At 37.0% G+C, this 232,054-nt stretch overlaps 2 protein-coding genes across 6 annotated transcripts; one reads left to right on the top strand and one right to left on the bottom strand.

The window, feature by feature from the left end:
* Window positions 1-18,398: 18,398 nt before the first annotated feature.
* On the top strand, window positions 18,399-37,848 carry LOC121314591 (interferon regulatory factor 4-like). Of its 4 annotated transcripts, none has more exons than XM_041248014.1 (9): window positions 18,399-18,564; window positions 28,285-28,484; window positions 29,428-29,614; window positions 30,491-30,582; window positions 31,758-31,887; window positions 32,908-33,015; window positions 33,756-34,124; window positions 34,986-35,098; window positions 35,787-37,848. In XM_041248014.1, exons 2-9 carry the CDS (start codon window positions 28,287-28,289, stop codon window positions 35,931-35,933), a joined length of 1,344 nt encoding a protein of 447 aa, XP_041103948.1. In that variant the 5' UTR covers window positions 18,399-18,564; window positions 28,285-28,286; the 3' UTR covers window positions 35,934-37,848. The 4 variants fall into 4 exon arrangements, with proteins under 4 accessions (XP_041103948.1, XP_041103949.1, XP_041103946.1 ...); XM_041248015.1 differs by lacking the exon at window positions 18,399-18,564 and adding an exon at window positions 26,919-27,808 and having other exon boundaries at window positions 32,911-33,015; XM_041248012.1 differs by lacking the exon at window positions 18,399-18,564 and adding an exon at window positions 26,920-27,808.
* Window positions 37,849-82,548: 44,700 nt separating this feature from the next.
* On the bottom strand, window positions 82,549-228,339 carry exoc2 (exocyst complex component 2). 2 transcript variants are annotated; one of them, XM_041248009.1, is made up of 28 exons: window positions 220,371-220,431; window positions 201,869-202,027; window positions 187,126-187,302; window positions 185,238-185,364; window positions 178,921-179,034; window positions 175,431-175,555; window positions 160,583-160,663; window positions 158,497-158,642; window positions 148,535-148,616; window positions 147,849-147,951; window positions 146,086-146,204; window positions 136,274-136,399; window positions 133,279-133,403; window positions 126,047-126,115; window positions 125,364-125,521; window positions 124,411-124,532; window positions 124,068-124,129; window positions 121,776-121,856; window positions 121,093-121,152; window positions 120,538-120,599; window positions 119,995-120,061; window positions 116,164-116,280; window positions 112,518-112,659; window positions 87,695-87,750; window positions 86,863-86,985; window positions 85,430-85,491; window positions 83,960-84,019; window positions 82,549-83,494 (listed from the first exon to the last, which is right to left on the bottom strand). In XM_041248009.1, the coding sequence occupies exons 2-28, from the start codon at window positions 201,984-201,986 to the stop codon at window positions 83,401-83,403; spliced, it is 2,778 nt and encodes a 925-aa protein (XP_041103943.1). In that variant the 5' UTR covers window positions 201,987-202,027; window positions 220,371-220,431; the 3' UTR covers window positions 82,549-83,400. The 2 variants fall into 2 exon arrangements, with proteins under 2 accessions (XP_041103943.1, XP_041103944.1); XM_041248010.1 differs by lacking the exon at window positions 220,371-220,431 and adding an exon at window positions 228,267-228,339 and having other exon boundaries at window positions 82,550-83,494.
* Between the last annotated feature and the right edge of the window lie 3,715 nt (window positions 228,340-232,054).

The raw sequence follows: 232,054 nt of genomic DNA, 5'->3' as shown, positions 1-232,054 counted from the left end.
TGTCTGCTTTAAATATGCCTAATTCTAAACATAGAATCACATAACAGTGGACTTATGCAGCACCCTTATTTCAGGCCAAGCGTTTACTTTTTGTTTCACCATTTAATACATGTTACCTGCATTTCTTGATTCTTTAATGTAACTGTGTTGTGACTTTTGAATGTTAAACATGCCCAATTCAAAGCATAATCTATATAGCTAATGTTAAAAATATTACAGTAATATTACATGTTATTTCATCTCTGTCTTGAGTCAACGCCCCTCCCCAACTATTGCCTTAACATGAACTCTACACCCCTGGGGTGTTGACTCGGCAGAATCGTGTGTGTGTGTGTACATATCTATATATATCTATATCTATATATATATATATATATATATATATATATATATATATATATATATATATATATATATATATATATATATATATATATATATACACACATACACAGTACTGTGCAAACGTTTTAGGCAGGTGTGATAGGCAGAATGCTTTCAAAAATAGACATGTTAATAGTTTATATTTATCAATTAACAAAATGCAAAGTGAGTGAACAGAAGAAAAATCTACATCAAATCAATATTTGGTGTGACCACCCTTTGCCTTCAAAACGGCATCAATTCTTCTAGGTACACTTGTGCACAGTTTTTGAAGGAACTCGGTAGGTAGGTTGGCCCAAACATCTTGGAGGACTAACCACAGTTCTTCTGTGGATTTAGGCAGCCTCAGTTGCTTCTCTCTCTTCATGTAATCCCAGACAGACTCGATGATGTTGAGATCAGGGCTCTGTGGGGGCCATACCATCACTTCCAGGACTCCTTGTTCTTCTTTACGCTGAAGATAGTTCTTAATGACTTTCACTGTATGTTTTGGGTCGTTGTCATGCTGCAGAATAAATTTGGGGCCAATCAGATGCCTCCCTGATGGTATTGCATGATGGATAAGTATCTGCCTGTACTTCTCAGCATTGAGGAGACCATTAATTCTGACCAAATCCCCAACTCCATTTGCAGAAATGCAGCCCCAAACTTGCAAGGAACCTCCACCATGCTTCACTGTTGCCTGCAGACACTCATTCGTGTACTGCTCTCCAGCCCTTCGTCGAACAAACTGCCTTCTGCTACAGCCAAATATTTCAAATTTTGACTCATCAGTCCAGAGCACCTGCTGCCATTTTTCTGCACCACAGTTTCTATGTTTTTGTGCACAGTTGAGTCGCTTGGCCTTGTTTCCACGTTGGAGTTATGGCTTTTTGGCCGCAAGTCTTCCATGAAGGCCACTTCTGACCAGACTTCTCCGGACAGTAGATGGGTGTACCAGGGTCCTACTGTTTTCTGCCAATTCTGAGCTGATGGCACTGCTGGACATCTTCCGATTGCGAAGGGAAGTACGCATGATGTGTTTTTCATCTGCTGCAGTAAGTTTCCTTGGCGGACAACTGTGTCCACGGTCCTCAACGTTGCCCTTTTCTTTTTGCTTCTTCAAAAGAGCTTGGACAGCACATTTGGAAACCCCTGTCTGCCTTGAAATTTGTGCCTGGGGAGACCTTGCTGATGCAGTATAACTACCTTGTGTCTTGTTGCTGTGCTCAATCTTGCCATGGTGTATGACTTTTGACAGTAAACTGTCTTCAGCAACCTCACCTTGTTAGCTGAGTTTGGCTGTTCCTCACCCAGTTTTATTCCTCCCACACAGCTGTTTCTGTTTCAGTTAATGATTGTGTTTCAACCTGCATATTGAATTGATGATCATTACCACCTGTTTGGTATAATTGTTTAATCATACACCTGACTATATGCCTACAAAATCCCTGACTTTGTGCAAGTGTACCTAGAAGAATTGATGCTGTTTTGATGGCAAAGGGTGGTCACACCAAATATGGATTTGATGTAGATTTTTCTTCTGATCACTCACTTTGCATTTAGTTAATTGATAAATATAAACTATTAACATATTTTTGAAAGCATTCTTACTTTGCAGCTTTTTTCACACCTGCCTAAAACTTTTGCACAGTACTATATATATAGTACAGTACTATATATCGTGGAGATGTGGACTGGGCATCGGGAACAGCAGCGACCGGATGGGTGCAGCAGCCAGCAGATGTGTGAGCCCTGGTGACCATGGAGAAAAGTTTGGACCACCAGGGAGAGCAGAGCAGGAGACCAGATGACCAACTCTGCCTGGTGATGCACACACACACACACACACACACAGTACCAGTCAAAAGTTTGAGTACACATGCTGGAAACTAGTTTTTTTTTTTTTTATAATGGACAACGTTTTACGTATACGTTCCTGTAAATACTTGAAAATGAACACACGTATTGCAATATACAAAATAAAATATAAGGAGTATCAAAGCAATGTTCAAGAAAATTGAAAATTGTCTCTAAATCTTGGATTCCTCAAAATAGCCACCCTTTGCTTTAATAACAGCCTCACAAACACGAGGCATTCGGTTAACAAATTTCAGCAGGAAATCACCCGACATGTCTTCCCAGCTCTTCTGCAGCAATTCCCAGAGATGTAGGGCACTTGTGGGTAGCTTTGCTTTGACTCTTCTGTCCAGTTCATTCCATACATGTTCTATGGGATTGAGGTCTGGAGACTGGGCAGGCCAAGTCATTAGATTGAGTTGTCCTTCACTTTCCTTCTTCGCCAAATAGTTCTTGCACAACTTTGAGGTGTGTTTCGGGTCATTATCTTGCTGAAGAATGAAGAACTGCCCAACTAGCCGTAATCCTGATGGAATGGCATGCTGGTTGAGCTTGCCATGGACTTGGTAAAGATCACCAGCTCTATCACCAGCAAAGCAACCCCAGACCATGACACTGCCTCCTCCATGCTTGAGAGTGGGAACCACACATGCAGAACTCATGCGCTCACCCTCTTTGCGTCTTACAAATACTCGGCGGTGGGACCCAAATATTTCAAATTTTGACACATCGGTCCATAAGACCGACTTCCACTCCTGAAACGTCCAGTTTCTTTGTTTTTTACCCCAGGCAAGTCTCTTCCGCTTATTCTGCACTCTTAACAATGGTTTCTTTGCAGCAATTCTTCCAGTTCGGCCAGCTTCATGCAATCTCCTCTGAACAGTTGATGTTGAAACATCTGTACTTCTAGTAGCATTTAGCTTTTTTATTGGTTAAAAAGAAAACCCTGTCTCCTAAGCTATCTAAGAGTTGAGAAATGGAGGATTTAGCGTGTGTGCTTTTCAGTGATTCGGACGAAGAATGTTTTGAACATTTTACGGCTTCTGAGGCTGATAAAACATGTAATTGGTTGGGACTGTATAGCTATGTGGATAATGATGACAGCGATTTAAAAGAGGAGGAGGACTGAGAACAGGAGGATGAAAAGGGGGATGAAGAAGAGCAGGAGGATATGGCAGGAGGTGACGACAGTACAGACGAAGACGCGCCTTTAATTTGGTTGCTGAACAAAAACTTCAGAGTCCCAATTTGGAACCAAGTAACAGAATTGCCAGAACAGAAAATAACATCGAGCATAAATAAGTATAGAGAGGTTAGTGGTCCGAGATTTATTCCACGCAGCGCAACCCGGCCTACTAAATTATTTGAGCTGTTTTCAACAGAGCTCCAAGAACACATCTGCACTGAGTCCAATATATACGCATTAGAAATTAACAACAAATACAGGGAAATAAATGCTAAATCTAAAACGTATGAGAGGCTATTTTCATAGTGGTCGGTGTCTGGCGATATGACACGAAATAGATTACGTGCTGTTTTAGGATTGTGGCTGAATATGGGGTTAGTGTGGAAGCCTGACATGAAAGAATACTGGAACACGAAAGATGCACTACAAGCAACACCAGGATTTGTGCGAATAATGTCCCGCGACAAGTTTATTTTTTGACTTGCAAACCTGCACTTGAACAACAACAAAAACCAAAAGAAAAAAAGACGAACCTGGTTACCACAGTTTATTCAAAGTGTGACCAGTACTTAAGTGGTGACTCTTCTTACGAAGCACTATGGAATTCATAGCAATCGACGAAGCCAGTTCTCTTGCTCAGCTCAAGGAACAGTGAGACGTGCAGGAGAAGATGTTACAGTACCAGAGTGTGTTTAAATGTACAATTGAAAAACGGGAGGTGTAGACAGACCAGAAGATTTATTCTTACGAGAATGAAAGGCGATCGTACAAGTTGTACATGAAAATCGTTTTCAATGTGATCAACAGGTTGGTGCTGAATAGTTACATCCTTGATCAAGGCACAGCTCAACAACGTAAACAAATGGAAAGTGCTGTAAACTTGCCCCCACTCAGCAGAAGGAAATTTTTAGCCTCCCTTGTTGATTTCTTCTGCAAAGGTGTGTGTGACAATGAGAAAGTTGCTTCGATCCCACAACTGGATGTAAGATAGGAAAGTTGGGAATAACCACAACGTCTTCTGACAAGAAACGTCAGTTGGAGAAAGATTGCAGTTTGCAGTGATCGCAAAGGAAAGCAAACAAGAACAACATACAAATGTGCTACCTGTGACAAGGGTGTGTGTCGTGAATGCTTTCACACACAAAACAAAAGTGAAGTTCCATCCTCAGACTGTAGAAAACTTTTTTTTTAAGGCCCTCATATTTTGGATGTGCCCTAGCTATCATAAACGTGGCCGTAGTGTGTGTGTGTGTGTGTGTGTGTGTGTTTTTTTTAACAAGAACAAGAAATATTACTACACAAAAACAAGACTTCGCCATACTTGATTTACAAACCACTGAAAACATGACTTTACACCGAATAACAAGCTTCCCAGTGCCAATTCAGATGTACTCAAAGTAAGTTACATTTATTATTATTATTATTATTATTATTATTATTATTATTATTATTATTATTATTATTATTATTATTATTATTATTATTATTATTATTATTAATAATAATTATTAGTGGTTTTGCATATGCTTTTATATTTAATGAACACTTATTTGTGTTGGTATACATGTGGAACAATCTTTACATAAAAGAAAAGGCTTTCGAGGGCAAGTACGTTTACTGTGCTTTGCGTTTCCGATCTGTTCGTACAGATAGATGCGTTGCTTGCAAAATGAAATATATCTATTGATTCGTTGTTTGTAAACATCTGCAGTTTTTTATATTTAAAAAGAACATTCTGGGGATTTATATGTCGTATTTTGAAAGTATTTACGTGCATGGTTGGTTTTGAAAAGAACTGATGTTTTGATGACAAAAATACTGTTTGTATAACAAAGGTGTCTCTGCCAATACATATTTATATGTTCAGTCCAAAAATATATCAATAACAGAAAGAACAAACAACTTCAATGTCTTATGTTTCTTGTGATATATAGGTTTTGTATAATATATACATTGGGTGTAGAATTAAGTAATTTGCTATGCTATCCCAAGCGCTGCTATTTGCCTGTGACAGCTGTAGTCCTGTGGTGTAGAGCACTCGCTGTGACGTAGTACTGTGAGGGTTAAGATCTAGGGTTATGACATTCTTAACAGCTAAATTAGAGACTCGGAGACAGAAGCTTCAGTTTAAAGTGCAAAGCGCATATTTATTAAACAAAAAGGGAAAAGTGCCAAAACAAAAAGTTTAAACCAAACAATACAATATGGGCTGGGCATTTGCCTTCGCTATGAAGTTCACTAACATACACACAGGTCAAAAGCAGTCACCTAACACACTACACCAAACAAAGGATTTTCTCCCCTTATATACAGTACTGTGCAAAAGTTTTAGGCAGGTGTGAAAAAATGCTGTAGTTGCCCAATTCAAAGCATAATCTATCTAGCTAATGTTAAAAATATTACAGTAATATTACATGTTATTTCATCTCTGTCTTGAGTCAACACCCCTCCCCAACTTTTGCCTTAACATGAACTCTACCCCCCTGGGGCGTTGACTCGGCAGAATCGTGTGTGTGTGTGTGTGTGTGTGTGTGTGTGTCTATATATCTATATCTATCTATATATCTATCTATATCTCTCTCTCTCTCTCTCTCTCTCTCTCTCTCTCTCTCTATATCTATATATATATATATATATATATATATATATATATATATATATATATATATATATATACATACATACATACACACACACAGTACTGTGCAAAAGTTTTAGGCAGGTGTGAAAAAATGCTGTAAAGTAAGAATGCTTTCAAAAATAGACATGTTAATAGATTGTATTTATCAATTAACTAAATGCAAAGTGAGTGAACAGAAGAAAAATCTAAACCAAAAAGCCATACCTCCGACGTGGAAACAAGGCCAAGCAACTCAACTATGCACAAACACAGGAACTGGGGTGCAGAAAAATGGCAGCAGATGCTCTGGACTGATGTTTGAAATATTTGGCTGTAAGGCAGTTCGTTCGCCGAAGGGCTGGAGAGCGGTACACGAATGAGTGTCTGTAGGCAACAGTGAAGCATGGTGGAGGTTCCTTGCAAGTTTGGAGCTGCATTTCTGCAAAAGGAGTTGGGGATTTGGTCAGAATTAATGATCTCCTCAATGCTGAGAAGTACAGGCAGATACTTATCCATCATGCAATACCATGAGGGAGGCATCTGATTGGCCCCAAATTTATTCTGCAGCATGACAACAACCCAAAACATACAGCGAAAGTCTTTAAGAACTGTCTTCAGCGTAAAGAAGAACAAGGAGTCCTGGAAGTGATGGTATGGCACCCACAGAGCCCTGATCTCAACATCATCGAGTCTGTCTGGGATTACATGAAGAGAGAGAAGCAACTGCGGCTGCCTAAATCCACAGAAGAACTGTGGTTAGTTCTCCAAGATGTTTCATGCTGTTCAAGACCTAGAAGAATTGATGCTGTTTTGAAGGCAAAGGGTGGTCACACCAAATATTGATTTGATGTAGATTTTTCTTCTGTTCACTCACTTTGCATTTAGTTAATTGACAAATATAATCTATTAACATGTCTATTTTTGAAAGCATTGTTACTTTACAGCATTTTTTCACACCTGCCTAAAACTTTTGCACAGTACTGTACGCGTGGCCATTCTCCATAGCACTCAATTACCTATTTGGAGAATGGCAGATTTAACCCCATTCCTGCCAACCTTACATTCCCCCACATACCATTTACAACAGCAGGGCTTTTGCCCTGCCACATTCCTCCCCCCTTGTGCAAAACACACATGGCCTGCATCATATACCAGCACCATTGAAACACCAACCCATCCCCCCTTGCCCGTTTTTTTTTTTTTTTCCCTTCAGGACTCTTGTGGGTGTGTTGACGGGCGATTTTGCTGACTCCGGTGCATCCCCTGGAGATGTGGACTGGGCGTCGGGAACAACAGCGACCGGATGGGTGCAGCAGCCAGCAGATGTGTGAGCCCTGGTGACCATGGAGAGACGTTTGGGCCACCAGGGAGAGCAGAGCAGGAGACCAGATGACCAACTCTGCCTGGTGATGCAGCGACCTGGGAGCTAGGCCCAGCAACCAGAGGTCCGGCCACAAATGCAGGGTATCTGGGATTCCGGGTCGAGGGTTCTGACCAGTAAGCACCAGGTCAGGACATAGGGGTGGTGGTCAGGGCTGTGGTCCCCTTTTACCCTCTTTCGGCTGTTGCGGTCTTGGGTCTTCTGTCAGGGGCGCCTGTTTAACACCTGTTGTGACCCCTGGGCTTTTATAAATGGCCGTTCACTTATCCCCCTTGGTGACCCCTGGGCTTCTGTGAGGGGATGCCCGTTTAACCCCCTTTCTACCCACTAAATCCGAATGACTTTTCCCAGCTCTGGGCTTTTCTATAGGGTCATTCCATGTGAAATCAATCACCAAAAACCTCGACCTCCTTTGATTTGGATAACAATTGCCATGCATGTTTGCCTTTGGGAGAAGTGGTTACAGTTTTAGGTCTGAGTGACATCCCATTTATAAGATACAGGTCATCAAAGCTTGACCTGACTTAGACACCCACCCTACCTCTGCATGGTCATAACTTCCTTCATAATTGACATAGAAAGGTGATTTTGGTGTTCTTTTAAAGCTCTCATATATGACTATATATTCATTATATCAAAATTGATATGAAACACAAGTTTAAAAAAGTTGTGTGAATCTGTGACCTTTGACCTCAAATCGCGTATTTGTCAGTTTTTGATAGACTGTAGCCTAGACCATGCAAGTTTGGTTGAGGTACAACAGAGTTGAATGCAGTGTCGGATGAATCTTCTAGTGAAACGATACACACCTAATACAATTTAAAAAAAAAGTGTTATTGTAATCGAGTATATTCACATGTTAAATTGAGGCTGCAATGAACTGGTGCAGCTGTAACAGAGTCATGTTAATTAATTAACCAATTTGGTCTATTAACCCTTTGAGTAGTGAGTTCTAAAATGCACTGCTGGTCTTACGGGAGTGAGGTTTTTTTTTTTCTGTGTGCTGCATTCACTTGATTATTACGAGTACACAGTACAAACAAGCTGAAAGCTATATGTTTGTATGTATGTAATGAATACTGATGAAATACAGACAAATCATATTTACCGTAAATAAATAAAGCAAATAAATATATATTTTTTATTTAGTCATAAGAAAAGGTTTTGACAAAAAAAATAACATTTTGGCAATAAACAACGGGGTGGAACAACCACAACAACATGTCCTAACAAAAAAAAGACGAGAGAGAGAGAGATGAATAAGTCATATTCAGGTAAACAGGTTGTGGGGTCGGAGGGAGTGAGAGTGTTTAATGCTTCACAGAGCAACGCACAGAGCTTGGCGCCGCCTCTTCGCGCTGTCACTTGATGTTGATGGTAAATAGTCTTCGCTTATGTCTTCAGTGACACACTTGCTGACATCCGATTCAGTGGAAGAATTGCATGTATTTGAATTGAATTCACTGTTATTACTAATACTTTCTGACAGTGATTTTCGCCGGTTTACAAACACTGTTGATATTTTATGCCATCATGAGTTTTGTAGGCTAAGTTGCAGTTGCAGAACGTTCTGGTATGTATGTACTCCCTGGGGACCAGAGAGCAGTGAACGTACCGGTCATCTTCAACACAAAGTGAACCTAAGGAGTCTAGTTCCAGAGAATCCAGCCCTCATGCTGTTCAAGACAAACAGCCTGAAAGCAATGAAGTTTTCAAAGCTGAAAAGTAACGTGAGGTTTCACAAATAAACAATGCCTTGGAAGCAATACAAGAATCTACACTGAAGAGAATGAACAGTATATGCAGCTTACAAGGTAAAGAAGGTTGGTGAAGCAATGAAGAGAAAGCTAAGAAAGGTTTTCCGACAAACAGATGTGGAAGACCGTTAAGCAATCAAGGAGAAGGCTCAGGCATATCAAGAGATGATGGCCCAGGTGAAGAAAAAATGTAATTCAAATATCAGTCAGTCAGCCAGTTCGTATTTTGATAGCTGTCCCAATGTTGTGGTCTATACAGTGAACTGCTACTGAGTTTGGTTCTACCTACCACATGTCCAGGACAACCAAGGCTTTACAGGAAGTGAAGGGATGCCTATCGGATTCAAATCTAAAAACTGGGGGGAGAACGCTAACAGAGGAGATTGCTCAAATGGTAAAATCGTTCTACAAGAAGGAAGATGTTAGTTGACTCATGGCCCACTATTGAAATTTTAAAATACAGTATTTTTTTTCCCATGCAAAAGAGACAGACAAAATAAATTTGTGTTATAGTGCAACTTAATTTGAATGAAAACTTTTTGGTATGCTATACCCTGTAGCAAAACATAAATACTACTTAATAGTTTACTTAAAACCTTTTGAATGTCTCTTATTGCTCAGACTTTACTGGAGACTTTTTCATGCTTATTAATCACATTATCAACATGGTACTGTTGTGATTTTTCCACATTTATTTCCTGTACTAAAAATATGAAGGGAAGTTTGGATAAACTCCAAAAACTAATGTGATGAAGTGTTGAGAAAACACAGAAAATGTGAATTTGGGGAACATAAATTAACGTATAATCCCTTATGACAAGAATTCTATAGTTTTACTATATGAATCTTATAGTATAATTTTGTTAATTGGGACATACTGTAGAGAAATATTATTGAATTCTATAGTAAATATTTTACAACACTACAGAACAAAGTAGTACAAAAAGAAATACTATACAAATACTGTAGGATATTATAGGAATGCTATAGGGCACTGTAGAAATACTATAGATTTTTTTTGTAAGGGATGAACTATATACACATGAACCTAATTGTTTTTCAGCAATCAATACATGATTCTGACTCGATATTTGTTTAAGATAAATGTAAATAACGTTCACAATCATTTCAACCATTACAACACACCTGTCTCCCTTTCGTCAACTCTCGTCTCTTTCCACTCTCCGCTTTCCACTCTGTTCTTGCAGGTGACAGCAGCAGGTACCTTTTTGTAGACGTGCGCTACACGCCATTGGAGCAGGTCTGACTCTAGATGCCTAAATGACTGTTTAGACAGAGTCAAAATTTTGAAAATCACATGTAAATATGGTAATGAGCTAGAGTCCGACTAGACGCAATAGACAGGGCAGGGCGTCTAAGGACATGAACGTGGGAGTTTAGACACTTTAGAAAATCGCTCTTACACTAGACCCCCATACAAACGTCTAAAAAGCTGAGTTACACCCGTCTAGTCCTTAGTCGCCTTTGAAAATCTACCCCGTTGTGTGTGTCTGCACAACAAGCCAGAATGTAAAGCTGATGTTCATTTGTTCTAAGCTTCCACAACTGAGTGCCTGTACAGAAGTGCCGTTGAATTACTATCTACATTGCATATCTTAGCTCATGTGTTTCTCACCTAATGTCGATTGCCACTTGAAAATTGTTGATCACTTAAAGATTTCAAGTGTCATCTACAAATGATCTTTCAGCATAGCCTGGTGGATGCAGTGGAGTATCGGAAGTGGAACAACTGGCAGATCCACCCTTCAGACAATCAATGAACCTGTTGATCAGTTCACAGAGACTTCCACAAGCCATCTCCAATGTCTTCATCAACATGATTTCATCGCGAAGATGTAGACTGTATATTATCAACAGCTGAGTGATGAAGTTCTTCAAGAAAATGAATTCCTAGTTGTTGGTGATTTTGCAGAAAAACCATACATTCTTTTGTTTGCTATTGGCGAGACAAATGGGCATTCTCAGGACATCTCATATGTTGCAATATCAGAATGCATGACTCATGACACAATTGCTGTTTATTTCTGTCAAAAGCATCTTTTGAGGTTCATGGAAAAATCTATTACTTCTCTGACAGGTGTGCAGAGCAATATAAGAACTGTAAAAATGTTCTCAGCATTTGCCAGCACATGGAAGATTTTGGCACGGAAACAGAGTGCAACTTCTTTGCAGCATTTCATGGCAAAGGACCCTGTGATGGTGTAGGAGGAACCATTAAACGAATGGTCAGATCCAGACTCCACACCAGTTGTACTGGTTTCCAAAAGAAAACATTCTTGCTCTTGAAGTAGAATACTTCATGATAGCACAATGGCAAGCCGAGCAAGATTTTCTGGAGTAACGGTTCCTCAAGGTAAGAACTTTGCCTGGCACACGGCATCTCCACTTCTTTCAACCAGTTTCCAAAGCAAAAGTCCTTGTACGAGAGTTCTCCTAGTCAACAAAACAAAGAGAAAAATCAGTCACAGTCAAAGAGGATGTCCTACCATTTGACCAAGTTAAAGGATATGTTACTGTTCAGTAGGACAGTCACTGGTGGCTCAGGATGGTGGAGTATACTCTATTGCAAATAAATATTTTTGTTTAATTGTATTAGGTGTGTAATTGCTTCACCTAGAAGATTCACCTGACACTCTGCATTCAACTCTGTGCTGTGCCTCAACCAATGGCAGGCACAAAATGAAACATACAGAACATGTAGATGAGTTTTAGTTCTGAGGTTGGGCTGGTAACATCTGGAGTCCCACAAGGGCCCTCTACTATTTATTATTTACATGTTTCCCCTTGGTCACATATTAAGATTACATGGCCTGAATTACCATTTTTATGCAGATGACACTCAAACTTATATGCATACTAAATCTGATGTTGATGTTGCTGCCTCTGTGCTTGCTGATTGCATTTCTGATATGAAGAAAAACTTTCTGCATCTTAACTGTGACAAGACAGGTTATGTTGCTAAGCACTGCCCACCAGTTACTAAAACCAATGCTGTAAACTTGTCAGTTGATGGTTCTATGCTTAAGTTTAGATCCAAAATGAGATATTTGAGAGTTACATTTTTATTCTGGATTAACTTTTGAACCTCATGTGCAGAATACTGTTAAGGTATCATTTTTCCACCACAAAAACATCGCTAGGGTGTGACCTATGCTTTCTGCTTCTGTAGCTGAAAAGTTGGTTCATGTATTAGTTTTTTCGAGGATTGATTATTGTAACGCTCTGCTTGCAGGCAGCTCCAAAAGCACACTGTCCAAATTGCAACATGTTCAGAACTCAGAAGCTCGTATCCTGACAAGGTCACGTGCAAGGGATCATATCACTCCTGTTCTAGAGTCCCTGCACTGGTTGCCTGTCAGGTTTCATGTTGATTTAAAAAATGTACTTCTTATTGCTAAGGCTTTACATGGTTTGGCGCCACAGTATTTATCTGATCTCTTATCAGTCTACATCCCTTCACACAACCTTCGCTCAACTGTTCTTGGATTGTTATGTGTTCCCTCTGTTCACCTACGTTCTATGGGCGACAAGACTTTTTGTTGTTATGCCCCAAAGCTTTGGAACACCATTGCTAAAGAGATCAAGGATTCTGCCACTGGTAATGCTTTTAAATCTAGCTTAAAGACCTACTTTTATAGAAAGGCATTTTCATGACTGTTCTTATTTTTAGTTTTTAAAGTGTTTTTAAAGGCGCTATATAAAATAAAGTTTACTATTTAATTTATTATTATTATTATTATTATTATTATTATTATTATTATTATTATAAGGGTCTAGGCTACAACCTCTCAAAAACTGAAAAATCGAAGGTTACGCGATTTCACCTGGGTAAGGTCAAAAGTCACAGATTGGGCGAGTGGTGAAGGCCAACCGGATTCTCAGAAGCAAGAGGGTGCAGGGCAGTATATGGGGCTACAAGCTCGCTAGTGGGAGAAGGAGACAACCACCATTATAAACTCTACCCAAGCGTTTTATCTACTATTGTGATCCTCCCTGAAGCCTCCGCTGAGGGAAGTGAGAGAGAGAGGATGGAAAATCAGTCTGGATAAAGGGAGCAACTGAAGTTAATAACAGTCTAGAGTTAATTCACGTTCAATACACTACACCTTTCAAGACCAAAACACTATAGCAATGTACACCAAAAACACTCCGTGTAACACAAGCAGGTCAATTAACAGTTTATACTAATATGTACATATACCATATTTTCTAACTTCTTAAGTAAATAAAAACAGCTACATATAACACATTTAGCGTATTAGTTTTATTTCAACTTTCAAGATATATTCAGTTATTTATCAAATGGGAAGTACCCAGATGCACTTAAAGGGTACATTGGAAGAAAGGCTAATTTTCATTACAGACGGCCAACTAATGTACAAACCCAAGGTACACAAAAAGCCAGAGTGTTCTGATCGTACAACACCAGTGTATATTGCCTCTGCACGCACTTTTGCATGCGCGGTTGAGAGGCAGAGTGGGAGAGTAAGCATGGAGGAAGAACTAGTGATGAAGAAAATTATGAAAAAATAATTAAGCGGCACTCAAAAACGTGATGTATCGATCTCCTATCTTTTATAATAGTTCCACAAATGGGGACCCACAAATCTGTTTGGCACCAGGCCCACAAAAGATTAATACTGGTAGCGGCACATGGAACTTGACGGTGGCAATTCTTGCAGCAGCACAGGGTACTCTGGCGGTGGCGCGGAGCATTCCAACAATGGCTGTGCTGGCAGCGCCACAGGGCATTTCGGCAGGGGTTGCCCGGTGGTTGGCCCTCAGAGTCTAGAGCCAGCGGACGCTCCTCCCCCTCTGGCACTGGAGATGGCAACAGCTTCTCCCCCTTTGGCCCTACAATGACAACAGCTCCTCCCCCTCTGGCCCTAGAGATGGGAAAGGCTCCTCCCCCTTTTGCACGGGAGAAAACAATGGCTCATCCTTTGCTTGCCTCTGGTAGCGAGCACCTCTTCCCAGCCTCCTCTTTCGGGTAGGTAGGGCCTCCTTCTTTGGCGTTTGAGCAGGTAGCTCCTCCTAATCTTGGAGGGGGCAGCACTGTGCCAGTTGCCCAAACTCCTCGCAGGTGAGGCACCAAACTTGATCCTCAAGGCAGGCGAGGAGGGTATCCAACCCACCACCTCATGGGGAAGAAGGTAGAGGCGCCAGTCTCACGCTGTCCGGCGGCGACTGGGGTTGGCCCTTCCTGTGGAGCCATTCCTCGGCTAACCCCACCTCGTCTCTGTGGTTCGCTTCCATAAAATGCGGGTCCATGTAGGGGTACATGTCTCAGAGGTGCCCAAACCCCCCACAAGCTCAACACCACAGAGCTCCTTCTTCCTCCAGCTGCCGCTGCAGGTCCTGCCAGTCTTCCATTTTTATTTTTTTATTTTCAAGCTGCAGACCTGCTCAGAGTATCTAAGGGCAGGATTGCATCATGGCAGAGGCTGTTACCGGCAGGAATTAGCAACGCAGAGACAAAAGCTGCGGTTTAAAGCACTAAGCGCATATTTATTAAACAAAAAGACACAAAGAAATAAAAAAGTAGTGCTTTTGAAAGGTAAACAGATGATATCTCTGTTCTCTGCTCTTAATATTAATTTACCACCAAAATACCACCATAGTTGAAAATACGATTTTATATTTCTGTATTATTCTGCCATATAGTTGTCAGTCATTTGATATTATAGCAATAAAGTGTTATTTATATTGTTCCCTGGCCTAGGTATCTATTCACTTCACAGTCGTTTATTCAGCCCTGGCCCTATACTTCACCTTTTGAACCCATTGCACTGTAATGGTCATGTCTGGTTTGGTTTGGTTTTCAAAAATATAGTTTTCTTCTGTTTTTAAAATAGTGACATCTGTTATTCTGCTGGTAAAAAGTATATCAGCACATATATTGTAAAGTACAATTTCACCTGTTAAACTGAATTCTCTGCTTCATCTATCAGTAACATCTGCAAGTTCAGGATTCTATTAACCTTGGTCAAGTATGCAAATCAAACAGCAAAGGGTTAATTGTCCCCTCATACACAAATTTACAGTTTCTGGGAATTTATCTCTTACATTTGTGCTTATGTACATTTTCTCAGCAGGTGTCTGTGGGCTTTGAATAAATTAAGTAACTTTGAAATGTAAAGGTTACAGTATATATTTAAAAAAAAAAAAAAAAAAAAATTGTATGACTCTCAGTGATTCCACCATACATTGCAGTTAATTATGCTGCACTCTGCCAATATGCAATTTGGACCATCAAAAGCAATAACCTTTGATAATATAAATAGTTTATTTTCTGCCTTGTAAGAAATAATATCCAGTACATTTCACAGGTTCTACCACTCCATGCTTGATTATACTAAACAAAATGTTCTGACCGGGATGTATTTGTAAGCTCAAATTCTTAGCTATTTTAAATGTCAGTTTTCTTGTTACTTTGTTTTCAACTTGTACAGTTATTCAGAAGTCACCCATAAATGACCCACTGTTAGTACCACTGTCTAAACCAACAGCATGTGAACAGTCTATAGTCTCCTGAGTGTCCGTGGCAACACAGACCATTTTGCTGTGATATATTGTCTTTTAATTGCTCCATGATTTACATTGCAAGATTTCTAAATAGCTTGTGCTGTATATATACATCAGCACCAGACACAAAATGGTCAGTTTGGATATACTATATGGCTACTGCTGTGTGTATAGAAACATTGAAAATGATGAGAAAAGCAATATGATTAAAACAATGACAATTTGCAGAATCGCTTAGAAGGAACTTTAAAGCTAGTGTACAGAAAGGCTACATAACTTCACTCAGTGCTATAAACCATGATGTATTTCTTCTTTATTGATTAAGTTCAGTATAATAAGAATGTACAGTTATTAATATGTCCTATTTATAAATGGCTATTGCTTATTCCTCAGTGGTATTCATATGGATTATCCTGTAGGTGGTAAGGGGTACGTGTACTAAAATGTTGCGCCTGTCGCAATAGTCGCAAACCAGTTGCAAACAAGTCTAGGGTGAAATGTACAAACAAGCGCAATGCTATTTGCGACTTTTTAGGGAATGCGTTGTGGCAGCAGTTTTACTTTGCGGTTCAAGCTTAGATGAATATATATTTATAGATATTCCTGCATAAATTCACAAACATGTACAAAAGCATCAATTTAAGAACTTTTGAACGCATGTTTTAAACAATCACAATTGTTGCTGGCAGTTTCCCAGTCTTTTTTTTTAGGCAAACACCCAAGTGCCTAATTTTCACGAAAGGCATGGTGTACTTACAAGCCTTGAAAACACATTTCTGTGGCATTTCTGGTTTACCCAATGTCTTGGGAGCAATAGACTATACACATGTGCCATTAACCCCTCCAGCTCATTCTAAGCATCTGTATAGGGCCATGATCTATTTTGTGTCAAGTGTCAAGGCTACTAAGCAGAGTTGTAATGACTCGAGTTGCAATTTTTTGTCATCAAATGTCTCGACTCGACTCAAGTCCCGGCCCAAAGGTCTCCACTCGACTTGAGTCATAGTCTTTATGATAAAATAAATTACACAATCAGTTATGTTTTCAATAACTGCAGCCCTTCTTCTGATGCATACAAGCCCTGCCTCTTTATGAGTGAGAGGACCATGTGACAACATAGAGACAGAGAAGAGCGTCAGCACCATGGAAGATAAATCAAGAGTACCTGCGCTCGTCGAGTTTGCAGAAACTATGGAGTAGACAGGGAGAGAAATAAGCAGTCTACATCTTGCCAGCACTGAGAAACATATGTTCTCTTAGTACATACGTCAAAGTGTTTACTTTGCGAAGAGTCGCCACGAAAATGCAAATTGCAATGTTTACACTGTGACTGGTCCATCTTGGTACACCTACCCCTAAGTATATTTTTCAAACCATACAACCCAATGCAACAGGCACAGCCTCACAGTACAGTATATGCAAGTCTCCCCTTGTGTGCTGTGCAGTGGCCTGAAACCTAGTCTCCTGAAACCAAGTTCCAAGTCACATAGGGTCTTTGTGTTCCCTCAGCTTTATATGTGTACAAATGTCATCATGTACATGAATATACTACACAATTCTAAGGCTAAAAGACAACATCAACACATCAGAAATCTTAAAATTAATCTTATTGTACTTTCATAACTGCGCTTATCTGTATTATTATATTCTGTAATCGGATATTTTATGATACAATACTTTGTACTGTGATATTTTGTAACAATTGTAAGTCGACCTGGATAAAGGTGTCTGCTAAGAAATGAATAAATAATAATAATAATAATAATAATAATAATAATAATAATAATAATAATAATAATAATAATAATAATAATATTAAGCCGAAGTATGGTTGGAAAGAAAACACTAAACTAGAGATCCAGCTACTTAGTTTAATTTTATGGCATACCATGACCATTTGTTTCATCTACTGTAGTGTGGTACAAAGTCAAATGTGATCAAGACTTGAGGGAGAAAAATAATTTCAAATTAGTCTACTTTTCAGAGTTTTTATGGAGTAAACATGCCGATAACCAGGGAAGGTACAATATTCTATTGGCTTTCCTCAAATCTGGACCAGAAGCCCACCACATATTTTTTAAACAAGGCTGCTGTGTTTTTTTGGATGTAAATCAGTAATTAAGTAGTTCAATAAGGCCCGGATAAATATCATTCATGTTAATAAGTATGGAAGTTATCAGGAATGTACAGTAACTTTCTTGGAATGAATTAGCAAATTGTATTTATATACACATAAAGTTACATTGCTGCACCTCTTTTTAATGATATCAGACATTTAACAGTAAAGTAAATTATGACCTATGATTCTTGTGTTTACCCTGGGTTATGCAAAAAAAAAAAAAAAAAAAAAAAAAAAAAAAAAAGTAATAAAATTGAGGTTAAATTAATGAGTCTCACTGTGTGGGCGAGGGAAATTCTAGGTGTATTCTACCAGCAAAATGTGATTTACCCCCCTCATGCACCATTGGGTTTGCATTGCTGTGTCTACCAGAGAACTTAGTGTTGTTCTAAAATAAAGTTTTGATATTTGATGTCAAGCTATCTTAACAGTGCCCTTCCTGTTAAAGTGTTAAACAAGAGCAACCATGCATAAAGATAATACCAAAAAAACATGTGTGTCAGAGTGTACGAATAAAATCACACTACTATCATGTCAGCTGCTAACAGACTTTGCAGCTGCCTGTTTGTTTTAACTTTGCAGTAACTGTCACATCAAATGCTGTACTGTACTTACTAACAAAGGTTTGTTTTATCCACATGCAGTTCCTCCTCATTTGGTGTTGAAATAACAAGTTGGTCTAATCTTTTATTTGGTTACATAGGATAACAAAGCACAGAAGGTATTGTGCAGGTAAGTCAGCCTAAAATACATTTTCAGTAAAAGGTCTTGACTTTTTGTTAATTGGTTTTCTAAATGTGTTGTGTGACTTGTGCAATAAAATAAGAGTAACTACAGCATTCATTTAAACCACCTCTAGTAAAAAAAAAAAAAATTAATAATAATAATAATAACAATAATAATAATAATAATAATAAAATAACTTTTTTTAACCACATTTTAAGGTTATTTTTTTCAAACAAATTAATTCTGACATTGTACAGCCAAATCTGCTGATATCTTCTGCACTATTAGTGGTCATTATATACAGGAGGCCTTTACTGTATGTCTAGTGCAGTATATAGTACACACCAGAAATCATCTGTTCTCTACAGGCAGTTGGTCCTGCAATTAGATCAGCTAAACAAACTGATGAAGAAATCTAATCTTTTATTCTATGACAAGAATCCCACAATAGCGTTCTGTTCATTTAGCTATTAGCATACTGTATTTGGTGTATTAGGTGTTAGAAACTTTTGCATTCAGTGTTTTTGGAATAGCTTTATAAAACATATTCTCAAGTGCACTTTGATCTTTTTGTCATTGCATTGAAAGCTTAATAATATGCTACCAAATTTCAAAGTGTTTGCTAGCTTTGTAAATTAAAGTTATTCACCTATAATTTTCCTTACTTTTTGCATTTGTTTAAAAATATAGCTCATACAGGTCCAATAGTTTTAATTAGTGGAGTAAGATAAGTTGTAGAACAGTACAGCCTATAAAAAGGAAGGTTAAAGTATCAGTTTAATTTAGCTGTATGTGCAACACTTTTGGCACAAATCATTTGTCCTCAGTATGTAACCATTACCTAATGGGTATTTACCTCCTAAAGACCCGAAACCTGAATAAGATATAACAAAGCTGCTCAGCCGAGCCTGACACAGTCACGTACAGATCTCAGTGCCATTTTTCCTTTCAAGAACTGACCTGACAGGACAGCCTGTTCAAATAAGTACTTTTTTTTTTTTTTTTACACAAATTATATATGATATTAAAAATAACTACTGTATTAGTTTTACTAATTACACGTATTTGTGCACTACAGCCTGTTGTTTGTTACGTCCCGCTCTGGCCTTAAGTCGCTCCTTCCCAGAGATCAAGCAATGTAAGAAGCCTGACTTTGTGCTCTCCCCCCAGGCTGCAATAGCTCCGGCTGGAGTTTTTTTATTCTTGTTTTGGCTTCGGACAAAATTACGAGACGGTTTGTATAATTAAAGTAATTACTATTACTGTATTTTGTTTGTTTTTGTAATTTTTTTCTCATTCTGTTTTTCTGTTTTTACAGACTACACACAGGCCTGTCTGCAGCGTGTGCTGCGGCACATGTGTAGTAACGGCAGCTGCTGAGCTCAGCGGCACTGCGCAGGACAGAAGGGTGCTCTGGTTGTGATTGCTTACAATCTCTACCACAGCATCTTAATGTCGTTTTGGAGACAACTTTTGCATCACCATTATGAGGGCTGTTAGGCTTCTCTCAGTCTTGTGTGCGTACTAACTGAATGGTTTTTCCAGTAGCTTGCAGAGGTGAGTTTATTTGTAAACCGGTGGACCAGTACCGAGATCACCAACCCGCTTCGTTCCGAACCCGGTACCATACCGAAATGGGACCAAGGTTACCTCTACCCGGTGCTACAGTCACTGAACAGGTATCGAACTGACCTGGTGCTAAAGTAACCAACCGTCACCGAACCGTCCTGGTTCTGACCACTAATGTACTGTAACGACCCAGTGCTACAGTCACTGGACCAGTGCTGATCTGCTACTGACTGTTGCTTACATCCTGGTCCAATACCAAAACGCTTTTTTTTTTCGGATCTTGAACAGCCCATTGCTGTCTTTAAGCAGACTGAGGCAGCACCTGTATATTGTTACTGTACATTACATTGCTACTTGCATAATACCTGGAATTTATCCCTGTGACACATGTAAGGCCCAGTATGCCTGTTGAGGACAAGCATGGTAAATGATGTTCCTGCCTGGGGTCAGAGCTTGCAAAGGAGAAACCGGTGAACCTCAGTTTCTGTGAGTTTTGTGCACATTTCTCCCAAGTGCACGCTAGAGAAACGTCTTTCCCGCAGCTGTACCAAGCACTCTGCATCCCTCAATCCTGCACAGTGCTCTTCCTCATTACCCTCTGGTAGTGCCTGCCCCGTCTGTCCCCTTGGGGTCTCAGGGGGCTAGGCGTGCAGATTGGCAGCATGATGACGTGCTTTCCCTCGCCATCTCCAGGGAGCCATCTGGAGTATTGGCATCAGTGCAAGCCAGACATCTGGGTGCTTACTACCGTTCAGACCTGCAACTTACTGCAGTTCAAGCACATTCCCCCGACCTTTCAGGGCGTAACAGTAACATCAGTCACAGACCCACAGGACACCACTGTGGTGTCTCAGGAGGTAGCAGTTCTGCTGCAAAAACAGGTTATTCGCATGATAAAGACCCATCCAATTGGAGGAAGGGCTCTACTCCAGGTACTTCCTAGTGCCCAAGTGGGATGGCAGCCTCAGAACGATCCTCAACCTCAGACAGGTCAACGTGTATCTGAGCCGAAGGAGGTTCAAAATGTTGACAATGCAAAGCTGTTGCAGTCAATCAGGCCAGGTGACTGGTTCACTACAGTGCACCTCAAAGATGCCTATTTCCACATCCCCATAAAACCAGCGCACTGGAAATACCTGCGGATCGCCTTTCGACAAACAGCATACGAGTTCCGGGTCTTGCCATTTGGCCTCTCTTTAGCTCCCTGTGCCTTTTTGAAGTGCATGAAAGCTATTCTGGCCCCACTGAGACTGAAAGGCATTAGAGTAATCAATTATCTGGATGACTGGCTCATTTGTGTCCAGTCCAACACGTAGCCTGTCACCCCGCCACCTTCAATGGTGAATCATGCAAAGAGCCAGCTCACACCTTCTCAGATAGGCTCCTATCTAGGAGTGTCCATGCAGTCCACTCTGTTGGATGGCAGAGTGCAGAGAACAGCCGTCTGTTTAGAGCTATTTCAGCTCAACAGAGTGCTCACGGTAGTGACGTTCAAGAAACTGTGTTATTTTTCATAGTGAGCAACTGAGCAGGATACAAGTTCCCTGCAAATGTCCTCTTGTTAACAAACATCCTCTTAATACATGGTTTAGTGATCTTTTACTGTTGACTGCACTGCAGGACGTGCACAGAGTACCGACAACTTAAAAACACTGTTGAGTGGTAGATACGGCTTATATTACATCTTTACAAAAGCCAGGTGTCTTTAAAAATATAACTCAGTACTCATAACATCTCTGCCACTGCTGTAAACTTGAATGCTATTTCTATCTTGAACACAATCAGTGAACTACAACGATGGACAAACTGACATTAGCGGTCGTCTAGATAAAAGTAAAAATGTATGTTTGACATACAGATGTACAAAAAGACAGACAGGCATCTCATTATGTTCGCAGAACTTTATATAACTTTAGATAACATAAAAAAGTATATATATATATATATAATATATATATATATATATATATATATATATATATATATATATATATATAACTGGTTTCCTGGACATATGTAAGATATAGAGATAGACTAATAACTCAATAAATGCTCACATAAAAAAGTCTCTCAATAAATTGTGCAAAAGGTCCTTACAGAGTTGCATGCCACTTACTTATGAATTCTTATCTATATGACTTTGTATATATGACAACAAATGACAGTGGCTACTAAATTTTGCAACATAAGATGGATGTGTACTAATAGCCAAACTGAAGATTTAAAGGGTCAAGCATACTTAAAGTTTACAAAATCTACAAATCTTACCTTCAGTTATATTTCCCTGTGTAGTTCTCGTATTCAGGGGGTTGAAAGGAACACGTGCCATGACAAACATAGATTTTGGACTTGAAAAATGTATAAAAGCCATTTAATTTATTTTAAAATGTGAACATGTTCAATCACCAGTATATCACCTTCATTCACCTTATCACCAGTACCAGTGTTCTGGATTAAAACAAAAAAAAGAAACCGGAAAGTAGTTGACTTCAGTTATTGACTTCTAGTCTTTACCCCTGAAATTAACTGCTTACGGAAGCTTTGACATTACTACAATATTTTTGGCTTTTTAACTAATAAGCTGCTGCTCTAACCAGGGTCGTAGACAGCCATGAAAAGTCACAGAGGCACTGATGTATAGTAAGTTACAGTGTCTATCGGGGGCAAACAAAATCTACATTTGTCCAGTGATCCTGCTCAAATGCTTTCTGTCCAACTCACTGCTTGTAAAAGTCCACAAAGCAGTTCTTCTCAGCAGTGAAACAGGAAAACAAGACACTTTGCACATTGCACCTTGATGATCCCTTTGCAGCCTGGGTATTTACATCTACATCTGGTTTCTTCCCAAACAGGCCAGTGGTCTGTGTTGTCCTTACGGACAGGTGTCGGTGCACTGGACCCACAGGCCCTCTTCCTTTTTTCAGCCAGACTTGCCTCAACACAGTGGGATGGTCTTCCCTTCCGCTTCAGGTTGATTTTGTTCTGCTTACAGAGACAACTTGGCTACCTCAGTTTAAAACTCCAATAAACTGAGCTGCTCTTTCTTTTGGATGCCACAGTCAATGCAATCTCTCCGGTACAGGAGCCAAGCCTGCACAAGTGTGAAATCCATCCACTTCTTGGATCTAATCTTGGTTCGGTGCAGTGCGATGAGTGAATCCAGGAGGTCCATCCCACCCATGCTCTGGTTGTACAATGTAGCAGTACTGGGGCATGTCACTTGAACAGCTTCCTTTCACTTCTTGTCCCATCTCTCCACTGTGGAAGTTGGGTTGGCTGCTGCATAGGTACTCAGGACAATCACTGGATGGTAAACACCATTGTCATTCATAAAGGTCCATCCAGCCAGATGATTTAGTCTGTCCCCACACTGTGGATCTTTTTTTTTTTTTTTTGCAGAGCCACTTGCAGGTCAACGCTACAGAACCAGTTGTAGGAGAGGTTGTCTGGGATGATGCTTGCAAGTTGCAAAACTACATTCCCACTTGCACCAATATCTGGCATCCCATCAAGAAGAGGAATGGATCCCGTGTAGAGGTCAAAATTGTACATGATCCCATTGCTCTTGGACAGTACAAACACTTTGTACCCCCAGCGTGTGTAATAGCCTCCCCAAATGAAAGACTCACGCACCATTAATATTCAATAATATTCACAACGTGGGTCCTTAAACTATTGAGAATTGTTAAAATGAGCATAAACTGGTCCGCTAAACTGCAGTTACAAGCCGCTTCCACTAGCGGTTTAGCATTGGAATATTACTAAACTGGATTCTGTAAACTGTGGACTTCCAAGGGAATTTATTATTCCTTATTATTAGCCAGATACATACTTGTTTTTAATCAACATTTTTTCTTTGGCCCACCTTGTAAAGAAGCCGTTAATAATCCTTGGTTGTTTGAAGCCATTCGAACACATTTAACTAATTAGTAACAGCTGTGGCGGTATGAAAATATTTTGAAGAGCACGGGCTAGAGATATCAACGGTACTTTTAATGTATGCGTATATAACGGGGGATGAAATGTATTTTATTTTGGGCAAAGCAACAGTGAATTGCCTACATAGTTAATTATTGGTATGGTTTTAACGAGGGGTGCCTCATAGCTGGCTACGGCCTAGCTTATATATCCCATTTGAACCCGGATAACTAATGATGCAACTGACTTCAGGAAGAACCAATTCTGAAAGCGTTCTCTCGAGAGCAAGTGCATACAAATGTTGAAATAGCAGGTCTCAGATTCCAAACATTATCTTTTTTAAATACCTATCTGCACAATGTGAGTTGCTTTCAAATGTAATATATAAATAGAAATGACAATGCACTAGGTCATATTAAAAAAAAAATATATATATATATATAATTCTTTAGCACATCACATATTGGAGAATGTTGAAAGAAATGACTGAATCAATGACGTTTGTATGTTACTATTGAAGACCCTATTCACAAAGCTTAAATTTGAGAATTATTTACAGTGAATTAACAACAGAGAATTGGAACAGTATTACAATGTTTTGGTTTTTTTATGTAAATAGTTTGTATACACTAAAATAGCAAGTTTAACTAAGGCCGTTTGTAAAGTTATTCATTTATATATTTATTTAACAGACTTTCAGGGCAATATCAAAAGGAAAAAATCTAATTGATAACAGACAGCTAATTTACCATATACCAAATCAGCTCTTTCATATACTATACCGATGACTCAATTTGACAACCTTTCACAGCACATCCTGTTTAACAAGACACATTTGCTTATCATCTCTCCAGTGATACATGATTTGACATCTTGTCTTTTCTAACTTCCAGTCAAGGTGCTCACTGACATGTTCGATCAGATTTATATATTATATTACTACTGAAATACTTTCTATTTATTTCTGTAATAAATACTGTAGTCATTATTTAATATTATGTACACCAACTACAGTAGGCTATACAGAATATTTTATACAAATATAATAACTATATAAATATGTACTGGATATTTCTGAAACCTTTTTATTATTTGTTATTCAGACAATACCGAAATTTTCGGGAAACTGCTGTAGCGTACAGTTATGCTCCTAACATTTGCAGAAAGATAAAATGACATGGGCACCCGCAACCAGATTATTTAGAAAACCGTAGTTATTAGTGCAGCCAAAGACTTGAAGATATGAATCGTTTAAAAAATGCAAAGTTGTGGTTTTACAGAGTAAGCTCTCAATATTTTTTTTTTCAATAAAAACACGTCTATACTAAAATTAGCAATTTCATTTTACACTTAACCTGGATTGTAATCATTTCTATCACACCCTGACCTCCAGTCCCAACCCCACCAATTAAGATTAAGGTGTAATTCCACAACCGTAATTAGTCGTTTGCATATTATATAATAATTCACAACCGTAATCGCATATATATCTATATATATATATATCTTATGATATATATATATATATATATATATATATATATATGTGTGTGTGTGTGTGTGTCTATATATATTATATATATATATATATATATATATATATATATATATATATATATATATATATAAAGCAATTGACTTTTAGTAAAAAGTGCTCATTGCAAAAGTGCTCCCGTTAACATAATATTCAAGTCATAGGTACCATTGCGTAACGTCTTGCAGATTTTTCCATGCTAATAAAGGCATTGAAATTAATATCGTAACTAAGGTCTGCTTCCACGACGGTGTGGTGCGCTGCTCCAGTAAGAATATGGAACCACTGGTGTACATCTTGGTTGCTATCACTACGATTAAGGGTCAAAGCGTTTTATTTCCCAAAGCTAATATATTACAATCTAACAAGTAGAACATGTTGCGCCACACTTCTTTATAGGTAAGAAGGATCAATATCATTTCCTTTTGTATGCACCTGACTGACAGCTTGATAAAAAAACAAAGAAAGAAAAATACCCCACCAACATGTTCCTATTTTGGTGTGATCGTGAAACAATACTTAGTGCGCTCCTGTGGTAGGCTGGTGGAAAATGTTCTTATAGTGTAGTAAATGTATCAGCTTACACCTGCTTCCATTACCTGTAATCTACGTAGTTTGATTTCTGTTTGTTATTTTTAAATCGTATTTTAAATATGCTTTAGTTTACCGTATTAAAATAAATATTTCCAGACACAATGCACAAACATGTTTTACACACAGAAAAATACAAGCTTGACAAAAACAGAATTGCATGTTTAGGTATCGTTATAGCTCAATTTTGATGTCATAATTGTATTTTCAAATGCAGCATTTCTTCTTTAATAGCTTATTTTTTATATAAAGAGATGACATTATAAACTTTACATCTGAAGTTATTTTTGTCTTGTAACACAATACTGTAATGCTGCAATTATTTAATACGGGTTTTAGATTTGATCACATGACGTCAGTTTAAACTTATTTTGAGCCGAGTCTGTGTCCTAATTAAACTCAGAAAAAGCTGTTAATCACTTGTGTGTTTACCTTTGTATCTTGACTGAGCCTGATTCTGTCGTTTAATTTTGATTTCAGGGACGTGGCAAATTGCTCATCGCTGATCCTAATTACATTTAATTGTTGCAGTGGTCTAGTTTATCGTTGTGCTTTTGTTATTTTCACTCGTTTAAACAAATTTCTTTTCAGCGTAAAATACCCAGTACGGAGTGTACAGTAATAGCAAGCCCATCATTAAAAATCTCATTTATTTGTAGCAAAGACCAAAAAAAAAAAAAAAAAAATCTTAAACCCAGTCTTTAATTAGTAGTTTTCTCTTTATTAGGATTCATATGCAGTTTGACAACGACTAATTAACATATAAAGGGAGGTTGAGATTTGGAAAATTAAAACGAACAGTTGAAGCTGTATTTATAGTGCTGTCTAACAAGGCACACGTGTGTTCATGGTTTATTTACTATGGTTTGCCAGAAGGTGGCAACAAACCATATACTGACACTTCAATACAGAAATGTATTAAATGCACATGGCAAACATGAAAACAAGACTTTATTATTTTTGTTATAAATGACTGCATAATTGTATCTCTTCATGTGCACTTTCTATTTACAATACATTTCAATTACTTTGGGTGTACCATAGGCAATAAGCTCACGTTTATAGGGTGGCGCCTAGGATTCTGTGTAACTGTGTCTAGTTATTATAACGTGCAGTTGAACAGAAATTAAAAGCGTGGATTTAAAAATAGATGTGACCTTAACGGAAGTAACTGATAAAATAGGCAGAAATAAAAGGATGTATGCTGCTGCGGCTGGTATGCTTGCTTCAAGCTTAATTGAACAGAGCTTGCCATTACTAGCTTATTTCAAAGTTGTATCTTTAGTTCCTAAAAATTATTTTAAATCATTTGTCAGGTAGATTGTTTATCCAGCTATTCGTTTGCTGTGAGGGATTTCCCGTGCTATGTGTTACCTTACGTGCTAATGGACTTTTATCGCTCTAGATTAATTTCATAGAATTCAGCTAGCGGAGAGTTCAGACCTCATGAGCTTACTATTCACTGTACCTAGGAAAACTTCTGCAAACTGTCTGCAATAGTTTCAAGAAAGTCCCGCCCCTCTGCAACGCCCCTTAGAAGCTGGAGCCTATTTAAGTACAAAGTTCCTTTTTCTTAGTTTTGTGTCGATTAAGAAATCTGATCGATTTCAGAATTCACAAAGAGCATACATAGCAGAGGTAAGAAAAAAGTCTCAGCAATTGAAAAAAAAACAACAAAAAAAAAAAACTTGACGTACAATGAATGGGATTCCAGAAATAACAGCGTTTATCATTCAGAAATACAAGGGAAGGCATTCAGTCGGATCGTTTCAATATTTTGAGAATTTGTTTTTAATTCTGGGTTAATTTCAAAGTATGTTTTGCAGCATGGAGCTTTTGCAACAATAACTATCATTACTAAACTGTAGCGGGACTCTTAGTTTGGATTTACTTGCAGGATAGAAAACAAAAATAATGTAATTTGTAAAGTGTGAATTTAGATAAACTAATCCGAAATACATTTATTTGTAATTTTCTAAGTATATAAAAACGCATGCTTATTTTACAAATGTTCATTCCTAATCAGCCTGGAAAGGTATTTCTGTAGAGAATTCTGTTTCTACACATATTTCATGGTATCCCTTCTAAATTCTAATATGCATGCATTTTGACAGAGATGAACTTAGACAGTGACTGCAGCATGTCAGTCAGTTGTGGCAATGGGAAACTTAGGCAGTGGCTGATTGAGCAGATTGACAGCGGGAAGTACCCAGGATTGGTTTGGGAGAGTGATGACAAAACCATTTTCAGGATTCCATGGAAGCATGCTGGCAAACAAGACTACAACAGGGACGAAGACGCAGCTCTCTTTAAGGTACTTAAAGCGTTATTACAGAGCATCGGCTCTGTTTGTCGGTCCACAGCAGATCACTGTTGTCTCAAAGCGCAAACGTAGAGTCCGAGACGGTGGAAGCTTTTTGTCAACTTTATATTTTGGCTCCATCAGTAGACGTTTATGACAAATCGTGCACATTTTAACGTTTACATTAATTAATTAACCACAAGGTTTGTAGAAACTGTAGGTTATTTATTTAGAATTTTGCCATCAAACATTGTAATCTTTAATATTAGGATACACCTGATTTGTTAAGATGTATATATTATTTGCAAATACTTACATTTTCTGTTTTAGTTATTTTATATATATAATTTACGAGTGATTGCAAAAAGTACTTAACAACAGCAATAATAACACTAATACTTCAATATCCTGCTGTGGCTGTCTTTCCTTCAGCATCATATTATCCTCTGGTACTAAATATCGTTATGTTTCTCTCTGTTTTGACTGATTTGTTCTCTTCCACAATGGTTAACAGTGTTGCCTGTGAATATGTTATCTAAAGAGCACATAGTGTATTTGAATTATAACTGCACCCTTTCTGCTCAAAATGAATGCATTGTGCTTTCTGATGTTTCTTTTCTTGGGTCTCCTTGGGCCTATTAGAATGCTTACAGAAATGTATTTTTAATTGCTTGTATAATACCTTAAAGTAGATAGCATGACATTAAAGCTTAAATTAATTTTTTGGTCTTGATTTTTTCTAAAATGTATGAGGTAGTCAAAACAGTAAAGCAGTGTAAGAACAATTAAGCATGTACATTTTACACAGCTGCTGAGTATTTTTAGCAAAATATTTTTACACCATAATAAACTTCGTTATTTCAAAGCCACCTAGGAATTCAAGTTTCAAAGTTTTCATAAGTGTCAGAATATATAATGAATCAGTGTTAAACAAATTGTACCCCTTTTGTTTTAGGGATGGGCACTTTTCAAAGGGAAATACAGGGAAGGGATTGATAAACAAGATCCCCCTACATGGAAAACAAGGTTACGATGTGCCTTGAACAAGAGCAATGACTTTGAGGAATTGGTGGAAAGAAGTCAATTGGACATTTCAGATCCTTATAAAGTTTATAGAATAATACCAGAAGGTTCAAAGAAAGGCAAGTATTTTTTTGTTGTTGTTGCAAACTTGAACTCAATAGAAAATCCTGTGGTGGTTTTATATGTTTCACCCTCAGGACCACCCTTAGGCTTTAAGCTAAAGTAATTTAGGATCGATCTGTTTCACTATGCATTTATTCCAGGACAAAGTTTTCCCCAGTTTTCTGAAAAAATGAAACATTAATGTGGTCACAGAATTAGCATTATAGTTTACTTAATAGTTTACCAGAAATAAAAATAGTTTATCATGCATACACATTTTCGTGTTGATTTTGCAATGCCTGATTAAGATTAACCATGTTTTTTTTTAAATTACGAAACTGGCATGTATTATAAATAATGGGGGTTACACCATATATATATATATATATATATATATATATATATATATATATATATATATATATATATATATATATATATACATATCTTATAACTTTAACAAATCTGAATTTTAACATGTTTTTAATATACTTCTACTATTCTTTACCACAGCGTTGATTGTATATTGATACACATCATTAAACATTTCAGTGTAGCTATTTTTGGGCATATAGTGCGCTAATTTATTTAAAGTAAAGTACATTTTGTTATGCGACGTAAGGAAATTTGCACATGTTCCGTAAACAGAAAATTAGTCAATGTTAGAAAACTAGCTATGCTTTGAGTCCTTAATTCTATATTTTTTCACCAGTAAGCATGAATGAGCTCTATTTAACTCTCTGTAAATCTGACCCAATGTGGAGCTCCAAACTGTATTATCATCCTTGATCGTGCACAATGATGAGATGCTTAAGCACTGCAAGATTGTATTTGAATTAATGCCCCTCTTTTATGAGTGTATTAATTGGGATTTATTTTAATTACCAAAGCAGGAGCCAAACAAATTAGCATGGAGGAGCAGTCAGTACATATGAACTCTCTTGGCTACACTATGCACCCTTCATATCCTCCCCTGCAAACTCAGGTAACCCACGAGTGTTAATCGGTAGACATTTTTCTTTCCAGCGTGTTGCTTTGTACACTTGTGGTAAATGCAATCACTTGAAGCATGGGCAAATGCATATTAAATGTACTCATTTGAAACAAAATACTATTACAATGCATATGTGATCATAAAAAAAAAAAAATGTATTATTTTGTTTTGAGTATACTTCTGTTTTAATAGTGGTTACTCATGTAACAGACCCATTCTTTACATGCAGTATTGCGCTGTGATTAGGTATAGTAAGCCTTACACACTATTAATTAAACACTGCTAGAATTACTTTGAAAGTAATACCTCTCTCACCAACCTTATGCTGCTCACCATTCTAACAGCATCTGCTGTGCAACATTATTTTTCATTTTGTCGAAAGGAAAATCTGATAAGTGGTTAAGCTTCAGTATTTCATACTAAAGGTCAAGGCATTTACATTTATTTTAATGACTGAAACATAAGTTACTAATTTTCCAGTCCCCTTATGTGTTGGCACTGACACTCTTACACCAAAGGTATCCTAGAACTAAGCATTGAAAGTTATATACTGGAGACATTATTTATAATTGTTTGTATCCACATAAATTTGTAGAGCCTAAGATGGTACAAAAATAAGATAAAAGCATTAAAACGTGTTAAATATGGTGTTGTATTCTGTATGTGCCACTAACCTTAGTAGAGCAATTGATGCTACTACCTTGTAGCTGAACTATGGATAGCAGCTCATACAGAATAATGTGCTATATGTTATTTTATTATATGTATCTATCAAACTAGTGTAACCATTTAAGATGATAAATTGTCTGTGATGTAGTCTACAGCCTCTTTGTTAATATTCCCCTAACTAACTGTAAAACCCAATCTATAGCAATATTTTTAGCCATAGAGACAAACGGTCTCCCTCTTTCTTGAAACTGATTACCCTTGTGATGAGTGGACAAGATAATAACTTATGTGAGAAATAGTTTCAAAATGGTAAGGGGTGCTATATACTTTAACATGTAATTGAAACAAATGTGTACACATCTTGCAAACTTGATTGGGTATTGCCATAAAATGAGGAAATAGCGCAAGTCATAGTGTAGCATTTGTGTTCATTGAATCCACCCCTTTGTCTGTGTGCAGTGGCTTGATCTAAGCTAGCTTGACTCTGTCTTGTACAGGTATCTAACTACATGGTGCCTCATGAGCGTAATTGGAGGGAGTATGAGCAGCCTCACTCTGAAATGCCTTACAGCCCATGCCCATATCCTACACGAAACCATCCCTGGCAAGGCGGTGCTTGCGAAAATGGTAACTGCTGAGCACCTTCTTTATGCATTTGTGTGTGATGATTATTTCATAAGTTAGTTTGAAACAACAACAACAACAAAAAGTTCACCTTTTCTGGAGAACAAGGACAAGTGAGCAGCAAAAAAAAGTTTGCAAGTACTAAGTAGAAGGCTTTTATGACATACTTTTAATTGAAGCTAGTTCTCCAAAATTGAGGTTAATTCTTTAATAAGCATCCGTTCCTGCTGATAATGGAAGGACAGTATTGAGTCTTGGTAAACCTGCTGTTTGATGGTATGTTAATTATTTAGGCCCATATAGTAAAGGAACCAGTGCTGATAACATGCAGGTGGTAACAGTATAGATGACTCATGTGTGCCAGGGTCTGCCAAGATGTAAACCTTTTTAAAAAGGGGACTTTTTGCATGATCTTTCAGTTTTAAGCACAAGTCAAATTTCCTCTTCATGTTATCACTGTTGGAGGTTATATTTAATAGAGTATGATTCATCTATTGCTCTGTATAATATCACCATTAAATCTAACAGAAAAACAAGTTATACAGGTAAACCACAATTTAAATTGAGTGTCTTTTTAAAAGTCATGTAATAGTAACTCTGGTGTGTTAGTGATTTAAGCTTTGAGGTGAATTTTACATGTTGATGTGTCACATATGCAGGATGAAAGAAACATATTTTATTGCAAACATGAATTTTCATATAGAAATATCAGGTACCATACTGATTTAGGGAATATCTTTACTTTCGGGGAGTCTTGGACTTCCTAGGTTATTTCACTTGTACAGTCAAATTGCCCCCACCCCTTCATTAACCAATTAGCTTGCTCCTATATTATTGACATGCAACCAACAAATGGCATGCTTTTACCTGGAGAACAATGCTGAAGTGCAATGAGGACGTGCGCTTTCAAAACTTCACGTGTGAAGTGAACCTCGTTAACACAGCAAACAAATGTCTTTTCACAATAATATGGAATTATTTAAAGAAACATTATTTGTAAATGTTCCCATTTTTTTCTGTTAGCAGGTTACCAACTAACAGGATCATTTTTTTGTTCACCTACTGACTCGCAACCTCAGGGTCTTTCACTAGATTCTGCCATGAGGTCTGCAGAAGCTTTTGCACTTACAGGTAAGCACACACAAATTATGAATTTCTTAGAAAACTAGATAATAGGTCCTATTTACAAAAAGTTTAAGGACTCGCTCGTGGAGCATCAACAAATGTTATGGCCAATCTAGCCAATGGGGAGTGCTGATTATTGTTACTGGTACAAATCTGTTTATTTTCATTTTTATTAAAGGGAAAGTCATTTAAAGTCATTTTATTAGGGTCCGTTCACAGTACAGTACATACAGTAGGATGTATACAATACATAGCACACAATGCCAATTGTGTTTCTCATAACAAATCTGAATTAACAGCCACATTTAGATTCATACTGTTATACTGATTTTAAAATAGGATTTAAGTAAAAAAGAAACTGGTAACTAATGTACTTATGTGGGAATTATTCTGTATACAACTTACAGTGCCAAGCTGGTGACTGGATGTTGTAATAGGACTTAAAGGGAGTTCCAATGCTAATTTTCTACACACATTGAAATATTAAGTTCATTTTATCCCGGCTAATTGGATGCAGGGTTCAGACAGACAGATAGTTTTAACTGTACTGATTGATCCCAGAAACAAATGGCTTGACTGGAGATATTACTGAACAGGCTGTGACCAGCTGTACAGCAGACAGGTTAGTTAAAAATGGCAATTTGAATCAGAATAAGCTGCATGGTGGAGTAACGTTTTGCTTAGAAAATAGATGCCGATTCTGGAGACAGATACAGATAAGCTCTTTTTTGCTCTTTTGTTCTTAGATTGCCGCCTAAACATTTGCTTATACTACCGAGAAACCCTGGTTAGAGAGGTGACAACAACAAGTCTGGAAGGCTGTAGGATATCTTCAAGCCCAAGCATAGATGACAAAATCTACAGCTACAGCGGCATGGACCAGGTCATTTTCCCCTTCCCGTTTCCAACTTCCCAGAGAAAAGGCATGGAGAAGCTACCAAACCATCTGGAGAGGGGGGTGCTGCTGTGGATGACTCCAGATGGGCTCTATGCCAAAAGACTGTGCCAGAGCCGGATCTATTGGGAAGGGCCTCTTTCACCATACAGCGATAGGCCTAACAAACTAGAAAAGGAACAGACCTGCAAGCTATTCGACACACAGCAGTTTCTGACAGGTACTGTAAGGTCTATACATTTACTTATACTTTTGAAAATCAAATCAGTCATTTTCATAAATTGTGCTGAATATTGGGGCTTGTTAAAGCTGCTGAGTGGTAAACCATGGAAACGGCTGCTTCAATGCACCTCCACACACTGTGACCTGGATCTTTAAGGAAGTGTGAGGATAATTCAGCCACCAGGGCAATTCAGTTATTGGCCTTTTAAATTGGAAAGTGTCAGAGGTTATAGCTTATTTTATTTATACTGGACAGTTTTAAACTAGGAACTGTACTGAAACCATCATTTTTAATTAGGCCTCCAAGGAGCCACTAGTCTTAATCTGGAGTCAATCCAGTAACCTAGGAGTGAAAGGGATTGTCAGCTGCTGTCATTTCATTGAGCCTCCACCCAAATGTACCAGTTATTGAGCACTGTAGTGGCAAAACATGTCCTCTGGTGGCAACTTAAACTCTTCTGACTATATTATACTATACACCACCATAACTTAACTTTGTACACATTATAGTACATATTAAATATGACAGACCAGTTGGCATTTAAGTAATAGCCCTTTTGATTCAAAGTGAAACATTGTCCAATGAAAACTTGTAATTGGACAGTGAAACAAAAGACATGTTCAATGGCTATGATACATACACACTTAGAAACATCATCTACATTTATATGCAATAAAACCTAAATGGCCATACTGTAATATGTACCTAACTACGATTCTAGCTATATTCCCCAGCCCAGGTATAATCTCAACTTTATCAGCACCATTCCCCGGTTGACAATAAGTAACTCCTAGAATAACATGATTAGAGTAGGTCTCAGTATTTATTTATTTTTTACTTTTCCTTTTGTTCCTTCAGAACTCCAAGGCTATGTCCATCATGGACGTTCGATGCCACGGTTCCAGATCGTCTTGTGCTTCGGTGATGAGTTTCCTGATCCACAGAGGCAGAGGAAGCTGATTACAGCTCATGTAGGTTACATCTAAACTTAATTTAAAGCATAGCTTATTCAGATCTATTAAATGATCTTCAATGGTATGGAAATGGCAATGGTAATGGTATGTTTTTGATATTTTGACATATCAATAGTAGGACCATAGAACAAACCAAAAACACTGGTTATATCCCCTTGGAGGAAAAGTGGGAGTTTAATTAGGTGAGATCTTCTTGTTCACCATTAAATCACCTTTAGCAATCAGGAGCAAACTGTTCAAAAATGAGAAACTCAGATTTCTTCTGAGTAACTAATACAATAGTACCCTCACTTGCACAGAGGTCTAACTAATGGTTTTACTTAGTTACAGTATATTCAGTAAAACGTGAATAACTGGGAAATATAATCAATACAAAAAATACCACTAAAATTGAATAGGCATTCTGTGACAACCACCTCTTATTAAATCCAGACCTTTCACAAATATAACATACATTTTAGAGTGTAATTCATACATTATGTTTTATTATTTAAAAAAGAATAATAAAAAAAGAATCGCAACGCAGTACAATGTTCTGTATGCCTTTACGTTTGGTTTTCATGTCTGCTGGTCACACTGGGGCTCAATGATGAACTGTGCTTTTAAATAACCCAGTAGTGGAAATAAGGAATACACAAGTTACCTAAAACATGAGTTTAAATGTACTTTTTTTTGTTTCTCCTAGGTGGAACCCATGTTTGCAAAACAACTGTATTACATTGCGCAGCAACATAGCACTGGTCCTGTCATTAGAGGATATGATTTACCCGAACATGTCCCTGCTCCTGAGGACTACCAAAGGGCTATTGTTCACCCCTCCATCCAAGAATGAAGATCCATTTTAGATTATGTAATATTCATTTGGATTACGGAATCATCCATGGAAGGTAATATCACTTAGCATGCAGTATCTGAGCGGACTGAGAACTCGATAAGAAGATACGTAACAACTTAATATACTTTCACAAAAACCATGGAAAGAGGAACTACCTACACGTTAGAGGAAAACTAACAAAACAATTGACTTGCAGGCAATTTTGTATTCCTATCAAATGATTGACTGGATAATTTTGCAGAAACTGCAATATTTATTTGTTATCCCACCTTCTCAAGCTAGAACAGAACATTTGTTTTCTTCAGTCGGAAGAAAAGCCATTATTGGGTACAATACCCTAACATTGCTATGTTTTTTTATATTGTTTTTTTTTTTATTATTATTATTACATATTTCATTTTGATTAAATGTCTTTTATTTGAAGACTTACACAGTATTTGTTTCCACAGGAATGTGAAAAGCTTCCCACTGAATTTTCTGTTAACGCCTGACTTAAATTTACCCTGTCACAGAAGCCATAGAGACATAATAGTGCCATTTAATATCATGTCTGTAGTGTCACAGTGGCTATATTATGGGTTTAATCCAGGTCTAACTCCTTGTTGGTTTATATTATTATCCAATTCAGCGAATTACATTTTTTTATTAATCAATATTATACTATAAAGATTCTTGGCACGTTTAATGAGTTAGTAGTTACAGAACATTTGTTGCAGATGTTTCCTAAGCCATGTACTTTATAAGGAACTAGTGTATGATATTAGTGTCACAAATCATGCAATAATTACAAAAAATGACAATAAATAAAAAACAATTCCGCAGTACACCTTTTATGCACTCGAATCAGTGTCGTTCACTTCATTGCTCCCATATGGTTAGATTCCGTCCATATAAAAAAAAAAAAAAAAAATGTAATGAAGCAGGGAGAAAGCAGCTAAACATCCAGTTATTTTACTTTTCATAGCTTTTTAGAAATCCAAAATATGTTCTCTTGAATTGATACATTTGTTAATATGTAATATATAATACATGCTAACACAAGTCTGCCCTTTTGTCTTAAGCACGTAATATCCTGTTAATAACTCACGCAGGGTTGGTTTTGAGAGTGCCCAATAGTGGCTTACTTTACAGTAAACTGAAATAATCTCAGTGATAGAGGTAGGGTGGGCTACCCACACAGCTTCCTGGCATGTGCTATGTCATTGTTGGAAAACACAAGATTCAGGTAAAAACCCACGTGTCAAAGTCTTCCCTAATTATCTGTTGCTGCCTCTGAAACAGGAGGGGAAAGACCCTGTGGCAAGAGGTACAGGAAGACCATTTCTGTGAATAGGTGTTTCAGTGTAAGCTTGTAAACAGCAAGCAGCAGAGCAGTGGGCTTTTGGTTTTACTGCAACTAATTTGAAACTGGGGCTAACTGGAAATGCTTTTGCCTCCCACTACATTTGAAAAAAACAGCTGCAGAACATCGATCTGCTTGACCAGAATATGCACCCAGGGTATATTTTGAGCTAAATGGCATAAAATCCATGTGTAACTCCCAGAACAGCATGTTTAATGTTGCCTATACCCAGTACTGTAATGTGGGGGTTTAGAACCAGATTGCGTAGCATACTGTGGAAACAGGTGTTTTTTTTTTTAATCCTGAACAATAGAAGGTGATTTCTGACATAACTCAACATAGTCAAACCATTATTATGATGAAAGTTGTGAAAAACAGGGAACATAGCATCTGCTTTGGTTCCCAATGCATTTTAGACCATGCATTTGTTCTTGATAACTGATTAGTAGTAAGGTAAAAAAAAAAAAACGTTTTGGCTAGTGTAATGGTCAGTGTACTGAGACAGTATTTTGTATATTTTATTTATTTAGAGCTTGTATTTTATGTGCCCAAAATTGCCCACATTCTGTAATAAATATCCTTTCAGAGAATTTTATAAACTGACTCGGTTTCTTCATAGATACGGCATGGAGGTAAACAATGCTGAATGCATGAAAACTGGATTAAGCATTAGTAATGTTATTACCCTCTTTATGAATACAACTCTAGATGGCTCATTGTTTAATACCAAATCAAAAAGACTTACAGGACTAGACCACTACAGGTGGGACACGAGCCCCTATGTTGATCTTCATTGAAGAATTGTACCTGTAGTATAAGGCTGGTCATAAAATCTGCGACTCAGTCAGACAGCTTAATGCAGATGATCAGATACAAATAGTAAATTGAAAAGCATCATGTCTCTGAAACTTGAAGAACAATTACCAAATGCACTATGTCTGTGGCAATTGCTACATACCACTTGTGAGTTCATTATCATTGTAGACAGGATAAACCCACAAATGTATGCTTTGTGTGCTCTAAATAGTAATGTATTCTTGAGCTTGGCAGTCCAAGGCCTTTTTCCAACCACTGAAATAATTGATTAATGGAACATCTAGGTTTAATTAAACAATTAAATATCTGGTTGGAACAAGACCCTGGACTGCTTACTCAAGGATACATTATTATTTAGAGCATACCAAGCACACACATGTGGGTTTATCCTGTCTATACTGATAATTGATTTATTTCATTTATATAGCGCCTTTAATACTAAAGTATCACAAGGCACTGTACACAAATACAAACAAATACAACAAAATACAATAACAATAATGTGTTTTAAGTTTAGACTTAAAAATACCCACAGACCCAGCTTCACTAACACATGGAGGTAGGGGCTCTAAAAGAAAAAGCCCTCCCTCCAGTATTGCTTTTATTGACCCTGGGAATGAGCAGCCCCACTTCCTGTGATATAAGAGTGCAGTAGCTCCTGCAAATAGGTAGGTGCTGCTCCATTCAAGGCTTTCTAGGTGAATAATAAGATTTTAAAATCAATTCTATATTGAACAGGGAACCAGTGCAAGGAAACTAAAACAGGTGATATGCTCATTTTTTTTGGTTTTAGTCCAAATTCTGGCAGCGGTATTCTGAACAAGCTGTAGGCTGGACACTGCAATTCTTGAAGAAACAAAGGCATGTGTTAGTATCTCGGTGTCAGATAAGAAGATAATAGAGACGGATACTTTAGAAACTTCCCTAATATGAGACTCAAATGATAAATCAGGATCAAAGGGAACCCCCACATTTTTTATTTCAGTTTTAGGATTTGATAAAAGACTGCTAGGGTCAAACTCATGCAATCTTACATTTTTTAGTTGGTTATGGGAGCCTACAAATATAACCTCTGTTTTATCAGAATTCAACATTAGGAAGTTTTGAGACATCCAGCACTTGATATCAACAAGGCAAGCAGCAAATAACACCCCGAAAGAAGTATCACCAGGTTTTAAAGACAAATACAGCTGGGTGTCATCTGCATAGCAGTGGAAGTTCACACCATGTTTCCTAATGTTATCACCCAATGGTAACATATATAATGAAGATAGCAATGGACCCAGAACAGAGCCCTGTGGAACACCACAATCAACTTCTGTCAATGCTGATTTTTCCTCCCCAATAGAGACAAATTGAAACCTATCAGATAGGTACGATTGAAACCAGGATAAGACAAGGCCAGACAGTCCCACTAAATATTTGAGACGATTTAATAAGATGGAGTGGTCTATGGTGTCAAAAGCAGCACTTAGATCAAGAAGAATTAGAACTGATGGAAAGCCCAAGTCAGAGCTTATCAGTAACAACTTTGACAAGGGCTGTTTCTGTACTATGTCGGGACTGAAATTTCTCAGATACACCATTAAGAGTTAAAAAAAAAAAATTGTACGTGAAATGCAACAACCCTCTCTAAAAACCCTCTCTAAAACCTTGTCTAAGAATGGAAGATTGGAGAAGGGCCTGTAGTTATTAATGATCTAAGTTGTGTTTCTTGAGCGTTGGCTTTAGTATAGCTACCTAAAGTGCTGAGGGAACAATACCTGAAGAAAGAGAACCATTTATCATTTTTTAAAATGTGGGTAATAATGAACTCACAAGTGGTATGTAGCAATTGCATGGTGACTTCTACAGTGGTAAAGTTTTGGGGTTAACATTGTTACCCTAACACCAAACACAGTAATAATTCAATATTGATAACCCAATATCTAGTTGCATTACCAAATAATTAGATAGAAATTTGCTATGCAAAATGCATCCTGGAAATAAATGCATTAGTGTACCATTTTTGGTACAAAAGGTAAGCCGTTACATCAAGGTTTTTTGTGAAAGACAAAAAAGTGGAGAAAACCCTACTATTCCAATGGTAATTATTAAAAATGATCTGCACAAGTTTGAAGAAAAACATGTCTGCTGTAATAAGATGGCATATGTTGAAAAATGCCAAGGGAAGCCATATAAAGATGTAATGTAAGTCAAGCGGCCAAGGAGTTGCATCTTGTTTATTATTTACAGTCTGATTTATTTTATTTTTTTATTTTTTTTACCTTGGCCCTTTTAATACATGTGAGATGTATTTGCCGAGTCACTGGAATTCTAGATGAATCTTGCAGTACTTTTTTATAGGGCATTCACATTTTACATTGTAAAGTAAGGATGGATTCTCGTTATTTGTGTTCTTGGAAGAGTTAGCCAGGTTACAACTGTATTGGGAATTCCAGAATGAATAGAACACATTTAGAAGCTAAACAAGTGAAGACAACACTCTGGAGAACAGTAAATCCATCAAAAAAACATTGATCATTGGCTCTGCTCAGTAGTTCAATAAAAAAAAAAAAATTAAAATATTTTCATGGAAGCTAAAAACCTTCTTTTTTGCCTTTGGAGAGTATAAAAAGTACCTTCGATTTGGGGAAGAAACAGGAAACAAGTCACAGATGCACAGGAAGAAAGCCCACAAAAACTTACTTGTACCCTTAAACTCAAACTGAAAATATTCCTGCTTCTATTTTCACATCACGTATTCCATGAGCTATAATTCAACAGTTTCCTCAGGACATGCTGAAACCCATTTCATTATTCTGTGAACTACTTAAGTTAAATACAATCTAGTCTATAATCAAATCTGGTCAGAGGAAACCACTATGATTAATATTATATTATTATAATAATTTTTTTGTTGATACTTTATTATAAATTTGACAAAATGCGAATTCTCTAGAAATGGACATTTAACATGTTGGGTGTCAGCTCTGTTTTAGGTCCCTATGGCACTTATTTAGACTGCTCAACATAAAAGCAGCCTCCCTGAACTTGCTCAATATGCATGTGATCTAAGGACCATACCTCCACCGCAACAGAGGACATAACAGATTGCAAATTGTACTCACAGCCCATCTTAGTTCCAAATGGAGTGGTATTAGCCCACAAGTAGATGATCTCTCTGAAACTAAAACTATAGCATCTTCAATCTCACTTTACACAGTAACCTAAACGACCTGTCCAAAATACAACCTAAAAAAACATTTTAACAATACACAGTGTTGCAACACAAATAATTGTTTTTGGTTTATAATATCATTCATATTTTATCAATGGTCAACAAATAATTATTTTTTTGTTTCTCAGAATTAGCACTGTTTAGTGTGGTACTGCAATAGTGAATTAAAACCTACTTGTGTTTATAGCCATAAACACTATAGCCATAATCTCCTACACATACATCTTTTTTTTTTAAACAGGGCTCATACCGACAACATAGGCTTGCTGAAAACTTTCTGCAATGTTAACATGCCTCGTGAATGGGACAGTCCCTAAAATTCATGACACACTAGTAAATGAGAGGTTTCATTTGAATGAGGTTTTCCTGGTAAAATAATCTGGCCACACTTTTAAAAATAAATGTAACAAGTAACAATGTCAATTCACTTAAAGAACACATGAATTTCCATTCAATAGGAAATAAATAATGAAACTATAACAGCTCTCAAAGCATAGCCATGCTTATCATTTGTTTTGTGCTGCTCGCCAGACCTTATATTTGTCATTGCCACTTGCACTTCCAGAAGAGTGTTATCTCCACTAGTCTGGTGGCTGTGCTGGCCACACCATGTATTATGTGACCTCACCCTTTTTTTTTGTTATTACTTTTTCATCAACATTATCTATCAGGTGTATATGAACACCGATGTTGCTGTTTCTACCTTGTCTCTGAAAGTGACACAAAATAAAATTTAGCCCATAAGTGTATTTATATTGCAAGTCTTTAAATTAACATTTGGTGAGTCTTATTTATAGCATAGTTTTGCATAGTTATGTATTCAGCCTGGTAGCAACATACTTTCTATTATTTTGTTAACTTTCTAATTATAAATAATTACTAAAAACAAATTACTAAAAATGTAGCATGTTACAAAACACTCTAACCCTGCAGGTGTTACTAAAGGAAGTTTACGAGACTTCTGGAAACATGAATGAAAGTCAAATGATTTTTGTTGACGTTGTTGTTGCTGCTTGTGCAAGTGCAGGAAGTTGGGTTCTGACAGGATGATGGTTGTTAAGGAAACGGCACTAGGTGTCATAACGGTGCAGAAACAACACGCTGTGATGAGCGTGATGACAACCATTGAGAGGAAGAGGTCATACATTCTTTCCACTGGTTAATGCAGTGGAGCAGTTAGGATTTACAGATTCAGGAAACTCAAGCACTTCTTGTTGTTATTGAGGCTTGGGCTCTCTTTAATATCACTGGCATTTCCCTTTTTATGATTAAGCAAAGGGTATACACACAGACATTACTGGAACTGTTGAAAGGTATAAGAACTAACTCATTCCCTGAAACCTTACACTTAGCTTTTAAATCGCTTTATGGGTCATTTAATAACTGTGTCATATGTATTTTGTAAGGCTGTCATGTGAACAATGTTATACAGTAATAGTAAGATTAACAAGTCATTTACTATAAAATTACTTGCAATATTTGTAGTAGACAGTAGTCCAGCAGTGGTTATGCAATAACTGTATGCAGGATTGTATATTTTTAGCCTGCTTTTTCAGTAGTCCCTTGGAAACAAGCTGGGATACAATCATGTGGTGCCATGATGTTATATAATGCTATTTTCAATAAGATATATACTGGTATAAACGTAATATCCCTGTAAGACAGTCTTAGTCAGCAAAACAACAACAACAAATATTCACTGGAAACTAAACATTCCAATGGAATGCAGAACATTTTCTGGCAAATGCTGATAAAAGCACTTTTATTTAGAATTGGAAATAGTACAAAGGGTATATTAGTTTATTTTTATTTTATCCAAATCACTGAGCCAAACAGAGTCCTTAAAAACAGTCCTTAAGTTTTCTGAATATTTCAATCTCAATCTACATTTCTAAGGCAAATTGCTGTTGCACACTGAGTAATATCGTAGCAGTAATTATTAATTTATTAAAATGTATAAACCCATTCTCAATATATCGCTCTCTGAAAATTTTTTATAGATATTCTCCACTAGTACTCTATGAAACATAGTAACTCCTAATAGTATTACTTAGCCAGCATTGCAGCTGTTGTGTGTGCTAATATGCAAAATGGGCTGATTTCTGGAGCCAGCATTGCACTTCAGCCATCAACACCAGGCAAAATGATGTCTACATCATCATTAGTTTACAGTAAAAGAAGCTATGTCTTAGTTGGTGCTTATCTTGGTGAGAGCTGGGCCCAATATCAGCATGAAGTTTTAAAACCTCCTCTCATGTAATGGAAATCATGAAGATCTGGATACGTCCAGTGGCTTCTGTAAACAGTGTAGCTGGCGATGAAGTAAAGACCTTGTGATAGCCTGGAGAGACAGCTGACTGGAGGAAAGAGACCCTATTGAGACTGGTAGTGTCATCATCTCCTGGGCCTAATGGGAGTTCCATACAATGTGTACGAGAGTGCCCCTGGTGTTCTATGAATCCTGTGGAAATTTATGAAAGTAGCATGGGAGAAACAGGTTGTGCCAAGAGCATGGCGAGAAGCAGGTGGGGTCTTTATACCCAAAGAAAAAGATTCTACAAGTATCGGTCAGCTTCGCCCTATTTCCCTGTTAAACGTGGAAGGCAGGATTTTATTCAGCATTGTTGCTCAGAGATTGTCAACTTACCTATTGAAGAATTGTTTAATTGACACTTCAGTACAGAAAGCCAGTATTCCAGGTTTCCCAGGATGCTTAGAGCACATCAGTGTGATCTGACAGCAAATACAAAACAGCTAAAAAGGAGAGGAAGGAGCTCCATGTGACATTCCTGGATTTAGCCCATGAATACAGTTCAGTACCACATGAGCTTCTTTGGGCAGCATTTGATTTTTTCAGTGTACCGAGGACAATAACAAACTTAGTGAAAGCCTACTTCGGAGATTTGCAATTTTGTTTTTCAACTTCAGAATTCATCACTACATGGCAATGTCTAAAAATTGGAATAATGGCACGATGCACTATTTTACTATGGCAATGGAAGTCATTATTAGGGTGTGAAAATGGGTAGTGCGTGGAGAACGCTTGAATGCTTGGCTTCTGGAATGCAACTGCCACCAATTAGAGCATATTGCACTAATCGGTTATTTCACAAAACTGTGTGATTTTTCAAACTTATTTTGTTGCATACTTAATAAATTCCATCTTTCTAAAAAAAGATTCCCGGTATTGAGTCATTCACTCATGTTGAACAAACACAATTTGTGAACTTTGAACATTCTGGAATGTGATCTATTTGGCTTGCTGTAACATGCAAATTGGCCATCGTTTTCAGAGAGCAATATTGAAAACGGGTTTGTACATTATAATAATATGCGGTAATTGTTTTAAGAATATTAACTGTCTACAATAGTCCCTACACTGTGGAAGATGCAAAGGCTGCCCTTCGTATCAGTGATATCATGGGGCAAGTAAAGCATGGAAGAGGAGGCCTTGGTCTCAGTTTAGCTCCTCCTACATGGCACAAAGCAGCCCCATCTCAATGGAGGAAGCTGGCAGTCAACAAGGTGCAAAAGCAGGAGGAGAGGATGAAGTGGGTAAAAAGGCAGTTTTCCAGGCCAAGCAAGGAGAATAGCCGAGATGGGAGAGTGTGGAGCAACGCAAGATCGGCTGAACATATGCTCAGTCATACAATCTTTATTTATAAAACGCCTTGTGTGGACCACCATCACAAATTGCCTTACAAGATGCAGTAACAACAAAAAAATCCATAATACTTTAAATACAATGGAAAGTGAATAATACATGAAATAGTACATTAAATATAGTGGAAAATGCATAATACATGATAGTAGCATAATACATTAAATCATACATTAAATACAGTGGAAAGTGCATAATATGTAAAATAGTAGCAGCAACATAGCAGCTAATAGCAGATATCAGGCTTAAAGAGCATGGAAAGCAAGAACAGTTGGGTCTTGAGAGTTGATTTAAAGCAAGCATCATGCACCAAAGCTAGGGGAGAGTTCCAAAGAGTCGGAGCCATGAAGTTGAACGAGCGTTCTCCAAATGTGTTGCACTTTTGCTTGGGGATAACAAGCAGGCCAGAGTCGGAGGACCTCAGCTTGCAGGCATGAACATAACGGGTCAACAGGTTGAGGAGATACTCGGGATCTGTGTGATGAAGGGCATTGTAGGTGAGCAGGAGAGTTTTGAAAATAATCCTGAACTTCACAGGTAGCCAGTGCAGCTGGGCAAGACATCTGGTAAGGGTCCTGGCAGCGGCATTCTGGACTAGCTGCAGTCAGTTTATGGTGCGTGCCGGGAGACCACCATAGAGAGAGTTGCAGTAGTCAAGTCGAGAGGAGACAAATGCATGACAAATTATCTCTGCATCTGGGAGGGAAAGGTAGGGACGGACTTTGGAGATGTTTCAAAGATGGTAGAAGGAAAAATTGACCACAGAGGAGATGTGGGCATCAAAGGAGAGGTTGTTGTCAAGAAGTACACCAAAGCTTCATACTGTGGGGGAAGGCAGCAACAAACAGTTTCTGAGGTTCAGGGCAGCTATATTGAGATTCTTAAGTTGAGTTTTAGATCCTACTAGAAGTTCAGATTTGCTTTTGTTCAACTGAAGAAAATTGGCAGACATCCAGGCGTCGATGTCATGATTGGAGTCTGAGAGCCCGACTATGGCAGAGGGGCTACCAGGGCCGAGTTTTAAGTAGAGCTGTGTATCATCAGCATAGAAGTGAAACATGAGGCTGTGTTGGTGGATGAGGTGACCCAAGGGAAGCATGTAGATACTGAGAAGGGGCCCAAGAACAGATTGTTGAGGAACACCACAAGTGATTGGGTTTGCAACACACTGCGTCCAGCATAAAAAACAGACTCCATGCGTCCCGATAAGTATGAGGACATCCAGGAGAGACAGGTTCCAGAGATTCCAGCATACATCTGAAGGCAGTCAAGAAGAAAGACATTATCTATGGTGTCAAAAGCAGCTATTAGGTCAAGGAGGACAATCACAGAGGAAGCACTATCATCAGCATTGAGCAGGAGATCATTCACAATCCGGAGCAGAGCAGACTGCCAGAAACCAGACTGTAGAGATTCAAACAGATTGTTGTCCATGAGATGTTTCATCAGCTGACTTGCTACAGCCCTTTGGAGAGTTTTTGAGAGAAAATGGAGATTGGAGATGGGACGGAAATTAGATGTCAGCCTGGTCAAGGGAGGGTTTTTTGAGTCCTGGCATAACTCGGGCAAGATTAAGGGCAGGAGGAACCAAGCCTCAGTCCAGGGACAGGTTGACAGTGAGCATAATGGATGGAGCATGATCAGAAGCACAGATTGATAAGGTTAATGATGTTCTCCCACCACCACAGAACCTTAATCTATGGGTAGGAGAGGATCTGTTGTCTTTTGTGTTCATTGCCAGCTACATTAAGACACATTTTGACAGGATTTAAGTTGGGTCTTAGCCAAGGATGGTTTACTAGACATCATGACCAGGTGCTATGATGTTTGGCCTTAGCATTGGAAGACAAGCGCAGCATGACCAACAGGTTGGCACCATTGCCACCAATATATGACACACGAAGAACAACATTCCTCCATCCAGGGGAGCAACCTCCAAGTAAAGGTATTAAAACCAAAAATCATCTAGGACAACTGGAAGCTGCTAGATACTGGAAAATGCTGGCAGATGTTGAACAACAGCTTATTTTCCCACCTGAGATTGCCACCTCTAACCTTCAACCTCTATCAGCATGCCTTGTTCACCTGGTAGAGTTAACAGTGCCATGGGAGTACGAAAGGAAGAAACTTTGATATGCACAACTAGCTGCTGAAGCAGAACAGCGAGGATGTACAATCCGGGTTTACCCAGTGGAAGTGGGTTGTCGAGGATTTGTGGCACGCTCCACAACCCGGTTTCTCAGAGACATCAGATTCAGTGGTCAAGAGTTGCAACGCATAGTGAAGAACTTATCTGAAGTAGCAGAGAGGAGCAGCAACTGGCTCTGGTTGAGACGAAAACATTCTGGTTGGGGACCTCAAGCACAGTAGAAATAAAAAAAAAACATTGCTGTAAGGATGATAAGTAAGCTGGGCTTAGCTGAGTGGGGGGCAGAGGGGGGTGATGCTTGGATGCCAAAATCACTGTCGAGGCCTCTTAAGGTGTTGTGGGCTAGTAGACGAAACACCAAGGATGGAAGGTGCCCACTTGAAGACCCCAGAGAAGTACCCTACTCAGCTCAGTCCAGACGGTTGTCTTGCTAATGCGCTGGGGACACAGCACTGTGGTTGATCCCTGGAGCCAGCATTGCAGCCGTTGTGTGTGCTGATGCATCAGGAAGGCAAAATAGGCTGATCTCTGGAGCCAGCATTACACTTCAGTCATCAACATAAGGCAAAAAGGATATCTACAGCATCAGCTGGAAGGAAAGACAGATGGATCACATTAGTGACTTAAGTAACTTAGATTTTCTCAAGCATACCTGCTTGTGCCTTTAAGTCCAGTACAGCTGGCAGTACTACATAACTGAAAGAGAGATGAGGGCACTAAATGAAATACAAGGTAAATTATCAAGATTATATAACATGTTATAAAACAAAACAAAAACAATTGTAAAAAGATAAACATGTTTTTAGGTTTTGTTTTGGACATAGGCTGCTTCACATTTCTGATGGAACCTGAATTATATTATAGTTCTTCATATAGTCTATGGAAAAGAGGATGATTAGAAAGTAGGATGTTGTTACAAAATTATATTTAAAATAGAAATTAATGTCAATTTATTCATGTTGCTGGCCGTGTCAACTTCACAAAAGGACTGTCATATATTTGACCGAGAAAATGAAAAAAATAAATAGATTACTTACAGTCATTAATTACAGTATATCAGGCACAAAAATACATCTGTTCATTTGTTCGGACTTGTCACTGAACTTTGATTGTATCAAATCCAAGGCCTTTCGTGACAATATTTTTGTTATCCCAGTTGCTGTCCCCTTTCATTAAGGGGAAGTTCACCATACATTCACGTAACATGTTGCAGTATGAAAAGTGTAATAAAACATATGTTTTTGCTTTTTCAATTGATCAAGCAAATGCAAACAATTTTGCATGGGAATAAATAGAAAACTGATATATAAATAAGTACAGTCCAAGGTAAAAGATGACTGTGAGATCGATATATATCTATCTATCTATCTATATATATATATATATATATATATATATATATATATATATATATATATATATATATATATATATATATATATATAATTTGTACAGCATTTGAACTCAGGCAGTTTCTCTTCAAAGGTTGTTTTTTTTTATTTTGTATTATTCTTATCAAGCTATAGGTCTAAAGTTTAAAATACCACCAAAGAAGAACTAACTGTTCCATGGCTGCTACTAACCATTACTTTTAGGGTGACTACAGTGAATATAAAAGCAGTGGTTGTACACACTTCCACTACCAGCTTGATAGCTTGATTCCTGCACTACTGTGTAAAGGAAAATATGGATACAGTATTTACTATGGCACGGTTTCTTTAAAATACTGTACATGCCTCGTTGAATTCCTTTTTTCATTAGTTGCATTCATTTTGCGCGTGATTCTTTTTTTTCCACTCAGGTAAAACATAAATAAACATAACACATTGTACATTATATTATATTAGAATATTATTGCACTGCATCAAAACCATGATTGCTGCTTAATGCACATATGTTATGTGAGGGAACGTTTAGATCTTCATATAGCCTGTCAAGCTGTCAACATTTGAAAGCAATAACAGTTTATACTATATATATAAAACTTGCTAATTGAGAAAAGGTTTAGTTTGAACTAAATCATGAATTCCACTGGAGATTTTTTGCCCAAACACAAAAACATGAAGTGTGATATATTTTGTACAGCTCTTTCATTTAAATCACTGCTATATAGTGGAGGGTTTCTCCATATTTAGCAGCATGTTTTCACTGAGGAAGAAGTTACTTTTAAAAGTAATCTGTTATTTACTAGTTACAGTAACGTATTACTTTCTTTTTTTTTTTTTTTTTTGAGTAGTTGCTTCTCAGACACAGTTGACATTTTACAGAGATTTATTTATTTATTTATTAAGTTTGGTGAGGTTTCGACTCAAAACATTTTTTGAAGGTCTTGCTATCACACTCACTCGTTCCCTCCTAGCAAGATGATATAAATACAACGTGTGTTCATGTGTCAGGTAAGGTTTGACTTGCACTGTTGAAGTCCTTTTTTGATTTCCATGTTATGCATTAGGTGTAGAAAAAATTGTAACTAAACTTAACTGTTATTTTTTTCACATAAAATATAATGGTTTCTACATTTAGTTTTTGAAAAAGGAACCATTACAGTTACAGGTTACTGAATAAAATTATTTTAGAGCAATTACCCCAGCCAAAAATTACAAAAAAGTACTAAAGTATATTATAGTAGTACTATAGTACTTTGAATAATACTATAGCAATTTTATAGTAGGGGCTGTTGAACTCAAACATAGTAGTAGTGTAGTAGTGTTCATTAATAAAATGTATCTTCAATATAGTGTAAACTATAATTTTACAACACATGATAGTAATTACTAATATAAGAAATATATAAACATACACATTGCAGTGTTGCCTAGCATACTTATACTTGATCTAACATACTTATATTTGGAAAATAATATACAAACTTACTGTACATGTGAAGGTTAAAATGTTATGCTTTTATTTTCCAAAGAAATATGAAGTCAGGTGAAGATCAGCTCCTGATCAATGTTGAATGACTTGTGATGGTACCATGAGCTTATCTCATATTGACTCCCATTATATTCTGTCCTGGACATTTCAATGTGCTAACATATAACAAAGGGTGACATTACCTGAATTCATATACATGATGTATATAGTAGTGCTTGATATCTCTGTATGGGAGGTAGTGATTGATGGGATTTCTTATAATTCTATTTCAAGTTCAAAAAATTTTTGGAAACTTTTAGTCAACAAGAGTAAAAAACTGTTATTTACAATTGAGTGCACCTATAACTATTCAAAAGTGAACCAAGGTTGTTTATGAACCTTGATAAAACTGTCTAAATATGGTTTACTTGGTCTGAAAAAAATAAAAGTATTATGTGGTGCTTTATTTACCAATTTTGATCATTTTGATTTATTTTTTGTATATAAAGGAAATATGCTGTTTATGGCCTCCATTTGATCAATGCACTATTTGACAAAATACAGTTTCGTTCTGTATCACTGCAAAGTAGTGTAGTATGTGTCATATTTAAAACACTATTACCAGTCTTTAATGAAGACAGATCAGCCAACAGTAAAAAAAAAAAAAAAATTGGCTACTCATTACCTTTTTCTTCTTACTAATTAGGTTCTACAGAAAAGTATAAATAGTATCAAACCAGTTGTATTTTTTTTTTACCCTATATATTTATATATACATATATTTTCACCCAACCACAATAACATTTCCCTATTATGGAAAATACTTGTCTTGAAAAAACCCTTCTGGTACCGTTGCTTACAGTAAATTATATTACTTAAAAGTGAGACAAGATAAAGTCACCTTGAACCCACCTTAAAAAAAAAAAAAAAAAAAAACGTAGGCTTTCTAACATACTAATTTTAGAAAAACTAAACAACAAAAATGTACAGTTTCCCTTTGTTTACAACTCTTGTTTTGGAAATCGTTTTCCTACTGTGTGTGTCCCTTGAAACAAACTACTGTTTTTGTTTAAAAAAAAAAAAAAAAAGCAAAGTAAGTTACAGTGCCTATAGAAAGTCTACACCCCCTTTAAAATGTTTCACCTTTTGTTGCCTTATAGCCTGGAATTAAAATGTATTAAATTGTTTTTTTTATTCATTTATCTACACATACTACCTCACAACTTCCAAGTGAAAAAAATATTCTAGAAAATTGTAGAAAATTAATTAAAAATAAAAACTGAAATAGCACAAGGTAACCAGACTTAAAATGGAGTCAAGCCAGGGTAACAGTTCCTAAAATAGAGTCAAGCCATGGTAACTATGATTAAAATAGAGTCAAGCCATGGTAACTATGATTAAAATGGAGTCAAGACATGGTAACTATTATTAAAATTGAGTCAAGACATGGTAACTATGATTAAAATAGAGTCAAGCCATGGTAACCGTGCCTAAAATGGAGTCGTGCCAAGGTACGTGTTTAAAATGGACTCAACCCAAGGTAACCAAACTTAAAATGGAGCCAAGCCATAGCAACCATGCCTAAAATGGAGTCAAGCCATAGCAACCGTGCTTAAAATTCAAGCAGGAGCTACACAGTGGCACATTTAGTAAAGGTGCTCCATGTGGCGCACAAGATGTACCCTATAGCCTAGAGGTTGCCAGTTCAAGTCCAGGCTATTCCACAGCCAACTACAGACAAGAGTTCTCAAGGGGCAGCACACAATTGGCCGAGCGTCACCCAGGTGGGACAAGCTTCGATTGGCCAGGGTGTCCTCAGCTTACCATGCAAAAGCAACCTCTGTAGACTGGCCCGGTGCCAGCAGGCTTCTGTGTAAGCTGCCCAGAGCTGCATTGTCCTCTGCTGCTGTAGCTCTGAGGTACAGTAGCTGCATGGCAGGCCTGCAGAGTGAAAAAAAAGCAGTTGGCTGATGGCACACATCTCAGAGGACAGCATAAAATAATGCAATTGTCCATTTCAAATTGGGAGAAAAATGGGGTAAAAAGCAATAGGCGACAACTAAATAAAAAAAAGTCAGAAACTTTTTGTTTTGATGGCGGCATCTTTTGTGAGGTTGCTTGCTCATAAGATTGTATCGGCAGACCTCTAAATTCAGTAGGCTCGGGGCTGTGAATGTCCTTAAATACTATGGGGAAAATGCCCTGTAATAAATAACATAATTTAAGAAACAATTTCAACAGGGCTAAGGCCCAGATTTATAAAAGGATCGTAAAACAGGCACTGAGAGTTCTGGATTCTTGGATGGGAGTTATAAAACACACACAATAGGATAAGCGCGTAATTAATACGTGATACAGAAATGTGTCTGTGCACTTTCGCCCATGACGCATATGTAATTCTGTATATGCATATGCAATTCTGGGACTTTTCTGAATGAAACCGCCAAAATTGGGAGGTGATTATGCAAATGACATCTATAAATATTGCATCTAATTTATTAAAGCTGCCAGTAATTGTGGACTCGTATTTGCGTGATTATTTTAAGAACTCTGAAAAGCAGGCGTTAATTTGCTACAGTCAGACAGTAGGCTATATAAAAGGCAAGGTGATGTGGGAGACGTCTGCAGCAGGAAGGAGACATCGTTTTCAAGGACAAAGAATCATTAAGTAACATTTTGCAGAGTGCATTTTTTAGCCCCTTTTATCAATTCAGTTTGTAAACTATGGTTTATAAACTGGTACCATATTGTTTTGCAAACTCCAATTTTCAATACATGTTTCATAGCGTACATGACAAAAAAGAAAGACTGCAAATAGAGAATATAGAATAAAGTCTCATATACAATGAGGGCTCATCCTCCACCATTATTTTAGTGATGCCTACATAATATATTTTTTGTAATATGGTATTATGGTATTTATCAATACTGGTTCAGGCAGTATTGTTAAAGAAAACAGTAAAAAAAAAGGACAGAGGGACAGATGACGCAGTTGTAGCTAGAGCAAGTATAATTTTTCGACCATATATGCTTTAAAATCATACATAGAGTAAGAAATACAGACAAACATAAGATATCGGAGTAACTGCATAAGACTTTAAAAAGATACAAGTCGTAGTTAAACTGAAAAGTGTTTGTATGCACCTGTATTGTTCCACAATGGAAGATTATCCACCCATTTGACTGCCTTGGAGTTAAGTAAAAAAACTTACTGTTTCTGAAGTTTGAAAATTCTATACACCTGTGTGACGGAGTGTCCCACCCCTATATACATGATATACACATGTGTGCTGTTTTATTATTATTATTATGGATGGTTAGTATTTGTATGTATTTGTGTTTTGTGCGGACGGACAAAAGCAGTCTGTCTTTGTTTACTATTTGAGACTGGCGAAAAAGCCGGTCTGATAAAGTGTGGATGTAAAGCTCGTGGGAATGTGGCTGGAGCCTTAATGAGGTCATTGTTTAAGGTAATTAAGGCTCTAGCTACATATATAAAAGCCCCACTCGAAGCTCATTTCGGGTTGAGGAGTGTCAGCGTAGAAACGTCTGCAAAAAGAGTAAACAATTGCTATATATGCTGGCTAAAAACAAGCATGATACTTGTTTTGTTTCTGTTCATTATTTGTTTATTTGTTTGGCCAACACGCCTTTTGTTTTGTGTGTAGTTTTGTTTCAACTCTTTATTTTGTTTAATAAAACACTGAGCGCTGTTGCGGCACAGTTTTGCCCCGACCTTCACTTGTTTGGAGTCTCACCCCTGTTTCTCACCCCTACAAAGCCATTCTGTTCACAGCCTGGAATTATTCTATACGAAATAAGAAGTTGAACTAATATGCGAAGCACAGTAACAGGATGATGGATTAACGGCTCACAGAGAGATCTGGACCGACCATCTCGCAGGCTACAGGCATGCACTTGCTGCGGCAAGGTTGAAATACTTCTTTGAAATCATAACTATGGAACTGACCAAATCCTATATCCAGCCACCTCCAGATCCAACTCCCGTCCATCCTCCTATCTTACCTGTCATGATTTCTCCTCTTTCTTTTGTAACAAAATCGACATTTATTTTATGCTCACCCACCACAAACCTAGTCTACTAATTGACAACTTGATGCTCCTCCTCCTCCTCCTTCTCTCCTCTCTCCATTGCTGATGTTTCCAGCTTACTGTTGAAATCAACTACTGCCACATGCCCCCTGGACCCCTGGCTGACGAATCTTGTCCGTGTGCTTCTGATCTTGCTCCCTCCATTATGCACACTCTCAACCAGTCCCTGGACTGAGGTTTGGTTCCTTCTGCCCTTAAGCTTGCCCGAGTTATGCCGGTGCTCAAAAAACCCTCCCTTGACCCGGCTGACATCTAATTTCTGTCCCATCTCCAATCTCCATTTTCTCTCAGAAACTTTCGAAAGGACTGTAGCCAGTCAGCTGATGAAACATCTCATGGTCAACATCACAGTACTGAAACTGCTCTGCTCAGGATTGTGAATGATCTCCTGCTCAATGATGATGCTGGTGGTCCCTCTGTGCTTGTCCTCCTTGACCTAACAGCTGTTTTGGACACCATAGATTATGGCATTCTTCTTGACCGCCTTCAAAAGTATGCTGGGATATCTAGAACCTGTCTCTCCTGGATGTCCTCTTACCTATCCAGATGCATGCAGTCTGTTTTCTATGCAGGTGTTGCAAACCCAGGCACTTGGGGTCCCTCCCAAGCATCTGTTCTTGGGCCCCTTCTCTTCAATATCTACATGCTTCCCTTGGGTCACTTCATCCGCCAACACAGCCTCATGTTTCACTCCTATGCTGACAACACCCAACTCTACTTAAAACTCGACCCCAGAAGCCCCTCTGCCATGGTCTGGCTCTCTGCCTGCATTCAAGACATCGAGGCCTAGATGTCTGCCAATTTTCTTCAGCTGAACACTAGCAAATCTGAACTCCTTATAGAAGGATCTAAATCTAAATACAGCTGCCCTGAACCTCAGAAACTGTCTACTGCTGCCTTCCCCCACAGTATGAAGCCTTGGTGTACTTCTTGACAGTAACTTCTCCTTTGATGCCCACATCTCCTCCATGGTCAGATCTTCCTTCTACCATCTTTGAAACATCATCAAATTCCATCCCTACCTTTCCCTCCCAGATGCAGAGATACTCTGTCATGCATTTGTCTCCTCTCGACTCGACTACTGCAGCTTTCTATATGGTGGTCTCCCATGCACCATAAACCGACTGCAGCTAGTTCAGCATGCCGCTTTCAGGATCCTTACCAGATGTATGTATTATACCGCTATCATGTATTATGCAATTTCCACTGTATTTAATGTATTTTGCTTTTTTTACTGTATATCATGTATTATGCATTTCTCTGTATTTAAAGTATTATGGATCTTCTTGTTGTTACTGCATCTTGTAAAGCACTTTGTGATGGTGGTCCACTATGAAAGGCGCTATATATAAAATAAAGATTGATTGATTGATTGATTGATGATGCGTCATAGTGTATAAGCAACCTAGTACAAACACTGAAGTGGTACATTTGTTTATTAAGAAGCCACTGCACATTTCACATTTTATTAATTTGTCCTGGTGATGTATTTTGAGCTTGTAACACCTCTTGTACCAAAATCTCCACTTCCATATTGGTAAATTTCTGTTCCCTTTCAATTCGAATGACAACCATTACTGAATGGGAAGAGCCTGTCTGACTGTCAATCTCTGAGCAAATTTACAAAAGCTGCCCTATCAGGGCCCTGCTGTGAGGGGGAAGTCCTGCCCACCTCCTGCTGAAGAGGGACATCCTCACAGTAGCACATTGCCATTTTCTCTCTCATCTCTCTGAGACAGGTTGTAAATTGCTTCTGCGTTTGCAATCCGAATTTGGCTGATTTATTTGGTTTTCCAAATAAATTTTAAAAATCCACAGTTGATCACTCTTTCGAGCATTGGTAACACTGCTCTTGCTATATTTCCATGTCAGGGTTTTCTGGCTAGAGCTGGTTTCGACCCCTCTTCAGGGATTAGCGAGCGGCCATTACTCTCTCACTACACGAGGCTTCATGCAGTTGATACACCGTGTGAGAGCTGTTGTGGTACTGTAAAGAGACCCCGCGGGCTTGCAGCATTGTCCTCTACACCGAACAGTCACAGCGACCAAAAAAAACAAAAAAAACAGCTCGGGCCTATGGCCCCCTTCAATCCTCTGGCTTTCCAAGCTGCATACCCCGGCATCGACTGCGTTTTTTCTGCCGATACCGAGGTTGAAGAAACAGTGCCTACCCGGTCCTGATTGACTCAGCACCGGTGTAAACATCTTCGGTGCCACCTAAAGTTCAGCCCTGACCGTGCCTTTCATCGGCACCAACCTTGGAACAGGTCCACTTGGCACCGACTGTCTAGGCATCAGCAGAGCGTTTCTCTGCGTCATTTCCGGCACCAATTGATTCTGCACTGGCGAACCGCTTCAAGGCTGTCTACAGCCCTGCTCCGACCGTGCTACGCGTCGGCATCGACCTTGGCGCCGATTGACTCGGCACCGTGCTCCCGGCACAGACTGCGCTGTTTTCAACACTGATCCCGGTACTGATTGATTTGGCACCGGGGAATAGCTTTGAGGCCGTCTACAGCCCGACACTGACTGCTCTACATGTCGGCACCAACCACGCGGCACCAACTGTGTGCATCTCGACACCGACCTCGGCACCGACAGCGCTCGCCTCGACACCGATCCCAGCACTGACTGATTCGGCACCGGTAAATCATTTTAAAAACACGTCTGCAGGCTGCTCATTGAATCTTCAGCTGGCTTACACCGGTGTGACCGGTGCTCAGCTAAGCTGCCAGGCAGGACGAGCATTGATCCTGCGCCAGGTGCCTGGGGCCAGAACACGCGGCCAAGGCACTGGCAGGTGAGCTGGAATGATCTCCCTGTTGGAAGTTCTCGAGGAGAACAAAGCGATGGAGAGCAGCCCTATCAGCCCTATAAGCCGTGGGAGAATGAGATTGGTGGTCCAAGAGTCTCCGCAGAGGTCGTCCAGGACCCCTCCTGCTACAGTAACCAGGGAACTCTCCCGCACAACCGAGTCACCCTCCCCTTCTCCACCACCGGTGCAGAGACGCAGGCACCTCTCATTGGAGGCGAGATGTTCACTGCTGAGGCTGTACCACCCAAGGGATGCTCACCAGGGGACAGACAGTCAATGCGCAGGCACCGCTCCCTTTTCCCAGGGGACAGGAGGTTGCCACGCAGACATCGCTCCCCTTCCCCACTCAGACACAGATGGTTACCATCGCAGTCGCCTCGAAGGAGCCCAAGCTCAGCCGAGCGGTGCTTCACAGAGCTGGCAGAGGCTGTAAGGGCTCAGCAAACTATGCTGGAGACCCTATTAAAGTCTCATGGCAGGCTGCTAACTACCACCGGGCAGCTCCAGCCCCCACAGTCTCGTTCCTCGTCCCTCTTTCTAGACCCCCTAGCCTAGATGAGCTGTCCTCCACGGCGTCCAGGTCAGACGTGTTGGACCCAACCACCTCTGTCGGGCAGGCCACAGTGGGGAGCACCCTGTCGCCCTTGCCACACATGTCCCAGAGAGAGGAGTTCCGGGTGCTAATGCAACGGGCAGCTGCAGCCATGGACGTCCCATGGCCAATGGAACAGGAGGGAAAGGGAAACCGCTTCCTCCAGCAGAGAGGGCACCCACAGCACCTCCTCCCTTATGCCAGGACTTCCTGGATTTGGTGTGTTCCTCGTCTGCACCAGCATCTGCTTCTTCAGCCTCCAGAACAGCTGAGTCTCTGCTGCACACTGCAGGAGCCCAAGAAATGGGGCTAGGCACATTCTCCACCATCGGGGACACGGTCACGGTGCTGGTGCAAGGTTCCACCTCACCAAGGGGGACAAAGACCCAACCTGCCTGTCATTGCCTTGCAGAACAACAGACGTGATGCTAAAGAAGGCATACGTGTCTGCAGCGCTGTCCGTGCGAGCAGCAAACGCCATGGCCATACTGGTACTCTATCAGACCCAGTTGGCACAGAGGCCAAGCAGAGGGGCTATATGGTACCTGAACCAAGCCAGCTCCAACTCTGGGTCTGGCCGTTGAACGGAGCCATCTATTCAGACGAGGTTTGCCTGATGCAGTAGTAGAAACACTGCAGTCTGCTAGGGCGCCGAGCACTAGAGCCCAATACTCATATAAATGGAAAGTTTTCCAAGACTGGTGCCTTGCCGAAGGTCACGATCCGGTGACTTGCCCAATTGAGACGATATTAACCTTCTTCGACACCTGTTTGACGCACCAAAATCAGCGTCCACTTTGAGGGTATACCTGGCAGCAATATCAGTGTGCCATGACAAAATTGACTCTGTGTCCCCTGGGGCACATTTCCTGGCAGTGCAATTTCTTAAAAGGGGCTCGGAAGCTTCGTCCTCCCATGAAAAGTATGGTCCCCACATGTGATCTAGAACTGGTACTCCGGGCCCTTATGGGTCCCCCATTTGAGCCCATGGCGTTAGCAGAACTGCGCCCTGTTTAATTAAAAGTGGCATTTTTAACAGCCATTACATCTGCCAGACGAGTAGGTGAGCTTCATGCACTGACCATCGATGACACATGTATAGCTTCCACTGGGAATGACTCGCAGGTGACATTAAGAACAAATCCATTCTTTTTGCCAAAGGGGGTATCCTCGTTCCATATTAACCAATCAATGTTTTTGGAAACTTTCGACCTCCCAGCACGAGTCAAAGGAGGACCTGTTATTTGGATAGGACGGTGTCCTGGAGACAGTCCAACCAGCTGTTGGTCTGCTACGGGTCCCACTCTAGAGGTCAGGCCCTATCGAAGCAAAGTCTAGTGCACTGGGTGACAGATGCAATAAGCTTAGCATATGAACAGACGGACTCCCCGTTACCGGGGGACATTACAGCCCATTCTACCAGGGGCCAGACGACTTCGTGGGCTTCCTTAGATTAGTTATGCAATGCTGCTACATGGACAGGTAGTCAGACATTTGTGCGTTTTTACCGGCTTGACGTGACAAACTGAACGACACCCTCTATGGGCTCTAGAGTTTTGCAGGTGGCATGCCCTTAGGCGTCATGTGGGCTCTGTTGCTATCGCCGTGGGGCTGTACTGTCAGTAATCTGGAGCCATGATAGCTTTGGTACAACTTTCCCATTTGGCAATGGTTGTCCTTCGAATGGAAAGCGAAAGTTAGGTTATTACCATAATCCTCTTCCCTGAAAAGAGAATGACAACCATTACCCTTTGAGGTCATATCCCCAGCTGACCTCGATGTGCTAGTGCTACTGTGAGGACGTCCCTCTTCAGCAGGAGGTGGGAGGGACTTCCCCCTCACAGCAGGGCCCTGATAGGGCAGCTTTTCTATATTTTCTCAGAGACTGATAGTCAGAGAGGCTTTTCCCATTCGGTAATGGTTGTTATTTTCCTTTCAGGGAACCAGGGTTATGGTAATAACCTAACGTTTTCGCTTCCGAGCATCCTTATCACCATGGCTAGTACCAGGCTGAGGTCTTTGTGTGCCATTCATTTTCTTTTGGAATGTGTAGCCTACACATGTAGGGTTGACCCAAACCTGCTATTTATTGTGAGAGGTGTGTAATTCTCTACCGCTAATTGCAGTGAGGGGTATTTAAATTGTTTGATTGTGGAATCTCCTGCTTTACTTAATTAGTCTTATAAAATAGGTTGTTATTTTGACGCTGAGTGCTGCCGTACTGAGCACGCACATTACGTGGCTTTTTGCGATCAGTTTTTCCCCCTTTATAAATTTGGGCCAAAGACAGTTATCCCGAAAGAGACAACAATGTATCAATTAATCATACGTAAGCGTTTGTTGTAGAACCATTTTAGAGACAACCAAAATACATTTTTGCAGACAGTAGAAGTGAAAATAATAAAAAGCAAACGATAAGGTTGTGTGTGTGTGTGTGTGTGTGTGTGTATATATAGATATATATACACACACACATACACACAAACACACACACACACATTGTAGCTTTAACGCATTATTATTTCATTAAATTCATGAATATAAAACTAAAGCATATAATACATTTAAATGCTTTTTACTTACTGTTTTGGCCATTGAAACAGGGTTTATTATATTTTCAAGTTTGTGCTGAAAGTACAATAGCAGCATATTTACTTTCTCTGGCTAGTCTGTTCAGGTAGCTGAAGATGTTGTATCTTCTGTACTTTGACTGTCTGCATCCAGTCCCTCTGAACACCTTCAACAGCAACTACCATTTTTGTCTTCTTCAGGCAGCTGCCCTTCGCCTCCTATCTTTCTCGCCTCCCTTCTTTGTTTCTCTTCCTTCAGTTTTGTCCGGATAGCAAGGTCTGTCCATTTCTTCCTTACATCGCCAACAGTTTTCTGTTGTTCTCCAACAGCATTTATCCTGCCTGTGATCGTCTGCCATTGTTTTTTCTTATCTTCACTTGTTAAGTTATTACCAAATAAGGTTGATTATTTTTGTCTTATCATGTGACTTGAAACTTCTATCTCGTCCTTCGAAAAGTTGTTCTTTCTGGTTACGACGACCATGTTCTCCATCACACTATATAGCCAATCACGTGTCTTTAAAAACACTTTACACCATCTCTCAGATCTCTTTTTCTTTCTGTACTAAACTATTGCAGGTACCACAATTTGAATGTTTCTCTGTTGAAGTACTAGTTATTTTGTAAGGCATTAACCTACAAAACTTTATCAGATTACATTATTTTGGGTTATTTATTTATTTATTTATTTAGTAGTATTATTTTCTCATAGCGTATACCATGGCTTGCATACCAAAGAGTCACGTCACGCTGAATAAATCACTATGCACCACTGCATTCTAAATTCCATGACAAATACCATTTTACTTGTTATTAGTTACAAAACCACTGCCAAAAATTCCACCTATTTCCTTTAATATATTTGGGGATGAAACTCCAGATAACTGGTACAACTCCAACTTTGAGAGCACATAGCAGTCAACCTGAAAAATAAAATGCCAGTAAAATAAGCGTACCAGCAACTGTCAAGAGTAGACACATAACAGTAGATGAGGAACAGATAAATAGAAGAAAACAAAGACTGAAAACACACACACACAAAAAAAAAACTACAGCATGGGCTGTTAATGTACTTAAAGAAAAATAAATATGGACATTCATTTTAAAGAAATAAGTACAAAAAAAATCTCAAACAACATAAAGGAATTTTAAGCCAGTGCAAGAAGTTCATTATTCAGTCTTCAGTTTTATAATGCTGAGCTGGACTAAATAGATATTTTTATAGTAGATGTTTTAATATGTCTGCTGACAGCAAATTTAAAACCAACAAGAATGTATTCCTGTCAGTCATCAAAACTCTTAGAAAAGCAGGTAAAGACAAGGCCAGACACCACCCCCCTGAATTACCGGCCTGGATTTGAAGCGTCCGCGAGAAACTGAGGCACTGTCCCCTCCCTGACAACACGGTCGGATTGGTGTGTAAAGTCTGGTCTGATCTACAACTGACTCTGGCAAAACTTGGACATGAGGGTGTCCGACAACTAACAAAAACATCTTTTGAGATCCAAAAAAATGAAAACGGACTTGAATATGTGTGCCTTGGATATAACAAGGACACAAATTCACCTGAAGGTACAGCTTCAGCATCCATGGCAGCTTTTCCCCTTACTTCCTCTGTGTCATCAGAAATTCACAATAAAAGGACATGTGCAATTTATTGTCCGAACTAGCTGAAGAGCCCCCCCACCCCCGACTACCCCACCCCAACAGCACTTCGACAACCGTTACTGCCTCATGGTCAGGGAGTGCATATGTTTTGGGCCACTTTGTGAAGTCCATGGCTACTAACATAAAGCAGTTACCCTTTTCGGAATGGGGGAACAGACCCATCATGTCGACACTCAACCTTTCCATGGGGCCACTGCAACAAGCTTTTGGAGGGGGGTGCGGGACCAATCCTGAGGTCCCTTCCAGACGATACACTAGTCACACCGCCTGCAGTGGTGCTCCATATCACGTGGACACCGACCCCAGTAGAAACTCTGCTGTAGCCGACACAACATCTTAGTCACTCCAAAATGTCCAGTTCTTGGGGCTCCATGGTATGCCTGTAGTATCGATTCTTGGAGGTTCTTGGGTACCACTACCTGCCACCAGTCTCCTGTGGCTGGCTCCCTCCATCGTTGTTGTAGGACTCCCGCTTGCACTCATAGTCCCTTCCACTTAGTCGTGGATGACTGCGCTAGCACCTTATTCCAGTTATGGCGCACTTGGAACCACCCCAGTACCGGTCGAAGGCTGGGGTCCTCAGCCTGGGACCACCTCCAGTCTTCCATACCCACTGTGGTCAATTCTCGACAGCCAATGACCAGTGTTTCCTCCACTTCCATCAGTCCAGTCACCTCCCTCTCATTGATATCCTGTTTTCCTTCCTCTTTGCACGGTCGACGAAATAGGGCATCCACGTTGGAATGATGAGCCTCGGGCCTGGTGTTCAATGGTGAAATTGGGAAACAAGGTCCAACGATTCATCTATATGGGGGAGTGGGTACGAGTCCTTTCTTGTTACTTCATTCAGGCGGCGATAGCCCACACAAAGTCGCCACATGCCACCCTTCTTTGGATCCATCACAACTGGTTCCGTCCAGGGGCTGACGATGGTTCGATCAGTCCCACCTCCCTCGTATCTTTTAACAGTTTTTGTTGATGCCTGACCCCTTGTCCACTAACGCTATTGCTGGGGACCTCTTCAATCTGCCAGTGACGTCCTTCCAACGACGACAGGGTGGTGATTGACAGGCTGTGGAATAATGTGATGTGTAGATGGGGCGGCCGACCGGAGTAGGGGGGGGAATGGCAATGACTTGCCGCACCCTGACCTGAGGCTTGTCGGCCTGTTCCTCTTCTGCTACCTTTACCCACTGCCAGGCCTTATGCAGTGCGACCTGTAGGGTCTGCAGCCTCAAGTACATCTGAAGGTGGCCTGGTCCGAACTCCTCCACAAACTGTATGCCAGGGATTGTGGCAGCATAATCCCACTGTGTCTCCCTCTCTAAATCAGAGGACAGTTTTTCCAGCTTTTCCCCGGGTTTCCATAACCACCAACGGAAGTCTAAAATTAAGTCATCTGGGTCTGACAGGTCACCATAGCGGCAGTCGAGCGCTTCTGTGAGACCCAAGTAACTCCCATGTTGTGCAGTCGGGAGGTGCAGGAGCACCAATAGCACATCCTCCTTCAGCACTGCCACTAATCACAGGACACGTTCCTCTTCGCCTCAGCGTTGGAGTGCAGACATCAATTCCATCTGGGACTTAAAGGCCTCCCAGCTCCCAGTCCCATAAAAACCCAGTGTTTTTCCGTGATGACTGGACTGCTCTACTCTCTGATTAGCATAATGGTGCCCATCTCGGGGCTCTGGCCTTACAGTCCCTCAGTCAATACATTCCCCAAGCCATTAGGCTATGGCTTCCAGCTCTAGCAGCCTTTTCCACTACTTCACATTGGTAATTAAATGTTTTGCTTTCTCTTCATTGTCCCAGCCAACTAGCCTGGCTAAACCATCACTAATAGATGAAAGATGAATGAAAAAATAAGTATCAACTGTGAAACATGATTTTAAAATACAAAGTTATTAAATACATAAAAAAAACAGTATGAACTCAACAAATGTTTTTATATAAGTAGCATACTAAATCTATTGTCATTACAACTATTCCACCAATCCCAGTATATGGAATTATGACATATATATATATATATATATATATATATATATATATATATATATATATAAAAGATTCATCAAAAAGTAAATAAATGTAAATTTATTTAAAAAATGTTTTTTGTTTCTGTTTTAATGTCTTTTAAAGAAATTATTTTATAAATTTTTGTAAAAACGAAAAAAATTATTATATAGGAAATAATATTCTTTAGCCATACAAACTTAGTACTGCACTCGAATAAACAAACAAAGAAAGAAAATATTAGCTATAACATAATCGATATTGTAAAATTTGTGTAAACATTTTTTTTTTTGTTTACACATGATTCTCTTGGTGACTGAAGTATTGTACCTTCTGTTACTTATGGGAGACAGACAGGGTTTGGGCAAGGCAACACAAGCACCCACAGACAGCAATCATCAGTTAAGACAAAAAACATACAACTCTCTGCAGATAACACAAGAGACAGCAATCATCATAGTCCACTAGGTGTATGAGGTCTACTTCCAGTGTCTACAGTGCGTTGGGGGGTCGTGTATATCTGGGCACTGCTTATGCAGGTCTAGTAGGAGACAGATGCATAATAGTAACACCAACATCACACTGTACCTCTATGAATTCCACTGCCAAGGTCAATGTCTAGAGTGGCATCCACATGTTTGATCTGCGTCAGTTTGCTGGGTGGGAACTGCATGCAGGGCAACATGAGGGGAAGTGTATATGTATGGTCAATCATGAGACACAGGTGCATGACAGAACGACTACCAATAGTGCTGTAATATGAATCTATGTCCTACCATAACTTTCTTTTGTATGGAATTGCAGTTTCTTGCAAGGGAGGAAGGGGTGATGGGCCGGCATTAGCATTCACAGTAACATGGATAGGAAGGAATGGGAGCACTTTAAGAACAGGACACCCATGTGACAGATGTATTACACAATGATATTGACACAAATGGAAGTGCAGAAAGTACACTGTTATGAAACTGTGTTTACGTGGGCGAGTGGAATGTGCTGTGCAATGTCAGTTTCAGATGGCAAAGGGTTGGGAAGGAATGCAGAGTTAGGGTTAAAAACTTTAACATCACATGTCCCTACTTTTGTCATTTTAATATCAACCCTAACTGATGTGTGTGTTAATTTACTTTGACTAAAGTATTGCTTTCATGACATATTCGTTTGGAACTGTACTATTTGTAAAATGACATTAATGAGGTGTAACATGGCCAGGAGCCCTGTACATAAAAGGAGGCAGAGCAAAACCCTGCTGTAAAATGTATTTGTTTTGTATTATGATTTAAAAATGTGTTTGTTTATTTTAGAATGGGGTACCCCTCCGCCCCTGTGTTTAGTGTGTATTATTTTGCATCCGTTTTGTTTAGTTTTTGTGGTTAGTTAAAAATATATATGACGGCGTAGACGTATATTTTGTTATTGTTTTGCAGCGTGGGTGGGAAGCCCCATCCACATTAAAAATCTCGCACAGAAGGTGACCATCTCCCAAGTTAATTAATTGTTGCTAATTGTGAGATGGTCACCGGCATATACAGTGCAGAGAAAAAGTTTGTGAACCCTGTAGGATTTTCATATATTTCAAACCTAAAATGTTATTAGAAAGATAACCTGATTAAACAAATGACACAAAAACATGACACTTTTTCAACATTCAATATCCATGTGTGAAAAAGTATGTGCACCTTTAGATTCAGTAACTGGTGGCATCCCCTTGAGCAGCAATGACTTCAACTAAGCGTTTCCTGTAACTGTTGCTCAGTCTCTCACATCGGTTTTTGACCCATTCCTCCTTAGAGAACTGCTTCAACCCAATGATATTTGAGGGCTTCCTTGCATGGACAGCTTGCTTCAGGTCCTGCCACAACATTTCGATGGGGTTTAGGTCTGGACTTTGACTAGACCATTGTAAAACGCAGAATTTCTTCTATATGTATGTTTAGGATCATTGTCTTGCTGCATGACCCACTTTTGGTTCAGCTTCAGCTCATGGATGGATGGACTAACATTCTCCTCTAGACTCTTCTGATAGAATGCAGAATTCATGATTGTGTCAATGATGGCAAGCCATCCAGGTCCTGAGGCTGCAAAGCAGCCCCAATCCATCACACTTCCACCACCATGCTTGACGGTTGGGATGAAGTTCTTCTGTTCGAATGCAGTGTTTGGTTTTCGCCAAACATAATGTTTCTCATTGAGGCCAAAAAGTTCTACCTTTGACTCGTCTGTCCAGAGAGAGAACTTGGGGGAGCCCTAAATCCTTTGAAATGGTTTTGTAACCCTTTCTAGACTGATGAGCATCAATAACTATTTTTCTGAGGTCCTCAGAGATTTATTTTGATTGTGACATGACGTGTTTCCACACACCTGTATGGGAAGACCAAACTCACAAAGTTTCTGATCGTTATATAGGGTGGGGATCCCAAAATCACCCCTGAAGATTTACCTAATTATTTAAACAACTGATTTTAATTATCCCCTTAACTGAGCTGATAAAACCAGGGTTCACTTATTTTTTTTCACATACCCTGAATCTTTATTACTCATTGTTTGTCTAATTCATACATCATTTTGTTTCAAAAGACATGGAATTGGTTAATATAAACCCTATTGGATATTTAAGAAAAAATTGGTTTTGATTCAAGAAGACTATTATGGTAAAACTATGGAATCTCCATAATTTTCATTGAGGTACACAAACTTTTTCTCAGCACTGCAGCTCTCTGCACTCGGGGTAGGAGTACAGAGGAGAGTACGGGAGAGCGAGAGGAGAAACAAAACAAAACAAAAAATACAAAACAAGATCAGTGAAAGCGATCTGCCCAGCCTGACCTGTGTGTTTTGTGATTTGTTTTATTTAAAAGCTTTATTTTCGCTCTGTGAACAGTGTCTTTTTGTTTAAATATTTATTTTATTTTTGTTATTTAAAAAATAAAACAGTTCAAGCGCCATTGCACCGTACCTGCAGTGTCTGTTCCTGCATCTGTCCTGACGTCACCACCCGGCTAACCTGTCACATGAGGTCAGAATTGTTTTAATGTATTAATGTATGTATCGGCTATGATTGGTTATTTTTATGCTTCTGTTATTGATAATTAATGTATTGGGCCAGGTCTCGGTGCAATTGCTGGAAGCCTATTGCACAGCTGAAATAGTAACCTGGAGGGCTGATTATTTTTCTTTCTGTATTAAACTATTGCAGACCAATAAACAATTGCTGTGGCTTCTGCTGGATGAAGTTTCATTTATTAACACAACGAGAAGTACACCCTCTACACTAGTTTCTCCAATTCCTCTTAACATTTACTGTAAAGCATTGCAGTTGTGAATACAGCTATTTACAACTACGACTGTGAGGAAATGTATGTTCTGAAACTCACACACAATTGGAACCAAGAGGCTGTGCATCTGTACTTTAAACTATTTAAGAATGTTAAAATAAATAAATGCAATCTCAAACCTGAATCTAAATGTAAAAATATAATGTACAATTAACATACCCTTTTGCTTATGCAACCTTCCTGATTTTTTTCAGGGTTATCATTTTCATACTTCTTTTTTACTGTTCCTCTTTTGTTATCAGCATATCTGTTTGACTAGTACATTTATTGGTTAGAGAATAATGAATGGACATTTTCTTTTCATCAAGCAAAATCAATGAATAATACAATACTCATACATGTGTAAACAATGTGTTTGCATGCGTGTGTGTGTATATATATATATATATATATATATATATATATATATATATATATATATATATATATATATATATATATATATATATATATTTATTTATTTTTGATTTTGTATTCAACATAATATTGTAAGTAATTAAACAAATGAAAATGCCATGGACAAAAATGATGGGACCGCTAACCTAATATTTTGTTGCACAACCTTTAGAGGCAATCACTGCAATCAAACGTTTTCTGTAGCTCTCAATGAGACTTCTGCACCTGTTAACAGGTAGTTTGGCCCACTCTTCCTGAGCAAACTGCTCCAGCTGTCTTAGGTTTGATGGGTGCCTTCTCCAGACTGTACGTTTCAGCTCTTTCTATAGATGTTCGATAGGATTCAGATCAGGGCTCATAGAAGGCCACTTCAGAATAGTCAAATGTTTTGTTCTTATCCATTCTTGGGTGTTTTTAGCTGTGTGTTTTGGGTCATTATCCTGTTGGAGAACCCATGACCTGCGACTGAGACAGAGCTTTCTGACACTGGGCAGTATGTTTCGCTCCAGAATGCCTTGTTAGTCTTGAGATTTCATTGTGCCCTGCACAGATTCAAGGCACCCTGTGCCAGGCGCAGCAAAGCAGCCCCAAAACATAACTGAGCCTCCTCCATGTTTCACTGTAGGTATAGTGTTCTTTTCTTTGAAAGCTTCATTTTTTCGTCTGTGAACATAGCTGATGTGACTTGCCAAAAAGCTCCAGTTTTAACTCGTCTGTCCAAAGGACATTCTCCCAGAAGGATTGTGGCTTGTCAATATGCATTTTAGCAAATTCCAGTCTGCCTTTTTTATGTTTTTCTTTCAAAAGTGGAGTCCTCCTGGGTGTTCTTCCATGGAGCTCACTTTCACTCAAAAAGCGACGGATGGTGTGATCAGAAACTGACGTACCTTCACCTTGGAGTTCAGCTTGTATCTCATTGGCACTTATCCTTGGTACTTTTTCTACCATTCGCACTCTCCTTCTGTTCAATCTGGGGTCGATTTTCCTCTTGTGGCCGCGCCCAGGGAGGTTGCCTACAGTTCCATGGACCTTAAACTTCTTAATAATATTTGCAACTGTTGTCACAGGAACATCAAGCTGCTTGGAGATGGTCTTGTAGCCTTTACCTTTACCATGCTTCTCTATTATTTTCTTTCTGATCTCCTCAGACAACTCTCTCCTTTGCTTTCTTTGGTCCATGTTCAGTGTGGTGCACACAATGATACCAAACAGCACAGTGACTACTTTTCTCCATTTAAATAGGCTGAATGACTGATTGCAAGATTGGAGACATGTGTGATACTAATTAAAGAAACTCATTAGTTTGAAATATCACTATAATCCAATTATTTATTATCTTTTCTAAGGGGTACCAACAAATGTGTCCAGGCCATTTTAGAATATCTTTGTAGAATAAGCAATAATTCATCTCTTTTCACAGCTTCTTTGCTTTATTCTATGACACACCAAAGGCATGCAAGTATACATGGTAAAACAGCTTTTAATTTAATCACTTTCAGGAGGAATGACGCATTAGTTCAATGAGCTGTAAGGGTACCAACAAATTTGAGCACGTCTGTATCGTGATGGATTGGGTGTGGAATTAAGAGAAATAACAAACAAACTGCTTGGTAAACACAGTATGTACATAATGTAAATTGTTTGGAGATTAGAAATAACAAGAGTTGATGAAATTAACCTATAAATGATTATCATGTGTTGATTAAGAAAAACCAAATAAGTTTGGGTTTAGGAATAAAATAATAAATGTCAAATTTTATGGAAATGATAGCTGGAAACATCAGGACCCTGCGGGAACTACTGAAGTTAGTGTTGATTCCGCTGGAGTAATTGGGGGGGGGGTTAACAAAGTGTTAATGGTCTAATTGTGTTACCTTTAAAAGGGTTGGGTTTCACAACACTCGAGTTTGGTGTAGGATAGGAGACAGTTGGAGTTGAAGTTTGTATTTGAGTGAAATATTATTAGAATTGTGTACTGGCAAACTGAAACTTGATGAACGGGCTTTGACTTCAAGTAGGATTGTGAAGAAAGAAGAATTTAACAAACTCCTAAAGAAAAAAAAAATGTATTTGGTACTCCACCCTGTGACACTTCTACAGTAGTCTTTCAGAACTCATTCATAAAACAAACACATCGACTAGTGTGGAACATTTGTATCACACACACCTCTGATTTGTTTAATGTTTTTCTGATTGTAATGATACAACACCACAAATCCGAACATGCAAGTTTCTTAAGCAAGAGTTTGGTTAATAATTATGATGTTCTGTGGTTATACAAAAGTAATTTGTAGGTGATGTTTTGAATCCAGGAGTGTTTTACTATTAATAGCATTGCATAATACATTGTTTAGAAACTATTAATAATAATTACATAATACATGGTTCAGAAATGATTTGTTTAACCTTGCTTTTAAACTAGGTTACTTGTTTCTTGCACATCTGAGTTCAGAAAGTTCTTGCTGATCAAATTCATTAGGAAAAATGAACACTTCAATAAGTAACAACAACTTTGGATAGCAAATTTAATGGAATTAAATGAAACAAATTTTTAATGGAATCAAATTTTGGAATAACTAGTATGTTTTAATTTTTGGTAACACAATTAGTAGGATTTCATTATATCTAAACAATTTTGTTTGTAGTTATTTTAGAATTACTTTTCTATTTAGGAAGATAACCTGACCACATATTTGAATTCAAATGGCTCACCCTGATGAACCCTGTAAAAAAGCAAACAACAACAGCAAGTAAATACTTTGCTGCCAGACAATCCAAATACCATTTTCTCTCGTTGTTTTAAAATGAATGAATGAAAAAATGAAAAAGAACAGCCAGTTTCAGGTCTGCCGAGAACTCCACACAGCGGGATACCATAGTCGGGTTGCAGTGCACAAACCGCTCATCACACCTGGCAATGCACGTTTGCGAGTCCAGTGCTGTAAAAAGCACAGGCAAATGGACTACCGAGCAGTGGAGAAATGTGATATGGTCAGATGAATCATCCTTCACCATGTTCTCAACAAATGGACGAGTGCACGTGTGGCGCCAACCTAAAGAACTCTACAACCCTGAGTGCTTGGTTCCAACAGCGAAGGGTTCTGGTGGTTCCGTAATGTTGTGGGGCGCATTTTCCTGGCATGGTTTGGGTGCACTCATTCCCTTAGAAGGCAAGGTCAATGCTATTCACTACTTAATGGTACTGAGTGATCATATTCATCCCATGTTGCAGCATTTCTTTCCTGCTGGGGGGGGGGTTGTCTTCCAGGATGACAATGCCATTCACAGAGCACGTGTGGTCGCCTGTTGGTTTGATGAGCATGGTTTGATGGTGATGCATCCCTCCAGCAGAATACAAGACCAAATTCTGGTAGTTCTGGTAGACTCTATACCGTAGTGCATACAGGCCACATGTGGCGACCGTATTAAGTGACTTTACATTGATGTTTCCAATTTCCTGTCCACTACCTGTACATTTTTTTCTAGTAATGGTTAGAGCTAAATGCACAGTGTAGTTATCTGAACCAGTTTGAACAGCAAGAGCTGGCACCCAGGTGTCATTTCCTTATTTTTTGTATGTATCAATAATCAATTAGAGTATTTTGGGATGTGCAGTTGTGATAAGAATACATTGCTAATGTAGCCTAGCCATGGCATACTATAGGAAAGCTTTATCACCTGAAATGTTACTCTTGTTTTCTTTAAGACTGTTGGGCGACCACCAACTAATACGTTTAGGATATGCCTGTCACAGGTCAGGTATTCACTGAGAATTTTATGTCAGAGCTGCCGATAGGCCCCTCTGGGGAGTGATGTCCTCGGTCCCGCCTCCCAAGGGAGCAAACAGTCGCGACAGCAGACGAGGGACGTTGTGCTACCACAAAACTAGTGCGAGAGTGCAACCTCAAGGACCCTTGTGCCTAATTAAGGCATAGAGGGATCTACCACATTAAGTCAGTAGAACCTGGTGAAAGTATATGGAGTGGCCCAGCTAGCCTCCATACATCAATGAGGCTCCTCTAAAAAGCGCCCATGATGTAGCCACTCCTCGGGTAGAGTGCACAGCCACCCTCCCAGGTGGGGGCAGACTGGCATTAGTATATGCAGTTGAAACTGTATCCACAATCCAGTGAGACAGCCACTGCTTCGAGAGGGCTTGACTCAGGGTCCTTACACCATAACAGATGAAGAGCTGGTCAAACTGACTCAGCTCTTGTTCTACCAACATAACATCTGAATGCCCAAACCGGGCAGAGGGAGTTTAGTCTCTGATCCTCCTGCAAAGAAACTTTTTCATACTGGCTGTTAAATGTTGAACACTATGGGAGGTGAAAAATAACACAAATGAAATAACAAATGTGCATGCATTATATATAAAAATGTGCAAGTGTTGTATGTTAAACATACAAGTCAGATACTAAATACAGTACACCCTCACTATTACAACCCTGTTTGGGTCCAAAGCCTTTTGTTCGCTATAGTAAAAGGACAATCCAAAACAAACAATACAAGCTGCTGGAGTAAGTTAAGGAAGACACCTTGGATAAAGGCATCGGCTAAATTATTAATAACATTAGTACTGTTTTATTTTTTGATTTTCTTTATTATTACAGTATTTGCTACTAGTACCACTAATAATAATAACAGCAATGAGATTGTGCATAAAAGTAGAATTACAAGTACAGTACCTATTCGTGTCATGCAACCAGTATTCTGGCTATATCCTATTCGTTGAAAAATACAGTACAACCCCCCCCACCCCCCCGAAAAAAAAAAAAAAGTACATCACAGTTATATATTAATGTTGCTTTGCTATGCTGGCCGCATAGAGCTGTATGAGCCAACATCAGCAGCAGTTTGATTATTTATTTATTTTTAAATCAGTATTTAATCGTATAGTGAAGGCCATATAGGGAAGAAGTAAACAGTATATCTACACTCGACTGACAGTTTGGACCCGAGACTGTTGCTGCATTACCGGTATATTTTATTAATCGCATTAAAGAAATGAAAAAAGCCGTGTAAACATGCTACATTTATACACATCATAGGGGCTACAGAAAGTTTTTGTTTATTTATTTTTTTAAATCCAAGTCAGTGATAGTAACTAATTATTTGATTTTTTTTCCCTAGGTTGGGAAACAATGTTAACGATTTAATAAAGGTAACAACAAACCACAAAATGTGAATCTTGGTGAGCAGAGCAGAGTACAGTAGTTTGTAATTCCAGTGCCCTCAGTGTCGGATTGGAAAGGGGCAGGATGAAAAGCCTCCATCTCCACTAACTGATTGACATGAAAAAACAAAATTGTCTGCGGTAAAAACACAGGGTTGGTCCGGAGTGTCACTCGTGACCTCCCTTGTGCAAAAAACAAAACAAACTTTAGCCACAGATAGGCCCTGTAGCTCACTTACTCACTTTGCGCAAGTGACAGCTACCAAAAAAGCTGTTCAAAAAGACAAGAATTTGAGCTCTGCAGACTGCATGGGCTCAAAAGGTGGTTTCGTGAGTGCATTCACCATGACATTCAACTGCCAGTGAGGAACAAATGTCCCTACTCTGGGGACAAAGCTTCCAAGCCCCTTTCAGAAACTGTCCTGCCTGGAAATGTGCTCCTGGGGAGACTGAGTCAATCTTAACAAGGCAAGCAGAAATAGCTGCCAGGTAAACTTTTAAAGTAGAAGTGCTCTTCCCTTCATCCAACAGGTCTTGCAAGAACTACAAGATTACCGTCATCGGATATGTCATGGGATCATCACCCCGCGAAAGACACCATGTCTGAAAAATGCCCCACTTGTAACAATACTGGGAATGAGTTGAAGCAGCCCTAGCTTTCTGTAGGGTGTCAATCAAATGCAGCCACGCAGGGGCCATACCAAGTGCTGAAGGCTCGATGGGTCGTGGTGCCACAGACTGCCCTGCTCCCATGGTTGTCCGCACAGGAGCTATATCAACGAGGCAAACCAGGTTCTCTTGGGTCTGTGAGGTGCTACTAGTAGGACCATGGCTCTGTCCTGTCTGATCTTCTCTAGACACATGTAGCAATGCTAATGGTGGGAATGCATACAGTGGTCGTGCTGGCCACTGGTGAGTCAGAGCATCAACCCCTAGACACTCTTCGTCTCTCTTTATGGAGAACCACAGGGTACAATGAGTCGACTCCCGGGAGACAAAGAGATCGATCTCCGCTGTCCCGAACCACTCCCATATGAGGCTCACTACCTCAGGATGGAGTCTCCAATCTGCATCGTTCAGAACCCGCCTCCAAAGGAGGTCTGCGGCAGTGTTTACCACTCCAGGTAGATGAATCGCTCAGAGTGAGAGTAGGTGGGTGTGTACCCAGAGCAGAAGCCTGGTGACCACCCTGTTAGGACTGGGTGACCTCGTACAACTTTGCTGGTTGATGTAAGCCACCACTGTTGTGTTGTCCCTCTGGACAAGCACGTGTCTCCCCTTGATCTCCTTCAGAAAGAAATGAAGGGTTAGAAACACCGCTTGCAGTTCCAGAAGATCTGTTTCGGCCCCCGCCAAGGGGGACTCCACACCCCTTGTGCACCCGACCGTTCCACACTCCGTCCAAACCGTGGTTGGAGGCGTCAGTGGTGATCACTTCTCTTCTTGTGACTGCTCCCAGCCTGACGCCTAAGCACAGGTGGGTTGGTTGTTTCCATTAAGAGAGAGTCTGGAGACAGTATCTGGACACTGTTACTAAGCGGTTGCAGTTCAGCATTGGGTGAGGGACCATCCTGCTGAACCAAACCTGTAGGGGCCGCATATGTAGAAGCCCAGGGGAAGGGATTAAGAACCTGCTGCCATCAAGCCCAGAAGTTTCTGGAATGTCACCACTGGTAAAGCTCTGCCTAACCGAAATTAAGTATAGACAGGCCGACATACTTGTCATCCTGTCATCCGGCAGAGAAGCTGTCAGCTGTCAGCTGTCAAGTAAGCATCCTGTAAGTCCACTGTCGTGAACCAGTCATCTGGCCTGACAGACTGCGACACCTGTCTCAGGGTCAACATCTTGAACCGCCTGCAGCTCAGGTACAGGTTGACCTGTCTGAGATCGAGGATTGGTCTGAGGCCACCATCCCATTTGGGCACCAGAAAGTATTTTGAGTAGAACCCTCAGACCATGTCGGAGAGTGGTAAGATACGAATAGCCTGCTTGTGCAGGAGGGTTTCTAGCTCCTCAGCCAGTGAGCCATTGGTTCGGGGGTATGGACCACGCCCCGAAAAGAATGGTCCAAGGAGTACCCCCGACATATAGTGGTGAGCACCCAAGAATCATGGGTGTACTGGTCACAGTAGTCCTAGGGCTGTTGCTTCAACTTTAGCACCTGTGGTTTCTTGCCGGGCACATTGTGCTGAAACCGCTTGTGCCTACCATGCCCTTGGCCAGACGTACCAGCAACTGCTGGAGGATCCCATGGACCACCCGGAGGCTGCTACTGTGGCCTGGGTGGTGGTCTCTGACACCACTGCTTCTTAGGCGGTGGTACAGGTTTAGAGGCAAGGTCATCGAATGCCTTTGTTGCTTCCCTTGCCGCCTTGGACCGAAGAAACACATCATCCACCACAGGGCTGAAAGTATGCCCTGGTGTAATAGGCGTGCCAAACAGAGCAGGCTTATTACTCTCTGTCAGCTTGGCTTGAGAAAGTCACAGCTGACGGCATGCTACTACCAATGTTGCCATACTCCACCCTGTTGCTTGGCTCAGGAGCTTAGCCAGCCGTAGCAATATGCAAGAGATCAACTGCAGCTCATCCATCTGCTCAGGGGTGAGTCCCACCTCAGCAGCAGAGCTCCAAATGTGGCTATGGTAAGCTATCAGGCCCGTATTGTAGTTGCCCAAACAAGCAACGAAAGCGTCAGCGGAGTAGGCTTTCTTTAAAATGAAGACCGTGACCCTACATTGCTCGTCTGGGCAAGCGGCGTCCTTGGACAGCAACGCCAGGTTCGCTGGCTGCGCCAAGGCTGGTATGGTCAATCCCACTTGGGGGAACTGGACCAGTCCCATCTTATCCCCCTCATGCACCCTATAGGTCGTGCCCGACCTAGGAGTCGCAGGGGCTGTGGCCAGGTGTTGCCATGATGAGGTAAGCTCCTTTCAAAAATCCGGGTGTTTGGGAGAGGCTTCAGATGGAATCTCCTTACGCTTGTCAAACACTGAGCACCTCTCGGGCTTTATGCTTGGCCATGGCACCTTAAGTGCTTCATTGGCTCGATGCATCAAGGGTATAGCTCCTTAGGTAACAGAGGTAGGGGCAGTGAATCCAAGGCTGTCTGTTCCTCCAATACAAACACCTCTTGCTCCTCCGCTTCTTCCGAAGCAAGGACAGAGAGAGCATCTTCCATTTCCTCCCCTACCAACCCAAATGGAGGGGTGGGGAGAGAAGTCACCGTGTGTGATGGAACAAGTGATTGTGTCACCATAGGTGCAGGAGGTGCAGGAGGTGCCTGTACTGGCAAAGACCGCTCCTGCAACAACTGGGTCAGAGTTGACTGCTGTTGCTGGAACATCTAGCACATATTATGCCAGCGGTCCAATGACCTGGACCAGTGCCTCCTCTTCTTACTCCTTTGGGGGGGGGAAAGCAGGAGAGGAAGAGGATGAGGAAGAGGAAGTAGGGCTTCTCCTGTGTCCCTTAAAAAAATTCAGAGAGCGAAAATTTAATTCTAAATACTGAAATGTATTATTTTTCTCAATAACAGTCGGCGAAATTCAGTGCTTACCCAGCATATTAACACCCTGCTTCTGCTCACGAATGATTGGCCAGCTGTCAGAGCTTTCACTTTCCCATTGGATTGTATCACAGATGTCCTTCAGGAAAAAATATATATATATGTTGAGTACGTACAAGCACAGCATAAGTGAGCAGCACTGCCAACAGACTGCTGTGATGCTTTTATTGGAAAACGTGTTTAAAGCTTTATTTATTTTCCAACTCTACGACCCGCCAGAAAAGTGTTCACGACCCATAATTTAAGAACAGCTGCCGCGAGCATGATGGCTGGCTTCACGGGCACCACTTTGAGGACCACTGCATTAATACAACAGTCATGTCACAGGGCAACTCATTCCGTATAATAAAACATGGTGTGTTGTGTTTTACATAACTGCATAAGTGCAAAAAATTGCAATTCCTTTAAACCCCTATTACGATAAATAATTTTTAGAGCCCGAGTCCTGACCTCTTTTCAACTGAAGGGACAAACCTCAAGTAATTTCTGTAGCACACCCTCCACTCATCTTTGTACTACCCAGGGCGGGACTACATGTTTGGGAGCACTTGAAACAACAAATGTAAAAACAGAATTAGATGAACTGATGAAATATCTTATGTGCCAGTTGAAACAAATGACTGTAGAAAAAATATAGATTGCTGACATGCATAGCATTTATTTAGTACAGTAAGTGATGAGAATAAGGAGAATCTTTTCGTGGACTAGGATGAAGGCTACTAGCACTGTTCTGCAGGTCCAGCGTGCCTAACAACAGGACTAGGGCTGTCAAGCGATTAAATACTAATAATCGTATCTCCCTAGTTCTTACCAATCATTCTGTGACCAAAAAAATACAACATATTATACAAATAAATTGTAGTATTCTCCATTAAGATCCCTCTTTAGCTCCTATTTTCAATAATTCAACATTGATGTCTTACAAGAAACACAAATCTAAGAGAATATTTAGTCTATACACTAACCTAGCTGTGACAATCTTAAAGGCTAATTTCCATGAGACTTTTACTTGCACCAGTAAAGGAATATATTCTGCACTGGTTGTATCAAGTGTAACAAACTGTTCATTGTAGAAAAGAAGAAATAAAAAGCATTTAGCTGATCGCTTTGTGGAACCTCTACATCCCGTTGCCAGACATTTCAACACAAGTGACCATATTGCAGAAGACACCACAATGTGTTGGACTATGGGACAAATGCAGGGCCTCCTCATGGCCTCGAGGACCAGGGTTCTAAGATGTTAGAGCTAACTTGAAATCTGCAACTGTTTAAGACCTGAAAAAAAAATAAAAAGGTCTAATTAAGCAAATTACCAGTTCAGTTAAGGGTCTCATTAAGTACTTGAGAGCTCAGTTGGAATGAAAACCAGGACCAGGGTTGAGAACCACTGGTTTAGAGGACCCAGGTTGTGAATATTATTACGTGATTTTAGGTAGGGGTTTGGGGGCTTATACATAAATATGCCTTAAACATGTAGGTTTTTCTGCGGTGTTGCCACAGCTGTCTCCCAAAACCCAAACACTGTGCTCCTTGAATAGGCCAATACACAGTTGAAATTGGGTATATAAATGGTCATTTCATGTTAAGTCAAGCAATGTGCAGCTCAATGTTACTGTTTGCTAAATTGTGTCTATTTGCTTATTCAAGTGATTTAGTGTTTAGTAAGCTACCGTATGTGTTTCACTTTAATATCGGTATTTAAAATACAGCTAGAGCTTGTTTTTTGGTGTTTTTTTTCTGACAAATAAACTTGCCTTTAAATGTTTTTTGCTGAATATTTTTATCAATGATTTCCACTACATGAGAGTAGATGTTAAATTTCATGCTGATTTGAACTCGGCTCTCGCAAAGATAAGCACCAACTAAGACGTAGCTTTACAGTAAACTAATGTGATCCATCTGCATCTCCATCCATTTGCGTTGCTTTCCATCTGATGATGTAGATATCCTTCTGTCTGGTGTTGATTGCTGAAGTGTAATGCTGGCTCCAGGGATCAGCAAATACAACTGCTGCGATGCTGGTTCTGGGGATCAACCCAGTGCGGTCTCCCCAGCATTTCAGCATGACAACCGTCTGGATTGAGCTAAGTAGGGTACATCTCTGGGGTCTTCAAGTGGGCACCTTCCATCCTGCGTGTTACGTTGACTAGCCCACGACACCTCAAGAGGGCTCAATAGTGATTCTGGCATCCCAGCATCACCCCCCTCCATCCCCCACTCAGCTCAGCCCAGCCCAGCTTACTTACCCGTACATCAGCATTGCTTTCTTTCTATTGTGCTTGAGATCCCCATCCAGAATCTTTCCATCTCAACCACAGCCAGTTGCTTCTCCTTTATGCTGCTTCAAATAAGCTCTTCACTGTGCGACGCAACTCTTGGCCACTGAACCCGACATCTCTGAGAAACCGGGTTGTAGAGTGTGCCACAAATCCTCAAACAACCCACCTCCACTGGGGAAACTCGGACTCTCCATCCTCGCTGCTCCGCTTCAGCAGCTAGTTGAGCATACCAAAGTGAAATGAGACTTTTTACTAAGACTTCCTACTCCTATGAATAATGTGCAGAATGAAGGCGGTGGAATAAAATTAATTGCTGTGCATTTTAAGTAGTGCTCTTGTAATGCAAACACATTAATCATCACAATTATTCATTTTATTTGATGACTTTAGAAAGTCTTATGAAACAATCAGTGTTATCAAACAATTAATGTTGTAGCTACAACCTTCAAGCAGCATGGATAAAGCAATCACCACTCTGGTTTTAGGAATGTAATGGTAGAAAAATAGTTGAGCTTATTTTGTTATTATCATTTTTCGATGATTAAGTTAAGAAGCTGAGATGGTTTAATGATGCTAATTACAACACTAAAGGCAGACGGAGCGCTCAGAAATAAAACCTGAAAACCAGACACTCCAGATATCCATTCTGGTGTATTTAGAAGCATTTTACTTGTGCATTTGAAGTAAGTGGGCTACTTGAAAGTTTATTTCCTACAGTGCATGATTGACAATGGTAGTTGAGTTGAGGGTTATATTGAGTTTATAGGGCTGTGGTTTGCAAGGAGCCTCACAGCTGGCCAATCACATTAATAGAAGTCAAATGCATATTCATGAGATGAAAAGTCAGAACACAGCCAAACAGCCTATCAAATCATTGGTAAGCCGAAAAGCTTGAGCTGCAAACCTCTGAATTAATACTTGTAAAGTATACATGTTTTGGTTATCAGTAAAAAAAAAAACAAAAAGAAAAACTTTTTGCTTGCCCCCACCCTCTCTCTCCTCAAAAGGTTGGAACACAAAGGGAATTTACTCACAAATGTCATTAATCTCTCATTGTTTATCATTTTACAGACACACATTATATATATATATATATATATATATATATATATATATATATATATATATATATATATATATATATATATATATATATATGAATCAGTCTGATATAAACAGTACTGGTCTAGGAAAGGTCATATTAATGCATATCTTCCAAAATATACCAGAGAATGTCTGAGGTCAAGGTACAATACTTCACAAACCTCTACAGATTTTTCTGAAATACTCTTTGGTTCTATAAAAAGTGCAGATATTTCAGGAAGACCTTTCTATAGAAATAACCAACATGCAATCTGATGTTATCAGACGTCTAGCGGTATTAAAACGGAAGCTGTACTTCAATTGCTTCCTCATTGGCTCTGGGATTAAATCTTGCCTAAAAGAGTAAAAATATACATGTGAAGCATTTGTTTTTTTAAATCCCACACTGTACATTGCAGGCGTGACAACACACTAACCCACATATACAATATACTAAAATGGTTAAGCTACAACATACACTTTTAAATCAAAGCAGTTTTGACTGAAACATATAAACTGTATTTGGTCACTGAATAAGGCAGTGTTTAACAGTTTACTTGTTCCTGACTTCTTCATAATAAGTTTTGAGAGCTACTGCACATGCGTAACAGCAAACACTGCATTGGTGGGCTATAATATTTGATAGCTTTTTTAAGTAGTGTCATTTACATAGACAACAAATCACCTTTTGTTACATCCAGAAATGATTTTCTATGGGTAGTGTGCCATGTCCATAAATCATTAGAGCATGAATTTAGAAGATGGTTGGAACAAAGCTCGTCTGTAAGGTCAATCGTCTACACAAGGTTGGAGAAACACCTGCTTGTGCCTTCACCCTATTAATAACACACACCTCTTTACCTGCACGCTGAATGACCTCATTTTGTTTAACTACTGCCTCTCCATGGGCTAACCTTTGCATTGATTTACTATCAGCAACCACATCCCATACTGTATACAGCACATTCAACAGTTGACCTGTTTCAACTAGACTGCTGTCTCTTAACTTACTTATATGTGTATTTTGCAAAGCTAAAATACATCTAAGATAAAATGCACACTTTTTATCAAAGTTTCAATAAAGTCACTTTGGATAGGTGCCCAAGTCACAGGTTTCGATGTGAATTGATCATGTTGTATTATGAATATAATATTTATTGAATATATATATATATATATACACACACACACACACACACAAACACACACATAAACACACACTTTTTGTATCACCTTTCCTGTTTTGTTGAGATAAATCTTATGGGAACAGCCTACAAATATCCAGCACAAATACTGCATGATTTGAAAATAATGTAAAAGCACCAATGGACAAAAAATTACTTGAGTGTAAAAGGTGTATAGCGTTTTTCTTGTATTCCCACTTCTCCTTTTGTTGCAAGGCTTGGTAACGATGCTGAGCTTATTGTTATGCACTCATCTACCTTACTTCTCAATTTCATTATGTAACTGTGGGTTACCCCAGAGTGTTTCAGTACATTTATTCACAACTTAAAAGTCAATTGTTTTACAGAGAAAGAGATGGGACCCTTCTGTTGAAAAATACTCTGTGGGGTGTTTTGTGTGTGTGTGTGTGTGACACCATTACTTTTCTGATGACTCATGATCTTAATTGTCACAGTAAATGTGTCAAGTTATATAAAGTACAGTGCTTGGAATTAACAGGCAGTTACAGGAACCAAAACCATCAAAACTGCACATTACCCAGGTTGAAAGTACAAACTTTTCAAGTCATGCAAGGCCATTCCAGAAAGAAAGGTGTCCTAATATTAAGCTAGCTGCGCAATATTAAACTTGGAATTTCAGAATTTTAAAAAAAAAATGTTTTAATTAAAATGATATTGCAATGGAGTTAAAATGTCACAGACAACAAAAGAAAAAAAATAAAACAAATGCTATATAAACTTGTGCAGTTTGTGTACTTTGCTGAGGCTATGCAGTCAATAAACTGCATTTCTCTACCTTTAAAATGATTTGCATTTAAGAAACTTCAATAAAACTAACAATATCACTTTGCAAACGTCAGAAGCATCAACCCTCCTGGTGGTAAGTGAAGAGACAATATGTGCCATTAGCAGACAGGTAGTACCAGTAAAAACAAAAAAATTCAAGCTCCTTACTTTTATGAATGACTGAAGCTGGTTTCACAGACTCTGTTTTGCACTATTAATACATTGTTTATAGAGTGTCTCTATTGTATAAGAGATACCATCTTATCAGTTACAAATCAAAGATTGTGCTCAAGATGCCAAACACTACTACGACTACTACTACTACAAGCAATAATAATAATGCACCTTAATCAAAGCAACATTAACAAGCAGTATGAGACAGATTTATCAATGTGCACATTATAGGTTAGTTTAAAGACACACAAATAATTATTTTTTACTATTTTTTTTCTTTTAATAATAAAAAATTTGAAAATATCTTTCCTGTAAAAGGCGAAGAAAAAAAAAAATACCCAAAATATACTTTATATACAATAATTGTAAATGATGCCAAAAAGACTCATGCTCTATTTCATAACAGTTTAAATTAGTTGAGGTCTTTGCTTAAAAATGGTAAAAGCAAAGAAAAAAATCTGTTTAAATGCTAAGCTTACGTGTCAACCATTACACATTCAATTTCTCTGTATACAGTATGTGTGTATTTTCTTAAACAGTCCCTGCATTCCTCTCAAATGCTATCAAAACCACTGTAGGATTGACCAAATCTGAATAACTTTTCCCAGTTTGTGTAGGTGGAAAGATCTGGTGACATAAGTGTAATTCAGTTCTTCAGAGAATCGACAGTTCTTATAAAGAATGTTCAAAATTACTTTTCCCAGTGATTTTACCATTTTCACAAGGGATTTGGTAGAAATGTTATTAATAGCATACATGTAAAAGGCGAAGTGAACTTCAATAGGTTTAATAACATAATAGAAACATTTTACAGTTTATTATTAATGTTCATGAAAGTTACATCACTTCTTGTATATGTGACAAACACGACAATCTACAATTGGTTTAACTACCTATAAAGGAAGTTAATGTATATCAATTTGAACAGTACAAGTCTAGGATTTTTCTTCTTCCAGCCTCATGTGCAGTAGATCATATTAAGGTAAGATTTACATTTTTTTTATACTAAATAAAATACAAATTTCAAGTTCATTTTATTTTTATTTGCTTATCTGTAGTACACAACAGCATTTTTTGTTCTCACATTAGAAATTATACATCATTTTAACAAGTTGTTTTTAATTTTGTGAATGTTATTTTTTTCATTAAAAACAAATTAAACTACCATTGTATATTCTAAAAAATGCTGAAAAGCATTTTACAGGGGGAAATGTGACTGGTGTAGTTCAGCTATTTGATACACAATTTCATTTGTATGGATGCCTCTGCAACGTGATTTTGTTGCCTATATTAAGATATTGCTGCTACAGGCAATTATTTTCAATTGGCCAGTTTGTTTAAACTAAGCATAAATAAAGCAACCATAAATTGTTTATTTTGTGTTTTTTATATAAACAAGTGCAGGAGTATAATGATTATGGTAATGTTTGAATATTTCTTGTTATATTACTACAAAGTTACTACAAATAAGATGGATTTTTAACAACTACCACTTGCTAAACATACATTTAAACAATGCACAATTGCAAAGAGATAATGAATTCAAAGATTAAGATTCTTCATAATTCTAAACTCAAATAAAATATACTTTAAGCAAAAATGTTTTTACTAGAAATGTAATTTTAGCACGTGTGAAGGTGTGAACACAGCCCGGTCCGGCTCTCTGGTTTATGTTTTTATCGGGCAAACAGAAGGGGCTTGGAAACAGTTTAGCTGCAAATGCATACTGCTCTTAAACTTGTTCAAGAGTTCTTCCAGTAACCTGTGGGAACAAGAGAGTACATTTCTCAGCCAAACCAGTCATACAGACATTGATTGTCAAGAATGCAAAAGATATCTCATTTTCAGTCATAGTAAAATAACATTTTTGTAATGTAATCTTTCAGTTTTGTTTGGATCAGTTGTCCATTTTTCTACCCAATTTGAATACATGTCAATCAAAGTCGTTGTTTAAATGCAGGAAAGTTACAGGTTGAATTTTCAATCTGATCATTTTACATAAGGTTTGGCATTTGCTTTTTGTTGTCTTTTTATTAAACCTGATTTTGAGCGTTAAATGGGCTCACTCAATATTGTCCATACGTTTTATTAAAGTAAATAAGTTACAGAAAAGTACATAACCCTGCGCAATTCACTTGAATCACACTACATTGCCTACTTTATCACAGTAAATAACGTCACAGATGTAGGCAAGCCTTCATAGGTAACCACAATAAAAATCTCTTACTTTTTATCCGCTCCACTGTGTAGCTGTGGCAAGGCTTCCAGAGCTTGCTTGAAGCTCTGGCTGTAACAAACCCAAATTATACTTAATAAGCAATAAGCAGCAAACAGATGGTAGGACCATACTACTGGGATTTCAAATGAGGTGAACAAATCAATCAATTCTGTCACGCAAACTGTGATTCCAGACCTAAGAGCTAAGACCTTGACGATCAAAAAGCACATTATACTTTTTTTTTTTTTTTTTTTTTTTAAAAGTACCTTTATTTCCAAAACATACAAATGCTATCTTTAATGTATTTGGTGAAGGACAACGAAAGCATGCTTTTGATACCAGCATCCATCATGTTCTATCACTTTGAAGTCCTGTTGGTGATTTGAAACATTAAGAAGATTTTTTTGACTCAATAAGTGTTACTTTTAACAACATCTTTACAGCATGTGATTGATGTGAGCTGATGGAGCTCCACTGTGCAACCTGAACATTGTGCAAATAATTTTTCTGACACGAATCATGTTTCAGCAGAGGATATCAACTGTTACTCTGTTAGAGGTCAAGTGTTACTATATCCTGTCAGAGTCAGAAGTTATGTCAGGAAGAGCATCAACAGTTTGTCTGCTCGAATTGCACAATTGAGCTTTGTTAACCTCAGTCTACAGCCAATATGGTATGGCGTTTTTAAAAATAACACAATTTTCAGTTAGAGGTGCATTGACGTTCAAGACTTGAGTTCTGGAAAGAAGAGTTTCGTTTCCCATTAATACCTCAGGAGGTAGCATGTGGCTGAACTGGAAGAGAGGGGAAGAGGCTAACCTCAGAACCAAATCCATCTACAGTTGTCAGTAAATTCCACCTGAACCCTTGACAAAGCACAGTAAATACTTTTTGAAATAAACTGGAATAATGTTTGGTGTAAACTGTGTAGCATTGACCAATTTCAGAAAGCAAGGTCTACTTTTGTTAAAAACCTTTTTAACTGACTGTTAAATTGGTACCGTATGTAGTGTACCTGTGTCATAAATGCCGTTGCTTGTGAAAACTTTCCCGTACTGCATTAATTTTGCTAGGAAGGCATGGTGGTTTTTAAAATGTTGTGCTCTGAAACACTAACCCTGCGCATACTGTTGAGAAATGTAGCGTGTGGTAGATCTCATTGATGCAGCACTTTACAAACATGCAAGCTGATTAATGGCTGAAGTGTTTCAACACACTAAAAAACAAACAAACAAACAAAATGTTTGCAAATTCTTTTTTCATTCATTACCAGACTGTTTTTAGCAGTAAATTACAAACTTTTGGAGTTTGGCCATCTGACAAAAAATCCTAACTAAACATATTTACAAAAAGATAGGGACATGTTTTAAAAGGCTTTTGGGGAATAATACATTTTACTGAATAACATCAAACAAATTACATATATTAACATCAAATAGTGTTAGGTATTTGAGGCAATGCTTTTTGGTGATTTCTTACCTGCCCTCAGAAGAGAGGTAAGAAGCTATAGCATCCTGCAAGGCACAAAGTTCCAGCCTTGCCTAGAAAAGAGAGTAGAGAACATTATACCATTTATCATAACTTTCCTATGAGCAAGATGCATTTTTGGAATAAGATCTGCACAGATATTTTAACCCTGAGACAACACTTCCTGTTGATTTATAAATGTTCTTTGCTTAAATTGTAATATGGAACCAACTATAACGTCTGCATTTTCTTTGCAAAATCGCCTTAACTTTTTTTCATTGTACCACAACAAATATGTACAGTATTTAATAAACCAAATTATTATTAAAATGCTCGTGTACATATATTTCTAAAATATTAAAACTATAGGTAGACTATTGTATAAGGAGTGTTTTTTTTTTTTTTCTCCCCCCCTTCCCTAATTTTGAAATTAATTCTGGTGATGAATAAAATAAAGGGCTTCATAATATTTTTTTTTTTTGTTTAGCAGTCACTGCTTTAACATACTTTATCAGATTTCAAAGGTTGTGCTATGTGATACCAGTCTGTAACTGTAATACAACATTTGTAACAACATGTGGGTTGTAACTTGCACCATGCATCTCAAAAACAATATTTGATTCCTACCTGCAACAATGTTTTAACATATATATATATATTCTTCAATAGTAAAAGGAGGGCACACACACAAAAATCCCCCCCCCCATTAAATCGGAAATGCACCCAACCCAATTCAAAGTATTTTGTGTACATAATTCACTCATTACTTAACTGAAACAGAAACTTGGTAAAACAGAGACAAACAGAAATCTCAAAGATAAAGTACACTGTAAAATTCAGTTTAATACTATTTGTTATGATTAGGATTCATTCATATTTTCATCATCTCTGTTCTGTGCACTATACAGAAGTCATAATCTATATCCAAGTATTTACAACTGAAGATCACAGAGTTGTTAGGATCCCTGACTGCTGCAGGCAGGATTATTCATAATACAATACATAACTGAGATAACACCCACATGCATTGTTCTGGGACAGTCTGCTTAGTAATATCACATGGACACATTTTTTTTCCTACATCACAGCAAAAAAGGTCAAAAAATGGCTCTGTTGTTTTTAGGATATTTTCAGCTTTATATGATTCTTCTTCTTGAAGAAGCAAATTAAAGGCCAATCCTAATTTAGATGAGATGTATTGAAAGTTCCTCTGAATTTAGATAGCCGGTAATGCCGGTAACTGCTCTCCTGCAGAAATGATAGGACTCCTTGTAGATCCAAACAAATAGTATTTATCCAACATGATTCAAGTATTACTGATCACAGAATAAATATGTTGGTAAAACTTTAGTGATTGTCAGGCAAGATGAAAGTGCTGTACCACAAAAAGTGATTCCATTAACTATCAGCAGAACCTTCTTCATGGTGTTCTGTAATGACTGTACCTGTAGAGCTCCATTCTTACTGAAGGACGACACACACTGCATGAGGCGACTCATCTCTTCAGCAACTGCGTCCACAATTCGGGACAGGATTCTGGGAACTAGCTCTTTAGAGACTGTGAACACCTGGAAGTCACATTCATTTTCAAAAAGAAGGTTTATCATGAATAATGTGTTTCCAAATTAATATAAAACAGACAAATCACTAAGAAAAAGACTACTGTAATGCCCTGCTTGCTGGGGTTACCAAGAATTCCCTAAACAAATTGCAGTGTGTTCAAAATTTAGCAGCAAGGGTTTTGACTAGGTCTCGATCTGATGATAATATTACCCCTGTTCTGAAATCCTTACATTGGCTTCCTGTTAAGTTTTGCATTAATGCCCCTAGGTTGTGGAATGCCCTTCCCAAAGAAATGAAGGACTATGAATCCTTGGGTGTTTTAAAATCTCGCCTTAAAATGTATTTGTTTAAACTGGCTTTTTTAGGTTTAATGTTTTGATATTTTTCTTATTGTTTAGTTTGTGTTCTTATGTACAGCTCTTTGTGATGACTTGTCATGAAAACCGCTTTATAAAATTATTATTATTTAATCTTTACGGCTGTTGAACAAAATCCTCAATGCAGTTGAATCAGTAGATAGAAGAATAGTTCCTACTTCCATTGCTAAATGACACTGTTAAATCCAATAAAGCTGACACTGACCATGTCTGTGACTTTACTCAGAGAGTTTATTCTTGATTTGCTCAAGGGATACTTTTTGGCATCAAAATTGGTAAACTTGAAATGTGGATTACAGCGATCCTTAAAAGAACTGATAAAACAGCCTGGACTTACCTCTGCATGTACGGAAATAATATTCACCAAAGCTTCCTTCAAATAGTTTCTGACACCTACAGAAAGAATAACAAGGTTGGCCACATACATTTGTAGACTTATAGAATATGGTATACAATGCAAGAACGCATTTGCTCTATAGTTTGGGATCAAAAGATGACACTTGTGAGCAACAGAAGACCAGACTCCTGATTACTGACATAACGTACAGCTATGGACAAAAGTTTTGTATTACCTAGAATTTTAGGAATGAGACAATAAAATAAATAAAATAAATAAATAATAATAATAATAAAAAAAAACTATAAGAACATAACTGAGGTATTTTATTAAACATCAAGTAATCAAAAAAACTACAAAATAACTTGTGGTAAAGAATTAACAACTGTCCAAATTGCAACTGTGACTGACTGAATAGTACAACTACAATATGCTGCTTTTTGGCATACAAAACTAGTAAATGCAAGCAGTATTGTCTTAGTACTTACTAGGAGTGTGCGGGCACTCTTATTTTCTGAGTAATTACCTGTAAGGAATATCTGGTCGGCATCTATTAATGTGTTGATTTTAAAACAAGAAAAGCTGACCACATTTACAACAGAGTACCAATCAGTGGAAATTAACTTCCGCATTGAGGCCCATTTATAAAAGTACTGCGCATTTTTTACGACCATAGAAAGGGCGCTGAGGGTTCTGAATTCTTGGATGGGATTTACAGAACACACACAATGGCATAAACACGCAATTAAGACATGATTTGCGGGGGCAATGTCTCTATGCCCTTTAGCTCTTGATGCATATGTAATTTAAGGGCGTTTCTGAACAAAACCGCTAAAATTGGGAGGGGATTTGCATACAAGGTCGATTAAATATTCCGTCTAATTTATTAAAGATGCTGGTAATTGCGGGCCTTGTATTTGCTTGATTATATTAAGAACTCTTAAAAGCAGGTGTTAATTTGTTGCAGTCAGACAGTAGGCTATATAAAAGGCAAAGTGATGTGGAAGAGTTGTCTGCAGCAAGGAGGAGACATCATTTTCAAGGACAAACAAACATTTAATAACATTTTGCAGAGCAAATTTTTTAACCCTTCAGATCAAGTCAGTTTGAAAATTGTGGTTTATAATACTGTATTGTTTTGCAAACTCCAAATTTTCAATACGTTTCATAGTTTACATGACAAAAAAGAAAGTCTGCAAATAGAGAAAATAGAATTCATGTAAAAAAAAAGGTTCTTAGAAGCACCTAAAAAGGTCTCCTCACAGTGGCAAAGCAAAGCAAAGCAAAGCCTTTACTTCTAATGTAGGCATTATAAGAACGGTGGAGGAGATTAAGAAAAGAAGGAATGATATTCCGAGGCGCACTAAAGAAAAAGTCTCATATACATGTAATACAATGAGGGCTCATCCTCCACTATTATTTTAGTAATGCCTACAGAATTTAAGTTTTGTTATATGGCATTCTGGTATTTAACAATACTGGTTTAGGCAGTATTGATAAATTCAAGTTTGAAAGAAAATGTAAAAAAAAAAAAAAAAAAAAAAAAAGGGCAGAGGGATAGATGACGCAGTTAGTTTGTACCTAGAACAAATACAGTAGTAGCTATATTATAGACCATACAGATATGCTTTAACGTAGCTATATTATAGACCATATAGATATGCTTTAAAATCATACAGTCTCAGAAATACAGACATACATAAGAAACAGGAGAGTTGTAACTGCATAAGCATTTAAGAAGATATAATTCATAGTTAAACTGAAGACTGAACTGAAGACTTCGTATGAAGCTGTATGGAGTTATTGCTGTTGAACATACTGCTGTACAATGGAAGGATTTTCCACCTGTTTGACTGTCATGGATGTAAGTAAATAAAACTTGTGTTTTTTGTTTCAAATTGTTTCTGAAGTTTGAAAAGTCTTTATGCCTGGAATTATTCCATACGAAATAAGAACTAATATGCGAAGCACAACTGGATGACGTGTTGTAATGTATAAGCAACCTAGACTACAAACTCTGAAGTGGAAAATTTGTTTATTAAGAAGCCACTACACATTCCACATTGTATTCCTTTGTCCTGGTGATGTATTTTGAGCTTGTACCAAAATCTCCACTTCCATATTGGTAAATTTCAGTTTTTGCTTCTGAGCATCCTCATCACCATGGCTAGTACCAGGCTGAGGTCCTTGTGTGCCATTCATTTTCTTTTGGAATGCGTAGCCTACACATGCAAGGTTGATCCAAACCTGCTATTCATTGTGAGAGGTGTTTAATTCTCCACCGCTAATTGCGATAACGGGTATTTAAATTGTTTGATTGCTGAATCGGCTGCTTCACCTAATTAGTCTTATAAAATAGGTCGTTACTTTGATGCTGAGTGCGGCCGTACTGAACACACACAACACGTGGGCCTGAGTTTTAAACGCTGAACTGATTCGTCATGTAAATGTGATCTTTCCTTATAGCTAACTCAAAGAGCTACAACTGTGCATTTCTTTGTTGAGTTTAATCAGATATTACATCTTGCCCAGGACTACAATCCCACAATTCACTGCACAGATGACATATTTCTAAGGAAAGTGACAGCAAAAGAAATGTAAACCAAATAATTGCTTAAAAATGTAAATAAGCTGGATCACAACATGGTCTATATTAATAAACACTGTCAGATTGTTAGTGATTTATACTTGTGCAAACAAGGGAAACTGAGGGCTCATATTGTTTAGTGCTGAGCAATTAACACATTGTATTACATTTAATTCATATCCAATAACTTTAAGTTCTTAAAGTGTATTACTTCGAAGATATGAGTAATGACACATCGCTAGTACTTAAGTACTCTGAAAATGTACAAAATAAATACCATCTTTTTGTTCACATCATTTATTTTAGTGCATTCCAATTGCAAAGAAGCAAATGCGTTTTTTTTCTATTTAGGATAGCTTATTATTTGTACTCCCATTATATATATGGTGGCACATTCAGTATGTTACCCTGGTCTTAAAATAACCCTCAGACAATTCAATAGAGAACTTGAGGGGAAAAAAAAAAAAAAATCTAAAGCTGCACAAAGATAACCAGCCGCTGTCTTGTGTGTCTAATTTACTTTATGTAAGTACCTGTTCAATTAGTTAGAAATAGGATTGTCTGTTTGCAAAATGATTTTGTGCTGAAAGAGTTAAGCACTCATGAGCTCTTGTTTCTTAATTTGGCACTGCACTGAGGAAACTGCAAAGAGCAAGTCTGAAAACTACAGTTGTTTGTTTTGTAGAAAAACAAACAAACAAACCTTATACATTTTGTAACAGAAAAACAATAGCACATCTATGTAAGCAGTAAACTGTAAGCAGATTCAAATCCTGCTTTCTTCATTTCTTAGTCTCCTTACCTCTATATGATGTTAACGGCCATCCTGAGGGGTTCTTATTGCAATTACTTAGATACTGTGTTGTTATTTTTTGATATAGTCTGTGTTACTTTTTGATTTCACCAGAGTCCAGGAGCTGTTCTTCAGTTTTAATTGCCTGCCTGTAACGCAGGCTGGATCGGCCAAAGCGTTTTTATCCTAATAAGCACCAGCACCATAAAGTAAACAGCTAGTTACGGCCAGCAAAACAACAAACAAACAAAAGTTGCTCTTCACTAGATGGTGTTGGCTTTTACATCTATAAAGACATACCAGCTATGGCCCTCAAGATTCATTCCAGTCCAGGCTTTTACTCCAAGCATGTTCTAATGTTGTTAATTTAAACTGTTAATTCACTAAGTGAAATTAATCTCGAGGGCCAGAGCTGAGTACCACTGATCTAGCCTGTTACATCTGCCTATGGCAGGCAAGTAGAACTGAAAAACAGCTTCAAACACAAAGCACAGACTAGCATGTTGTATAAACTAATATACCTAATATTTGTTGTTTCTGCATCAGTTGTAGAATACCGATGAAAATAAAATAAATAAAAATTAAAACACATCATTGAGTAGCTGCAATAAGAACCACTGAGAATGACTGTAAACACCATTACTAGGTAAGGGGATGGTAAGCGTGTTATCTGAATTAATAATTGACACATTTTTCCTGCATTGTTTATTGTAATAAAGTATGATGAGACAAAAAAAATAATATAATATATATATATATATATATATATATATATATATATATATATATATATATATATATATATATATATATATATATATACACACACAGTACCAGTCAAAAGTTTGAGTACACCTGCTTGAAACCAGGTTTTTCATGATTATCTATGCTTTTAACTGTATAAACGTGTCTATAAACACTTAATATTTCATTATATGATACATGCACTTATATAAGCTGATAATTAATTTTTGAATGAAAATGTACATTTTGCCAATTTCAATGAAACGGTCACCCAAAGCAAGGGGATTTCAGTCTGAAGCCCAAGTCAGTTAAGTGTCTGAAATGTGTAGAACACGGAGTTAGAACACTGGTCTAAGTATAAAAGTGCCTTTGTTAGATGTTTTCTGAGTTAACTAGCATGTTACCTAATTAACCTTTTGTCACCAATTATTGTTAACAGGTGAGGGTCCATGATTACTATAAATATAGGTAGCATAGGCACAAGTTTGTCATTCCTGAATGTAAGGGAGCAGAAAATGGCAAAATACACTCAGTTAAGCAAAGAAAAAAGACAGTCTGTAATTACTTTAAAAAATGAAGGTCAATCTTTAAGACAAATCGCAAGAACTTTTCAAGTGTCTGCAACTGCTATGGCCAAGACCATCAAACTATTTGAAGAAACTGGCACTCATGAGGACCGAACAAGGTCAGGCAGGCCAAGGGTGATCTCAGAATCAGAGAACAAGTTCATTCGAGTCATACATATATAATATATATATATATATATATATATATATATATATATATATATATATATATATATATATATATATGAGTGAAGGATTCTGCAACTCACACGGTTCATTACCCCTTTAAAACGTAGACCCATGACACAGAATTACAGTTTACGTGTTGGTGTGCTATTTTTAATAACAAAATAAACAACACACAAAATAAACACTTAGCTCTACCAAATCAACAGAACTAACTTAAAACAAAACGTGCATTTGCACTTGTTTTTAGGCAGGTTGCTTTGGCCTTGTGCTTGGGATCATTGTCCTGCTGAAAGGTGAAGATATAATTCATAGTTAAACTGAAGACTGAACTGAACAAGTGTAACAAGATGCCCAGTTCTTTCTCCTTCTTGTTTGAGCGCTGAGTTTTGAGGGACTGCCTTTTCTTGGCAGTGCCTGGGTTGTGTGATGCAGCTTCCACTTCCTGATTATTGATCCAACTGTGCTCACTGGGATATCTAAACACTTGGATATTATTTTGTACCCTTTCCCTAATCTATGCATTTGTATTACTTCATCTCTAACTTCTGCAGAATGCTCTTTGGTCTTCATTTTCCTTCAGATTCACAGCCTTACCAATGATCCTTCAACAGTGGGGTTTTTATCCAGAAAATGTGACAGCAACTTTAATGGTTCACAGGTGGAGGCCAATGGTAAGGTAATTGTGGCCTTGTTAGGGCAATTTCTTTCATTGGTGCAAACTGGGAGCTTCCACAGCACAGGGGTTGAATACTTATGCATGCAAGATATTTCATTTTTTTTATTTTTCTTAAAAATATTTCCCAACATAAAACCAATGTCATCTTACAATAATTGATTCTGAGTTTCAGTGTTTAAAAATAAAATATCAAACAGAATGAAATTTCAATGTACCATTTGTAATTCAGTAATATGAGAGAATTGGTCAGGAGTCTGAATACTTTTTCAAGCCACGGTATATATGAGACACACACACTCATGCACAATATAAATCAACACCCAGGTCTAATGGATTTAATAAAATACTCAAATACATAAAAAAAAAATCATGATAAGTTTTCAGTATGAACATTACAAAGTTAGTATCGGGTATGACCTCCCTGAGTATTAACTCAATCCTGGCAGCGTTGATAGGTCTGATCAGCCTCTGGATAGACTGCTGTGGGATGTTCCTCCACTCTTCCTGTGCAGCTGCAGCCAGCTGGCGAAGGTTAGCTGGTCGCGGTTGTCTCCTGTGGATGGCACCGGCGATTTGGTCAGGAGAAAAAGTTGGCCATGACAAGACCTAAACATTGTTTTCTTGAAGTTGTGCAATTGTAATCCTAGCACTGTGTGGTCTTGCATTGTCCCGCTGGAAAATAGACATTTTCGGATTGGCTTGCAGGAATGGAAAAACTGTTGCCTCAAGGACTTCGTCAATCAATTGCTGAGCAGTAAGGTTGCCCTCAAATCGGCACCAAAGGCGTTCTCGTGTTAAAGGAGATTCCTCCCCACATCATCACACTTCCACCAGCCCACCAGTTGGCTTGAGCAACGCAACAGTCAGCATAACGCTCACCACGACGTCTCCACACACGTTGTCTTCTACCAGGTCTGTCAAGGGCAAAACAGCATTCCTCGGTGAATAAAACACTCCACCACTCTCTCTGCTGCCACCACGTTACCTCTGAATTATCATGCAGACAGAGAGCTACAGTCATTTTGCTGATGCGTGGGTTATTTCTTCCTGAAATTTCTCATGCTGGAGCCACTGCAGTCTGAAAACAATTCCGCAGATGGATCAGTCGGATGTGACGATCCTGGGTTGGTGTGATGACCCTCAGCCTTCTAGGGCATGGCCTGTCTCTTACAGAGCCAGTTTCCTGGTTTCTCTGGACTAGTCTGCTGATTGTGAAATCACATGACTTGAGCTCAGTATTTTGTTATCCCAAGGAACAATATTATTCAAACAATCAACAAACCTACCTGCTCACTATTTAAAATGTAAATAACATTATGTATGTGCCGAATGAGCTACTGATGTAAAACTTACGACTGTTGCATTTTCATTGTTCATCAGTATACACACACACACACACACACGTAAAGATGTTCGCTCCTGAAATATATTTTATGTTTTTTAATTCATGAAGCAGGAAGCGGTTTTAAAGGAAAAGAGCAGCGAAAGTTACTACCACAAGAGTAACTGGCTTCCGTGACCATAACCAAACTGGTGAAAGTAACATTTTCTTATAACCATGGTTCCTATGGTCAACAGTTCCTGTTTCTTTATACATAATATTCAACTGTTACAGATTATTGTATTTAAGTAACACTTCTGCTAATGTAGCAATTGTTTTAATTATCAGATTAAATACAGATTAACTTTAAATTTTCATTTTACTTTTACTTCAATGCTAAAAATATTAAAACAAATACCTGCCTACTGTTAAGATATAATAACATGACTCCAAGCATAACTTTTAACCTTTTTGTAAACAAGAGGCAACAACTGTGCTATATCAAAGCATTTTGAAATGCTTGCATTACACTATTACAAACATTGGCAATTAATGTTCAAGAAATATTACTCAAAAGCCGAAAAACAAGCAATTTAGAGTCGGATACAGTTTTTATTGGTGAATACAAATAAAAACATATTTAAACACAGACTGTATTATATCATTTGAGTAGCTTGAAACAATCTTACACAAAAAAAAAAAAAGTATACATTGTTTTTGTTTTAGATTTAACATTGTTCCAAGATGTATTTATATAAGAAACCTCTTGACCCTTCTTCCACCCACAACTATTGACCTTTCTCTCTCCTCTCAATCCTCTACAAAACTCTCGAACAGTCCACCACCGGCTGGCATCCTCACCGAGCACTCTGCTTGTCCCTCTTCAATCCGGGTTCTGTCATGCACACTCTCCATCCTCTCTGTAACTGACTCCCTCCTCTTGACTCATGCTGCCTCCCTCTCCTCCATTTAATTCTCCTTGACCTCCTCTGCCTTTAACACGGTCGATCATGCTATTCTCCTCTCCTCTCTCTAACCTGGTTTTTCTCCTATCTTTCTAACACATCCATCCGGGTTTCCTGGCGTTTCTCTCTTCTCCTCACCCCTTCTCTGCAGGTGTACCTCAAGGATCTGTCCTGGGACCCCTCCTCTTCTCACTCTACACCCACTAGCTATATACTCTCATCTCCTCTTTTGGCTTCTTCTACCACCTCTACGCTGATGATGCCCAGATCTTCATCTCCTTCCCTTCCTTTGATTCCCAAATCTCAGAATGCCTCTCAGCTATCTCAACATGGATGCACTCTCATCACCTCAAACTCAACCTCTCTAAATCTGACCTCCTCTTACTTTCCTTCTGCTTCTTCTGCTACTTTCACTGTCAAGGATAATTGGTTTTAATAACTGAAATATTAATCTTACATATTAATCTTACTATGCGTTTGTGAAAAAAAACTAAATAAAAAAGGATAAGTGACCTAGCTAGAAACAAGCAAACTGAGATGGTCCTGCCTTTAAACTCTACAAGTTGACAGCTTTGCTTGTAAATTATAACTGTATTTGTAATTGTATTCCAAGATGGTTGTGTAAGGTGAACTGGTTGATCTAACAGAGAATCTCACACACACACACACACACACACACACACATAAACACGGCAGCCAACCCTTTTTATTGATGACATATGATCAGAGAATTAACTAAAATTAAGTTTGTGATGAAAGGAAGTCACTTGACACTGTGGTAACCACCACCTCCACTACACTTCCCACAACCTTTTGACAGGCCAACTCACTAGACAGTTGTCTTTACAGCTTGCCTGTCACTGGAATAAAAACACAGTAAATATAAAACAAAACAAGATTCTGATTTTAGTTTTTTTGCAAGTCAGATGTTTAAATGGAATAACAAATAAATAAATAAATAAAGCCCTATCAGCAGATTTCCTGCCTATACACAGGACATAAATATGATTTGATGCATGAACTGCCCTGCTTAAATTACACACTTCTGCATTATGCAAGTATTACAGTTTGGTCTGGGAATCAAACGACAACTCAAAAGCATCTGCAAAAAAACCTAAAACAAACAAAAAAAAGGGACTTAATGGACTTAGTCTTTTTTGTATTCTGTTTGATGATATTCATCATCAAGTTGAAGTTTATCTTTTGACATTTTAGACACATAGAAAGTGTCCCCACCCACATATTCAACCGACCCACTTACCTAGCTCATACACTACATTGGCAGGCTGATACCTGGAAATTCCCCATTGGACCAAACAAGTCTTACCTATACTCTCAATAACAAGTGCATGCCTTTACAACCTGTATTCTCTCCATTACTCATTTACAGTAATAAAGCCTCCACTGGTAAACATAAACAAGATGCATTACATGTAACATACCCCACCATAAACAAGACACACTACATTTATGCACCTTTGAAACTGATTGAACATTTGTGAATTTCATAAAAAGTTTGCCTATTGTATTGGACAAGCTGGATTTTCATATTCAGTTTGGTTAAGGCCATGACAAACTGAATGTACATTTCAGCACGGATTATCCGCCATGGATGAGATTTATTTATCGCAATTGCAGATGGTTTACTGAACTGTGATGGGCGCTCAGGCCCGAGTAGTAATAGTAAATCTGGCCGGAGGTTAGGGGAGGGTTCTCCTGCAGGAAAGCAACAGAGTTTACAAACTGACCACGAAAAAGTTAAAAAAGCTCCCCCATGCTCTACGTACAATGCCAGATGATGTTGTGGCTGTAACCTATATTAATTCACTGAGGCTATCCTTGTTTATGTTTCACAATATGGTCTAATTGATATGTTACTATCATGGACAAGCAAAAAGCATGCTTCATCCGTGGGACATTTCACTACTGACCAGTAAACTGACGATGACTAGCCGAAACATTATAGATGATGATGTGCAAATATTCAGAAGTTGCTAATTAGCTAGTTATTTTTTTGTAATACTTGAAGAAAAAATGTTCTTTTTACTGACTGATAATGTGTGCATTAGTTAAAATATGCTGATTGATTGTTGGATTTTTTGGACACAAGGGTTTTTGGATAAAAAATGTATTTGCTTTTATCATGTTAGTGCTACCCACCCACCCTCAATGCAGAACATATTTGTAGTTCATTTAGATACATGCTTTTTTGCAATATATTCCTTTAGAAAGTTTCCCTGGCTAGACTTGGTGTTATCTCTAAACAATTTTTCAATTAACAAATAAACAACAAATGTCTATCTGAGATTAGTATTATTGTACCACGACAGGATGTCCGCTGAAAACCAGTCTATATTACACCTTTAAGTCTATACGATTAAGGTGGTGCTTCCCCAAGGAAGCAGATAGATTAACTTTTCCGTGAACGATTTCCTGTTTTGCATAATTGTCTGATGTCAAATCCATTACCAAAGTTCTTCACTGTTGTCAGTCCCTATTTTGTTTTGATTTTTTTTTCAGTAAAAAAAAAAATACCACATGTGAAGTTTAGGTGAATGTTGGAAATTTGGAAAAACCACACTTACCACATTTCCAGTTTTTAACATTTTTTGTTTTCTCAACATAAGACTATGACACAATTTTGTAAACAGGAAATACCAAAAAATAAAAATAAACCCCAGCAATTTTTATTAACCTCTTAAAACGCCAATTAAAAAAAAAAAAAAAAAAAAAAAAAAAAAAAAAAAAAAAATGAAACTTGTATACTGACCCAACTGACCCAAAAAAAAAAAAAAAAAAAAAATACAAATCACAATATTAAAGTACTGTTTTTTTAATCTGCTAGATTATCATGCATTTATGACTCCCCGATGTTACCCTCTGCTGAAACAATACAAGATTAGTGCTTATTGGAATCAGCTGTAGCCAGTTACATGTGTTGCATACATTATAGCACAGTACAGCAATTGACAGTACAAGTCTGGCTAATACATAATATACAGCTGGAATTAAGCCAGTCCCATTGTAGTGTAACTTCATCATGGGTTCTCCATCAAGCTACTTCAACCAATAACAATAATAAAATGAATCAACCTATACACACAGTTGCCAGAAAAATACCACCTGCTTGTGTGCTTTTTAAAATCACACTTCCCTTATATTGTGTGCAGCTTTAGCAAAAGGTACTGGGTTACTGCAAATAAATACTGAACAAGGCCTATGACAAGTACCAAGAAACTTAACTGATACATTTGTTACTCCATTGTAAATATTTAATATGCGGTAATGGACCTTAGTGTTCTTGATTGTCAGGTCCTACAATTGGTGCAAAAATACCACCACAAAAGCTAATATCAAAACATTTGTCTACTTGCCACTTTTTTTTTTAATCTAATAACTGGCAGTTCTGTATTTGGTTCTGTTTCTTTATCTATCTATCTATCTATCTATCTATCTATCTATACACACACACACATTAAATAATTTGGCACATTAAATAATGGGTCAATTAAGGTTGCTTGTTAAATTTGATCCCACATACCCTCAAAGTTTGCAACTTTTTAGGCCTCCTAGATTGTTCCCTCATGTGGCCTTCCTTGCATTACATGAAAACAGTAACTGTTTCGATATTACTGTAATTAGTCCATATGGTTAGAAAAATCATGGGAACTGTGTGTTCTTAAGCTTGAATGTAGATTATTTGCGGCATATGTGACAAAAAAGGTTTATTAACTAAAAAAATACATTTCACATGAAAAAAGGAAAAAAGATCATATGATTTATAATACACAGTATGATTTTTAAGAGAGTATAATTGTTTGTAGCTGATTCAAACTTGAAAATTCAGTAAAAAAAAAATAAAAAAATACTAGTGTTTTTGGTTAAACTGATTCAGGGAAAAGTCTACTGGAAAATGTTGGCTATTATCTCGTGAGATAATAACTTCTCGAGAGAACTCGTAATGCAAGCAGTGCTAACACAAAAGAAAATATGGCAGGAGCACTCGGAGATTTTGAGCTGCTCAAATTCTGCAAAGCAAAGTCACATGTGTGGAATCATATGAATTCACGTTTTATTTGTACGTTGAACTTGAGGTAACATTTAATAGGTAATGCATGCGTCTCATATGCGACTTTTAGGCTCTCCCCCTTGATCAGTGCTGCCAGATTTGGCTTGTTTAGATAGCATCTCATGGCAGGGCTCGCAAAATTTTGGTAATGGTACTTGCCCTTCGGGCAGTCCATTGTCGACATTTGGTTGTCCAAAAAAATGTCAAGTTGCCCATAATTGACCTATGGACTGTGATTTGAGCAAAGTACACTGTACTCAATATAGGAACAGTATCTCAGGGAATCTCACACCAAGGAAAATCATGTACATGGATTAAGGAGTGGTTACCTGTAGAAACAGAAAGCACTGATTAGAGGCGAAACATCAGAATGGAGTGAGGTAACAAGTGGAATACCACAGGGATCAGTATTAGGTCTTCAGCTATTCCTAATCTACATTAATGACTTGGATTCTGGTATAGTAAGCAAGCAAACTTGTTAAATTTGCAGAAAACACAAAAAAAGGAAGAGTGGCAAACACTGTTGCAGCAGCAAAGGTCATTCAAAATGATCTAGACAAGATTCAGAACTGGGCAGACACATGGCAAATGACATTTAATAGAAAAAAGTAAAAGGTACTGCACTCAAGCAATAAAAATGTGCATTATAAATATCATATGGGAGATACTGAAATTGAAGAAGGAATCTATGAAAAAGACCTAGGAGTTTATGTTGACTCAGAAATGTCTTCATCTAGACTGTGGGGAAGCTATAAAAAAGAGAAACAAGATGCTCAGATATATAGTGAAAAGTGCTGAATTTAAATCATGGGAAGTAACGTTAAAACTTTACAGTGCATTAGTAAGACTTCATCGAGAATAATGTGTGCAGTTCTGGTCACCTCGCTACAAAAAGGAAATTGCTGCTCTAGAAAGAGTGCAAAGAAAAGTGACCAGAATTATTCCGGGTTTAAAAGGCATGTCATATGCAGACAGGCTTAAAGAATTGAATCTATTCAGTCTTGAACAATGAAGACTACACAGTAATCTTATTCAAGCAATCAGAATTCTAAAAGGTATTGACAGTGTCGACCCAAGGGACTTTTTCGACCTGAAAAAAGAAACAAGGACCAGGGGTCACTAATGGAGATTAGACAAAGGGGCATTCAGAACAGAAAACAGGAGGCACTTTTTTACACACAGAATTGTGAGGGTCTGGAACCAATTCCCCAGTAATGTTGTTGAAGCTGACACCTTGGGATCCTCCAAGAAGCTGCTTGATGAGATTCTGGGATCAATAAGCTACTAACAACTAAACGAGCAAGATAGGCCAACTGGTCTCCTCTCGTTTGTAAACTTTCTTATGTTCTTATACTCTTATGTACTTTTCCAACATAAAAATTCCATACGTTTTCTCGATTTCCATTTGTTTTTACCAGATATACAAAAGAGAAGTAAGATACAATCTAAGAAATGTCCAATATTTGCAAACTAAGTTGCATTATTTACAAAAAATATATATACAAAGTTGTATACAGTAATTGTGCAAAAATAGGGCAGAATAATAGTACCAATAGTGTACTAAAACCAGACAATTTTGGCACAAGTATACTTAAGTATACCATATGCAGTATGTTACTTTTTTGTAAGGGATGATATTGGATTCTGATCCAAACTTTTTTATACCCTAATATTTTTATAACCACATTAGTACCGTTTTATTCTTTGATTTTCTTCATTATTACAGTATTTGTCAGTATGTGTGTGTAGCACTAAATAATAATAATAATAATAATAATAATAATAATAATAATAATAATAATAATAATAATAATAATAATAATAATAATAATAATAAGATTGTGAATAAAAGTAGAATTACAAGTACAGTACCCTATCTGTGGCATGATGCATCCATTATTCTGGCTATCTGGTTGTCAAGGGTGTTACTTCGTGGGATCTTCGCAGGATTTGGTCACAAGCAATGTGTACGTGTACGTCACCCCGGAAATCACTCAAGCATTGCCAATGAAATGCGTTCATCCCTCTAAACGTGTTTTACCGGGATGACCTGTGAGCAGAATCCCGATGGGAAACCGCTTTTGATTAAAGCACAGAACGTGATCTTGTTATAGAGTAAAAACAATCGGATTGCCCGTCGGGCAAGCAGCCAAAAAAAAAATAATTAAAATAAAAACAACACGTTGTCAGACAGATTTTTTTAGTTGGCCCAGAACATCGGGCTAGCGATTTTGCAAGCCCTGTGGACATGTTGTTTTCGTGGTTTGTTTATTTTTTGGTTATTTGTATCATGCATGCTTTTTTTTCTTCTATTTCTTTGATTATGAGGTCATCTCATCTAACTTTACATTATTCTGACTATCCCCCCCCCCCCCCTAGTTTCGTTGAACTCTTAGTATTGAATTAACAGTATGTATTGCAATACATAACACAATATTGTCTTATATTACATATTGCTATACAGAGTCCCAATACCCACTGCTACAAACTGTCGCCCCCTTCCACCATTCCCTAATGTACTATAGTATCTACAACAATATCAAACAAATTGTTTTTTGTTGTTTAGCAAAAAACCTGATCCAATATATTTGTTAGTCACTCCAGGATTCTACGATTGCGATAAAAAAAAAAAAAAAAAATCACAGAATTTGCGCTCTCTGCAGAATTTTCAATTTATTGCAAAAAAATAAATAAAACTCAAACACTTGCTCCCTACTATCACTGTAACTGTCACTACAGCAGGGGTGTCAAACATTTTTAAAACCATCAACTGTAAAAGACCTTGAAAAATATTTAATATGTCAAATTGAACAAATAATTAGACCAATTATGTTAATTGAGTGCTTAAGTTGAAATGAAAACCAGTAGACCCTGTGACCCTCGAGGACTGGAGATTCACACCCTTGCACTAGAGCGCATACATATTATTTGTATAGTGAGGAGTGTGCCGGGGTTTCAGTGCGAGCTTTAATTCAGCCATGGAGAGATTCCTAACGCCATCGGTGAGCTCTGGAAATAAATCCAAATTAGTACCGAACATAATGAAAAAAGATAGGGCACAAATCATGCCAAATGCAAGCCCAGCATTTCCAAAATGTCACTGTCATAGCTTCTGTTAAAATGGCAGAAGACCGTGACAACGGCCATGGATAGTCAAACAGTGGCTACTGAAGCAAGGTAGGATTTTTTAATTATTTTTTCTCTACAAAAGGATTTCATTTTATTCGAAAATTCAAAGCACTCAATGTACTCCCTCGAACTCCTTATTTTGCCAGTCCTGAAAGATCATTCTAATTATTTACTTGGTTTGGGATGACAATATTTTAGTGAAGGTTTTTTTTTTTTTTTTTTTAATTGTTACTTTCCCATTTGTTTTGTGGTATGTGATGTAGCACTTTCACATTGTGGCCTTGGTCAAAGAAACAAACAAACTAGTTTATCAGCCAATTAGTGTGCCTATCACTGTTTCCAAGCGCTTGTCACAGTTTCCAAACTATTTCTATGTGCTGTCTTGATGTGGATACGTTTTAAAATTACAATATTTTGGTGACCAACACATGTTTGTAGAAAATCCCATTACATTTGTATACAAATGCTCCAAGCCTAGTACACATTTGTAAAACAGTGCATTTGTAAAATGTACCAATGCTAATTTGAATCCCAGTGCACCACTACAATCTTATTCTGCTAGGCAAATGTTATTATTACTAATGTGATTAAATATATTATATGTTTTGGCCATAACTGTTTATAATTTATTTTTTAAGAATTGTTGTGTTTTATGTATATTTAAAAAAATGGCATCCAATAGTCAGTGTTGTAACAGTTTTAAAGAAAGTGAACTTTCTTTGCTTTATTGTACATGTTTTCTTTCTTCTTTGATTTCCATAAAATATGACAGAGCAACATGTTTGTTCTGGGCTTTTTCATAATGTGATTTAATAAAAAAAAAAAAAAAAAATGAATTGAACTAACTGCAACTTTGTCTTTATTAATATTCATTAACAGTGTTTTTCATTAAAAAGTCTTTGCCGCAGAATTAGACAAATTCTTTGCAGAAAACTCACTTTTCTCTGCAGATTTTAGGAAATTTGACTGTAGATTTCCATGGAGACTAATTTGTACAACTAGAATAAAAATTATTTTAGATTTTTATCTGCTGTTTGAATGTGCAAGTGTAAGACATACCGCATTGACAGGAAGGCTACGGCTCCTCTCCCATTCTACCTCGCCAAAATATGTGTCAAATTCCCTGTGTGTCAAATTCCCTGTGTGTCAAATTCCCTCTCTTTAAGACACCTTGAATAAAGGCGTCTGATAAATAATAATAATAACAATAATAATAATAATAATAATAATTACAACTGCCAGGCAGTTTTATGGCTTCCAAGCTCAGTACCAGTTGGACATTTTGGCAAGCTGTAGCATTGCAGCACAAGTGTTATCAACAGGTAAGTTTTACTGAGCAGTTTTCAATACTGCATTGGTTCATTATCACACAATGCTTTACAACTTTAAACACCATAGTAACCATGACACACTGTAAGAAGTTATAAGCTAGTTTTACATTTTAGCTTAGGGAGAGGTCAAAGGTCTCAGGCAAGGTAATATTTTGGATAGTGCACATAAGGTTTCCTATATGTGTTTCATAGTAACCTAACCTGCACTTTGTTAGGAGTTATAAGCTAGTTTTACATTTAACCAAAGATTTTGAAAGGTTTTTAAAGAAATGTGTCAGGTGACCATATTGGTTTATGCACAAACACCATTTTGCCATATTTTAATTCCATTGTCCCCAGGATAATGCATACCGAGTTAAGAGTTAGTTGATTAAATGGTTTGCAAACAGAAGCAGTTTGATGTCTGGGGCGCATTTTGGCGAATTTGGTGGCAGCCATTTTGACAGTAAAATTTACTGCAGCAACTTCTGCTTCGCAAAGTTGAAGCGGGTTTGGTTGCTGATGACAGTTTCAGATCAGTCGGTTGACAGCATCCCAAGAAGATGATTTTGAAAGGTTTTTAAAGAAATCCATCAGGCGGCCATCTTGCTTTACGCAAAAAAAACATTTTTTAAAAAAGTCAATTGTATTGACACAGTAATGATGCTTTTCAACTTGGAGTTAATCAACTAAACTATGTTCAGCTGAAGTGGTTTTAAGTCTAAGAACGAAATGTAGGTCTGGGCACCACCTTGTTTTATGAAAGAACACCATTTTACCGTAATTGAATTCTATTGTCCCCAGGATGACACTGACCAAGTTAGGAGTTAGTTGGTCAAACGGTTTGCAAAGAGAGGCCAGCGGCTTCCCCTGGCCAAAACTATCACAACTCTTGTTTTCTTTTTCACCATATCGTTTTTCCACCTGTGCCAGTCTTCCTCTTTGGAAAGCAAAGCTTGTTCCCAGCCTCAGACCCCAGTCATGCAGCCTTGACTCCTCATAGATGGCTCTCTGATAGAGCCCTGGTCTCTTTTTTAAATCTCTTTCCAGCGTTCTAGTCTCCCCCTTAATTGCAGTAAAGCTCACTCACTCGCCTTGAAAGTCCGGGCGTACCAACAACTATCATGAAAGTCTGGCTGTGCCGACAACCCTTGAAAGACGGGGAGACCTCTGGACTTCTCGTCATCTTTCCGACTCTCCAAATGTCTAATTTTTTTCGTTTCCCCTTGGGAAACAGTCGGTCCAACATCATCATGCCCTCTTTTCTAAGTCACAAGCACTTTCCTTCCATTTCAGCTCACAAGGTTCTTCCTTCACGCAGCCCTTGCTCTTGTTATGTAAAGTTTTGTTTCTGAGCTAATTATGCACAGGTCCAAAATACTATTTTCAAAAGATATTTTTAATGAGGAGCAATCGTGTGCTCCCAAGACCTTTTTTCTCCAGTGCATTTCATTGCTTCAGTGAGCCTGCTGCTGAGGGTTATCAATGTAAATCTTTGGACTGCTCACAGTGGTGTTTTTTTCATTGACATCTCACAAACTGGGCTTTTTAATAGCATGCAGTTAATTGTACAATTTAATTTCAGAAACTATAGGATGATAGAGAGAAGCTTGCATGCTTTATTAACATGGAAACCTATCAATGATAATGTATAGTAACACCAGGCAGACTACATCACAATCCTTAATTATGTTGAAGTCAAACATCACAACTGCAAAACATATTTTAAATAAGTAAAAAGACTACATTTCTGCTTCCCACCCCTGTATAGTAAATGAGAGCACCAACAGAAGAACAACTATTGAGCTAGCTATACTTGCAGTATGTAACATCAAACCTCATGCCACACTGTGAGCAGGCAACATGTACCTTTTTTTAGCAGTGTATTGATGCATTATCGTGAAACAGCATTGCCAAAAGTAAATTGAACTTCATGTTTTAGGTTTGAAATTATTTATTTACAATGTATCATTTGTCTGCAGCAATGCAATGTAGATTTCAACGATCTACTATTATGAGGTTAGATGGCTTGATTGAGGTACACAATAACTGCAAAGAGTGTATTGAAGTATACTTGATCTAATAAATAATTATGCAAACCATGTCATCATCATTAGCCAACTTAAGCTAATCAGAGTTCATACACAAGAGGACCTTTATTTCTGTGTACAGATGTTGTCAACAAAAAACATACAGGCCTTCTGATTTTCAGAGCCTGAATTTAAACTCAAAATTCCGTAAAGGCTTCAATAATAAAAAACTAGAGAAAAATTTGATATATATATCAACTAAACAGAACTAATTAATTTAAATTTCCACATGATTGATACAAACAACGTGGAAATCTTTAATAGCTGTAAACAAATCTGCTGTCAATCCTGTTAGTATGACCCTGTACAAGAATAAAGAACCACACCACACCAACCACACACAAGCAATAATTAAATAAATAAAGTCAATAACTAAGTAGGTGCACAGGTACTGTTGCGCAGCCACCTCGCAAAGCCTGAGTTCAACAGTGCGTGTGGAATTTTAGTGCAGGGGTTGGGCTAAAACTCTCTTTGGTTCCCATGCTACACGTGCTACTACCTATACGGTCATGTTAAAGTCCTGTTATCACAAAACATTGCTCAAAACAAATCTAGCTGGATTTAAATTATTTCATATTTGAAAAAAAAAAAATGGCTTGAAAGTTTAATGTATTTGTTTTATTAACAAAACGATGTTACATTATTTTGAGTTACTGTATTTGAACTGTATTCAGTGTGCCTTATTAAATTATAAATAAATAGTTATACTTATTTGCAATTTTGTCACAGTCAACAATTAAGACATGTCAACACAAGTACTGGTGGTAGGGTCAGTTTCTTCCTGGAAACTCAACAAGCAGCAGCTTATAGATGGGGTCAACTTCTTATAAAGCAAGTTGTGGGGTGTTTTTTTAGTGGCATTTCCCTAGGTTTTGACATGGGCCAATACACATATTCCTCATACTCTAATGCAATCATAATAACTTCTCTAGAAAACCATGATGTATATTTATCTTTATTTTTATGAAAATTTTAACTGTTAATTTAACAAAACTACAACATAAAAACAACTTAAATGATTTCAATGTCTCAAACATATTTCTTAATTCAAGAGGAAATTCTCTAATAATATTCAACATATATATATATGAATGTTATATATATATATATATATATATATATATCTTATCCATATATATATATATATATATATATATATATATATATATATATATATATATTTGTAGCTATATTGCATGCAAAGTAAATTATTATGCAGTAAAGGTTTAAAAGTACTTAAACAGTAATCAATAATCCAATTTTATTACAGTGTATAGCAAGCCTAAACTATGAATGTTGTATCCCCCACCCCTTTAGGTTACTGTAAATAAATTCATTGTAGGTCTATCGGACATTCAATACGTTCACTAAGTAAAACTTCTTGTACAGTGTTAGTTTTGTTAAAGTGGCTATAGAATAAATCTGGAAAGCTAAAAAGTTTGAAATACTCACAGCCAAGGTCATTCACTTAACTTTTTTTTTAATATGATTTCCATTACATGAGAGTAGATGTTGAACTTCATGCTGATTTGAACTCGGCTCTCGCCAAGACAAGCACCAACTAAGACGTAGCTTTGCAGTAAACTAATGTGATCCATCTGCATTTCCATCCATTTGCGTTGTTTTCCATTTGATGATGTAGATATTCTTCTGTCTGGTGTCAGAACCCAGTGCGGTCTCCCCAGCGCATCAGCATGACAACCGCCTGGATTGAGCTAAGTAGGGTACATCTCTGAGGTCTTCAAGTGGGCACCTTCCATCCTCTGTGTTTCGTTGACTAGCCCATGTCACCTCAAGAGGGCTCAACAGTGATTCTGGTGTCCCAGCATCATCCCCCTCCATCCCCCACTCAGCTCAGCCCAGCTTACTTACCTGTACATCAGCGTTGCCTTCTTTCTATTGTGCTTAAGATCCCCATCCAGAATCTTTCCGTCTCAACCACAGCCAGTTACTGCTCCTTTCTGCTGCTTCAGATAAGTTCTTCACTGTGCGACGCAACTCTTGACCACTGAACCTGACGTCTCTGAGAAACCGGGTTGTAGAGTGTGCCACAAATCCTCGACAACCCACCTCCACTGGGTAAACTCGGACTCTCCATCCTTGCTCTTCTGCTACAGCAGCTAGTTGAGTTTCTTCCTCTCACACACCTCCTCCACAGCATCTTCTCATGGCACTGTTAACTCTACCAGATGAACAAGGCGTGCTGATCCAGACCACAAGACAATGTCTGGTCGAAGGTTAGCGGTGGCGATCTCAGGTGAAAAAATAAGCCGTTGACCAATATCTGCCAGCATCTTCCAGCCTCTAGCAGCTTCCAGTTGTCCTGAGCGAGGCTTGGTTTTAACTCCTTTTCTTGGTGGTTGCTCTCCTGGACGGAAGAATATTGTCTTTTGTATTTAATGCTTTGATGGAACTGGTGGCAACTTATTGGTCAGGTTATGCTTGTCTTCCAATGCTAAGGCCAAACATCGCAGCACCTGGTCATGGTGCCAAGTAAACTGTCCTTGGTTAAGACCCACCTTACATCCTGTCAAAATGTACCTTAATGTTGCACTTGATGAACACAAAGGAAATGAGGGATCCTCACCCTCCCAGAGGTTTAGGTTGTGTGGTGATGGGAGATCATATGCTGATCTGATGAAGAAACTGATCCTGCTCTGTTCCATTGTCCATAGGTCTTGCCAGCCGATCTTGCGTTGTTCCACACTCTCCCATCTCATCCATTCTCCCTGCTTGGCCTGGGAAATGGCCTTTGCACACCTGATCCTCTCCTCCTGCTTTTGCACCTAATTGACTACCAGCTTCCTCGTGTTTAGGTGGGATTGCCTTATGCCATGTAGGAGGAGCTGAACTTAGACCAAAACCTAATTTTCCATGCTGAACTTGCCACATAATATCTCTGATTCAAAGGGCAGCATTAGCATCTTCCACAGCGTTCTTTGCTGTCCATTTTCTTCCAGTTTTCAACACAGGTGCTGCACAGGTGCTACTAATGTCACTACCATTCGGACTTTGCCGCACTTAAACTCCTCAGTTAGAGCAGAGATTGGTAGCTGCAGCATTCCTTAACAAATAGATCTCAAAGACAAAGCTTCATCATTGGTATAATAAACATTATTAACTATATTTCACATTAAGTCCAGTATACTGTTTTGAATCAGGGTTCAGGTTCTGTAGTGTATTTTAAACCATTAAAAGTATTTTAAAGTGTTATAATAAGATGTACTTTCACTATCTGTTTTGTTGCACTTTCAATTTGTTTCCAAAAATGACCTTTAGATGATTTGACTAATTTTTGTTTAACAGCATGCAACCATTAGGTTAATTATTGTTATATACTGTAGTACAGTACATTTCTACTTTTCTGGTGTGATTTTTCTTCATTTACAGTAATAGAAACTGTAAAGCTTCTTCTAGTAAACAGCAGCTGGGACCACCCCTGTCCTGCCACATTGCTCTGGGTCTTCTGAGCAAGGTTTATTTTTTTTAACAAAGCAAAGTGTTATTTGTGGTAATGGGGAGTATTTATGCAAGGTTCTGGTAAAACGCAACTGATATTTTAAATCATATTTATGTTTTCATTTTATTACACTACCACACTAAGATCAGTTTATAAAATCTATTTTGCGCCTCTGAGCAGAAAAAAAAAAAAAAAAAAAAAATAGCAATATCATCTCACAGGTGCATTCCCTGAAGCAGGACCAGCAGTTATCCACAATTAGAAATGACAGCATAGATACTATTTGGGTCAGAGGGAAGTGCAATAAAATGATAAGTGCACTTCTTTGAAAGTACAGATATTATCAGAACTTCTGTTCCAAAATAAAATTATTGTATTCCAACACTAAGTAATCTTTGACTTCATTTAACCACTTCCTGGCCACTTTCATTCCTAGGAAGAGCATAGCGAGACTAATGACTCATGTATTTCATTTTGCAAATTTTTACTATTACTTGCAAAAAATACAATAATACAGTCAGCAATTATATAAACGACACTATAAAAAGTCGACTTTGGTGATTGTTAAATACGTGTGACGCATATCTGATTATTTTATTTTGGTCCGTTCCAACCCTTGCCCGTTTTTCAGGGAACATGAAAAAGATACTATATATAAAAATACATATCTGAAAGGACTGTTTTAAAAATACGTAGTTCCATTTAGCTTATAGTGCCATTTTTTGACAGTACACCTTACAATTGTACACTACTGCGTATGTTTCAAAACAAAACTATTATTTTAATTCAGAATCGATGAACACCCCTTGTACTTTTTCTATGATAAGATGTTCATGTATACTTTCCTCAAATTTTCATATACGCATGGTTGTCTTTACTTTCCCTTAAAAAAGGTACTCTCCCTTGTTTGTACAGTACAGTATGTTCAATAGAAGTACTATTTTAATTCAGAATGATAACACTTGCCAAAACTAAAGAGACAACACATTAACTGTAATACAGTACATACTTTTAAATCCGGTACGTACTGTAGAGGTAAGCAAAATTTCCCATTAACAACCTAACAGCAAAATGAAATCTAAATGTTTTCCATGCACAGAACTGTGTAAAACGCAAAAAGCAATACAATTTAGTAAAACCAAGAGATTAAAAAAAAACAAAAAACAACAGTTTCCACAATTAAAACAGTATCCAAAGACAGTATTCAAAATTACAGAATACAGTGCTTAATAAGGCCCTAATATCACAGTTCACTTGCAACTGAAAATGCATAAAAGCAACAAAAGATCACAGATAAAAATAATACATCACAGTATCTAAAACTGTTTAATGATTAACTGTTACACTACCCTAGCTTGTCTCGTTTGCTTTGTTTTGGATGCATTTTCATCAGGTGAAACAAGAGGAAGCACTGTGTAACTGCACAATATAAGATAGACATTTGGCTTTGTAGCAGAAAACTGGTGACGTGTAACCAAGTGCTGACTGTTACAAAAAACAAAGCATTAATACTGTACCATGAATAGGGCTCCTGTTGTTTTTCCATTATAACCAACAAGCCACAGAACAGCAAAAAAACAATGAAACTGATTAAAAAGGCTATACATTAAAGGGTGAAAGGTGAGCTAAAATTACTAAAATAGTGCATTTTTTGTGCAGGGAAAAAACCAGCAACATGGAGGAACGAGGATACTGTTTACTACAGTACTGTATGTTTTTTCAACAAAAATTATGAATGTAAGTACATTTTGAAAATCCCTTAGTCTCCAATGTACAGTACTTAAATGAAAGTGATCCCATGAGGCATCATCTGGTCTACTAGATTTATATAAGCAACAGCCAGGAGAAACATGTAGTTCAATAACTTCACATGAGACACAATAGTGGGTGCCAATGCAAGTAACTTGTTCTTTAATGCAGTGGCTGCATTGACCAATACTTCCACATTAAGTCTTCTGGGTGTTCTTGAAATTGAAATGTTTGCAGAGAACCACCTCCCGAAAGTTAATTGCTGGTCGCAAGAGGTCATTTGTCCCCTTCCCTAACAAATCTGGTGTAAATCACCTTGTGGATGTTTACCAATTCAATTCAATTAATTAAAAAACAAACAAAAAAAAAACAATGAAATGTTAGTCATTCCACATGCTCCAAGCCAGACTACTCTTTCACTCAAGAGGTATCACAGCCTGGGTCTATATGATGGGACAAAACTTATTCATGGTCCCATGACAAAATACAACAAACTATGTAGGTGGCTCACTTTTAACAGCCTGTTAAAGCAATTCTCTTCAGACTTGGCTCATATATACTTTAAGACAGGCACTAGTTGTGACATTTCACTTCAACAATAAAAGGTCAACCTGCAAATCCCCCTTTGATGGTTGTACAGTTAACGTTTTTATATTTAAGTGTGTTTTTAAGTTATATAAACACCCGAAAATGAGCATGGTTTACAATCTTAAATTAGATTTCCCCCATAACCTTTTAAGACTGTAACAGTCATTTTATTTTTATTTTAGCAGCAATAGTGTTAAAATGAATTTGTCATCTTTACTGAATGTTTAAAATTCCCCATCTCAAAAAAACATAACTGATCACTGATGTCAGCACTGGTCTCATGACTACAGTCATAGTAAAGGTCATACCGAGAGTATAAACCATACATTTAAGCTCACAAGTTGGTGGAATTTCACTCAATTACAAGTTCTTTAAATGTTTTTTTTTCACTTGGTCAGTGATGCATGTTGAATGGGAAATGGTTCATACAACCTGCAGTGGAGAACATACAGCATCCCTTTTCATACTGTATGTGCTTTAACAGGCCACATAATAGCTTAGTATGAATAGAGCAATGTGCACCTTGTTTTCTTTAGCATTTATCATACCAATAATGAGTACATGCAGGACAATAAATAAGCACCCACCTGTTGGAGGGAGGCAGTCTTTCCAGTCAAAATAACCTGCATATATTCCAGGCTCCAATGACCCAACGATAGGATCTGCTTTAAGCTCTATGTAGGTCTCAAACAGTCTCTGATCCAGGTCTCTTACAGACTCCACACTCATCTGCAAAACCCAAAGTAAACTCTAAGTCAACAAAAAAATAAAGAATTGTATTTTGCAAACAATGACACAACGTATATTAATTTAACAAGACGAAGTTGAGCATCATTCGTTTGTATATCAGGTAGTCAACTTTGAATTTTTCATCCAGAATAGAAGTAGCATATTTCATGTTAGATTTCGAAATAACACATTTTTCAATTTGTCAGGTTTTCATTAACTATAAGGAAAACTACAAAACAGTATGTAATTCAATATGTTAGTGTAAAATTACTCATCAGGTCTCATTCAAAATTGGTGGTGATGTAAAACTTTTGGTCATAGCTGTGTATTAAAAGGCAAATTACAAAGAATTTGGTCTCCAGTATCCAGAAACATGTCCCACATGTTGGACAAAGATCAGCAGTACTTGTTAGGTACTGTAACTTATTAACAACTAAGGGTCATATTCACAAAGCATTTACCACTGTGCTAAGCTCCCTATTTTTGGAACAGAGAAAATCAAACTTCAGAACTAGCTACAAACACAAAGCAGCATGAACTTCTCATTTATTGTGAGTTTAACATCCAACTTTTTGTTTTCTTTCTTCAAAAAAAAAAAAAAAAGTGGTCTTAAATTAGCATAGTGCTAATGCTTTTTTTAAAATATGACCTCAAGTAAGCACAATCTCTCATGGTGGGGGGGGGGGGGGGGGGGGGGGGGATACAAATCAGCAATATTGGATACTTCATGAATTTTCACACAAAAGTAATAATTTCATCGGAATTTAGTATGCTGTTGGAATGTAATAGCATGCCTTTAAATGAAGAACTGACTTACTCTGAGACTTACTTTCACTATATTTGTCTGAGGCATCCAACCAATCTAACCATAACATTAAATATAAAATCAGACCCACACTTTACACTCTTTCCTGCTATTATAACCCATGCCTTTCATATCCAAAAGCAGTTATTTACATCTATTGAAACCTACTTTATACCACAGTACCTCTCTGACAACAAAGGATGCCACAATATGAAAATTCAGTATAACTATGATAACAGGCCAGACATAACACAAATTTATACAAACATTAAAGTGTTCTGCAGAGCATGTGAATACACAGAACGACTGGAAGTGAGGCATTACTATTTGTTTTACCTCCTCAGATTCCTTGCTTATAAAATACCTTTGTGTCGCTGAACAGATAACCATCTCCTGCTTATGAGCAAGCCATTTTCCAAGTGCACTGGAAACAAAAAGTGTTATAATTTTGCAGAAACACAGAGTGACTGGGGTGATGCGTTTATCACCCATTTCATCTTGGTATCAAAAAACAGCAAAGAGAATTGATCTCTAGGTTTTGGTTCAGCATCCATTTCTTGATTACAGGGTAGTTAAATGTTTCTGTCTGTCAAATGTAACCATTTTGTATGTGCAGGTTTAGCATGTGAATTCTTCAGCCTGTGCGATGACCAGGAATCCTAGTTTTTCGCAAAATTCTCAGAAAAAACAATACAAATTTGTGTTATTCCACAATTAAAATAAAAGGCTAAAACTGAACAATATTAGTGTACGGTTAAGTACAGTTAATACAGGAAGTATTTATTGGTATTTTTAAATTCTAAGGAAGTTACAAGATCACCAGTGCCATCAATCAATAATATAAACTGACCATTTTACTTTAAATATTACAAATACTTGTGTAGTAATAATAATAAAAACTAAAAATAGTATTCATATTAGTTTACCTGAGTTAGTCTTTGTTATCTGGATGGCCATTGCCAAACTTAAACTGATCTTTTGGGTGATTGTTTTTATAGTTTTCAGCATCTTTAAAAACAGCTTGTTCAGTAGTAACAACGCACTGGATACTGAAGTAAACTGCAGCTACATTTCAACATAGTGACAGTGCGTCTCATTCAGCCTTGCCCTCTGCACACCAGAAGCAGTTTTATTGAACATGTATGTTTATGTAAATTTAAAGCAAAATTACCTGTATTGATGATTATATATGATAAGTGTATTAATTTGGTTATCAAACAACGAATAAAAGCCTTGCATGTTTTTTTGCCCCACCCCAAGTGTAAAATAAAAAAAAATTCTCCTACAGCACAAACAATCTGTGTTTTTTTCACATTATTCTGCAGCAAACAGCTTCCTAGGATCCCTGGTGATGACCAAAGTGTGACTAGCAACCATACCCATTGAGCTAAACTTTCTTAAAAGGCATTGTAGAAAGGGACTTTTAACTTTATCAAGAAAAGTGTGATCTAAACTTAGGGTGTTATGGTAAAAAAAAAAAAAAAAAAAAACAGAACAGGGAACGCTATAAGCTAATTTCTTAAACTACAAACAGAAATCTCACATACTGTAGAAATATCACAATATGTGTTGCAGCTGTGTAAAATAATTGAAAAAAATGTTAAAAACCATTGGACGTTTCTTTTTTCACACTGTTTCTTATAACTATCAAAGGTTACAACTTGAGTTTGATTAAGGCTGTCATTAATTTTGGATGGATACTTGCAGTGATATCAGTTCTTGGGTTAAAGCCATCATGTTGAATATGTATTTCTACTCTACTATTATAAACCTGTTTTTTCAGCAGAGAGAGAGAGAGAGAGAGAGAGAGAGAGAGAGAGAGAGAGAGAGAGAGAGAGAAGAACTGTTCATCCCTATCTTGCAGATTTGTTTAACTGCATATATAATGACAATGATATAATCTTCTATTGGACCGGAAAACCATCTTCATCGTGTCTACACTGCTAGCAAACATGACGCATTGCTAGGCAAGTGTTTTGACAGCTAATTAGCTATGAAACACTCCCTTTATCAATGTAGGTTTGCTAAGAAAACTTTGTACAGGAAGGGCTTTTTTTAGTCTTATATTTGTCCACAAGTTTCTGGAAATAAAACCAGAGCACAACAGACATAAATTAAACGCTTTGAGAACTCTCATTTCTCTTTTATGATTAATCTTTACAAAATTACAGCAAGCACCAAACATGTACTTGCCAATGTTTAGAGAAAACTTACTATATGATGGCATTTTTAATTAAATACTTAGTAGCAGAATGCCTCATGTTTTATTCCCTTAAGTTTTAGTCTTTTAGGGTAATTCTAGCAAGACTGGTATAAGTTCTTAAATAGCAAAATATGTTAGTAACATACACATCGCCTGCTAGAAAGCATACTGTACATAACACATTATAAATATACTGACAAAGCAACACAGCCTTGCTCAGCCAATTGGGAGTCAGAACCTTGGAAAAAGGAACCCCATGAAGTATACTGACAGAAATGTATTTAAAATGTCTGTACACAGTTTAGTTAAACTTGGACGAGAGATTCTGAAGATATAGCCTTCATCAGACTACCCAACCAGAGGAAGGAGCTACTGCACATAGGACTTGTTCCCATCAAGAACTTGTTCTGAGGAATGCCCATAATATGTTTCATCTCAATTCAAGGAATACCTCCCTGGTAATTTTATTTTAGATAAAGTCTGTATGTCTACTTACCCGTGTTATTTTCTCTGACCCATGGAAACCATGCTTTTCAAAGTGCTCAGCTAAATTGATAAAAGTGTGCTTCTCCAGGTATTGGCAATTGCTAAGAATTATTAACAGTCTCTGTTCCTAAAAAAACAAACAAAAAAAAACAAAAAAAAAACAACAGCTTATTTACAGCACTGCTTTTTCCATCCAGCTGCAGGACTTATAGCTTAAATGTCCCAATATAATAGATTTTCTAAAATCAATTATTCACATTTGTAGTACCTACATTACCTTGTTCATGTATCCAGAGAAAGTTACAGTCAAGACTAATGCAGAGTATTGTACCTCTCCATTACCCTTTCATCATTCAACAATCATTTATGTACATCACAACACTGGCATCTCTGTGTAAAAAGCAGAGACGGGTCCATTGCATAGGTGGTTGTACTAGTCCTAATCATACTCACCAAAATGTTAAATACCTCTCTAACATTACACAGCATAAAGCTTTTACTAAGAAATGGCTTTTCATCCCAGCAACATGTATGAAAGACACTGTAGGGGTTGACTTTAGATTTATAATGTAATAATCTTATGTATTTCTAATGTAATAATCTTATGTACATACATGTACAACAACAATAAATCAATAACTGGGTTAATCTTTCAGTTTTCTGCTTGTGATATGATCTTATAAAAAGTATCATTATTTCTTAAGGAAACCACAGAGAAAGAAAGAAATCACACTTATTTGAGTTTCAAAACTCACAAGAAAATTCTATGAACAAATCTCCAAAATTGAAATGATTCATGCACCCCCTGTTGTTGCTTATACGGTTTCATTGAAGTGCTGCAGGGAAACTTGAAGGTCTTCAACCAGAAAGAGGGGAAAACCCTTCGCCAGCCAAGGACCAACCTTTACCAGAGCTTTGAAGTATTTCATTTACAAGAATTGTTCCTTTGTACTCCTCCCCCATTTTGAAAGGTTTACTCCACTTTTAATAAACATATGTATTAGGAATCTATTCATTTATTTTTAACCTTTTACCTGGAAGCTCTCAGATGACCATTACCTCATTTTTCCACAATGGTTATGGTGTAAGACAGCACCAATAAAAACATACATTCATAGATGTCGGGGCTTGACTGGTGGCTGTACACAGATATAGTATTTGTTTTGAAAATCCATATTCTGCTACTCTACCAAACAGAAAGTCCCAGAGTCACAGCATACACAGCACATTCTACGTATCTCATGTAATTGGTAGTATTATTACCCTGTTTTCAATCAAGTTTGGTAGGCATTTTAAAAAGGGATACTATATTGAGTTCGAGCAGACCTTGACGTTCTCTTTATTCTTAGCACTTGAAGATGGCCATGCTGCCAAAACTGTAACCATTTTTCTTGTTTTTTTGTTCAGGTGAATAATGCAAGAATGTTGAATAATGAGAGCTAAATAAAACAAATTTAAGGACTTTTTTATACAATGTTAATGGAATATTTACTTAGTACTTACAGTACAATGTCAAAACTCTAGTCAGAAATCCAGGCAGACATTGGTATACAATATACTCGATTATGTAAAGTTTTGCATTCTTTCTTAAAGTGAATATTTAGAAGTATGGAAGAAACAAAACAGAGCTTACCTTTGTTTTGTTTAATACTTTGGCTTGCAATATTAGCAAGCAGCTTTCCTCAGAAATTATAAACAAAATATACCCACATTAAACATAGTTGTGCAATGTGTCTTACCCTGGCGTAATGTTTTCCTGTCTCCAAGCAAAACCACGGTGGTCACGTGCAAATTGACCCCTTAGTGACCAGCTGTGTGTGTACAAAACCCACTTACCATAGAGTGTATTGACAGACAGAAAGGCTAAATATCTCTTCAGTCACAACAATATCTTCTGCAGCACCAGTGTCTAAAATAGCCATTATTTAAATACTAAATCTGTATATTATACTAATCTATTTTAACTCTTAATAAAAATGTATTTGAGACCAGCCAGAACCTCTTGAATAAAGGTTAATATTAATCAACTTGCCTGTGTAGTAATTATAAGATGATGCAATTTTGTGCTGCTCTTAGTCTCTTAGTCTCTGGCCTACAACAAATACAACAAATCGTGTATTTAGTATGTAGAACTGTGTATAATATTTGTATTTGCATAAGTCTACTTTCATACCAGAATGACTTCGGCTGGATTACAAATGAACAGAATTTTACAAATCTGTAAAGGAACTTTCCTTAAAGTTAAAACCTAAATCTTGCTGTGAGTTTTTTAACAGAAGGAATAAAGTAGTTTGTAGGCCTATGCTATACATGTACAGACCAGTCATGTAACAAAAGTTAAACATATTTAAATACAATTTATGTAAGTTCCACCATATTGGTATATAATGTTGCAGACTCAAATTTTAAGTATTATTAAAAACAAACAAACAAACAAACAAACAAACAAACAAACAAACAATCTACTATATGTACAGATTTATTTGAAAAAAAGGGTTACACAGAGTAAGCATGTACTAGTCAGAGAAACAGAGAGAACCTACAAAAAATATCAGACAGATTGAAAAATGGGTATTAGCACTTCAATTTAGTCCATCACATGTCAAATCTTTAACACGGTTATGATGTGTTTTTAGCAGATCGCTTGGCATCCACTGATGCAGCAGAATCGACCGACGAGTGGGCTTCCTTTTGTACTTAACTGTGTCATGGTAAAACTTACTTTTAAAAATAAAAAGGACATTTCATAAAATATAACATGCATTAAATATAGCTAATGTTTTTATGATTCCTCTGAACATTGCACACGTCTTTATAATTAAAACAGAAGCAGGTTATTTGTATGTACAAAGGCAGCATCTTGCAGGTAACAATGTCATATTATAGAAAAAGGACTAACCTCACATCTCAAACGATTCAAGTTACAAAAACTTATAAAATTTACAGATTAAGTATTTAAATAATGGCTATTTCAGACACAGGCACTGCAGAAGGCCTTGTCATAACTGAAGGGATATTTATCTGTCTGTCAATAATCTCTGTGGTACCTGAATTTTGTGCACGCCCAACCTGATCGCTAAGTGGTCAATTTACATGTGACTACCATGGCTTTGCTTGGGTGAGGAAAATATTATGTCAGAGTAAGAAACATTTCACAGCCATGTTTGAAGGGGATATTTTATTTCCAATTGCATTTAAAAATTATTTTCAACTTGCATATACAAAGAAAAATAAGAACTAAATACTAAAGAAATAAGAATTATTGAACAAAACAAAAGTAAATTCTGTTTTGTTAAACTTCCACACCCATAAATATTCACTTTACATTCCCAGCGGTTCCTTGCAATCTGTTTTAGAATTGGGTTGCACTTCATCGTTCATCCACACCCAAGATAAGTTACTGTTAAAATGATAATAAAAAGGAGGGAAAGCAAAAGCATGCAGATTTATTCTGCTTCAATGAGCTCAAGCAGACGCAGGATTTTTAAGGCAAGACTTTAGGACACCTAATTAAAGATAAATACATATGTTGATTTCTATTGCCATTACACATACAGTAACTGTACATGTTGCTGTCATGCTTCAAATAGAATTACTTATGTATGTTCTAAAAACCAACTGGCCATAGTCCCAGTTTGTTCAGATGTTTCTTTTCTGTAGTACCACCTGAAAAGTAGATCTGGTCTTTTTCTAGTAGTACTGTAATACTACTAGTATTTCTCTAGAAGTAGTACTGTAATATTATTAGTATTTTCTACCAACACCTACTAGTTTTGGGCAGCACATGCAAAATACTGAGGCCTGAATTCTGAGCAGAACAATGCACGCATATGGTACTTACTGGTGTTGGGGAGAAGTCTTCATGAATGTTGCTAAACAGATCAGGAGATGCAATATCCGATGAGAGACTGAAAAAGGAAGGTTTTTTTAGACACTTCATAGGGTATGAAAAGAACGTACCTCAATTACAAACCATAAAATACCTGTATCCAGTGATACTGTCAAGTGCCACAATGAATGGGTCAGTCTATTAGATTTACCTTAGATAACCACATCCATATACTCTTTCTTCTTTTTTTTTTGACAAATCCATTTTAGCAGCATAATAACACAACCCAAGCTCTACGTTTCCAATGTAATGCACAAAGTTCTATAGAAAATGGGGCTTTGTCTCATGCCTCAACACTTAGGCTTTTGTATATTATAGTGTGAGTGTACAGTTTGTTGTGTGTTATTACTTAAGACCGCCGCCAAGTAGCTGCATTGCCAACAACAGATGTATGTATGCAAACTGCCCAGGAAGGCAACTGCCACATTAGTGTATCCCCAAAGAGCTACCAAAGAGCTTCTATCTATACTTTAATATTCTGTATGGTATACTTACTGTGAAGTGTCTACATCACCATCAGTTTTGGTACTTAACTGCTCCAAGCAGTTTATAAACACCTGCCACAAAAACAAAACAAAAAACATACCATATGAACTTCATTATAAAGCTCTCAGTGTCTCACTTGTACTACAGTAATGTACATACGGCAGTGACAGGCACACTTTTTTGTGAATACTGTAAAACAATAGGATTATGAAAATGAGCCTTTAAAGTAACCTTTTAAAGTTTTAGGTCACACCCAATTGTCTCCCTAGCTCTCAGGCTCTTCAACCCATTTTTAATTGCATTGAAAACCCATCAGTACAGAGAAAGTCATCATTAACCAAAAAAAAGTAAAATGTGACGGGTGGAAAGACACTGACAGATTGTACATCCCAAGACTCTGATGGATCATCTGTATCTAAAAGAAAAATAATCTGCTGACTCCCCCCATGAGAATAGGTGATAATAGGAAACAATAGCAGCAAGCTTTGTTTCATTCTTTTAAGGAGGAGGTGTGAAGTAGCAACTATTGCTTTGTGGCAGGCCCCATAATTATGCAGCAATTACCTTCATGATTCCAACACAGAGTTCACAAACTTGATTCTGGGTTCTTTCTTCCTGAAAAATCTATATAAAAAAAGTAAACAAAACCTTAAAGCCAGCTTCAGTACAAAATACCACTTATGTAAATATTTCTCTTAATTTTGAGCTTTTATGACTACTGTACAATTTTACGGATTTACAGACTAATATAATCTTGTCATACTGAATGTTGGTAAGTTCCAAGAAATTACCAATATGTCCTCTCTGACAAGTGTGTGTTGAAGGTTTATGAAGCATTCTGCAACATTTTAAAACAAACCAAGGACCCAATTTGAATGAATCTGAGGTGTCACATTGAGAGTTTCTGCTCTCTGCTGGCCAATCAATGAAAAGCGGGAGGCAGAAGGGTTGGAAAACCAGAAGAAACTGACATTCCTTTAAAGAGCAGTGTTGTGCCAGCATAGGTTAGATTATTGTAGAAAGCAGTCAGTTGTTAACACTGCTCCATGTGGCATGCGATTTATTCTACATTAACATACATCTGGTGTACACAGGTCTTTAATAAAACATTGCATGCATTTAAAGATTAATTAACCAGCTGTACATATGGATCTGGTATTCTGTAAAACAGGCTATGTGAACAAAACTACTTAGAACACAGTTCAAACATATATAGAGATTTATAGAAAAAAAAAAAAAACTCTTACATTAACTTCTCCTGGTTTACATTCCATGGGCTCCTTAAGAGACTCCAAGGTCTGCACTATGCAATGTTCAAACAGAGACGGCTAGATGTAAAGAAAGATCATTTTTACAATAATGAACATTTACTTAGTAGCCAACATTTGTTTGATTGTCTGCTGTGTCCTAAACAAGGGCATCAGACAGGCAACCTTGCAGTCTATTCCACTGCAGGGCTTTGCTCCAACCAGTTCCCTAATTATGTAATGGACCCTGCTGATGGTCAATTAGGCAATTAAGAAACAACAATTTGCAGTGGAATGGCCTGGAAGGGTCAAGGTCAACGCTGCTATGTGACCCTCTTGGAAATGAGATAAGCTGTAGTTACAGGGTCTACAGTTCTCCTTTACTTAAGCACCCTCCTTTTCCAAGGTCTGCCACAAACAATTCCACTATTAAAATATTGACTTTTAAAATAGGCAGCTGCTTTATTTAAGCAATGTACTGTATAGGCGACAATGTTTTCTCAGTGTTTAATCATAGATCACATACTATAACAAAAATGTAAAATATCAACAAATGGTGTCTTTGTTTATTGACTTCATTTTTGTCAAAAACAGGTATTTCAAAGGATTACTAGGCTGACTTTCATGGTTAAAATAAAACTGTGTAAAAATTGCAGTGATTTGTAGGGAGGTGAAATTAACCAGAAGGAAAATCTTGTCTCAAATCATTCTGTCTGAGTATATCTGTTATATTTAATTTTTATTATTAGTGTTAAAATTCTTGCACACAAAATGTACGGGGGCTACAGTATGGATGCTAGCTAGATGTTTCTTTAAGGCCTGGTCACACGGGTGATGTTTGTCGACAGCAATGAGGGGAAGACAGATGTTGCCGGCTTGTCACCTTGTGTGACCACCCCGGGCAACACCCCGGCGACATGCATCCCACTTAGGACGATGTTCTATTTTTAAGGCGACAAGAGGGCAACATTTTCAATACCAGCCAATCATATTTAACAGTAGTGTCACATGATAATAAGGATATAGACAGCATATGTCAGACAGACAGCTTATATGGTACATTCCGATTCCTGATTTTCATCCAATTAATTACATGTAGGCTATAGATATGCAATACAATGTATATGTGGAATGTTAATGTCCACGATTACAATAACATATTTAATCTAAATAACTAAATAATTCTACTAATGTACACCTTTTTTTATTTAATTAAGGAACTACAGGTTTGTTAATGTAATTAGTATATTTTTATATCGTAACCTTTCTTCGCAGCATGTTTACATCTTGTGACAAAAACGTGCATTATGATTGGGTTGCATTACGTTGTTGCCTGTGTGTTGCAGCTTGTCGACTGGATGCTTGTCTCTCGTGTGAACACCGCAAACTCCAAGGCAACATGCGGCCAACAAATGTGTTCCTCTTGTTGCCGTCAACAAAAGTCAGATGTGTGACCGGGTCTTTAGGGTAACACCAAGAATCATGAATCCCTCTAGTGGATGCTGTAAAATGTTTTCCAGGGAGCATGTTGATTGTCAGATTTTTTTTTCTTAATCTGTAAGAATGAAAGACTGGATTCTACGTATTATTTTCTAAATAAATAAATAAACATAAAAAAAATGCATTCTTCATATGTTCTGTATGCATATCTAGACCTTGTTTTCAAATATGTTAGCAGGCCGTTAGTCACTACACTTTTGAAGAAGAAAACAAAGTATATGTACCATGTCTGAAATGGTTAAAATACCTTTTTTTTTTAAATGGTAAAGTAAAATGCACTTTTTTAAAAATGGTTTTTAGATAGATTGAAATCAAACTATAAATATTTTCATTCTCACAGCAAAAAAAAAAAAAAAAAAGTAGTACTGGAGCTTTAAAAGGACTTTAACATATAATCTGAAATACAGCCAAAATGAAATAACACTTCTACTGTTACTGTGTTAAAAATGTTCATTCATCAACAGGGAGACAAGCAGAACTGCAAAATACTATTATTAATAACATGCAATGAAGTTTGACTTTTTTTTAGCATTGACTAATTGTGAAATGAACAGCACTGTACTTTAAAAGGTCCCTTTTTTATTTTTCATGCAAAGCTAAAATAGATAATGCTGGGTGGTATTTTACTGCACATATACAATTATTAAATATGTTTTGTTGAACAATTATAATAACTTGCAGTAATTCTTGATTGTCTATTTATTGTTGGAAACAGACAAGCTAAATACAGTTAGTAGTATTGTGCATTACAGAACATTTACACAAAACATATGTTTCATGCTATGTACGTACCAAGGTTGTAACTCCCTCATTGTCCACAACCCAATCTGCTTTTTCTGCCAGTCTTTTAACATCTGTTTATAAAAATGGTATGTCAATTTATTTTTATTTTATTTTAAAATTAACAACAAACAATACAAACATATACAGGAAGAACTAGTCAGAGAAAAAAAAAATAGGCTTAACCACCTGAAACACACTTTATGACAAATAGTTATCAGCATCAAGCATTACTCTTAACATAATATGATGTCAGCATCAGTATTTAAAGGCGGACCTGGGGACTTCTCTGCAGTTTAACACAGATAAATAGTTCTAGACTAAAAACAGGCAAGTAAATGAAAGTCCAGCTTGCCTTCGGATGTCTGCTGCAGTGTGACCATAAGACAGCGTACTCGCAGGTCCAAAGTCAGGTCCTGCATAACTTGCAAAAGGTCGTTTGGTATTTCCAAGGCTGCCAGGGCTTCATAACTGACTCTAATTGAATATTAGAAAAAACTAAAATTATTTTTGCACAACTTGGTTTCACTTAAAAGACATTCCCTTGGAAAATTGTAACACTGAAGACACACATTAGTTATTATATGATCCCCCAGTATTACTTAAGTATCTCCAATGTTAATGTACACAAAACAAGCTCCATTAGTTTAGCTTGATGATATAGCCTACCTACACCAGGGGGCAATGTAGCTGACTTCATGTCTGACAACTTTGATTTAACTTCGCACCAGCTGGAAATACTACCAGGTATTATATACCCCAGGACTTTCATACTACATGGATCGAATGGCTATATAACTGGGTGTAAATTAATATGCAAATATGAAGTAAAGGTTGTTGCCTTGAGAACTATGGAATTCCATTATCACAGACAGGCTTGATTTTCTGCCTATGGTCCATTTAGAATTATCAACTGGCACCTGTTCACAGATACATATTGTTATTTCAATCTTTCTTGAAATCAGTAAGATTATATAATTGGAATAAAGTCTTCTACTCATAACTGACTCATGACATACTACCCCAGGCAACATATAAAGCAAGACAGCAGTAGCTTTTTAATATTGCCAGTTGAAAGATATCAATTATTATTATTATTATTATTATTATTTTTTTTTTTTTTTTTAAATCGAGAAGTCGTAGTGATCATAATGGGATCCATGTTTCATGTTTTAAACAATTCATAAAGTGTTTTTTTTTGTCCATGAAAACTGTTTTAAATACATTATGTGCTACTGCAAATAATGTATTTCCTATAATAGACCAGCAACTTGCATTACTGTGATGTGTTTTTTTTTTTTTTTTTACCTCACAGTGTGAATGACTTGAGTCAGCCACTGTCCTGAAAGCTCAGATTTCATCTCCCATCCACCATACTGTTTCAGCTCCACCTCACTCAGGCTGAATGGCAGAAGTGCCCCTCGGATTAGTTTCATCAAAGAAAGCATCACCTCTTGAATCATTTTCTAAAAAATAAGACAACAAGAAAAAAGTACAATTGTTGCATGTGTAGGTGTGTTTGCTGCCCTGAAATGTATAAACATGACCTTCTGTGAGACTAAATTCACTGAAAGTGGCATTGCTAATAAGTCGGTCAATAATCAATCATTAGGGGGAAACAATGGAAGATGTTATATATAGACAAGGAGCTGTGATATCAAGTAGTATTTTAGAGCATTACAACCTTTTCAGACTGCAAAAATGTAATTTAGGGGACAGTGTGTTTGGACAGGCTAGTATCTTAGGCTACCTTACCTAATTGCCCAGAAAAAAAAAAAAAAGAAACAACTGATTTTAACAAATTAAAAATCTGCTTAATTTATCAAATGATCTTGCAGCTATCCACTGTAAATGTAAACACCAAATAAGCAGTAATATAGACAAGTAGTGTTGGAGGAGAGTTTTGACAATTTACTCTTCATTGGACAATTGGATAAAGAGACCATAATGCAATACAAATCAACAACTCATCAGCAATGGGAGACACTCACCCTGAAATCATTTTGTCTCTGCCTGGCATTTTTCTTCGACTTTTCGACTTGACCAGATTTCTCTCCAGTCTGTAAGCACACAGACAAAACAAACAAATACAATAATACGATGATATATCTCCTTCAGTCACTGCATGTATAATTGTACCACTATTAAGTTTCCTATCTATGTATCTATTTTATAATGCATAATGTTTTTTTTCAAAGTTTTGTCAGGGCAACTTCTCCAACTCCTGAGAGTTCCCACTAACTGTTTTAACATTTCAAAAATGTAAATAAAACTTTGTGACCGAATGGGTATTCGATTAACATGCACAGGTCTCTATAGCAATTAACCAGCAATCAAGCTACAAACTGGGAACATGAGCATTGATTGCATTGATGTACTCTGTTTAATTATAATTATGTTTCTGCTTTATTTTTACTACAGTAGATCCTGTAACTAGACCTGCTTAGGATCTAAACTTGAACTAGTTTACAATGCATTTAACCAACTATAACAAAAATATGAGGGGGGAAAAAAAAACCTGGCCAACCAGTACTTTTATGTAGATAACCTCATCGAGAAATCTTAATCATCTTAAACCATTTGCTGAAGTAAAACCTTTTACAATAAAATTATTATAAAATATTAAATAATATGGAGAAATTAACACTTTATAATATATAGTGCCAGAAAAGGATTAAACATACAATTACTAAAGAACAAACCCCAGGCTAAAAGATAATGGACAATGTATGAATCCAAATCTTTAGTACAAAATGATGAAATTATCCTGTTGACAAACTTTGATTCTGATATCACAGACAGAAAACAACAACAACTAAATTTAAAACATTACTTAGAATACAATTATAATGATAATGATGAAGATAATGATAAGAATTTACCAGTAAATCTCAAGAATAACCAGGTGCCTTTGGCTAATGCTCGACAACATGACAGGGAAATTGTTTCCACGCTATCTCTGGTTCAAATGATGTATGTGCAATAAAAAAAGTGTTCCAACAAAAAGTGCTATTCTGTGCAACTGTACCATGCTGCACTAAATAAATATAACTATTCACTGCCTGTCTTTGTGCCATTCTGTGTCATAACCAAAGCGCGATTATTTAATTTGCATTTACCAGAATGTTATTTTATTACTTATTTCTTTTTTTTTTTATTTAGTCGTCGCCAATTAATTTTTACCTTGTTTTTCTCACAATTTGAAATGCCCAATTATATTAGGCTCAACCCACCGCTACCACCCCTGTGCTATCCTCCGAAGTGTGTGCCTTCAGCCAACCGCTTCCTTTCACTCTGCATGCCCGCCATGCGGCCAGCCCACAGCTACAGTGTCAGAGGACAATGTAGCTCCCTGCAGCTTACAGGCACCCAGCCAGTCTGCAGGAGCCGCTGGTGCGTGGTGGGCCAAGGACACCATGGCCGATCTAAGTCTTCCACCCCTGGACGGTGCTCGGCCAATTGTGCAACACCCCCTGGGAGCTCTCACCCATGGTTGGCAGTGGAATAGCGGCGATGAACAGGTTATAGGGCGCATTCTGCACGCCACGCGGAGTGCCTTTACCAGATGCGCTACTCAAACTACAGTACTGCGTATTTGGAGTACAATATCCTTGTGAATTGTTTTATATGCATATTTACCAAAATATTGGTTGTTCTACATAAGTGGATCACAATATTGTTCAGTACCATGTTGAACTAGTTTAACTCTTTGCGGTCCTATGTTGGACCAGGTCCGACATTACAATTTCCCCTTTCCACTCCAAAAAAAGACATAAAGCATAGGTCTCTAGTTGTTTTTCTCCAGACCCAAACAATCCAGCACTCAAAGAATCATAGGCATTTGCAGAGCTTTTTGAGATACACCTAGTAATAAAATAATGACTTGGATCACATTATTGAGGAGTTTTGTGATAAAACTAGTGATCAGGAGAGGATTTATCAGTATACACGTCTATAAAGAGGTATGTGAAAAATACAGCAAACATGGGGTGGGGCTTGGCTGGAGATGCTGTACTGATGTCCTTATGCCATTCAGTGCTTTTTAAACCTGTTTTACTCTGAAAAAATATATACTTTAAAATAGCGCGTGTGAAAATAAATAGGACCTGACATGCCTGACAAGTGCTGAATAAATGGACTGCAAAGGGTTAAATTGCTGATATGATGAGTTAATGGAACATTTATATTAAGAAATAAATATGCTCTTCAACATTAATGATTATTTTGTTAATTGACCATTTATATGTGTGTACTGTATGTGTTTCCTCACATGATGCATTTTATACGAAACACAGCATCAACCCCACCCCTATAAAGAATAATGTGTCTGCAACTTTGAAAGTGAAATAACAGGCCCAGTACCCAATCAATTAATTCAGATTACAGAAGCTGTTAAACTGTACACTTGCTCACTTATTAACCCCCCCCCCCAAAAAAAAAAAAAAACAACAAAAAAAAAAAAAAAAACCTGATGTGCTGTTTATTTTGTTACTGGGAAAAAAAAAAGTAAACAGCTAGCATTCTTTATTTGTACATCAATAGCATGCCTTTCCCCCGTCACAACTTTTGAACTGATTAACCTTTTCCTGCACAGAGAGACCACAACGACTTTGTGGGACTAAAGGCTAACTGTATAAACACAAGTGTGCTGCTTTGATATGAGATACTGTGGCCGACACTGCCTGAGTTTTGAGGGTAAGTGAAAGTCCCAGGCCTCTGTACCTCTCCCATTTTCCAGTGTTCAGCTGACATCTGGACTTCAGTTACTGCTACTGCACGCAATTTGGGTTTTGATGGTTACGGACATATCCGATTGCATCTCTTCAGGCTTATAAACAGGAGTGCTTTACAGTGGCAAATTTCCCATTTCAATGCCAAATATGGCCAAAAAGTGGATTCTGCAGTATAATGGCAGACTACTTAGTCAAGGAAAATCAACAGCGGTAACTTATTGTACTTTAATAAATAGGGTTTTGTGTGCACTTGAGAAAACAGGATTCATACTTGAGTGAATGTATCTTTGTGCAACATAGCCCTCAGGGAAATGTACAGTGCCTATAAGAAGTATTCACTCCCCTTGGATGTTTTCAGTTTATTTTGTTACAACCTCAAATCTTGATGCATTTAAATAGTATTTTTTTCCCCTTTGACTTACAGAATCTATAAATCAATTAAAAATAAAAACCTGAAAAGCCTTCATTAGATAAGTATTCACCCCCTTTGCTATGACACTCCTAAATAAGTTCAGGTGCAACCAATTGTTCAGAACTCACACAATAAGTTAAATGGAGTCCATCTGTGTGCAATAAAAGTGGTTCACATGATTTCAGATTAAATACACCTGTCTTGGTAAGGTCCCACAGTCAAAGCAAAAATACTCCCATGAAGACCAAGGAGCTTTCAAAACAACTCTGGGATAAAGTTGTGGAAAGGCACAGATCAGGGGAGGGATACCACCCAGAATCTGCTTAGAGCAAGCCGTCCTCCCAAACTGAGCAGCCGAGTAAGAAGGGCATTGGTCAGAGAAGCCACCAAGAGGCCAACGACAACTCTGAAAGACCTACAGCATTCCATGGCTGAGATGGGAGAAACTGTCCCTCTGTCAACAATAGCTGAGGTACTCCACAAATCTAGCCTGTATGGAAGAGTGGCAAGAAGGAAGCCATGTCTGAAAAAAGACCATGTAAAATCCTGCTTGGAATTTGCAAAAAGGCATGTGGAAGGCTCTGAAAAAATGTGGCAGAAGATTCTGTGGTCCGACGAAACAAAAACTAAACTATTTGGCCTAAATGCAAAGCGTTATGTATGGCGCAAAATCAACACAGCACATCACCAAGGTAACACCATTCCTACTGTGAAGCATGGTGGCGGCAGCATCATGCTATGGGGATGCTTTTCATCGGCAGGGACTAGGATGCTTGTCAGGGTAGCAGGCAAAATGGATGGAGATAAATATAAGCAAATCCTTGAGGAAAACCTGCTTCAGTCTGCAAAAGACCTAAGACTGGGACGGAGTTTCACCTTTCAGCAGGAAAACAACCCCAAGCACACAGCCAAAGTGACACTGGAGTGTATTAAAACAAGAAAGTTAATACCCTAGAGTGGCCCAGTCAAAGCCCGGACTTGAATCCCACTGAAAGTCTGTGGCAAGACTTGAAGATTGTTGTCCACCAACAATCCCCATCCAACTTGACAGAGCTTGAACAATTCTGCCAAGAAGAATGGGCGAATATTGCACAATACAGATGTGCAAACCTGGTGGAGACTTACCCCAAAAGACTCACAGCTGTAATTGCTGCCAAAGGTGGTTCTACCAAGTACTGACTCAGGGGGGTGAATACTTATCTAACCAAGACATTTCAGTTTTTTTATTTTTCATTAACTGTCGTTTCACAATAAAAATTCTCTTGCCTCTTCAAAGTGCTGAGTAGGTTGTGTAAATCAAAGGAAAAAAAAATCCCATTTAAATGCATCAAGATTTCAGGTTGTGACACAACAAACTGTGAAAACGTCCAAGGGGGGTGAATACTTACTGTAGGCACTGTATATATTTCCATTGTGTCTCATGCAACCACATACACTGAGTGACAGGTCTTTAACGCTGGTTATTTTGCGGAACCTCTAGGGCACCTATATGCTCTAACTTATCTACTTGATGTGTATTTAATAGATAATTCAGTTGTGTTTTTAAGCATCACAGTGGTGATTAAAAATGTGATTGCACCTTTATATTAATACTATAATTGCATGCAACTTCTGTATTCTTTATATGTTGCCATGTTTTGTTGTGCATTGTCATACAAGATGTCTGCAGCTGAATGTATTATGAATAAGCCACTTCATTATTATGTTTTAAATGTCAAGACAGCTGACAGACACCTTTTATCCTTTTTGTTTACACATATTATTCCAGGTTACAGTGCTTACCAAGTACATTACTCATTGCACAAAGCATAACTTGTTTAGTAAATTATATAAAAAGCACACCCTGAATTACAAGGCACCACTATATATGCTATATTTCTTGTCTAGGTTAGAAGTACTTAAGACAAATATACAACTAACTTTCATCTTCACGTTTTCCTTCCTTTTTTAAAACTAAATTTAGAGTGTCTAAATTTTCTCCCACATTTACAGTGTCCCATTACGTTCCCTCCCCGCAGCTATTCTCCACAACAGCCCAGGAGAAATTAAGGTCCTCTTATCCCACTACCATGCCAATTTCCTCTTTGAGGACAAATAGTTTGTGCCGGCTTTGCCTCCCTAACCTGCCGGAGCGCTAAAGCCAACGCGCATCTGCACCCTGACTGGGTGACCCACCCGGTACACCTCGTGGCAGTGCTTTTACCAGATAGGCGACTCAGGTACTGTAATAAAATAAAAGTGTGTTCTACAAAGTTCTAGAAATGCGTTCGAGTTCATCTTTGCCCTTGCCCTATAATAACCCTGTATCTTATATAACTTGTTTTTGTCACGTTTATATAACTTGTTTTGGTTAGAATGTTCTAGGGAAAGGAATGGTTTACTCAGAGGGCCGAGCCTCGAGGGAGTGATCTGGCCAATTACTCTCTCGCATGCAAAAGCCTAACTTGGTAAGTTATAAAGGACGGGGTTCTCCCCTGCTCTGATGAGAGTCAGCCGTGAGGATTAGCGCGCAGTCCTGCTCGGTAATTTCTTGGAGACAGCTGCTTTCTCTTACCAGGGTCGAAGGGCTCTCCCGATCCGCTTGGAAGGGTAAGAATTAGTTCAGTTGCGTCTCATGGATTGTATTGATCTGTGATTAATATAATCTTTGTATGTAACCTTGTTGGGTTGTGTCCCGTTAGGGATATCGTTATTCGCAGTATAGCATTTGTGTATGTAACTGCGTGTGTGTGTGTGTGTGTGTGTGTGTGTGTGTGTGTGTGTGTGTGTGTGAAATAATAAAGGACCTTTTAAAATTACTCTGTGAAGTAATTGTCTTATTTACTTCCACATCAATTTCCTTTTAAATTTAAAGTAATTAAATTTCACACAACAGGTACCCACCTGTCATTTTTACCATTATTTATCAAATTTAATCAAATGTTCTTTTCTTTTACCTTGGAATTACAATTCTAACTGATCATATTTTAAAATACTCTCTTAGTTAATAATATAAAGACGCACTGAAAGGTTTCAAACCTCGCCTACATTTAGAAACACCCCAGGTGGTGTGTGAGAATTAGTTCTTCTTCCTGTTAGTTGTGAACTCTGCTGAGTGTTGGCTTGTAACAGATCTAATGAACATATCATGCCAGAACCAAAAAAGCTTAATTGGGTTTTGGTTCAGTGTGACAGGATGACAGAGGGCTGAGGCTCAGAGACAATGTAAAGGCAAAAAATACAGTTCTTTATTAAACAAATCAAATAAATAGGCACAAGGGCCAACAGAAAATAGGTTCAAACAGAAATAAGCGAACTTACAAAGTAAATGGTCAGGTTCCAAATCTTTTTAAAAAACAAGACACTTCTTTCAAAACACAAAACTCTCCAACACAAAGCAAACTCGCAAACAAAAGAACACCTCCTCAAACAGAAAACACCCCTCTCAGCCAGGGCCTCTCCCCTGGCTTTTATCCCCTGTGGCTGGAGCCCAATTAATCAATAATTATTCAATTAGAGCTCCAGCCACATTCTCACATGTTTTTCTGGCAGGGAGAAATTTAACCCCCTCCCTGCCAGTTCCAAACATATTCATATAGACGGGGAGTTCCCCGTCACATTCAGTATCAATTTAAAAATACTAATGTTAACATTGATGGAGTAGCCAAATGCCCTTCTACCCCCATGTGCCCTTTACTCTGTTGGTGCTGGTATTTTGATCCTTCCAAAAGTTTGCATAATGAATACTGGCAGGCCCCATACTTCCAGGTTTCTTTACAAAGACCAATAAGCATTCTGAATTTCTAACAGTTTTTCAAAGCTTTTAACAAGATTTGAAATAATTATTGCCGATAACAAAAATAATAAAAAAATAAAGACAAATGTATATGTGCCCCCTCCGGTAAAATAAATCCATAGTGTGGTTCTAAGGACATAACAAGAGTGTTGATCAACTGCAGTAAATGCTAGCCAAATGCCAAACATTGTTATTTTTGAAGGAAACAAGTATGCAAAAACCTCAACTAACTGCCTTCTGTTAACCAAACGAGTTCCCCTAATACAATCACATTGCTGTAAAAAATAAGCAAGCCCACAATACCTCGCTGAATAGGCTCCCATTCACATAAGAGATCCACAGCTTCCAGAAATTTGGCAGTTGGCTGATGACAACTTCGGTCAGGTTTTCAACAAAAGTCACTTGTTTTGGACCCTTGAAACGCCAAGCTGCAGAAGCAAAAATGTGTATGTTTTAAATTATAACTTGAGTATTTAAGTTTTAAAACACGTAAGAAAAAATAATATGGCAAAACAATTCAGAAAAATAAATAAATACAGCCGCCAGTCAAGTTTCCAGAACTCAAAATTAAATCTACAATGGGTACAGCAGCTGCCAAAACTGGTGCTACTTTCAATGTGAGTCTTGTATTTTTGGGACATACTGTTTATCAAGATGCTGTGGCAGTGTGCCCTGCCCATTTGTGGATTTTGTGTTGTGTGTGGTGTGTTAATGTTGGTGTATAGGTATTGGTGCAAGGTATATAAATGGGTCTGCGTAACATGAGTGATTTAAAATATATAATTGTATTTAGACACAAGGATGGCACAATCACTTCACGTGCAGATTAAAAGGGGTATTTGTACGTGTGCACGGGATTGCACAAATTAGTTCACGTGCTGGAATTCAAGAGAATAATTAATTAGTAATTGAATCCCAGCACAACAGTAGATATAGATGCACTTTTTACTCGCTCGGGTTTGTGTGTTCGGTGAGTGCAGAACGGGTGTGGAGAAGGAGAAAGTAAATTATAAAATGAGAAATAATACAATTGCTATTTCGTGCTGGAAGGACCAGCACGATACTTGTTTGTTTGTTCGGACTCACCGTGTTTGTTTGTCTGTTAGTCCACTGTTTGTTTAGTGTCAGTCCGTTTTGTTTAAACCTTTTATTTGGTTAATTTATTAAACTGTGCAATTCACATGTCACCTGGCAGTACTGTGTTTTTCTTCTGGGTCTGACATCACCACTACTGCCTGCTTGTCACAGATGCATATTATATTTTTCAAGGATACCAAGATATTAAATAAACAAGGAGTCCCAGTGGGGTTAATGGGCAATAAATGTCCAATCGTTATTACTTGAAAATGGATAACCTTTTGGGATGGCTTGCTAATAGAGCTGTGTTCACACGTTAAATGTCACTCACATGCAAAATTTGACCTTTTGATTTGTATAACACATATCGCTAAAACAAAAGTTGTTAAATTAAAATCCACTACCACATCATTATACGTAGCACCTCTAAATGGCGCCGCTGATGTGTATTACAGCAGGTTTATTATGCCCTGCTTACTAATTAAAATATAGTATTTACATAAAGTAAAGCTCCATGTTATAGCCAGGCTTCATCACTGTTGGATGTGTATTCCAAAAGTGCAACATATGTATGTACAGTCACTTCTATATGTTCCTTATTCCCAAAGGGGGATTAATAAAAGCGATTAGGGCTATCAAATGTGATACATTTTTAACATATGATTGTTGGAAAATTACCTTATTGTAAAAATAAAATAAAAATAACACAAAGGAGCATAACCATTCAGGAACTTCAGGTTAAAGATGTTTAGAACATTGGATTTTCTTTCTGCTTTCATTGTCCACTGTATTTCATTTGATGGATTTACATATGGTAGTGTTTATTTGGAGAAAGTGGTAAAATTTCACAGGCTTACAGTTTATTGACTAAAATGTTTGTCTTTTCTATTCTGGCTGTCAAAAAGTCCAGTGACCCAATTGAAGGATTTTAGAGGAAACTGTTCTCTAATGACCCCTATTTAATGTATTTTGTAACTGATAATGACTCAATTCTATGCTTTTTTCTCATTAGTGTAATGACTCTACTTGAGTAATAAGAAAAGTCTTGTACTGCTTGAATTATCAGTATAAATTAAATCACTGAGATGCCAAGTCCTTCTCTTCCTCTACTTAAGCCATGGCCTAATAAAAACATGTGTTCAAACTTGCTTCAAATAGTATTTAACTAGATGTGTTCTCTATTAAAACATGGGGAAGTGCAATGTGATTTTTCTATAAAGTCATGCACCTGTAACAACAAGTGATACAGAAAAACGACTTTTCCATTCACAGCACAAGGCATGGACAGATACTGTATTGTGCCAAATAAGTGCACCCTGTACAAGCAATTTTATCAGGGGTGGCCTATGTGATACTTTAGACTCACTATCTGTAGTGTAAACAAAATTCTTGCATTTATCTTAGTCAGACAGCGCAGACAGCCTGCCAGTGTTACATTTCCTGGCAAGGTACTAGGTGATGACATCTTAATGCCGGACGATGTGTTGGGATGAAATCATAATGAAAGAATGCACTTGTTCTTACTGTACTCCTAGGTAACCCTGAATTCATGGTTTGCACTACAATGTTGAAGTTTATTGTTAATTAAATATGCAGTTGGCTTTATTTCGGTTAAGTATGTTACATGTATGAATACGTAGCTAAGGTTCATTTGGTAACGATGTCATTCTGTTTGCTGAAGAATTTGGCACCTACGAATAGTGTAAGTAAAGTGGGTGAGAGAGTCTGAATACATCCATTAATCAAATCAAAGAATTTATCAAAAGACATGCAGTGCTAAGATGTACACCTGTGGGAGACCTTTCCCCAAACAGTTTAATTGATTTCCTCAGAATTAAAATCCTCAGAAAGTCATTAATTACAGTATATTACGTTCTTCAATTTAGTATTTTTCCTGAGGCAGTAATGTAAGGATTTCTGCATATACATTAAAAAAGAATAAATAAATACATTTATAAAAAAACTCAGATGTATTCCATGTACGAGAATGCACGAATAATAGCAAAGAAAACACAGAAACCTGCAATATATATTTTTTAATTCAATACGTAAATAAATAAAAAGGGATTTCCATTGATAACTGATTGCACTTTCAGGTGGTGAGTCACCAAATGAGTAAAGCAGACACTGGGGAAATACAAAAAAAAAAATCTATTCAGAGATCTCTGCATTTGTGTACACAATTTAGCCAGTGAAGACGCAGCATATAAAAACAACTTACTGTCATCTCGGCTTGACTGAAAACTGCTTCCTCTTTTCAGTGAAGCACTTTGACTCAAGAGGCTGATGGGAGAAGGTCGTATGTCACTGTCCAGATCCAGCATGGAGCTGTGAAGCATTCCACTACCTGCAGCAAAAAAGGGTTGTTATTTCATATTCTATAAACAGAATCCAACCGGGACAGTGCATCTGGGATCTCTCCTAGACATAGAGAAGGGACAACATACTTATCTCTTCTCTCACAAGTACATTACCACCCCCAAAAGGTAATGCAATTTCTACTTATGCAGAACAACTAATTATATAATTGTACCTGAAACAAAAATTGGTTTGTGGAATGGTCCTGCAAAAACAGTAATACAATGCAGTCCCAATAACTTGTTTGAGGGCATGTTTAAAAAAATGTAATTCATAATAAATATGCTATTTCAAATCAAATTAATAAAGGTGACATGTATTAATGACACCAGCAGACGACCTGCCACAGAATTACCTTTTTTTCACAAATCTCTTAAAAGTGCAATTATTTTAACTTGTGTAACCACTTAAACATAATACATTTACAACAAATTGCTCTTTCTTTTGTTAATTGCCCTTCTTTAAAGAATGCTCCCTTGTTCCTCAAGAAACCTCAGCATCGGTTTGCGTTATACAAGGAAGTGAGAGTTTAATATAGAATAATTTTTTAATTGGCTGTCTAGCATACCTAGCAAGTATAACAAAGCGGCAGGGAACCACTACGTCCAGTTTCCCCCCGGGGATTAATAAACATCTGGAATTGATTAGCCCAGCCTGGCCTGCCCTGGACCCACCAGAAGATAGCGCTGGAGCACCACACACTGAGCAGGAAATGTTATGAAAGCACTTGTAAAACCGAGATGCTTAAGGATTAAGGATTACTGCAACCAGTTAACCTAACATGGCCTCTTGTGCTTCAGATGCCACTTCTAATTTCCTTGTGCACAGAGCAAAATGTTCTCTTTAGGCCAAAAAAAAAAAAGAGAAAAGCTTATCCCTTACTACAAAAATCAACTGTACTATAGTGAGGACTTAAAATAAATACATGTAAATACGTAAAATTGTGCAAAAAGCCACAGATTTTTCAGGTTTGAATAAGTGAATGTGTTTTCATTATTCATCATCTGGGAAAAAGGTTGAAGTGAAAAAAGTCACAAAACTCCCAAAAATGACTTACAGTGAAAGAGAGAAAAGCTTTTTGCAAAGTACAATGTGTTATTTATATTTTGGGTATACTACTATTACCATGCAATTCCATTTGATACTTTAGATAAACATGAACATGGCTTAATTTCAAGCACTTGACGAAGCTCTAAAATAAATATGGGGGGAAAAAAAATACAAACCATCATCATAGATATCATAATAGTTTCTAGTTTGTCTTTTCTTTCAGTTTCAACAAGGGAACACATATCTTATAGTGGGAATTACTGTAATATACTGGTGGTTTTGCAATCATAGTCATAATGTTCAGTACACTATAATTACCCACAACACAGTGAGCTCAATCATATAAAGAAAGACGTTTGTACAGATTCATGAAAGCAAATGTCTTTTCTAAAAAAAGTATTGGGCTTTTGCAATACATCCTTCCTTGATGGTTTAAGGTTGGACAGGCTGTAACAATTAACTACTTCTGTAAAACAGACATCTCCTGCAACAGAAAGGAATTCAAAAACCTTTTATTAGCATCTGCATGCTTTCTATAATGAGTAAAAAAATAAATTTAAAAAAAATATGAACGTGAACATAAAAAGCCAATATGAATCAGGAAAGGTAAATGGAGGTTGTCGTATATTAAAAGCCTATTTATGTGTCAATATGGCTTTAATATATATGTGTGAAGTAGGGTGCGGTGTGCATGTAATTGTACATTTTGCATGTCACACACTTTTCTTTCTTAGAGAAATCTGTGCAGATGCTCCAGGTGTTTGGTGCACGTTCTCATCGTGTCCCCAGTGTTTCTTACTGTCTTTGTGACAAGTTCTCGCTTGCCTGAGATGGAATGTGGACGGAGTGTGTCGGCTCCAGGACTCTCCGAAGGGCGGCAGACTTCCTTTACCACCCTTAAACACCTTTGAACATTCTTTCCTGTGCACAGCAGGGCCTTGTCCTGTGCCACAGCCTGACCACCCACAGTTGCTTGCTGACTAAACAAGCAGTGCTTTGAGCTGCCGCCACTGCACTGACACTGCTGGGCTCGGATTCCTGTGAAACGTGCTGCTCGCAACAACTCGTATTTGTTAAGGTAATGAAGCAAAGGAAAACCTTACATGGTGAATAATCTTCAAAGTAAACAACTATAATACAACCACAAGACTATTTTTTAATTGAATTCTCTTCCTTCAGGACAGCCCGGACTCTGCTGATGTCTTCTGGTGCACATCCAAGAACAAAAAGGGTGCCGCCAGTTTTATGTTGAAGGCTTTCACAAATCCACATGTAAACTGTTCTTCTGTGTTTACTGGTTAACAAACATTTGAATTTGTTATTTGGAAAGCACTGCTAAATGGGGACATTTGTGGTATGTAAAGTAAAATAACACTAAAAGAAAAGTATTTAAACAATATGTGCCTGTGACTCTACAGTAATGTTAAGACCGCTGTTATATAAATTAAATGTTAATCAGATTTCTTGAATAAGGAATAAATATGTAATTTCTACTGAATTATCAATATACCATTTTTATTGTTCATTTTTTAGCAATTTTCTATCTATTTGTAGATGGGCAAAATCTGCATGTGGAGCTTTCATTTTTATTTATTTATTTTTAAATATACACATAGTTCATTTATGAAGCCTTGTAGCTGTTCAAATCTAAATACAAACATGTAGACTGGACTGGACATTGCATGCTGCAAGTTTGCTTCACACTACCTATAAGCCTACTCACCACTTATTGGCTCTAAAAATGTATAATTAAAGAAATAATAATTTGTATTTATTTGGATTTGCATCTGCTATTCAGTTTAAGTACAAACAGCAGCGCGCATTCAAAATATTGCTGTAGGTGAGTTACCAAAACAATAATCTCAAGCAAAACGAGGTTGACAGCACACTAAGAAGTGCTAGAAAGTCTTCTGTATCAAACCATAAAACAACAACTTAACTTCGGTCATCTTCAGATGTTTTATATCTTGCTAGCACCGATTTTTGCCTTTGTGACAAAGTGACTGCAAGTGTATAATCTAGCCATAAACTACAGTCTATCAGATTTTGCAAGTCAAGAGTCTGACTCACATACCAGGGATGGGCACATGTTTAAAAAAAATAAAAAAAATAAAATAAAAAATAAAACAGGTATGCTTAAAAGTGCAGGGTGATACCACTACTGTAGCTATGGGTAACGGAAGTGGTTGGAATGCACCATTGCACATATTAAAACTACTGGTATATTTAATTATTCAATTTAATTAATATAAGAGAAAACAAAATAAAGGTATTTTACAAAAAAATGAGATGTCATACAATGCTGTATAATGCTGTGCCAATAAACATTTCAAAAATTCCAATCTGATTTAAAAAAGAAAACTAAAAGTTTTGTTTGGGGACATTTTACCAAAGTAAACAGTGATCTTCACACTTTGCAATAAAGACTGAGCTAAATGAAAGCATAGGGATAACTGATAAACAACCTATGTATCCACCTGCAGAGAAAGGCCAAACCAGTCTGGCTCTGTTGACTATGAGGCTGAAAGCATGTCCTGCACAAGCAGTAGCAGCAGCAGTAAATCAAAATGAACCATTCCAGTTCGCTCCACCAAATGCACTCCAACAAAGGAGCGAATAACAAACCTAATGGCTTAAATGATCACTAAAGACACACTGACTATCAGCATTGTTGGGAAAGGAAAAAAAAAAAAAAAAAAAAAAAAAAACTCCAGCTGATTATCTGTACCCCTACCATCCCCTCGCCACCGCTCCCAGAGCCCGCAGAGCTATGGTGGAACGACCTACCCATGGATATCAGGACTGCTCAATCCTGACCACCTTCCGTGCCTCAAGACACTTGTTCAGACAGCATCTGTAAAGCTCCCAACTCTCAACTATGCTGACCATCTGAGACATATGTTCATGGGGACCCGCAGGGGTAAAGCTCCCAGCTGTCCGGGACAGTCGATACTGCGACCCAGGGTACTACCAGTACCTGCATCAGGTATGAACTTGCACTGGAAAGGTTCTGTAACTACTTGCACATATGAAACCTCAAACACTCACAACTCTCTTGACTATGCTGGACTATATGGCACCCAAATGTACCAGTACTTGCATCAGCTTGTACTTGCACTGAACTGCTCCATACTTTGCCATATTCTAATGCTTGTAATTATAAATACTTCTTGAATCTTCTATACGATTTTACTCTTACAGGTATCCGTATTTACGTTTTTGGTAATTCCTCTTACTTGAAATCGTTCTTATCCATTTATTTTATTTACTACTTGCACTTAATGGAATTTACTTTTATAAGCAAATATTTTTTACTGTAAGTTTAACTGTTCTTAGTCGAAATTGTTCTAAAAACATAATTATTTAGTGTATTAATTTACTTATTTACTACTGAACTGTTCTTATCTTTAATGTGATAAATTGTAACAACTATAAGTTGCCCTGGATAAGGGTGTCTGCTAATAACAAAATAAATAATAAATCCGTGAGCTGGCGGTATCAATAACTTTTTGAATGACCCACCGTACAGCAGAAAAGTTAATTTAGTGAAAGATGCAGAATTTAGCAAAGCTAACAACATATTATTAGAAGTAATTCAAAAACTAAGACTAAATGGAAAAGACAAAACAACAAAAGCTGAAGTTAACAAAGCGAGCACTATAACACAGACGGGATGTTCTCACCTGCAGCTCCCTTTCTGATAAACTGCACATTATCTGGCAAGTAAACATTTATTCCAAAAATCACTGATCTACAATTAAAGTTCATTAAAGTTTTGATCAGATTTATTGATGTAATTTACTAATATTTATGTTAAATATGCATGTCCATTAATGAAATAGTAAATTAGCAAGTAATACGTTAATATAATTGATATTAACAAAATTATTTACTTAATATGCATTATAATCAATATTTATTATATTTATGAATAAACTGATGTTATAACTGCACACTTAAGGGTTAAAAGGCACTCTGCGTTTTTTCCCCAGTGGCTAATGATGTGTGTGTTCAAACCAACAATTAACTTGCAATGAGTAGTAATTCCCCATTTAAAGTAAGGGTGGTTGATATCTATGGTGGAAGTCAGATTAGTGATTTATCAACTTATCATATACTTTGACGAGCACTCAAACAAGATTCATATTTAAAATCTGGGATCAATTTAATGCATTATACAAATTACAGTAAAGGATCACATATAAATTAGTTGGAATAATAATAATAATAATAATAATAATAATAATAATAATAAATAATAATAATAATAATAATAATAATAAACCAAGGATGGTCTACCTAGTAAATATTTTTGTTAGGGACAAAGAGGCTAGCTGTGGGGGATGTGGTTAAGACCTGAAATGGCTCCCAGCTGTATGAGGCCTTTTTCTTCAGAAGTGCAGTAAGCAAAGGCAGTGAAAGGGAACCAGCTGCTAGGATAACAAATTGAAAAGGGCCTTTTGACACAGAGCCTGGTGGCCCTGTCTGATCCAACAAAGACGTATCATTCATTGAAAAGTGAACAGCCTCTTTAGTACACTACCAAGTGTGAGTCCTTTTGCCCAAAGAACAGCTGCAGTTGTTCTGAACCCAAAGAAAAACAGACTCGGATACGCTACCCGGAGTTTATAAGCGACAATATCCAGAAAAGTTGACAGTGTTTAAAATCACATTAATATATTTAAATAGAATTAAGTGAGTGTAGTTACCATGGCATCAAAAGCATACTGTATAAAGAACCTCCATTGTTTACTTTCACTACGACTTCCACAAGTTTATGATCATTCTTAACCAGTATGCTACATCTTATTGGTGAAATCTGAGCCCATTCTGTCTTGCATACTTCCTTCAGCTCAGACAGATTGGATACACAATGCTTAATGCTTTGCTACAGCCTTTTATTTATTTCTTTATTAATTTATTTATGTTCTCAACATGGTGCAAACTGGCTACTCTCTCCAATTCCAATACGACCCCCCTCCATTCCGGGGTGCGACAAGAACATCTGTCACAGACCCCAAAGCGGTCACTTAGGTGACGCATGAGGCAGCAGTCATGCTGCGGGCCATCTGCATAGTAGACCTCTCTGACAACAACAGGGGGTTCTATTGTAGGTATTTTCTAGTGCCAAAATGGTATGGCGGCCTCAGACCGTATAAAACATGTAAACCTGTATCCGAGTCGGGGATGGTTCTAGATGCTGACTACTCAAAGGCTGTTGCAGTCCATCAGGCCAGGCGATTGGTTCACCTTGGTGGAGCTAAAGGATGACTATCTCCACATCCCCATAAAACCAGCGCACAAAAAAAACCTGAGGTTCGCTTTTCAGGACATAGTGTACCAGTTCTGTGTTCTACCGTTCGGCATCTCTCCACGCATTTTAACAAAGTGCATGCAAGCCATTCTGGTCCCGTTGAGACTCAAAAGCATCGGAGTCCTCAACTATCAGGACGACTGGTTCATCTGCACAGGGTCTGCAGCACAAACGCACAAGAACACAAAACTCCTCACCAATCACCTACATCGGTTAGGTCTGAAAGTGAACAATGCAAAGCGTCAACTAATGCCTGCCCCGATAGTCATCTATCTGGGGGTGCGCTTGGACTCGGAGCTCATGTTGACCACAATGTCGGATGAGAGAATGGAGAGAGTAACCGCCTACCTTTTCAACTTTCCAGAGGCTTATGACAGCAGCATCAAATACCCTCCCACTGAACCAGCTCTGGTGAATCAGCACTGAACCAGCCAACCGGTGTTGAACCGCAATGAGCTCATGACAGCGTCAAATCAATGTCTACAGACGCTCTCTTGGTGAAAAAAGCCGGCTCATCTATGCCAAGGCATAGTGCTGGGCAGTGTCACCAGGAGAGAGGTCATTACCACAGATGCTTCCAACTCAGGTTTGGGTAGAGTGTGGGATTTTTGGAGCAGTTTCAGGGGAGATGCATGCTTGTCCGCACGGACAACCTAACAGTGGTGTCCTATATATACCACCAGGGTGGTTTGCGGTCGCCCAGTCTTCACCATGTGGCCCACAAGGTTCTGCTTGTGATAGCAATTAACCTATCGTCACTCTGTGCAGTCCACCTGCCAGGAGTGACAAACTGGGCTGCGGACCCCCTCTCGAGGGGGGTCCCCAGCAAAGAAGAGTGGAGACTCCATCCCGAGGTAGTCAGCCTCCTGTGAGAGATTCGAGAGGGCAGAGGTGGATCTCTTTACCTCTTGGGAGTCAACACATTGTCCCCTATGGTCCCCAGACACGGAGAGGGGAATAGACGCAATGGCACGCCGATGGCCAGCATTTCTACTGTACACATTTCCTCTGCTTGCGCTGCTCCCACTATTTTTATATATATATATATATATATATATATATATATATATATATATATATATAATATATATATATTTATTTTTTTTTTTTATATCTAACACAGCATTTACTTTGTCTTTGATCAGATTTGTTTTCTTTAAACCAGTAACAAAAAAATTGCAATTGGTTTTGGCATTAAAATGAAAAGAAAACTCATAGTTCATGGTACATATTTTAAACTCCAGTACATCCTTTTATGTAAATTGCAGAACTGTACCTAAAACTCATGCACCTTGCATTATTTGGCTGAGGTATATTTTAACATATTCCACTTGAAAAGAGAACAAAAAAAAAACTTATTAGGCTCCTTGAAATGGAAATGAAAGTGGTTGACCAGTCTACCATTACAGGGTTCATACACTTTAACATTAAAATTCAGTACTTTTTCCAGACCTACAATTGTTTTTCCTAGACTTGTGTTTAAGTTAGTTTCTAACAGTTTTTCAGTTATCCACATAGGTGGACAGTCGCAAAGCATTATAGCTTTTTGATCCACAGCAGAAGTTGCTCCTGGTTTTCTAAAAGTATCTGTCAGAATTCTGAGGTGCATATCTAGCAAGAGACAATGCAGGTATGCAAAAGAGAAATAAGATACAATCTAAGAAATGTACAATATTTGAGGAGTATGTTGCATTATTTACAAAAAGAATATAAAAGGTTGTATACTGCAAGTATACTTGTGTCAAAATATGATAGTATATTGGCACCAATAGTATACTAAAACCAGACAATTGTGGCACAAGTATACTTGTAGTATACTACTTTTTTTGTAAGGGATAATATTGGACTCTGATCTAAACTTCTTTATACCCTCTGTTAAATGTTGAACACTATGGGAGGTGAAAAATAACAAAAATTAAATAACAAATGTGCATGCATTATATATTAAAATGTGCAAGTGTTGTATATTAAACATACAAATCAGATACTAAATACAGAACACCCTCACTATTACAACCCTGTTTGGGTCCAAAGCCTTTTGTTCGCTATAGTAAAAGGACAATCCAAAACGAACAATATAAGCTGCTGGAGTAAGTTAAGGAAGACACCTTGGATAAAGGCATCGGCTAAATTATTAATAATATTAGTACTGTTTTTACACTCTGATTTTCTTTATTATTACAGTATTTGTCACTACTACCACTAATAATAATAATAATAATAATAATAATAATAATAATAAAATAATAATAATAATAATAAGATTGTGAATGAAAGTAGAATTACAAGTACAGTACCTATTTGTGCAACATTAGCAGCAGTTTGATTGTTGTTATTATTATTTTTAATCAGTATTTAAATTGTATAATGAAGGTCATATAGCGAAGATGTAAATAGTACATCTACACTCTACAATGACGGTTTGGACCCCAGCCTGTTGCTGCACTCGGTACTGTAAGTTACAAGCAAGCACCATACATTTAAAATAAAATTACCGGTACATTTTATTAATCACATTAAATAAATGATAATAACTCAATAATAACTATGTTATTCTTTTTTTTTTTTTTTTCCTGGGTTGGGAAATAACGAAGGTAACAACAATATAGAAAATATGAATCTTGGTGAGCAGAGTGCAGTAGCTTCCAGTTTGTTTAAAAAAATCACAGCCTTCAATATAAATGTATATACTTTGGATAGGACTGGATAGGATTGCTCGAGTTGTTAGGGGTGTTACACGGGGCAATCCTCGTGGAATCTTGTCGCAAGCTTGTTGCTACTAGTAAATTGCCTAGATAGTTGCTGCTAGAGCTGGTGACTTGCTTTCGAGATCAATTATTATTAACAATAAAAAATAAATCATGGAATTATTTTCATTCTCCCGTGACACTAGTAAAATTCCAGACTATTTCAAGACTTTCATAACGGAGACATGGTTTTTTAAGCCCTGGAAATCAGTTTGTCATTTTTCCATACTTTTGCTGGACTTCCAGACTAGCGTACAGACCTTGCATTATGTTATTAATCATGTAGTGAACCTTCAGCCTAAAAACAGTAACTCCTAGACTGAGACTGACAAGAACTGAATACACTCTCTTTTACAACATAGAAAGTTTTGTGGGGTGTTTTGTGAGAGCTACTGTAAACAAAAGTGTGATACCGTTTCTGTTTCCTTGATATCAAGCACTGGCCACATAAACAAATTAAACAACAAGTCAAAATGACAGCTTAGAAAAAAGATATTAAAAAAAAAAAAGATAATATTGTCTTTTTGAGCTTGGAAATGACAGTCAATTAAGAAGAAAACTTGCCTTTTTGTCCTTTAACATCATTTTCTTTGCAGTTCTGCATTAGCTGAAGGATCCACTTGTGTTGAGCCCCAATGCACTGCCAGGCTGGGTCACCAGGCGCCTGCAGTTCGGACAGATATCTAAGCATAACAAACAAAACACAGAGATCAATCCACAGCTATTGCTAACAAAGTAATAGCGCTCCAAGCTGGTTTCTAAAGACCGCAAATGTTCTCTTTTGTTTATTTATCTTTATAAAATAAAATGAATTGAACTGAAAAGCTGGTGTATTTTGAGAATGTTACAAACAAAAATGATTAGCAGAAATTCAGATGCATGAATATTATGTTTGCAGCTGATTTTTTTTTTTTTTAATTAAATGATTTAATTCTGTTTATTATCATCAATTATGAGGAATAGCCAACATTTTAATGTTGTTATTTATTTATAATAACCTCAAAACCTTTAATTAAATTGTTCAGTAAAATCAAATACAGTAGCAAACAGAACAGCACATATAACAACATTGATGGATACCTTCTGAAAATACCAGCCAACCTTTCATTATTGAACAGTATTAGGAAATTATAACTTATTATAACTGAAATTATTATTCAGGTAATTAAGTATTTCTTTGTAACCAATAATAAGAAAATCATGACCAGAAGTAATACATTTGTATACTTAAATGAAATCATTACTAAATGCCACACTAAACCCTCAACCAGGCTGTTTTCTTTAAGAAACTGAGATGGCAAAAGGAAGCTGTGATTTCCTTACAGAAGGCAGTATAACAGTATGCTGGCTCTTTAAATCTACCCACCCTATAGTCTATAATTAGACTTTGTTTTCAAGATGATCTGAATAAGCACAGGGGATGCTTTTGCTTTTTGTTTATATAGCTTTCACTTCAGTTATATTTCAATGGCTATATTTTTTTCTTTGTATTTGTAAATGTCTCTCTTGAACTGAAAGAAAAAAAAAATCAACAATAATAATGACTTCCCATTTTAGACTTTCACTGTCAAATAATAGTTTAAGCACATTTTCATATAGTATGCGTGACAAAGTAACAAAATAATATAGATGTTTAGCCTTCACTGAAACTCAGTGCACTGTTAATGTAGGCAACCTGACTAGAATGCACATAATAGGTTTGTAACATCTGTAAGGCTTTATTCATAGTTGAGTACAAATCCATAGATTGGTGATACACAAAGCTGTCAGTCTTACTGTATCATCTTTATTACAAATTTCAGCTTTCCATATTCGATAACATTTTATAGTATTACAGATCAACACAACTTCAATTGAAGGACCTTTTTAAAAAGATAACAAAAAATACAATATTGTGTATGGTATCATATATTGAATAAATGTACCATTACAGTGTACCTCAGGGGTAAAACTACCGATCTGAAATGGTTGAGGTAAAAATAGTTGAACAGCTGACTAATCGCCACTTAAATATATTAATAAATCATTTGATTTGTCTGGGCCTTTATTTGTGAATGTACTATTATGTAACACTGCGCACTATTTAAAGCTTATTCTGAAGCTTCCCAGATTTTTATTTAAAACTATTTACTAATATTCGAAAATGTAATCTATGTATATATTAATGGATTCCAACTGAAACCGCAGTTCTGTCCATCTGAAACCACACTCTTCACTATTACTATTAGTTTCTGAGGTCGACTGTCACTTTTCTAGTTGACTATTCTGTGCTACCCCTACAGTACCAATATTTTTGTAACCACACAAACATTGTTAAAAAGTTATACCTTATGTATCTCTTCTGGTCATGCAAGGTGGATGGGGTCTCCAGCAATTTATCAAGCAGAAGACTTCTCAAAGCATCAATCCTCGTTTCCACTTCAGCATAAACTAACAGAAAGATAAACACAGGCATTAACAACATGTACTGGATTTAGTAAAGACAAGTTTAAAAAAAGAATTTTGTTACCAAACCCCTTATCAGCTTTATGTATCTATCACACTGCTGGATTTCTTAGCTGAATATCTGAGCAAAGGAGCTATTCCCAACTAACTTACTAAAATACTTACTACAGTTCAGCTTTTCTTTTTCTACCTATTACAGGAATTAATAGTGATACAAAGTGTACAACATTTAATGCAAGCTATGCCATCAACATTACATTCATATGAAACCGTAAAGCTCTGGTTTAAATGTAGATATGCAGTAGTGGCGTTTACAACAAACATCATTAGCATCCAAACTCCTGATATCACTGAAGGAGCTTCAGTAATGATTTATCAGGACAATTTTACTAAATTGAGAGTATAAGACTAAACAGTGCAGCATCAATTCTGAAGTAATTTTCATGTCCAATCACTAAATCATTTAGTCCAGCCAAAAAAAGAGGATACTGATTAAAAAAAATGTTTATAAAGATACCGCCCTAGTAAGCAACTTGCGATGTAAAACGTGCAAAGGAGGTTTGCCTACCTTTCTTGAACACTTGAACTTCAGTGTTCCCAAAGAGAGACTTGGCCTTTTCATAGTCATTGATCACTACATCATAATCACCCTAAATGCAAAAAACAATAAAAAAAAATACACAAATACAGTGAACTTGGTGATATATGCCACATGGTTTACACTGTAATAATAATAATAATAATAATAATAATAATAATAATAATAATAACAATAAATACAAACAATAATAATAAAAATGGCTAATCATAGTTAATCTTGCATATTTAATTGATACAATTACTGCATCCATCTAAAGTTTGTTTTATTACTGATGCTTTTGCTGCATCATCATCATCATCATCATCCAAAAAACAACCCAGCATAAAAACCTTGTTTTTTCCATTTCTGGATTCTCTTTATAGCTTTATAAATTGTTTGAATCAACTGCTAAATCACAACGGAGTCTGTTTATTACTCACCTTAGTGCATTTACAATTATCAGTTCCCTTTATAGTTGTTGTTTTTCATTTCCATTTAAATAATAATAATACTAATACTAATAATAATAATAATACTATGATTATGATTATGATATGTAATAATAATACTAATACTAATAATAATAATAATAATAATAATAATAATAATTAATAATTAAATGATCTTTTATTAATAACTTGCAATTGCCTAATCATTCACTGTGTAACAGTTATACTTCCATAATTGTAAATAATATAGTTTAAAATAAATGTGGTTACCGAAATAAAACAAAAGCTACAATGTTAACAGGTCTGTAGTTGGTACCTATCCAACAACACTGATTATTGCATGGAACTCGTGGAATAGTAACGAGAGCCTTAGCAGAAAGTGATTTTCAAACACATTGTGTTAATTAAATCAATCTGTAATGCTTTAATGTCGTTAATGAACACATTTCTTATTAAAATGCTTAATTGTCGCAGATCACCTACATCCCTTCCTGTCTTAACCACTAGATAAGAGGAACTCATTAAACGAAATGCATGTTAACGAGATCAAGAAAAATGAATGGAAGCATAATTCGCTGCTATGTTAACTACTCGAGTACAGGGAGGCTGCGCTGCCACCAGCGAGCAGCAGCCAAATGGAAATAAAAAACAATGGGAACATGCTGTGTACAATCTGTAAACGTCATTTCAAATTGTGCACTTTGTCATGCAGAATGTACATTTATTTAGAACACTTCACATATAAATTGCTGATTTACCATTGTCTGGCATGTAGGTAAAAATCGGACAGCAGGGATTTAAAAATAAATAAATAAATAAATAAATAAATAAACAATTTAAAACACACTATTCATTTCCCCTCTTTCAGGGTGATATTTTACCACAGCTTACTACAAAGAACTCTTAATGTTCATTTTGAAATTTTTTGGGGGTTAAAAAGAAGAAGAAAAAAAAACAGTGTAAGCCATCTATGTATATTGGTTGGAATTTAATTTCTTCTGTTGACAACAACTTTCGTCAGTATTTTAGTATGCACGATTGGAGGCTATAAATAAACACATTTGAAGTGCCATTTGTGTTTGTAGTTGTTAGCTATATTATACAGTGCTGAGAAAAAAGTTTGTGAACCCCAATGATAATTATGGAAATTCCATAGTTTTACCACGATAGCCTTCTTGAATCAAAACCAAGTCTTTTCTTAAATATCCAATGGTTAATTATATTAACCAATCCCATGTCTTTTGAAACAAAAATGATGTATGAATTAGACAAACAATGAGTAAATAAGTATTCAAGGTATGTGAAAAAGTAAGTGAATCCCTGGTTTTATGAGCTCATTAAGGGGATAATTAAAATCAGGTGTTTAAATAATTAGGTAGATCTTCAGGGGTGAGTTTGGGAGGAACCACCCTATATAAAGATCAGTAAACTTTGTGAGTTTGGTCTTCACCATACAGGTGTGTCAGGGCTCTACGTTTAGATTTTTAACTACTGGCCCCTTGAGCCATTGAGCTAGTGTTTTTACTGGACCTGATGCAATTTAATCTGGCCCAATATATTGACATATTTTTTCATGATGGTTTTTATTTTCAGTATGTTTCTAACTGTGCATGGTAATATGGCAGGGTGCCCGCCCCTGTGTGTATTTTGTGTTGTATGTTGTGTGTTCGGTGAGTGGAGAACAGGACTGGAGACGGAGGTAATAATAATAATAAGAATAGTAATAGTTAAAAACATCAGATCACTGTGTTTGTTTAGTGTTAGTCCATTTTTGTTTCATCTCTTTGTTCTGGCGAATGTGCCGTGTCCTGTGTTTTTGTTTGTCTTGCAACCTTTTATTTTCTGTCAGTGCACCATTAAATGCTGAGCGAGACCATTCGCTCAGCTCCACCCAACTCCACCTCTCTCTTTGTTTATTTCATGGTTCCCGTTTCTGGTCTGACGTCCCACACTCCAGTTGTCTTTGTGACACGTGGTGTCATCATGGGATTACCAGCGCCTCCTAGACGCAGACCAGAGCAGGAACCGCAGTTTCTTGTTTAAAAACAAAACAAAACAAAAAATTTCAGAAGACGCCGTCAGGTTGAGGGACTGGGTCCAGCACAATGCTGGGCTGGAGGCCCAGTGCATTCCCATAGCCATCCGGGTCCTATGGATGATGGACAGGGAGAGATGGGAGGCTTACGAGAGGGAACACACTCCAAACTCCCTGGAGGAAGGGGTGGAGTTGGTCCTCTGCTACCTGGAGGCAGCTATAAATAGAACAGCAGCCCAGGTAGCAGGGTCTCCAGCGCCCAGGTGGGGGGACTGCAAAAGTCCTGCGCCCAGACGGGGGGACCATGAGAGTCCAGCGGGGATCCAAAGCCCGAGAGGGAGCTCTGTCTCCATCACCATCAGGGTCCTGCACCAGAAGGACCAGGAATAGATGCTGGCAGTCCTCAGCAGCCCTTCCATAGGGTGCTGAAGGAAGCATGGGGAAGAACCGCCCGGCCGCAGTGGCCAAGAAGAGGGCCAACACCTGCACCCCAGCTTGTCCTGACTCCCTGCCTCGCTTCGTCCAAGGATGCCTGTTTTGCTTTGCCCAAGGATGCCTGCCTCACTTCGCCCAAGGATGCTTGCCACTCCGCATCTCCTGGGGTTGCCAGCTGCTCCGCATCGCCTGGGGTCGCTGGAACAGCTTCAACAGGGGTCGCAGTCAGCTCTGCTTGGCCGCAGGGGTTTGTGTGGCCGGAGCCCCATCAGAGGGAGCTGCCGGCTGTGAAAAAGTGGGGGGAGAGGTCAGGAGACCACCTTCCCCCGCAGCAGTTTCGCTGCCGGAGATCTTTGGGGAGGTCTGGAGACCACCAACCCCAGCAGCTTTTCCGCTGCTGGACTTGCCCCGGCTGAAGGAATCAGTCTGGGAGCTGTCAGCACGTCTGCTGACAGCCGCACCATTGGCAGCATTTCTGCTGCCAATGGTACAGCGGAAGGCGGGATTTGCCCCACTGTCAGCACGTCTGCTGACAGCATGGCCAGTAGCAGCCTGGCTACTGGCAATATTGCCGCCCATCAACCCCTTAAAGTCCCTGTTTCTTGGCCCAGGACTGAGAGAGACTTTTGGCATTTTAAGGGGGGAGGTGGCCATTGAGGCCATGTGTGCTTTGCACAAGGGGGGTATATGTGGCAAGGTGCCTGTCCCTGTGTGTATTTTGTGTTGTATGTTGTGTGTTCGGTGAGTGGAGAACGGGATTGGAGACGGAGGTAATAATAATAATAATAAGTTAAAAACATCAGTTCACCGTGTTTGTTTAGTGTTAGTCCGTTTTTGTTTCATCTCTTTGTTTTGGGCGAATGTGCTGTGTCCTGTGTTTTTGTTTATCTTGCAACCTTTTATTTTCTGTCTGTCTGTGCACTATTAAATGCTGAGCGAGACCACTCACTCAGCTCCACCCAACTCCATCTCTCTCTTTGTTTATTTCCTGGTTCCTGTTTCTGTTCTGATGTCCCCCACTCCAGCTGTCTTTGTGACAGGTAACCAGAGAGATCCCACTTCTCAAAAGAAAGTGGCTAAACGAAGCCTTTCAATATATGTTACTTCAGCCATTTAACATGTATACAGAAAGTGCTAAAAGAAGAACAGTAATACAAACTTGGGTAACACTAAAATTAGAAAGGCAATTTAACGTTATGATGAACATAAAGACATACTAAATGTTAACCACAATAATGCAGTAACAATAAGAAAATGCAAGTTACAAGGAGTTGGAAGGAGTTATTTTTTTAACTCTGGACTGTAGTTCAATGTAAAACACTGAACATTGTCAGTGTTTTACATTTTACTACTGTTGGCTTTTGTGAATGGATGGAGCAACGGCAACATTTGCACTGAGCATTACAAGTACAACCAGGGATCTTTGTTTTGAATTATTTACAGATTATTGAATAAACAAAGTAACTTGATTTTGATTCATCTGATGTCAGTACTCGATGGCTATTTGTAATTAGTAATGTTAAAACTATTGTAACGTTGGAATGTATTTTCTATTTTGGCCAGGTTACAATATTTACACTAAGATTGTTATAAATATTATTTGTTAGAATTAAACATATATATAATATTTAGGTTGCTATATGATGGGTGTTAGTTTATTCTGGATACACTACAGCAAAAAAAATTATTTGGTGGTTTGCACAATATTATGCTACTGTTGCTTTAATTGGAAGAGATACGCGCTGTGATGTTGCTGTTCATTGAGTTCTGTATTTTAATACAGTAAACAAAAGAAAAAAAACTTGTGCCTAAGGAAATAGGGTACAGAGCGAAGAAATCTCATCCTGGACATTGTTTGAACACTCTGTGAACCCGGCTAAACTTTACCGGCTTACACTGTTATGCTGTCTGCTTGTGCACAAGCATTTGCCTTTTACTCTTGGTAGCATAAGGGACCAGAGTTCGGGTAATCGAATACACAAAAAGGTGTATTCAAAAAGGAAACTATTCAAAATTCCAATCCCTAATCCTAATAATAAACACTATTAAAACAATATGCATAATACAAAATAATAACAATCCTACTTAGAGTGTTGTCGCTTGTGTAGCCTCTCCCAAGCCAGTGACAATCTTGCTGAGTGATACCAGCGAGTCCTGGAAGGATTCTGAACGGCATTTTTGACCTGAACACATCGGATACCAAATAAAAAAGTCTGACAATTTGATTGCGTATCTGGGTATCCATCGGGACATCTTACTGTGAGACTGGACATGATGTAAATGAAATGTTGAACTCACAACAAATAAAGCTGCTGTTTTATTTGCAAGTCTGGGAAACTGACGCCAAACAAGGCAAAACATTACTTTTTTTTTTCTCTGTCATAATGAAGCCTCCACTCTACATGTTCGTCTTCATTTTTTTTTATAATTACATTCTTTATGATTTATTGATTCAGCTTTCATTTTGGCTTATTGTTTGCTTAGTTGTAGAAAACCCGATTTGTAAAAAATTTGCCACGGGAACGAGTACCAACACAGCACTTAGGTACGCAGTCTCAGACAGTGACGTGCGGCAGGAAAGTTAGGATTAGTTCGTAGTTATGTTTTTAAAAAATGATTTGTAAATTAATTTTCAGCTTTTTGACACACTGGCCAGTTTTCCTGGATTCATGAAACAGAAGTCATATGCACTATATATATATATATATATATATATATATATATATATATATATATATATATATATATATATATATATATATTATACTAGTTAAATGTAACTGGTCCAGTCAGGCCTGTGGTGCTTCATAACTACCGGCCAAATTGCGCTCTCTACCGGCCCCGAGCCCTGTGTGTGGAAACATGTCATGCCACGATCAAAAGAAATCTCTGAGGACCTCAGAAAAACAGTTATTGATGCTCCTTAGTCAAGAAAGGATTACAAAACCATTTCTAAGGATTTGGGGCTCTACAATCTACTGTCAGACAGATATTCTACAAATAGAGAAAGTTGAAGACCACAGTCGCTCTATCCAGGAGCGGTCGTCCTACCAAAATCTCTCCAAGAACAAACCAGAAAATCATCAAGGAAGTCACAAAGAACGCCAGAGTAACATCCAAGGATCTGAAGGCCACTCTTGCCTTGGATAAAGTGAGTGTTCATGACTCAACTATCAGAAAAAGACTGAAAAATAATTGTGTTCATGGAAGGATAGCCAGGAGGAAACCACTGCTCTCTAAAAAAAACATCGCTGCCTGTCTGAAGTTCGCCAAAAAGCAAACAGATAATCCACAAGACTTCTGGAACAATGTTCTCCAGACAGACGAGTCAAAGGTAGAACTTTTTGGCATCAAAAATTGAACAAAGAACCTCATTCCAACCGTCAAGCATGGTGGTGGGAGTGTGCTGGTCTGGGGCTGCTTTGCTGCCTAAGGACCTGGATGGCTTGCCATTATTGACACAACCATGAATTCTGCATTGTATCAGAAGATTCTAGAGAATGTCAGGTCATCCGTCCGTGAGCTGGAGCTGAACCGAAAGTGGGTCATGCAGCAAGACAATGATGCTAAACATACAAGCAGATCTACAAAAGAATTAGAATAGCCTAGTCAAAGTCCACATCTAAACCCCACTGAAATGTTGTGGCAGGACCTGAAGCGAGCTGTCCATGCAAGGAAGCCCTTAAACGTCACCAAGTTGAAGCAGTTCTGGAAGAGGAATGGACCAAAATTCATCAAAACCAATGTGAGAGACTGACCAACAGTTACAGGAAACGCTTAGTTGAAGTCATTGCTGCTCAAGGGGATGCCACCAGTTACTGAATCTAAAGGTTCACATACTTTTTCACACATGGATATTGAATGCTGAATCATTTGGAAACTTATTTCACTTCACAAATAAATGTTGAAAAAGTATCATGTTTTTGTGTCATTTGTTTAATCAGGTTATCTGTATCTATTATTAGGACTTAGATTAAGATCGAATAACATTTTAGGTTTAAAATATGTGAAAATCCTAAAGGGGTTCACAGACTTTCTCAGCACTGTACATGCATACCACGTACGTAACACTTCATTATATATTTATTTTTACAATAACAATAGAACTCCCAAACCCAATACACAATTTGCTTATAATTAATTAATTAAGCAATCAATCATGCATTTTCTCTGGTACTCTTTGCTTGCCTCTGCGATAAACAAACAACGTGATTAGAAGTAACCACCGAACACTTATAGTATTATAAGAAAATTGTATATGAATACAAACGTGTGGTGAAAGTGTACATTATATAGAAAGCGTGAAAGCAATGATCTCGATCACATTCCTAGTGGATCTCTGTGTCCTTCTAAGCCTGTTCTTCATTCTTGTATTGATAAGACACAGGTGTTAACAGTTAATTGTAATATCTAAAATGGTGTTTTCTATACCAAGATTTCAGTTGTATAATTCAAATAAAATATCCAGTAGAGGTCAGCTGTCATAGATTTCAAATAGGGTACAGTATTGTAGTAACATTACACTTTGTGCAAATAATGGTATATCATTTTATCAATACAACAAACGTTCCGTAAGGTTACAAATGGTTCAAATAAGTGACTACATCTCCTTCATAACCACATATAGAAAAAGCTTAAATACTTTCATAAGTACAAATATTGAATTATCTAGGTTGGCTCTAAGAAACTCTGGTCTTGTAAACTCTTTCTCTGTATTGTCAGCTGCGGTCGGTTAAATTTCTGTTTCAAGGCAAGTTAGAGTCTTTTGTTAATTAAAACCCTCCTTTTGTAGCAAAAGCTTTACTTTTGTGGATGAGGAAAATTTTTTACAAGAAATAGATGTCTACAATATTTATTTCAGCAATTTTTTTTTGCAAAACTCCAAAAATACTAATTCAAAAGTATTCATACTGCCAAGGAAAATTAAATGAACCTTAGCGGTCCATTTATTCAGCGCCTATCAGACGGCACTGCATATCAACAGGACACAGTACTGCATCTCCAGCTCGGCCCCACCCCTTGTTCGCTGTATTTATCACATACCTCTTCATAGTCGTGTATACTGATAAATCCTCTCCTGATCACTCGTTTTATCACCAAAGTCCTCAATAATGTGATCCAAGTCATTAAGTCACAGGGCCTCTGTGTATTGCTCAGATCCACCCCCTTCTTTATTTTTCAGCTTCTCTCGGCTCCTATCGGTCTCTGTTAGCCACTGAAAGGTTTTCTCGGCTTTTTCTGGAGAAAAAACGACTAGAGACCTGTGCTTGACGTCTTTTTGATGATGTTGGATAGGGTCCGACATTGGACCCGAAAGGGAAAATTGTAATGTCGGACCTAGTCCGACATTGGACCGCAAAGGGTTACTAACTAGTTGAGGCATCTTTAGGAATAGCAAGCTCTTTTAAACGATTAGGGTATTTGTAAATGGTATACTTTTGGTATGATTCTTTCGTGATTTTTGACCATTCTTCAATGCAAAATTGTTCCAGTTAATTCAAATTCCGAAGAATTCTCTTGTGCACAGCCTTCTTCAACTCATACCAAAGATTCACAATCAGATTTAGATCGGGACTTTGACTAGGCCATTCCAGAACCTTGACTTTACTTTTCTTTAACCATTCTGAAGTAGATTTTGATATGTGCATTGGATCGTTGTTTGTTGGAATGTCCAGTTGCCTTTAAATCAAGTTTTGTAGTGGAGGGCTTCAGATGATTGGCGAACATCTTTTGGTAATCCATTCTACCATGTATTGGAACTAAATGTCCTGTGTCATTAGAGGAAAAATAGCCCCATAGAAGGATATTACCACCTCCATGCTTGTCAATGGGTATGGTGTTCTTTTATTTGTACTCCACAAAACCTTTGACCTGAACTCATATCCATCATTCAAATGCCATTTTGCAAATTTTAAGCAATTGACATTTTCCTAAGAGTTGCTTTTTCCTTGGCCTAAGACCACCGAGACCTTCACCCTGCAATACTCGATCTATGGTTGAAATGGAAACCCCACTTGTAGCCAATTCACTTTGAATATTTTTTGCAGTCAATCTCAGATTGTTATTAACCTTCCTCACAATTTTCCTATATGTTTTTGGTGAAAAAACATTATTTTTTCCAGACAGAGCACTGTGACAGTACTATGAGTCTTGTACTTCTTGATAACAGAAACACTAGTTGAAATTGCGATACTCAATGCTTGGAAATCTTCTTGTATTCTTCTCCAGCTTTATGACAATAAAAAAATAAAATAAATCTGCCTAAGGTCTTCAGCTCTTTACTTTTTCCCATATTGACTTATTGATAGTGACAGCAATTGTCACACACCTAACCCTTTTATACTCTCTAAGAATGTTCACATACAATCCAGCATTTTCTAGACTTTTCTAGAATTAGGTTCTGCATTATCATATTGAAATTTCTAGCAGCTTGTAGACAATACTACGATAGTATCAAAGGGTATGAATACTTTTTAATTAGCATTTTTTGAGTTTTGCAAAAAAATGTATCAAATATATAACATCTATTTCTTGTAACTTTTCCCCCATCATCCACAAAAGCAAAACTTTTGCTACAAAAGAGTCTTCCTAAAAACCATTGGGGTATGTAAACTTTTGAATACAACTGTATGTATATGTCGACATAGAAAATACAAAATTAGTCTACATTGAAAAACCAAATGTGTTGATTTTAAAATATTAGTTCCATAAGAAGTGTTCCACATGAACACATCTTATCTTTACAGATCTTGATGTTCTGGAATTCAGTTTACATCAGAAAATAAATGGATTAACAAACAAAACAAAACAAAAAAATCCGCAGCTGTCTAATGAAAATGGAATGAACAAATTTACAACATATGTTAACAATTTAATGGAAAGTCTTATTTTTTTTAATCTTCATTAACAAATCCGGCCAAGATTGATAGAAAGTTAGTGTTAACATTATCTAAATGAGCAATGCTTCCAGTCATTTACATAAACAAATATTGAAGTATGTTGAAGGACAGCTGATATAAATATTCAAATACCTTTTGAATGTTCCTTTCAATATTAAGAGGAAGATTAAAGAGAAACTTGAAACGCTGAAGAACGTTGAGTGCATTCCGTGTAGAATCAGCTTTGTCTTTGCGTCCTAACACTTCTTGGAATAAAGTATCTGCAGTGACACTTGCTCCTGGAGAATACACAGAAATATATATTATATATATATATATATATATATATATATATATATATATATATATACAGACTGCATCATTTAAATAACTCTCAAAATGAGAACAGGATTAATTCTGACAGCTCCCCTTTTTGTTGAGTCTGCATTTTAACCTGAAACTGTCAGAATTCCTGCGGGTTATTCATCATGAGGTGGAGAGGCATATTTACAGAATGGGCTGGGATATGTGCCCACTGATAGACAGTGTTCAAGTTATGGTATTTCTGTCAACAAAAGATAAAAGTCATAAGGGGGACTGAATAACTTAGATTACTTGGGTCAGTCACTATTAATACATTTATGTATGTTTATTAAAATAGTTTTGAAAAAACACTTTAGATTTACCATACCAATCGCAGGGAACTTTTTTCTAGGAATGCTATATTTAAAATGATGTTAATAATGTGTTTTATAAAGTGTTTTTATTGTTTTAAATGTAAAAATAAAATAATATAAAGTATTGGTAAGAAAGCTTACAGATCAGTCATTAAATCCAATTTCTTTGTGCAAATTTTGCACAAGGCAAATACAAATCAAAAAAAGAAACAGACTAAACATCTATTACTTATTTTAAATCTTCCAAAATCTTCTACATTATCTGGTTTGGTAACTATGCTAAAAAGCAAAGATGAAAAAATAATTCTGTCAGTCTCGCTGGGTGGCTCGTGTGCTATTGTCTGTAGTTGACTCTGTGGGTGGCCTTTGCAAAGTAAAAATGTAGCCCTTGTGAAATTAGTGTTTAATCAAAAAAAAAAAAAAAAAAAAAAAGTGTTCGACTATAAAATATTTTTGTGAATCAGACTGCTTGGTTGCTTTTTGTTAATAGGTTACTTTTAATTTCAGATTTCGTGGCAGGGGAAGTATTTTCAGCTGTATCGTTCATATAATGTAAACATACCAGTCAGATGACAAAGTTTATTTTTACAAATTAAAAGGAAAGTACCTATTTATTTATCTTACATTACATGAATCAAATTGTTGTGTAGAAAATGTACACATATTTTTGAAAACCACTGGGACTGAAAAAAATACCATGTACTTGATGTATTTAACAATAGTAGCAGCTTTCATATTAATAAGCATTGAACACAACTATTTAAGTATTATCTAAGAATTTGATCAATTAAACATATGCATCCCCAATTACCAGTAGAACTAAAGAAAAACATGTATTAAATTAATTAATAATGTAGGCTAACACATAGTTATTAAAAGCCCTTCAAATGCATGGAAGGAAAGCAAAAGTAATTTCTTATCCTTCAACTATTTAAAAAGCACTCTAATAAAGAACCCTGCTTGTTTTACTGTTAATGTAGATAAACAATTTTTTTTACTGGATAAAATCTATGCATAATTATAACAGCACATATATATTTGTAAGAAATGTTACACATGCAATTGCAGTGACACAGCCCGGAGCAGAGTTGCTTTAAGTCCCCAGTTCCTCATTTTGTATTAAAATATTGTGCTCTCTTGATATTTCACAGTTCAACAAATCACAAAGTGGTTATTCACCATCAGGCAGTAACTTGTACTATTGTTTTCTGTACAAGAGCCTTTCACCAAGTCACTGCTTTCTATGTGTAAATCAGATAGCAAATTAACAAGTGAGCACTGTAAATACATATAAAGTGTCAACAGAAATATCACTACTTTTACTAGATTCATATCTTCTGTGCAGTATATTTATTTAGGTCAGTTAAATGATAACAACAGTGCTAAAATGACCAGTAGGCTCTTGAGATAAGAAAAAAAAAACTACATTTTCTTCCCCCTTGAACTCATTCATATAACTGTAACTGAAAAGGTGTTTTTTTTTTCACTGCTTCCAATCTAGGATGTTTCTACAAGGATTTCAGCTGGTAGAAATGTAGTGTAAGGGGGGAGACAGAACTTACTGTTCAGAACGTTCTCCAGCTTCTGCGTCATGGATCCCTCCACCTTTTCAGTCCCGTCCAATTCCAGTCTTTGATGGATTGCTGAAAATAAAATCACGAACGCAAAGTATATTTTACAAAAGCACATCAATAAAATAATATTGTTTTTTTCAAGCAAGGTGAAGGTATGTTTGAAGAAAAGTTTGTGTTTTATTAACCACAGGCCAAACTAAATACTTTGACATAAAAATGTAATTGCAACTGCTAATATATTATTACTGGGGACAAGGGCATTAATTGAATTACTAAAACTGTTATTCAAATAGGAATAAAAAAAAGAAAAGAAAATACTGGTATGCCTCTCACAAGGACATTGATATTCAGCTATGTAACCCTTCATTGCAGAAGCTGTTTTATCAATGCTTCTTTCTATGTGTTCTGAACTTGCTGTGCAAAGTTACATTTTTGTACCAAACATCTGCTTTACTACAATTACTGCCTATGTAAGCAGACTGCACAGCTATTTTAAGAAAACAGTGAAGTCCCTACACAAATACCTTTAGAACAGCAGGTGGTATCATGAAAATAGATAGTATATTACTGTATAAATGAATCATTTCAAAATTATGAAGGTCCATTCATTTCTGTCTAAACTAACTGGTCATAGAAATAGAATGGACATTTAATTTACCTTACCATTTTAGATTGTGCATATCTTAATTATTTTACCTTCAAATTAACATTTTGTTTTCCAGCACAAGGCCTTTCTTGTCTTTGTCATGGCAGGGCACATGAGGTCATATGTATGGACTCTACATTATTATGGACTTTTAACAAAGTATCAATGTGAAAGCAGAAATAATAATAATAATAATAATAATAATAATAATAATAATAATAATAATAATAATAATAATAATAATACACACTACACAGTGTTTACCTTAAGACAAAATTATACAGGGATAACAAATTACTTTCCCTTTGAAACTGGAGATAATGTAAAAAACACTTTTCTATGGAGGTCTCGGCCTGTATGCGCTCAAAGCATAAAAAATGAAGGTGCTGTAGTCGTTATATTAAATTTAGCATTGCTGGATTCATTTACTTTTCTCTGTACTCCTATATTGAATAACATTTTCAACTTGTAAAAGTTAGTTTTAATATACACAGTGGCAAAGACAAAACATATGCAAAAGTTATATAACATCTGCTTTCACAGAACCTACACCATTGAGAACCATACCGGAACTGGCATTATGTGAATCAAAATGAAATAAGTAAATGCATAAAAAAATTATATAATTTATACCATTTTGAAAAATGCTAAAAATAAGCCAATTCATTCTCCTTTCTATCCTAAAGCTAAATGAATATATTTCGTGACACTAATGGTACGTAAGTTACATATCTGCATCTTCAGTGTCATTATACAAAATGTACATCAAAAATAACATTCAGGGGCTGATGTAAGGATACGTTCAAACTGATTTCGTCTCCAGAATCACCCACACTGCGGCCAAAATCTGTGTTTTGAACGTGCAAATCGCATTCAGTTACCATGGCTTCTTTGGTAGCAAATCTGATGTTGGCTGAGGCTTTTCCAAATAACAAAATTTCATGCTAAGTGACCTCAGCTGAAAGGATCTCACCTCAGAAAACTTTTCTTTTTAGTGCACAGAGGATTGCTGCCCTTCCTCGGACATATTTTTTTGCTTGGTTTAATTTTCGTGCTCCACAAATCTCATACAGCACCTACTGCTCTCTACTCCTAACTCACCTCATCTCTGGACTGTAAGTGCGGCTGGTAAATAACCCGATGCACAGGCGGCGTTCATTGTGACCCTCATTATCATGATTGCAGCTCATTATTTGTGCGTGTTAGAGTAATTTGCATTGCTCTTCAGCTTACATAGGCAAAAAAATTGCCTGGCTGCTGGGGGATTTGGATTTTGCAGCCATGATTGTTTGCACTACGCATATCCTTACACCAGCCCCTTAATGTCCTTTAGTGAACAGCTTGCACTTAGCTATTTTAAACACTCTCCAGCTCAAAAATAAAATGTTTCTGCTACTCAATTTAACTTGCGTAATTCCGGGATTTCAGGAACAGAGCACAATAAAATAACAAACAATCACAAATTCCTTATGAAAGATAACATCTCACAGACAATGTCTATAAAGATCACATGTGTATCTTTAAGAACAGGATTCAGTTCTGCTAGGGCTGCAGCTCGGCTCACTGGTCAACAGAGATTCAAAATATGCTCTCAGTTTGAAATGTCCTTGTTTTCTTAGCCTGCAAATACTTAAATCAATCTTTAAAACACAAACCAAAGACACAACATATCCTTCAATATACCTCTCCTACAACTCTAAAGAAACAGTACAGTAAAGTAGTCCATGTGTTCAGAAAATGTAACTATTTTTGATAAATACAAAATCTGAGATTTCTTTTTTTATTAAATTAATAAAATTGACTTACATTTTTATTTAGTTTTGTGCAATATCCCGTTGTCTGTCATGTTCTCTATGTCTTTTTTTTTTACATATTTAAGTTGGTAGTGGCCCGCTGAAGTGCAACATCTCATTCACAGGAATGACCTGTTGGCAAACTAGTAATTTGTAAAAGTACAAAAGGCTGGATTTGTGGGAAAAAATAAAATAAAATTATATATATATATATGGGTTTTTGAATACAGTATAATGTACAATCTAAATTTATTGTCTGTCTAAAATTCTGTATTGCACTAGGGGGGCCTGTTCAAGAAATGATGGGAGGGGGGAAGCAGGGCAAAAATCAATACCAGCCAAATTGCCTTTCACCACCTGTATTTCAATGGGTGGAAATCTTTCCAGTTTACAAGCCTAGAACACTTTCCAGCTGCACTGTTTACACAGTATCAGCAGACAGTTTTAACACAAGAGAAAATAAATAACTAAATACAACAATAGATCGTAAGAACTAATTGGTTCATTAAGCGTAGGATGAACTGAAAACATGAAGATAAGTCTTTTTTTTAAAAATGTGCTTACGATTCATTTTTTTTTTTTGATAGAGCCTACATAAATGTAGAGTGTTTCATTTCACCCACAAAGACAGTTTCCCATGTAGATATTGACCTCTTTATGCCTAACACTCAAGTTCATGTGTGGTAAAGTCAGAGTTCTCCTGAGGTAGGATACACAATGTTTCACCCCTGTCAGACCTACAGCATAATTATGAGGTCTGGCTTCTCTCACATGTATTTGCTGCTAACCAGCAAGGGCTGTTGTGCATCCTCTGGTCATACATAAAATACTGTAAAGTTTATGGAGTATGGCATTGTTTTACACAGAAAAACAATTAATTGTGCCTGTCCTTAAATATATCAACATTAGTTCAACACACAGTCCCAGTTTACCATTATTATTCAGCAAGAGAAACAATCCAGATTTACTGACAAATTCCACTGACCAACACTGGGTCAGGCAGAGGTGAATGCAAACTGCCTGCAGCTCCATTTACAGGCTCCTTTTGCTGTCGAAGTAAACTTCCTGTTTAACATTTCTACCACAGAAAAGTCACTGTCAAACTATATTTTTCTATATTTTTATATTTCTATATTTTTAACAGCAACTGGTCTCGGATTTGAATGAGAAGTTGTAGAAATCAAACAACTGGATGCTGACTGCTTACTTTTAGCAACTTTATTTAGCATATCATAACACAGACACATTGCTCTCATTTCTAACAAAGCAAGGAGGCTCTGAATAAACTTTATGAACACACTGTGCGAACAAGTTACTGAACAAACAGCAAGATCAGCATTAACACATGTAGGCTAGCAGACATTCTACATAAAACTTTGTTCTTTTGCTAATATATTTTAGGACTTAACGGTAGCTTAAACACTGAAACTTACAGAAACGTGCACTTTTTTTTAGTGTAAAATAAAAAAAAACTTACCAGTACTTTTATTCTTTTACAAGATTTTACCTTTTTTAAGCAGAAGATAAAAACAAATGGTTCACAAGCCATGTTCATTTTTGTGTAGCAGGTACCTGAACTGAAGAACAGCTCCATGTAAGTAGAAGATTTATTTTTAGTTTTGAGTAATTATTTACCCTATTGGAACAGTCCACCACTGGGATACTAAAGCCAAAGGCTACCAGACCACTGATTGAATTCTGAGCAAACCGCATTACTCATGGAATATTATGTACATATTATGTAAATGACCCCCTGCACTGGGGATATAATGTACACTATATCCCCTGTGCAGTAAGCCACTATCCTTTTGTTCACACCTGACCAGCCACTGTGGAAAATCGTATAACTTTTGTGGCCATTTTTATTGGAAAATGCTGCAGCCTCTCAGCCCGCGCTTCCAATACTCTGGGGAACTTGTAAAACTGGAAACAAAAACAAGTGTTACAAAGAGAAGCAAATTAAGTCAAATGCATAAAACTTACCGTCTCTTTTATCGTGCCAGTAATAGTGTGTATCATGAGTAATTACACGGGTGATGCATAAACGCCATTTCAGGTAAAAAAAAAAAAAAAAATCACTCTTTGTACCGTTGGAATAACATGCCTTTTTTTCAAATTTATTTATTTATTTATAAAATTTTAGTAGGCGCCAATTGATTTTTACCCCATTTTTCTCCCAATTTGAAATAGCCAACCGTATTATTTTAGGCTCAGCTCACCACTACCACCCACGTGCTGAGTCGGTGTGTACACTACACATGTACATTTAAAAAGTATTTATTTCTGTAAATGAATTTTACTCAAGTCATTTTACTCAGGATATTTATATTATTATATATATATATATATATATATATATATATATATATATATATATATATATATATATATATATATATAACACTTTTTATATATAGTATCGCACAGCACTGTGCTGTACATAGCAGAAAAAAAGAACCACAATACATTTGTATAGCATGTCACACATACAACTGCCACAATCAGACCATTTAAATAACTGACTTGAACAACAGTATACACATAATAATACAAAAGCAGCAATTTTAAATTGACAATTAAACCCACTAAGAAAGCCACTTTATAAATAAACGTTTTCAGTCTCGACTTGAAAACTGTAACGGTTCCAGCTTCCCTGACAAACGAAGGCAGAGCATTTCATAATTTTGAAGCGCTGCAAGAAAAATCCCTACCTCCCGTGCTGCTTTTGCTGACCCTGGGATGTTAGGCACCAGCAGCCCCGCATGTTAGGCACTGTACAGTATTAGAACGTGTTAATGCGGCACCATGATCAGTTTTGTGTACAAAGTAGGCTACAGTAAAAGAAAATGCACTAAAACGTCTAGTTTCAATTTAACGTTTTTTTTTTTTTTTAAGCATTAGGCCAAAGTTAAAAGACTTTGGTTAATCGCTACGTTAATCACTTGATTTTACTACTGTGCTGTACAGCTGCGGCCAAATGTTTTATATCACCTATAATTTTAGAATTGAGCCATAATAAAAAATAAACTACATGAACATAATTTGGATATTTTATTTAACATCATGTAACCAAAGAAATTACAAAATAATATTGCAAGTGTCTACCGGAAGCCATAGTAGTACAGGATTTCATGTTAGATTTCAAAATGTCCATGTATTTATTTATTTATTGGTCAGGTTTCTGCTAAGTACATAGTAAACGACAAAGTATTATGCAATTCAATAAATTAACGTAACATTAGTCAGCAGGTTTCATTCGACTTTATGAAGCAAAATTTGTTAACTTTATAGGGTAATGCAAAACTTTTGACCAGCTGTACGTGCCTAATGTGCAGATTTATACTTTTACGTAGGCTAATGTAATGTGTACGGAGAATACACTAATATTATTTAAGAGTAATAATTTATACATTTAAAATAAACTGCGCACTATAAACATGTGTTATGGGCAACTTATTTGTACTGTTTTTAATCCAACGTCATATTTCAGACCTGTCTCCAAACACATCCCGTAGCCATAACGTGACCGTGTAAACAGACAGTGCTTGCCATTGACGTCTTAAATTGGGGACACAGCTCATTCGCATACCTCTGACAATTGATTAAATACAATGTCTCGGTAAAAATCTGCGATGAGAACTTCCATCTAAAACCACTCTTGACCAGTAAAATAACCAGGCGGTCGTTTTATAGATCACGTGTTAAATACTACACAGTAATCTTTTTTTTTTATTATTATTATTTTAATGGCCGGAAAATAATGCCACCTTTTATGCATATGGGTCATTAGATGTAATCCAGTCTTCTGTTTCTGTTGGGAAAGGTGTTTAGAAAAAACCTTCACCAGGAATTTCTGGGTTGGAGATTTCAGCACACACTAGAAAGCTTGTTGCTGACTGGACTACCAAAGACACGATCTCTTGCTGCCATTTATTCAGACGGCCTGTTTATTTTGGCTGGGGAGAGCAGCTGTAAGTCAGACAGAATACTTCAGTTTCCCAGTGCTGCAGTGATTGCACGCCGGGGTACAACAGATATAGATTCCAAAACGAATAACAATCAATTAGATATAAATTAAAAATATAAATTAATTAATAAAAGGGGTTGAAATGAAAGCTGTTGTCAATGTAACCCCAGCAGCTGATTCGTTATTCCTACACGCCCGTGTTTTTCCCAGATACGAAATGTAACATATAAAACAAAATTAAACGAAATGCAAATATAAAAAGAAATAACACGAAAAACCATTATAAAACAATCTGACATTTTTAAATTGTGAGATTTATACAGAAAATACTTGCAAATATTCGCAATCCTGGCTGTCAAGGACCAGCTGTTACCATAGTTACGGTCTGAATTGAAACGGAAGCTGACTAGCACTTGCACAGATGTATAATTTGCAGCGAGTCGTTTGGATATTAAAACTATTTAACAACGCTGCAAGGAATTTGAGCATGAGGGGATGTAGGCAGCAGGCGGTAAAAAAATAATAATGTGAAGATTTTGCAACTGTCGGCTGGAATGGGAGTCTAAAGATGCCGTCGTTAAGCATCATTAGCTGTTAATTGTTTTTGGGAAAAATACGTCTTGTTTGCTTGTACAGTATTTTGCATTAATATGCAAATTCTTTGTTTTATTTCAAATGGTGCAAACTTTGCACTGGAGCAAATTCGGTTTTGGTTTTAAATTGATTTGAATGAATTAATCTGTATTGCTTAGTGTTTAAATATTGAGAAACCCCAAGCTTCTTGTATACTGGGACTCTGCTTCAGAGCAATGGGATTGAAATACAAATCCTACGTCTTTTTTTTTTTTTTTTTTTTTTTTTTTAAAGGGTAGATTACTTTATGTGCAATTATTCTGACATCCCCACATAGTAGGGTAGTGTATGTGTGTGTATATGACATTGTGTGTGTATATATATATATATATATATATATATATATATATATATATATATATATATATAGATATATATATAGATATATATACACACAGAGAGAGAGAGAGAGAGAGAGAGAGAGAGAGAGAGGCGCCATGGGCAGTATTTACTGTAAATAGGCAGTTGATTAAAAGTGGGGGACTGTATTTGAGTATAATTCATGTGTAATGTGTAAAATTACATTTGTGAAAAATAAAATTAAAACTATAAAAAATAAAAAGCATTTCATGGGGCTGTTTTGAGCTTTGAAGACAATACATTATGAAACTTTAAATGTGTATACTGCACTCAAAAAGCTAACCAGTTTCCATCTTTCAATGGAACATCATCTGAAATCAGTCCGTTTGTTTCCATCGGCAGCAGGACAATAGCAACACAATTTGAACTAGGCGTTTTAAATTACGAGAATTCGTTCTGGCATCCAATGGACACTACAGTTTTTTTTAATTTTGAGAAAAAAGGAAACATGGAGCACTCTGATGTTTGTGTAATGTGCCTTTGCAGATTAGAATGTCTAGGATTACAATACTCCACAAGAACCTCCCTCTTTCTGAAACATTATTTCTCACTGTGAAACAACATTGTTGGCCCTTTTAAACATGACTTTGTCAAGCTTCATTTACAGTGCCCAACACCACCAAGCTGAGATGTAAAGGAGGACAAGTTCTACTGCTGTGTGGATAAAAGGTCTGGTTTTCAAGTTACCTGTTCCAAACATTTAAAATTGCAATGTAAAATGTCTGACTTACAATGACTGACTCGCTAGTACCAGACGTAAGGTGGCCAAATACATTCACTTAATTGATTACCTGGAAGGATACCAAAGTTATTACCACTATTGAATTATAAATTAATAAAATAAAAATTAGATTTTTTGTCTTATGCTGCTAGTTAGATATTATCTACACTTGTATAAACCCCCCCTTACCACTTGTTAATTGTTTTTACAACCATTCAAAAAGTTTGTTACAATCAAACATCCTTTAGAAAATATTGCTGCCCTCGACTGGAAGCAGTTCAAAGAAAATGTATTCTAGCGGATATGTAAGCAGAAGTGGTGGGTTTTGTATTATTAATCCCTTGAAGTTATGAAGCTGAACCTCTAGGACTTTAACACATATTTTTCACAAAATACCAATTCATAATAATAAGTCAGGTTACTAACAGGGTAGTGCTGGTGGTCACAGAAAAACCCTTTAACCTCTACTTTGCCCTCAGTGGACAGTTTCAATTCAACACAATTGACACAAGTTGGGCACACTTCTAGACAGTCATAGAAAAAGGCCATAGAGACTGAACAACTCACTTGAGACTGTGGTTCATCCAGGGCTGGGGTGAGTCATGCTAGCAGAGCAGTAAAGGGAAGCTAATGTTGCTCAGCAGACAAATAGACAGCAGCACCAATCAAGCACATCATGAAATGTTTTGGGTGAACAAAAGGGTATGGATTTGCTTATAGGTATGGATACCTGTTGTAAAACGTGGACAGTCTTCTGAACCTCTGCCCTCTACTTAAACATCTAACAAAATAGGAATATCATAACCACAGAATCAGTTTCAACAGAGTTAAACAGCCCTTGTGAATGCAGCATTTCTTGATCAATAGCAATAAGCATTCCCCCACTCATCCCTTCTAAAGTACTGAAGGTGGTGTAATACAGTTTCTGACATCCATTCAAATGTCTTCAGTTTTTTTTAAATAATACTTGGTTTACATTACTGTAAAAATAAGCATCTGTCATACTTTTTATAATTCTTTTCATTTTTCTTTTAATTTGTCATGCATTTAAAATGTTCTTTGAATAATTTTTGTTACAGATTGACATTAGTATAATTGTTATGATTAATAGTATTTAAATTGCCATATTAACAAGTGTTAACTATAAAGAGAGCCTATTCTTTCCTCAGATACAGTGCTTATAGAAAGTCTACACCCCCTTTCAAATTTTTCACCTTTTGTTACCTTATAGCCTGGAATTAAAATGCATTAAAAACACGTTTTTGTTTTGTTTCTGTGTTTTTTTTTCATTTACCTACACATCCTACCCCACAACTTCCAAGTGAAAAAAAAAATTCTAGAAATTTGTAGGAAATTAATTAAAAATAAAAACTGAAATAGTTTGGTTGGATAAGTGTTCATCTCCCTCGTAATAGCAATCCTAAATTAGCTCAGGTGTAACCAATTGCCTTCGAAATCACACACCAAGTTAAGTGGCCTCCACCTGTGTTAAATTACAGTGATTCACATGATTTCAGGATAAATTCAGCAGTTCCTGTAGGTTCTGCTGGGTAGTGCATTTCAAAGCAAAGAATCAACCATGAGCAGCAAGGCGCTTTCAAAAGAACTCCGGGACAAAGTTGTTGAAAGGCAAAGAGAGCTATGTTCTGTTCTCTTGTGTATGCTATAGCTATACATATACTAGGTAGCAGAGAGAGGGTCAGATTCCTCCCTGCCTAAAAACCTGAGCAAACGAATGTTTTTGTTTAATTTAATTGTATTGTTAATTGTTTAATTATTAATTATCCCCTGCACCTGGAGGTAATTGTAAATTAGAACCAGGTGCGGGGGTTTAAAAAAGGGTGCAGTCAGGCTGCTCGGGGCTGCTGCAGAGTGGACAGCGCGGTTGTGTTCACTCATAAAAGAAGGTAGTGTGAAACCTTGTTTGTGTTTTGTTTCTGACGGGAAAACAGTTTAGCTGCCCCGTGTTAGTTAGGGCACTTATTTTGTTTAGTTAGTGCTCCGATGGAGCTAGGAGTTTGTTTTTGTTTGTTTATTTATTTTGTGTTTATTAAAAATAGCACAACTGCGCTACGAAAAATCAAGTCTCTGTTTCCTGGGTCTGTTTTTAAAGGGGCAACGAACCGCAGAGAGGGCAGTTTCGTTTTACACACACATTATATATATATGTATAAAATGTAAAATGGTTTAGGATTCACAGACAAGTTGGTGAAGGGGGTCAAAAGGACTTTCACGGACTGCCTCTCCCTGTCTTCTGCACAGCCAACCTCCGCAAGAATCAACTGTTTCAACCAATTAGTATTGCCGTGCGCATGCTGTCATTTACTGTTTCAACCAATTAGCACTAAGCTTTGCTATGTGAGGGTGACGTTCATTGTTCCAACCTATCACTGATTGTATCAGCACCAAGCACTGTCTTATGAGACATACTGTTTACTTACAAATGTGTTCTGACTAGCAGCTGGTTTTGCTATGATAAAACAGTGTTTAACGATGTGGGACGGCAAAACATTGCAAATGAATCGCTGTAACTAGCAGAACCACATTTAAACAGTTGAGAATAAAGGATATTTAAGTGTCAACATGTGTCAATATATTTCTCAATAAACAAATCCTAACCTTCCAGTGTTTCTTTTTACTAGTAGTAAGGACCAGTCCACGTTCTACATGCCACTTATTTTAATTTAATGAAACCAAAGAAATCACACTTCAAACTATTTTTAGTGGTGCTGTCTTCTCTCTTGTGTTCTTTTTTTAAAATTCACTATAATAATAATAATAATCTTTATTTTTATATAGTGCCTTTCATAGTGGACCTCCATCACAAAGCACTTTACAAGATACAAGACTAGGGTGTGTGAACTATGCATCAGCTGAGGTCACTTACAACGATGTCTCACCCGAAAGACTGAGTACAAGGAGGTTAAGTGACTTGCTCAGAGTCACACAATGAGTCAGTAGCTGAGCTTGGATTTGAACCGGGCACCTCCTGGTTAGAAGCGACTTTTTTAAACCACTGGACCATACTGACCCAGGCCAGTGAGGCACAATCATTTCCATTAGTAGGCTCATACTAGTACTGTATTTGGAATTAGAATTTTTTTTTCAGTATGGATTCAAGTAGAAAGTGACATTTTATGTTTTTGGTAAGAACTCAGAAAAGAAGTTCAATTGTTAAGGAAGTAAGCTTACCTTGTTAATCTGCCATTTGTTTTAATGGATGTATAACTGTTTCTTGCCACGGCATGACCAACTGCCATTTTCATTTTTAGCTTCCAGTAGAAAATAATTTTTTCATTGACCATTGTTGATTGTTACATTTTGAGTTGAATATTTTGTAATTGACCGCAATGTAATGGGAGAGTTCCAAAATGTAAAAAAGAAATGCAAGACGTATACATGCTATACATGTAGCATAAATAGCACCCCTTTTAATGCAAACAAATAAGATAATTAAAACTTCAAGTAATTTCTTTAATTGTACATTTTTGCTATTTGTTAAGTTTAACAAGCCATGTGTATCCAGACAGGATAAGTGTATTTTACCTGTCTGTTATGTATCCAGACAGGATACCTGTATTTTATGAAATCAGCAGTGTGTAGTGTAGGGACTGCATCCTCCTAACAGTGAGAGGAAAGCCACCAGTTTTCATTAAGGAATGCAGGGCTACAAAATATTTGAGCTTGATTTAATCCAGCCCCTGGTTAAAACGATGCTAATTCCAGCTTTACAGACAGGTAGAGAGAATGTAAATAAATGTAAAAATCTAACAACCTTATATTAATAAGTAACAGTTGCTACCAAATGCCAAGAAGTAGTGCACTGCCTTAAGAACTGAAACTTTGTTTCCCAATGTGTCTACACAACGAATGTAAGAAAAAAAAAAAACTTTCCCGATTAGCATGGGTGTATGTAACATGTTTTCAAGTCTAACCTGTGTTACGAGACCACCACAATTTATAATGTGTGAATATACACACTTCAAATAGAATGGAAGCATTTTAGTGCCGAAGATTAATATAACATCAGGAAACATATATTGGCTTTCTATTTTTATTATTAAATGGCGATCATAAGTAGTTATTTCTGACATGTATTAGTTAATTACCAAGTGTAGTGTTGCAAAGTTCTGTTACAGTATGTAAAGTGTGATTAGACAGTCAGATTTTCATGCCTATTTAAACAACCCCCCCCACCAGTACTCACATCATGAGTGCTCTGTGGACCCCCGAGGTTTGGACTTTGACTTATCTGGCCAGCCAGAGAATGTAACCCCTGGTCTAAAGCATTGGGAAAGATCTCCCAACATAAATTGCCATACAAGAAATCCTTTAACCAACTATATATGTAGCATACACTTGTGTTACAAGTATATTTAAAATCTACACTCCAATTGATTCACAACAACAAATACATTTTTTTGCTCATTAGAAAAAAAAAAAGAATGCATGTTTTTTTTTTTTTTGGCTAAACCCTACCATATGGGCTGTGGGTTATCCCATGCATAATATTAATCTGTCAACTTCTGAATGTGATGTTGTGTTTAATTGTGAACAAGTTGAAATGAGAACAATTTACTCTGAGGAAGTTTATTTTTGGCAAGGGGGAAACTTCACCACCTTATAACAGCGATGAGGTCATTAATTAGAACACCATTTCAAATAACTGTTTTTCTTGTCCCTATTAGTATGGTTTGAATAAACACAGGCCAATGGCCTACATAGTTCACCTTGCAGTTGCCATAGTGAATAAAAGGGTTTGCTTTTCTTCATCGTAATACATAATTCTTTCCCTAATGTAAATAAGCTAATGGAGGAACCATTCAGGGAACTCTAGGTTTTGACAGATGGTGATTTTTCTTATTTAAATACTATTTATAATATAATCAATAATGATAATAAGCCTAGTTTGCCATCACAACCTAACTATATTTTAATGTGTACCTCGGGGGAGTGCTTAAAATAGTATCATTGTTGTCATGAAAGATATAAACATCATTATAAATATTTTTTCAACAGTGCATTTGCTTCCAATATTATACAGAAACTTAATGAACTTTCCTTCTGGTATTTTCATATGTGCTATTTTTGTACTGAAATTATATTTCTAAAAAGTATTCAATATCTTGTAATTTTAATGTAATAGAGGGATGTGCTTTGGAATAGGTTATGCTTATAATTGAGCTTCTGATTTTTCCACTGGCTTGGATCAAGCTTCTGTTCTTTGCTCAGATTTGGCTGGGAACTTTGTGCAAAATCCTAAAATTCTTTAAAATAAGAAATAGGCTGTAGTGTCAGGTAATGGCGCTTAGTACTGTTAAATATCCCCAGATGAACAATGAGTTTTATACCACAGCAGTGGATATATCTAGAGTGGTATATATGTTTGTTAGCTCTTGAGTGGGATAACATGCTTACCAGGACTATTTTGAATGTGTCCTTGTCCTTGTTTGTGCTTCTGAAATTCAGGACAGAGCTGCACTTCGGTGTTTCAAGCAATACTACCACTAATACGTGTTTTAAAGCAACATTAAAATGCTGAAATAATTTCAAATGTCTATTGTTTTGATTTGTACTCAGATTTCCTCATGAACGAGCTTAGTCAAGAAATGCCAGTTAACTATTTGCTGCGTCTGACTTATCCAAACAGCCTGTATGTAGCACTTTCATTAATACCAGTAACGGCAGAAAACAACAGAGTTTAGTAAAAAAAATGCCAGTTACCGATCTAATTGCATCTGACTTATCGGAGCAGCCTGTAGGCCCTTCATTAAAACTGGTAAAGTTAGGAAACAGAGAGGGTATACATTGCCAGAATGTGCTCAAGGTTCTATCTAAAGACGGTTGCAAAGAGGCCATGAACAGTGATTGAAATTAATCCCAGTCGAACCTTAGTCTGGTGACAAAAAGTAAAGATCTGCCAAGTAAAATAATCCCTGAATTAGCTGATTTAATAATAAAAAATAAAAAAATGTACATGTTTTATTGCTATTTATTTTAAATATATACTTGTGATATAAACAGAATACTGAATGATCATTCATAATATATGGTTTTTATTCCCTTAGGAGTGTCCTGTCGGGCTCGTGATTTATTGGGACATCCTCCTGCAGTGAATAAAAACCGTATACCACAAACAACGATTCAGTATCTTCTATTTATACCATATGATGAACTTAACATTGAATTAAACTGTAGGGAAGTTTTTTTTTTTTTTTTTTATTTGGCTCTTGTGATACGTAAAATAAATTAAAACCATATTTAATTAATAAGGTTTCCAGGTCACCTTTTATTTGAAAGGGACAAATTGCTAGGTCAGGCATTGTGTGAGATAGGGGCAATGTAAGCCTCTCCCTTCAGCTCTGAGAGCTCACCTCAATTCTTACCTGTAATTCCTGAGCCTCATCTAAGTAGAGACTGACAACTCTTGGCATGGGGGTTTATTGGTACAGTACTTTTTGTGGCCAACTGAAGACTAACATAATACCACCAAAATCATTTAACTTTTTGCTTAGAGGATTCACATCAAGGCCTCTAATTATAAGGCTAGCTTTGTCAGCCCCATAACAGAACAGTCAGATGTTTCCCAGAAATATAATGTGACTTGCCCTTTGTCAGTGCTGGTTTATTTTGTATTGGCAGATTACTAAGTAATGTTCAAGTACTTCAGGTCCAAGAGAGCTTACCAAAATTGTATATCAAAGTTATGAAATCACCTGATAAAGCATCTTGTGCTTCAAAGAATGTACTGAGGCCCCCTTTCACGTATGCCAGGCTCCCTTCGTTTTTCTTGTTGGCTTGCTTCCTCAGGTTATTAGCTGCTGTTTTAAGCTGATCAAAGCTGGGGTTGAAAAAAAGAGACTATTTAGAACATTTTCTTCAGTGTGAGATGAAAGACATGAACAGATATTTTGGTTCAAGGTGATGAATAGCATCTGCCATTTTGGTACCTTAATAGCAGGAAACTGACCATTTGCTAGCAAGCTCAGCAACTGAATTCAGCCCAGTATCACAGAAAGGCTGTATATCAAAGATCATTTATCAAACCTGAATGGGGCTAGTCAACTTGTCATCCTTCTCCCATTGCAAACAGCATATGTTTATTATTGCTACCAAATGTATTAAACACCTTTAGACTGAGAAAAAAAGGATGTAGGTATAAAAGATGTACCATCTGTGTTTCAAAAATGTCTAAAATAAATGGGACTGTCCTGTTCAACTTAAGTCTGGTTTAGTAATCTGAAATCAAAGGTTCCTGCACTGGATTATGTACCATAAGTACTGCTTAGATGAGTTTGATACCATAAAACATAGGTCTATATTTTTGCGTTGAATTGATATTGTAGTTGCTCTGATGCCTGTACATGTCTAATAAATGTACTGTAAACCATTCTGTAAACCAGGAGCTGCCCAAATGGTGCACACAGCAACATTACGATTTTCCAAGATATTTTTTGAAATGGGTCACATCCAGCCCAGTTTGTGTTTCAAGAAAGTTTAAGCACACGTGATGGAGAAAAGGATTCCAGGGTTGGTCTCGGCTGATGAAAAAGAAGACTGTGTAACCCACAGGATGAGAATTTGTCTCAAGGTGACATTTGACCTAATTTTTCTCTTTTAGGGAAGACCTAGACAAATAATGATGTTAATATCGTTTAAAAGCTTGTTTCAAGGGCTTTGATGAAAAACTACAAATAAACTGATGAGTCGATCAACGCTTCTCAGTCCACTTAGACTTGAATGACAAACACTATAAAAAGAAACAACTATGAATTTGTTTACATTTATAAACATATACTGATGCACAATAAAAACGCAACAGTCTTACCGTTTTACATCAGTAGCTCATTGGGCACATACATAATGTTATTAACATTTTAAATAGTGAGCAGATAAGTTTGTTGATTGTTTGCGTAGATTGTTCCTTGGGATACAGAGCTCAAGTCAAGTGATTTCATAAAAACGCCAGGTGCTGAGCGTTTGGTATTTCAGTTGAGTTAAAATTGCCAAAATGAGTTGATTAATAATCTGTATAAACAGCCATTAAAAAAACCAAAACATGATTTTAATTAATGCAATAACAGCGAAAGATATGAACACGCCCTGCTTGAGTAAGGAAGATCGCCTGATAGCTATCGGCATGATTGAAGTCGGCCTGTTTGTGAGAGAAGTTACCAAGAGAATGAGATGTTCTGCTTCAAAAATCAACACAATAGTCTAGAGAAACCAGGAAACTAGCTCTGTGAGGGACAGGCCACGTCCCAGAAGGCTCATCACACCGGCCCAGGACTGTCACATCTGACTGATCCATCTGCAGTGGCTACAGCAAGAGAAATTCCAGGAAGAAATAACCCGTGCATCAGCAGAATGACTGTAGCTCTCTGTCTGCACGAAAAGGATTTGCATGCTCGGAGGCCGTTCAGGTGTAACATGTTGACAGCTGAGAGATGAAATCACCATCTTCTGTGGGCCAGAGATCATCTGAGGTGGCGGCAGAGAGAGTGGTGGAGTGTTTTATTCACTGATGAAGGCCATTTTGCCCTTGACAGACCTGACGGAAGAGAATATGTGTGGAGACTTTGTGATGAGCATTATGCTGACTGTTGCATTACTCAAACCAATTGGTGGTGCTGTGGAAGTGTGCTGATATGGGGAGGACTCTCCTTCAACACAAGAACTCCATTGGTGCAGATTGAGGGCAACCTTACTACTCAGTGATACACTGACGAAGTCCTTGAGGAAACAGTTTTTTTGGATTGGCTTGCAGGAACAGAAGTGTCAATTTTACAAAGGGACAATGCAAGACCACACAGTGCTAGGATTACAATTGCACAACTTCAAGTGATACCAAATTGTCAGTGCCATCCACAGGAGACAACTGCAACCAGCCAACTTTTTCCAGCTGGCTGCACATGCACAAAAAGATTGGTGGAACATCCCACAGCAGTCTATCCAGAGGCTGATCAGGTCTATGCATCAACGCTGCCAGTACAGTATTAATGCTCAGGGAGGCCATAACTGATACTAACTTTGTAATGTTTTCATTTTGACAGTGTGTCATATTTCATACTGAAAACTTATGATTCTTTGATCTGTATTTTTGTTCATATTAATCTGTGACTATGTTTGATATCTATGTTTAAAATATTTGATTAACTCCATTAGACCGTGTTGCGTTTCTTTTGTGCATCAGTATATATAAACAAAACACATGATTGCTTTAAAGGGTAACTACTGTGCAGGAAATCGGATTATAGCTATTAAAATGTAAAGATAAAAATCCAAAAGCAACAGGTACCAAAAAACACTAAATTAATTGAAATGGTGTACATCATGCCTACAAAGTAATTTAACAAAAAGCAAAGTCGTCTTCCAAAAACATGGGCCGTTCAGCCCATTTCTATCGCTTCTAAAGCAACCCTTCATTCAACGTCTGTCAACTGCCAATAAAATAGTTTTTTTTTTGTAGTCAGGCAATAATTTTAACTGCCGTTTCCTGTTACCTGGAGGACAAATCCAAAGTTCTTATTATTTATTTATACTTGTCATGATGTTCTGTCAAGAAAGTAATTTTGGGCCCACACAGAGCTTCCTCCAAGGAAAAAACATAGATACGTTAACCAAAACATTCGAGCTACAAATATGCATGGTTCCTGTTATCTGGGTTAAATAAAGTGTGGGAAATTGAAAGAAGTGCTCTGCCCTCACAAAAACAAGACGGGTGGTATTAATGTGACAGAGTTAAGTAGACCTGGCTGAAGCCCTGTTAGATTCTGTTTAAAAGCTAAGCAGTCAAGAAAATAACAATAAAAAAAAGTTATTTGTTACATCAGTTATGAGGTTGATATTAATATAATTGCTTTCATCTAATTTTATTCTAATAATTAACTTTGACAGCAAAGCACAAGAGTTTTGGAGAAGATTAAATGCATTTTTGGAATTACACTATACATAATTAATGAATGGATAAGGTTAAGCAACTAGCTTATGAATTATATTTTGTGTATAGGATCAGGCATTAAAAGTACCCCAATACTACTGTACTTCTTACTCAATGCCCCATAATCTGTAAAATGGGAAGTCCTTAAAAACAAGACTTCAGCATTAGTTTCTCAGTGTGAAAAACCATTAACTTTGCACACTTTAGTGTTTATTCTGAATATGTCTCCAGGATATTCAGCAATCCATTCACAAATCCATACTAACCTTGTAGCGGAATGATTCTCAATAAGGTACCACGTGGCTGAGAAGTTTTCACTGGTAAAGTCTCCGCTCATGCTTTTAAACAGCCCTTCAAGATCCTTCTGGGGGACTTTGCCTCTGTAAAACAACAGTTTAAATATTGTTTAAAAAAGGTTTTTGCACAAATATGTACAAGCTTAACATTAACAAATTTACCAGTTTACAGTGAGGTCCCTGTATCATACAACATTTCAATACTTGTAAGAGACAAGAACATCAACTTAATGATTCATTGGAGTCTATTTTAATTATGAAGGCAGTAGCTGACCTAAATACAGCTGTCCTATAACCCTATATTAATCCTGCTAGTGTTTTCCTTGGTAGTGACTTAGTTGGCCTGTTATCATAAATAAATACAGAAAGATGTAAAAATAGACTTTGAGACTTGATTTGTGTATGTTAATGAGCAAGAAGAGAACATTTATGTTTTATGTGGAGAGGTAAAGTATTCCATATTCATGCTTTGAGCTGAAAATAGTTATAGATCTGCCTACATGAACTTGAGCCTTGAAGATGGTTAGAATATGATTTAGTATTTAGACTGACTGAAGTTTTGGTCTGTTAATACATTTTACTTTAAAAATGACTGCTCCTCCAGGCAATCCTAGGACACCACATGCAATAAACCACTCAATACGCTATGTATTATTTTAATACTGTGCCTAGACATTACAATCGACATATAGAGTTTCACATTGAGACCTTTTTTTGTGATTCATAGATACATATTTTAAACTATGTAGCCCTGGAGACGCCTCAGTGTACAAATAAGTGAGCACTTAATTTATTATCATGACCCCTGCTTCCCAGTGATCTCTCAAACCAAAACATACACATAAACAAACCAAAAAAAAAAAAAAAATACGCACTCGCCTCTGACTGACTTAGCATGTTCTGGTAAATGCAGATACACTACATGCAGTAACTGGAGAGAATCCAACAGACACTCATGGGCTATGACACTGTCTTTAGACACTAGACAATTTATTGCTAAAGTACAACTCTGGCATATTTCTTTTTAAAGACAGGCACTATCTCAAAAAGCTTTTTGCTTTCTTGGCTTGCTTTAGAAATTTTGATTGACTGGTAAGAGAGAAAATTCACAGGTTATTTACAGGCCGGTCTAGCCATTCAAAGAAAAATAAAACATAACACAGTTTACGACTCAAAACATATATTGTTGCTGAAAACAACAAGGAAATGATCAGGTAAACAATCAACCCACATATTGTAACAAGTAGTAACGTATAGAATGTAGCAAGCTATTTTTTCCTTTGTAAATATGTTTGAACTAACCAATGTGAGTCTGCCCAGCCATGTGTGCAGACTTTTATGACCTGCCTCTGACCAATTACTGTCTCAAGGCTGTATCCCAGCACGGCTGGATTACCCAATTTGGGATAATTCTACTAGGAGCCAATAAATCACTGCCTCCAATAAAATAATGATAGATTACATCTTGTCAACAAAGAAAACATAAAAAATATGCAAATTGTGTAACAAATGCAAGATGGCACGAGTTTAAAAGTGCCAAGCAACATTACTTAGCCTCATCCTTCATGGTTAATTGTTACACTAAATTGGATGATTCATGGACTAAGTATTATTACAATTTTCAGGAACCCTATGCATTAACTCCAATTTGTATGGTTAGAGGAAAGATCTCCAATTTCTGCATGGTACTTCAGAAGTCAGAGTAACTGTGTATGTTATGATACTATTTATTTCAGGTATGTAAAAATAAATAAATAAATAAAATAGATTTCTAGTATCTGTTTAGGAACAAACAATGACTCTGTGAATTTTAGATTTTAAACAATTAATTTAAAAGCTCATGAAATGTATTAATAAGGCTACATAGTGCATATCAAGCTCAAAACAGCTATAACAGCCCTAAACAGACATTGTCATTTTTGTAGGATTTTTTAAACCACAAGAACCACCAAATATTGAATTTATTTTTGAGCCACTGGAGGGCAGTGTATGACAAGCCTGCCTGCACATGAACATGTGAAGCACTGCAGTATTTGTGAGGAGATCTGCAGTGTGAGAAAGGTGGTCAGACTGTTCAATAGAAGATGGCCGATACAGTATTTACATATTAAGCTTCTGCCTACTCTCTCTTTTTTTGTGTAATCTGTGCAGTACACAATCCACACACTGAACTTACTCCCAAGCCGTCTCAATATTTGTACCAGACTGTGATTCTGAACATCAGTTTTCATAATTATAGAACAATAGTTTAACAATGATCCATATATATTTTAGAAGTGACTAAATGCATAAGACAATTAACTACATTTCACACTTATAGCCTAGAAATACATGTGAACACATTAGTTAAATATCAGACTAGTGTACTTACAGTATCACAAATATATAAATAGTGTACAATATAATTGTACATTGCAAGATGCTAGCAGCAGCCTCAGTTTAATTAAAATAAATGCCTGCATTTGGCAGTATTTTTTTAAAAAACACATGTTTTATATATATATATATATATATATATATATATATATATTATATATATATATATATATATAGTATATATCTATATATATGGAATATATAGTATAGATTGTGATACCTTTACTAAACTACCAAAAAGATTCTGAAGGAACATACACAGTGTCGTGAACAAAACAAACCTGGGGACCATGGTATGATAATTTCAATACTAATTCTGGCAAAATTTCCATCTTACTTGGTGCTCTGGTAATCACCAGTACCAATATTTACCAGCATATATCCCAGTCAATATTACATTCTTCAATTCCAAAAATATGTACTGTGTTTGGGGGGAAAAATGCTTTCAGTTATTCTGGCTCTTGGTCATGGAACAACCTTCAAAAACACTCAAAACTATCTGATTATGTCTTTAAGAGATTTTAAAAATCAGATTGCAAATTTTATTTCTGATAAATGTACTTGTTTGAAGAAATTTTAAAGTTGCAAATAATCCAATGAAATGTACTGATTAATTACTTTTTAATGGTATTATTATTTTTGAAATGTTCTTGTTAATCTGTGTAGTTCCATGTGTGATTGTTTCGTTATTGCTGCCTTCTTGGCCAGGTCTCTCTTGAAAAAGAGATTTTGAATCTCAATGTGACTTCCTGGTTAAATAAATAGAAAAACAAAAAACACAATTTTTTGCAATCTGTATTCGGATACGACTCCCATGCTTTTTTTACCCTTATGATTTTGCTGCATTGTGAGGTGGTTGAAAACAGTTGCAGACAGAATGAGGCCTTTGGAAATAAACAGGACTTTGTTGAGAGATGTACTGTTTTCCCATTTAATTAACAGCAAGATATTTAAGTTAATAGAAACATTCGAAGTCAGGGAGCCAATAAAACATCAGTTGTTAATCTCACCATGCTAAAAAAGACGTGGCGTGAACTAGGGACTTATAAAACAGTTTACATTAAACCTAACTCATTCTGTGGAATTAAGACTGGAGGCTGTAGAACACCAGACATTTTATATTAATTATCGTAGGGGAACATTGTAATCTAAAATACGTTTATTTTTAAACCATCGTTTGGGCTTTTTTCAATTTCTGTCTAAAAGTCAGAAATTACATAGCAGTGATAGTATTATTTACAGCCATTGGTAAGTATTTTATGTAAACAAGTGGATTATTTCTTAAGTAAACGTCTCTTTTCCCCCATGCCCTTGCATGTATAAATAAATACAAGACCCGAACAGGGACTCATACATTGGTTGTATGTGGTCACTGTAGACATTTAATCTACTTTTCACAATTCTACATATGCTTTGGACTACCTAGTAAATTTAAGTTAAAAAAATAGAAGAAATGAATCATAAGACAAACCATTATATATTATTTAGTTCATCACCTAAATTATACATATTCTTTTTAGCAATGACAAAAAAAATAGTTGCCTGTAAAAGAATCTGACAGTATGATATACACTACCATTAACAGATGCAGTTAAAGTTTAGGGTCCAGTTTTAAATCCGTATATATATATATATATATATATATATATATATATATATATATATATATATATATATATATATATATAGAATGCTGTTCAATTGATGAACACTGGCAGATTTAAATGTTAAATGATAAATTTAAAACATTAAAGTAAGAACCTTGTCATACTTTTACAAACAAACAAACTGATAAAGTAACTAAACATGCTTGGGCCCTTTATATATAGACAGTTCATCTATTCAAAAAAGTGCAGGAACTATAATACACAATTCAGTCTTGTCTTTGGTCGTGCTAGGATAGTATGAAAAAAGCACATTTATAAATTAGAGAATAATGTCAAACTTACAAGAGGACACTGATGAAGGCACTAGTAAAAACATCTGTCCATAGTTTCTTATCAGTGTTTTAGTTTATCATTTTTTAACAAATCTTTTTGAATTTATGGGTGGTGTTCCAATAACTTTTCAGTGCTCTTGAAGGGTCTGCTATATTTTTTTCATTTAAAAGAGCTCTGCACTCAGTATTGCTCCACATCAGTTCAGAGCAGCCAAGAAATCAGGAAGTTATACTGTCAAGGGCTACTTGTGTATCCTCTGAACGCTGCCGAAACCAAGTGTGGTGAACCTCTACTTTTCCATTGACACTTAGGAGTTCTTATTTACCATTTCGAAAGAAACCCCATTCAAAGAAAAATCAAGCTTTGTATTTTTAGGAATTGTTCCCTACAATTCCATTTATTAATTTACATAACTGGCAGAAAATATATACTTTATTTCTGCAAATTATCCATTCCAACAACAACAAATCAAATTACACCAACTTACACACACTAAAAAAACAAAGTCTCTTTAATTCTGCTTTGTCCTTTTTACTGATATCCTCAAAGGCATAACACCTGTGGAATTACACTACCTTATTTTAGCACACAATTTGGAATGCCCCAATTGCTTTCTTATCAGCACAGTGCTTGTTGATCTGCATTCAAAACACACTGCTTGCAATATACCCCTTTAAATGGAACAAATAAATTGGGATTTAAAAATATTAGACATTAACCAAAATCTGTATTTACAACCAACTGTGTAATACTGACCATTTGCACTCGGCATAAAAATAGGAGTATTATATTGGATTGTTCCTTGCAGTTGTTTGAAAACTGGGCTGCACTCCATATAAATTTAAGAACCTGTGTGTGTCAACTGTAGAGAACATTTCCACAAACATCTGTATTGCAATTACTGCTGCGGACTCATCTAATTTTGAGGGTGTTTCCACCACTTGAATTAAGTAATTCACAAGAAATCTGAAGTATCCTATTACAAACACTCATTGGCTAGGTTACTGTAACTCCAAAACTGTTTCAATAAATCAGTTTCAAATGGTGAACTAGGCAACAGACCAGTCTGCTGTTATGTGGTAGGCCAGTTTGGGGGTGGGTGGTGGGTGTACTTCTGTGAATTTTTACAATTTAACATTAAGTAGACACTTTTCTTTCACTTTTTTTTCCACCTCTGTTAAATTCATTGGCTGAGCAGATATGCTGGAAGAAGAAGAAACTGCCCATTGAATCCACAAACTACTATAGGCAAATACAAAATAAACTATAGAAATAAAGGAAATGAACATTTACAAACACACTACTATCAACAAATTAAGGGATAGTCACAGATATGTATATTGACTTTTTTTTTTTAGACTTTACATTTGGTACTTGTGAAGGTTTTACAATATAAAAGTTATGAAGTTTTCCAGTTAGCATGCCTCAAGACTGACCTGGTGGAAACATTCACTGGCCTCACTTTCACAGCTCAATACTGATTCATGTGCCCAGTGTCAATTCAACCAAATAATGCATTAATAACCCACTGTGCCTGTAGATGTTCCTAACTTTAAAAGCAAGAACACCATCTCAAAGGTGGTCAGCAGGGAATATTTCATTTGTAGCTAAAAAAATAATAATAATAAAAAAATCAACCCAATCTGTAAGTCTAACACATTTCAGAACACAATGCAATTTGCTCTTGTTTACATAACTAACTGACAGTCATGACACTATGCAGAAAAAAAAATGATCCCAATTAATCCACTGCACATGGGCTCTGCTGCCTGCAGTTTCCCTTCAGGCTCTTTGGACAGAGAAGGACCCTAGTACTGAGCAGCCAATTTGGTGCCATCTCATCATTATATCCCAGCACTCTCCACTTGCCTTTAATTTTACCTAATCCTGACCTGCTGGAAGCAATCAAACTGTGGTATGTTGCAGTATGAACCACAGAGATGCCAAGATCCAAGTTCATTGGGTACCCACTTGTCAATGTCAATTCCGAGGGGGTTGGTCGGCCTCAGGGACAAGGGAGAAATCCCCTTGTTTCTGTCAGTACGCATGTCATAGTAGTTCATCTCATCAACCCACACTGCAGACTGGTCAAGAATGCCTACAAAAAAAATGAATATAAAAACAGGAAACAGGATTTTTTAATATAGTTATAATAGTATAGTAAAACCTGGGCGCACACTGTTTTTAGAGAACATGCAGTTAATTCATAAGCCCATGTACCTGTCTCTGAGTATATGCGCCATTAATATGACAACATTGAGGCATTGTAAATGGATTTTTGCTAGATTTTTTCATTATTTTTGTCCGTTTTCTAAATTTGCTTGCATATGAGCACACTATCATTATGCACAAGGGATGGGTAATAAGAAATGTAGTTAAATATCTACTTTCTTGAATTATATTTAAGGCTTGTTTAGTTTTTTAAAAATGTTATTTTTCGGTGCTTTTAGAGTTTTACAGGGTTTTTTTGTTTTTTTTTTTCCGGGCTTTGACTTTTTATATACTGTATGAAATTGTTTTCGGTTACTTTCCAAAATTCTTGGGCATTTTTTTTGTGTCACTATATGTATGAACTCGACAGTATTTGCACACTTCAATTGTACCTTCTTTCCTTTGCTGTCTTCCACAACGAAATCCCTATGGTAACGGCCATATTCTTCTGGGTGTTTCTGTGTGTTTAGGCATTTTTTCTGTTTAAATTTCACAAGCTTGTAAATACTCCCTATGGAACTGTAATATAACTTAAAATCTTGCAAGCAAGAACAATCCTCCTCTTCTAGTAATTGTAATCTCATTTTGCACGAGTGTTACAATCCTCCAATAGACATGTAGGAATGTGCTGCCACTCAGCAGTTGGGGTGGGTTTAAAGTATTCAGAACGAATCAATGTGAGATACAAATCGGGAAAGCGAGACATTGCCCAACTGCTTTGTATTTTATTTTCATTTTTCACCAGGGAAAGCGGTCAAGTCAATGAATTGAGTAACTGTTTCCAGTGTTTTTCCGGTGTTTATTGGATATGCACCTATTTCTTTTTTGTTGTTGTTTGTATTGGGTTGGGTTTTATCAGTTTTTATCAGTTAAAACTGAAAACCAGAAGCCCTAATTATATTTCAAGTTAAAAAATAAATAAATAAAAATAATGTGTATTTGGCAACCCTTAAATCCCCACGTGTTACTTAATAATTTGACCTGTTTGAACTTTATTAACTTAAACAAAATGTGTATTCTTCACTGCTTGCTTTTTGTGCTGCACCTGAAATGTTCATTATGAGACTGGCACTGCCGCAGCTGCATGGCCCCCTGCAGTCCCTGAAAGGCACGCTTTTCACTCTCTCTCAGCAGACAGTCACTCACCACAACAGAGTAGCCCACTGCTGTGTACTTTCAAAAGCCAGAAAACACACCGCACCTCTCCAGCCAACTGGCAGGGATCAAACTGGCGCCCACCTCAACACAATATATCTGTGTGTATGCGGATACTTCCCTACTGTATAGAATGAAAAGCATATTAAACTGTAAAGATCTGTAATACTCAGTATAGTGGTTTCCTCAAGCATTGGTATCTCTAATATTCTAACACAAGGGTGGAAGCATCAATGCTCTTGGCAAAGACTCTCTTCAAGAACTGAGTAGTTAAAACTAGTAAGTTGAGAAGAAGTGAGACTTGTGCAGAAAGCTTGAAAATGCTAGTCTACAACCTATGATAAATCCAAGGGAGACCACATTTTATTAAGATACTTTACTAGATGCATTTATTATTATTATTATTATTATTTATATGTTAAAATCACTAGCAGTTATACTGTACACTACACTCTGGTATGTGGTGTATATATAAATGAAGATATAATTTTACCTATCTTCTCAGGCTTCAGTAGTTTAAAGGAGACAGTAGAAGTGCCATCTCCCCCTGACTTGGTGGTGACAATAATTTCTCCCTTGTCATTTTTTGCCGGCCCCACTCGACACACTATCTTGCTGGCAGACATCCATTCTGCAGTCAGCAGGCAGTTGTGTCCACAAATTGATAAACCTGATAAAAGAAATAGGAAAAATGATTTAAGAAATACAGATTTCAACATCTTGCCCAAAATACCTCGAGTGGCTAGCTTGAGAGTTGAATTAGTTAAAATGTACCTGGCTTTTATTTCCTACCCAGGCAATTTTATTCTGCATAGCATTCTGCTCAAGTAAAACAAGCACTCTCAACAACAAACTCATAATGAAGTGATACCCACGAGAGACTGCAGATTACTCTGGCATGGAGACCTACAACCCTTTGTTCGCAGCACAGTCAGTATATCTATGTCAAATACAGAGAGGGAGCCTAGTAGTAAAGCAGCCTGACCCCTGCACTAACAGCAGACTACAGACTGGGATTTCTAGTCTTTTACCTTCACAAGTAGATTAACTAAAAATAAGTGAAGCCAAGTGATTAGAGGGTAAGACTCAGAACCGGGTGATCTTGATTTCTCAAACACAGAATTATCAATTAGAAAAGGAAAGTTATTACAGCTCAGAGGCTGTTGAACTCAGTTCTTAAAAGTACAGACAAATGCATATTCCAACTGTTTAAAATGACTATTGTTTTGTTAAATTCATGAAGTCTGGTTTTTTTTTTTTTTTTTTTTTTTTTTTTTTTTTTTTTTTTTTTTTTTTTTTAAAACCACCCCCCCCCCCCCCCCCCCCCCCAAGAATTTGAAAAACGCACACGTTCAGTGACATGTTTCCAACATATGAAAGAACTCAAGGTTTTTTAGATTACCCAATAGACAGCAGACTTGCTGCTTTCACCACATACCAGCCTGCCCCTTCTGTTGCCACATCAGTCTTAAAATAATGTTGTTATGACTCTTAATGCACTTTTGGTTACAAGTGAAACAATATTTTCAATAAAAGTGATATTATGTGTGAGGGGTGGAGTAAATTAGCAAACTCTACAAGTCTAATCAGAGAAGGCTTTTTCATTAATACTCTGTGGGCTAAATAAACTATGTGCCAAATATAATATCTACCAGTGCAAATACATAGCCTTGGATGACCTCTTAAACACTTACCTTCCAAGGGTTTTATAAACAGTCCTTTTGTTTAAATTAGTAAAAACTTTCTTTTAAGAGGTTTAAAAAAATGCTCAGTATAAAATATTAGTGGGTGGCTAGGCAATGTTGTAACACACACAGTCAAGCATGTGATGTATTGATGCAGAATACAATCTCTTATGTGTACCTTTAAGCTGCACGTCAGTGATAGTGATAATAGACTTTGGGCCTTATTTATCAAAGGGCACTAAATGCAGCTGTAATGTGCACATTAAGTAGTGAGCCTAACATGCACATTTACAGTCCCGTTTACTAACGGAGAATGCATTAATTTACGTGCACACTATTTGGCTAATAGCATGCACAAAACATGTATTGTGAGCGATAATTTAACCTGCACGATAATGTCCAAGATGGTTGGAGATATAAAAAGCTCCAACAGTCCAGGCTATCTTTTGGTCAGTGGCTTACTGTGAAAGGTGGCTTACATTGACCAACTAGTTTTGTTGTTAGTGAATACAAATGTTTACCTCAATGTACCATGTGTGGTTTGGTAGCCAGTTGTTCAGTATGCCAGCGGCACCGTAATGCCCAAACTACCTGCCGACTTATAGACCAAAAAAGAATCTCTTCATTGTACGAAATCTTAAAATATTTCTCATACAGTAAACTAATCATAAATCTAAATACATATGCTGGCTTAATTTTACTGGAGAAATGTGGGCAAAGTACACTGCCTTGCTCAAGGGTACAGCAGCAGTGTCCCATCGGGGATTGTTATTGTGCATTTGTTTTTAATATGTAATGCTGTTTATTGTGTGCCCTGTCTGAGGCTGTCCAGCTTCGGCACCGCACCCTGAGAGGGTTGGCTAGCAATAGTAGGCTAGCGCTGCCCCCTTCATTAACGTTGTTTTGGGCCGAGTGCTTTACTATATTTTTTATTTGGGTACGTACCTGTTAAACTAGGAAGCTGGGTGATTTCGTATGGTTTCACGGACCGTGATTATCACTAATCTTGGACTACCTAATGTTAATGTAGGTAAACTAGTATGTAGTGCTAAAAATGGCATCGAGTAAATTAATGCATAATGCTCTTATTACTAACAACTACTACTAACGTGTTAGATAGAATATTGTGCTCATTATTATTTTTATTTTTTTTTTTAAGTATGATTATGATTGTGTATTACTATAATTTATACTGTAAGTCTATGTTTAACATTAATAAAATGTTCACTAAAGATGGTTTTTGAGTCTGGTGAACTCCATTTAGACCATTCATGCTGCCTATGTATAGCAGAAAGCCGCTTTTCCCTTCTATCTGGGCTTAAACGCCTCTTCAGAAGTTCAAAAAATGACAGTCGTTTGTCTTTCATGTAGTTGTGGTTGTGGCACCCAACAACCACACAACTCCTCGGCATTGTATTAAAAATAGGTGGTAACAACTCCAATTAATAAAGGCAACAGCGCGTATTGGTTTGTTTTCAGAGGCTCTGAGGTTGCTATGCGGTTACTATGTGCGTATGCACCAAGTTGCCCAGATGTCCATGCAAACCTTCATATAGCGGTATTAAGAAAAGTATTCTTAATTTACACAGAGCAAGTACCTTGTACACAAAAAAATGGTACTGGAATCAGAAACTGTGTTTACTACTATTATGTCATAAAATGTATTACGCAAAAGTAATATAATTGATAATATCTGATACAGCCAATGTGTTGTTGCTAATTGTGCCTTGTTTGGCTACTTCAGTGTGCTTATTCAAAAGTTGCTGTGATGAGCTACGGATATCAACTTGTTTTATTTTTTACAACTTGTCATTAAAACAACAGAGTAGTTGCTATTGCCACTGATTGCAAACATTATTCAACAGACTTTTTTTTTTAAAATACTAAATTTAAAATAGACTAAACACGCATACCACATTGACAGATAGCATTCATAGGTTGCGTACAACGAGAACAGAGATTTTCTTTAATAAACCAGAAAAGGGTAAATTACACAAGCAAATGCATGCTGTACTGTATTTACGTTTTTTGATTTGGAACGGTGATTAAACAGTTTGAATACTGTATATTCGGGCCGGCTTTACAGTGGATTAAGGCAAGCTTGTTAAGCAATCAGGTTACAGGAACTTTCATATCCATATTCTATACAGTAAGATATAATACCATGTTCTGCTACCATAAAATGCTAAATTGAAATCCAAGGTGTTTTGGGTGTCATCTGAAGTGACTATTAATTCATTATTAAATGCATGTTGCTTAATAAAAACTACAATGTAGATTTAATCAATGGGGGAAAACTGAAGTCACTGAAATATTTTAACTAAGAGTATTTACATTTTAAAATCTAGAAGCCAAATGCCCCTAAGGATTTTGGCCAACTTTGAGCCCTGAAATACAGTGTGACTAAAGCTCATCTCATTATTCAGAGCGAGGTGCTTCATTTAAACACATTATCATCCATTACCATACAAATCACACATTCATTGTGATTTTCCACAGTGTGGCACAATAAAATCAGTCTGTGCCATAATATGCCCGCTATTTCGCGCAATAATGAACACAATTCCAATTGTAAATACGGAAATCATGAACGTACACACTGATTGCAATTACAGTGTGCCTTAATGTTTAGCACCCTTTCGTAAATTAGTCCTTTTAAGAGTACAAGAAATAAATCCACATGCTTGTCACGTAAAATAAATAAATAAATAAGCAGTTTGTTTCCTTGTGGTCTAAAAAATATTAATAATGGTGTAAAATCAAGACAGAATATTTGCACTGTAAAAATAATAAAAAAAAAAATACATATTTTTGTTGTATAAAAGATATGGGTCCAATTAAATAATTATTTTAAAATTGCTAAAAATCGACTAAAATTGTTGAGTAAAAAGCACTGATTAATCGTGGTCACTATCCTGATAAGAGGGCACTACCATAGGATAGCTGACTGTGTTGGAATGGTAAGAGTCCAATCCATACTGTAGATGAGGGTGTGACCATTCAGATAAAGGCAACTATCATGCCAAAGTTAATCTTCTTTGATAAGAAACTCGTAAAACAAATACTGAAAGTATTAATTAACTTTTTTCTTTTTTAGGCAAAAAAAATCTAATTATGTGTTTAAAGAGCAGACATCGGAGACATATTATAGAAAATCACAGAACCAAATGTAAAAGACTATTGTCAAATTTTCCATTTTTAAATGAGCAAACTTATTTGTTTTGTTCTGGTGGAAAAAACACTTTCCTAGCACAGAATTTCTTCGACTAAAACAACAAATAATGTTGACTGTTTTGCTAAATTAAATAAAAACTATACAATTAACATAATGGGTCAATTTCCATGGAGAAAGAAAAATAAGTCTCACCTCCATTTTGGTAGTACTTTCGGGTTGTGTGCGTTTCCATGTAGTTTTCTTTTAGGCACCGAAATTTCTGTTCCAAATGCAAATAACCTAATTACTATCACTATAATGTTTGTTTGACTTCCAATTTGGGCTTCTGCAATGAGTGACATCGTACAGCTTCAGGTACTGCCACAACATTTCGATGGGGTCTAGGTCCGCACTTTGACTAGGCCATTCTAAAACACAGAATTTCTTCTTCTGCAGCCATTCTTTTGTAGATCTGCTTGTATGTTTAGGATCATTGTCTTGCTGCATGACCCACTTTAGGTTCAGCACTAGCTCACGGATGAATGGCCTGACATTCTCCTCTAGAATCTTCTGATACAATGCAGAATTCATGGTTGTGTCAATGACGGCAAGCCATCCAGATCCTGAGGCAGCAAAGCAGCCCCAAACCATCACACTCCCACCACCATGCTTGACGGTTGGGATGAGGTTCTTCTGTTCCCCAAACATAACGTTTCTCATTGAGGCCAAAAAGTTCTACCTTGGACTTGTCTGTCTAGAGAACATTGTTCCAGAAGTCTTGTGGATCATATATGTGCTCTTTGGCGAACTTCAGACAGGTAGCAATGTTCTTTTTGAGAGCAGTGGCTATGTTTCCATGAACACCATTCTTGTTCAGTTTTTTTTTCTGATAGTTGAGTCACGAACACTCACATTAGCCAAGGTGAGAGTGGCCTGCAGATCCTTGGATGTTACTCTGGGGTTCTTTGCGACTTCCTTGATGATTTTCTGGTTTGTTCTTAGAGAGATTTTGGTAGGACGACCACTCCTGGATAGAGTGACTGTGGTCTTGAACTTTCTCTATTTGTAGAGTATCTGTCTGACAGTGGATTTAGAGCCCCAAATCCTTAGAAATGGTTTTGTAATCCTTTCTAGACTGATGAGCATCAATAAAAGTTTTTTCTGAGGTCCTCAGAGATTTCATTTGATCGTGGCATGGCATGTTTCCACACACCTGTATGGTGAAGACCAAACTCACAAAGTTACTGATCTTTATATAGGGTGGGGCCTCCCAAACTCACCCCTGAAGATCTACCTAATTATTTAAACACCTGATTCTAATTATCTCCTTAATTGAGCTCATAAAACCAGGGGTTCACTTACTTTTTCACATATCCTGAATCTTAATTACTCATTGTTTGTCTAATTCATGTATCACTTTGTTTCAAAAGACATGGAATTGGTTAATATAACCCCAATTGGATATTTAAGAAGACTATCATGGTAAAACTATGGAATTTCCATAATCCTCATTGGAGTTCACAAACTTTTTTTCGGCACTGTGTATTTGTGTGTGTTATTATTATTATTATTATTATTATTATTATTATTATTATTATTATTATTATTATTATTAACAGATTCATTTGATATCTTTAATGTAATTTGTAGTATCTGCAGTGCCGCATGATTATCATAACACTGATTTGTTTCATTTTACTACTACCCTGAACAGTACTTTAGGCCTATATATTGAAATGTATAATTTGCTTGTGTATTTATTATGTTTGTGAAAGTTTCAAACCAGTTTAGGCCAGGATCAGAGAGCAGAGACGAGCCTTGGCCTGCACTGAACAATGGCAGTCACCGGCGGCAGACTGCATGGGGCCCGGCTGCGTCACGCAGAGTGCCACGCAGGATACCCAGAGCCAAGAGAGACTGCAACCTGAGCGACCGGATGAGCTGGGAGACCTTCCACGCACAGCTAAAGGTGCTAGGTATGCTGTGCAAGTGTAGCGAGGACGACAAGGCACAGCAACTAATGGCAGCGCTGAAAGGGGAGGCGCAGATGGTGGTACTGAACCTGGTCAAGGAGGAGATGGCCAGCTACCACACCCTGGTGGCCACCCTCCAATGCTGGTTCAGCAATACATGGGAACGGTATTGAACTGTTGCGAGTCAGGTTCCGAAGGCAAGCGCGAACACTGCCGCCCAAGAACAAGAGGAGCAAGCCTGGTTCCAGTTCATTGAAGCCATGGGACCAGGTGCCTTAATAGGGTCCCAAAATTCTAAATAAGCGTATAAACTTATATAAATACATTATTTTGTAAAAGTAAATTACAAAACAATATATTTATATTAGAATTTTAAAACCACAAATTTGTCTTAGCACACAGTATATTTCAAAGTAAGTAAAGTCCACATATTTAAGCAAACTCTGTATGGTTTTGCAATAATTTATTGCAAACAGAAAAGAAGTGATGAAAGAAACACCGAACCAGACACTAATGAAATAGAGAAATTATACTTCAGGCACAAAAACAAACATTGTCACATTATAGACAGAAGACAGAAGAAAAAAAAGTGAAGCAATTTATAAATTAAAGACAGTAAGCAGAGTATTAATTGGTAGCAAATTTGAATACAGAAGTGTTAAGCCATAAGCTGTATCTTGTTTTCTACTTGTTCATGTATTCCATTTTTTCCTCTGCATTTTATACAAAAAAAAAACAAGACACATTAAGTTTCTAAAAATATTCATGTAACCAACCAGTCCTGATATTTATTTTTAGTCTTCCACGATTCTGAGTATACATACTTTCCCATGTCACCGTTTCTCATTAACTACCGAGTCTGAGAATACACAAGTGCATAAATAAATAAAAATAAATAAATATACGTACAATACTTGTGAGAACTGCGATTTCAAACATGGTTTTACAAAGTTCATTTCTGTTGCGTTTTCTGTAACATTAAATCTATTTCTACAGTAAGTTGTATTTTTTCTTTCGTTTAATTATTTTTTTTAATTCTGCTAACTGCTGCTTGATTGAAATAAATATAAAATAACAATAAATAATGCATTGACATTTACTTGAACAATGTAACTTGAAAGTAAAAGTCCAGTGCATAAATACCAAGTTATAGGTATATGAAATGGAAAAACATGGAAACTACTTCAAATAGAAAAAGAGTAATGTTGAAACAGGAAATCACTTTGGTGTACAAATTACACATACAAATTGTATATTAACACAGATTGTATATAATGACAAAGACTGTCAATGTAATACAACAACAACCTGAATCCCGCAGTGACAGTGCAAGGCTCTCACCAGTAGAATGTTGTTACATACATACACATACAGTCAGCACTCACATATTCTACCCTTAAAATTTTGACTTCAGTGAGGGTTAAGCGAGTGTGACGCAGATCTGATTATTTCCTCTGATTTGACCTATGTAGGTGAGCACGTTGTAACTGGGCCCCTACCACCCAAACACCCTGCCCTGCCCTGCACACACACACACTTCCTATGGAAAGAAACAATATGACTTGGGTTTGAGGAACTGTACAGGGAGATGTATATTGTAGTGCAAATTTTTCTTCTCTTTGTCACTATTGCAGTTTTATTTCTTATTTTTTCTTATATATGACATATAACAATAGATGGATGATGATGACGGTAGATCGTTCATAGAAGATTTGATTCAGCAAAATCAAGGCAGGATATTTACAGCACTCTATCTCGAATGTTTAACTATCTGAAGACAGTCCTGTTAGTTTAGTCTTTCATCCAGAGGGGTTTTTCATTGATTATTTCACTGAAATTTTTTCACATTTTGTTGTATCAGTGCCTCAGAGTTTCATGCATTTAAATGAGGGTTTTTTTTTCTACTTATCTACACATCATATTCCACACTGTTAAAGACTGCTACAAGGGGAAAAAGTTTGTATTGAGAAAAATTTTACATATTAAAAATACAAAACTGAAAGATCATAATTGGATAAGTCTCCACCCCCCTGAGTTAATACTTGGTGGAAGCACCTTTGGCAGCAATTACAGCTGTGAGTCTGTTGGGATAGGTCTCTACCAACTTTGCACACCTAGATTTGGCAATATTTCACCATTCTTCTTTACAAAACTGTTCAAGCTCTGTCACATTCCTTGGGGAGCGTTGATGGACAGCAATCTTCAAGTCATGTCACACATTTTTGATTGGATTTAGGTCGGGGTTCTGACTGGGCCACCCAAGGATATTTACTTTTTTGTTCCTTAGCCACTACAGTGTGGCTTTGGCTGTGTGCTTTGGGTCGTTGTCATGCTGAAAGGTGAACTTCCATCCCAGTTTCAGCTTTCTTGCAGAGGGTAGCAGGTTTTCCTCAAGGATTTCTCTGTGCTTTTCTCCATTCATTTTCCCTTCTATCCTGACAAGTGCCCCAGTCCCTGTCGATGAGAAACATCCCCATAACATGATGCTGACACCACCATGCTTCACAGTAGGGACGGTATTCTTAGGGTGATGTGCTGTGTTTGGTTTGCGCCAAACAACGCTTTGCATTTAGGCCAAAAAGTTCCATTTTAGTTTCGTCAGGCCATAAAACTTTTTGCCACGTGGCTGCAGAATCTCCTGAGTGTTTTTTGCATACTTCAAAACATGATTCAAGGTGGGCTTTCTTGAGTAATGGCTTTCTTCTTGCCACCCTACAATAAAGGCCAGATTTGTGGAGTGCCTGGAATATTGTTGTCACATGCACACTTTGACTAGTCTTGGCCATAAAAGCCTGTAGCTCATGCAAAGTTGCCATTGACCTCTTGGTAGCCTGTCTGATCAGTCTTCTTGCTCCGTCATCTAGTTTGGAGGGACGGCCTGATCAAGGCAGGGTCTTGGTGGTGCCATACACCTTCCACTTCTTAATAATCGTCTTGACTGTGCTCCAAGGGATATTCTTTGATATTTTTTTATACCCATCCCCTGATCTGTGCTTTTCAACAACTTTGTCCCGGAGTTCTTTTGAAAGCGCCTTGGTACTCATGGTTGAAATTTTGAAATGAAATGCACTACCCAGCAGAGGGAACCTACAGGAACTGCTGAATTTATCCTGAAATCATGTGAACGACTACAGTTTAACAAGGCGGCGGTCACTTAACTTGGTATGTGATTGGTTACACCCGAGTTAATTTAGGACTGCTATTACAAGGGGGATGGACACTTATCCAACCAAGCTATTTCAGTTTTTATTTTGAATTAATTTTCTACAAATTTCCAGAACATTTTTTTTCACTTTTAAGTTGTGGGGTAGGATGTGTAGATAAATGAAAAAAAAAAAAAAAACGATTTTAATGCATTTTAATTCCAGGCTATAAGGCAACAAAAAGTGAACATTTTGAAAAGGGGTGTAGACTTTCCATAGGCACAGTGTGTGTGTGTGTGTGTGTGTGTGTGTGTGTGTGTGTGTGTGTATATATATATATATATATATATATATATATATATATATATATATATATATATAGTACCAGTCAAAAGTTTGAGTACACCTGCTTGAAACCAGGTTTTTCATGATTATCTATGCTTTTAACTGTATAAACTTGTGTATAAACACTTAATATTTCATTATATGATATGTGTACTTAAGCTGATACTTATAAGTGAATTGCATTAAAAAATTTAATTTTTAAATGAAAATGTAAATCTTTTCATTTCATTGAAATGGTCACCCAAAGCAAGGGGATTTCAGTCTGAAGACCAAGTCAGTTAAAAGTCTGAAATGTGTATAACACGGTATTTGAACACTGGCCTAAGTGTCTTTGTTAGATGTTCTGGGTTAACTAGCATGTTACCTAATTAACCTTTTGTCACCAATTATTGTTAACATGCGAGGGTCCATGATTACTATACAATATAGGTAGCATAGGCACAAGTTTGTCATTCCTGAATGTAAGGGAGCAGAAAATGGCAAAATACACTCAGTTAAGCAAAGAAAAAAAACAGTCGGTAATTACTTTAAGAAATCAAGGTCAATCTTTAAGATAAATCGCAAGAACTTTGCAAGTGTATGTAATTGCTGTGGCCAAGATCATCAAACGATTTGAAGAAACTGGCACTCACGAGGACCGAACAAGGTCAGGCAGGCCAAGGATGACCTCAGAATCAGAGAACAAGTTCATTCGAGTCACCGGCGATTAACTGCCCCTGAAATACAAGCTCAGCTAAATGCTACTAGAAGTACAGATGTTTCAACATCAGCTGTTCAGAGGAGGCTGCGTGAAGCTGGCCTAACTGGAAGAATTGCTGCAAAGAAACCACTGTTAAGAGTGCAGAATAAGAGGAAGAGACTTGCTTGGGCCAAAAACACAGAAACTGGACGTTTGAGGAGTGGAAGTCGCTTATGGGCCGATGAGTCAAAATTGGAAATATTTAAGTCCAACCGCTGAGTATTTGTAAGACGCAGAGAGGGTGAGCGCATGAGTTCTGCATGTGTGGTTCCCACTGTCAAGCATGGAGGAGGCAGTGTCATGGTCTGGGGTTGCTTTGCTGGTGACAGAGTTGGTGATCTTTACCAAGTCCATGGCAAGCTCAACCAGCATGGCTATCACAGCATACTTCAGTGGCATGCCATTCCATCAGGATTACAGCAAGGTAATGACCCAAAACACACCTCAAAGTTGTGCAAGAACTATCTGGCAAAAAAGGAAAGTGAAGGACAACTCAATCTAATGACTTGGCCTGCCCAGTCTCCAGACCTCAATCCCATAGAACTTGTATGGAACGAACTGGACAGAAGAGTCAAAGCAAAGCTACTCACAAGTGCCCTACGTCTCTGGGAATTGCTGCAGAAGAGCTGGGAAGACACGTCGGGTGATTTCCTGCTGAAACTTGTTAACCGAATGCCTCGTGTTTGTGAGGCTGTTATTAACGCAAAGGGTGGCTATTTTGAGGAGTACAAGATTTAGAGACAATTTTCTTGAACATTGCTCTGATACTCCTTATGTTTTGTATATTGTAACATGTGTTTTCATTTTCAAGTGTTTACAGAAACATATAAGAAGTAAAACATTGTCAGTTAGCCGGTGGTTAAAAAATGTAGGGTTGTGGCACTTCTTCCCTAAAATGAATTGTGTCTTCTACTTCACCGTCTGTTGCTTTCAGCGGCAATCGCCATGCGTGTTTACCTTTTTGTACGTCATTTCTGATTTTATTCCAGCCAGCACGATTTTTGATTGGGTGTGGACATACACCACACAAAATCCATCTGCTCTTTGCCTTTTATAAATATTTTTTAGCCACATAAAAACTATTTTATTTCTATTGATGAAAAAAATATATATATATAATATTATATATATATATATATATATATATATATATATATATATATATATATATATATATATATATATATATATATACACACACAAGAAATGTTTTGGTGTGTTTGACCTGCAAGACACACTTTAACTACAAAAAAGTTTTGAGTCAAATGGCAATAATCTGAAATGTTAAATAAATGGTGTCAAGTAAAAAAAAATGTAATTAAAAAAAACACTGAATGAAGAGGTCTCTTGGTCAAAGAAGCTTGCCAATAAAGGATTGCGTGGCACGGCCTTCAGTTATAAGCAGGGCCATGATTCTGTCGCGAGCACCAAAAAAACATACATTTTTCATTTTTACGGAGGGTATTGCAAAAACCCTACATAAGTTAATAATTAAACATTTAGTCCTATAAAAGAATGCTCACTTTTTATGAAATATTTCTGGGTGAACTTCATTTTTACTATATGCTTCCTGCCGCTAAGCTCTGGTTAAAAGGAAGTGAAACACTGAAAACAAACAAACAAACAAAAAACCCTGCCTTATTAAACTGCAACTATGGCTGCTAGACATGCATCAACATCCCGCATTTCAGCTAAGCAACACGAAAAAGATTTTCCTTCTTGTGAGTTTCACTCATCGGGTTTCACTCATTCACTCATATATTATTTTGTTCGGTGAGTAACAAAGCAGTACATCACAATAGAAAAGACACTTGTGTCAAGCATCTTAAAAGCGAGAAACACCTGAAAAGAAAACGGCTGCAGTTAGTGCAGAGCGATTCTGGCGAGACTGGGAAAAAGCAAGTTACTGTTTCAAGTTTGTTCACTGCAAGTTAGAGACTTGGCTAGATTTCAGCTGAGAGAAGCACTGATAAAAGCAGATATCCCACTGGAAAAGGTACATAACCCTAGCTTTAAAATATTTTTGGAACAAAACATGAAAACCATGGGAGTCGTACCATCAGTCGTATGGCTGAGGAAACAATACACGCCCAGAGTTCAAAGAGGCAAACTTTTCGAGTTTGTTAAAGATGGATGACTGTCTATATTGGTAGACGAAATGACAGACAACGAAGATTGCTTTCTACTGAATACTACATCTTACAAAATCGATCACAAGAATAACTGTCCAGCAGTCAAACTTCTACAAAAAAAACTAGAAAAAACAGACGGAGCAACAGTAGCGCAGTCAATTGTCAAAACTCTGTGCGAGTACAGTATTGAATGGGAACGAATTGCTGCATTTGTTTCTGATAATGCTGCAAATATGAATAAATGTTACGAGTCTTATCAAAGGCATGGCTGTGAACTCTATTCATGTCACATGTGCAGAGCATTTCTATGCACTTATCGGAAACATTTGGCAGACCAAGTTTACCTTTGCCAACCACTTGAAAAGGTACCAGGACCTTTGGTACCAGAGCCAATTATTACCCGCTGGAAAACATATTTTGATGCTGTCCAATATATCAGTGAAAACACAGAGCTTTTAACTGCTTTTCTAAAAATAGAAATGGAAAATTCTGCTTCCACGATGTGTCAAGACACAGTGGAATTATTAAAATCCAAGTCTGTTCAATGTTAAGTCTGCTACATTGCCGACAACTGTCACCCAATGAATTTATTGAATTTATTCTTCAGAGGTGTGTTGCATTGAAGATCAATGAGTTCCATCTGTAAATCACTTGGTGCTGTTTCCACATCAACTAAAAATGGATCAGCCAACAACTGGAAGTTTACTCTTTGCTTTCTGAAATCTGCAAACTGCTGATCAAATTCTTCCAAAAGCAGGTCAAGTTTAGCAGCGTATTCAGCACAACTGAACTGCATTTCAATGTCCAGCTCTTCCAGAAGTGACTTGCATTATGGGAAATGAGTGCGATTACTCTGAGAAATCAGATTTTTCCACAGTTTCAGTTTAGACCTTGAAGCTTTAGGTTTAGGTTATTTTACTCTTGGGTGATCCATCATCCATTTTGTGTCTTCAAACTCTGACAGAGGCATATTAATCTCCTCCATTAACTTTTTCACCTTTGTTGTTAACTCAAAGAATCTCTTTAAAATAGTGCCCCTGCTTAGCCAGCACACCTCTGTGAAGTACAGCAAGTCACCATATTTGGATTTCCTCCAAGAAAGCACGAAACTGTCTGTGCTGCACGCCCCTGTAGCAAATGTAGTTGATACATTCGTAGACACATAACGTTGTCAAGCTTCAAAGATTTACTGCACAATGCCTGCTGGTGAATGATGCAGTGTAATGCTACTGGTTGCTCTGTGTTTTGTTCTTCCATCTTTTTTTGCACAAGCGCTACCAACCTGTTCTTTTTCCCCCAAATCATTGCTGGGGCTCCATCTGTTATTAAGACTGTTAAAGAATGCCACTGCAGACCAGCGTGTTCTAGTGCATCTCCTAGGTTTTGATAGATCTCACTTGCTGTTGTTCACCGCACATTGTAGACAAGCTTAACACTTCTTCCATGACTATAAAGTTAATATCAACACCTCTCACAAATATCGCCAGCTGCGCACTATCAACCAAATCGGTGCTCTCATCAAGTGTGATAGAGTATGCAGTTGCCTTTCTCATAGAGATGCTCCAAAATATCTTTAGAAAGCTCAACAACACACTCTGCTACTGTATTTGCAGACAGGCTAATATTGCTAAAAACATTTCTCCTGTCAGGACATACAACCTCAGACACCGATTATACAGTCTAATAAATTCACCATCAGTGAACGGCTTCCCAGACTTAGCAATCATTACACTCACCACAAAACTTGTCAAAACTGCTGCCTCCGACTCTTTTTTCACTTTCTGAAAAAGCTGTTGCTGCAACACTAATCCTTTCTTTAACTGGAAATCTGCCCTGTATCTTTCTCTCTCCTCCCCAATATTTATCATACTGCTCTGCATGCTTTGTTGTATAGTGCCGGTTAATATTGTACTAATATTTACTTACTTCAAAACATTTTTCTATTGTCCTATACTGCTGAAGTATGCCGTGCTTTTTTAAGTAAAAAAAAAAAAAAAAAAAAAAAAAGATTAACATCTTTAAGCGAGTTCCTGAATTGAGCCAAGTGCAGTAGACAATGTCTCACCTATGAGATCAGCTGGCCCAGTGCCCAGATTCTCCCCTCGGATTGTAACCTTGGTCCAGCCTACCCCTTCATTCGGAGAGATGCCAGTTACCAGTGGGGGTAGTCGCCCACGAGACATGATGAGCTGCAGTGATCCAAGATTCCAAAGATATCAGTAACCTGTCAGCAAAGACACAGTCAAAGATTTAGGTTTCCTAAAAAACAAACATGCAGCCTTATTAAATTAAATCAAATATCTGGTTTAAACATGTCTTGTACTTTCTTTTCTTTTAAACTTATGATACACCAAGTTATGGAACTTTTTTTTTTCCATAATATAAATGTATAAGTGAAATAAAAGTTTGTAGGCGATGACATTTTGCATAAAGTATTAATTATGCATTTGATTATAAGTTTCTTTACTTCTATGTTAAAGTAACATTTTCATATTTTCATATAGCTTAAAGCACATGTAACTAGCTAAGCAATACATTTGCAGTCTCTCGTATCTTGGTGTCTGGGCAGACAGCCAAAGTTAGTATGTCTCTAATCAAGATGTGTGGAGCAGTGGAGACAGTGTGAAAACAGAACACCACAAACAAAGAACTAGTTTGAAACAGTTTCTACCACATTATGTTAAGCTAGTCTGTAAAATGCTTAAAAATGTGATGCACTACGTTATAGATTTGGGCGAGTTCCCCCCCTTACCAGGAGGTGTGTTGAAGGTGTGTGATAGTAGGGTGGATCCATACTGATTGGAAGAGAGTATAACATATGGGATGGAAGTGCTAATATATTCATAGTATTTAATGTAATGTTTTTGTTTGGATCGTCAGTCACTTCTTTGATTGGACTCCACGAACATCTGTGTTATGATACAAACGTATGTGAACTGCGTGTCTTTGCTGGCTTGTATCTAATGTTTATACGATTGTATTAACATTATTTTCTTTTATACATAAAGTATTTTTGATTAAAAAAGTCATTTGTCAGATTTATTTCCCTACAAGAGAATAACCACACATAGTTGAGATAATTTATACAATAATAATAAAAAATAATAATAATAATAATAATAATAATAATAATAATAATAATAATCTATTTTTATATAGCACCATTCATAGTGGACCTACCGCTTTACAGAGGTTGGCTGTGAACTGTGCATTATATGCTGTGTCACTTACAATAGGACATTGATTTAACATCTCATTTGATGCGATCAAGATGGAGCAAAAGGAGGTTAAGTGACTTGCTAAAGGGTCACACAATGAGTCAAAAGCTTGTACAAAAACAAATCTTAAAACAAACACACACACACACACACACACACACACACACAAAAATATCTCGACCAAATAAGTATCGTGCTGGTCCTTCCAGCACAATCAGCAATTCTTATTTTTACATTAGTTTTCGTTTCTTCCTCCTGTCTTTCACATTCACACGTTCCTCCTCTTGAACACCCACCCTGAACAACAAAATCTGCAGGTTTTTATTCATGTGACCATCTCCGGATTAACAACAGATTAATCAATTCGGAGATGGTCACATTCCACACCAATTTAGTGGGATGTGGGTTTTAACCTCATCCGTGCTGCCAAACAAAACCACTCATTTTTAAATAAACTCAAAATACATTCAAATCATACCAATACAAATCGAATTTTTAACCCCATACAAATAAATGTATTTTTTAAATCATAATACACTATTTACAATATAATTTACACAAAGTAATCCTTTTAAATACACCACATGTATCAGCAGGGATTTGCTCTGCCCCTCTACGTGAACACAAACGTAGGGGAACACAAACGTAAACATCATATTGAGTGGGGTTGGCATTGAGGGGAAATGAACGGAGGTTTCAGTTCTGTTCCGAGTGACTGTTTTGTAAGCATTAGGAATGCTTATTCCCCACTGCTACACCCTGTTAGAAAATGTTTGTGTGTGTGTGTGTGTGTGTGTGTGTGTGTGTGTGTGTATGTATATATATATATATATATATATATATATATATATATATATATATATATATATATATATATATATATATATATATATAGAGAGAGAGAGAGAGAGAGAGAGAGAGAGAGAGAGAGAGAGAGAGAGAGAGTATTCTTCTAGGTGATGCAAAACATTTGGCCATAGCTGTACAATAGCACCGTTGTTTTTATTTTTTTAAACCATTTTTTAAACCTTGCCCCATTAATGTGACACAGGTCTTGCACAACATGTAACATACTGATGTTCCTAGGAAACACTGTTAGTATACACTACTACTGTATATTACACCAAAGGTTGATTTTAACTACTGTGTTAACAAATTGTGTTTAGTACTACACTTTCTTGAAAGTATAGGGGTAACATCCTGTACTGTACTTTAAATTAATTAGAACATAAAACATATTTAGAGAGTATTACAAACTTACCTTTAGCTGCATAAGGTAAATTAACAATAATTTGAAAAATAAACAAAAAGCATGTGAATTTTAAATGTATTTTTATTTATAAGAAAGTTGCATTTTCTCCTCTTGGGAAGAAAAATATGACACAAACCAATCGTGTATCCACACACACTGCAAAATGTACTGTAGTGCACTGCACAGTACCTAAATAATCTATTTATTATGTATCTATGTAATACTGCAGGCCAGGCATCTACTTCCTTATGGAATCAGGCACAGTAGAAATGCTTGGGCAGAGTTCCTGCATCCAAAAAAGGCCTAAAGTAAAGTAAACAGAGTTGGTCTTTCTCATCCACCCTGTTAGCAGCCTCTCGGCCGGTCTGGAGACCACACACCCAGACCACACAGCACCAGCTGAAGTCTCTCGCACGCAACGTCTAGGAGCTGTCACTCTGCCCAAGCATTAATGATGGGGGGCTGCAGGCAGGGCTGCTTGCTTTGGATTGTTGGACTGTGTGTGTGTGTGTGTGTGTGTGTGTGTGTGTGTGTGTGTGTGTGTGTGTGTGGAGGGGAGGCGATCTCCTGCTGGGAAAACATATCGGTCATGGCCTTTTGCAGTAATGAGCTCCAATCCTCCTATAAAAAGTTAAAGGGCTGATGAATTGTGAATGTAACACTCATTTAACGATAATTAACCTCATATCTTTTCCATGTCAAAGCTACTCGTAAGGTGCAGGAGTAAAAGGGTAAGGCAAAAGGCAATGAGTTATTATGCCCAGCTTGAAAGACACTTCTCCAAAGCAAAACCACAACACAGACTAATACAGTAGAATCGGGGGGGGGGGGGGGGGGGTTCTTCAGCGATAAGTCTAAATGTCATCATAAGCTCTGTTGACGACACATCCGTAGCACTGTACTGTATCAGCTTTCCTAGAATATCTGTGAGGAAAGCTATCACTAAAACAGATGGCCAAAATGGTAAAACTTAATTTGACTGGAGAATAGCAAGCTTGGCATAACTGTCCCAAAAACAATGCTCGTCTGAGGTGTAATTTAATGTGATAAAATAAAAAAGTTATACAAATTCAAGAGACACATTTTTGCTGATATCTATAACCCTACTGTTGAAAGAGAATGTTAAAACTCTTAATTACTTCTAATGAAGTTCATTTTTGGTTTTGTGGTATGCATCCTTTTTTTATCTTGCATATTTCAACAAAAATTACTATCCAGTCACAGTTTCCCATGACTGAATGCAGACAATATACAGTACAGTAACACCCATTTTTAAAATATTCATTGTTGGTTTCAAATTCTAAGTCTTTGTTTCCACCACACAGTGTGTTTTAACCATATTATTGTATTTTGTTTAAGGTCTCCTTGTCTTGTATCCTAATAGAGAGAGTGCCTTTATACAGTACAGGCAGGGCTCTTCATTTTCAGTTTTTATTTTTGATCACGTGATGTCCCTTTTTAAAAAAATTTTTTTAACCAACTCCTTCAATTAAACTCTTCGAAAAGTGTTGATTGTGAAACAACTTCACTTTGGTTTTTTCCTGTAACTTGATTGAGAATGTGATTCTGTTTCATTGGTAATGTAAAAAAAAAGCTCCTTATTTTTAAATAGGATTTAATTAAATTGGAATTCAGCGGAAATTCTGTATAAAATTTTTGCAAGGAGTCATTAAGATTCTAAATCTGGGAAAAGCAAGTAAAATGAACTTGCTTTTTGTGTTCGGTTTGAATTAAAATTAAGAGGAGCTGCCTTTTTTTTTTCTTTTTACATTGTCAATGGTGGAGTTTCCATGCATGTTTTTTTTTTTTTTTTTTTTTAGCTCGAGAAAAATGCTTTTTTGGGTTTCCATTCGCTCAGTTTATTGTACTCGAGTAAACCAGGCTTTTCACCCGACGTCATGCAAATGAATGGGAAAGGTGGGGGGTTATATGTAAATTAGCTACACTTAAAGTACTTGTGCTGTTTTTGAAGATTACTAGTGAAATTTTGTGAAAATGTGGTTTGCATGCGCAGAGAACTAGTACACGAGTAATGAAGCAAAACATCTTATGCCTGGTTGGTTAAAAATGTGTTTTACTGCTCTTGCCCAAATTGTTTTTCAAATGTCATTAGTGGGGTGTCATGTCGTTAGTAGTGAATACTGTTTCAACTAATTTATCTTATGATTCATTAAAATTAAAAATGAACTTGGTATAAAATGTAACTGACCAACAGCTATTGCAGATCACCATGGCTGAAAACCAGCGGAAACGTTATATATATTTCCCTTTCATTCACATAATATAGCATACAGGGGATCAGGTGATGCTGCGCATACTACCCTGGCTTAGAAACCCTACCCCGCCGGACATCTGACAGCTGCTGAGGAAGCAATCAACATCATGCTTGGGCAAATATGGGTAGTTGGCACTTGAAAGGGAGGTGGCAGATACTGATGAAACTGACTGAAGTGCAGCATTAGTTTGTTCCCAGAATTGCCACTGCTGTATCCTGCACAAACAAAATGAGGTGTTCAGGAATCAGTGACTGCCTGGGAGATAGATGGGGAACGTTACCAGTATTGCCGTCTCACAAGAAAAAGCGGCATTGCCTTCCAAAACAAGCCCAAAACACTCGCAACCCATGTTAGTATGACTGTTTATGCAAATTCCAACCAGCGACTCTCAAAAAGCAAGCCCAATCCTGCTTACTATAAGAGGACTGGGCAACTGTGAAGGTTACCTCAGCCGCCAGTTTCAAGTGAACAGCAGAGATCTGAGGAGTCTTGTGCTGTCAGAGATTCCCTTCTTTCTTTTAAGTTGTATTAGATTTACCAATACGTTCATTTGCAATGTTATTTGGTCAGTTCAGAGAGGGCGTCAACAACTTTTTGGTATATATGTTGTTGTGCTGTTTTGGGCGCTCGAGCTGGCTCATGACCTCCAGTTCACCAACTATATTTACTAACGTGGAGGGCAGACACGTGTTGTCTTTGGACATAGGTGGGATCAAAAAAAAGGACAGGAATTAATTCAGTTAGACATTTAAGCAGCTAATTTGTTCTTTGTGTTTAACTTTAGCGTTGTTTTTATAGCAAGGGTATTCTCAAACAGCATTATCATTAAGGTGAACTACACCACTGCTAACCATAAAACTGCCACTCAGAAACATACTTTCTGCCGTCTTGGAATTCACAGTAACAACTGACCTGCTCCCTTGCAATATTTATAGTGATGTCACTTACAGATAAAGAAGCTAATTAACATGTATACTTAAAATGCAGGTTTCCATGAGAAACTGGGTGTGGATTTTCCCATGTGTTTCGTCATTTACCCTATCCCTCTCTTTGGCCACAAACCTGATTTACACAAGTAATTCTCCTAAACATGTACACGCACCACTATTTCACTTGTAAATTGCCCTGCGTGGGAACCCCATGAATGAAACAGAATTATAGTTATGGAAGAAAAAACAAAAGTGATCTTGTTTCACAATCAATGCTTTTACAAGAGTTTAACTAAGAAACGGAGCCAGCTTAATAACTTTAGACATCACATGACCAAAAATAAAAAATGAAAACAAAGAGCCCTAAGAATAGAGAATACCTTTAAGGTGATTTAGAAAGCAGTTTCAACACAGATTAACTCACTTCTAATGGAAGCTTTGTGCAAGAGACACAAAGATTTAACAAGTCAACAACTTAATGAAATCGAAGAAAACTAATTCCAGGGCAGCAGGTGTTTTTATTGATATGATGAAACAAACAAATGGTAAACAACTTAAAAACATTTGCCTATTGATTTATATGACTGGTCAATAACATTGTTGGTACCCTTCCCTGATCGACTAACTGAGTTTGTAAGAAACGGATAGTTCATGGTTGTTCATTTAATGAATGACATTTGAAGTAAGTTTACTGTTATGAAATATTTAATTTGGTTTCCTGATTAAGATTTTTTTTTTTTTTTTAAAACCTTCAAAACAATGAATATGATGGAGGCATGTGAAATAAAATCCATTTAAAAGTAAAAAATTATTTCTGGGAACTGCTCTACAGAGCAATAACATTCATTATTTTCTTAGTGTACACAATGAACTAGTAAGTTTTGTTTTTAATATTACTCCCATGAAGATAAAAATGAAAGTCCAACACCAGGTCCAACATTACAATTTTCCCTTTCCAGTCCGACGTCTGACCCTGTCCAGCATCATAAAAAAAGACGTAAAGCACAGGTCTCTAGTCGTTTTTTCTCCGGATAAAGCCAAGAAAACCTTTCAATGCCCGAATGAAGCTGAAAATAATTTTTAAAAATACAAACAGATTTTACTTTAAAGCAACATCAAGCACATCCTTTAGCTTGGATGAAAATCTTTCTAATCTTGTCATGACTGCAACATGCATAACATCGTAGCTTCTTCCTCCACTGTTGTTTTACCTTTCCAGGGGCTGTAAAAGATGATTTAAATGAGATTGGAGCCTCCAGATAAGCACATTTTTTTTTTTCCTTTGCTTTTAGAGCTAGTTTCAGAGAGACATGTGAAGCATGTCCATCAAACATAAGGACTAGGAAACTTCTGAGACCTTGGAGGACTCTGTCAAAAACAGATTTTCAAAATAACCTTCAGTGACCTCTCCATCCACCCATGACCAGACACAGCATACCTTGCTAATTGTGGATCATTCTGAGACCATGTGCTGTAGAGGTGTTTACCTTTGTATATTATGTATGGAGGCAGACTTATCCTAGCCGCCAGTCATGCATGTGGTTATTTGTTGCCTTCCACTACCCCCAAGGATTTGGCAGATATTTTTTGATCCTCCTTGGAGCCAGGATTTTGTCAGATGCAGGGTCTATGATGAAGCCAATTTCATCTACATGGTGGTTTGTCACGGACATTGTTTTCATTCAATGTATTTGTAAGGATTTCATTAAACCAGTGCTCTGGTATATCAGGATCTGATGTTCCCTTGGATCTTGCACGCGAACATTGTTCAGATTTTCTGACTGTGAGCTCTGGATGATCTCTCATGAACCTGGCATACACTTCCTTACAGGTTTCTGGTTGGCAGGGTTGCCAACAGGTTCCAGAATGTACAGACACTAAGCCAGGTCAGTTTTTTTAACTCTCCTCTAACCGTAAAGTAACTGATTATATTGAGCATGTAACGCGAGTGTAAATTGCGTGATCTGCCACTAAAGGAATGTAATTGTTTTGCTAACTATTACTAAAAGCACACACCTATCTAGGGGTGGGAATTACTTCCTGTGAGGATCGTTTCCATCAATCAGACATATACAGCTTGCTGATTTGCTGTATTTGTCTGATTGGGGCGGGACTGTGCATAGCAGAAATAAGCATTACATTAACAGAAACTTAACCCCAATGTGAGTTCAGTGCATAATCCTCTATAGCGACGGAAGTTAACTATTTTGATATGTACTGTTTACCATATAAAGCAATGATTTTAATACATGTTATGATGCTCTCCAGAAGGAAATGCCACCACAATGAAACAATTGAACACATTTATTGAAGCCGCTCAGGCAATTCACACACACTTTACTTGCTGATTTGACATAAATTCATTTGTGGTTTAGTGGCGAGGTAAAAAAAAAACCTGACATGGCTTAAAGCATCCGTAGACTCTGGAGCCAGTTGGTAAAAAGTTTCAATGTTGTTGGACTTAACATATTCTTCTACAAGATCTAGAAGATCATCTTTAGTAAACCCCCAACCCCACTGAGCTACAGTAGGACCTGCACGACATTAAAAAAGTGCTATGAGAGAGTCACGTGATGCCCGAAAGTCGAACGAACGTGAGACGACAGCGCTCCGCTCAGTATTCTATAATATAACCCTTTTTGGTCAATTTTACTTATTTTTTTCTAAATAAAAGTACATTTTGTGTGCGATAGAACATGAAAATGCCAGCTTCAACCCAAAAAAAAAGAACAACTCCAGTAGCTCCAAAAAATGTGACAGAAGTGCGAGTCTACGAAGAGCAATGACGGCTCCGAGGAAGCGCCTTACACAGAACAGGATATCAATCAAACCACTATTTTGAACGAACTACTTCAAAAACTACTTTCGAATCAAACTTCTTCAAAACCTGCTTGAAAATAATACAAAAACACAGGAGAAAATATCAAATCTGGAAGCAAGAATAACTGAGACAGAAACACCATAAAGCGTGACACCACGGAAAATACAAAGGAAATACAGAGACAGAGATAAAATAATAGACCAAGAGAACCGCAATAGAAGGAACAATATCAGAATTAAGGGTGTGCCTGAAAAAACAGAGACAGCGATTTTGGTGGACTTTGCTTGTGAACTACTTTGTGAAATTTTTGGGAAGGACAAACTTGAGAGACAATGTCGACTTGAAATTGAACGCGCACATCATACACTGAAACCAATGCCTGCTCCAGGAGAGATCCCGCACGCTTATTATTCGGTTTCTGAGGTACCAGGATAAACAATAGAGATGGAACATTCTTGATATCGCATCAGCATTTATCCAGACTTCTCACCAGAGTTACAGGAAAAAAGGAAAGGACGGGATTCGATTCGAAAATATCTGCGTGGCAAGAATATACTGTACGGAACTGTGTATCCAGCATCCTTCAAGCTTACTTTTGAAAACTCCACATATTTCTTTCGCTCTGTGGAGGAAACGTCAGCCTTCACAAAAAGCAAGTTTCCAAATTTTGCTGAATCAACGAAGAAAATGGACCATTAAAAAACTAGACAGGACAGTTCACCCCCTCACTTTCACAAGGTACACTATTTTAAGATATGGACATAGAGACTACTGTCAAATATGATGGGAAAAGAAGTATATGGTAATGAAATTAAACTGTTTGTGTGTAACTTAATTTTACAGAGACGTCATTTAACTTAGCTGCTGAATGAATGAAAATATATGCGTGTATGTATTTCTATGTTGTGTACAAACAATAACGTGAATAACTAGTGGTAATATCAATGTGTCATGTGTACCTGTGTAGGCCTACCTCTGTTTATGAATTTACAACTACACAGACATTTAAATACATTCTTGCAAGATTAACGTTATAACTAAGTTCACTCTTTCTCGCCGAATGTTTTATTGCAAACTACTGTATTTAGTTAATATATTATTTATTTTCCTGAGCAGGAGTTTTTCTTCTGACTGAAAGACTGAGTGTGTCAGGAGTTGTTTTCGCTGAGTATTTAGATGTTGGTTAACACCCTAATTAGATACCATTAGATACTTTTTCTCAACGTTTTTTTATTTTTATTTTTTTATTCTCACTGGTTGTTTGTTTATGTAATATTCGAATGCTATTTGAAAATGTTACCTAATGGAAATCAACACAGACTAAAAGTGGTATCGTGGATTTAATCACCCTATTAAAAGTCATAAAATATTGTTGGGTAGGCCACGTTTTCTACTCCATATATAACTCAAAATCCAGGGGAGTTGCTATATTAATAAAAAACTAAACTTTACATGTATTGACAAATTGCAAGATACAGAGGGACGTATAATAGCAATTAAAATGAATTTAGGTAACCAAATGTTTATTTTATCAAGTATACATGCCCCTAATTATAACCAGCAAGAATTCTATAAATCTCTAATACAAAAATTAAATGGAGAGATCTCCCATGGATAGTTGGAGGGGACTTTAATGCTACCATGGATGAATTGTTGACCGTACATCGAAAGGCATAGGTGGATTTAAGGGATTATCATCAGCTTTAAACAATCTAATTACTGAATGTGGCTTAGTGGGTATATAGAGACCATTCTTTTTTCTCAGCTGCACATAAAACTTTTTCCAGAATTGACTATATATTTATATCAAACTGTATTGTTGCAAATACACTAGTTACCTCTATTGATACTATTCAAGTTTTTGATCACGTCCCTGTCACACTCTTAATTGATTTTTATAATATATCTACTAAAAAAGAAAGAACATGGAGGTTTAATAATATTAATTAGAGACACAAAATTTAAAGACTACATCCAGTCAGCAATTAAACAATATTCTGATAAACAATAATGGTGAAACAAATCCAAATGTTGCATGGGACGCATTTAAAGCTTATATCAGAGGGAGAATAATTTCTTATGTTTCAGCAAAAAAGAAAAAACTAAATATCAAAATTCAAAATTCAAAAGAAATTGAGGCTAAATTTATTATAGATCCAACACCAGCAAATTACACTTTACTTATTCGACTTAAATTTCAACTAAACAACATCCTCACATAAAAAACAGTGTTCCACTTGAATAGAATAAAAAGACTATATTATGAACAAGGTGACAAATTCCTTCAAAAAGCTTAGTGAGTCTAGACGTATAGCAGCTATTAAAAACCAAGATGTCCAAGTAATTACCAATCCTGAAGAAATTAATAAAGAATGTAAACTATTTTATAAGAAACTCTATTCCGCAAATAGCTTTAATGATAAAATGCATATCGATTCATTTCTGAATCAAGCTAAACTTAAAGAATTAACAGAAGACCAAGCTAATTGTCTTGAAAACACAATTTCTTTGCAAGAAGTGTTGAGGGCTATTGACAAACTCCCATGCAATAAAACTCCTGGAGCAGATGGGATAGCAGAATTTAATAAACTTAACAAGGAATTGTTGGCTAACAGACTAGTTAATGTTTTTCAATATGCATTTGCTAACCAGCAATTACCACAATCTATGAATTTATCTCATATTACATTAATTCATAAGGAAGAAAAGGACCCCCTATGCTGCTCTAATTATCGTCCAATAGCACTAATCCAAACCAATTGTAAAATGTTAGCTTTCATTCTAGCTGAACGTTTGACCAGTGTAATGGAAGAATCCGGACCAAAAGGGCTTTATGAAAAAAAGATTTTCGTCAGATAATGTTTTACAACTTCTAACTGTTTTAGAAGCTTTCACAGATCAAGGTCAACAAGCTTTAGTAATATCTCTAGATATTAAGGCCCTTAATATTTCACATGGAATGTGTCAGGGATGTCCACTTTCACCATTACTATTTAATTTAGTAATTAAAAGTCTGGCAGCATATATACGAAATGACGAGTCTATAACTAGTTTAAAAATTAAAGAAAATACGTCAAAGGTTCTGCTATATGCAGATGATTTATTAGTTACACTAAACAACTCAACAAATTCCCTTCCTAGCCTTATGAAAGCCAATGAAGATTTTGACTACATATCTGGTTACGTGGCTAACGGATCCAAATCTCAAGCCAATCTTACCAATTTCAAAAGATTTTTTCCATCTATTTTTTTAGAGATTATCAATTTCAATGGCAAAAAAAAGGTATTAAATTCCTTGGCATAACAATTAACCAAAATTATAAAACAATGTATGATTTCAATTTTAAACCACTTTTACAGAAAATGTAATTTAAAGTAGATAATTGGAAAATACTTCCAATATCTTTTTGGGGTAAAATTGAAGTAATCAAAATGATGGTCCATCCTATGATAGCATACACAATATCCACATTGCCTATAATTCTACCTGGTTCCTTTTTTTAAGGATATTTCTAAGTTATACTCTAATTTTTTATGGAATGGCAAACTTTATTACATGGCATATCACGTTAGATAATTTAGATTCTGGTTTTCTTTCATTCCTAACCCTCCTTTATGGCTTTCTGTCTTGCAACAATTGGCTACTCCCGTTTCTCTCAGGACAATTTTATTTCATGGCCCCCCCACCTTCTCTTAAACATATGTATATATTCAAATTTGGACATCACATTTTCTCAATCTTAACATGTGTGTTAAATGATTCAAAACCATTCTACTACCATTCAGACTTATGGTATAACCACAAAGTAAAGTATAATAAGAAAATCCTCCATGAAGAGTCATGGGCTAAAGCAGGAATTAATTGTTATGGTGATTTATTTTATAAAGGACAATTTATAAGTTATAGAATGTTTAAAAATAATTGGGTTTAACACTAGAAAATATGAACATATTTAGTAAACTTAAGCTTGCTCTCAAGCAATTGAAGTGTATGGATCTATGCTTCATGGAACCAAAATTAACACATCTTCTTAATATTAAGTCATCTCAGAAATTTGTTTCTGGTTTTTATAAATTTATATTGCTTCATACTAACATAAAAAATGACTCCATTAAAAATAAATGGGAGAAAGATATGCAGGTTGAAATCTCTCAAGAAGCTTGGAACCATACCAATTCTAATGTTAAAATTTGTTCCATCAATACTAAGCTTCGCTCCATTCAATTCAAAATTGTAAATCGCTGCCATTTTACACCGTATTAACTATACAGATCAAACCTAAAACATAACTCAGACTGTTGGAGATGTGAAAGTGAAGATGGAACATTAATACATATGCTTTGGGAATACAGAAAATTAAAAAGTTTCTGGCCAAAAGTAATAATAAATGATCCTCAACAAATTATTCTGGGGGAATTATCATCTTTACCTATAAACAAATCTCAGAAAATAATCTTTTTTTTTTTTTTTTGCTAAACGCTGCATCCTAATAAACTGGAAGGATATCAGTCCACCTTCATTTGAGTTCTAGAGACAGACTTCAATAGAATATTTAGAATATGGGAGAAACTATTATTATAAATTACAGAAATCTGATGTATTCTTAATTTTGGAGCGAAACTTTAAGCCTATTGATAGAAACATCTTAGACATCTTTTATCTTCATTAAACATGTATGAAATCTAATTTAAAATATACTATCAGTTGTTTTCCCATGAACTGGTGAGTTGTGTATTACTATCAACATATATTTTTGATGTATAATCTCTATTTATTTATGTTCCAGATGAAATCCGTTTTAAATTGTTTTAAACTCATGACTAAAGTTTTATTCTGAAACTAAACAAATATTTCTAGAAATATGACTTGGCAAGTAAGTTAGAGATTTCAATCAAGCACTTAACCTACACTGATATTTAGCCTAAAAAGCACTGCTTGTGGCTAATTTTGACGTACAGGCTATAGCCTGCTGTAATATCAAAGATGAGCTCAGCCTATGAATTACTGTTAAGGTTTGCATGTTATGCTACCTGGAGACAGCTTGAAATGTCACACTATTGCTGCAGTTACATGAACCTCAGGTCCCTGATGTCCCTCAACCTTGATCTTTTACGGCGACTCTCTGTCTAAACTTCCTGGCTAGCAGTGATTAGGGTCCTTACATGTAATGTAATGCCAATCTCATTCACATGAACGTGCAGGGTTTAAACCTTGATTTTGAACACTAGTCAAGCAGCAGCATTTTAAAAAACAACATGTTTGCTTCTACTTGTAGCTAATATAAGTCTTTTTTGTGTACTCAGATATGTAATGTGCTATTCGAATATTTTATGTTCTCATGTATTCAATTACACCAGTGGTCCTCAAAGTGGTGCCCGCGGGCAGATTCGTGCCCGCAAAGCCAGGCCATCGTGTCTGCGGCAGCTGTTTTTAAATTACGGGTCATGAACACAGTTCTGGCAGGTAAAATAAAGAAAGCTTTAAACACGTTTAACAACAAAAGCGTCACAGCAGTCAGTTGACAGTGCTGATCACTTATGCTGTGCTTGTACGTATGCAACATTTTTTTTTTTTCTTGAATGGCTTTTGCGATACGATCAACCAGTTGAATATCTGCATTGTCTCTGCTGTAGCCCAATCATAAGTTAGTTGTGTGGACATAAACTGTGTTTGTTTCAGGTGCAGGTACTCGCAATAAGTTTGGCCAGTAGGAGAGTCAAATATCTTCCAAGTTTTACTCAGCTGTCCAGTCGTAAGCAAGTAGAGGCCATTCACGGTATTCTGCATAAAAAGAAGGCGAGCGAGTAGCCAATGGGAAAGTGAAAGATCTGGCAGCTGACCAATCATTCGTGAGCAGAGGCGGGTTGTTAATATGCCTGGTAAGCACTGGATTTTGCTGACTGTTATTGAGAAAAAGAATACATTTTAGTATTTAGAATTTAACTTTCTATCTTTATTTCACCAGACAAGGGAAACACCATAGTATATTTAGTTACAAATCCACTTTCTCTGAATAACTGTACTGGAGAGGCGCGATCTTTAAAACAGAGTAGTGTTGAAAAAGGCGAGATGCTAGCTACACTTTTATTCATGGTTGTCTGTAAACATGCTATTTATAATACGTTCCGGAGCTGTCGCCAGAGGCTAGCACAAACCCGGAACAGCACTTTACTCGTATCGCAATAAACTGCAAGTGTTTTGTGTTAAATGTGGGGATACAATAACGGGAATATTATTTCGGAACCAGCCCAGGGATTATAAATGTAAGTAATACAAGCAGCAGTATTACTTACCAGCATTATTATTTACTGTTTGTTTTGCCGTCAGGCACTGGACATAAAACAAATAAAAACAAATCTTTGCACCTAGATCACAATTGTCTGTCTGTTCTGTGATCACCTACACCTGCACACTATTAACCACTTTGCCACATACCAAAATAATAACCTCCCACCCCTGGTTATAATACTCATAGTACAACAATTTGGCAAAATCTACCAATATACCACAGTTAGTAACACACTAAAAAGAGCCAATCTAATAAAATTATATATTTACAATTAGTAATCACAAAGCTGTTTGTGTTTTAACCATACGTTTAAAATCTTACTGCTAAAAATCTTAATATGCTTCCTTTGTCGAATGATACTGCAGGATATGCGAGATGTCTGAAGATAACAAAGACCAAGTTGTGCATGAAATTAAACATTCTGTGGTTTGTTATGTTCAGCCTGCAACTTGACGAAACTACCGATGTTATTAACTGTGCGCAATTGATAGCCTTCTTATGGTGGATTAATGCTTGGGATGTTAAGGATGAATTCCTATTCTTTGAACAACTTGAAAAAACCACAAAAGCGCAGGACATTTTCAATAAGGTGAATGCCCTTCTCGAAAGCAATGGCATTGAGTGGAAAATCTTTGTGGTGTATGTACCCGACGGAGCTCCAGCCATGATGGGTGCGCGGTCTGGCTTTCAGCAGAAGGTAAGATGCATGTCACGTAATGTGACTGTCACACATTGCAAAATCCATCGTCAAGTCCTAGCTGCAAAGACATTGCCAATGTGCCTTAATGCTGTGATGGATGTTGTAATACAAGCGGTGAACTTCATTAAAAAGGAGGCTTTGAATAGTCATCTCTTTCGAGAGCTCTGCAACAAAATGGGTGGTGAATAAGAAGTTCTGCTTTACCACACTCAAGTCCAATGGCTTTCTAGGGGACAGGCATTAAAGCTTGTTTTTGTACTTCACGAAGAGATGACCAGGTTTTTTCTGCAAAAAGAGAAACAAGAGCTGAACAAAAAGTTCGGTGACAAGAAATGGCTTCTCTGTTTGATAGCCTTAACGACATCAGCCTGACGCTTCAGGGAAATGTTCAACATTAATAGACCTGACTAATAAAATCAGAGCCTTCCAGATTAAGTTGGATCTGTGCGCAGTAAGTTGGACATAGACAGATATGGCATGTTTTCGACACTTTCCTCATTCAGCGAGGAGGAGAAAGTCAACATTGACCAAGGTCTCAAGTCAGTTTTCGTGAACATCTGACAGCCCTTCACGAAGAGTTCTCGCACTACTTACCAGCACTACCAGAAGCATTTCATTCCCTGGTGAAGAACCCTTTCAGTGTGATGGCTGAGCAGTTACCTACTGAGGATATTCACGCACAGGAAGTTTATCGACATGATCAATGATGATGGGGTTAAAGCAAAATTCACACAGCTGCCTTTAAACCAGTTCTGGTGTTCAGTTGCAAGTGAATATCTCCTGGTGGCTGAAATGGCCCAGAGGGTCCTTCTGCCGTTTTCCACTACTTACGAATGCGAGAGTGGATTCTCCATTCTTCTCACAAAGGCAAAATCCCGAAACTGGCTTAATGTGAAGCATGACATCAGATGTGCCCTTTCTAACACAGTGCCAAGAATACAACTTTGTGTCAAAGAAACAGCATCATCCACCCCAGTGACTATTCGCTGCTTATAGTGAGTATTTTAAAATTACTATCTTAACTACTTTAAAATGACCTTTTCTGTGTAACAATAATTTGATTAAAAAAATGTGTTTGTCTTACTTTAAAAGTGGTGAGAAAAGATTAATTTTCTCTGGGTTTATAAATGTACCATTTAAAATGGTGTTAAAAATAAAACAATTATTTTTAATTTTCATAAGGGGTCGCACTCAGAGACTTGCTGTGTGAAAGGGGTCACCAATACAAAAAGTTTGAGAACCACTGTTATAGAGAAAGCAAACTGGCTGAATGACAGATTTCCCAGCTTGGGACCAAGTGGTTACATAGTATGATAAGCGTGATAAAATCACATTAGGCAAATACAATTTAGCAGCATTAAATCATTTCTAATATACCTCAAATTTCACAGATTAAAACTCACAGATTTTATCACCTTTTTAATGTGTTTTTTTTAATGTTTATTGGGAATCATTTTTTATTCCTAAATATTTAAAAAATGAAACTATATCAATATTATCCCCTTTAATTAAAACATTAAAAAAATAATTCTGTTTCATATAAACACACATTCTTACAGTTTTCTTCACATTCAATGTTAGGCAGGAGTAACTATTTGTCAATTTGTCAACTCTGTCGTAACATTTGTTTGCTTACAAGCAGCCTTGACTAGTTTTAGCAAACATACACAATTGTATCATCAGCGTACATCTGGAGGTTAACTCCAGGACAAACGTCCGGCAGACCATTGATATACAGAATAATAATGGCCCCTACAGAACCCTGGGGGACCCCCACTGTGCAATTTCTAAAGGGAGATTGGATATTACTAACTAACACATTGCTTTCTATCCAACAAATAAGAATCAACCCATTTTAATGCATTATTAGAAAAAAAAAAAAAACTATTTTAATAATTAAGAAAGATTAATTTAAGCCAATAGTAATAATTTACAAAAAAAAAAAAAAAAAAAACCCTCAATGTTGAACTATCCGTTAATTAGGTAAACTAATTATTTTGTTATTTGCAACCTCTACATTAAATTTAGTGCCGGGACAACACAGAATTTTCATGTTAGGATATTCGCTTATAATTTAAATGTTCGTTTGGATATTAATTTGTTTTCAAATAATACAGTACAAGCCATTACTGCTCAGAACGCAGCCGGAGACAGCATAGCAGCAGGGGCGGCTTTATTTTACAGCAAGATGTTACAATATGTAACACGTAAGTAGAAAAATATCGCACGAGTAAAGAATACATTGTGTAGGCCTTATTTAACCCCAGCGAATTAACTACAAAAATGTTGTTTTGTTTATTCCCAAAATAACTAGCTCATAAAAGTTAACACCTCACTTTATTTTTTGCCCCATTCCTTGACATTGCTGTTTCTTCACAGTAAACAACTGCCATAATAACATGCGTTTACTTATTTATTACATTCCACATAACAAAGTCGCAACAAAAAATATATAATATATAAAATCTATATAAATATCGCTACACAACGTTTACAGCAAGCTGAGAACTGTTTCAGCAAGGCATTTCAAATTACGTGCTTGCCTTTTTTTTCTGTCCCATGAGATTCTGACTCGCTCTAAAGCAGCACAACACGTTTTTGTCCCAGATGGCTTTCTATAGAGATCACGATGCGTGCATGAGCATAATCTGGGTTGTTTACTTTTTGCTGTCTAAACATTTAAGGTTCAAGAGTTACTGTGTTGATCCTGTTTTGTTTGTTTTGTTGTTGTTTTTTTATTAATCTCACATATCACACTGGGCTGTTTTTCATTTGCCGTTTTTGAATCCGTCGCGCAACTTCTGATGAGGTGGTAAATAAGCGTAAGGTATTTTTGTCATTTCTAGCGAATCCAAACATCTGATTTATGATATTAAGCAGCATGCAGGCAGGCAGGAGAGCAGGAATACTAATGACAGACTGCCGCAATGGCTTCTACATGCATGCCAGCTTGTGATACAGTGAACTCAGTTGCACAAGCAATGCCAGCAGCGGGAAACAATGAAAAGAGCAAGACGAGTTTTGAATATTTCAAGACCAATGAACAGAAAAAATATGTTGTAATTGAGAAGGAGGGCAAACCTCTAGATCTTCTGTGCAAACAGTCCATTGGAGTCATAAACGACTTTAATGTTAAACACCACTGTGAAACAAAACACACAGCATATGATCAATACATGGGTGAGCAGAGGAAAACGTAACAATATTTTTTTTCTAAAACAATGGCATAATTTACTCTCCTTTAAAGTTTAAGATACAATTGATTACTGTTGAGGCGGTAGGTACAGCATTGTTTTTGTGTTAACTCAACCCTATATATATATTTGGCATTTTTCAACTGTTATTGTTGGCATTAATATAACTGTTCCTTTCTTTAAAATTATCTAAAAGAAAAAAAATCTATCAGGTTCCAGATCCAGATTATCATATATTGTGTTAATATCGTGATATCATTTTCTGTTGAGCTTGTATTGTGATGTGAAAAATCTTTAAATCTTTAATCGTATAGTTGCAACTCTACCACCATGGTCACTGGTGGGGAAAGGACCATTTTAATTAGTAGTTGCCATTGGCTATATTTACAATGACTTCTGCCATCCTCAAATTCTGATGTCATCATACCATCATCTGTTTATGCTGTACCCTCTGAAATAGCAGCAATAAGAAACTAGCTGTGCAGCTCAATTAAAATAAACAAATAAATAAAAGAAATACTCTATGATGTGCCCATGCTGTACTTGCACTCAGCTTTCAGTCAAACAATATATACTTTAAAAGTAATATAATACAGTAGATATTCAGCTGTTTATGTACTGTACTCTCTGCATTCTACAGCATCAGTAGTTTTAAGACTGTTGGGTATTTCAGCAAAAGTTCCTGTTTGCTGTAGTCATTTGTTGAGTCTGGGATCTGAACAAAATGAGAGTTCCTCTCTTCTGTTTTTGGGAGCCATCCAGGCACCTGGAAATCCCAAATACAGTACTGCTCTCAGATTTCAGTTTTACCCAAAAAGCTGAGGAGATGGTTTTAAAAATGCCTCAGTACTCTGTGTTGGTGTTGGGTCTTTCTGCGGGAAAACATGAAAGCTTTCTATATGTCACCAATACAGAGGTGAAAGTAAGCCGGTACAGCCGGGTAAAATTTTATATTTCAACTTGTCAAAACAATTGTTTAGGCGACATCATTTTTTCTTTGTATTTAAGCAAAAGAATTCTCAGTACCTCAGGTCCCATTCAAATGACTTAGGATGACAGAGTAGGTGATCGCCATGGTAAATGTCACAGCGTAGATCAGTGACATTTAGCTACATTCGGTGCAGGAAGAAGCATTCCTTGAAAAAAAAAAAAACAACCACACTCCTAATCTCAGTGGAAACTCTTGCAACTTTTGTGCACTGAAATCTTAGTGGCCTGAAGTGAAGGTTGGTTCTGGCCAGTACTAAACCTTACAGTACAGTGAGCTCCAAAGAAAACAAGTTTCTGTTGGATGTGGTGTTGACTGTATCAATCTAAAAATCACTTGTACTACAGTACTGTTACTTTTCTTTTTACATAAATCACTGCAGCTTTGATGTGTACAACATTTACAGTATGTGTATAGAGGTAACAAATGATCTTGCACTGTCAAAATAACATTCAACACATGAACATTTAAAAATGTAAATATTAACAGAAAAGAGTCATCATAGTTCAGATCCTGGGTTTTACTATACTACTGAATCCTTAATGAATGCAGTAATATAATTCTTATTTTTTATGTTAAATCAGCATTTACAGAAGGAGAACACTCAATCACTTTGGTGTAAAGAAAAAGGGTAGCACTCCCACCCTCTAAGCTTGTGAGACCTTGCCACAAACCTCTTACTGAACAGCACGAGCGCTGTGATTTGTATAGGTATATTTGCCAATTGCCTTTCTCGCCACATGTGAAGGAGAAGAAAAAAATCCATCTGCAGAAAAAGTATGTTTATTTTTCCAAAAAGCAGCTGCCAGTACTTTTACTAATAAATCAATACAATGTAGTGATTCAAACCTTTCACCTGCTGTACAGTAGATTACCCAAGTGGATCTGATTACACATAAAATGGTGCGAAGCACTGCATGCAATTATTCAGAAATCAGGCTTCTGTTTTTACAGTTTGCAATGTTCTTTTCATAATAAGCTTTAACAAAATATTCTCCAAGTGTACTTGAGAAGAAAACATTTTAAACATTCAGTACAGTAGTAGCGTATACAGCTTTTCCTCAAGCAAAGATTACATAGTATTTCTGCTACTACAGCTATTTAAAGCTGGCAAATAAATGTGGTTGCATGTAACTAAGAGAACTTAAATTAACACTAAGCTTATTTCTGTTTTGAAATATTGAAAGCTATTTTTTCCTTGATGCAAACTTTGCACTATCATGGAAGCTTATTAAAAGATACGTATAGGATGTTAACTATATTTTGTAGAGAAAACTGGGAAATACCCTTCAGCTAAAACCTAGATCTAGCTATGTAAAGCGATTTAAAGTTGTATTTTATTTCTTTAAATAGCTACTTTAAAAAAAAAAAGTTAATGGAATTTATACTGGTTTTAATAGCTATATAATAAAAAATACTCTACCGCAGGGTGACAAAAACTGGCATATTTTTTCAAAATGTAGCCTAATACCATGGCATCCCTAAATGCACACCTTAGCGTGTCTTACTGCCTAAACATTCAGTATCTTGAATTGAACCAATTACATATTGGGCTACTTTTGACCAGTAATGTACTGATAAACGACTGTAGATGTTAAAGACTTTTAAAACTGACCACAAAATATAAGTCCTCTTTCAACAAATGTGCTGTAACAGCAAAACCTTTTCCCCAGTATAGTGAATGCACAGTACTGTGTGTAGAGCAAAACATGATACAATACACAGTACATTTATATACATGTGTGCTATAAATACGTTCTTAAATGCACAATTTCTGTTTTCGTTCACACAAGAGTGTTTGACACAAATTCATGACTCCCATCAATATCAAAGCGTTATATGGCAAAGTTGTTGCTCCACATTTTTGCCACCCATGGAGAAGTGAAACATAATCATTATCAAACACAATGTGTTTTCATTTCATATCCTGGACAAACAAGCTTTGAACATCAAACCAGGATGCAGCCACTTAGCTTTTAAAGGGGGTGTTGTACCACAGCACATAGCCCACGAAAACGTGATTTAGATGTCGGGTCTCACGAGTGGGCTAACTCGCATCAAAAAGCGAATCACGTGCCCAGCCAACCAAAGCATGGGGGTGGGAGGGGGCGTAGTGTTGAGCAGCAGTGTCAGTAGCCACTAGGGGTGTAAATTGAGTTTAAACGTTAGTAGTATCAAAAGTTTTTAAATTTTGCTTAATTGTTTAAACTTTGTAAAAAATGTGCAGGTCAAATATTAAAAAGAGGGTGTCTGCTCATGGTAACTAGCATCTGATTTGCTGGTCCCATCCTACCAGCGAATCGGTTTTGAAATGCTTTATAAATACACCTCTCTGTGTATTCTCTGTATAAAAAAAAAAAAGCGTGCTGCCTTGAATCCAGAGTAGGACGACAGGCTTGTATTCCTGGCAAACAGCCTGTCAATAAATTGTGCACATGAAGAAAACTGACTGTACACTGTTTGCGCTTCTTTGGAGTATCAAAATGAACTGTTATATAATGATTATTTAAAAATATTCAGTAACGTTAAAAATGAACGCTCAGTGATGTTAAACGCAATTTTGGAGTAAGGATCAGCTAGTGGGTATGCATGTTGTGGTAATTAAATCAATTTATTATTATGATAATGTTCAGGCAGGGATTTCCATCCGTTTCACCGATAGTGAAGGTTACATGGTACAGTACTAACAAGATGCAATAAACTCGTGTCTAGTTTAAATAGATTACATTCCAAAGTACTGTAATTTGTTTTGAATAAATATTTCAGTAACACCCCTTTAGGCTTGTTGCAAATGTTGTGTTTTTGTTGTTTGTTTTTTCTCCTGAAGCTACCCAGGTGTAAATAACATTGTGGGAAGAGGAATGCATCAAAAATGTGTGGTGCAATCATCGATATTTACTAGAACGATTATATTTTGTGTGCCCCGTTAATCGATTGCTATTTTAAGACTTAACTAAGTCTGAATTAATTGCATTTAAGGAGAGTAGAAAAGCAGATGTAAAATACCTATTTATAGACATATGTGATCATTTATAGAAAGCTATTTATTTTAAAATATCAGAGCCCTTGCAGCTAACACATCCCCCCCCCCCCCCATAATGGCTGACTTTCGGTTTTATCCTGCTGTCGAGACCGCACAGAGGGAGACGCATACTACCCCCCTTACACAGCATCTCTTCAAAATGTTTTAATTTTTACGTTTAAACATTTAAACTATATATTTTTTAAAGTTTAAACATGTATTAAATTAAACAATGTGTCAAAAGTGGAACTTTTTGGCCAACATGGACCCCGTTATGTCTGGCAAAAACCAAACACTGCATTCCACAGTAAGAACATCGTACCAACTGTCAAGCATGGTGATGGTAGTGTCATGATTTTGGGATGCTTTGCTGCATCAGGACCTGGACGACTTGCCATCATTGAAGGAACCATGAATTATGCACTGTATCAGAGAATTCTACAGGAGAATTCTACTGAAGCTGAAGCACAGCTGGGTCTTGCAGCAAGACAATGATCCGAAACACACAAGCAAGTCTACATCAGAATGGTTGAAGAACACGAACTTTTAAGTTTTGAAATGGGCTAGTCAAAGTCCAGACCTAAACCCCATTCAGATGTTGTGGCAAGACCTGAAACTAGCAGTTTATGCTTGAAAACCCACAAATGTCATTGAGTTGAAGCAGTTCTGGATGAAGGGGTGGGACAAAATTCCTCCACGGTGCTGTAAGAGACTGATCAATAACTACAGGAAGCGTTTGGTTGCAGTTATTGCTTCTAAAGGTTGCGTAACCAGTTACTGAATTTAAGGGGGCAATTACTTTTTTACACAGGGGCATTGGGTATTGCACAACTTTCTTTAATAAATAAATGAAGTAAGTATCAACATTCTGCGTTATTTGTTTACTCAGTGTCCCTTTTATCTAATATTAGATTTTGGTTGAAGATCTAATAACATTCAGTGTCAGAAATATGCAAAAATCCAGAAAATCAGGCAAGGGCCAATACTTTTTTTTATGGTACTGTATGTATGTGTGTGTGTATGTGTGTGTGTGTGTGTGTATATATATATATATATATATATATATATATATATATATATATATATATATATATATATATAATATATATGCACAATATTCTATTTGTGAATAGATTAGCAGGTCAAGTTTAACAATCTCAAAAGACTTCCAGGAAATCAAATGTTTACGCTGCAGAAAGATTTGCGTTAATTGAAATGAAGTATGTTTGTCCCCCTTTTTTACCCTTTGTGGGAAATGAAATGCTGCACTGCTGAGAAAGTACCATGAAAATATAACCCACCGCATTCCATCAAAATAAATAAGCAAGGCCACCCAAATTTCCAATTAGTACTGGTGTAGAAGGCAGGAAATGGCTAGCGATCTGTCAAAAGGCCACCCTAGGCTGGGTCGTGGATACGGAACAGTCACAGGAAGGCTTCAAGCAGTAACACAGGCTCAGCGTGAAGATGGCTCCCCTCCAATCAAAACCCCATACTAATAGGTTAATACAAATTTCCTGAAACATACAGTCTAGCTACAATACAGAATTCAATCCCCCCCCCAAAATATACTTTTGTGCATATACACGTATATAGACGTAATATAGCGCATATATATCTATATATATATATATACATATATATATATATATATATATATATATATATATATATATTAAATAATATGACTGGCTTAACTCACATTAACTGTTTAAATGTAAGCTATTAAAACACGTAGAAACACTAACTTCGCAAATTTCCCCTACCACCTCAAATAGCGCCAATATTGTACTGCTATAAAACCACAGGCAAAGCAGTGGTTAGTATAGCCTTTAGTTTAAAAAATAAAAAATAAAATGGTACTGCACTTTTTAACAATCAACATCCTTGTACAAAATGTATTATATTAAGACACACACAGATTGTTAACTCATTTTTGTTCAGTTCATTTTTACAGTGTTTGCACACTCAAGATAAGCACTGACGTTTTGAAACTGTTTTCAAATTTTAATATCAATAGATACTTTTTAAATGAATGATGAGGAATTTATGAAATTGTGAAAATCTCAATTAGACCAACAGTGTATGTTTATTAATGATATTATTAAACATGTAAATTTAAATTAGATGAAACCTAAAAATGAAATACAAATAATTGCAAAGGTTCTTAAATCAATTGTAGATTACTGATACATTTTTATTTATATTAAGGATTTCACAGATGTATTATTTTGCACACATGTTCACTGTATAAGGTTGTAGCCCCCAAAAAAACAGTAAATTCCAAACCTACTTTACACTTGATCCCTGCTGTGCAGAAAAAAAAAAAAAAAAAAAGTTTGAAAACTGTCTTAAAATAGACTTGAATACAAGCAAGGGGAAGAGTAGGACCTACTCCTAGACACTGAGGGGAAATAACAATACAAATGTGAAACATATACTCTGGGAACACAGCACTCTGTTTGTATTCACAATAACCATGAAGTATAAAACATTTTTAAGTTTGGTTTTTAACAGTACTGCACAAGGAATTGAACCAATGTGAGGTTTAAATAAAAATCTGTCAAATGTGAACTTCATAAATGGGGATATAAAAGATTTTGCAGAACATTCACTGTAATATACAGCAAATCCCTGTTTGCAGCAAACGCTAACAAAAAAAAAAAAAAAAAAAAACAAGAAAAAATAACACAGCAGTAAAATATACTGGTGATATGTTTTAATGTGCATTATATGCAGTTATATTTACAGTGCACATCATTAATAACTTTTTTGCTGAAATTCATATGTAAGAATATTTCAAAATATACCATCATAAATGGACAACGCACCAATAGCTTCAAATACGCCATTCTAAACGCTGAATAAAACTAAATATGTTCCCCACTGTTTAAAACAATACACGAAGCAAGCCGAGACGAAACATACTATTATTTTATTTATTTATTTAATCTAAGCATTACACAATTATATAATAAAACAAAGCTTATGACAACATGGTAAAGCATACAGTACCATGTCCTAAAAAGCCTAGATCGTGACATTTACTAGTTCAAGCTTCAATGTAAATGTTAGCACAAAAAAACGAAATTAACAATTTACAGGGGTGTAACAGACAAGAGGCACTGTTGTTTTATTTTTTAATATATTAATAAACCAATGGTTTATAATTTGTGTTTTCCCATCAAATTCAAACATTCTAATTCCCTGTGCTTTGTTTTCACAAATAAAAAAACGACGCAATAACCACAGAGCTGCATTTTTAATAGACGGGAAGTGCATTTAATTAATGATATTACTGGCATTTAAACCCTGCTTGGTAAGTTATGCCAGTGTATCACCATACTTAGGGTGGGTCATCTTCCTGTTTTCAAATTTCAGATGAAGAAGCCAAGAAAAAACACAGCGTCAAAACTTTTGACGTTTTCTGTTGTTGTTGTTTTCGTGCACAAGTATAACGTCCGGACCTAAGAATATATATATATATATCTAGTATATATCAATATATATGCACATCATATATATATATAGATAGATATATATATATAGGCTATATATGATATCCGTCAGGTTTTTGAAAACACATTTTAAACATCATACGCTAAAATAATGACATGCATGCACGACTTCCTCGCGGTCTAATTTAAACTAGACGGTACACTACATTCCAAACCATTGCGCTGTCATAAAGGCTCTCGCTTGCACTGATTCACATTATCAAACTGTAACCGAATACTTCATAGAAAACATTTATTTTACTTTTGTCTACTCACAAATTGCAGCTGCAGGAACAGCTTTGTTGACCTCCCTTCTCGTATCAACTTCCAGGTCTCCAGTTCCTGTCAGCTGACACAGCGGTAGAAAAGCTTTTGTTAAGCGGCAGCTGGTGGCTTGGACAAGTGCCACTGTCTTTACATGTTCACCGCAAAATTTGAAACGTGATGGTTATATTTATTTTGCATTTGTGGTTCCAGATTCCTGGAGATGGAAGTAATAAATAGTTATAAAATAAAATAAAATAAAAATAAGAACACCTTAGATTACACTTGCAGTTGTGGGGTTATTTTCTGTGTGGGCATGGTGTGCTTCAGTGTCTCTTCTGGGGCTTGGATTGTTTTTTGTTTTATCTACGACAGTATAGAGCATTAGTCTTTCTCAATAAAATATTTAGTTTTCCTCTCTACAACGTTTATAGTTACCAGCAAAAGCTTTGCAAAACAAAGTACTTCAGCACTTTCAAATTTTAACCTGATGTTTACATTTTTTTAGTATAACTACCCCTTCCCTTTCTGTAAACTAAAAGCCAATAAAATAACTTTTTTTTTTTTTTAATCCATCTATTTTCTAGTTTTATTATAATGGTTTCCATAAGAACAAATAAAGGCTGGATACTACTGTACTTTGTGTTTACACAATACTAAATGTATCACAGTGAATATTCAAAACGATTTTTTCTTGATTAATAAACCTAACTATACTTTACTTTTCAGTATGACACAGAAGGTGAAAAGCTAATATTCAAATAAATTATTAAGTATAATTCTGAGTGCTTGTATGTTGGGAGAAACTGGTGGCATGTCATTTTGGAAAATCTGAATTATCACAAGAAGAAGAAAAAAAGTTTGTGACATGCCCAAGCATATAATGAATTTGGACGTGTGCAGCAGTTGACAGTCAATGTCTTAACTAAGTTCCTCTTGCTTCAGTTTCATTCAGTTCAGTATGTAACGAATGTCACGACACAATACAGATTACAATACTATATGTGTCACGATATGTGTGATGGTACTAATAGGCATGATGCATAACAAGATCAAACAATCGTTTATCGATGAAATAATTTGTTATTAATTGAGTTAAGGAGAGTATATATACAAACTATAAAATACACAGATTCCTCATTCAAGAAAGATTTGGTGAACTGCAATGAGCTGTTGGGGTTTTGGTCTTGAATCACAAAGCAAATGATAACACCTCTATTACTATACAAGAAAGAAAGTATCATGCTAAATCACTGAACCTCTAATGATGAAACCAGATAATGGTCTACTCTCAATTCTTTCTCCTGAGTAAACCCAGCCATCCTTAGTTACATATGCATTTGTATCTGTTCCAGAAAATACACTTAAGATTATAACACAGGCCTAGTTGATTAATTAAAGCTGGAAAGAAAACAAATGACTGAAGATGTGACCTATTGTACAATGTTTTTCCAGCTTGAAGCAAAGAAATGTAGTCAGCTTTAACATTGCCTCAATGAAGTCTTTTACAGATGTGTTTAAGCTGTTCTACTGTAATATATGCAGAAGGTTCAGGGCCGTATTCACAAAGCTGACTTAAGTCTAAGACTGGTCATAATTTGTCAATTTGGACTTAAGTCTTATTCAGGAACGAGTCTTAACGGAATTTTGGTCTTAAGTAAGGTCTTAACTTTAAGACTACCCTGAAGGAGGCTTAAGTCTAGATCTGCCATTGAAACAACTTTTTTTCTGCCATGGTGATTTTCATTGGGCTGCAGTGGGTTCTGGGAGTTGTAGTTTTCAACTGCTATAAAAACTACAGGATGTTTTCTTAAAAAATATTACCTTAAACAGAAGGTCCAAGTCCAATTTGAAGTTGTTTTTTGTTTGTTGAAAGAAGCTACCCCTGTCAAGTGTGTGAATACATGTTAACGTAGAATGCAAAACTTAAAATGTATCAAAACCACAGATACACACTAATAATAATGTCCTTTCCATAATTTCATTCACATATTGTTGAAATTATACACTGTACATTAGGAAGTTCCCAAGGCTGAGGATAATATTACCATATTTTTGGTGTCAGTTAGAGTAAGTGCCTATTTATATAACAAATGTTGAATAATGTTTTATGATATGATTTTTTCATGATTTCTTGTCAGTTTTGCTGTTATTTATTTTATTTGTTTTGGCTGACCACAGCAATTATACAAATAAAAATTTTATGGAATCTGAAAATAAATCCTTATTAGATGTAGCCTTCCACACAACCCAAATGAAATAACTGTAAACAAACCAAACTTTTTCTCCAGCACAATTCAGAACTGTTGGAAATGGCAAGAGTATTACAACCATAAAACCCCAAACCTTGTCAACAAACATGTTCATTATTAATAATTAAATATAAAAATCATATAGACAGATGTGTGATACAAGCTGCTATCCACACTATAGACACCAAAATAATATTAGAGATCTGAGAGGCTTTGCCACGAGTTGGCTTACTGGTGCTATGACCTTGACTGACATTTAAATCAGCTTCTATCTTAAGACAACATAACTAAAAGGTATTTTATTTTAAATCTGCAGTTCACTGCCATTATTCCACACAATTTTACCCAAAGCAGTTTTCACAGTAGGGAAAGGAGCTTCCCTGAAACCTGAGTTATTGCTAGGGTTTTTTTTTTATTTATTCATGTTTTTATTTAGTAGTTGCCAATTGATTTTACCCCGTTTTTCTCCCAATTTGAAATATCCAATTGTATTTTAGGCTCGGCTCACCGCTACCACTCCTGCACTGACTCGGGAGCGGCGAAGACAAACACATGCTGTCCTCTGAAACGTGTGCCGTCAGCCGACTGTTTCTTTTCACTCTGCAGACCTGCCATGCAGCCAACCCAGAGCTACAGCGCTGGAGGACAATGCAGTTCTGGGCAGCTTACAGGCAAGCCTGCATGCGCCCGGCCAGTCTACAGTGGTTGCTGGTACATGGTGAGCCGAGGGCACGCTGGCCGACCTAAGCTGCCCCCCCGTGGTCGGCGCTCGGACAATTGTGTGCCATGGGACTGGACTCGAACCAGTGACCTCCATGCTACAGGGAGCATCCTGCACTACATGCTTTACCGGATGCGCCACTTGGGAACCCCGAGTTATTGCTAGCTTGATACTGTATTGTGAATGAGTTATGTTTAATTAACAATTTGGCAAATTGCAACAGGGAGCGGCTGACTCAGTTTAAAGTAATTTTCAAGACATTGTCTGAGGCACACAGCTCTCGACCTCCAGGTCATTATATAAGACGCTAACTTAGTGCGCCAGCTCACCGAAGGGCCACATCACCAAAGGGCCAGTAGTCTAAACTGTGGTAGGCCATTCAAAATATTTTATCCAAGCATTGAATGTGAAAGCTCCAATTCCAGACCAAGTTTGCATACATTTCTTTATTTTATTTTTAATAATTAATGCTCTCGCTCCTCCTATACCTATCTGTTTTCACCTCCCTTTTGGCACCACCCTCTCCCATAGCCATTTCTACTTTCATTCCTCTTGCTCCCTACCATGACTAAATTTAATATCCCCGTAATCCTCTCCCCTCGTTCCTGTCCTCTGGCTTCTCCCTGCTGCTACAAATCTAACTCCTCTAACCTGATCTCCCTGTATCTCCCCCTTTCCTCTCAGTGGTGGAACGACCTACCCACAGATATCAGGGCTGCTCAGTCCATGGCTACCTTCTGGAATCTCCTCAAGACACACCTGTTCAGACAGCACCTGTAAACCTCACAACTCTCAACTATACTGGACTATATGGCACCCAATTGTAC

Source organism: Polyodon spathula, chromosome 4, assembly GCF_017654505.1.
Source record: "Polyodon spathula isolate WHYD16114869_AA chromosome 4, ASM1765450v1, whole genome shotgun sequence".
Taxonomy (NCBI): domain Eukaryota; kingdom Metazoa; phylum Chordata; class Actinopteri; order Acipenseriformes; family Polyodontidae; genus Polyodon; species Polyodon spathula.
This window is presented reverse-complemented; position numbering and strand designations above follow the sequence as displayed.

Excerpts from the sequence above, each read along its gene's own strand:
- LOC121314591 (XM_041248014.1), top strand. The coding sequence starts at position 28,287 with ATGAACTTAGACAGTGACTGCAGCATGTCAGTCAGTTGTGGCAATGGG. Across the intron at positions 28,485-29,427 it reads AAGACGCAGCTCTCTTTAAG|GGATGGGCACTTTTCAAAGG; the intron begins GTACTTAAAGCG and ends CTTTTGTTTTAG. Across the intron at positions 29,615-30,490 it reads ACCAGAAGGTTCAAAGAAAG|GAGCCAAACAAATTAGCATG; the intron begins GCAAGTATTTTT and ends TTACCAAAGCAG.
- exoc2 (XM_041248010.1), bottom strand. The coding sequence starts at position 201,986 with ATGTCTCGTGGGCGACTACCCCCACTGGTAACTGGCATCTCTCCGAAT. Across the intron at positions 175,556-178,920 it reads GAGAATCATTCCGCTACAAG|CTTTGATCAGCTTAAAACAG; the intron begins GTTAGTATGGAT and ends TTTCAACCCCAG. Across the intron at positions 116,281-119,994 it reads AAGACTTCTCCCCAACACCA|GAACAGAGACTGTTAATAAT; the intron begins GTAAGTACCATA and ends TTGTTTTTTTAG.